Consider the following 243,793-nt stretch of genomic DNA (forward strand, 5'->3'; position numbering starts at 1 on the left):
CCAACCAATTCATAGATGAGGCAAAGTAAAGCTCCAAGGAGACTAAGGGATTTGCCAAGATACCACAGGTAGTGTCACAGTGTCACAGGCTAGATTTGAACTCAGGTTCCTCTTTACTTTGGAGATCCTCCTTCTAAACTACTAAAACTTGCTCAGCCTATCTTCTCACAAAGTTGTGATATAAATGCCACATAACTGTAAAATTCCATTGATATCTGACTTATTATTATTACTGTTATCAAACTCATTTCTTCTTATGCCTACTCCAAAACTTCCTTCCTTCTGTTGAAAATGTCATAATCTTCTCAGTTCAGAGTACTTACAAGATACAGCCATCTCTAGTAGTCCTGATTTATTTCTTGCCATTGGACCCAGATGGCTCTGAAGAAGAGAATGAAACTGGTAACTATGCAAGCTTTCTTTCATTTGAATCCAATTCTTTTGGAAGTCATGACATCACCCTCCTGATGTCATTCATGGTCTTCTTCAAGAATGAAGGACCAACAACAGTTATGAGATAGATAAATAATGTCAAAAACATCTTAGGTCATTTCTTCTCACTCACTCACTCACTCATTAGGTCTCTTTCTTCTCACATATGGACACCTCATCCTCTGGATTCTACCTCTGCTATATTTCATATATCTGTCACTCCTACTTTCTACTTCTCACTTCCATTGCTATTACTCTAGACTACCCTGATCTTTTCTTATCTCAACTATACTAACACTATCAATTGGTTTTATTGTTTCCAAGACTATATCTTCCTTTAACCCAACCTTCCCCACAAGCCTATATGATCTTCCTAAATCAATGCTTTAATGTCATTGATTAACTTTAAAAATAAATAAATGTTTTTGCTTGCTGAAGTCCCTTCCCTCCTTTAAGACACAGCTCAGATGCCATCTTCTTTATAAAACCATTCCTAACTCCCTCAAATGAAAATGATTTTTCAGCCCTCCAGATTTCTTCTAACACTGTGTCTAATTATTTCCCTTGCATTTTTCTGATTCTTACTTGTAGCATAGTTATTTGTGTACTTGTCTATCCTTCACAAGATAATTAGCCCACTGAGAGTATATTCTGTGTCATATGGATCACAGTCTCTCCATCTCATGGCAAAATCCATGAATTAATAGATGCTTAATAAACATTTGTGGAATGAAATCATTAGTGGCTTGCTACTGCTTTATGAATAATGTTCTTTCTACTGTCCTAGGAGGAATAGAATTTCATGGCCTTCTATTGAACCCTCCATCCTTAAGCCTCCTGATGACTGAAGTTCAGCCACCTCAGGGAAGAATCAAGTCCCATGAGGGTAGCTAACAGTGGAAGAAACCCATCCCTAACTCCTTGGCAAATAGCTTTGTTACTGGTCCCTCCTCTATCTGTGGAGTTGCCCCGGGTCCAGCCTCTCCTCTAGGTATGGAGCAGATCAGAGTCTATCCCCTTCTCTCAATATGTTTGCCCATGGACCTTGGGAAATCAGGGAGCTGGCTTTGATAACTCCAGCCTTTTTTGAGAAGGGAAGAGAGATAAGAATCAATGGACTTAAGTGAGGTTGGAAAAACAACTCTGATTCCATTCATTTGGAAATCTCCCAGGGAAATCCTCTGCCTTTCCACATTTAATGCTGGAGTTAATTATCTAGAAAAGTTAATGATTTATTCCTAAGGGAGAGGAAGGTTTTGTTTTCCTTATTCCTTTTGCTTACTGTGGCTTAAAGAGATGATAGGATTAAAGAATGAAGGTCTTTGTGGTACAGCCACACTCTCAATCACCACTGGCTTATATATAGCTTTAGGCAACAAATGAGAGAGAATGAAACAGCGTGATTGAGTGAGATTATTCCATCCAGGAGGTCATAAGCCCATATTTTAGTCCCAACTCTGATACTAACTCATTCTATAATGTTGTATGCTATTATTCTTCCTCCGATCTTTATTTCCTCCCATGCTGTATCAAATGATTTTTAGGCTCCCCACATAGCTCTAACACTTTGTGTTTTATGTTCTATTTCCTAAGGTCCCTTTCCCTGTTGAATTCATGTTCTATAGTTTTTGTTGTTGTTGTTGTTGTTGTTGTTGTTGTTGTTGTTGTTGTTGTTGTTGTTGTTGTTGTTTTTGTAAAGTCCTTTCCTTTCTGGAATTTCTATGTTTTATGTCCTGAGGTCTTTCCAAGCTTTGACTTTCTATGATCTCTATATTGCTTTATGTTTTTCTCAGGCAGCTCCTGAAATGCTCATCAAACTGTACCTACAAATAACCCAAGTGACACTTCTACATCACCCAAAGTCAAGTCTTCTGGACAAACCCCACAGTTACTAAGGACTATGGTATGGACCAAGGAGAGCTTCAGAGCACCCATGTCTTCACCCTTGTAATAACACCTCTTTTCTATCTCTTCCTGTCAAAATCCTATTTGCTCTTCAGGCTCTAACACAAATGTTGCCTACCTCCTTCCTCAACTCCCTCTATCTAGGTCCCCGGGGGTGCTTAACTCTTTTTGTGTTAGGTTTTACTGGCAGCCTGATAAAGCCTATTAATCCCTTCTCAGAATAATGTTTTTAAATGCATAAAATAAAATAAAATAAAATAAAATTGCAAAGGAAACCAGTTATATCGAAATAGTTATGCCCTCAAAAAATGCTTTTAAGTCTACCATCCAAAGATTATGAGTCCCTGATCTTCAAGTAATCTCCAAATATCAGAAATTTAGAGACAAAGGAGACCTCAGAAACCATCTAGTCCAACCAACCCCTCATTTCCAAATGAGGAAAATAAGACATAAATAAGGAGATCAAGTGACTTGCATCCAAGTAGAAAATAATAGTCATGATTTGAGCATAGGTCTTCAAATTCTGTGTCCTTATCATATCCCCTGAATTCTCAGGGCCCTCAGAACGTCTCATACACTTCTTTGTTATTCTTTGTCCATAAGTCTTATCTCCCAATCAAACTCTCAGCTCTGAAGACAGAGACTATGTTTTCTTCTTCATATTTTCTTCAACATCTGGCACAGGATTCTCCTGGGCAGGGGCTCTAAAGTGCTCACTCAGTAAAGGAATGACTGTCTCCCAGTTAATGCTTCAGACTGTGGTCTATGGATAACTAAGCCCCTGTGTACTCATCCCAGCCCACAAGGAGCTCTCCCACCTGTAGGTTCCTAGCACTTAGGGTCTGTATCACTAGGTTCAGTCCTTCTGGGTCCTTTCTCAGAGCATTCTTCTTCCCAGGAGACTAGATTAGAAGTGTTAAAAAATGTGGCCTAGGGAGGCATGTGACCCACAGCAGTACTGAGTATGGCCCAAACCAAATTAAAATGTAGTTGAGTAATATTTAACAAATCAATAAAAATTTAATAAAACATAATGTTAATGTGTGGTTTTCTAAGTAAATAGTAGCCCACTGGGATACTTATATACAGTTTAATGGCCCTGTTTCCATTTGAATTTGACACCAGTAGACTAATTACTCACTTCTATCCTTCCTAGACTCAAAGAGTGCTTCTCACATCTGAGTGGTAGTCCATTTTAATACTAGGCAGTCAATAGTAACCAGGAAGAAAGACATATGAGGGGTGATTAAAAGAACTGGGAAAAACTATTAGATAGAGAGTCAAAAAATAACCTGGATTCAGATCCCTCTTCTGAAACTTGTTACTTATTTTACCCTGGACAAATTACTTAGTATCTACCATCCTCACTTACCCCATCTGAAAAATGAAAGTGTTGGCATAAATGGCTCCCAAAATCCCTTCCAATTTTAAATTTATAATGATCTTATTCTAGTTTGGAGAAGAAAAGACAGGTAAAATGTCTGTACTTTGACTACTTGAAAGATAGGCATATGGAAGATGAATTCATTTTGTTTGGTTTGGATTAATTAACTAAATAAAGAATGATAGGTAGAAATGATGGAGAAACAGATTTGGAGTTCCAATGCAAGGAAAATTTTCCTAATAATTAAAATTACCCTAGAGTAGGATAGACTGTTCCAGGAAGAGATGAATTCTCTCTCTTTCAACATTTTCAGGTGAAGGATGGATGATCACTTGGTGGAGAATGTTGTAAAAGGAATTCTCAGCTAAATGTAGTAGTTGGTCTAGATTTGAGAGCCTGTAATTCTGAGATACATTTTAAAAGTCCACCATCAATTCTTTTCCTTGTAATTTTTATCTCTCTTGTCCTCTCATCTCCAGATCTCTTAGTATCCTTCTGTTGCACCCTCCCCCCTCCCAGAACTATCCCCTGACTCTGACTCCTCCTCAACATTCTGCTACTCAGTGTGTTTTCTTTTAAGGCTGTACTCCTAATCTGATCAATAAATTCAGATTTTTGTACTAATGAGTATCGTTTTTTCATGTATCATTCACTTAAAATCATAATTTTCATTTCAGCAGGGACCTTGGAAAGCATTGTTCTGACCCAAAGGAAGATCTCTTTTCTCTTTCCCACGATGGGTTGACGGCATAGTGTGGTGGACAAATCCAGTCATTTCTGAGCTGTGTGACTGATTTGGGACAAGTTACTTTTCTGAAAATCTAGGTTTACTCATTTGTGACAGGGGAATAATATACTTACATTACTTGTCTTGTAAGCTTATTGCAAAGAAAGTGCTTTATAAAACTTGCAATTGAGTTAAATGGAGGAGTTATCATTCTTTCTTCTTTTTTTTTTTAATAGTTTTTATTTACCAGATATATGCATGGGTAATTTTACAACATTGACAATTGCCAAACATTTTGTTCTAATTTTTCCCCTCCTTCCCACCCCTCGAGATGGCAGATTGACCAATACATGTTAAATATATCATTATTTCTAATAGTGCATGTTTCAAGTCATAATAGTTCAATAGGAGAGATATGCTGAAGGAGGCTGGCATTTAGCATTCCTCCTGTGCCAATGCAAAATTGGCCCCCATTTCCTGGCAGCACCCAGTGGGACAGGAAAGACTTACAGCTAAAGTAACTGAGGGCAGTTAGACAAGGCCAGAGAACAGTGCAGGAGAGCTAGGATCTCAGACTTCCGAGTCCTCCTCTTGAAAACCAGTTTCTCCAAAGAAGAGCACTGCCTGAATTTCCAAGGAGGCTCCAGCCTGGGAGGGACCATGATGTAATCTTATAATACTGCCTTCTGAAACAGTTTTGTAAATTGACAAACCTGTTTCTGTTTATAGCTCCATGGCCTCCTAATGAGATAAATGGAGCTTTCGGAATGAAGCCTTGTAACCAGGTTCTTCCAAGTCTAGCCGAGAACCCTGCACAGTACCTTTCAGCAAGCTCCCTTTGCAAAGAGGGAGGCCAGCAGGGCTGGTAAATTTCAGGATCATTAACACTTCCATCTTGCAACCAAAATACTTCCAAAGTGCACAAAGAAGCTATTGTATTTCACCCCCAAACAGCTTTGGAGAGGAGTCGGACCAGAGCAATCAATGTATACGGATCTGTTTAGGTTTCAAGCAAACTAAATCAATCAGAGCCCCATGCCCTGCTCAAGTCGGGGCTGTGTGAAGCCTGGAGCCCATTTCAGAAACCCCAGCGCAAGCTGTTGGTGGGGGGAAGCTTCAGGGAGCCGATTCATTCCACTGCCAGATTTCTTTCCCCAACACATGCTAACATTTCAGAGAGCGGTTTCATGCTCCTTCAGTGGGTTATTAAGAAAACAGAAACTGCATCTGAGCTGGGCATGGCAGGGATGCTCAGGAAGAGCTGGTACCAGTTGCTCAGCTGTGCCAAGATTAGATAAGGAGAGGCAGAAGTGTTTGAAAAGTGATGAGTATTCAAGAGACAGCGTTTGCATGTTTCTCTGACAAACAGGCTGCCTCACTCACCCCAGTGCTTGGCCAGGCTCAGCACTTCTCTGGATGCTCTTTTTCTCCCAGCTCAGAGGATTAGGAATATTGGAGGAGGCAGGATAATAGCACTTTAGTGACAGCCCAATTTTCTCCCTTCTGGAAAGACTTCTGTGGTCTCCGCTCATTCCAAACCCCCTCTCTGGTTCCTCCACGGAGCCTCCATGAGGCCTTGCGTTCCAGTTTCCATACATGACTGAGGACTTGAATAAAAGTGAAATCATCACCGAGTGCCTAAACCAACACTGTATCTGCCCCGAAGCCAGTTGGATGTGCTGCTTTCAATTTTTTTTGTGCCTGAGGGTTTGGGGGGAGCTTTATATGAAGAAGAAGACCAAGATATCTTTTTGAGAGGCAGCCAAGCATTGGCACTCTTGGAGTCAGAGGATGTGGATTCAAATCCTCTGTCACTTAATAGGCAAATCACATAACCACTCTGGACCTCGATTTCCTCCTTTATAACATGAGAAGCTTAGATTAGATGGCCTTTAAAGCTCTAAATCTATATTCCTATGTCCTGGAAACATTTCAGTCTAACCACCAAATTCTCTTTGAATTTTGGTTATTGGGTATATTCCAGGCTTTGGAGAAAGTCTATAATGGGAGAGACTGATTAATGGTGAATTGTGATTCTACATTTTTTTCTTTACTATAGATAATGGGAAATACTTCTGTGCTTTTCTTTGTCGGTCTGTAAAATGGGCCTAGTAGTGATGGTAACCATCAATTCTCCAAATATTAACACAGATGCTTGTTCTTCAAGCTGGAACCTTTGGTATTAATCGTGCTTTTGATTCAGCTTCCAACTTGTGGCTCATCTGACCTTTCATCTTTGATAACTAAACTGTTTCTGAAGGACCACCTTAGTACTTCTGATCCCTCTTTGCATAGATTCCTATTGTAGGCTTTCCCTGCTATTGGGATAATGAAACCTCAACCTATGCCATAGTAGAATAGCTGGCAGAATCCCAGATTTTATCTCTGGATAGAATCAGGAGGAATAGTGAAGCACAGTGATTCATTTCAAGGTGCTTATTAATCCTTATTAAGAATTCTCAGATCTAGCCCCAAGCACTTAAGTAGTATAGTCACTTAACTTCTGTCTGCCACAGTTTCTTCAATAGTAAAAGGGGGCTAATAATAGTACTTACCTCCCAGGATTGTTGTGATGATCAAATCAGATAATATTTGTATAATGTTTTGCAACCCTTGAAGCACTATATAAATGCTATCATTAGCCTAGGAGAGGTATGAAACTCAAGAATAAAATTGTGAAGATAATGTCAGTGAGATAGAAAAACAGGAAATGTCTAAAAATGTACAAATAATTCATTGGACTAATTTAGATTTTTTTTTTAAATAAGTAGATTGTAACAGGGGATTGGGGATAGTCTTTCTTTCTCATGGTATAGGAGGAAAGTAGTGGAAGAGAAAGGAGAGAAATTTTATTGGTTGAAATAAAATTTAATTTTAAAGAAGTCATCATTGAAATACCAAACAGGGGAATGAGAAAGAAGGTAGGAAGATGGGATCTATGAACAGTTCCATTTCACTCTCTAAAACGTTAACTCCAGGCTGGCATGACCTAAGTTAAATCAACCATACATATCCCCAGGAAACATTTTAATTTGCGTTGAGTTCAAGACAGAAGGGTTTGAAACTTAAATTCTCATAATTTTGTGTCTATAAATATTCTCAGTCCCTCCAAATTCCCCCCAAGTATTTTTTGATAGGTTCTTCAGATGTATCTGGGATCAATTTACCCACAAATACTTCGGAAAGGATCTTTTCCTTTAAAATTTTGGCCTTTGGAAAGTATTTTCAACTTGCCATCTAGTCTAGAGTTTTTAAGTTCCAGGACCTTATCAAAATCTTAAAAAAGAATCTAAATCCCCTTCAACTTCCAGTAACTATATGTGTTTTAATTGTACAACATACATTTTCTTTAAAAAAAAAAAAAAAATCTAGTATCCTAACTTAGCCCTCCAATAAGCTTCTTTATCATACTACTGGCTCTTGGTCCTGCTTATTTTAGATCTCTCAGCAAACTCTTCCTTATGTCTATACTTGTTTATGTCCTCTAGAGTACTAGGGCCATTAGCTAGTGATAAAATTGCAAATGTACTGTAGTATATGGAGCTGGCTTGAAAATAGTGGCAGACTAACCATCTCATAAAATAGGAATAGAAAATTATAAATGTTGGAAAGGATGTAAAAAAACTGAGACACTGATGCATTGCTGGTGGAGTTGTAAACTGATGCAACTATTCTGGAGAGCAGTTTGGAATTATGCTCAAAGGGCTATAAAACTGTGTATACCTTTGATCCAGTAGTGCCACTAGTGGGGCTGTATTCCAAAGATATCACAAAAAGGGGGAAAGGGCCCACATGGGCAAAAATATTGGTAGTAGCTAGTTTTGTGATGGCAAGGAATTAAAAATTGAGTGGATACCCACAGAGACTAATGAAGGAGGTTATTTAATAAAGAAGATCCTATGATTCTCTCTCTTACTACAGTTTAATTTCATTCTAGGGATGCCAAAGTCATAGCCCAAAGTTCAAAACAAAAACTACCTTTTTCAAGCTGATCCAAAAAGTTGCAAGAAGCTAATAGTCCAGGAGTTTCAAATTCCCTTATTACCTCTTCCCCCCAAGCCTGATACAGTGCTGAAGTGATTGGTACTCAGAGAGTTGAAATTGTATAACTGTATTTATCAACTACAAAAGGAAATGAAGGACCACAAATATTCTTGATCTATATTATATTTAAATGGGCTAAATGCTTTGGATAAATTATTATATTTAATTTATTCTTAGGAAGTAATCATGATAAGTTCTGTTGAAACTCTGCTACTAATTGGGCTTCAATAACTTCTGAGGGTGGGAATGAAATTCAATCTTCTAACCAATCCATTATTCATCTTTTCTGTTTAACCTATTTGGATGCCAATCCAAACACAGTGTTTTCTGTGGTCTTGGGCCTACATCTCCTAGGCCTTAGACCTGGACTACAAACTCCCAAAGACCAGTAACAGATTCAGATTACTGCTGAGTTGGTCAATGGCTTACAATTCAAGAGATACTGGTGGAACTTGACAAAGCCCCAAGGCCTGCCAGTCTCATTGGCCATTTTATGCTCTAGGTAACTCAGAGCCAAAACCAGTAGATCATCGGCCTAGATTCTTAAATCTTAAAGATTCTTTAGTTCTGGTGTAGTGCGGATTTGGATAGAAGTGGGAAAGGAAGAGAGGAAGCTTGAGAGGGGACCAGTGAGTAAATCTAGCTGTAGGAACTTGGCAAGAGGCTGCCACATTCCACAAGCACTAACTTAACTGTCATTCTGAATGTGAAGCTTTTACCCAGAGTAATATTGCCATTGATTAATGATGTACTTAACCATGTCTGGGTAAGAAATACATGAGCAAGAAGGCTGAGTACAAACCAAAATCAAACCAAAGAGGAAAAAATCAGCAAATAGTTTAAAGAGGTGAAAGGCTGGATGAAGGAACATTATCATTTCTTTTCTTCTTTCCATTAGCTTTTTGTGTATTGGCAAGCCAAAAACAGAGCCTTCTTAGATAGGTGATAGAAAGTTTCTATTCAAAAATAAGGTTCACTTATTCATTCATTAAAAAATACATTTATTAAGTACTTACTGCATGCAGAGTACTGTGCTAGAAACTGGGAATAACCTTTATGTCTAGTAGTCTTTGGGAAATTAAGGACTGAACCTAGAATCTAGAAGATGTAAATCCCTGCATCACAGAATAAACTTTTGTGACTATTGCTTCAAATAGATTATTTAAATAGAAAGGTTAAGGAATGAAACGAGTTAGTTTTAAAGTCCATTTCCACTCCAGAGGTCAGTAGGCAAGACTATTCAGTGTTAACTAAGACAATGTTTAGATGAAGAGGTGAATTCTACCAAACATTTAAAGAACAAATAACTCCAATGCTATGTAAACTATTTGAAAAAATAGTGATTGAAGGAGTCCTACCAAATTCCTTCTATGACACAGACATGCTACTGATACCTAAACCAGGTAGATCGAAAACTGAGAAAGAAAACTATAGACCAATTTCCTTAATGAATATTGATGCTAAAATCTTAAATAAGATATTAGCAAATAGACTTCAGAAAATCATCCCCAGGATAATACACTATGACCAAGTGGGATTTATACCAGGAATGCAGGGCTGGTTTAATATTAGGAAAACTATTAGTATAATTGACCATATTAATAATCAAATTAATAAGAACAGTCCCTTCTTATGGAACTAATGTTGTAATAAGACGTAAACATATATATAATATACAACACATATAATAGACATATAATACATATTAACATATAATAGTACAAAATAATCAGGTGATATCCTGAAATTTTTCTTCTAAGTCATATTCATGTTGCTATTTGCATTGATAGGGGAGTTCCCATATAAGGCATTCTCCACTGACTAAACTACAAATTCTTCATGTATTCTAGTAATGCCTTCCCCTAAAATTTACATTTTAAGGGAAATATCCAGGCCAACCATATCTTCATTCCTCTCCAAATTTCACTCTTGACTTCTTCCACCATGTTCCTATGTAGGTACCTTGCTCCATCCATCATCACCCCTTTCAGCTCCCTTTTATGTTTTCTCTCTCCCCTTCCTTGCTCCTCTCCACTTTATAATGTAAGATCTCAGGGACTGACTTGAGGGTAGGCAGTGACTTCCTTTATGCTTATATTTGTATTCCCAACAGTTAGCACCATACCCGGCCCATAATAAACTTAATAAATATTTGTTAATATTTATTGACTTGAGATCTGAAGGGAAAGTCATTGCTGATGGACAAATATCAGAGAAGACTTTATGGAGAAATTGACATTTAAAAGAGGTTTAAAGGATGACTAGGAACTCAAAAGTGGAAAGGAGAGCTAGAACTCAATGAATACATTGTCAAAGGATATTAATAAAGTTCTCAAAAGATAACGTCTAGTTTTTGAACAACCTTAAGAAAGACTGCTCCAAATCACTTAGATTAAAAGAAATACACTCTCAAACAATGCTGGAGTGTCAGTTCACACAGAGAACAATGGCAAAGATATAAATAAATGGAAATGATCAAAGAGGCTATGGAAAGACTGGAACACCACACTGGCTATTCCCTCTTCCAGAATACTCTCCTCCTCTCTACCTCATATACTTTGCTTCCTAAAAGACCCAAGAAGACTCAACTCAAAGGCCAACTTCTGCATGGGCTTTTCCTAGTCCCCTCAGCTGCTAATGCTTTCTCTTCAAGAGTTAAGTTCCACCTACTCTGTATGAGATAATAATTATAAAACACTTAGCACAGTGCCTGGTACATAATAAGAATATAAATATTAGTGATTGTTAATATTTTTTTTCTTCTATATCTATTTAAATACATGTTATCTCCCCCACTAGAATATAAATTCCCTGAGAACAGAATTGTTTTTGATTTTCCTTTTCCAGATACAGATCATTTACAACATTGCCTGGCACATTGTAAGCTTTTAATAAATGTTTGTTGGTTAATTGATTGGTAACTCTGTAAATTAGTCCAAAAATTCTAGAAAGCAATTAGATTTTTTTTTTTAACAAAAGTGACCAAAATATACATTTCCTCTGACTCAGATATTTTACTGCTTGGTGTATACACAAGAAAACTTAAAGTTAGAAACAAAGTCTCATTTTTACTAAAATAATAGCCATACTTGTGATAGTCAAGAAATGGAAATAAAGTAGATGCACATGAGTAAAAAAAGGGATAATCGAATTGTGGCATATGAATGTGGTGAAATATTATTATACTATGTCGAAATATTACTAGATATTTCATTATGCCTTACCTATAATAACATAATGAGCTATAACTACATTCTAAGAAATAATGTCTGAACAAGGAGAGGTATATGATGGGATAGAATACCATGATGTTATAAGAAATGATGAGCTTAATGACTTTAGGAAAACATGAATAGTCTTACACATAATAACTAAGAACAAAATGAGCGAAACCAAGAGAACATTGTATATAATAACAGGAATATTGTTTTAAGAACAACCTTGAGCAACTAAGTTATTTTGATTATTATAAATACCCAATATAATTACAAAGGACCTATGAAAGAAGATGCTATCTGCATCCAAAGAAAGGACCAATAAAGAGAAGTACATATAGAATGATTTCACACACACACACACACACACGCATTCGTCTCTAATAATACCCAGGGGTAATAAAAAAAGAAGAAGAAGAAAATGTTACAAGATAATTTTATTATGTATTTAAGAGGAATAGTAAGTTGTACATAGTAGATTTGCAGTTTCATGTGTAACCATCTTTTTCTCTATTCTAAAAAAAAGAAATAACTAATGTAAAAAATTCAGAGAACCACGAGAAGACTTAACTGCCAAAGAATGAAATAAGCAGAACCAAGAACACAATATAAGCAATAGCTATAATAATGTCGTATAGATTCACTGGAAAGAAAAGTTAGACTACTATATAATTAGAATGATAAACTGCAGCCTCAGAGAAAAATTGAAAAATTGCAAAAATTCTACACTATTAGTGTGGAATATTGAATATATATTTTCAGTCTCAATCATGAGTTGATTGGTTTTTCTAAAAAAAAAAAATCCTTTTTAAAAAATATTCCACTAGGTTGCAGCAAAATAAAGGGTGGTAAGGTTAACTAGCAAGTCGCTAACATAAAAATGAAATATCACCCAAGAATATATTTTCCCAGATTGTCAATTAACAATATATATTCTTCCTTATCATAGTATTTCCTCCCAACTTTGGTGTCCCCAACTTTGGGCTATTATACTAAATTTCATTCTCACCTCCAATGTGATTCTTGAATTTGATTACCAAGAACTGATTTGTTCTAGCAAACCAAACATGATCTTTGTTTGGTTCCCAGTCATCTCTGGCTTAAGCCAACAGAGCTTCCACAACAGTGATTTGAATTTGCAAGGAGGGTTTCCCCACCTCAAGTATAGTTAATTGTCCCTAATTACTAGCACAGGTAGACACTATCCTCTGGGAGAAAAAGATTTGACACATACAATCCAGCTGAAATTACCTATACCTCAAAAGATAATTAATAATTTACATTCTTATAAGCAATCCAAACAATAAATTAAGAGTTCAGAGGAGGGAAATATCACTGTACTATTTGGAATTCTGAGAAGACCATAAAGGAAATGGAACATGAACTACTGGGTCCTGAGGCAGGGAAAGAAGTCAAGCTTTCCTAGAACTTTGCTGAGGTGTCATGCCCTGGAGTCCTCTTAGAGGTGTTAAAAATGAGTCCCTTGTTATTCTGAGATTTTCCATAATTAATACTCATTGTACAGAGCATAGCTGAATGCATGCAATGCTGAACTCAATGCCAAAGAACTTGTGTTATAGTCAAGTTTTATTGTGACTTGGTGCTAACTGAAAATTATTTTGTTTTTAATCTCCTATGGACAAGAACAAAGGGCTGGTTCTGGGGGAGCTAGCCTCTAGGGAAAGAAGATGGAAAGTGGGGTCAAAGAGAGTGCCTAGTTTTCTTGTGCCATATGGCAACTCCATTCTATCATGAATGTATATGTCTCTAGGGCTGCTTTTGTAGGTAGGCCTCATGGGGGTAATATTCATCCTCCTATTTGAAGACTAGGATGAAAGCTTAGCTGCATAAATGGGCAAAGATGGAGTATGATGGGAACTGTGCCCAACATATGGAGACTCCATTCTGAGTGAGTAAGGGTTGTTCCCAAACTATGTGGGGGAAAAGGAACAAGATCCTGCTAGTCTCTGAGATTTGCTTCCTTTGCGGCTTTTTTTCTTTTTCTTTTTGAATCTGCCACCCTCTCTTTTTCTATTCTCTCTTATCTTTTTCTCAGTACATATCTCCCCTCTCTCCTTTCTTACTCTTCCTTTCTCATTCTTTTTTCTATTTCTCTTGCTTTCTCCTTCCTCTCTCCTTTTTCTTTCCATATCTGTTTTCTTCTTTATTCCATTCTAATTCTTTAAGTCTCTTTCCTTTTTGCTCTCACTCTGTCTCTGCTTCGGTCTCTGTATTTCTCTGTGTCTCTCTCTGTGTGTTTGTCCTCCTACTCTCCAATGCATTCACACAAAACTCAGGAGTGTATGGAGCTCTGTTTCCCATTCTATTTTGTAAATCCAGTAACCAAACCAGGGCCACTTCTGGGTGGTCCCAGTAAAATTCCTGAAAACCATTCAGAGGCCAGGGTGAGGACAGTCACAATAAACATCATGACTGCTTTGACAAGACATGAGGTGGTTGAACCTGATGATTTCTAAGGTCGGCTCCAACTCTAAAATTCTTTGATTCAATGACACCTAAAGATCACTTTTTTCAAACAACAAGATATTTCCAAATAAGCCCTATTGCTCTCTCTCTTTTCCTTTTTTTGTCTCCTGCCCTCATCCCTCATTTACCCTACTTCCTAGTCCAAGGAAACAGAATGGCTGGCACATAAGGCCAACAGGCTTAGACTCCTGGAATGACTCACAGACCAATTTCCTGGTTTTCAAAATATGGCCTGGGGCTGCTGACCAAACTGATCAGATCTGAACCCAAGAAAAAGAAGGCCAGACCCCCATCCTGAGCCCACACAGGCATATGGTTTCATTTTGTTGGCCTAGATACTGTGTGGGCAAACACTGGCATTTCAGAGATCCAAGCACTGTTACAACTGACTTGAACTAAATGTAGCATTGGCTAGCAATAGAGCTCAATCCATACAACCCAGCCCCAGTGTACATGGAGTCTAGTCTCTTATCCCCACCAGAATTCAATTCTTTTTCCTCCCATTCCAATATAACAGAATGTAATCTATTGATCTAAGACCCTCATATCCATCTATTCTATGAAATTTAGTCCTCCTTTCACCTCCACAGAGATAATCCAGACTCTGCCTCATAAAAAAGACTGTCATTTTGCATTCTAGTTAGAGAATGGGGAAGGAGAAAGATATGCAATGATAGAAAATAGTAGGTACAAGACTTTAGGGAGAAGAATGGAAAAATGGAGGATATGTATGTTATGATATGATGTCCTTATATAATTCAAATAAATAAGTTATTTAGTACCTATTATGTAATATATACTATGCTAGACATTGGGGATACAAAGACAAAAATTAAACCATCCTCAAGGAGTTTATATTCTAGCTATGATAAAAAAAATATGATTTTAAAAAGTAACTACTCTATAAGAAATGACCAACAGGAGAAATACAGAGAGGCTTGGAGAGACTTACATCAACTGGTGCTGAGTGAAACAAGCAGAACCAGAACATCATTATACACTTCAACAATGATACTGTACGAGGATGTATGCTGATGGAAGTGGATATCTTCAACATAGAGAAGAGCTAATCCAATTCCAATTGATTAATGATGGACAGAACCAGCTACATCCAGAAAAGGAACACTGGGAAATGAATGTAAACTGTTATTTTTACCTTCTGAATCCAATTCTTCCTGTGCAACAAAAAATTCGGTTCTACACACATATCTAGAATATACTGTAATATATCTAACATATATAAGACTGCTTGCCATCTGGGGGAGGGGGTTGGGGGAGGAAGGGAAAAAATCTGAATAGAAGTAAGTGCAAGGGATAATGTTGTAAAAAATTACCCATGCATATGTACTGTCAAAAAAATGTTATAATTATAAAATAAAATAAAAATTTAAAAAAAAAAAGTAACTACACAATTATATACAAGATAAATACAAAGTCATTTGGTTACAAGTGGCACTAGCAACTGGAGATCAGAGAACATCCATATGATACTTAAGCTGAGCCTAGAAGAAAAACCTGTAGGCAGGTATGTGAAGAAGCGTGGGAGAGAGGGATAGGGCATGTCCAGCCCAAGTCCAAACACAGGGAAATTGAATTTCATTGAGGGGGAACAGGAAGTGGGCTAATGTGTCTGGAACATAGAATATGAGAAAGAAAGTAGTATGATAAAAGCTTGAGAAAGGTAGACTGGCACCTGATTGTAGAGAGCTTTAAATGCCAAATAGAATCATACACATTTTATCCTAGAAACCAAGAATCACCAGAACTCCTTGACCAGGGACAACTAATTTGAACAAGATCTCAAGCCTGAGCCTTTTTTTTTTTTTTTTTAAGTATTTGATAGCAGCTTTTTATTGGTTACAAAACCTAAGCCCATATATAAAAATTAGGAACACATTTAGATGCCTCTTTTGAAAGAACATTTTAGTCTATTTTAACTGATAGTTTAAAAAAATAATAAAAACAATGCAATTTTTAAACACTGTTCTGAAAACTTAAAAGTGAAGCAATATATTCTGTTTCCTTTAACTATGAAATGGTGCAATTTTAATCCAAAACTGATAAGGTCACAACAAAGAGAATCAAGTAACTGCATGGATCTATCTGCCTTGCCTGAGTCTATAATATTCACTTGGATGTTGTTTGCACTTTCAGTGCAAGAAAAAAATGGAATCTTCACAGTTGTGGGGAAAATGTTCATTTTAATCTCACTGTAATATCAATGTTTGCAAAATGAACAGGGTAACTGTCAGTATATGTGGCAGGGTCATCAGAATCAAGTTGGAAAAGGGAAAGGATTTTAATTCATCACAGTATCTGGTGGATTTAGATTTTTCAATTTCACCAGTTTGTGACCTTAAATTGCTTTGACCTTCTTATACCTACTTTTAGTGAACACCACACAGTTTTGAGATTTTAGACTTCGTGTGAATAGGATGCAGTTACCATATGAAGCTTTTAAAAACTCAACTTTTGGGGAAAGAAAAAAAGGCACAATGAACTTCAACTCAATTTTATGTGCACAAGAGTTAAAAAATTTGAGCCACCTTAAAGATTCTAAAATTTATGAAACCTATAAATAATCAGAGGCCAAACCACTATATTAAAACAGATTCTCTAGCAAGTAAAAATCTTGCAGTTTAAACATACACTTGTATCCATTTAAGATACAAGACAAAACCTCACTCTTTAAAGTGGCTCCACCTTAAGCCTGAGCCTTAAGAATATCAATTTAACAGATGTGTGAAAAATGGATTAGAGAAGGGAGAAACATGAATCAGACATGAGCCAGAACAATTAAGAGTCCTGGGAAATCAGTAAGATCCTAAAGTAGGATGGTGGCCTTGTGAATGGAGAGAAAGGGATGGATAATTGACAAGACAGCAACTAATAAGATATGCAGTAAAGGGAGAGGAAGAAGGAGCTGAATATGACTCTGAGATTGTGAACCTGAGTGGCTAGAAAGATTGTAGTGTCCTCAATAGAAATAGAGGACTTATATAAAAAGGAAAGGATTATAGAGAATGATAGCTGAGTTCTGTTTTGGACATGTTGAGTTAGAGATGCCTACAGGACATGCAGTTGGGAATACCAATAGATGGTGATGTGTGACTGGGATTCAGGAGAGAGACTGGAACTGGATATATAAATCTAGAAGTCATTTGTATTTAAATGATAATTGAACCCCTGGCAACAACCCTGGCAATCTGTTGCTAAGAGAGAGAGAAAAAAGCCTAAAATAGAGTCTTAGAATACACATATGGCTAAGTAGTGTAATAATTTTAAAAGAAAGAATGAGAAGCAGTTTGACATGGTAGGAATAGAACAAGAAGAGGGTAGAGTCAAGAAAAACTCAGAGAAAATAACCAGAAGGAATGAATGTCTAATATTCAAATGTTCCAAAGAAGTTGAGGCCAACAGATTTGACAATTATGAGATTATTAATAACCCGGGGCAGAATCATTGATAATTTAGGGGAGAGCTGAACTGTAGTTGAGTCATTAGGGCCACCAAAACCCAAGACCTCTATAGACTATTTGTAAGTTTCCATATATATATGTCATTGGTCTAATAAGAATAAGGAATTTCTTTAACCCTTAGTATAAAAAGCAAAGTTAACAAATGCTTATAGAATCTGTGATAAAGAGCAATATCACTGAGCAACAAGTATGTGTTTATGATTATAAAGTGCTTTACAGGTTTAAGAGATTATCATTAAAAGGACTTACATGAAAAAAAAAAAATTATGCTATTCGTTCCCAGAGAAAGAACTGATTGTGTCTTAATTCAGTCTGAAGAACATTTTTTAACTTTCTTTTTTTTCTTGAGGGATTTTTGGGAGGGAAGAGAGATCTATGTTTTCTTTTGCAATATGACTTTTATGGAAATGTTTTGCACAACTTCACGTGGGTCTTCTCAATGGGGTAATATGGGGAGGAAGGAAGAGAATCTGGTACTCAAAATAAAAAAAAAAACAAATGTAAAAAATGTTTTGCATGTAACGGGAAAATTAAAAGATTTAAAATATATATTTTAAAATCATCGTTATGATCACCATTATGGATAAATTAGTTTCTTGGGAGAAGATACTATGTAGGTCAAAGTTTGTTTTTTATGGACACAAAGGACATGGATACAGGATGTGTTTTTTAGAGATACATTGAGTGATTAGTTATTTTATCCAGTTGTGGGTGAAATTACATATGAGAAGAATAGTTTAGAAATAAGCTACGTGGTTGGTTGTGTCATTTCTCAATCCAATTTAATCCAACATTCTTTCTTTTATGCCATGCTCCTTAGCCAGAATATATGGGCAATTTCTTGAGAGCCCCTGACCTGTGCCCTACCTTGCTAGACAGTTTAGAAGAGTGATCGACATGTCTCCATTCTAATCCTGAGCAACTCATCTCTGCTCTTCAAGTAACCAAGATCTAATAGGATCTGCCAAGTGAAGGGCCTCCTTCTGTTTGTGAGCCAGCAACAATTACCTTGGCAGCACTGAAAAGAAATGGAGTCTGTCAAAAAAAGCATCCAAACACCCAAATACGCAGACAGCGATAAAAACAGCCATTTTCTCAATGAATTAAATGTTGGGGGGGGGGGGTCGGTTGAGTAACTACTTGGAGCATTTTTTAGATCTTTTATAGATTGGTTTATTGCCACTGATGAATGAGAAGTAAATCACACTATTAGCAGTCAGAAACCTTCAAAGGTTTGATATTTGATATTTTTTATTAGAAAGGCTGTTCTAAGAATATGTGCTTACCACTCAGTCTAAATTTTGCTGACTGTGAATGTCAGAGGTTGGCCTAAAGCCTTAGGAAACACTGTGCAGATCTCACGTAATACCCAGGGTGTCTAAATGCAACAGGACCAGTGTTTCCAGAATTCACTTCTTTTCTGCCACCCATAATATGAATAAGCTTTACCCAAAAGAACACAAAGCTTCCCTTGAACCTTATTGATCTCAGTTTACCTGACTCAGCTACCTTTCCCAACATGGGATAGGCCCAGAATAAAGCTGCCCCTTCCTCCCCATATCACCCATTGAGAAGACCCATGTTAATTGGCCCTAGCTTCCTTGCTTATCTTCCTACTTATTTAGAGGGGGCATAAAAATTCCAGCCCCATGGAATTTATACCTCTGTAGGCACCTAGGAGTCACCATATCCCCAAAACCTACTAACCAAACAAGTTTCCAGATGGAGACCCAAGGAGGAAAGTGTAACCCTACCTTTGTTGCATTTCTTCACTGTTTTAAGGCAAAATTAACTTCCTTTTGTAAATTTCCAATGACTTTTGAGTGCCTCACTTCATCCCAATATCAAACCTGAGCTAAGAAAGTGGTAATGCTATTGCCATACCTGCAACACTCATGTATCCCACTTTTGACTACTCCCTGATCTAACTCTTTATATCTATTTTATCCAGCAGCTCATGAATATCACTAAATCTGAAAATTAAATGATATTGTAAAACAAAGAACATTCATTATAAGTAGAATGAAAAGCAAAGAAATAAGAAATTAAATCTATCAGCAGGTACTCTAACTATCCATTTCCCACAGCTATCACAACTCAACTCCATACATAATCTCCCATGAAGTTTTGTCTGATCTCTGGATTTCTGCCAGCTCTGTAACACTGCAGGGGCCACAAACATCAAGTCATTCACAGCAAGTTTTCAGATTGTTCCTTACAGCAACAGCAGTGGCCGCACTGGATGACCCGGGTTTCTCAGCATGGCCTTGCAGTCTAAAGGCACTCATGACAAGGTACATCAAGGGGACTAGAAAGCAACATTATTTTTGGCACATGAAATAAAGGTCAGATCATGAACACTATTTCTTCCCCTCTTCTTCCCTCTCCAGGTTTGTCATTCAGACTAAAGGCACTATCTCAGTCTACTTGTGTTAAGGCGACTGTGCTCCTTTCAAATTAGGTACAATTGAAAACTGATGACTTCTCAATAAATCAACTGATCAAAAAATATTTATCAAGTGCCTACCATGAGTCTGGTTATATGCTAAGTGCTATAAGCAGCACAATGCTAATTGCTATGGATACAAAAAGAAACAAAGAATAGTCCCTGTCCTCAAGAAGCTCAAAGTCTAACCTCCCATAGAGCTTCCTGAGAAATATACTTCCTAAAGAGAAATGCATATCCCTCACCAATCATATTTTCTCTCTTCCATTACTCTGTCTTAACTTTTGTTCCTGCCTCTCATTCTCTTTTCCTCTCTCTCTCTTTTTGTCTTTGTTTTATGTCCATATGTCTTTTTCTCCTTTGTTTCTTACAAACAAAGCAAAACAAAACAAAACAAAAAGCAGGAAAAGGGGGAGAAGAATGGATTTATCTCTTGTTAAAATCAGTTCCAAGATGTAATAATATTCATCACATTAATTTGGTGTCAGTGAAAAAGAACTTTCATAAGTTTTCTCCATTAAAGTCTACAGAAATAAGCTGTCTTGGAAATCCCCTTATAAGCTATTATATTTTCATGCTGTACTCATACAGAAGACTGAATACAGTTCTGAAGATAGATTGTGTCTACTTTCTAAGAATCAGCCCAGTTAAATATGGAAAGGCACATCACTAATATGCTACCATTAGGTGATTAATTCTTCATGAAAACCCTAAGAATAAAGAAAAACATAAAATAACCCCCCAATACTATATAACACCTTTCCACTTGTGAGGGAGAGTGAAAAACAGGCAGAAAAGCAATGAATGAATGAAAAGGCATTAAATTCACACCAGTACTGTGTTAAGAACTGGAAATACAAATAGAAAAGTGAGATACTTCCTGCTCTGCAGGAGCTTGCATTTTCATTGGGGCAGATAAGATAAAAGAGAGGGTTCGGCTAATAGAAAGAATGTGGGGTGCATCTTCAGGGTGTGCATCTGAAAATTGTAAGCCTAAACAACCAAGATAGTATAACAGAGGGGAAAATAGCAATATCTGAGAATCTGGAAGTTTCAAAGGCAAAGCATATGGTTTATATATAGATATATAGATATAGATATATATCTTTTTGTTTACAAGATATATGCATGGATAATTTTTCAGCACTGATCCTTGCAAAACCTTCTGTTCCATCTTTTCCTCTCCTTCCCCCCACCCCCTAACTAGATGTCAGGTAGACCAATACATGTTAAATATGTTAAAGTATCTGTTAAACACAATATATAAATTCATATAGTTATTTTGCTGCACAAGAAAAATCGGACTTAGAAATAAGGTAAAAATAACCTGAGAAGGAAATAAAAAATGCAAGTGGACAAAAACAGAAGTGGAAATGCTATGTGATGGTTCACACTCATTTCCCATAGTTCTTTCTCTGGGTGTAGCTGGTTCTCTTCATTATTGAACAAATGGAACTGATTTGGTTCATGTCATTGTTGAAGAGAGCCATGTCCATCAGAATTGATCATCATATAGTATTGTTGTTGAAGTGGTTCTGCTCATTTCATTAACCTCAGTTCATGTATGTCTCTCTAGGCCTTTCTGAAATCATCCCGCTGATTATTTCTTACAGAACAATAATATTCCATAACATTCATATACCACAACTTATTCAACCATTCTCCAATTGATGGGCATCCATTCAATTTCCAGTTTCTAGCCACTACAAAAAGCCACCACAAACATTTTTCCACATACAGGTCCCTTTCTCTTCTTTAAGATCTCTTTGGAATATAAGCCCAGTAGTAACACTGCTGGATCAAAGGGATGTATACTTTGATAACTTTCTTGGTGGTTTTGGTGACCTCTGCTTTATAATATAGTTTTAGATCTGGTATGGCTAGGTCACCTTCATTTGATTTTTTTTTCAGTAGTTCCCTTGAAAATCTTGACCTTTTATAAAGCAGTGGTTACCAAAACCATTTGGTATTGGCTAAGAAATAGACTAGTTGATCAGTGGAATAGGTTAGGCTCAAAGGAAAAAACAGCCAATAACTTCAATAATGTACTGTTTGACAAAACCAAAGACCCTTTTGGGATAACAACTCAATGTTTGACAAAACCTTCTGGGAAAATTGGAAATTAGTATGGCAGAAACTAGGCATTGACCCACATTTAACACCGTACACCAAGATCAGGTCAAAATGGGTTCATGACCTAGGCATAAAGAATGAAATTATAAATAAATTAGAAGAGCATAGGATAGTTTACCTCTCAGATCTGCGGAAAAGGAAGGAATTTATGACCAAGGAAGAAATAGAGGTCATTATTGATCACAAAATAGAAAAATTTGATTATATCAAATTGAAAAGTTTTTGTACAAACAAAACTAATGTAGACAAGATTAGAAGGAAAGTAATAAACTGGGAACATTTTTACAAAAGTTCTGATAAAGGCCTCATTTCCAAAATGTATAGAGAATTGACTCTAATTTATAAGAAATCAAGCCATTCTCCAATTGATAAATGGTCAAAGGATATGAACAGACAATTCTCAGATGAAGAAATTGAAACTATTTCTAGCCATATGGAAAGATACTCCAAGTCATTATTAATCATAGAAATGCAAATTAAGACAACTCTGAGATACCACTACACACCTGTCAGATTGGCTAGAATGACAAGGAAAGATAATGCAGAATGTTGGCAGGAATGTGGGAAAATTGGGACACTTATACATTGTTGGGTGGAATTGTGAATACTTCAGCCATTCTGGAGAGCAATTTGGAACTATGCTCAAAGAATTATCAAAATGTGTATACCCTTTGACCCAGCAGTGTTAATACTGGGCTTATATCCCAAACAGATTTTAAAGAAGGGCAAGGGACCTGTATGTGCAAGAATGTTTGTGGCAGCCCTGTTTGTAGTGGCCAGAAACTGGAAACTGAGTGGATGCCCATCAATTGGAGAATGGCTGAATAAATTGTGGTATATGAATATTATGGAATATTATTGTTCTGTAAGAAATGATTTCAGAAAGGCCTGGAGAGACTTACATGAACTGATGCTGAGTAAAATGAGCAAGACCAGGAGATCATTATATACTTCAACAACAATACTATATGATAATCAATTCTGATGGACGAGGCACTCTTCAACAATGAGATGAACCAAATTAGTTCCAATAGAGTAGTAATGAACTGAACCAGCTACACCCAGTGAAAGAACTCTGAGAGTTGACCATGAACCACTAACATAGAATTCCCAATCCCTCTATTTTTGTCTGCCTACATTTTTTATTTCCTTCATAGGCTAATGGTATACTGTTTCAAGTCCAATTCTTTTTGTACAGCAAAATAACTGTATGGACACGTATACATATATTGTATTTAACTTATACTTTAACATATTTAACATGTATTGGTCAACCTGCCATCTGGGGGAAGGGCTGGGGGGAAGGAGGGGAAAAGTTGGAACAAAAGGTTTTGCAATTGTAGATGCTGAAAAATTACCTATGCATAAAATTGTTGTAAAAATTAATTTAATTAATTTTTTTTTTTAAAGAAAGTCTTGACCTTTTGTTCTTCCAGATAAATTTTGTTGTTGTTTTTTCTAGGTCATTAAAATAGTTTTTTGGGAGTCTGATTGGTATAGCACTAAATAAATAGATTAATTTAGGTAGTGTTGTCATCTTTATTATATTTGCTTGATCTATCCAAGAGCACTGAATATTTTTCCAATTTGTTAGATCTGACTTTATTTGTGTGGAAAGTGTTTATAGTTTTGCTATATAGTTCTTGATTTTTCCTTGGCAGATAGATTCCTAAATATTTTATACTATTGGTAGTTACTTTAAATGGAATTTCTCTTTGTATTTCTAGCTGTTGGATTTTGTTAGTGATATATAAGAATGTTGATGATTTATGTGGATTTATTGTATCCTGCAACTTTGCTAAAGTTGTGGATTTAATAGCTTTTTAGTAGAATCTCTGAGGTTCTCTAAGTATACCATTATATCATATGCAAAGAGTGATAATTTGGTTTCCTCATTACTCTTATTGCCAAAGCTAGCATTTCTAATACAATAATGAATAATAATAGTGATAGTGGGCAACCTTGTTTCACTCCTGATCTTATTAGGAATGGTTCCAGTTTATCCCCATTACACATGATGCTTACTGACAGTTTTAAATAGATGTTATTGACTATTTTAAGGAAAAGCACATTTATTCCTGTACTTTCAAGTGTTTTTAATAGGAATGGATGTTGGGTTTCATAAAACTGCTTTTTCTGCATCTATTGAAATGATCATATGATTTTTGTTAATTTGGTTATATATAGTCAATTATGCTAATAGTTTTCCAATATTGAACCAGCCCTGCATTCCTGGTATAAATCCTACTTGTTCGTAGTGTATTATTCTGGGGATGATTTTCTGTAATCTTTTTGCTAATATCTTATTTTAAATTTTTGCATCAATATTCATTAGAGAGATTGGTCTATAATTTTCTTTCTCTGTTTTCAACCTACCTGGTTTAGGTATCAGTACCATTTCTGTGTTGTAAAAGGAATTCATTCTCTATTTTTTCAAATAGTTTATATAACAATATAATAATTGTTCTTTGAATGTTTGGTAGAATTCACATGAAAATCCATCTGGTCCTGGGAATTTTTTCTTAGGGAGTTGATTAATAACTTGTTCTATTCCTTTTCTGAAATAGGACTATTTAAGCAGTTTACTTCCTCATCTGTTAATCTGGGCAGCCTATATTTTTGAAGGTAGTCATCCATTTCACTTAGGTTATCAAATTTATTGGCATCAAGTTGAGCAAAGTAACTCTTAATTATTGTTCTAATTTCCTCTTCATTGGTGGAAAGTTTTCCCTTTCATTTTTAAGACTAACAATTAGATTTTCCTCTTTCCTTTTTCTAATCAAATTTACCAAAGGTTTATATATTTTGTTCATTTTTTCATAAAACCCACTCTTAATTTTATTTATTAATTCAATAGGTTTTTTTTTTACTTTTAATTTTATTAATTTCTCCTTCTAATTTTAGAATTTCAAGTTTAGTATTTTATTGGGGGTTTTTAATTTACTCTTTTCTAGCTTTTTAAGTTGCAAGTCCAATTCATTGATCTTCTCTTTCTCTATTTTATTCAAGTAAGCCTCTAGAGATATAAAATTTCCCCTTATTACCATTTTGGCTGCATCCCAGAAATTTTGGTATGTTGTCTCATTGTTGTCATTCTCTTGGGTGAAATTATTAGTTGTGTCTATGATTTGCTGTTTCAATCATTCATTCTTTAGGATGAGATTATTTAGTTTCCAATTACTTTTTGGTCTATTTACCCCTAGCTTTTTGTTGAATGTAGCTTTTATTGCATTGTGATTTGAAAAGAATGCATTTACTATTTCTGCCTTTCTGCATTTAATTTTGAGGCCTTTATGTCCTAATATATGGTCAATTTTTGTATAGCTCCATGAACTGCTGAGAAGTATATTTTCTGTCTCCATTCAGTTTTCTCCAAAGATCTATCATACCTAACTTTTAAAATATTCTATTTACCTCTTTAACTTCTTTCTTATTTGTTTTGTGGTTTGATTTATCTAATTTTGAGAGTGCAAGGTTGAAATCTCCCACTATTGTAGTTTAGCTGTCTATTTCTTCTTGCAGCTCTCTTAAGTTCTCCTTTAGGAATTTAAATGCTATATCACTTGGTGCATATATGTTTAGTATTGATATAGTTTCATTGTCTATGCTACTCTTTAGCAAGATATAGTTTCCTTCCTTATCTTTTTTAATTAGATCAATTTTTGCTTTTGCTTGATCTGAGATAAGGATAGCTATCCCTGCTTTTTTTTTTACTTTACTTCAAGCATAATAGATCCAACTCCAGCTTTTTAACTTTACTCTGTATGTATCACCCTGCTTTAAATGTGTTTCCTGTAAACAACATATTGTAGGATTCTGCCTTTTGATCTAGTCTGCTATCTGCCTCTGCTTTATGGTAGAGTTCATCCCATTCACATTTATGGTTAAAACTACTAATTCTGTATTTCCTGCCATCTTATTATCCCCAGATTATATTTTCTTTTTCTTTCCCCCCTTACCCTCCTAGCCAGTATTAAACTTATGGGCACCACTTGCCTCACATAGCTCTTACTCTTTAGAATCCCTCCCACCCTCTTTGAGTCCCTCTCCCTTTATTATACCTTTCCCTTATTTTTTCTATATTCTTTTCTATTTAGCCTACTCTTTTTCTTTTCTCTTTTCCTCTCCCACTTTTTAATGAGGTGAAAGAAGTTTCTCTATAACCCAAATATGTGTAATATTTTCTCTTTGAGCCAAATCTGATGAGAGTAAGATTCACACAATGTTCCTCCCTCTCCCTTAATTCCCTCAGACATGATAGTTTTCCTGGCAAAGCATATGTCAAGACTCTAGGATCTTCCATCTTACTGAAGGATTGTAGTTGACTTCCTATTTATCCAAGTAGTTTAAGTAGCCACATCCACCCTTTATTGAGGGGGTTTTAGTTAGTTTTAATTAGGGAAATTGGTCTGGCCTAGTCCCAACAATTTTTGGGAAGAGGTGAAGAAATAAGCAGAAGTGAAGCAGTTTTTAAACCATCCATAAATGTTACTTTATTAGTGACCTCCTAAATATGAGATTCTTATTCAGTAGCCAACAAGAAGATCTACTACTAAAGGAACTGAATTATATCAATATTGACCTTTTTGATTTAAATGAGATGAGAAGACAAAACAAAGTTGTAGCTAAACAGAAAGAATCTTAGGAGGAGGTAAGGTAAATGTACTGGACTTGGAGTCAAATCCTGAGTGAAACATTTACTAACTGTGTGACTCTAGGCAAGTTTCAGCCTTAGTTTCCTCATCTATAAAATGGGAATAATAATAGCATTTTGTGATTAAGTTAATTATTTAGTTGGTAGTAGTAGTAGTAATAGTAGTAGTAGTAGTAGTAGTAGTAGTAGTAGTAGTAGTAGTAGTAGTAGATCACTGCCTTGTCAGTGCAGGGTTTGTGTAGATCAGTGAAACTATGAGCTATGTAATGCAGGCTTACCCAAGACATACAGGGTTACCTACCCAAGACAGACAAATCATAGTGAAGAGTTCTGACAAAAAGTCAGAAGGTAATAGCAAACTTTAGTATCTTTGCCATAAAAATCCCATGGACAATATTAAAATGATTAAAAATATGACACTGAAAGATGAGCCTCTTAGATCAAAAGATATCCCACCACATTTCTGGGGAAAAACAGGGGACAACAACAAGAATGAAGCAGCTGAGTCAAAACCAAAAGGAAGCCCAGCTTCAAATATTCCTGGTGATGAAGGGCAAGTCCAATATTATATTTCCAAGGAATCTGGAATGTAAACTCTGTGAACCAAGGTAAGCTGAATGTGGTCAAAAAAGAGATTAATCATCAACATCTTGGATGTCATTTGTTCAGTCATTTTTCAGTCACGTCCAACTCTTCATGACCCCTTGTGGGGTTTTCTTGATAAAGATTCTGGAATGATTTGCCATTTTTTCTCTAGCTCATCTTCTAGATGAGGAAACTGAGGCAAATAAGGTGAAGTAACTTGTTCAGGGCCACACATCTAGAAAGTGTCTAAAACCATATTTGAACTTAAGAAGATGAGTCTTTCTGACTCCAGATCCAGTGCTCTATTATATCACCTTGCTGTTTAATCATGAGTGTCAGTGAAATTAAATGGATGATAATGGATCAATTTAATTCATCCTATCATTATATCTTCTATGGACAAGAATCTCTTAGAAGAAATGTAATAAGTAGCCTCATAGTCAATTTTTAAAAAGTGAGAAAAGCAGTACTGGCATAAAATCTCAAAAATGACAAAATGATATCTATTCAAATCCAAGTCAGATAATTCAAGATCACAGTAATTAATAAAAGTCTAAGCTCCAACAACTGAGACTGAAGAAGTCAGTTGTTCAGTTCTATGAAGGGCAACAACATATCTACAAATAACATTTTAAAAAGATTTTATATTCATCATAGGACTTTGGAAAGTTTAAGAAGAAAATCAAAAGATAATTAGAATAACAGGCAAGTTTGGTCTTGGAGTAGAAATTGAACAAGGGCAGATACTAATAGAATTTTGTCAAGATAACTCACTGTTCATAGCAAGCATTCTTTTTCAATAGCTCAAAAGGTAATTCTACACATGAATATAATCAGATGTATGGTATCAAAATCATATTGATATATTTTGTAGCCAAAGATGGAGAAGCTCTATGTAATCAGTTAAAACAAGACCTAAAGCTAACTATGGATCAGAAAACAAGCTTTTTATTACAAATTCAGACTTAAATTGGAGAAAATAGGAAAAACTATCAGGTCATATAAATATGATATAAATAACATCCCTTATGAATATGAAATGGAAGTGATGAACAAATTTAAGGGATTTGATGTCATAGAATGCCAATAGAACTATAAAAAGAGGTTCATAATATTCATTGTGTAGAAGGCATCAATAAAACACATCCCAAAGAAAAAGAAGAGCAAGAAAACAAAATAGTATCCTCACTTAACAGGAAAGAAACATCATTTCATGAGATATTTGGTCACCACATATTGAAGTGCTTATAATGAACATTTGTAAAAAGGATCACCATGCAGGTAATTATGATACTATATTTGTTGTAGAGGATGAGGAGGTAGAGAAATTCTACAAAGAACCTAATAGGACCCTTCAAATTAAATAAACACATGTACTTCTTTATGACTTCAATAAAAAGGTTAAGAAGATGATAAAAAAAAAAAATCTTCTCATTTCCTATAAGTTCGATTTCTATACCCAATTGAGTGTGTATGTTATTCTCTCTTTGAGCCAATGATAATGAGAGTAAGGTTTCCTGCCATTTCCCCCATCTTCTCCTTCATTGTAAAATTCTTTCTTGCCACCTATGTGAAATAGTTTACCCCATTATACCTCTCCTCTTTCCTTTTCCTCAGTGCATTTCTCTTTCTCAGCCCTTAATTTCAATTTTAAAAATATCCCATCATATTCCATGCACACTGTGTTCTCTAGTCATATGTACTTCTCCTAACTTACCAATTAATAAAAAAGTTCTTATGAGTTACAAGTATCATCTTTCCATGAAAGAATGTAAACAGTTTATCCTCATTTATTCCCTTATGGTCATCCTTCTCTGTTACATTTTTATGCTTCTCTTGAATCTTATATTAGAAAGTCAAGTTTTTTGTTCAGCTCTGGTCTTTTTATCAAGAATGCTAGAAAGTCTTCTATTTCATTGAATATCCATTCCCCGCCCCCTCCCTGAAAGATATACTCAGTTTTATTGGGCAAATGATTCTTGGTTGTAAACTTAATTCTGTTGCCCTCCAGAATATCATATTCCAAATCCTCCAATCTTTTAATGTAGAACTTGCTAAATCTAAAATTATCTTGACTGTTACTCCATGATATTTAAATTGGGATTTGTTTGTTTGCTTTTTTTTCTTTTGGCTGTTGGCAATATTCTTTGTTGACCTGGAAACTCTGGAATTTGGCTATAATATTCTTGGATCTCTTTCAGAAGATGATTGGTAGGTTCTTTTGATTTCTATTTTACCTTCTAGTTCTAGAATATCAGTGCAATTTTCATTGATATTTTCTTGAAAGATGATCCCTAAGATTTTTTTTTTCAGTCATGGCTTTCATGTAATCAAAAACATTTTAAATTAACTTTCCTATGTCTATTTTCCAGATCAGTTGTTTTTCCAATTATAAATTTCATATTGTCTTATAGTTTTCATTCTTTTAGTTTGTTTTCTTGTTTCTTGAGGTCTCAACAACTCATTAGTTCCACTTGTCCAATTCTAATTTTTAATGAGTTATTTTTATCAGTGATTTCTTGAACCTCCTTTTCCATTTGGTCAATTCTATTTTTTAAAATTCTTCTCTTAAATGAATTTTTGTATAGCTTATTTCATTTGACCAGTTCTATTTTTCAGGGCATTCTTCTATTCATTGGCTTTTTATAACTCTTTTACCATTTGGTCTAGTCTCTTTTTAAGGTGTTATTTTCTTCAGTATTTGTGTGTGTTCCCCTTTACCAAATTGTTGACTCTTTTTTCATAGATTTTTTTGCATCACTCTCACTTCTCTTATCAATTTTTTTTCTACCTCTGTTAATTGATTTCTAAAATTCTTTTTGAGCTTTTCCATGTTTGAGCTTTTGGATGTAAGAATTTTGACTTTGTTTTTAGTTTATGTTTTGATTTCCATTGTCACCAAGGTAGTATTTTATGCTCAGAATTTTTTTCTGTTGTTTGCTCATTTTTCCAGTCAATTTCTTGACTTTTAACTCTATACTAGTAAGGCTCTGCTTCCAGGGTGAAGCTGTTCCAAGCTTCCAAGGTTTTGTGCAGCTGTTTTCAGAGATACTTTTAGGCACCTATAAGTTTTTAGTTTTTCCAAGATGATATAATCTAGACAGAGATGTGTTTACTATTCTCCTGGCCTATGCTTTGGTCTGTCGGAGACCACAAGTGCTGTTTTCTGCCCTGAAACTGTGATAAGCATCCCGACTCCAATGTGGCTACAAGCTCTGGTGTGTTCCTGCTTCTCCTTGCCCTGGGACTTCCACCCAGGACTATGATCAGATACCACAAATCAAGTGAGAAAAAAGAAATATAGTCCTTTCCCTAGTGCAAACAAAGAGACCCCCTGTAATCTCCTTCTGTCAGTTGTTCAACCCCTTTACCATCTGTGGGCTAAGAGCACCAGAAGCAGCTGCTATCAATATTGAATCAGTTACTTCTAAGGTCTGTTTCCTGGTTTGCTAGGCCTGGGACTGTGCTGGCAAGATCTGTACTAGATTGTGCTCCACTCTCACTTTGGTACAACAGATATTTCCTGTCAATTTTCTAAGTTGTCTTGGGCTGGAAAAATTGTTTCATGCCTTTTATTGGCTCTTCCACTTCAGAATTTGTTTTGAGGCGTTATTTAAATTTGTTCAGAGGGTTTTGGAAGAGTTCAGTCAAGTCCCTGACTTTTCTCAGCTATCTTGACTTCTACCCCACCCCACTGTACTATTTCTTAATTAGTGAGTAATATTTGCTCACTGATATACTAGAGCAAAGATAAAAGTCAGTACCAAATTAAGAACTATAATAGCTCAAACCTGACCTTTTTCAATAAGCTATCAAAACCAAAAATGGAAAGTGGATAAAGGAACAAATATTGATACCAACTATCACCATTTCCTAAGAAAGTATAGTCGTAAATAAATCACTACATTGAGAGTAAAAGAACAAAGAAAATTAATTCTCCAGCATAAAGCCAAGAAAATGGATCAAAGACAGGCACTCATCTGAATAATCCCAACATTCCCAATATAAAGGAGGTATACAAGAAAAAGTTAAGTGGAGGGGGAAATGAGGGAAGGTGGTGGACACTGCTTGAACCTCATTCTCAGTGAAATTAGTTCAAAGGGAAGAATACACGCACACACACTTAGCTATGTATAGGAAAATAGGAGAGGAAGGGGATGAGGGAAAGGAGAAGAAAAAGGGAGGGAAAATCAGGGAGGCAGTGATTACAAGCAAAACTTATTTATTATCACATACACACATACACACACACACGGAGATAGAGAAGATATATACTTACAACAGGTCCCACCACTGTCATAGATAACATTCAAAAGTGTTTTAATTAAACAGGGATTCTCTATAGATATTTAGTTCCTACAAATATTTCCTTTTGTTGATGATGCATCATACAGATTGCATTAATTCATGGAACACTACAGACCTTCCTCAATGAGAGCCCCATTCACTCAGAAGATTTCAGTCTGATTCTTCAAACAAGAAAAAAGAACAAAGAAAAATGCCTATTGTCCAGGCTGTGATGTGGAGTTTGTTAGAGAGCCCACAAAGTTGATCTATGAATACAAATATCATGGACCAGATGCTACAGGTGAGTAAAGAACTGGGTCCAGAATTGAACAGGAGAACAGTGGGATAGAGTGTAGTTGGGAATCTACTTTAAATGAATCTAAATTTTTCACTTAGACAAAGTCCTCTATTTTTAATACCAACTTTTTTTTTTTTTCTGGTGGTGCCTTATAGCCACAAAGTTTTTAATATCAATCTTTCTGCAAAATGAAAGTTTCAAGTGATCTAAAGGAGATACATATGGTAGATTCAAATAGATCACATATTAAACAAAGAAATGCATGGGAAAGGCAGAATAAAAGATATATCAGATAGATATATAATCAAAACCAGGATTCAGCCCAAGTACTTTTTCATTACCCATGTGGAACCAATAGACTCCAGGGCAGGGGTTCTTAATTTTTGGTCCATTAATTTGTTTTTAGAAGGTGGATAGTTGGATAGATTGATAAATACATACATACATACATACATACATACATACATACAAGATAAATGATCTCCTTTGTAGGCCTATATATTTTATTTTATGTATTTAAAAACAATTATTTTGAGAATGGTTTCATAGGCTTCCCTAACTGCCAAAAGAATCCACAACATATACACAAAAAAGAATCCCTACTCTAATGAAAGGCCCTATGTAGTTTGGGGTGACCATCTGTGGGAGTTCATGGGAAGATGTGTACAGTAGAAGGCATAGATGGGTCATAATCAGATGAGGAAACTGAAGAAGACAGCCCTCATTAATCTCCCTACAACTTTTTATGCTTTATGGTCTAAACTACTTAGTTAGCAATATATATGTGTATACATACAAACACATATTTACATGTATGTTATATATATATATGGATAGCATATAGATAGTGCAGTACATAGAGCACCAACCCTGGACTCTGGAAGACCTGAGTTCAACTTCTAGCTCACACCCTTACTAGCTGTGTGACCCTGGGCAAATCATTTAACCCTGTTTGCCTTAGTTTTCTCATCTGTAAAATCAGCTGGAGAAGGAAATAGCAAACCACTCCTATGTATTTGCCATGAAAACCACATTAAGAGTCGTACACATCTGAAATGACTCAACAACAAAGCATGTATATGTGTGTATACATGCATACATATGTGTGTATTATATATCTGAAGAAGAAAAACTGAGGCAAACAGGATTAAATAGCTTGTCCAAGGTCAGCTTATAAGGGTCTGAAGCTGGATTTGAGCTCATGAAAATAAGCTTTTTTTTTTTACTTCAGGCCTGGCACTCTACTATTCACTTAGCTGCCCCTAAATACATATGTAATATTCTTGATTTATTTCTGTTCTATTGATTTCTTATCTTAATTAAACCATGGGCTCTCCATGATAAGGAACACCATTATTTTTTCTTTTATCAAGGCAATTAGAAATTTTGGAGAGAGTGGTAGATATGGAATAAAGAAGAACTGAATTCAAATCCTTCATCAGACCTCTTCTTTGTGACTCTGAACAAGAAGCTTAGCTTCTCTCGACTTCAGTTTCCTCAGTTGTAAAACTAAAACTGAGATTAAAAACAATACCTACCTCCCAGTTGTTGTGGGGCTCATATGAAATAATATATGTGAAGCATATTGCAAAGCTTGAAGTGCTATATAAATGCTAATAATTATAATTCCTATCAGTTGCTCATGTGACTGAGCACCCAAGAGACAATAAATATTTGTTGATTTCTCTTTTCAATTAAAAAACAAAAAGGTTAACAGGCTGGTTTTGTGAGAGTGAAACTTTGGAGGTCAGCTCTTGTTACTTCAAAATTATATTCCTAAACCCCATGGGTTTGGTGAATGCTTATACAAGCCAATACAAAAAAAGTGAGATGTCAAATCCCAAGTATTCTTTAGATGAAGGAGAGTTATCTACAGAGCAGTAAGGCACCTCCCATTCTCCAACCATGTTTACTTCTCAGTAATCCTTCCAAGAGCACTTGGTGTTTGGTAGGGGAATGATTGTTGGCTTGTTCAGACCACTTGACATATTTCTGACACACCCGCTCCAGAAATGTAAACCAAAGTGGCTCAACACAACAATTACAATTGTGCCTTTACAGATGTTGGTTTCCCATGAGGATTAGGGACTTGTTAGACTCTTTTCTTCTTTCTTTCTTTTTTTTTTTTTTTTTTTTTTTTTAAGAGTGGGCTGATGGTGGATAATTCATCCTGCAACAAAAATTTCCTTTGGTGTTTCCTAAACAGCCTTCGATTACTCCCATTCCTGTTTATGATGTCACCAGCAAAGCTCCATTGGGGAGTGAGCATGTTATCAATCATTCACCATCTGCTATTCTTTCTCCACCAGTCAGCCCCATGATCTCTGCTTTGGGCTGGTGCTCAGAGGCAGCTGGAATCCTGAAATGGTGCAGTCAGCTTGAATGGAAGCCAGCGGCTTCAAATTGTTTGCATTTTTTAAATGCAATTTATCTCACCCAAGTCTGAAGATAGTGGTGTCTAACCATTTGAGGTTGGCGTTTCTAAACAGTCAGATAACCTTCCTCCTGAAGAAACAGCCTGCACACCATTAATAGATATCAATGTGATTTCATAAGATAAAAACCCTTTACCTCCATGCCCAGATTTATGGCACTGGCCCTGATGAAATGACTGTTTTCTTAATAGATATCAAAAATGAACATAGTCCAGAGCTCCCAGAGCTTCAAAGAGACTTCTTGACTGTAGTTTCTTGAAAATTTTGGCAAAATCTAAACAGTCATCAGTCTTATCACCTTCATTAAAATGACATGTTTTTGTAATATTGCATGAGGCCTATTTTCCAAGGTACAGAAACCCATTCTGTAACCAGAACTCAGAGTAATCATCATCACCATTTCTCACAGGGCTTTAACACAGATTCCCTAAGTCCAGCATCATTTTCCAGCAGAAACAACTCAAATCAGAGGTTTATTATATAAAGGTAGTTAAGCTTCTGAAAAGGCAAAAAATGAAAACAAAGCAAAGCAAAATTTTAAAACAGCGATTATTGGACTAACATCAAGCATTGCTTGACTCCTCGTGATATTTTAAGATTTAAATTCAAGTCCTAGTTCTACTACTTTCTTCCTAAATCATGTCTCTACCATAATTAGACTTCTTAATTTCTGCTATTATATCAGTCTCTGGAAAAAGATTGCTAGTCTGAGTTTATCAGATAGGATCACAGGATTTAGAGCAAGTCACTTTCCCCCTAGAAGCTTTGGGTTACCTATCTATAAAATAAGGTAATTAGCCAGATAATCTCTAAGATTCTTTCCAATGTAATGTCATAATGTAATGGGGGACTGCCCAAGACCCACCTCCTATGAGTATATATGATGTGTTCACCGGATGCAATCCCCATATGAATTTTGGAGTCTATGCAGTCATTCTGTTATTGGTTCTGGTCCCACTTACCATTTGAAAAAGTGTCCCTGAATAGCTCTCATGCCAGAATTGGAAGGTGTTCAAAATACTCCAGTCATTTTGAGCCTTTCACATTTTTTTCCCCATGTCTGATTCGTTCTTGTTTCAGAAGAACCTCTACCTATGAGTCTGACAAGTGGCTCAAGAAGATAAACCTCTGTTCTTTTCCTCTGCATTTATTCTTCTTGCTTTGGGATGAAGGAGAATGAATAAGACTATGATCTTATTAATTTGAAAGGTCAAGAGAGAGGAGCAGAGATCCAGGAGCAGAATCTAGGCAGGGATTTGCATTCCAATAGTCCAATATCAAGTAGCAACATTCTGGACTCAGCCCTAGTTGAGTCTAGGACTGATTCATTTGGACCTGAACTTGATAGAAGAATAATGTGGAAAAACTCTGTTAGCCCACTATTCTCAGGGATTGAAATAGTATGAGAGTATAATATCCCTTATATCCTCATTTCTAGATTTGGGGGGAAATGTTGCTGTTTTTATTTTTTGCTATATCTTCAAAAGAAATATAAATGGAACTGGAGCTTTAATCACTGTCAGCTAACAGTGGGGCAAGTTCACCAAAAGGGGAGTTTAAACCAATAGCATTTAAAAAAAGTCATTCCACTGCCCCTCAAGGGAAATCCCTGAGTGGGACATGTAGCAAGTTTACCTCTGTAAGAATAAAATCAGAGTACTTGATCTTCTTTGAGACTGAAGAACAATCAGACAGAGCTGAAAGAGACTTTAAAATTCAATAATTCCAAACACCTAATTTTGTGAACAAGAAAACTTAAATCCAGAAAAAGATAGTTAGCTGACTCAGGGATCTATAATTTCATAATTTTTAAGCTAGTAATACTTTCCCAGTGATCCCAAAATAAGAAGATTCTACCCAGTTGATATAAAAAGAGAAATGTCTCCCTTATTCAGTCCTATCCCTCATATAGGCACCCCCAGGTCCAAACTGTCCAATATTATGTTGAATGAATAAAATGGATAAAAACAATATTTGTTATGCAATTTTTCTATTGTTGTACTAACTCTTAGTTAATTGGAATTTAACTTTCCACATGTATATACTCTATTTCCACAATTAGATTATAAGTTCTTCAGATGTAGGAACTATGACTTCTCAAATATCCTAAGCTCTCTTACTAACCTATTTTGGATCTGATATATTTAAAATCATTTTGAACCTACTTATAATATTCAGTTGCTACCATTTCTTGCTTGGGACAAAAAAGAATGGAGATGGATGTTGTAGTCATTGAATCCTAAAAATAAAAAAAAAATTAAAAAAAAAAAAGGCCAACAATTTGGTGACTGTTTAGTCTAGGCTTATAGAGGGTATGCACCTTGGTAGGGTTGTGATGGGTGCTTTTACATTTTCAGTTTTGCAGATTCAGAAGCTTACCCTAATTAATTCACTCAGTGGAAAACAGCCTCTAATTCACACTAACCAAACTCACAAAAGGTTTGTTTATAAAGCAAAATGCTTTAAATGGGAAGATTTTTAGCAAGATAACTAGTATCAGACATTTATATAGGCCATTCCAGTGGAGTGAATGGGGTCACTCACTTTCCTTTGAGATTCACACAATCCACTCAATCAAAGTGTGATAGCTTTTATCTGCCTTCCAGGACATTCTTCTTTCTGTCTTGAAGGAGCTCAGTACCTGATTCACAGTCTTTCTCTTTTTCCCAACTCCTGGCCTCTTAGAAGGGCATTTCAACATAAATATTCATATTCTCTCAAACACTCTAACCTTCCAGTAGTGGAAAAAAAAATTGAAACTATTTGTGGAGAGCTCCCTTTATCTTCTCCTCATTTCATAACATTCAGATGTCTTCTGCCACTATCTCTTCCTTAACTCCTGTCTTACATAAGGAGACAGGCCTTTTCCTTGCCAAGACAAACCCACGCACAAATGATTCCATTCCATCCTATCTTCACCAGCTGACTAGCTGCTTCCCTGTTGCCTATAAAAATGCTCATGTCTCCCCCATCTTAAAAAATAATCCTTCATTTGATCTGACCATCCCTACTAACTCCTTTCTTTTGTAGCTAAACTCAAGAAAGCACCCTGTAATTAGTGCTTCCACTTTTCTCTACCTCTCTTAATGCTTTGTAGTCTGACTTCTAATTTCATCATTCAAATAAATCACTTTCCAAAATCACTTGTTATCTTTTAATTGTCTGATCCAATGGTCTTTTCTTATCTATCTGGATCTATATACTCTTACCACAAAGCCCTTCTCCTTGATACTCTATTATATTTAGGTTATCATGACAGTTCTCTCCTGCTTGTCCTCCTTCTCAGTTTCCCTTACTCTATCTTCCTCTAGGTCATCTCAACTAACCATGAATGTCAGATAGGAGTCTTCCCTGGGAGCTCTTCTCTTTTCCCTTTATAGTATTTGCTAATTTTATCCATTCCTAAGGATGCAGTTATCATCTCCACGCTGATGATTCTAATATCTCTTTATCCATCCTTAACCTTTATCTTAATCTCCAGACTTAAAATTCCAAATGCCTATTAGATATCTCTAATTAGATGTCCTGTATACATCTTAAGATCAATATGACCAAAATTGAAATCATTATCCTTTCCTTTAAATTCTCCCTTCTTCTTTTTTTACTTACTATTATTGAGGGTACTACCATAGTCCCAGTCATCAAGGTTCACAATCTAAGTGTCATGTAAGATTTCTCACTCTCTTTCACTTCCCATATCCAATCTATTACAAGTCCTGTCAATTTTATCTTTGTAGCATCCCTTAAATATGTCTCCCTTCTCTCTTCTGACACTGCCACCATTCTGGTATAAGCCTTCCCTACCTCATATCTAGGTAATTGCAATAGCTGACTAGTTGGTTTCCCAGCACCAATGTCTCCCTACTATAAAAGTTGACTTTCATGCCTGGAATAAATTCCTTCCTCACCTCCATCTCTTAAAAATCTTCTTAGCTTTTCCTAAAAGCTCAGCTCAAACACCACCTCTTACTTGAGTCTTCTCCTATTTCTTCTAGCTGCTATTTCCTTCCTCCATAAATTGTCACATTTATTTTCTAGATTATTTTCTAGATACTTATCCTCAAAAATGCTGATTCCCCCTATAGAAAGTAAATTTTGGGGGGTTTGGGAATGTTTTGTTTTTATCTTTGTATCTTAGGTTTCTACCACATAGTAAGTTTTTAATAAATGTTGGTTAATTGACTGAAGAAATGATAATTCAGAACATTGCTTGATTATAATAGAATTAGGCCAAAGGGAGCTAGAATCTTCCAAACTAACTTAACTTAATGAACTAACTTTCACTCTAGGGATCATTCTGTCTTTATTACAGATTTTTAGTAATTATAATTAGAGCAATGTTTCCTCTGGATAGTGCTGGAAACAGTCTTACTCTTGGCTTCTCTTTTTATCTTAGTTGTGTTTCAATTAGTTAGATAATAACTTTTCTAAAATTAGTTGCTTGTTAAATTTTTTCCTAGGATAGTGGCCTCCAATGTGGTCCTCTAAAACTTTGTTATATGATATCAAGGTGATGCTGGGTTCTTGAAGGGACTATGCTCAGATAATATAAGAAATTGATTCAAATTTATTAGAATAAGTCATTCTTTCAATGAAAGGCCAAAGGATATAAACAGTTTTTAGAGGAAGAAATCTAAGCCATCAATATAAAACAATATTCCATATTATTATAAATTACTGATGTGGGTTGTGCTCCCTTTGAGAAACTAATTCTTTCAGATTGATTTATTCCTTTCTGATTCCCAGCCCCTCCTAGCTGATGCATTATCAGTTCAAGAAGCTAGGACCTTTGATTTGACCAATCCTGTCAAAAGCACCCTTTTAAATTCCAATAGGAGATCCAGGCTCTCACAACCCCCACCTAGATCTGAGCCAACATGGGACACCACCCACAGGCCCCTTTAGCTAAATCTCTCATTATAAAAGAGACAAGCTAGAGCTCTCTCTTTGCAGAGGCCCAAACATGGCAGCCTTATGCCTAGCACCCTGGTTCCAGTGCCTTTTATCTCTACCTTCAACTTTACTAACTAGACTTTACTTCCAAACCCCATAATAAGCCTCTTTTATCAATCTAGGTTTTTGGGTCTGTAAATTCTTTTACAGAGGACTCTGTGCCACTACTAGACCTCATTTAACTCTGTATCCTTGCTCTGAATCCAAAAGGGTTTCAGGGGAGCTCTGATTCCCTGTACCCCAAACCTGCCACTATAATTAAACCTAATTTCATTTAGGTACGCTCAATTCTAAACCTCATCATTACTAGTAATTAAATAAATGCAAAATTAAACATCCTTCAAATTGGTAAAAGTGTCCAAAAAGGGGAAAATGACAAATGTTGGAAGGACAATAATGTACTATGGATACAGCTATGGATTGATCCAGCTGTCTTAGCAACTTAGAACTATATCTTTAAAATTACTAAACTTCACTCTTTGACCCAACGATATCATTAGTAATCAATGATATACAAAGAGATCAAAAAAAGAGAAAAATAATTCAAATATGCAAACACATATTCAGCATTTTTTTTTGTAGTAACAAAGAACTGGAACCTAAAAAGGTAATTAAAGAGTGATTAAACAAAATGTGGCATATGAAAGTAATGGAATATTATTGTGCCATAAGAAATTATGAAAAGGACCATTTCAGAGAAAACTTGGGAGACCTGTATGAAATGATCAGAATGAAGTAAACAGAACAGGAGAATAATTTATATGACAATATTTTAAAGAAAAGCAACTTGAAAGATTTAAGTACAATGATCAAAGCAATTCCAGAGGACTTATGACAAAGTATGTCCTGACAAAGAGGTGATGTATTCAAGGTACTTTTTTTTTTGAACACAGCCACATTGTGAATTTATTTTGACTATGAATATTTGTTACCAAGATTATTTTTTTTTTCTGATAGGGGAGGGGTTTAGGAAAGAAAGTAGGAAGGAGACAAAGCAAAAGCTTGTTAATTGAAAATAAATTTTTTTTGTTTGTGACAGCTCTTTTCATAGTGGCTAGAAACTGGAAAATGAATGGATGTTCATCAATTGGAGAATGGTTAGGTAAATTATGGTATATGAATGGTATGGAATAGTATTGCTCTATAAGAAATGACCAGCAGGATGAACACAGAGAGGTTTGGAGAGACTTACATCAACTGATGCTGAGTGAAATGAGCAGAACCAGAAGATCACTATATACTTCAACAATACTGTATGAAGATATATTCTGATGGAAGTTGATATCTTCAACATAAAGAAGATCCAACTCACTTCTAGTTGATCAATGATGGGCAGAAATAGCTACACCCAGAGAAGGAACACTGGGAACTGAATGTAAAATATTAGCACTACTGTCTATCTATCCAGGTTACTTATACCTTCGGAATCCAATTCTTAACGTGCAACAAGAAAATTGGATTTACACACATATATTGCACCTAGGTTATACTGTAACTCATTTAATATGTATGAGATTGCCTGTTATCTAGGGCACGGAGTAGAGGGAGGGAGGGGAAAATTTGGAAAAATGAATACAAGGGATAATGTTATTAAAAAAAAAAAAAAAACTACTCATATATATGTACTGTCAAAAAAAATTTATAATTATAAAATTAATTTTAAAAAAAGAAAAACAAATTTTAAGACTATACTTATGAAGATCAAGCTCTTGCAGGTCTCACCAAACTGCAAAGACATTGAAGATATTTCTCATGATCAACTATATGTCTATTTTCTTAAGACAGGACACATCACCAGAAGTCATCAAGAGAGAGATTTTTTTTTGAGCAATAGCATTTCATGAGGCATAAAGAAGTTATAGCTATGGTAGTGGAGCAAAATCTCCTCATTGATGAAATCACAGATCCTTGAGAGTTGACATACAATTCTTTTTCAGTCTGGAAATTGCATGGTACAGAGGGACATACCCTGGAGGGGAAATCAGGAAGATTTCAGTTGACATTCTAGATCTGTCCTACCTAGCTGGGTTATATTGATCAAGTCACTTTATGTCTTCTTTAAGACTCATTTTCCTCATTTATTAAATGAGAGAGTTGCCATGTCTACAGAGGATTTATGATGAAGCACAGACAAAGAAGTCACAAGGGACATAAAAGATAGAAAAAGGTACATTTTTCAGATGTAACCACCATGTGGATTTATTTTGCTTGAATATGATTATTTGTTACAAAAATTTTATTTTTCTTTTTTTCTCTCCATTTTTAATGGGTAAGAGGAAGAAGGAGTTAACAATAGTGATTCCAAACAAAATAGAAAGGAAATACTTACCAAGTCTCTTCTTCCCATTGCTTTGCATGCCTACTACCACATATCTCACCTTATCCCTACTCTCATCTCCAAGAAAAATAAAATAAAGCTACAAAAAGAAAGAAATTGACAGACATATGGCAAATTAGCTTGTAAGCTTCTTTAGGGCAGGGACATTTTTCTACCTCTTTTTATTCCCCAGGCCTTAGACAATAGGAACTTAATAAATTCTTATTGATTGAATTGCACTTCTCTGACAACACCATCTCTCTGATTTTGCCTAGGTATAATTCAAGTACAAGGATGGGTCTTAGACCAAAATAGTTCATATAGATAGGGATTCAAGCTAAAACTATTGTGTGTTGTCATTTTCTTCAAGTAAAATGGTTTATTTTATATTTATTGTTGTTTGGTCATTTTTCAGTCATGTCTGACTCTTCAGAATGCTATTTGTGGTATTCTTGACAAAGGCAATGGAGTGGCTTGCCAATCCCTTCTTCTGCTCATTTTGCAGATGAGGAAACTGAAGCAAATGGGGTTAAATGACTTGCCCAGAGTTACACAGCTAGTAAGCATCTGAGGTTAAAATTTAGGAAGGTGAGTGTTTCTGATACTATGGCAGAATTCTATTTACAATTCTCCCAGTGTTAATGACCAGGGAACTATCAAAGAATAGAATCTATAGAAACGTTTGTAGAAAAAAAAATATTCATAGAGCCATTTCTTCAGTAGTCTGGGCCTTTAGTGCTTATTCTGAGATGTTAGATTATAAATTTTTCACTTTTTAACTTTGGTTCCCAGCCCATATTAACAGCTCACGTTTCTATACTGTTATAAAGTTTACAAAGCACTTTGCTTTCAATAGCTTTGTGAGTGTTAGTAATATTATCTTCATTTTTACAGATGGGAAAACTAAGGTTCTGCCAAGGGAAGTCACTTATCCATAGTCACACATCTAGAAAGTGTTAGGGGGAAAATTCAAATCCAAGTCTCCTGATTATATCTTTGTTCTTTTTGTTACAGCACAACAATATTTCAGGGACGATACTGAATGTATCCAAGTTATTCTCAAATATTACTGAGAAGCCTCATTAAAGTTAAGGCAAGAAAACAGAAAAAATGAAAGCATCAGGAAACCTTGCTTCATTGTCCCTGCTCTGTCACACACTCAGTGTGATTTGGGGCCAAAGACATCTCTTTCACCATCCATAAAAATAATTCATAATAATTCATAAAAAAAATTTCACTATTCATAAAATAAGAAAATTATGCTATCAAGGTTCTTAACCTGTGATCTATTAATTAAAAAAATTTTTTAACAACTATTATTTCAATACAATTGAGTTCTTTTGTAATCCAAAGCATTTTATCTTACATCTTAAAAAAGATATTACTCTGAGAAGGGTTCCACAGACTCTGTCAGCCTGCCAAAGGGGTCTATGACTTGAAAAATATTAAGAATATATGAGCACCATGAATAGATCTTTATGGTCTCTTCATCTTTTACCATTCCATGTTACGTTTTAAGGCCTCTTCCAGCTCATATATCATATTCTTTAATAGAAGCTCCCTTCCACCTTGGACAGTCTAGGTACATCACTTTGATATTCTCTAATTCTATGGCTCTTCTCTTACCTTGGTCTTACATACTCTAGGCAGACTCTGTTAGTTGGTCTTGTACAGTACTTCAGCAACTGGCCCTTGGAATGAGAGAAAGTGATTTATCTTCCCGGTTGCATAGCCTTTCTTTTCATTTTTAGTATTTTAAGCTATTGTCTCATCCATGGTCTTGGTTTATTGCTTTTTCTGGTTCAGTGCAGGAGCCCAGAATGTCCCACTTGACCACATTTCAGGTACAGCTGAGGGGTGGCAGCTGCCACCAGAACGAAAGGCTTAAACTTCTGTTCCTAGCAGGAGAGGGACTAAGTATATTCTTAAGTTGGCCACACTTGCCAAGGGACAACCTTTGTGTTATTATTTATATATCATGGCCACCAGAAGAATTCCCACTGGCCTAAAGTTCTTTTTATTTAAGAAACAAAGAAAATAACAAAAGCATCCAGAATTTTAAAAAATTTAAAAATTCCCTTCTCCAAAGCAGAAAAAAAAATATTAATTTTTTCCCCTAAAGTCTTTCTGGAAAATGGAGTTATTTTTCTGAGACTAGAGAGAATTATTTTCTTAAGAATCACAAGCAATCAACTTCAAGCAATACATAATTTGAGATAAAGGCACTATGATATAATGGGAATAGAACTGGATCTGAATTTTTTAAAACTGGGTTTGGAACCAGTTTTGCTCTACTAGTATACTTGTGTGATCTAGAAAAAGTTCCTTAACCTTAGATATGAGCTTCTTCATCTAGATTAGATAGTCAATGCAGTCTCTTTTAATTTTAAATCCTGTGATCTTAGAACCCTCTTTCACTAAGGATACTAAAGCAAGACTGGAATGAAGGAGGAGGCCTGGGTAGGGATGATGTGATCCTCAGCATTTCTTTCTTCTTAAGATAAGAGACCAGTTCAAAACAGAAGTATAGCAATCAACAGAAACTTGTTAAGGTCTTCATTAAGTATGTGGCACAATGCTGAGCTATGGAAGATATAAAGAAAATTAAGTCAGTCTCTGTCTAGAAGATACCTTTGGTATAGTTGTGATAAACACATAGAAAAAGATAATTTGCAACATTCTATAAGGTAGTATGTATAAAGTGTCAAATCATATTTTAAGCAACCAGTGCTATAGGTGGTCAGAGACAGGAGAAATCTTCAACTAGAGATGGCAGAGAAGGATTACCAAAGGAGAGAGAAATTGAGTTAAGCTTTGGAAGATGAATAGTCCAAAAAAATAAAGAAGCAAAAGGTATACCAAGTGCAGAATGGCACAGACAAAGACTCAGAAGTGAAAAAATAAAAGGTATATTCAAGAACTGTTAATAGACCTCACTTTTCTTGGGAGAAGGTTCATAAAGAGGATCTTGAAAAGTAGGTTTAATCAGATTGTAGAGGGCTTGAATGAAAAATAGAATGATGGGATTTCAGAATGGGATGACCCCTTTAAGATCATTCAGTTCAACCCTTCCCCCTACCTCATCTTTCTTATGAGGAAGCCAGTCCAGAGCAGGTAAGCAATTTGTTTAAGGTTGTAGTGAATAGATAGTGATAGAGCTGAGAATGATAGATTATACATACCACTCATTGTCCATCACTTACCCCCACCTAAACAGGTGGAATGGCTCAGTAACACTTATTTTTGAACCCTGTCAGCACCAAGATAGTTTGCTTGTCTAACTGGACTGAACCAAAGGAAGATTTAATAGATGTTTTCTGGTAACGTGAACTATGCCAGGAAAAACCTCTGACCAGAGTTATATTCCCTACTTGTTTGCCATCAATGATATTTCAAAGATTTCATCATTATAGGCATTTGATCCAGTAATATATATCACAACCCTTTTATGACTTAGTAGATGGTCTTTAAGAGTTGTGGCTGAGGGAGTGGCTAGGTGGCGCAGTGGGTAGAGCACCAGCCTTGAATTCAGGAGGACCAGAGTTCAAATCTGGTCTCAGACACTTAACACTTCCTAGCTGTGTGACCCTGGGCAAGTCACTTAACCCCAGCCTCAGAAAGGGAAAAAAAAAAAAAAAGAGTTGTGGCTGAAAAATTCATCATACTGGAGCCACACTTGAAAAGAGTCTCTCTAAATTTAATTATATTGGTCTTCAGGCCACATATAGTCATAGTACTTGATTATGAATAAATGAATGCTTGCTATGTGCCAAGTTAAGTGCAGGAAATACAAATATGAAACAATATTTCAAGGACCTTGATAAAATTTGTCAGAGCATAGACTCTACTGGAATAGCCTTTCAGAATCCAAGTTTACCTCTATATCATGATAAAAATTACATATGTGTATATGTACATGTTATATATCCACAGGAGAATATAAGTCCTTAAGGGACTATATATCACCTTCATCTCTGTATCTCCAGCTCTGCACATAGAAGGCACTTAATATGTATTTGTTAAATGTATCAATAAGGCATCAGAGGACTCATTATCATTATCATTATTATGATAATATCATTATTGATATTATCAGTAAAATCACTGATATTATCAGTAAAAGTCACTGAAAATAATGATGATGACTCTAACAAAACACTTTCCTCAAAACAATCCTGAGTCCGAAATTCAGTATTCTTTCTACTAATCAAATTCTACTATATCTATATCTATATCACATTTTCTTAATCTCTGCTTTCATCCCACAAAGTTTCCAAGATCTTGAGCCCACCCTTCTCTTTTTTACTTTCACTCCAATTCTTTCCCTCAAACTATTGCTTTTCCCACCATCTTACCATGTTGGGATTTCATCATCATACAGCTGAAGAATAGTCACATGCAAAACAAAACAAAACAAAACAAAAACAAAAACAAAAACAAAAACAAAAACAAAACATTCTAAGTGTTAAAGCTAAAAATTGAATTTAGTCTTGTGGCTCCAAGACCAATGCCCCTTCTTAAGACAATGTCACTTTCATTCTCAAAAATCTTCAGTGGTTCCTGACTACCTCCAGATAAACTAGAACTTGGCATTTAAAGCTCTCTACAATTAGGTTCTAACCTCTATTTGCAGCCTTATTTCCCTCTCACATATCTCACTTTCCAGATAAACTAACTAATAGCCCCCAAACACAAAATTATATTTGCTGCCAATGTATATTTGCATCAGTCACACTCCATGCCTGTAATGCAACTCCTCTTTATTTTTTAATGCATCCTCATTCTTCTTCAGAACATAATGCAATTGCTTTCTCTTCCATTAAGCCTTCTGGTATCCAACCATTTGCTAAGTGCTTCTCTCTCTCCTCCTTGTATTTACTTATCACTAATATGTCACATTTCCCAGAAGAATGTAAACTCCTTGAGGACATGAATTGTATCTCCATGCCTAGCATAATGCTTTGCATATTCAATTTTTGTGTAATTGAATTTCCGTTCATCTCTGTAACTGAACTGGAAGTACCTCTGCATGGAATAACACATTAAATAACACATTAAATCAGTTCCAATCCTATTTCCTGACTACACAAAGTGTAAAATATTTCATTTTTTCTGATCTCTTACAACTCTTCTCTATCTGTACCATTCTTTTTAATTTTTTTAGCTTTTTATTTTCAAAATATATGCATAGTTTTCAGCATTCACCTTTACAAAACTTTTTGTTCCAAATTTTTCCCTCTTCTTCCCTCCATTCCCTCTTCAGACAGCAAGAACATATGCGATTCTTCTATACATATTTCTACATTTATCATACTGCACAAGAAAAATCAGATCAAAGAGGAACAAAAATGAGAAAGAAAACAAAAAGCAAGCAAACAACAACAAAAAGGTGAAAATTCTATGTTGTAATCCGTATTTAGTACTCACAGTCTTCCTTCTGGACGCAAGATGGTTCTCTCAATCTCCATAAATTGAAGCTATTGGAATTGGCTTCAATCACTTCATTGTTGAGAAGAGCCACATCCATCAGAATTGATTATCACATAATCTTGTTGTTATATACAATGTTCTTTGGGTTCTATTCACTTCACTCAGCATCAGTTCATGTGCATCTCTCCAGGTCTTTCTGAAATCATCCTGCCGATCATTTCTTATAGAATCATAATATTCTACAACATTCATAAGCCATAACTTATTCAGCCATTTCCCAACTGATGGGCAACCACTCAGTTTCTATTTCCTTGCCACTACAAAAAGGGCTGCTACAAATATTTTTGCAATATTTATGCCATTCTTAAAGAACCTGATATTGCCTTGTTTTGTCAGTAACTTTATGTGCATTTGCCTATTCTTTCTGTTATGCCACAGTTCTCAGTTTCCATAATTATCCTGACCCAGTCCTGACTCAGTTTCCCTGCTTGTCAGTCCTGCAAAACCTCCTCTCCCTCTTTATCAGAATATTTGGTTTAAGGATAAAAGATCTTATGTTTTAGAATATCAGAATGCCTCTCCCCACACCAAGCTACCAGAATGTCAGATACCATCTTATCAAGATGCCTCTCCCCATCTCCAGGGTTCTTCTTCCCATACTGTCAGAACCAGATTGTCAGAGTCCAGTTCCCATTCTCAGCACCCTAACTCCACCCCTGCCTCAGTCTATCTCCTGAATCTGAGCCATGTGTATATAGGTCTCATTTTTTGCTGGATTCTTGGAGATGATAGTCTCATTCAGCCCTGGGACCAAACCATGGATCCATTTGGTCCCAATAAATTTCTCCCTTTAAATAAATTATTAAATACTCTCTAATCTCTATCTTGCCTCAGTTTCTCTGGCATTACATTTCTAATTAGACTGAGGGACAAACTCTGTCTCATTCCCTTTTCCATCCCAAACAGGATTTAACAAGTTTATTCAGTGTATCATAGATGCTCCATATACATTTATTGATTATAAATGATATTGATTATTGATCTACTAGTAATTTCCAGATTAACTATTAGTTCTTTTCCAATTAAACAGCCTGTTAATCCTAGATTATTGAATGGATGAATGTTAGTGGGGAATCCTGGGAAAGCTAATACCAGAGCAGCTAAAAAACAGTACTATTCTAAGCTTCTAAGGTATAGAAGGGCACAAAAGAGAGCTGTCAATTTTATTGTTTTATAACAGGCTGGTTTTACTCCAATGGACCTTTACTGTAGCTCTTTATGTGGTAGAGACACCATGTCTTGACTAACAAATCAAAGTCCATCACACCTGAGAAGGCCTAAGTGTATAGGCCAAGCCATTGCCCATACTTAACCAATGACTGAGATTTGAAAATGTCATTCATGGCAGGTTTCACAAACAGACTCAGGAAAGTAGTGCTCAATGAAAAGGAAACCCATTTAATGAGGGCACTGTTGGGAAGTTTGGGGCCTGAATTCAGTTTTTGAGAAAAAGTAAAATATATCTATATATATGGATATGATTTACAATCCCTAATGTGAACCCAAGTGTTTTCTATTAATAAGCTGTGAAATCTTTCCATCAATCCAGGATGTGTACATTAAACAGTATAGCCACTGTGCTAGGCTGGACTGTAGCTGGAGTATCTGGAAGACCTTTTTTCAAGACCTATGGGGCAAGAAACAGTGTTTCATCCCCCCCCCCACTCCCAAGGACTTTATGATGTGTCCTAAATACTTTTAGTAACCATATACCTAGCAATATATTTCTTAAAGGGGCTTATTCTTTTCATGGCCATAGGAAAAAATTGTTATAATGTTCTTAATAATAGGATTTTCTACCAAAACAGACTATAAGTACTGTTAGTTATACTATATTATAGTTAGAAGTTACTTTAAGTTATATACATATATATATATATATATATATATATATATATATATATATATATATATATATATATATATATATATATATATATATATATATATATATACATACATATATGTATTAGGTTATAACTATAAGTTATAAGTACTAATTAGACTATAAGTTAGCAAACTAACTAGGCATAGGGACAACAGAGTCAGATGGAGATAGTTTTGGAGGGATTTCTAGGAAGAAGCAATTTATCTGATTATTGGGAGAGTATTTTAGATAGAGACAAAAGAAGATAGAATAGAGGAAGAAATAAAAAAAAATCATGGGTAAATAGCATCAAACTCATTGATTTGGCAAGAGACAAGAATCTAAATTGAGGACAAGTGAGAAATTAGATTAGTGAGATAAAGGGAACTTAAATGATCGAGGATCTTAACTGCTAGCTTGAAGAGTTTTTGTTTTATACTGTTCACATAGTAGTAGATAACTAATAGTAGAATAACTATTGTAGATTCCCAAGTAGGGTAAGTCTTTTATTAAAAATAAAAGTAAAAAAGATTATAGCAATTGTTTATAGTAAAATGGGAGAAAGCCACTTTACTACAGTGCTTTTAGTTTTCCATAAGATGGATAATAAAGCATGTTATGAGGTGGTAGACAAACCTTAGGAATGAAACATTAAAGATGCTATCAGATATGTTGCTGTTGTTTAGTTCTTTATATTTCTTTTATGAAAATAAAATTATACAGATTTTTTTTGTTTTTATACAACTTACATCTCCCAATATCATCTTGCTAAAAGCTATTTCTTATAATAAAGAACAAAAAGGGGGGAAGAGCCGAAACAGTTCAGCAAACTCACTGAAAAGTCTGACTACACACACATACACACACACACACATTTCCATATCCATCAATTTCTACTTCTGAAAAGGAAAAAAGGAAGATACTTTTTTATATTCCTTCTTTGAAGTCAAATGTACCCATCATAATTTCAGAGCATTCAGTTTCAAGGGTATTTTATTGTTGTTATTTCCATTTACATTGTTGTTTCATTTACATTAAATAATATGTATATTATTTTCCTGGATAGGCTTATGTATTAGTTTATATGCTTTCCTATGCTTCTCTATATTCACCATATTTATTATTTCTTATGGAACATTAATATTCTATTACATCTATGTGCACAATTTCTTTAACCATTCTCAATCAATGAGCAAACAGAGCGCTGGACTTTGAATAAGAAAGACCTAAGTATTTTTAATAGTTTGTTTTCTTATTTTTTAAATTAGCAAGCATTTAAAAAAAAAAAAAACTAACCTGTTCTTCTTACTATCTCCCTTTACTATTGAGTAATTTTTAAATACACATATACCACTCTTGATACTTAGCTGCATAATCCAGCAAAACAAACTCCCACTTTGGCCATGTCTGAAAATATGTGCTTCTTTCTGAATTTTAAATTCATTACTTTCTGTCAGAAGATTGTTGTGCTACTGTTCTCTTTTAATGTCCTGACCCAGTTTCCCTAATTGTCCTATTCAGTTACTCTGCCTCAGATTATAACCATTCCCTTTTAATGTTAGGATAAAGGTCTTATATCTTAGACCTTAGGCTAAACTTATTCCTTCGTAATATTTTATGGGATAAAGGTCTTTATCCATTTTAGACATCATTAAAATATCTGGAGCCTCTCCAGTACCTCCCTCCATTATGTTATGCTATGTGCCTCCCCCCATTAGGTCATCCCCATCCAGGTATCTCCCCCATTATGCCATGGTTCTTGTTACCCTATAAAAATTGCTGTATCCTATATTCAGTGCTGGATTCTTTGAGGCGCTAGTCTCCTTCAGCCCTGAGACCAACCATAGATCCATTTTGTCCCAGTAAATCTCTCCATTTAATAAATTCTGTATTGAATGATCTAATCTCTATCTTGCTCAGTTTTATGCTCAGCTTAATGTTTTATGGCATAAAGGTCTTTATCCATTAGCTCAGTTTCTCCAGATTACAAGATGAATGGTTTATCATTTCATTTATTAGAATTCTAATTTTTTTTTTCTCTAGAATGTTGCATGGTACAAACTGTTCTCCTAGTTCTATTTTATTCTGTATCATTTCATAAAAATCTTTCCAATTTTTTCTAAAAATTATACATTTCATCATGTTACAACAATATTTTATTACATGTACATAATGAGGTTTGTGGCAGTGCAGAGAGTTGTGGGAACCCTTTCTGGTGGGTGCAGGTCCTTCATAAAAAAATTCATGAACCTGAAAAGTTAGAGTGGTAAAAAGTTTATTGGCACTGAGAAATCAACTTTAGTAGATTTCCTCAGTGGCAAGGTCCTGACAGAGAAGTAAAGGTACAGCAGAGAAATCATGACAGAGAGATCCTAGCAGAGGAATCCTGGCAGAGATAAAGCTCCTAGTAGAGAAATCCTTGCAGAAAGAGAGACATAAAGAGGGGTTAACACTGAGAAGAGAATGTCTTCACAGCGGGCAAAGGGTCCGCAAAGGCAGCTATGCCAAGGAGAGAGAGGTTCCTTGGCATGACATGGTCCTGCTTCTTTGCAAAGAAATGAGCCCCATTTCATTGCCCTTTAAAAGAGATCTGAAATTTCAATTGAATGAAATTACTTCAATGTTGTCATTGCCCCCAGGCCTAGATTTCCAGCTGAATGAAACTATTTACTTGGAGTGGTCCAGAGCCAATTTTCAGCTCAATAGAGATCTATAGAAATCTAGATCTCCAGCTAAATGAGACTACTTAAGTTTGAGCTAAGTAGGGAGTGGTTCTGGACCAATCTTAATGAAACCACTTAACTGCCCAAAGGGTGAGTCCCTGTCAGGAGAGTTTCAGGGCTCACTCCAAAGGTCAAAGACAGTTTCAGGGTTCATCCCATCATACTTACTACAATATGTTTATCAGTTTCTCAGTAGAACACCCTTTTCATTTACAATTTTGAAACAAAGATAGCAATACACATTTGTGTACATGTAGATCTTTTCTTTCTTAAGAAGTATAAAAATAATAGTAGTATTGCTAAGAATACAGTTTGATAACTTTCTGGTCATAGCTCCAAATTGCTTTCTAGAATGGCTGATCAGTCCACAACTTCACCAATAGTGCATCAATGTATTTTCCCATATCATCTCCAAAATTTGTCATTTGCTTACTTTTGTCATTTTCGTCAGCCTGATTATTTAAAGTTGCTTTAATTTGCATTTCTCTAATTATTAATTATATTTAAAAATTTTTTTATATAGATGTTACTGGCTTGAATTTCTTCCTTTGAAAACTGTTCATATACTTTGACCATTTAACTTTTGGGAAATGTCTTCTAAAGAAAGACCTAAGTTTGAATCTTGCCTCAGTCACATATTAATTATGTGATCATAGTTAATTTAACTTCCTAGCTTTAATTTCTTATTCTTAAAATGGGAACAATGATAGCATTATTCATGGGACAACATTATATGCAAATTTCTATACAAATCTTTAAGTGTAATGATATTATTTTTATTGCTTCTTTTTAATAAGGAATAATGCCTTGAGGGAGTCATTAGAAAATAACTGTGATATAAAATGACAAAAGTCATTTAAAAAGAAAAAAAGAGGATAGAAACTGGCAGATAAGTTACAAGGCTATTTCAGTAATTCAGATGTTAAATGATGATCCTCTGCTTGTGAAAGGGATATAGCTCTAGAAATGCAAGAGAAGGCATAGACAGTTTGAGGAGGAAATCCCAAAACTCTGAAAAATCCTTAAAGGAGAAAACCTCCTTAAACTCTGCCACAGGGAGGGGACTCCACCCTAAGCAAAAACAGTTTCATCTTTATTATCTGGCTCAATCCTGAAACCCATTGAATGCAATTCAAATTCTAACCCTGGCTGAAACCCAGCAAGGAGCCAACCTGGGACTTCACCTACAAGCTCCCTTCAGCTTGTAGCCAAAACCCCCTATTATAAAAGAGCCAAGCTGGAGTGCTCTCTTTGCAGAGCTTTGCAGCTATGCCACGCTTGGCACGCCAAAGGATCTCTGTCCACTGGAACCCTGGTTCCAGTGTCTTTTATCTCTACCTTCAACTTTACTAATTAGACTTTACTTACAAACCCTACAATAAACCTCATCAAGTTGACAGGATATTGTACTGGATTTAGGTAGGGGGTGGGAAAGATAAGAGAAATGTAGACAATCACTCCAATATTATGAACCTGGTAGATTAGAAAAATAACTAGCAGCCTTGACTGAAAAGTTTCTCTATAGTGGACCAGCACTTAAAGGACTTGCCAATTTGATAATAATAATCAGCAAAATCTAAGAGGCTCTATTTCCCCATCTCCTTTTTTGAGAAATTCTATAACCCTAAATCTATAAACAATTTTTCTCTAACATGCTGGGGTGAGAGATGCAAGTCAAGAAGGAAAATCTAATCCCTATCATTAAAAGATTGATTCCCCCAAGACTGAACTTAGTCTGATTGCTTACACAAACAGAGCAGAAGATCCCTTATTGGAGAAGAAATAAAGACAAGTATCCTAATCTCTGGATCCCAAAAGTAGTTTCTTAATGTCAGATTCATTTTACAGATAAAGAAACTGAGTTTCAGAAAAATGATTTGACCAATGGCAAACAACTAGAATTTAAAGCAAGATTGAACCTATGAGTTTTATGACCCCAATTCCTATTCTATTTCTACCATAACACACTGCATCCAACATGTGAAATATCATGATTAAAAAAAAGAAGTGTCATGTTAAGAAATGCTAAATTTCTGTTATTGATGAATTCCTCCTTTTGATCTCTTTAAAATTCAAGCTAATTTTCTCCCTTTCCATGAAACCTTCCTTAATTCTTCCAGATGAAAAAAGTCTGCATTTTCCAGTGACTCATTTCACTTTTCTGAATCTTTTCTTTCCCTTTATCACATTCTCCTTGAATCACAATTGGGTTTTTTCACCCCTCTTAAACATATGTTTGCCTCTTTTAGGTTAGAAGCTTCTTGAGAGTAAGGTCTTTGTTACATCTATCTTTGGATGCTCAGCATCCAAGCACGTGGACTCATGATTTCAGAGAGGAAAAGGAATTTATGGGTCATTCAGGCTGAGCGTGTCACTTTATAAATGAGTAATGGAAGCTCAGTGAAGTAGCCTAATGTTCCCAAGATTATACAGGCAGGAAACAGCAGGACTGGGACTTAAACCTGAGTACTCCTTACAAATTCAGGGCTCTCTCTACTATATCTTGTTGCTTTCTCTGGTCCTGGAGGAGGTAGTATGGTACAGTGAGAAGAATAAAAAAACTAAAAGCATAGGATCAAATCCTATCTTTGTGATGTTAGGCAAGTCAATTAACCTTTCTGGGGCCTTAGTTTTTTTATATCTGTGTAATTATGTGTAATGACATTCATGATTATTTTCAGTGCTAAGTCCTATGTGCCCTTCCTTCATTCCTCTCTCCCTTACTTCCCTCTTTCAGTCCTTTTCTCCTTCCTTCCTTCCATTCCTCTTTTCTTCTTTTCTTTCCTCCTTCTTTCCCTTTGTCATATTTTTTCTTCCCTCCTCCTCTCCCTCAAACCTTATCTCCTTCCTTCCTTCTTTCCCTCCTTCCTTTCCTCCTTTCTTCTCTCCTATCTTTCCTTCTTTATTTCTTCCCTCTTTCCTTCCTTTTTCCTTCCCTTCATCCTTTCCTCCCATCTCTTCCCTTTCTTCCTTCTTCCCTTCTTCCTTTCTTCCCTGTCTTCCTTTTTCTGCCCTTTGATAAGTCAACTTCAAAGAAAGTGGAGAGCACTCCTTTTGCACAAGTACCACCAATTGAAATATAGCCAAAACTAACTTAAAATGTTTTGTTTTGTTGTGTTGTTTTTCAGGGAACCAGCCAACTCATTAAAAAAAAAAAAAAAACCAAACAAACAAAAAACAAAAAACAAAAAAACTCCTCAATTATGAAAACTTCCCAAAAGGGAACTAAAGAAAAGATGGGCTCTAACAATGTTATTGGATCATATGGGGAATTTTATGGGATATTCTGGGGAGACTTTACTGCAACTCCAAATGAAAGAGAAGAAAACAATAGGGCATGGGAATGAGACCACCCAACTTGTTGGGTTTCACATGACCCTGATTAAAAAAGGAAAGAGATGCCAGTCTTGGAAGACACTTTATAGCTTCAGGTGTCTAAAACTAACTCAATGCAAAATAAAATTTATTTTATTTATGTATTCTGAATACTCAAGATTGATATGTATTAGGGGAAAATTGGAAAGAGGCATCATTGGAGTGATCTAAATGTCAAAACACTAAAATCTATCAGTAATTATAAATACAACTTGATTCAATAAAGTTCTGTCTCAGACCCTATTGAAGGAGGTTCTATTAGTTGTAATGTACTAGAGGAATTTATTAGAGGGTGATCTCATAAATAAAGTAGTTCTCGTTGATACTGAATACATTCATTCATTCATTTGACAAATTATAATTTAGCAGTATTATGTACTTGGAACTGTGCTGAGCACTATAGCGTAGTTATAGCAGGTTCCTGAACGAAATCCAAATCTGGTGACATTTTTGATAAACTGACCTCGTTTTTAGGGTAAGTCTGAACTCCATCCAGTGTCACAGTATGAGTTGCCTTCTACTCTGGTTCCCCAGGAACCTCAGACTTATGCCAGGCTACATGTGCCTCTCATTTCAAGGAGATAAGGAGCTGCAAAAAAGTCAGTTTTTACACATGAAGTGCTTAATCATAGGATTTACATTAAAACTATATAAAAAAACTTTGGCCTGCAAACATCTATTGGATCTTTTCTCCCCTCCCCCATCCTCTTCAATATTTTTTAAATTGCATATTTGAGTTTCCTGAACTGTAAATGAAATAATTATGGGCTGTGCTGAAATAACCTTATGCCTAAGGCTATTAGCATAGAGCTTCCCTTGGGTAAAAGAAATGAGGGGCCATCAAGAGACCATATTCCTGACCAGAATGTCCCTTCACAGGGAATTAACATTGTCCCAAATAAGTCTCTCTATCTATAACACTTTCTCAAGTCCAAGCACGCATCTTCCAATTTAAGAAAAATTCTTGTAAATCTTCCCATTCCTGGGTTTGACCTAGAAATTTCCATTACACAAGTAGCAAAACCACAGGTGTAGACTTTTGGTTCCCTCTTTCTTCTCTACTGCCTCCTTTTAGCAAAGGGAGCCCTGTCTTTAAACTGTTTATTTTCTAGGGAGGAATTTAGACATTGTCATGACCATCTCTTTCTCTTCACTCACTCCCTATTCCATCTACTGATCATAACAACTCTTCTCAGTATTAGAGGTTGCTTCATAATACCAAACAAACAAACAAACAAATATTCAAGGTATGTACATCAGTATCCTACAAAAAGCAGAGCATTTAAAGAGGATCTTCTGGAGAATGCATCCTGTTTTCTTTGATTTCAAATGGGTTATTTTCAAACAGGATCAATTCTGCATAGGAATAAAGACAAGGGTAACCAGGGTGTTGAAGGGCCTGAAATTCATGTTCTAAGAGGATTGACTGAAGAAAATGGAGGTGTTTGGCATAGAGAAGAAAAAATCTATTATGTATCCAGATCATAATAAACACTTAATAAATGTTAGTTGATTTAGTGGCTGATGGAGGGTCATGATAAGTTGTATTTTCATATTAGAAAGACTATCCTATAGAAGAGGGAATAGACTTGCAGTGCTTGGCCCAGAGGGCAGAAGAGTTGGAGGGGGAGAAGATGCAAAAGGCTCCCCATTATTGGAAATCTTCAAATGAGAGCTTCCTTGGAAGGTAGTAAATTTCTTCACTGGAGATGTTCAAATAAAGAATGGGTAAGTACATACTATAGTTATGTTGGAGAGGGAGCTTTATTTCCAGGTTTCTTCTAACACTAAAATTCCATAGTCCGGATCCCTCTCCAGCACAGCCTCCACAGCCTGCAATGATTGTAATTCAGACATCATCAATCCCCCAAAAAGCAAAAATCCCCTTTATAGCATTCTTGATGTAGGATCATTTGCATTATCTGAAGATCCCCAATGAAGAGAAGCTTGCTATCTTCTCAAGTGGCCCATTCCATTGTGGGACAGTTCTGACTGTTAGAAAGTTGGTTTTTTTTGTTTGTTTGTTTTTTCCTTACTTGAAGCTAAATTTTACTTTGCTATGATTTCCATTCCATTGTCCCTGCTTCTGGGGACAAATAGAATATCTTCTTCTACATTACAACACTTGAAATATTTGAAAACAGCTCTCATACTTGTCCTAAGAAGATTTTTTTTCTTTTGTAGGCCAAATATCCCCTGTTCTTTCAACTAATCATAGGATTATAGATTCATAATTAGAAGGGATGTTAGAAGGTTATAAAGTCTAATTCCTCATTTTTTTTAATTTTTTACTTTATTTATTTTTAATACACATTGTTTTACGAATCATGCTGGGAGAGAAAAATCAGGGCAAATGGGAAAAACTATGGGAGAGATTAAAAAAAAACACAGAAAAAAGAAGTGAGCATAACATGTGTTGATTTATATTCAGTCTCTTTAGTTCTTTCTCTGGTTGCAGATGAAATTTTCTGTCCAAAGTCTATTGGGATTCCTTTGGATCACTGAACTACTGAGAAAAATAAGCCTTTGACAGTTGATCATTGCACATTTTTGCTGTTATTGTGTACAATGTATTCCTGGCTCTACTTGTTTCACTCAGCATCAGTTCATGTAAATCTTTCCAGGCCTTTCTATAATCAGTTTGTTCATCATTTTTTTATAGAACAATAATATTCCATTACCTTCATGTTTCACAACTTGTTCAGCCATTTCCCAACTAATGGGAATGCAATCCTTTTCTAATTCTTTACTATCACAAAAAAAAAAAAAAAAAAAAAAAAAAAAAAAAAAAAAAGCTGCTACAAACATTTCTTTGGGATACTAACTCAGTAATGACACTGCTAGGTCAAAGGGGTATATACAGTTTTATAGCCTTTTGACATTGTTCCATATTGCTCTCCTGAGTGGTTGGATCTATTCACAATTCCACCAGCAATGCATTAGTGAACCAGTTTTCCCACATCTCATCCAATATTTATCATTATCCTTTCCTGTCATCTTAGCCAACCTGAGAAGTGTGAAGTGGTATTGACAAGAGAGCCCCAAAATTCTAATGACATGGGAGCACCAAAACTCTCTAAAACTCCTTCAAGGAGAAAGTCTTCTTGAATCCTGGCCTCTGTAAAGACCCTGTCTGAAGACAAACAGCTTCATTCTGTTATCTAGGTGGGGCTGGTTGAGTCCTGAGCTGGAGAATTCCAACCCTATTGAATTGAAGATTTTCTATTCAATTCAGCTCAAGCTGTATCCAGTCCCATCAAGAACTGCCCCCAGCTTTAGATAAAAAGAGCCAATTTTAAACCCAATCTTTGCAGAGGAGCTAACATGCCATGCCATGCTATGTCATACTATGGCAAGGAAATCTCTGCCTGCTGAAATAATATTCTCCTTCATCATTACCGTCTCTTTATCTCCCTAACATGTTTCCCTAATGAGACATTACTTCTCTGCCAGGACTTTGCCACTAAGGAATTCAGCCTTTCTATTTGTGCATAGCAAAGGCTGATTTCCCAATGCCTATAATAAACTTCTTTTTATCAGTCTAGCTTTTCAGGTTTGTAAATTCCTTTATGAAGGATCTCTCTGCCTCCAAAAGGGGTTTCCAACAACTCCCTATCTTGTGCCAGATCCTAAGAGGGTTTAGGGGAGCCAAACATCTTCATTTGGTTCCTTGAACTTTGAACCTGCCACTAACCTCATCATTTAACTCCCTGACCACCAGGAGCCCTAATCTCATCATTTTGGTTCCCTTAATCTAATTTCATCATTACCTCAGTAACTCCCTCATTTTAGAGATGAGAAAACAGGTCGAGAAAAGTAAGTGGCTTGCTTACATTTACACAACTAATAAGAGTCTAAAGCAGATTCAAACTCATCTTTCTTCCTTAATCCACAGTCAAGCACTTTATTTACTAAGCTATCTAGCTTACATGGCCTCTAATTCTCTTGTCAACTTGTTCCCTCTCTTCTGGACACATTTAAAATGGGACACTCAGAACTTAACATGCCCTCTTATATATGATCTAATCAGGGCATAGTACAATAGTATTTTACCTCCCTCTTTCTAGTCATTATGGCTCTGTTGATACAGTCTCAAGTTGTACTAGCTTCTTTGTTTCTAGTGTTATATTATTAATACAGTGTCTTTGTTTCCAGTGTTATTTTATTGACACAGTGTCAACAGTATGAAGTACATGGCTCTCCCTGGGATACATTCATTCCTTGGCATTTCCTCTAATGCTAATGTTTATCCCATTCATGTCAATGAGAGAGGTCCTAGCATATAGAATAGTTTCTTTCAATACCCCACCCCCTTTGAATAGGCAACTGTCTCATTTTTGGGTTTCCCTCCTCTTTGAAGATACTCTTTTAAATTCCAGTACTCCACATGAAAAGAATGAAAAGCTAAGGACAGTACAAAGAGCACACTCAGGAGAGGAGCTGGGGAATATTGAGATAACAGATTAACTTGTGGGGAAAGATAGGCCTAGGGAACATCAACTGCAAGGTATGTGCAAGACTTTGAGAGAGGATCTTCCTATGTTTGGTGCTAAAGTCTCATTTTGAAATTGTTTCAAACAGTGAACAAAAACAAAACAATGAAGTAAAGAAAAGACAGCTGGACTCATCATCTGTTGGCATTCACCCATCCCAAAGCTAACTCCAGAAATTCCCTTCCCCTTTCCTACATCCCTTCAGGCAGAGAACCCAGTGGGGAATTCTGTCAAATAAACACAAAAGGGCTTGGTGCTGCTAATGGCATTGCCGGGAAATGAAGCATAAAACCACACACGTAATTCAGTCCCACATAATGGTTTTATCAGGGGCCTTGAAAAGAACTCCTCGTCAAAAGGAAGTCCGATTTCCTTGGTATGATTGGAGCCTGGTGGGGGTGGCAGCAGCAGGAGGTTAGCCCAGCCCAGGATGGAAGCGGGAGTTGAAAGGGACTACAAGTGAACCCAGGATAAAAACAAACATGCTAAAATCTATTTCTCTTTCTTCTGTATTTTCTCCCCTCTGTGTGTGTGCATGTGTGCATGTGTGTGTGTTGATGCACACATGTATATGTGTGTATCTATCTCTTTCTCTCACTTATACACACACATAGATTCACACATGTGTGTAAACACATGTACACACAGAGACACACATAATACACATATAGAGATCAACAGAAAATCTCATTCCTATGTCCAAAATAAGAATAGTGTATGTGTTTTTTTCTTAGTTAACTTTGATAGTTAGTCTCAGAGCAATGTACTTGGAATCTGTCATAACCTACAAAGCACCAGCATACTAGAAATTTTATAAAATTAGTCACCTCAATAAAATGTTTCATTTCTTGCCCTACAATGCCATGTTATTCAACCAGAATACAGAGGCTGTCTGGTATAGGGGACTAAATATTGAGGTTGGATTTAGGAAGACTTAAATTCAAATTCTGCCTCTAGCACTCATCAGCCCTTTGACCCTAAACAAAATCTAAGTGCAACTCCCTAGGATTTAATCATTAAACCATAATGGGTTTATTGAGCTACTTTCTACCTTGATTTTCTACTCTCTACACTTTCCATTCCCCAGGCTGAAAAATTATAAATCCATTCTTATTGAAGTAAGATTATAATATATTTCAATACTGACATATTAGTCATTTTCAGTGGTATGCTGGAGCCAGCTTATAGCATCTTATGATAGCTGACTATTAAATTTTTGGTCTTAGTATTTATACCTCAGAAACTGGCAAACACTACAAATTAGGGTTTGATTTGTTATTTTATTGATTTCTAGACTTTAAAAAGGGAAGGAAAAATGCTAAATGATTTAACTTAAAAGTCTGCTATATGTACATTTTTTAGGAGGAGAGATAGTTTTTAAATATTTGGAGTATATTGCATATCTCTCAAGATTGTCTAAGATGACAGGGAAAGATAATGATAAATGTTGGAGGAGATATGGGAAAACTAAGTCACTAATACATTATTGGTTCAGTTGTGAACTGATCCAACCATTCTAGAAAGCAATTTGGGATTGTGCCCAAAGAGTTACCAACTGAACATACCCTTTGATCCAGCAATGTCACTACTGGGTCTGTATCCCAAAGAAATTATGAAAAAGGGAAAAGACCTACATATGCAAAATGTAGCAGCTCTTTTTGTAGTGTTAAAGAATTGGAAACTGGAAATTGAAATGCTCATCAATTGGGAAATGGTTGAATAAGTTACATCATATGAATATAATGGAATATTATTGTTCTATAAGAAATGATGAGCAGGCTGAATTCAGAAAAGTCTGGAAAGACTTCCATGAACTGATGTTGGGTGAAGTAAACAGAACCAGAACAACATTATACAAAGTGACAACAAGATTATGTGATCAGCTGTGATGTACTTGGCTCTTCTCAGCAATTTGATGATTCCACACAATTCTAATAGACCTTGAGATGGGAAAATGTCATCCACATCTAGAGAGAGAACTATGAAGACTAAATATGGATCAAAGCATAATATTTTCACCTTTTTTTTGGTTTGCTTACTTTTTCTTTCTTGTGGTTTTTCTCTTTTGTTGTGATTTTTCTTACACAATATGACAAATGTGAAAATATGTTTAAAAGAATTGCACATGTTTAACCCATAGCAATTATTTGCCATCTTGGGGAAGAAGGAAAAGGGGAAGGGAGAAAAATTGGAACATAGTCTTACAAAAATGAATGCTTACATGTATCTTTATACGTATTTGGAAAAATAAAATATTATTGAGAAAAGAAAACATTTGGGGCATATGGGGTGTTCAAGCAAGACTAGCACTTGAGGACTTACTGAGCCTTTCTAGGATTGCTCACCCACCTTTGGGGACTACCTGGTATTCAATCTACATCTGTGACTCCAAGAAGCTGTAGCATGCACAGCAGTCATACTCCAACAAACCTTCTTGGCAGATAGACTCAAATAGGTGAGGGTAACCAACAGGGCTCAAGCTTTTCAGTGAGTTAGGGGGATATCTACCCCAAGCACATAAAGACTTCCCTTGCTGGAACAGGTAGATAAGAATAATTTGTTCTAGGGGCTATGAAGACAGCTGAAACAGGCACCATGAAGCACTTAGAGCTTGGTCAGAAATCAAAATTGCCAAGATCTTCCACTGCATCTGGACTATTATCAATCATCCTGATTTGTGTTTTGCCACTGGACTTAGATGACTCTGGAGGAGTAAGGCTGATGACTTTGTGTAACTCTGCTTCACTTAAATCCAATTCATGCATAAGTCAAGACATTACTCTATGATATCATTAGGCCTCTTCAAAAATGAAGGACAAACAATAACCAGCCCATTCCTGACTATATAGTTATAATGTTCTTCATAATATTTCTGCTATCTAGGAAACAATTTGGAAAAGCCACATAGAACAGGAAAGGGCACTGCAGCAGGAATTAGATGTGTGTGGCTCTGCTCTTATTACCAATGCAGTCTTGAACAAAACACCTCATCTTCCTAGGAAATAGTCCTTCATCTGCAAAAAAAAGCAGTTAGATGCTGACTTGCATAATTCCTTCTAGTTCAAAAGCTATCCTATGCATATAAATACCACTTAGCCTACTTGCCTAAAACTTCAGAGCATCTCACTTACTGGACATCCACTAACTAGTACCACCAGTTTTCCAGACTTCTTCACTAGAAATGTTGGAATTTTCTTTGACTGGACTTTCTATACCTCATATCTGTCAGCAAGTCTTGTCATTGTTTTCTTTCAAAATGTTTCCCAAATTCTCTCTTTTCTCTCCATTTCCATTGCCACAACTGTAATCCCAGTCCTCATCAGAGGATTAACCTCATCAGAGGTTATCCTGGAAGTCTAACCCTGAGTCTATTTTGTTTCGCATCCATCCTGTATACTATTGACAAACTAATCTTCCCAAATACTATCTTTATTATGGCACTTCCCTTCATATACATTCCTCATATAATGATTCTTTGTTGCCTACCACATCAAGTTCATATTCCTCTACCTGGTTTTCACAGCCCCACCTATATCCATCTATGTCAGGAGTTTTTAACCTGTTGTGTGTCATTCACCCTTTCAGTGGTCTGGTGAAGTCTATGAACTCCTCAGAATAATGTCTTTGAATGCATAAAATACAATACATAGCATCATAAAAAAAATCAATTGTATTAAAACACAATTACCAAAAGTTATCAAAAAAAAAAAAAACATACAACTCAAACAGGTTCTCAGATGCTAGATTAAAACCCTTGTATCTATACAATTTAATTTTTACTCTTTTCCAGAATGTACCATTCAATCAGGTTTATCTTTTATTCTCAGCCCAAATTTGAGGATTTTGTTTACTTTCCTCCTCTCTGATTAAAGCATTCTTACAAATCCCATTCAGGACTCCAAGATACAAAACATGTTCTAACTCCTCATGAACCCTTTTTCCCTTTCTATTCCAGCCCATCTTATTCTCTCCTTCTGGAGAACTTCTATACTTGTTTTTAGTACCATATTTCTTTTCATTTCATTGTTCTCCAAATTTGTATCTCTCAATTGTCCCCCTAATTGTAGCATAAGTTTCTTGAGGGCAAGGATCATATATTAAACTTTTTTTTTTTTTTTTTTTTTTGTATTCTCTACCTTGCTTAGCATAGAACTGGACTCAAATTAGGCAATTCAAATTATGAGTCAAATTGCATATCATCTCCATTAAAATATCAGCATCTTTTTAATCCCCAGAACTCTTGCTAGTTGTAAGTGCTTAATAAGCAACCAACAAATAAATATTAATTTAGCACCTACTGTGTGCCTGGCACTATATTAAAAAGAAGTAAAAGACAGTCCTGCCCTCAAGAAGCTTATAGTCTAATAAGGAGATGCAAGCAAATACATACAATGGAGGCTATATATAGGATAAATAAAAAATAAATAGAAGGAGTATAACAAAATTAAGAGAGATTGGGAAAAGATTTTTGTAGTAAATGGGATTTTAGCTGGGATTTAAAAGAAGCCAGGGAAGTCAATATGTAAAGTTGAAGAGGGAGAGCATTCCAGGCCTAGAGAATAGTCAGAGCCAAGAAATGAAGTATCTTGTTCCTGGAATAGTCAGTAGGCCAGTGTTATTGGCTCAAAGAGTACATGACAGGAAGTAATAAAAATTAATAAAATCTTGTTAGGTATCTCCCAAATAAATCTGAAACCCTGAGTAAATACGATGAACTAAGTAAAATCGTCACCCTGCCTAAGTTCTATTGGGGATGAAATGAGCCAAAGTAAATGTTCCCAGATATAAAATACTATAGCAGCTAAGATCCTGGCCTTTATACTTATAAAGCTCTTCCTAAGCAGTAGTTCTGTACCAAGAAATATCCTCAAATTTCATAACAGTGAAGTGTCAGTGGAATTGAAAAGCTTCTTCACTTAGGAAATAACAGAAAACATGTGTCATATTCTTACATACCGCCTTTGTGGCTGCTGTGTTCTTTAGGAAAAAGTTGAGCATCAGGAAAGTATAAAATAAGTTTCACACAGTCTAACTGTCAAATTATTTCTAGAAATATAATTGGACACAAGTCTTACTCAATCAATTTTTCCTCCATCAAAAAAAGACAAAAAGCATGCTGCAACTCTCACTGGGCTATCAAAGTTAATATAGTCAGCAGAAATATTTAGCTGTGTTTGGAACTGAACTTTGAAAGAAAACAATATGTTTTTCAAAAAAACCCAACTTTAACATCCAAATTGATTAGACTGTCACCCAAGAATCAGGTGGCTTTTCAACATGAGGCAAAGATACACCAATGAAAGGTAAGGAAAATTCATGAATGATAAATTGTCTAGTCTATTTGTTTTATTTTATTTAAGGTAGACTAGTGAAAATAAAAATGTAATTTTCCCCCCAACCAAGTCACAGACCCATGAAATCTATGTATGAACTCTAAGTTAAGAATCCCTGAGCCAGATGGTCTTAAAGGTTTCATCCATTTCAAAATCTTGTAATCCTAACTTGCCTTTTCTTTTGCCCAAATAACTCCAGATAATGAATGTGCTCATGAATGTGCTACTCTTGATTTTTAGAAATAATCATTAGAGAAAAGACCATGGGTCCCTTCCATGTTTAGCTCATCAGAGCACTTAATTGGACAACATTACCAACAACATTGTCCAATTAATAGGACAACATTACCAACATTACTAACTTGTTACACAGAACCTGGGCCCAGGTAGCCATAAGAATCAACCTTACTAAGATCAAAGAGGACTGAGAGACTGACAGGTGCTTGGTGTTTATAAAGCAAAATGTTTAATTACATAGGGGCAAAGAGCCAAGGATGCAGGCGGGAACATGTGCTCAAACTCTGGGAGAGGTTTTCTATGTCCCTGGAGCCTGAGACCAATGACTCAGCCCATCTTTCATTGCCAGGAAATCCCTATAGACCATGAGATAGCTCAGCTTACAAGGTCAAAGAGCCCTTGGAAACTCACATTTCTCCTTTGTGTTACATTCAAAAAGTCTTATTCATTGAACAAACTTGGGTAATCAAGACCTATAAATTGATCTGAATGAGTTAGATGGTAGAGAAACTTCTAAATGAGTTGCTCTCCCTATACCCTGTCTCCTCCATTTTGAGGCACATTTCTTCTTGTTTCAATCCATCCTGCACATAGCTGTTTAAGTAATCTGACCATATAACACACATCCCAACACACACACACATACATATACACTCAGAGTCAATGAATCAACTCCAATGTTTCCCTATTGTTTCTAGAATCAAGTATGAAGTATCCCACCAAGAGAGAAAGAAAGTTTAGGATTTCATTGTCAGCAAAAATACCTTCTCTTCTGAAAAAATTCAATTCAATTAAAAAAAAAAACTTCTATATGACAGATGTCATATAAAGAACTAGGGGGTAGCTAGGTGGTTTAGTAGATAGAGCACCAACCCTGGAATCAAGAGGACCTAACTTCAAATCTGGCCTCAGACACTTGACACTTACCAGCTATGTAATTCTGGGTAAGTGACTTAGCCCCAATGCTTTTCCCAAAAAAAGGAGGGGAAATAGGAGTACATAACTTAATAGGGGAGAACAAACTATATACATGGATTAAAAGTGAACTATGATAGAATGTAATGAGGTTAAGGTAAATTCAAAGTTTTCTTGAAATTTGAGGAAGAAATAAGCATTTGCAGCTTGTCATGAAGTAAAGTTGAAAACAGGTTGTAGAGGGTTATAAATACCAGCCTGAGGACAATATTTTACCCTATAGGTCAGTAGTTTCAACCAATTAATAAGTATTTATTAAGCACTTACTATATTCTAGGTCCTGGGCTAAATGCTGTGGATGCAAATATAAAGAATGAAATAATCTTAGGTCATGAAGAGTTTACATTCTAAAAGGGAACTTAGTGAGTATATATATATATATATATATATATATATATATATATATATATATATATATATATACATATATATATATATACATATATGTGTGTATATGCATAGAATAAATATGAAGATAATAAATATTGAGTAGTTTGAGAGGGAGGGAACTAGTAGTTGAGGTTCAAGAAAGGCTTCACATAAAAAATGATGCCTGGGCTGTCAAAGAGGAAAAAAAGATTCTTTGAGGTGAAGGTGAGGAAGGAATGCATTATAAGCAAGAGGGAAATGAAGTGTCTTGTGTAGGTTTACGAGAGAAGACCAGTTGAGCTGGATTACAGAACGCAGGAAAAGAAGTAATTTCCATTAATGTTTAAAAAAAAAAAAAAGTGTTAGGACTATGTTGTGAAGGGCTTTTGAATGCTAAACAGAAGAATATATTTATTTATTTATTTTTATCATAGTTAGTTTTATTGAATTTCTTTTTTTTATTAATTTTATAATTATTAATTTTTTGACAGTATATGTGCATGAGTAATTTTTTAATAACATTATCCCTTGTATTCATTTTTCCAGATTTTCCCCTCCCTCCCTCTACTCCATCCCCTAGATAACAGGCAATCTCATACATTTTACATGTGTTACAGTATAATCTAAATATAATATATGTGTGTAAATCCAATTTTCTTGTTGCACGTTAAGTATTGGATTCCGAAGGTATAAGTAACCTGGGTAGATAGACAGTAGTGCTAATATTTTACATTCAGTTCCCAGTATTCCTTCTCTGGGTGTAGTTGTTTCTGTTCATCATTGATCAGCTGGAAGTGAGTTGGATCTTCTTTATGTTGAAGATATCCACTTCCATCAGAATACATCTTCATACAGTATTGTTGTTGAAGTGTATAGTGATCTTCTGGTTCTGCTCATTTCACTCAGCATCAGTTCATGCAAGTCTCTCCAAGCCTTTCTGAATTCATCCTGTTGGTCATTTCTTACAGAGCAATAATATTCCATAGCCTTCATATGCCATAATTTACCCAACCATTCTCCAACTGATGGACATCCATTCATCTTCCAGTTTCTAGCCACTACAAAAAGAGCTGCCACAAATATTTTGGCACATACAGGTCCCTTTCCCCTCTTTAGTATTTCTTTGGGATATAAGCCCAGTAATAGCATAGTTTGATAACTTTTTGGGCATAGTTCCAGATTGCTCTCCAGAATGGCCGGATTCTTTCACAACTCCACAAACAATGTATCAGTGTCCCAGTTTTCCCACATCCCCTCCAACATTCATCATTATTTGTTCCTGTCATCTTAGCCAATCTGACAGGTGTGTAGTGGTATCTCAGAGTTGTCTTAATTTGCATTTCTCTGATCAATAGTAATTTGGAACACTCTTTCATATGAGTGGATATAGTTTCAATTTCATTATCTGAGAATTGTCTGTTCATATCCTTTGACCATTTATCAATTGGAGAATGGTTTGATTTCTTATAAATTAGGATCAATTCTCTATATATTTTGGAAATGAGACCTTTATCAGAACCTTTAACTGTAAAAATATTTTCCCAATTTATTACTTCCCTTCTAATCTTGTTTGCATTAGTATTGTTTGTACAGAAACTTTTTAGTTTGATGTAATCAAAATTTTCTATTTTGTGATCAATAATGATCTCTAGTTCTTCTCTAGTCATAAATTCCTTCCTCCTCCACAGGTCTGAGAGGTAGACTATCCTCTGTTCCTCTAATCTATTTATGATCTCATTCCAGAAGAATTTATTTTTAATACTTTAGTCAATAGGGAGCCACTGCAGCTGAATCACTGGAGTTGAGCACTATAATTAGATATATGCTTACAGAAAATCATTACAGAGAATCCCCTGAAATGGGTAGAAGTTTGAGACAAGAAGCAATAATAAAGGCAAAATGTTATGAGGACCTAAACTAATGTGGTAGCTATAAGAATGGAGACAAGAGATCCAGGTGTTGTGGAGGTAAAAAGAGTAACTGATTAGATATGTGGGTCTAGGGAAAAGTGAAGAGTAAAGGATAATGCCAAGGTCATGAGCCTGAAAGGTTAGAACAATAGAGGTGCCTTCAAGAGAAATAAGAAAGTTTGGAAGAGGGGTGGATTTGGGAAAATATAATGAGTTCTATTTTAAACATGTTGAGTTTAGGATGTCTCTTAAATCATCTGGCCTGAAATTACTCACTAGTCAACTGGTGATGTGTGATCAAAGTTTGGGAGAAAAACTGAAGCTACATAGATAGATAGATCTGAAAATAATCTGAATAGAGATAAAAATTAAATGATAGATAATGATACAAAATTGTCAAAAGAGAGTAGAGAAAATAGAATGGGGGAGGAGGGAATTTGAACAGAACCTTGGGGAATACCCAAATTAAGAGTTGCTTTCTAAATAATAAATTAGAAAAAGAGAGAAAACATCATTAGTCAACTAAGAGAACAATAAGAGAATGTTGTTGCTGTTCAGTCATGTCTAATTCTTTGTGATGCCATGGACCATAGCATACCAGGCCTTTCTATTCTTCACTATCCCTCAAAGTCTGTCCAGGTTCATGTTTGTTGTTTCTGTGACACTACCTATCCATCTCATCCCCTGCTGTCCTCTACTCTTTTTGTCTTCAATCTTTCCCAATACTAGAGTCTTTTCCAATAAGTTCAATCTTTGACTAAAGCATTTAAACTTCAGCTTCAGTATTTGACCTTCCAGTGAATATCCTGAGTTAATTTCGCTAAGTATTGACTGCTTTGATCTCCATGCTGTTTAAGAAACTCTCAAAAGTCTTTCAAGCATCACAGTTCAAATGCATCGATTTTATGATGCTTAATTTTCCTTATTGTCTCTTACACACATTGCTATTGAAAAAACCATAGCTTTGACTATATGGACCTTTGCTAGAAAAGTGACAGCTCTGCTTTTTAGTATCCTCTATAGATTTGCCTAGCTTTTCTTGCAAGGAGCAAATGTCTTTAATTTCATGGCTACAGTCCCCATCTGTAGTGATCTTTGAGCCCAAAAATATGAAATCTGACACTGCTTCCATTTCTTCTTCCTCTATTTCCCAGGAAGTGATAGGACCAATTGCCAAGATCTTAGAGATTTTGTTGTTATTGTTGTTTTGTTGTTGTTTTTTATGTTAAGTTTCAAATTAGCTTTTACATTCTCCTCCTTCAAGAGGCATATTAATTCCTCTTCAGGAAGTCTTTACTTTATATCATTAGAGTAGGACCATGTGCATATGTAAAACTGTTGATATTTCTCCTAGGAATCTTAATTCCAAATTTTGATTCATCTACCTTGGCATTTCACATAATACAGTCTGTACAAGTTAAAAAATGAGGTGACAAGATGCCTCCTTCTTATCCTCCTTTTCTAATCTAAAACCAATCAGTAATTCTGTGTTTGGTTCTTACTGTTGCTTCTTAGCTCACATACAGATTCCTCTGGTGACAAGTAAGATGATATGTTATCTCTTTGAGAACTTACCACAATTTGTTGTGATCCCCACAGTCAAAGGTTTTAGTATAATCAATAAAGCAGAAGTAGATGTTTTTCTAGAACTCCTTGTTCTAGAACCCCGCAAATTTTGCCAATTTGGTCTTTAGTTCCTCTGCCTCTGTGAAAACCAGGCTGCTCTTTTTGATTGCTGAAGCTAGCTTATAGAACTTTAAGTATAATCTTGCTGGGATGAGAAATAGGCACAATTATTCAATAATTGAACATTTCTAGGCCTTGCCCTTCTTAAGGATTAAGACATAAACTAATTTTTTACAATACAACAAACATCGTTGTATTTTTGAAATTTACTAGCATAGTGAGTGCAACACTTTAAACTTAAACTTTTAAAAAAGTGTTTAAAACAAATCTTTTAGAATTTTAAATAGTTCAATTGCAATTCTGTCACTTATACTATCCTTATTGTAAGTAATGCCTCCTAAGGCCCATTTGACTTCTATTCTTCAGAATATCTGGATCTAGATCAGTAACCACCTCATTAGGGTCAGCATTGCTATTAAGATATTTCTTGGGTACTTCTTTTGTTTATTTTTGTTACCTCTTAATCTCTTCTGCTTCTGTTAAATCCCTACCATTTTTATCTTTTATACTTCCCATTTTTGCAGGAAACTCCCTTGAAATCTCTAATTTTTTAAAGAGATTTCTTGCCTTTCTCATTCAAATTTTTTTTCTATTTCTTTCCATTGCTCATTTTAAAAAGCCTTATCTTTCCTTGAAGAATAGTGTCACAAAATACAGAAAAGAGAATACTCTGGAAGACAAGATAGTGAATGTTGCCAAACGCAATAGTTAGATTTGACTATTAAAGGATCATTGGTAGCTTTACAGAGAGGAATTTCAGTTGAGTATAAAGGTCAGAAGTCAGATTTTAAAGGATTGGGGAGTGAGAGGGAAGTGGAGGAAATGGTTGTAGATAACTTTTTTTAGGAGTTTTGCTGAGAAAAAGGAGAGATATATGATGATAGCTTAATGGGATAGGAGAGTCTAGTGAAGTTTTGTTTAAGAATGAGAAAGACTTGGGCTTGTTTGAAAACTGTGTGGAAGGAACCAAGAGATAAGGAAAAGTTGGAGATTAGAGAGAAAAAAAAATAGATATGACTAAGATTGCAATCTTCTAGAGAAGTTAAGAGAGGATAAAATCAAGGGCTCAGGAAGAAGGGCTTGCCTTAGCAAGAAGGGTCATTGTAAGATTGAGTGTAGTGGGGAGAAGGGGAAGGAGGAGAGAATTTAAGCTTATTTTATTTAGGGGTTTTGAGATTAGAGAAGACAAAACATGATAAGAGCCTGAATTCAAATGGTAGATGTATGAAAAGAGAGGAATTAGAAGAGAAACAAGTTATAGAGATAGAAATGGCAAGGTTTGGCAACTGTTTTGATATATAGGATGAGAGAGAATGAAGAATTAAAGTTAATGCCAAGGTTATAAACTTGAGAAATTAGGAAATAATGGATTTTTTTTTCCTGGATTAGAGAAGATTAATTTGATAGAAATAGGAAAGGTAGCTTCCATGGGAAAGATAATGAATTGTTTTTTGAACATGTTGAGCTTGAGATGTCTTTGGGACATATAATTTGAAATATCCAACATTATACTGAATGGTCTCAATTTTGTCAAAGGCCATTTGGTAAGAGTTAAACTATGGAGGTTAGGGAGCCAGGGAGATAGAGACAGGGAAAGAAGCCTAAGGAGAGGAGAGTCAGGAAACTTTTGTTGAGAATAAGACAGGGAATCAATTAAAGAAGAATAAAAAGGATAAGGTGCTATAATGAGGGCAGTTGAAGTTGGATAGCATAAATTTATAATGTACTAAGTCAGCACAAATGTCTGGTATCCTCCAGCTCTTTTCATAAGTCTGCAAGTTTTCTAGTTCTAACATCACTTTCAAGTAAAAAAATTTTACACACATATCCTGATATATATGTATTTACTTATTTTAAAATTAATACATGTTATATGACTATGCTAATAACTATATATTATAAAATATACAAACAATAAAAATTAAAAAGTAGGAGATAGAGATGAAATAATATTTAATTCTATAGTCGACAGAGATCTATGGGAGTTTATTGACTATGATAATGAGATAGACCTGAACTAGGAAAGTCATTTGGGAGCTGTATGGAAGATATTTTGGAGAGTAGAGAAACTGGGGATAAAGATACCCTATTAGCTGTTGGAAAGTCTAAATGAAATAGGAAGAATTTGTGAATGCAAATAACAGATTAGAGAGATTCTATAAAGGTAGAAATGACAAGATATGACAATTAGATATATGAGGTGAAGGAGAATGACAAATCAAGGATAATACCAAGATTGAAAACTAGGTGCCCAGGGAGATGTCAGGAACTAAACTAAAATAGGAAAGTTTGGAATATGAAATAAAAAGCTGGATTGTGTTTTGCACAATCAGACAGTAGACAGGACAGAAGATGAGTTCTGTTTTGCACCTGTAGAGTTTGAGCTGCCTACCGGACAAAGCAGAAATGATTGCTATTTACATTCAATCTGAGTCAATCAGGACTCATTCTCTAAATAAGGCTTATCCTGGGACCTGTGGGTGGCCAATAAATGAGAACTAGAGATGTTTTGGTTTAAGGCATGGTCCTTAAGAAAGAAATGTAACCAGTAAGCTCCAAAAGAAAAAAAAAAAAAGTTTTTAAGAGCATCTGTAGAAAAGGGGATGATATTCTATGTGGAGGGGGGTGGGGAAGAGGAGGGAAGGAAGGAAAAAAGAAAAAAAGGTGGAAGGAAGAGAGATAAAGAGGGAAGAAGGAAGGGAGGGAGGGAAGAAAGACTTTTCCAATTGACTAATTCCAGTTTGTAGACCAGCTTTACTCACAAAAGTTCTTCGTTCTCAAAGAACAAAGGTCATTAGGGAGGTGATGCCATGACATGCAAGTGAATTGGATTTAAGTAAAGAAGAGCTGTGCAGTAACCTGCCTCACTTTCCTCTCCTGAGTCCTTTGGGTTTAATGGACAGATATAGATCAGGAAGACTAGAGATGGTCCTGGATGCAATTGGAGATCTTATCTTTTTTAAGCTAAGACCTTTCACAGATCACAGTTTGAATGAGGTCACACTGATTCATTGGTTAGGACTTGGTAGTAACTGAAGCACAGAATCTCTCCTTTCACCTACTTAAAACATATATATCTGGGAGGGCAAGACCCTCAGGGTTTCTGGTCAAAGCAGAAATGATTGGTATTTATCTTCAATCAGAGGGTCTTCCCCTCCCAAATTTATTTGTTTGTTTGTTGCCTAGGGGGGAAAAGGAGATTTTTTTGCCTCAATTACTACTTAGCCTTAATCACTGACTGATTGTGACCTCAGCCAAACTAAGACCTGTTAAAGAACTTAGTTTAAAAAGGACAAGGTATCTGGAAAAAATTTAAACAAACTGATGCTGAACAAACACAAGCAAAACCAGGGACACCTTGTACATAATAATAACCAAGAATGTGCAATGATCAGTTATGAAAGACTTGGTTCTTCTCTGTGGTTCAATGATCCAAAGCAATCCCAATAAACTTTGGACAGAAAATGCAATCTGCATCCAGGAAAAAAAAAAATTATGGAGATTGAATATAAATCAACACATGCTATGTTCGCTTATTTTTTCTGTTTTTTTTTTTCTTTTCCCACAGTTTTTCACTTTTGCTCTGATTTTTCTCTCCCAACATGATTCATAAAGCAATGTGTATTAAAAATAAACAAATTTATTTTAAAATAATATTAGGAAATCAACTAAAAATAGTTGAAATAATCAATAAGTCCTGCAAATGTGAAAGATATAAAAAAAAACCAACATAAAAAAATCAACAATAAATAAATGAAATGCATATATACCAAAAAAATAAAAAACACCAAGATATACCATTGCATCCAGGGCCATCTCCAGTCTTCCTGAGCTATATCTGACCACTGGATCCAGAGGGCTCCAGAGGAGAAAATAAGGCAGGTGGCCTTGTATTATAGCCTTCCTTACTTAAATCCAATTCAGTTACATGTCATGGCATGACCTTCCTGATGTGATGGTCCTCTTCAAGAATGAAGGACAAACAGCAGCAGCCTATAGGATATCCCATTCTAAATGTCTGATTGGCAGTTCATGATGTGAAGATCTGCATGGACATGATAATTAAACTATGGGGGAATTATGATTTCATAATTGAAATGAGTACAAAATAAAAGAGTACAAAGAGAAAAGAGAAAGAATTTAGGACAGTAGGGATATGAATTATAATCCACAAAGTGCATTGAGAAGATATGGTTAGACAAATAAAGACCAAGAGTTCGCAATGTCACAACAACACAAGGACTAGATAATATCTGAGATCAACAGTGTCAAATGATACAGACAGGTGAAGAAAGATTAATATTAAGAAAGCATTATCACCTTCAGTAATTAAGAAGTAGTCCTCCATTGGTAGCAGCAGGGTGTAGTAGCTCAAAAGGAGGCAAAACAGACTATCTTTTCCAAGAGATACTTTAATTCCTTCTAGGAGACAAAGCAGGAAGTTAGGGTCAGACTTCCTCAGAGAAAGAGGTATTAGGCTAAAATGATAACTACTCCCTTAAATGCTATTAATCTAGGGGATATAGTTTTCAGCTTCAGTAAATTTCTGATTGCTATTCATTAATGGGGAAAAGAGAAACTCAAATTCTATATCCAAGGCTTGATCTCCTTCCCATCAAATATCAGTTCTACAATAAGCATGCACAAAGCAAATAGCAAAAAAAACCCATTTATCCAAGTTTATCACAAAAATGAAAGAAAACATATATAGGATAAAATATACCAGAAAATGCAGTGTGAAGGAGCTTTTTCACAGGGAACAGGATAATTCAACCTGACCAAGAGGAAAAATCCCAGTTCTCTCCCAATAAGAAATTTCCTGAAGTCTTTAGTGTAGTAAACTGGAAGTAGGGACATGACAGAGACTGTTAGTTCCTCTCATGTAACCTTCTTCCCACAATCTTATTCTCCCTTCATCAATCTGAAGTGGACTTGGTATTGACCATTTTTTCTCTCCAAGCTGGAAGACAGAAGGGTCCAAAGATATTGAAACTCTTCTTTCTTTTGTTCTTAACAACTCTCTCCCATGCCTACAGAATAGGGCACTATTAACCACCAATGAAGAGAAAATCCCATACCAATGGGCTTTGGAACTCAGATTAAAAAGCAATAATCAGCAGCTTTAAAGAAGACAGATTCAATTGAGTGAGGAGTCAAAAATAAGGGAAAATCTAGGAGACTGGTAGGATAGTAGTACTCTGCATGAAAATAGGGAAATTTGGAAGAGCGGGTTTGTCTCACCATGTCTCACCAAATTCTATCAACTATTCCTTGACAACTTCCCACCATGATGGAACAGACCACCCCACATACATGTCTTATAGCCTGAAGATCATTAGGATCTGATGAGCACTAGCCACACTGCAACTGTTGTTCCTTCTTCCCACTCCAGACAGAGCCTATTCCTCAGGGGAGGTGCAAATATCCCCACCTCATATCCCCATTATTTTCTGCCCTCTATTTCCACTGGATATCAAGGTCAAGGAAATTTTGGCACATTCCCTCCTCTCCTCTATCATTTTCAAACCTTCTCTCACTCAGCACTTAGATTTCTCTCGACTCTCTAGGATCCTTTTTTTTTTTTTTTTTTTTTAAATTTTGCGACTTATGGGCTTTCCATGGATCAATATACTTTAATTGGTTTCCGTAATAATAATAATAACTAGCATTTTAAACTGTTGCAAAGTATTTCATGAATGTTATTCATTTTATCCTCAAAATAATTTTACAGATATGGAACTTGAGGCTGAGAGAGATCAAGTGACCTGAACAGACAGAATCACACAGCTAGTAAATGTCTGAGATTGGATTTAAATTTGGTTCTTTCCTGAATCTAGACCCACTCCTCTCTCCTCTTTACTACCTGGCTGTGTAGCTCCCCTTCTATCACTCTGGCCTCCCATTTTCCGTGCTTCCTCAGCTACCACAAATGCTGGCTCTAATCTACCTCAGACTTGCACAGTAATGGCAATACCAATTGTATCTCCCTCATAATAGAATTTTCCCCAAATGCCAGAATATCTAATTATAGAGGCAGACCTGGGTACAAATCTTACCTCAGATATTTACTGATTATGTGATTCTGTGCAAGTCACTTGAACTTTCTTGGTCTCAATTTCTTCATCTGGAATGAAAGGATTGGGCTCCATGATCTCTAAAGTCCTTTACAGCTTCATATCTATGATCCTATTATGTAACCTCCAGTATCCAGATAAGAAAACTAAAACTCAGAGAAGAGAAAGAATTCATATATCATCACACAGCAAATTAATAATAAATATGGGCTTTCAACCCAATTATCCAAATTTTTAGTCCTCAGATCATTATATCATAGATTTACAGTTGAAAGGGCCCAAATCCTTATTTTATAAATTAGAGCCTAGGATCCAGAGGACAACTAGATGGCACAGTAAATATGGTACCGGATGTGGAATCCAGAAAACATGAGCTCCTATTTGTCAAGATTGTTTTGAGGATCAAATAATATTTGTAAAGCACTTAGCATAGTACCTGGCACATAATAGACTATATACAAAAGTTAGCTATAATCATCACCATCATCATCATTATTCCCTAAGATCACACAGGTATTAAGTGGCAGAGTTGGGATACAAATTCAGGTCTTCTGACTTCAAAATTATTGCTTTTTTTCTATTGCACCATAAAAATTTCCTGATGATGTCACTGGGGGTAAAGATAATAAGAACAATGATGATAGAAAAAATAGATCATCCCCAGATAATTTCATATGTCAATGGACAAAATGTTGGAAAGGTAACCACTGGGATACTCTAGACTTAAAGACCATGACATTATATACTCTCAGTTCCAAAATGAGTCACAATGAAATGATTTAAATACAAAACATATGCAGCTGCTATTTCAGTCTGATGGAAATATAAATGTGGTCATGTAGGAGTGACTAAATTTTTAGGCAATGAGAGAATGTTGGGGATTTCCCCATCATTAATTAAGGACACAAATACCATTATTTGTTTGTTTATCACAAAGAAATGATGATCCGATTTATTTCCTAAATGTGGGGGAAAAAATTGCATGTCCCAAATGAGTCTTCAAAGTTGGAGAGATCTAAGCTATTCCTGTCCATGCCCACTCTTCCTCCTCCTAGGTTCAATCCTGTCCAGTCTCCAAGATTGACCAGGTCTTTCCTAAGAGCGTATACCTTTGTTAGACCAAAATTAAGTATTCTTGTTTCTAGGTATGGTTCAACTGACCAATCAACAAACATTTATTAGTCTATTAAGTACTAGTCACTGTTAGGTGCTAGAGATATAAGTTCAATTTTTTTAAAAGAAAACCCAAAAGGCTACATTCTAATGGAGAAGGCTACAAATATGTATAAAAATATATGCAATATTGGATTTAGTATATATTTTAACATTTAACATGTATTGGATTACTTGCCATATAGGGAAGGGGGTGAAGGGAAGGAGGAGAAAATTTGGAATACAAGGTTTTGCAAAGGTCAATGTTGAAAAATTATCCATGCATATGTTTTGTAAATAAGAAGTTTAAATAAAAAAATATATATACATATATATAATAAAAATATATACAGCATAAATACAATGTAGTTGGAGGGGAAAGAGGAGTACTAGCAGTTGGGGATGATCAGGATAGGCTTCATGCAGAAGGTGGTTCTTAAATTGCATCTTAAGAGAAGAAAGATTCTATGAGAGGGAAGAGAGGGGTGGGGAAGGAGGTAGGCAGTAGATGGGAGATAAGGGTGTCTTATGTGAGGCAAAGAGAAGTTTGACACAATTAGAAAGTGTGGCAAAGGAGCATAATCCAATGAGACTGGAATGATGAGTTGGGCCAGATTATAAAGCATGAAATGAAATGGAAACAAAATGAAATTAAATGGGAGTCTGTGAGGCTCTTATTCACCAGTTACTCTACAGAAATCAGAGCTTTCCAAATTCTAGACAGTAGGGTGATTCAGTAGAAAGAAAACTGAGGCTGGAGTCAGTACTTAACTTTTATCTGCCTCAGTTTTCTCCAACATAAAATGGGGTTAATATCAGCACCTACCTGCTAAGGTAGTAGCAACTCTTTTAAAAATTTTTTTATTAAAGCTTTTGTATTTTCAAAACATATGGGATGGATAATTTTTCAACATTGACCCTTGCAAAACCCTATGTTATGAATTTTCTCTTTTTTGCATATAATTTTATGAATTTGTATTTTAAAAGCAGTGTTATGTAGTAGAGAGAGGATACCAACAACATAACTATTTGAGAAAAACTCAGAAGCTGCAATGAGACAGCAAGGCAACAAATATTTCCTGTACCTTACAGGACAGAGAACTGGTCTTAAAAACTAAAAGAACTAAGTTCAAGTTTTGCCTTTAACCCTACTATTTGTATAATCCTATATCATGAGATCTGAGTGCTCAGGACAAATTTCTGTAATAATAATAACAATATTATGTTTCCACTTGAAATTAAATGTTTCATTAATTGCATGCATTAACTTTCCTTCTTTGAATTGCAGATTTCCCTTCTATAAAACTCTGGTGGTAGACAAAGTACTTTCTTTGCTTTTTTTTGTTTTTAGCTTCATCATTTTATTTTATTCTATTATTATACCTTTTTATTGACAGAATACCTGCATGGGTAATTTTTATAACATTGCCCCTTGCACTCACTTCTATTCCAACTTTTCCCTTTCTTCCCTCCATCCCCTCCCCTAGATGGCAGGCAGTTTCATACATGTTAAACATGTTAAAGTATATCTTAGATACAATATATGTGTGCAGAACCCTACAGTTCTCTTGTTGCACAAGAAAAATTGGATTCGGAACATAAAAATAATCTGGAAAGAAAAACAAAAATGCAAGTAGTCCACATTCATTTCCCAGTATTCCTTCTCTGGGTGTAGCTGATTCTGTCCATCATTGATCAATTGGAACTGAATTAGATCTTCTCTTTGTTGAAGATATCCATTTCCATCAGAATACATCCTCATACAGTATTGTTGTTGACATGTATAATGATCTCCTGGTTCTGCTCATTTCAACATTGACCCTTGCAAAATCCTATGCTACAAATTTTCAAAAGAATTTCAAAAGCAATTCAATCAATTATATAAAGATAATGTTTCAATAACTAATAATAAAAATGCAAATCAAAATAACTATGAACTGCTATAACCATCTGATTAGATATAATCAACAAAGCACTAGCATTATAGGAAACTGGGAAAGGATTCTTGGAGAAGGTAAAACTTTAGCTGAGATTCAAAGAAAACTAGGGAAGTCAGGAGGCAGAGATGAGGAGGCAAAGAATTCTAATTATTGAATAGAGTCAGAGGGATTTTCATTTGAGTGTCATTTAGGCGTATCACCCCTGTGGACCCTGTGAACTCTGAGATTTTTAAATTTTAGGATGGGATTAGAAAAAGTTATATCCTTTTTGATTAGTATAAGAAAACATCATGAAGGATCTAGGATTCCAGAGGCTACTTAAACAACAGTCTAGTTAGATATAGCTTTTCAGGCTGGGCATGTGGGAAAACATTCAGATAAACAGTTGGGGTTATGGAAAAGGCTGGGAAAAGAAAAGGAGAAAGAAAGGTGATGGTTTTTCTATTGGCGATACCTAGTGGCAGTGAAGCAAAAATCATTGATATGGTATCAGAAGCAAACTTGTAAGCAGCTAATTTTTTCATTTTACTACCCAGATGCCTGAATTTGTAGAGTTAATCATCTAAATTATTTTTGATGGATTCATCTGTGGATTTATCTGTGTGGGTTTCATTTCCAAACTCATTCTATGGAGTTGATTTCCAAATTCAGGTTTTCTCAGAAAACACTTCCATTCTAACTTATTAGAAAGGAAGGGGTTCAGGAAGAACCCCCACAAACAAACTAGTCCATCAATTTTCTACTTGCTCCCCACCAACCCAAATTAAGAGTATATAATCCATAACCTGCAACTATTATATCCAACTTCCCCTAGGGGAATCTTTATTTGGGGTTCATAAATATTAGAGTTGGTGGCAAGAAGTTTTATGCTTCTAGTTTGTGTGTGAAAACTAAAGTCTCTAATATTGGGTGGAGACAAAAAGAACTTCATTTTAAATAAAAGGAGGAAAAAGTATTTGTGAAGTCTCACATTGCATAACCCTGCAGTGCCACCTACAGATAGTATGTGACACAGAGAGGTGGGTCGAAGGAGAAGGAGTAGTATTCCAATCAGAGCCAGCACTTTAGGACGTAGGAGGAAGGGTAGGCTAGGGAGTAGAAGAGAAGGAGATGTGAAAACATGGAGAATGCTAATCTGCCAATGATTTATTGGGGTTAGGTCTTGCAAACTCCTATAAGTGGTTAAATGAAACTAAGAGTAGAACTGGTTCACACTGCTCAGTTGATGTCAGTCCTTCCAAAGAACTATCTTTAAAGGGAAGGAGAAAGGGGGAGGAAAAAGGGAGAAGAAAAAAAGGGGAGGAAAAAGAGGAAAGGCAGCATTATATAACCACAAGTCATTGATATTCTCTCTCCTACCCCTCATTGATTCCCTTCCTCAACTATTTTCAGTGATTTTCAGTGATCCAGTGATTTTCAAAGTATGTTTTGCGGAGCCTCTGAGGGTTCTGGAACAAGGTCAAAATGTTTTCAATACTAAACCATTTAAATTTCTAGTGTGGTAAATATTAATAATTATAACCTAAATAAACAAAAACTCTTGGGGGGCATCCTCACTAATTGAAAGAATATTAAAGGGCCCAAAGATCAAAAAGTTTGAGAATCACTGCTTTAGGCTACTATGACCCTTACTACTATCTCAAATGAAATTATTCAGAATCCAGTGCTCGTCTGAGCTAACATCATAGACAAATACAGCTACATGCTATTTTTCCCCATCCCATCCCTTATTTTATTTATTTTTTTCTAAATACATGTAAAGATAGTTTTCAACATTTTTTTTGCAAGTTTTTGAGTTCCAAATTTTTTCTTCTTCCTTCCCTTTTCTCCTTCCGTCCCAAGGCAAGAAATAATTGGATATAGGTTAAACATGTACAATCCTTTTAAATATATTTCCATATATGTCATAGTGTACAAAAAAACAGAACAAAAGGGGAAAAAAAGACAAATCCCAAGACTATTTGAATTATCTTGAATTACTACATTGCTGAGAAAAAGCAAGTCCATCACAGTTGATTATTATATAATCTTGTGGCTGTGTACAGTGTTCTTCTGATTCTGCTCACTTCATGCTCACAGCATGAGTTTATGTAAATCTTTCCAGGTTTTTTCTGAAATCAGCTTGCTCATCATTTCTTAGATACCAATAATATTCCATTACATTCATAAACCATAACTTATTCATCCCTGAGGGGTATTCACTCAATTTCCAATTCCTTGTCATTAAAAAGAGCTGCTACGAACATTTTTGCACATATGGATCCTTTTTACTTTTTTATGATCTCTTTGTGACACAGGTTCAGTAGTAATACTGCTGGATCAAAAGGTATTCACAGCTTGATAGTCCTTTGGATATAGAATTGCTCTCCAGAATAGTTGGATCAATTCACAACTCTGCATTTGTGTCCCAGTTTTTCCACATCCCCTCCAACATTTATCATTATCTTTTCCTGACATCTTAACCAATAGGATAGATGTGAAGTAATACCCCAAAGCTACCTTAACGTGCATTTCTCTAATCAATAGTGATTTAAAGCATTTTTTGATGTGACTAAAAATGGCTTTAATTTCTTCATCTGAAAATTGTCTTCATATCCTTTGACTATTTATCAAATAGGGAATCACTTGTATTCTTTTAAATTTGACTCCATTCTCTCTATATATATTTTAGAATTGAGTCCTTTATCAGAAACACAGGCTGTAAAAATTGTTTCCCAGCTTTCTGCATTGGTTTTTAATTTGTGCAAACCCTTTTTAACTTAAAGTTACATGCTATTTCTACAGGAGGTAGTATGCTAGGCAAGCTATTTCACCTTTATGAAACTTAGATTCTTTACCCATAAAGTCAGGGGGTTGGAATAGTGATCTCTAAGATTTCTGCCAGGACTCAAAGGCAGGAGCACTCTCTTATGTGTGTTCCCTAGAGCAAAGATCCTTAATCTGGGGTCCATTAATTTAAAAGACAGATGATAGATTAGGTAGAAATAAACCATATTTCAACGTAATTATCTCCCTTTGTGATTCTATGTGTTTTATTTATGTACTTAATAATATTTTTTTCTTTTTTTCTTTTTCTTTTTTTTTAGGCAATTGGGGTTAAGTGACTTGCCCAGGGTCTAGGAAGGGTTAAGTGTCTGAGACCACATTTGAACTCGGGTCCTCCTGAATTCAGGACTAGTGCTCTATCCACTGCGCCGCCTAGCGGCCCCCACAATATTATTTTTCTACACCCAGAGAGAGAACCATGGGAACAGAGGGTGGAACACAACATAGCATTCTCACTCTCTCTGTTTTTTGCTTTCATGTAGTTTTCTTTCTCAGTTTTCCTTTTTCTTCCTTCTTGATCTGATTTTTCTTGTGCATCAAGATAACTGCATAAATATGTAACATATATTGGGTTAGGGTTAGAGTCGGGATGTATTGGACTACCTGCCAGCAGGGGAGTGAGGATGGGGGAGAAGGAGGAGAAAAGTTGGAACAAAAGGTTTGAAAGGATCAATGTCGGAAAAATTACCCATGTATATGTTTTGTAAATTTAAAATATCATTTTGAGGAGTCCATAAGCTTCAGCAGACTGCCAAATGGGGTCGTCATAGAAAACTGTTAATAACTATATCTAAAATCTATAAATAAGGAATGTTGGAAATAGAAGTATGTGTGTCCCTGTCTACAGCCAGAAGTGGCGAATCCAGATTTGCAGCGCTAGTAGAAGCCCCGTATTCCCCATTTCTTAGGGTTCCCTCCATGCTCTGTTTGTACTAACGTAAAACACAACTCAAGATTACAGCATATAACACCCTAAGAAGTCAGCGGGTCAGCTCCACCGGAGTAAGCATCTTTTCCCTGACTGGTGACCTGTACTTGAATGCCTGTATTTGGTTAGGGGCAGCTCATCCCTGGAGAAGCTGCGCGTTTCCTGGTTGGTCAGCTTTAACGTAGAGCAGCCTCCTATGTGGATTCACCGGGACTAGGTGATCTCTAGGTACTTTCCAACTCTCATGTTCTGTAAGTCAGAGAACTCGACTGTCGGCAAACGGGGAAGAGCTGCCCGGGAGGGAAGGCCTCTTCACATTCCCCCGTGCCCTAGGGCAGGCACGGCCTCTCCGTGACCAAAGCGGCCTTAACCGGGAAAAGTTTCCTGAACCTGCTATTTCCCACAAATGAAGTGACAAACCCGGGTCTGCCCTGTAGGGCGGGGACTGGCGTTTGCTTTGTTTTTGCCTCCCAGGGCTTAGAGCTGTTCATGGTAGGCTCTACATGCTACTTGTCACGCTGTCTCCCAGATTCTTCCATCCATTTTTAATAAAGCAATGCAACGAAGATCGGATCGTGGTATGGTAGGCGTGCCGGATTTGGATTACGCGTCTCTCGGAGGTTTGAGAGATTCTCTTGCTATGTTTGGGCTTAATTTCCTCATTTTTCATAATGACTGGTCTCTAAGCTTCCATGAGGAGCCTCCAGAGGAGGGGCGTAGGAGAAAAGGGAAAGGGCAGTATTGGAGACTGGACCTCCACGAGGAAGCTCCGACAGCAGCTAAGACAGGGGAAAGAGTGGAGGGAGAAGAGAGCGCCCGGAACTGTGTGCGCCCGAGTCACGATAGAAGAAGTGGCACTTGGGAAGAACGGACCGGAAGTGGGCCCGGGGAAGTTTGAGACGATAGAACAGCAACACGGAAGTGGCCGGGCTGCTGCAGTCAGATCCGGGGATGGATGGAACCGGAGGCGGCGGCAGCAGCGGCGGAGTAGAGGAATGATGAGGCTGAGGATCGCGCCGCTTCCCCCCCGGGAGGCCCTGTAGCCGGAGGGGGACCAGGCGCTGGGCGTGGGGCTTTCCTGCTTTGGTCTCCTGGAGGGAGGAGGACGAAGACCCGGGACGTCGGGGCCGGGAGCCCACCTGGGCTCTGACAGGCCCGTGGACGGGCTCCGAACGATCTGGAGGGGCCAGGCCCGGCCGGGGCACCCGGGACAGCCCCGAGAGGGGCGCGGGCTCGGCCAGAAACCCCGGGTTGGGTGGGGAATTAGGCCGTTAGAGATCCTCGCTTGGATTTGGGGAAGGAGTGGGCGGGGGACCTCCTCCTACGTACCTCCCGCTCCCACTCAGCCCCCGAGGGGAAGGCGGGGGAGTTTGAGGGGAGGCGGCCCAGCCGGGTCCACCGGAGGCCCTCGGTCTCCGAGGTGCAGGCCGAGGCTCTGAGTGGGGGTCCCCGACGGGGAGGCGTGCTGGGTTAAGCATGGCCACCCGGCGTTTAACCGACGCTTTCTTGTTGTTGCGGAACAATTCCATCCAAAACCGGCAGCTGTTAGCCGAGCAAGTGAGTAGTTACACCTCCTCCACCTCCAGCCCTCTGCATTCACGTAGCGTTGCTGCGGTGAGTCTCCTGCCGGCCTCCTCCACCTGCTCCTCGCGGTGCCCCGTGCTCGCGGCGCGCGCGCTCTCTCTGTCTCTCTGAGTCTCTCTCGCTCTCTCTCTCTCTGTTGAAATGTCGCCGTGTTGTTGTTAGGAGGCATCAGACTGGAGGTGCTGGGTTTTGTTCTGAGACCCCCCCTTTGCCTCCTCCTCTTGTCTCCCTCCCCCCTCGCCACCCCCAGGGGATTTCCTTCAGACTTTCGCGGCCCTCGCTCGCTCTGCGCTCGGAGCAGCGCCGCCTCCTGGGTCTCGCTCAGTTTTGGAGCGCTGTGTTTCCGCCTGTTACACCTGCCCTCAGCCTCTCCTCCCCGTCCCCTGACTTTTCATTCTGATGCCTCCCTGTTTTGTCCAGCAGATTTCTCTGTAAAATAACTCTAGGATGAAGTCGTTTTAGTCTCACTCTTTTTCCTTGAGGATTTTCCGTTTCTGTGTGGCAGCTGAGCCTCCTGTTGCTTTATGCTATTAATCATGTGTTTCCCTATTTCCTGGAGACGACCGTTTTGTTGAATTGTCAGGTGGGGAGCGGACTTCCCTGGTTTGCATTTTCCATTCAGGAAGCGAGTCTTTCCTTTCATCCTGACTGCCTTTCTCATAGTGTCTATGTAGGAATTACTCTTAATACTGGTACAATTAAAAAAAAACACGGCACCAGGAGCCTAGCTGTCCAAAAAATTCCCATGGCTATAATTTTCAAAAATTAATCCTAGCTTTTGAGATCAGGCTTATTGATAGGAAGTGTTTAAATTAAATTCTAGTGATGGTTATGTTATCAGAAGACATGACGACTTACGAAGACAAATACTTGGGACATTTAATTTAAACTGATAAACGAAGTTGCCACGTTAGAGACTTTTACTGAAAATTTGTTATCCGTCAGACATTCCTTGAATTTTACTATGATTGCTACCAGTTTCCTTCTGAAAATTGATTTCAGATGGGAGTTATTTACAAAATGACTCCCTAATAATATACACAACTCCTTCTTTATTGATTCATGGGCGCAGAAAAAGAGACTTGTATTTTTGAGCTGAAGCAGAATGGGCTTGTTTTTTGAGAAGTTTGATTTGAGATTCAATAGGTCCAAGTACCAAAACGTGCAGCCACTATATTTTCGTACATACTTTATTAGAAATCTAATTAAGTTGGATCTGACCCCATCTGAGGGTTTCTTGTCACAGATGCTGCAGTGGTTGGCCATGTCCTTCTCCAGCTCATTTTACAGATGAGGAAACTGAAGCAAACAGGGTTAAGTGACTTAACCAAGATCACAAATGTAGTATCTGAGGCTGGATTTGAACTCAGGAATGAGTCTTTTTGATTAAAACCCCATGCTTTGTGGCATTGTGTGTTAAACAGCGTTTTGGGCGTAATCTACCAAGGGCTGGCATTTATTAGCTTTATGACCCTGGGCAAGTCACTTAATCTTTAGTTTCTTCAGACAGGCCTTAAGATTTAATAAATAAATCACAAATTTATTTTCATTCTGCATCAGTGAAGGATCTTCCACATGATTGGCTATATATGCTGAAGAAATTATATATCCTTCATCTATTCATCATTTTAAGGAGGTTTTCAGAAAACAATCTTCTAAATTATTTTTAAAATACCATCTTGGAAAAGGCTAAAGATATTTTATAGTATAGACGTGGAATAAATAGGAAAGTTAGGAATATGTCAGGAAACTGAGAAACAGTATGTCAGTTATCAGTTTCTGTTTATACTTTTATTAACAGAACAAATTGTTTAAGGACTAGTGTTCATAATGGACCAGTAAAAATAATTTACACTTTGCAAGTACAACCATTTCCCACTAGGAAATGAGACTTTTCAAGAACTATGAGATACTGCTGATCAAGGCATAAAACTCAAAATAGCTTTGAGGAAAGTTTATATAAAATTCTCAATTTAATCTGAATTTTTTTCTAAAGTTGAAATCAAACTAGAGAGGAAGCATGGTCTCTTAGGAAGAATACACATGTTTAAGAGTTAGGAAGCCTAAGTCCTAGACTTTTCCCTGTCACTAACTTAACACTGTGATCTTAGGCATGTCATCTCTCTGAGCTTCTCTTTCGCCATCTGTCAAATGAAGTTATTTCTAAGATCATTAAAAGTTTAAAGTTCTTTGATATTAATAGCTCTTCAACTCAGGATTTATGATAATCAAAAATATTATCATATGCTGGGGTTCATTGTTCTAGTCTGAAATGCTGCATGTGATTTGCACCTTGATTTGTTACATTTCTTTGAAGATCAAATACAGTAAGTGGCCACTCCAAAGCAAGATGTACTGATTGAAATATGAAGTTTTGATTATTGGCTAAACTTGTCTTGGTCATGAATCGAAAGAAAGCTTTCTTCCTGACCATCAGAAAATCTTACACATTCCTTTTTTATATAAAAAGTAATTAAATCTGATTACAGTGTGGCACTGTTTGCTCTCTTTAATATTATATTGTAGAACTAATAACATGAGTAGAATGTAAATTAACTCTTATCGACACTCCCTCCAGCAACACAAAGAAGTATCACTTCTTTCTTTCCTTCCCTCTCTCTTCATTCTAACCCCCATACACATTTTAAGTTGCTTTGGGTGAAAATTTTACATGAAAGCTAACTTTTTAGTAGTGAGCCTCTCTAGCTAGGCTGGTTCTCAAAAGGAAGACAGACACATAGTACATCACCAAACTGTCTTCCATTTTTTTCCCCAAGTGGTAGGATTTGTCAGTGCTTGCCTTCCAAAATCTAGGATTAACCTTTTTACAGGAATGAAACATTTAAGTAAGACTATATGTTAAGTAAGTAAGGAATGTATATTAAATTTTTATTTTAATTGAATTTCTTTTGTTTCTAAGAGTAAATTGAAAAGGAGAACTTCAGTTTCCTAAAGTTTAATATTATTTAGTTTTTCTACAGAAGTATTTAGCTTTCTTCAAAATTTAGTTGAATTCCCTTTCTAATTACGTCTCCTGGCCATTTCACTAATAATTTTCAAGAAGGGTAGACTTCTTTATCAAAATTTTAACAGCTCACTATGAAAAATTCAACAGGTTTATTATGTCAATATGCCAGTTGTAGTTTCTGGCTATTGAAATTGGCTGAGATGCTTATCTCACTGCTAGAGACAGCTCTCTATGCTCATCTTAAAAATGAATAGTTCTAGAATAGTATTCTATTAGGGTTGGGTTTTTTCCCCCTTTCCTTTTACTTAATGGTCAACAGTTCCCAACCCTAGTAGAATTGGTTTTCACTGATTTTACCATCCTATTTATATCTTGAAAAAGACTTGTATTCCATAGATAAGATTGTATTATTTAATTTATGTAGTGTCTTGCATATATAGACACTTAATAAATATTTGTTTTACAAATTCCAGAATTTATAAGGATTATCTATCTCCATGTTAAAGTGTAAAATTGTTTTATTTCTGATATCACATTTTGTCATTACTTCATTGTTGGGAATTTTACAATGTAACCATATCTAATTGATATTTGGATATCAATATGATGAGTAAATTTTGACAAAAATATTTTAAAACTTTTTAAAATTTCATTTTTAAAACTTTCTATTTTTCCAGTGATCAGAATAGTACCATAGTCTATGTAAATGAAAATATAGTTTTATGTAGCTTGACTGCAGTTTTATAATGTAGGATTTTTCTTTTTACTTAGTAGAACTGTTTTTGGTGAAATAAGTTACTTAAATATAAAAAAAACAATTTTTTATTTGTTTTTTTTCCAAAACTGACCATACTCTGTCTGTCTGTCTCCATCCTTCTTTTTCTCCTATTTTTTGTTTCTCTGGATGGGACTGATGGGAACAACAAATCACTTCAGGAGCTGGATGAGGTATTGTGTTTTGAATGTTTTTGAAAGGTGATTAGTTTCCTTTTATTTAAAAAAAAAAAGTGTTACTCTGTGTACATAACCAGTAGAGCTGACATTTATATTTAGTCATACTGTCTTTCTTATCAAAATGTAATGTCTTCTTGTTATATTCCATACTGTGGTACACATGGTAAAATCCTCTTTAATTTTAATTAAGAAATGGTATGCTTTATTTCATTTTGGGAGCATCATTTTTGTTATAATCAAACTATAGTCAACAAGCATTTATTAAGTATTATAGGCCAGTGCTATGTATATGAAGACAGAAGTGAAATAATTATTGGTCCCAAGAAGCTTATGTTCTATTCTATTATAAGTAGGGATAATTATTGTGCTTCAAATTAGATCATTTGGAAATATCTACAAGTATACCTCAATTTAAGAAATCTTGATTCAATAGATGAAAAATTAAGATTTAGTGAAACATACTTTAAGAAGTTTTTATGAAGCTGATAGAAAGATTTGCCTTTAATTACTAAGTTCTCCTAAAGTATTCAAAATAGACACATTCACAAATCTGACATAAACAGTTTCTTAAAAGTTACTGTATAAATCACATTACATTTGTAGTTTTGGTAAACCAAATTTAAAGGCCTTTTTTTTTTTAAACAAGAACTACTTAACTCACTTGATTGTTAATTATTACAGTAATAATGGTTTACATTTATATAACACATTAAGATTTATCTTTTTCATAATACTATAAAGTTGACATTATCTCTATTTTTCACATGAAGTAAAATGTGAAATGCTCAAAAAAGTAAATAACTTGCTCATTGTTACATAGCAAGTCATTTTCAGAGTAGAAACTTGAAACCATATCTGATCATAATTTCTTAAGTTCAGAAATTCTTAAATAAACTCTATCCTGTGTAACTTGACCACAATTAAGATGTTCTCCCCAATATGTACACTATAAACCAGTGATTCTGGGCATTTTGTTTTTCCTCACATAAAACACTCTACTTCTAGTCTTTTTCACCAGCTTTCCCTCCTTCCCTGGAATGCTATCCATTCTCATCTCTATTTCCTGACTTCCCAGTCTGCCATCTAGAACCACCTCAAATCTCCCTTTCTACAAAAGGTCTTTTGTGGCCCCCTCCCCATTAGTATCTTTCCTCTGAGATTATCTCCCATAGACATTATCTTAGAGGTAAGTAGCTTTTTCCATGCTATTTCCCTCATTAGAATGTGAATTTCTTGACAGTAGAGACTGTTTTTTTTGGTATGCCCAATGTATTTCCAATTCAGTGTCCGGCACATAGGAAACAATTCAATAAATGCTTGTTGAGTGAGATAATATGAAAACATGGATTGCCAGAGAGATCTTTTCAGTTCTTTCCCCTATATGTTTACTTTGCATGACAATAAATTTAGTAGAAATTTTCAAATAAATATAATAGCAACTATAAAAGATATATTTTGCCATAAGTCAAATATGCACAAAGGTATATAGTCCTCTTGACTACCATTCAAGCTTTTTAAGTTTTACTTATACAGCAAAATCATATATCAAGAAACGAATTCAATATGAGTCTTCTCATTTAAACAGAAGAAATCATTGTCTGTTTCATTAAAGTTCTCTAAGAAGCTGCTATTTTTAAAAATGCCAATTAAAGTCCACAATGTCAGATATGAACAAGTTATAACCTTATGATTTAAGAATGAGATAACTAAATTATCCCTATTTTTAAAAAATTCCCCCTTGGGGGAAAAAGAATAAAGTAAAAAAGGTGCATAGCAGAGAACAAAAGAACCATTTATAAGGAAGTAAAGAAAAGATGGACACTCATGAATATAAATTCTTCTATTAATATATATTTTCTTGAACTGGTAATTTGTTATATATTTTAGTATTATATATTGATAGTCTGTTAAATATATGACTGTTCTCTTTTGTATTCCTTTTTCATTTTTCTTTTCTTATTTTTTAAAAATAAAATAAATTTTAAAAAACCCATAAGTCCAAAGAAAATTTACCCTTGTTCTTTTTGTAGCAGTCTTTTTTTTAAATTTGGTTTTTGTAGCTATCATAAAAAATATGATAACCCATGGCACAACATAAAGATAATCTACTATGAAATAATATTAATAACTTGTCCCTTTGAAAAGTTCTTTATCAATTTTTTTATTTATTCATGTTTCCATAAGAAAATTAGAATCCTTTCTTATTCAGATGAAATAAAATTTATATTTGTCCATGTACCTAAGGACACTTACAACATATATGACTATAACAGAGGGAGACAAATCATTCCAAATTATAGCACTGTTGATTGAGGTACACATTTCTTTTAAGTGGTATCTTCATTTTCTCCTAGCTTATGGCTTTTTAGGGACAGTATTTTAGTAGGTACATAGAGGCAAATTTTCATATAAATATTCCTTTTCTCTCCTTAGCTTGCTGATGATCGTATGGCACTAGTGTCAGGCATCAGCCTAGATCCAGAAGCAGCAATTGGTGTAACAAAACGGTTACCTCCCAAATGGGTTGATGGAGTAGATGAAGTAAGTTGAATTTTTAAATACTGAAACAAGGACATATGTGCAAATATACAAAGAATAAGTATAAAGAAGATAAATACAGACTGATTAGATGCAAAATTGTTTGGGAGAGCAGGCATTAGCTTTCAGTATCAGAGAAGGCTTCATGTAAAAGTTAATATTTGAATCATGTCTTTAATTGATGGAGGCTATGAAGTAGAGGTTGAGAGAGGGTGTTTTCCAGACACAAGGAACAGACAATGCAAAGTTAAAAAGAGAAATAGAGTGTTGTCGTATATGAGGAGCAGAAATGGTTGTCTGAGCATGGGGAAGAGAAGTAACTATATAATGAGATTGGAAAGCTTGGTTGGGAATAGGTTGAGAAGAACTTTGAAAGCTAAGCAGAGAACTTTATACTTATTCCTATAGTCATTAGGGGTCCTCAAAGTTGATTGACTGGATCAGAGTTGTATTTAAGGAAAACTACTTTGGCATTGTATGGAGGATGGACTAAAATAAAAAGAAACTTGAGACAGGAAGACCATTTAGGAAGCTGCAACTGCAATAATCTAAGATGTGATGAGGATCTAAGCTAAGGTAGTAGCTGTGTGAGTGGAGACAAGAAGTCATATTTCATAAGCACAGAGATAAAAAGGACAAGATATGGCAACATGTTTATAGTGTTCTGGTTGGTTTCTGGAGGTGTTTGGACCAGCCATGAAAATAGCCAGGGATAAAGTCCAAATTCTTTATTATCTCCTTCACAGTCTGTTCTCCTTAGCTGAGGTCAGGGCTAGCTTTCTTGAGGTCCTCTGGAATGTGTCTTGGTTTCTGGGGGGGAGGCAGGAGGATGACCACTAAAGTCTCTGTCTTAAAGTCTGTCTCAGTTTGAGAGTTTGTGCTCCAGCCTCCAGTCTACTGTCTTCTCCGAATCTGTCTCTGACCCTGGCTGAGTTTGTTCCAGTTTGTATGCTCTATTATAATTAGATCATTTACAGTATACTGAGTACAAACCAATCAATTATATCACTAGGGAACCATTATTTGTTGTAAGATTAAATCAATCATACTGAATTTAGAGAACTATTAATCACCATACTAAACTAGATAACCATTGTCTTATCAATTCCACTGACTTAACACCTTGTAAAAATCCTTGTTTCAAATACAGAGTTCTGACCCATAACATATGTTGGATATGGGGAGCTAGGGAAAATAAAGAATGCCAGGTGAGGCCCAGGTTACGAACCTGGAGTACTGGAGTATAAAAATGGTGGTATGAGAGAAATAAGGGATTTTGGAAGAGGAGTAGGTTTGGGGTGAAAAACATGATTGGCCATGTTGAGTTTGAGATAACTCTGGCACATCCAGTAGAATTTACACTGGCCATGCTGAAAATATAGAATGCATTCATACTATCCTCACCTCTACATCAGAGAGTTCCTCTTGCCCTATCACTGTTTTCTACATAAAGCCTTTTCTCATTTCCTCAACTGCTAGTGCCCTCTTTCTCATCTTGTATTTTAATTTATATGTTTGTGTGTGTGTGTGTGTGTGTGTGTGTGTGTGTGTATTTTTTTATCTTCCTCACTAGGATATAAGCTTTATATAAGAAAGGATAATTTCATTCTTTGCACTTGAATCCATAGCATCTTCCTTGTAATTACAAAGACTGGGATTAGATATATAAATCTGAGTTACTTGCATAGAAACAATAATACCCATAAGAGTTGATGAGGTCAATGAGAGAGAGGGTATAAAAGAGAATAAACTATAGAGGGAGTCTAGGGGAACACCCAAAATTAGAAGGCATGATATAGATAGTCTTTGGATGTCAAAGCCATTGCTTTCAGGTGATTTAGGCAAGAATTCCTGAGCTTTTTACTTTTTATATAACTAATCATCTAAAGATTTGTTGTAAACTGTTTGAGGAACTTTCTGATTGTTTCAATGATGTTAATTAATTAACTTATGTCATTTAGATACAATATGACATTGGGAGAATTAAACAAAAGATGAAGGAATTAGCCAGTCTTCATGACAAGCATTTAAACAGACCTACATTGGATGATAGCAGTGAAGAAGAACATGCCATTGAAATAACCACACAAGAAATCACACAGGTAAGGGTTCAGAAGACTATAGCAGGTGTTTGTTTTTTATAATTTAAGAAAAAAGGTATGCTTTGGAGTGCTCTAGAGTTGGACATTTTTCCTTAATATTATATACCTAAGAATATCTCAAAGGATGCTATTAGATTTTACATGTAGCGTACCAAACAAAATTGATTTCTATTTATTTTCATTAAAAAAATATATATACAGCATTTGAAACATATTTGAAAAATCAAACTATCATAGAGCATTACAGATCTAAAAGGTTTAGGGTTCACTCTCCAGAGATCTCCAAAGTGCTCACCTGATTTCTTAGTGAAATTTCATTTGTCTGCTATTTTAACAGTATTTAAGATGATTGTTTTTCATTTGTTAAAGCATATTTGATTCATTTGATTGTTAATGTAATGTCTATATTAAGGCTTAGATTATTTTTCTCAAATTCACTATTTTCACTATTATACTACCAAGTAGTATAAATAAAATATCTTGGATATTTTTCAAATATAAAATTCATATCAGTATCTCACATCAGTTATTGCCATTTATTGTGAGTTTTTGGAAAGCCTGTTTAAATTGTTCCATTTGATCAATGAAGATTATGCTTCCAGCTTTTTCATAGATGTCAGAGAGCAGTGCAGGCCTTACAAAGCAAAGCACGAAACTGTACTGAACAGGAAGAGCGAGTCCTCCGAAATGTAGTATCGTCTTTAGCTCAGTCTCTTCAGGAATTATCCACTAATTTTAGACATGCACAGTCTGGCTATCTCAAACGTAAGTATCATTTCAGATGCAAGCCCTTGCTCTCTGCATATTTTCCAGCAATGAAATTATTTTGGTTATAAAATCATAAGAAGATAGGTTAATTGGTTTTGTGGCTGTTTCTCTGTCTTCTCTGTTTATGTTTATTAGTTTTGAGCATATATGAAAGCTATCAAAAGAAGGATTGATAGGTCTTGGAAATATAACAATACAGCATTACTTATGACAGCAAGAAACATATAGCTATATGTAAAACCTCAAAATGTATTTACATTATATTATACATAATTATATTTCATATATATTTACATAATATATGTAAAATCTAATAATTTAAATTAAATATAAAATGGAGGTGGGGAGAGGATTTGAAATAGAGTAAAGTGAGAAGAATTATCTCTTTGCTGTACTGAAAAGTAATGGTGTATTTCTTTTAAAAATTCAAGTTTTATATAATTCAGTAATAAACATTTAGTAAGCACTTACCTCATGCATTCTAAAAAATGCCTAAGCTTAACACAACTTATAGTTAAGAATGAATGAATAGAACATAAGTGAATAGAACTTAGTAAACCATAAAAAGAGCTAGAATATAATAACTGCAAAGGAGGCATTAAATAGTCATGAGATTCAGGTAGCAAAGGAATACTTTTAGTTAAAGAGGATGAGTGAAGGAGATCTGGTATAGAGTTTAAAGGACAATAGTCACTTGTGGGAACAGAGTGCTCATGAATAAATAAGATTAATGTATCAGTAGTTTAAATACCTCCTTTATGATCTTGCTTACTTTTCTCATTTGCCCAACAAAAAAAGTAAACCTCAGTTCATTTTCTCTAAATTAATTGTCCCCCAGATGTTCATATTTGCATTATAGATCTATTTCTTAATTACAAAATAATATTTCTAGAATACTAAATATTTTAGTAAGGTAGCTTCATACCTCCAATAGGCATGAAGAATCGAGAGGAAAGATCCCAGCATTTTTTTGACACATCAGTACCACTCATGGATGATGGAGAGGATAACACTCTTTATGATCGGGTATGTTAAGGACCATAAATTTAATAGCAATTAGCTAGTACTTTTTCTTTTTTTCTTGTTAAAATACCTAATTTCTATATAGTAAAAACATCAATAATGTTACTATGTATTCATCATATAGTTTTAACAAGGTGCTAAAAGAAAAATGGAAGTGAGATGGGGTGGGGGAGGTGTTAGATAAAAGTTAAGTCTTTATATTTAGAGGTGTGATGTGATATTGTGCTTTTGCTTTCCCAAGCATTCCAGAAAGTAATCTACATTGATTTCTTCCTTGTGAATAAAGCAAGGAACCAAAAAGTCAATCTTGGTGGGATTTCTCAAGGTTTCAAGGTTTGCATAGAGTAATGCAAACATATAGGTGACGTGGTTTTATTCTGATAAATACAATTCACTATCCATTTGGAGCCAGTATACTTTGTAAAGCTAATTTTTTTTCTAGTGAAAGAGAATTAAATATTTATACAATGACGTCCATATAACTCCCTCAAAAGAATGCTCTGAGCCTGTACACCATTTACATAATTTAGTTGTACTATTCTATCTTTTCTTTATTAAAGAGAAAATCCTAATTTAGAAGTTTGCCTCTTTTTTTTTTTTTCCCCAACAGGGTTTTACAGACGACCAGCTAGTGTTGGTGGAACAAAATACATTAATGGTTGAAGAACGGGAGCGAGAAATTCGCCAGATTGTACAATCTATTTCTGACCTAAATGAAATATTTAGGGACTTAGGAGCAATGATTGTAGAACAAGTATGTGAATTTATCATCTCATCTTATTTTCCTTCATTCTGTAATACTTAATCTTTTCTAGAGAACTGGCTGATTCTGACTTCTTACAACTACTTCTGACACTATAAGAGCTTTCTAGTTTGGGCAGATTATTGCATAATGGCTGCTGGAGCCACTACCATTCAAATACAATTAAGTGATGATTCATCATTGATAAAATTCCATAGGAAATGGCATTTAGGTCCTGATTGATGTGAAGCCAACTATTCAAAATAGAGCTTTAGAACTATAGAAGATACAGGTAAAATAATTATTTTAACAGTTTCAAATGAACTGACCTAATTTCCAGTAGAAAATGTCCATCAGTACATCAGCTCTTTTCCCATACTTTATCCAGCAATTGAGGCAGTTTTTCACAGAAAATTAGATTTTCTGAAGCAAAACTATTCATTTTTATGATGGTGGGTTGTGGCTTGAAATATTTAGTTCTTATATATGGAGACTAGGGTTTACATGTATTGCAGTGATTAAAAATTTAGTGACATTATAATAACCATTTCACTAGTATTATCTATTTAAGAGTTTGAGCATTAACATTTCTTTTCAGAGCTAATTCCTATTCAACTATATGTTTGACAAAGCTTCAGTAAATCTATTTGTCGTTTCTTTTGAGCTTATATGATTTTATTGTACCTAATAGGGTAAGCATGTGTTTTTATACTAGTTGATAATTTGATTTATCCATATTTTCCCCAAATCATATTGAAGCTTTCAGTTACATTTTTTTAAACATAAGCAATAGGTACAGCTAACCTTGTTAATAATATCTGCATTTTAAAGTTTTTGTTTTTAAGGTCAATTTTTAATCATTAACTGTTGTTTTATTATTCAGGGAACAGTCCTTGATAGAATTGACTATAATGTTGAACAATCCTGTATCAAAACTGAAGATGGTTTGAAACAGCTTCAAAAGGTAAAGGGAAAGATTTTAAAAATATTTTTTAATGGTTGACACAGTTTTAAGAACTATCACCAAATGGAGAATTATATCAGTGGTTTTTTCAACAACACAAGTCTTTGGTTCCATTATCTATTATAGAAGCATCACAAAGTAAATCTGGAGAATTCTGATAAGTCTGTAATCCAGGAAGCACTTTATCCAAAGCCATTCCTTGGATCACTCTACTTTTTTTCTGCCCTTAATGATGAACCTCATTTAGATCTGAAATTACTAAGTGCTTAGCCCTATGACAACAAAAAGGTTATAATTTTTCCCCCTTAAAAATGCATTTCTTAATAAATATACTTTTTTAAAAATGCATTCCTTTTAAAGTCTAATTAATTTTTTTTTAATAAGTTGTTAAAGCATTTGAAGTGTCTTGAAAATCTATTCATTATAGCTGACTCAGATTTTTCTTGTCATGTAGCATTTCTGCAGAATTGCTGGCAGAAAAACACGTAGAAGACCAGAATCTAGTTTTTCCCTTTTGATTGTCATAATAGATCTCTGTATTAGCCTAATAAAAGTGGATTAAAGTAGAATACTATTTGTTCTCTAATTTTTTTCATGTAAGACAAGCAGTGTGGTAGCCTTTTTTGTAATTTTGTACATTTTTCTCTATTTTTCTCTTTTTTCCTACAACATTTCTTACTAAGTGGCATTACATATCAACCCTTGAAAGACAGTTTACAATTAATTAGTTAACAGTTTATCATATATTAGTCTTATTTTAGATTGCAGTGTCCTTCTGAGGAATTACATATTTTATACTATTTTACAAAAGGCAAAAGGTTTTGTTAAAGTAGTGAATTGATAAATAAAATGAAAATTGAAATCGGAAGGATCAGCATAACTTTCAACTTAGACTCTTGAGTTTTAAAAACAGGGTAAATGAAATAGATTTTAGAATTAGTGAAATTTCCGTTTATATTGTTTTAATTTCTGGAATGTAATCATATAGCTTGAAATAAAAATCTCATATTAAAAATAACTGGAATTTAATATAATTCTATAGATAAGTCAGCTTTTATTTTGACTCTTTTGAAAAGTTACTTACAGGATGTTTTTTCTTATTCTATAGGCGGAACAATATCAAAAGAAGAATCGGAAGATGCTTGTTATTTTAATTTTATTTGTAATAGTCATTGTCCTTATTGTTGTACTAGTTGGTGTAAAGTCACACTAGGTAACTCTATGTGTATGAGTGTGTGTATGTATGTGTGTGTGTGTGAATTTTCCCAGTGTGAATGAGTGGACCTTTATTTCTGAAAACTGCCTTTGAATGTATGACCCTCAGTGGTACAAGTCTGTGCAATGTTTCCATAGATTCTTTTTCATAAATCATGTTTCAGTGATAGGAATGGTTTTGGTTTCTTCCCACAGAGAGTTTCAAGTCAAATGATGATGCTACCAAATAGAAATTGAGTAATATATCCAGACATTTGCAGTATTTTTAAAATAGAAAATATGAGGAATTGAAAGTTTACAAGCACATGCAAAAGCTGTTAAAAATATATATGCTATTTTTAGCAGCCATATTTCTGAATTGCATGTTGAAAATAGGTTTTGCAATTAAGATTAGGTGTAGTGGTGGTGATGTGTGTGTGTGTGTGTGTGTGTGTGTATTTTTTTTTTTAACCATGTGTTTTTAAAGTGATTTGGAACCAAAAAGTATGGTTAGAAGGTCAGATGCCTTAAACAGAGGGTTCTAAGTATTTAACATTCTCATTTTCCTCTACAAATTTTCCATATTAAAATAAATTGAGATGGCCTTTAAAAATTTTAAATTCACTCCCCTTTAATATAATTTTGTTTTCTGTCATTGCTAATTATCAGGTTAATAAAGTTTGGATACTAAGAAACAATCATTGATACAAATACATTTAGTTGCCCAATTAAAACAACTACATGTATTTAAATGATTTAGTATATGTTTGTCCTTCATTTTAGAATTTCTGTACCATTTTTTTTTTTTTTTACTCTAAACCACATGGTGTTACTATTTATAGCTACCCAAGCTAAAAATTTGATGCTATGAATTAAATTCATAGGTGAAAAAGAAGCTCCTTGGTTATTTTTATTCATTCCATTATTTTCTAAACCAGCTTTAGGATAACTTTCAAATGAGGATCTCAAAGTACAGTCCAATCGCAGATCATTAACGGAACATATGTTATCAGTAATTTTATTTATTACTTGAGATCTAGGTCCATTTTAAAGTACTATAAAAAATCTTGACTGAAACTTTTTTTTAATCTGTATATCAATGTGGAGCAGATTTCTAAAGGAAGACTTCATAGTTGTACTTACTTTTGTTGATATGGTGCTGTCAAATACTACTGGAATTATAAAACAATGTGATGAGTGATGACTTTAGAGAATTAAATTGTTCATGTTCTAATTGGTCCTGAAATGATTGTACAATTTTAAATATTTTCACCTTACGTGATATTTATATGACCTTTATTTATTCTATACTCATTTTCTTAAAGGTTTAAAAACTAATTCCAATAGTGTTGTTTTTTATTTTGACTAGTAACATGAAATGTTCTCCCTAGGATTGACTTTGAAGTTGTTCCCAGAAGTTTAAACTCAGGTTCAAAGTGTAGTAATATTATATGTATGACTAAATAATTAAAAAAAGACTTCTATTTAACATTACAAACCTTTGCCCCAGCCACTCCCATTTCACTCCTGAATTGTTTATGACTAGGCTAATCACTAGATTTCCTTTTGAATGATAATAAATCATGTGTTGTACCTGGCATTCCAGGAAATAGCACCATTTGAAATATGGCCATGATTCTTCCATAATTCTTCCTTAATAGATAGCTCTTTTGTTAGGGAAGAACTTCAGAGAAGAAGAATTCCCTTACCCCCAAGCTTAGGATATCTCCAATTTCTCAAATAACTATTCATTCTTTTTACCGGATTATTAGGCATAGTATTTAAGATGACCCTAGTTGGAAATTTGCTAAATTTCTCGGAAGAGGTACAGAACACTTTTGGGAATATCTGTGGGACTTATTTCTGTGTATTCATCTGATTCCATTAAATTGAATCACGATAATCTTTAAAGAAAGTAGTTCATTTAAAAATAAAAACCATTTATTTTCAGAGAATAGGATTTTCCCACCAATATGGGTTCACTAAATAATCAGGATTTCCCTTTTTTTAAATTTACCTGATGTGAGAGGAAAGGAAAGCCATTTCCTTAAGACTTTATGAAAACTAGGATACAAAAACTAACATGTTGACTGTTATTACTCTGATTGGCTTCAGAAAGAGATAAAATAGTCACATGGCAGAGAATAAATTAGAATGTGGCCCCAAGAGGTACAGGGTTTCATTGTTGGTAAGTGAGGTTTGTTTTTTACCCAGAATACCCTGAACATCAGAATACTTTATATATTACTAAGTCTATACTTGAGGAAAGATTAGTTATAATTTGGGCAGTAAAATGAAACTTTATTTTATGGGTGAATGCAGATATATTTTTTTTTCTGTGACATGAGATGGCATTAGTTACTTTTATTACCTCTTGGCAGCCATTTTCTGTATTAAAAGTAGCCAATCTAGTTTTTAGCTTCCATGGCACAATTGACTGCCACAAAGAAGATGACATTCTTTTTCCTGGAATTGGTTGGTTACTTTTGGTTGAGATTGATGACATATATGTTATGCTTGTTCCATTGTCTGTCCTGTTCACTGCTTTGGGGTGAAAGTCTACTTCATTGCTTAAGTCAATTTATCGGTTTCATTGACAGACACTTCTTGAAAGTTAAAGAAAAAATTGGGGAAGGGGGAACCAAATGATGATTTGTTTGACTTATATCCAGTATTGATATTGATATTTTCCATGATTGTAAATGAAACTACTGTCTTCTTTTTGTGGTGTTGCTGCTTACACCATGCAGTGTAAAACAGTATGTTGCTCTAATTTAACATATTTACATCTTTCTCTACTAATTGAGAGTCTTTATTTATTTGTCTTGACACAAGTGCTTTTGATGTTTTTATCCTAGCTAATTATTTCTTAAAGGTAATAAAATCCTTACAACTTGATTGGTCAGAGATGACTTTTTTTCCCCTTTGGGCTAAAATAAAACAATGAAGCACTTAATGTTTCCAAGATTAAATTTTTGTCTATTTTTATGAATTTCATTCCTAAGAGAGATTTTGTACAATAAAGCAATCATAGAGATTATGGACCATTGTTTTGAAATCCTAGTATTAATTTTAATGGAGATGGGGAGGGGAAGGGCAATGGGGATTTTGAAATCTTCAAGAATATATCACCTTATGTTGTAAGTAACTCTACTTGTGATCAAGTATTCTACACAGGATCTGACTTAACAGGTTGAGAACATTGAAAAGTAAATTCATTTAAAGAACATTCAAAATTAATTCTCTATTTGACAGGGGATACAAAAAAGAATTACTCATACCAGATAATTGTTTTATGTCAAAGGATCAAGCTAAGAAATAGTTGCAAAGTTGTTATAAAACTGCCATTAAGAGCACTATTCAGAAGGGTTGAAAACAATCATAAAGCAGAGTTCATAAAATGTTTTGAGCAATGATAGTATTATTAGTATAGATGTTTAGTTTTCTCAGGAAACAAACTTTAAAAGGAACTATTATTTTAGTTTAATATGTAGGCATTTGACGATGTATTTATGATCATATGCTTTGTCTCCTGGACATTGCAGTAAATTTTAGATTTTCTCTTAGTTTGCTCATTGGCATATACAAGAAAGTTTTCCAGAAGTTTTAATTCTTAAGAATAGGAAGAAATCTAAGAGGTCATTTAAATATATTTTTCTTGTTCAATGGAGAAGTCCTTTCTACAATATCATAGCCTATCAATGATTATTTAAAATAAGCCAGACTTCCTGCAATGCCAATGACATCTATTATTTCTGATACTATTATAAAATATATATTTACTATTTGTAGTTTTCAAAATTCCCTTGGTCATTATAAACCACTGTTGCATTAATCATTAGAAGCTAAAAACATCAATAGATTATCATGCCTTTAGAAATGATGGTACCATAGTCTTGACTATGGATGCTATATATAAGCTTCAAGTGATGTGCATTTCTCTGTTCAAATTGCAGTATGGTCAGGCTAAGGGTCTAGTTGTCCGGATTGTTGAGCCAGAAAGCAATAGATTTTAAGATACAAATATAAAATTTTAGGGGAGACTGGGACCTTAAAAGTAATGTGATCTAGGCCTCTATTTTGTAAATGAGGAAACTGAGGCCCAGAAAGTTTAGATGGTTTGTCCATGGCATTAAAGCTGGCTGGCTTAGCTAACAGATCAGCATTAGAACCTAAATTGCCCTTCAGCATAATACTTTTTCCTACATACTATTTGTAGTTGTCAGTAAATAACTTTTAATCCTTTTTCATCTTTTTCTCAGAACTCCATGAAGTTGTTAGGGGAAATAGCCCATTTCACTGATGAGTCAAATGAGTTTCAGTGAAATTATAAGTGACATAAGCCACATAGTGAACTACTAAGAGAAACAGGACAGACTAAATTGTCTTATGTCTCATCTCTAAGCTTCATGGACAGGTTTGCAGAAACTTTCTGATTCTAGGCTGATTCTAAATATAATTTATGTTGCATGCCTAAAATATTAACTGTGTGAGACTTTCTGTTTAATATGTTACTTGTTACTGATTCTATCACATTTGAATTTTATATTTGATCAATTGGAAGGTATTTCATTCTGTCATAATTTATCTGACAAAAAGTAAAACACTATCTAGCTTATTTATAAAATTTTATCAATATTTAATATGATTATATCTTTCCAGATCAAATTTGTTTTGATTTTTGATAATTATTGCCCAGTCTGCCAAAAGCCCATGTGAGAGTCATATGGCAAAAGGCCTGCCTAATAAGACATTTGAGAGGATAATCTAAACTGGTTATCCATATACTTAACCTGTTCATAATTCCTGATTTTTATTGACAATTTAATTATTGTAAATAAAATAGATTTCTACGTGGCATCCTAAGATTTTGACATTTTTGTCAATTTTTGCTTAATGCCTACATTGGTGACTAGTTTGCATTTTTATCTGACATAAATGTGTTCTAGTTTATTCAACTCTATACATAATATTTACATCATACCCATATAATAACTTATATTTGTTGTATGTGGAAAATGACATTTTAAATAATTGTCCTATTGGAGCTCCCATCAGTGTCTTTCCATTCAAAAACTTATCACTCGAGAACTCTCATCCTTATCAAAATTAAGAATCTGGTTTAAAAGCAATTAATATTACCATTTTTTAAAACTTAGGGGGGGGAAATTTTTTGCAGGCTTTCTCAAAATATTGAAATTTTAGAAGTAATCAATATGGGGAATCATTTCAGAGTCGCATTAAATACTAAGGTTTTTCTTGCAGTTCAATTAATAATAAAGTTATTTGAGGCTCAGGAAAAGCTGGAAAATAGAAATCAATGATAGGCTGAATCTTCTAACTCAAAAATTCAGAGAAGTCATTCAACTGATCTTTGACTAACCTTTCTTTGAATACAAGAGGAAATTATAAAAGGTCAAAGAATTGTAGATGGTATGATTATCTTATATAACTTTAGCCAAAGAAAATAGTTTGCCCAATTCACCAGATTGGCTTTCTAAGCTTTTCTAAACTCCTTGGATAATGTAGTGGGATAGTATAACCCATTTCAGTTATATAATTGGGCCATATTGAACTATTCTAATAAAACCTTGTTTAATGCAATATGGGTTTGAATTGAACTAATTTAAAATGTCACTCTATCATTTTCTTAATCACTAGATATTTTGCATTTGGTTTTTAGCCATTTGGCAAAAAACTGTTGGAAGGCAGTAACTTCATGTATTTGCCATTCTTTGTCTTAAGATTCAGAGTTTAAGAAATAAAAGGATTTCTTTAATCTTTGCCCCCAAAATGTTATTTTCAAAACAAATCTTATTTTTAGCATGCTTTTTAGAAAAATTGTTTAAATTCACTAAAAACTAAATCCCTCCTTTTCCTTCTATGTGAGCCTATTCCTCTGCCCCCAAAGAAAGATTTATTATCCAATGTATAACTTGGAAAAAGACAAGACATTTTTCTTAATGCAAGTATACTTGTAAAGCCATCATCAAGGCCTGCAGCTCCTTAAGGTTTTGGGTTTTTTAATGAGATTATTTGATGAAACTGATAGAGCAAAAATGATAGAGTGACTATCTTTACTTATATTTTTCATGTGAATATGATGAATTAACTGCTGCTGATATCTTGGGAGACATCAAAAAATGGTCTTGCAATGTGAATATGTGTATGTATTCGTGTCTAAAAGGCTTATATCTGTGTATATATGTCAAATCTTACCAAAATTTATAATGTTATCGATTTAAGACTGAGTAATTAAAATTTGATGTATGTAACCAGTTTTACTTTTGTCCAATATAACATTCTATTTCATCACTTTGAAATCTAGAAATTGTGATATATTTTTTCTTACTCTTGTATTTTATCCTAGTACTTAGTATAGTGCTTTACACTTGGTTGGTGCTTAATAAATATTTGTTGAATACTGAGACCTAAATCATTGGAAAGTTAAAATTAAAATCATGGTTTTATAGAGCTGTGTATGACAGAGGTCTCTAACCAGTTAATGAAAATCTTGAAGCCTTTTCTGGTTATTTCAAATTCACTACCATCCTATTTATTCTTTAATTCTAGTCCCCAGAATTTTGCCTGGATTCTCATTAAAAAAGGGTAATACAGATATATCTGCATTTTACCACTCCCCTTTTTACAAATCAAGACCTTTAATGATATACATGTGTAGAGGGCTGCAGATAGTGGGGGTACTCTGGGTGAGGTATAAGACCCTTCAGTCCAGAGGGAACCGGCTGTCAATGTCTGGTTCAGCTCCCTATCTCCTCTAAAGGTTCTTGTCCTTCTGAAGAAGTTGGGGTGGTGACAATCTGTGTTGTAGTTGAAGCAGTCATACTAGGTGACAGAGTGATACCAGATGGCAAACTAAATACAATAGCAAGTTGTTTATGTGATCCCACATGCTCAGTATGTAGTTAGCCCATGTACAGTGTAGCTATAGTTATATTAGGGTATATAAGGCTGAGAGAATTTGGAATAAATAGAATCCATGTTTGGCCATTCATGTGAATCCTGCCTCATCACTATTCTAATACCAAGGACTCGGGCTGGTACTGAAATCCTCCAAAGAGTTAGTTCAGACATAATATACATGTGCCTTTACAGTAGTAAGGAGAGATGTATAATCTTAGGTCTTTGGGAAAAGTGCCTTGTTTTTTTTTTTTTTTAAGTTGGAGATTCCTTGTATAGAATGTATGTTTTTACCTGCATATTGTCTTAACAAGATGTTCTAATATATATTCATATGCATGTATAGATTTATACATAATAATATTAAATATAATGAAAATAGATTAAGCTTATGGATTGTCATATTAAATTATAAATAAAATATTAATGTATTGCTAAAAGGATGGAAGTATTAAGTAGAACTATGATATAGTTTTGCTTTAAAAAAAAACCTTTAAATTTTCTATTATACTGTTGCATTAAAATTAGTTCAGTTGGTTTTTGTAAGTCATTTAGCAGAAACATAATTGTTGACAATTGCATAACATTTTACAGGCACATCTTAAATAGGATTAGCCCCACCAAGGTCTTCACAATAATATTATTAATGTTTATGTTTTGGTACTTTAGTTTTCCATGATTTTATTCAACTGGTCTTTCCATTCACCAGTGCAGCTCACAATCTCTCCGTGCCTTGAGTTTTAGTTAACTAAAATGGGACATTATTTACAGTCTCATGTAAGTTAACAAGCCCTTCTAGCTTGGTAGGGTCTCCACTGATACAGCTTTCGAGAAGTGAATATCACCTCCACACTTGAAGGAGGCATCAGAGAATAACCATTAATAAATAATAGGGCTAACTCTACCTATTAAGTTGCAAACTTCACTATAATGTCATCCATCCCCCTGTATTGTTATTTTGCCTAGTATATTTTCTGATGTTTTTGGTTAATTTTGTGTTTAATTAACAGAATTAAGCATAGCACATTTATTAGTATTTATGATCCTTACAATCATGCTATAAGGTAAGTAATACTAGTAATGTTATCCTAGAATGCAGAACTTCACCATACCACAATTACTTAAGTTATGTGACCTTAGTCTGGGCCTCGGTTTCTTCATTTGTAAAGTGACAGAATTGAACTTAATGACTTTTAAAGATCCATCCAACTCTGAATCTATGATTTTATGATTCTCATTTTGCCCAAGAGCTTCAGTGATTTACCAAGGTACCAAGGTACCACAGTAAGTTCACAATTCAATATGTGAATGCAGCTCCTCCAGTCCCATACTTACTAAATCACCTGCCTTTCAAGGATAAATGAAGTCTAATATTGGTCAGAAGCAGGCATTTTCATCAATATCATATTGTATAGGCTTTGGAGTATAGATGTTGAATGGGACCTATAGTCTTATACAGCTCAGAGATGGAACTTTGCAGATTCCTTGATCACTAAGTATGGAAATATTTACTCCTGCTGAAAGGTGGGTAGGGGGCCAATGTGAAAGATAGATTTAGAGTCAGAAGACCTAGTTTTAAAACTTGACATTAATCAAAACTTTTCTCTGGGCCTCAGTTTCTTACCTGAATAAGATAAGGCCTCATATAAGGTCTTTTCTAGCTCTAAATCCTATGATTGTATGCTAAAAATTCCCTAAATTGTATAAACCCTTTGACCCAACAATACCACTACTAAGCACATATATCAGGATAGTCAAAAATGGGAGATAAAAGTTCCATTGTACACAAGTATTTCATGCACATACAGCAGCACTTTTTGTAGTCAACAAGAGAGAGTGCACAATAATTGGGGAATGGCCAAGAATATAATGGTTTGCGATAACCATGCAATATTGTACTATAATAAGTCTTGGGAATGCCATATATGAATTTTCTAGAGAGAAACGAGAACAATTTAAATGATCACATTAATGTAGAATAACATCGAATGACTTAAATATTCTGATCAATTTGGTGACCAGTTTGACCAAAGACTGTTTGATGGTGAAATCTTGGCACTTCAACAGAAATAGAGAGGTCAGAGTGATCATCAATCTAAAACAAAGCTTAAATTGTGGGCCACAATCCAATATGGGATTATGTAACTAAATGTGGGGTTGTGAATGGAAAAACTTTTAAACAGCCCTAAAGGAAGGACCTCCTAGGTTATCTAGTACAAACCCATCTTAGAAATGAGAAAACTGTAGCTAGAGGAAGCTAAGTAATTTGGCCAAAATGCATAGCTTATATCAGTGGCAGAATTTGAACTCAGGTTGCCTGATTTGTGTCAGTATTTTTTCTACCATAGGTACTGTAGATTCAGAGATTTTTCAGATATAGCCAACATTGATTTGTTTTGCTTAACTGTACATATTTGTTACAAAAGCATTCAGTTAGCCATTTTAGCTTGAAGATGAGTCCATGAAGGATAGTAATGTGAAATAAATTTGGAAAGGTAGGTTAGAGCCAGATTATGATAGGCTTTAAATGCCAGGCTGATGGACTTTATATTTTGGCTTAAAGGCAATTGGGAGCATTGGGAGCAGGGTGTGGTAGACAAACCTGTGCTCTTCCTGATATCTTTTATGTGATTACAAATTTTCTTATATGTGGTTTTCTTAAAATGAATGACAATAGTGGGTGGGGGGGTATCATATACAAGCATATATATAACATTTGAAGTCCAGTTCTGGGTTAATAATGACATGAATACTTTTGAAAGTACCAAGTTCATTCCCTAATTGATACAGTTTCAAAAGATAATATTAATAATTAATAAAAAAATAATAATACAGGTAATATTCAACTAACATTTTTTTTAAATGCTGTAAATCACTAATTAGAGAAAGGCTTTTTAAAGTTAGATCAGTTAAGATGATTAAACAAGAAAAATGACAAATATTGGAGAGGCTTCTGGGAAATATTTGTGAACTATTCCTGCAGGATTCTAGGCTAGACTGGAGTCAGAAAGACCTGAATTAAAAGCTAGCCTCAGACTTACTTGCTATATAAGCCTGAGCAAGTAACTCCTATCTGCCTTATATTTCTTAAATGTAAGATGGGAAAAAAAAAAAAGCCTATATTTCAGGGTTGTTGTAAGGAGAAAAGATTTTACTTATAAATCTTTTAGAGGAGGAGGAGGAGGATGATAACTGAAAATGATCTGGTCATTCTAGAATGTAATTTGAAATTATGCCCCCAACATCACTAAATTGTATACACTCCCTTTGACTCATTAATATCATTATTAGGCTTATACTTGAGATCAAGGAAAGAGGAAAATAATCTTTGTGAACAAAAAATATAACAAATTTCTTTGTAGTGGCTGAGATGAAAATTAAGGATTGCTTATTAAAAAATGTCTGGATAGATTATATTACATGTATTTAATAGAACACTAGTGCTATAAGAAATGATAAAAGGAATAATTTCAAAGAAACCTAGGATGAATCTTATGAATTGATGCAGAGTGAAACAACACTATAAAATATAACTGAAAGACTTAAGAACACTGATCAATGCAATGTCTGTCTATGATTCTAGAGAACCAGTAATGGAGTATGCCAGCTCACCTGGCACAGAAATGATGGACGAAGATGCAGAATAAAATGCGCATTTTTGGTCATCCCCAATTTATTTTGCTTGATTATGTATATTTATTGTAAGGGTTGTGTTGCATCTGATTTTGTTTTTTGCTCTAAATCTATTTAAGGGGAAGATGAGTGTGAGAAACAGTGTTTGTTAGTTACAATTTTTTTTTAAAAGACCAAAATAATTGTTAGGATGCAAAATTAAATAAGAATATAGAATTCTTTACATAAAATAACTCACATTTTTATATTTGTGTTTTAGAAAACTATCAACAATTCACTGTTATCTCCATTTATAGATGAATAAATTGAGGCTCTAAAAGATTAAATAATTTATGTAAGGCCATTCAGCTAGTAAACAGTTGAGACATGAGTGAAATTCAAGTCATCTGACTCCATGGTAGGTAGTCTTCCCCCCCCCCCCCCAATACCTTAGAATTTTGTAGGACCATGTCATTCTCTATTAAATAAATTCCACGAATTCCTTAGTAGTTTTAGGATCAGATATAAATTGTGTTGTTTTTAGAGTCCTTGATAATCTAACTCGAATCTACTTCTCCCACCTTGTACCCTCTCCACTTGATATTTCATCTGTGCTATTTTATACCGAGTCAACCATAAGCCTAAAATTCACTTCCTCCTCACTTCTGATGTACTAATCCTTCTTTAAAGACTCAGCTCAAGCATTACCTTCTTCATGAAGCCTTTCATGATTCCCTGAAATTGTTGGTGCTCCCCTTCCCCCCTTAAATATTTATTTATTCTCTATGTACCAAATCTTCTCTTCCTTGATAGAATGTAAACTTAAGGACTACAAAAATTGTTTTATTTTTATCATTGCCTCCCCCAAATCCTAACTTAGGAGAAGTTGAATACATGCTTTTTAATTGATAAAGATCTCAGAAAAGACTACAAGCTAAATATAACAATGGCAGTCACCTAGATTCCTGAGTCAATCAGAAGTATGAAGCAAGTATGAACAAGAGCTAGTCATCCTAACTGAATCAACCTCAGTGACTGCCTCTTCCAGGTGAGAACCTCTCTTCAATCCTTCAAGTATATTAAGAATATTCAGGAAATCCTCAAAGGTCATTGGAGGAAATAATCTTTTTGGTTGAGGTTATGCCAGAAGAGCCTTTTATAAAATAGTTGGGACCCAAGGATCCAAGGACCCTAACAGCATAGAGAAGAGAGCAATATAAGACTTTGTGAGGAAAATATTTGGAAGTCAAAAGCATTCTTATCCTTTCTCTTTCCTTCCTTGCTCCCAGCCAGAGGAAGAGCTTGTGAACTTCAGAGCAGTGAATTTGGACTTCTCATGGTGGTCTAGCAGAACTCTCCAGAACAGCAGTGAGCAGTGACAATATTTCTATTTCCATTAGGAGCTGAGGACAAACCACACATATGGAGGAAGGTAGTTTCAACAAAGAGGAAAGAAAACAAGCACTTATTTTTAAGTGCTTATTATGTACCAGGCATCTTGTTAATCACTTTACAAATATCTCATTTGATCTCACAACTTTTCTGTTTGACATTGAGCTGGAACCAACCTTAAGAGAGTATCTGTCCAAACCCCCTTTCATTTTATGAGCCAAAGAAGGTAAATAACTGACTTTCAGAAAATCAAACAAATATTAAATAACAAAGCCAGATAATCCAAAAATTAGGACAAGACATTTTACTTCTCAAAATTTCAGTAAATATTGATTCAAAAGTACTTTGAAACTATGTAATTTTAATTTTGTAAGGTTTATTCAATGCCACAGTCAGTGTGGTTTTAAGGACATAGAAATGAAACATTAATCCTTTCTAAAAAGTAGTTAATTAACAGATTTAAACAGGGAAGAATGAAATTGAAAAAAGATTATCTACAGATGTTTTTTTCCCCCAGACCTATAACGTTAACAGTGAAAGGGAAACATGTATATAAATGAAGCACTGAGAGGTAATCATTGACTGCTACTACATCCCTACCTCTAGTGATACAAAGTTAAGGGGAAGGAAACAATATATCCACATATGTGGGTACCCACAGTCAGTGTATTTTAGAAACAGATGTCTGGTTCTGACTCCAAGGGCAGAGTGCCTTGGAGTCTCCACACTATCAAAGGGCCTTTTTTTGAATACTAGCTTTCTGTAGCTTTTACTTGCCTCTAAAAACACATCCAACTTCTACCCTTTTTATGATAATGTAGTTAGTTTATTTTTATTTGGAGAAAACCAGGTGCTTTAAAGGTTTGAAGTGAGGCTAGAGAACGTGATAGGTAGAGGCAAAGAAGAAATGGAGTAGCAGCTGGGACATGGAGCTAGAGAGTGTTGCAGGGAAGGTAAAGGGGCGGTGGGAGTGGAGGTAGGGAGCGACTTTTTAAATCTACTCTTCATTTACCGTAGATCAGAATCTGTTTCAATCTGTCCACCTTTCCAACGCAAAAAGTGAAATATGGGAGGTCAGGAATTGGGGTTGCCCTTGGAGAGAGCAGTTACCTGAGGCTACGGTTTCCCCAAATACTCCAAGAGGGATGGGAAGAAGGGAATCCACATCTGGCTTTGAAGACTAAAGGAAGGGCTTATTCTCTCCAATTTCTGTCCTTTCCAGGCTCCTGGAATTGGTGCCTTGGCGTTTTCGAGAAGCGTAACGTTACTGAGAGCCCAACTGCAGACTAGACTACGTTTCATACACTTTTCTTCTCTCTATTCTATAAAACTACTCAATAGATCAAGTCAGCCGCTTGCATCTCTTATCCTCCTTCAGAGAAACCTCTACTCCAGACAACCTGACCCCACCAGAACTGGTATATTGCGCTGCCCCCGTTGCAAAAGCCACCAGAATGCCTAGCAAAGGAAAGCTCAGTTCTAGCCTCATTTACCCCTCCTCAGGGCCCATCTATCAAGAGAGTCCTCCCAGATCGCTGTTCACCCGGCTCTGCTCTCCTCAAAGAGTTCTTCCCAGTTTTCCTCTGCAGACAACTCTCCCTCTTTCGCCCCGCCCACTTCGTACCAACCTGCCCAGTTCCTTCGCCCCGCCTCCCACTTTACTTGGCCCCGCCCCGTATGTTCGCTCCTCCCTCTCTCCTGGAGAAGCCCGCCCCGTTCCTTCGCCCCGCCCCTCAACCAGAACCCATCCCACCGGGTCCCCTTCCTCACCGGCCGGGGCCCGAGTTCTCGCGAGCGTGAGAACCCCGGCCGGTGGGGGAACTAGGGGAAGGCGGAGCACGGCCGGCGGGCACCGAGGGACGGGGCGGCGCTGGAGCCGCGGTGGGGCCCGGGCGGGCCGGGGCTCTGAAGATGGCGAACGTGGGACTGCAGTTCGTGGCGAGTGCCGGGGACGCCGACCCGCAGAGCCGGCCGGTCCTGCTGCTGGGCCAGCTGCAGAACCTGCACCGCGTGCCCTGGAGTCACCTCCGCGGGAAGCTGCAGCCCCGAGTCACCGAGGAGGTGAGCTGGGGCCCGGGTCCTGGCCGGGCCGGGCGGGGCTGCGCGCTACCCTCCTCGAACCGTGCACCAAGTTCCGCCTATTCCTCCCTCCCCCCGCATCTTACCCTGGGCCCATGGACTCCCCTTCTTCCATCTGGAGCCCTCGGAGGGAGGCTGTCACTGTAGCTAAGGGCCACTATGCATCCCCTCTCCAAGTCTCACCGCCCCATCGACTCTGGGGCCACAGGGACCCTCCCCATCAATATCCACCCTCCCCCCAGTCTTACAGCCTCACCCAGGCCAAGGGTCTGGACCGCCCGGGGTCGGAGGTGCAAGGGAAGGCCCAGACCCGAGGAGGAGGAAGGAAGGCTCTGCCATGGCCCTTGGAAGTGGCCCCTCCTAACCCCAGCCCCTCTGATGATTAGGATTTATCTGCAGCCCTCTTTACAGGCCTAGGGGCCAAGCCGGACATCCAGCCTCTGCTCTGGCTCTGTGTACGGGATTAGGTTGGGGATGAAGTGATTTGAAAGAAATGTTCATTCCCTTAAACGCTGGAACCCCTTACTTTTGTATACAGCTTTGGAGCCCTCCTTTCCAGACACACGCTCTCTTTAACCCTGTTTGATAGGGAGGACGCTAAGTCTTATCTTCCTTTTACAGATGAAGAAACTTAGGCCAGAGGGATCTGGGCCCACAAGCCTTTTTTTCTGTCTCTTTGCCCTATGTTCTTTCTACTCGATACCCTGACCTTTTTACGGAAGGGGCCATTTCTCTTTCTTTTTGATTCTTTTCTTTTTCTTTCTTTCTTTCTTTCTTTTCTTTTTCTTTCTTTCTTTCTTTCTCTTTTTTTTTTTTGGAAGCTCAGCCCCAATTTTACATCTCCTTGGAATCCTGAGTTGGGTGCTCAGAACAGGATAACCCTGAACCCAAAACATAGTTTCCCCTCCCCCTTCTTTTTCTGGTTTTGCCTTCTGCTTGGGTAAGCTGCTCTCCAGGGTATCTGTAGTCCTGAGGTTCTTTGAGGATGTGAGTGATGTCACCCAGACCGACTCCTCCCCTTCTTCCTCTTTTAATGTCACTTGGAAAAAAGGAGGGAGAAAAAAGCCTGAGATTTGAGTCTCTCCAAGAAATGAGTTTCTAAGGGGTTTGTATTTTCCTGATCCTGTTACCAGAGGCCCAGCTTTGAAGTTTTTCTGCTATCTGATTTTGCATTTTGGAGCCTTCAGGATCTGGCTTTCAATTTGTATTTTTGGAATGGAGCCATTGGCTCCTTCCTTCCAAAGACATCAGTTAACATGACTCAAACCATTTGTAATTTAGAAAAATTTAGAAACCAGGCCTCATCTTGGCCTTTTAATTTTGACCAGAGGCATCTGCTTAAATCCTACAATGGGAAAGAACTTGATGGGGAAAGAAACTTAACTCCAGCAAGATGTGATGTATCTCTCTAATTGCCAAACAGTGGCTGCCATGGGGAAACTGTGAAAATGCATGGCCTTTTAGAAGAGCACAGTCTCACATACAGGAATGTCTCTTACTGCTGGCATTCTGATTTTTTCATGTCTGCTCTCTCTTTTTCTCTGTTCCACCCTCCTAACAGATTTGGCAGACTGCGTTAGGCACACTCAATCCCAATCCTACAGACAGCTGTCCTCTCTACTTGAACTATGCCACAGTGGCAGCACTTCCTTCCCGAGTGAGTCGGCACAATAGTCCCTCAGCAGCCCAGTTCATCACCCGACTTGTAAGAAATTGCCTTCCAGGGGGGACCAACAGATGCATTTTGGTAAGTAAATCCTGGAAAATTGAAGGAATAATTAGGCATGGGCATATTTTTGTTTTTTGTTTGTTTTTTCCCTTGAGAAGTTTCACTTTTTTTTTTTTTTTTTTTAATAATTTGTTCAGTGAGTAACAGTAATGAATACAAATATTTCTCATGTTCAAAGAACAAAATAAAAAGAGGATGATATATGAAACTGTGATTTTCTGTTACCTAGGTGTTTTTTAAAATATTTATTAAATTTAACAAGAGTGTCAAAATTGTCTTGTCACATTCTGGACTTTAAAAAAATTTTCCTTGGCATCTTTTTCATGTATTATTGGCTTTCTTTTCTTTCTATTTTTATGTCATTTTGCATTAATTCAACATTTGCTCTCCTTCCCCCCAGACTAACTCAGCAGATTGGCCATGGCTGAAAATATATATTTCATTCTGTACTTTATCATTCATTCTCAGCCCAGAGGAAAGATCACTACTCCTTTGAAATCATGATTGGTCAAAGCATCAGAGTTCTGTAGTCTTTCAAAGTTCTTTTCTTTTACATTACCATGGTCATCCTGTAAATTATTAGATTGTTTATTGTTTATTATGTAATGCTTAATGTTTATGTGCTAAATACCCTGGCTCTGCTAATTTCACTACACTGTCATTCATTTGAACTAGATGGCTTTCAGGGTCCACAATTTTATAATTCTGTGATTTATTCTTCATGTCACTTTTTTCAGAAAGAAAAATGATTTAATTAAAAATTAAAAACTTTTCCATTAATTCTCCAAGGGAGTACTGGCAAGGGAGTTCACTTTTAGTAGGAAATGTTGCATTTTCTTGTAGTCTGGATTTTCTTTTTTCATCTGGCTCCTCAAGACATGGATTGGAATAGCTGGTTTTGATTTTTTTTCACCACAGTTAACAAAATTCACTTACATTCCTATATTGGAAATTGTCAGGGCTACATTCTCATATTTTAAATGAAGATTTCCCCCTTATAATTCAGCAAGCATCTATTAAGTCTTTGCTTTGTTCAACTTTGTTGTTGTAAGTACTGAGCAAAATGAAAAGGTAAATAAGACAGTCTACCTTACTTTGCTATTTGTATCCCTTGCATTTAATATAATGTTGTGCACATAGTATGTGCTTAATAAATCCTTTTTTTCACTTAAAAAAAAAAAAATAACAGCCTTTGGCCTCAAAGAGCTTTGGCCAGTGGGGTGGGAATGTGATTCATATGTAAAAGCCAAAATACAAAACAAGAAAAATCTTAGATTCATAATCCCTGGAATTAGTCAATTACATTCTGACTTCTTCCCTCCTCTCTCACTTCCACATTTTTGTGTTGCAGATGGTCTGTGAACGATCAGAAGTATTTGCTTCTGCTTGTGCCCTGGCCCGAGCTTTCCCCCTTTTCACACACCGATCTAGTGCCTCAAGACGCACAGAGAAGACTGTCACTGTGGAGTTCTTCCTGGTTGGACAAAACAATGGCCCGGTGGAAGTGACTACGCTAAAAGTGGGTATTGGATTCCAATTATTTCATTTTGATCTCAGTTCAGGCACAGATAATCATTATTAGGACTCATGGCCTGGGAATGATTATCCTCATTTTCTGTAGGAAGAGCTAAGGAAATCAAAAAGGTCTTTTCAGAGTATAGCTTCTTGGACTTTCTTGGACCTTTGGTTTTCTAATAAAAAAAATAATTGTCACATCTGCTTTTTTCTAGCTAGGGAGTTACTACCAGTGGCCTTCAGAGAAAGAATGTCTCTTATTACCTTTGAGATGACTTTTGTGATGTTAGTGCATTATGTACTGTTGGCTTGTTATAACAGGGATAGATGAGTAATGGCCTAGGATAGTTCTCATAATAACATCTGCAATTTCAACATGTAGATAGTTTCTACTATTTACCATACACTACCACAACTCATTCATTTTCCTTAAAAAGCATTTGAATTGAAAGGTAGTGGGGGCATTTTGGCAGGGCAGAAAAGGTTACATAGATATAGTTCATATTTAAATTGTAAAATGCAAATAAGCCTTTCACTTAAAAAAAAAATTTAACTCAGTATGAACTGAGACTAATTCAGCAAATTTGGTAGTAAATTGGAGAATGGGCATGGGATTGATTGAGCCTTACCAATGCATGGTCTGCCATGCTTTCCAGGAAAAGGCCAGAAAAGTTGATGGGAAACTCACCAGTTTCCACATTTTCCTCCTATCTCTCATCAGCAGCCATAGAGTGATTCCACTTTTATTTTTCCTTTTAACATTGACTTCTTCCAAATCAGCATGGAGCAAAGATAGTTTGTTTCCTTTCCCTCTTTCTTCAGGAAAAGGTGATTGTTCCTCTTCAGATATACTGTTCCACTAAATTCCATCTTTTACAAAACGCCTATCTTTTCCCTGTTGTTTAAGTTGTGTTAACAGTTCAATATGTTGTAGCCAGCTTAATATCAGGAGTTAGAAAGAGATGGGAATCTGTGGTGGGTGAGGAGGACTTGAAACCATCTATCTCCTTCCTCAAGGAGTCTAATCAACAGACTTATAACCTGTCTTGTGACATGTTCACTTTGAGGTTTATTCTTCAGCTGTTGTGTGTTTAGTTAATGGGTAGCTGATTCATTTATCCTCTGGTTAACTTATCCTTGTGGCTCTTCTGTGTTTCCAGTGTTTGACCAGTGCAACTGAAGGTGTGAGGCTGGCTGCCCGAATTGTTGATACACCCTGTAATGAGATGAACACAGATAACTTTCTTGAGGTTTGTAATGCCATCATGGCACACTGGGCTGCAGGGAGGGAAGAGAAGCAATTTGATGGAGTGAGAATAAGAGAATGGTGCCTTAGTAAGGTAACTTTATCAAAAGCTTCCTGGCTGACTAAGCTTTTTCCATTCTCAGAATAGTCATAATCATCAGCAAATGGTGCACCTCTCGTGCACAGGGAATTAGATTTGGTTACTGAGAATACTCAGCATGTACTTGTGCAGCCATGTAGGGACCTTGTGGTAGTTCTGGCCCAGCCCCTGTGGCACCTGGAAAGGGAGCTGGATCCAGGGTCAATTCCTGGCGTAGCATTTAGGAACACAAGCTCTTGTAGCCTCGTTTTCTTCACCTACAAAGGGAAGGGGAAGGGGTTCAGCTAAGATGGCCTTTAAGGTCTCTTCCAGCTCTCCAACCCATAGACCTAGGAGGACAATTCTCTTGAGTCCTGGGGCAAGTCTCTGGACCTTGATTTCGCCATTTGGAGGACTTCCAAGGTTCTTCCCACCTCTAGCATTCATATATGTAAGAAGATACAGTTCCTGCTCTTGAAAAGTTTACTGTCTGGTTGGGATGTTGGGAGATATAACCCATAAGAACACAACTGAAGTCAAGAGGGCCTAAGCAAGACTCTTTGGAGGCATATAAAGGAGAATTAGGAAGGCAAAGGAGAATCAGTATTCTCATTCAGGTAAACCTACAGTCAATGGTTTTTCCAAAGCTTTTACTCTCCTGGTTTCTGGGTGCCTTGGCCTTTAGAGAGGTGTTAGTCATTCTTATAATTCCCCTGGTAGGATTAAAAGCATCATGATCTCCCTCTAGTGTTTAATCTCGGCCCAACTCAAAGAAATGAGGATCCTCCTTTTTGATGCCGCCTCACTGTCCTTGGATTCTGTGTGACTGTTAGTGGCTGTTGGCTAGGCATGGAGGAGCAGGTGCTCTCAACCATTCAAAAAACATTTAATAGTTCATTGTGTTCAGAGAAGTAAGTTTGAATCCATCTGTAGCTTTTTTTTTCTCTTTTTTCTACAAAAACTTCTAGGAAATTAAAAAAGTTGGAAAAGACCTGGGAATAGTTCCAACCATCATCCGGGATGAAGAACTAAAACAGAGAGGTTTTGGAGGTAGGTCCCATGATGAATTCTTGCCAAGGACTGGCCTCAGTGCATCTAGCTGCAACTCTCTCCTGAGTTAGGTATGTCAGCCACACAGTTAGGTTGTCACAAAGGCATTTTATTCAATCTTTCACATAAGATCAGAAGGAAAATATATGCCTGTCTCTGGTGTAAGCCAAAGCAAATCCTGTAAGAGAAAAGAGGCAGTCACTTTCTGAAGGTTTATTTGTTCCATTGAGCATTAAAATCCTGTTTATATCTCTATTTTCCATGTCATTTTTGGAGGGGGAAGAGCAAAAATGGAAAGAATTTATCTGGAAAAGATTTGGCCCCAGGAAGTACTTTGCTTTGGATGACAAAATTAGATATGGATCAAGTAACTTAATGTTATCCAAAAGGGACATCCCTAGGAGGCAGTGAGTTTCACCTCATTTGAGGTCTGTAAGTAGAGTTTAGCTCAATGATGTCAAACTCAAATAAAAATGGATCTTTTCAGGTACTTGTTGACTTAGAAAATTTCAAATGAACATTGTGTTTTTATTTTATTAAACATTTCTTAACTATGTTTTAACCTGATTTTCAAAAGGCTGAGAGTTTGACACTCTGAATGCTATTTGGGGATATATTGTATAGTTTCTGGGATAGACCAGGTGGAGGTGACCTCCGAGTTTCCCTCTGTATATGAGTTTGCATCCCTTGAATCACACTGTGAGTGTGCTGAAAAGAGGAGTCCAAAGCTCCTGAGAGGTGGCTGCTCATCTCAGATGGCCTGAGAGAATTTTTGTTAGACCCTCCTTTGATCAAAGGATTTATTAAACATTAATAGTTTAACAGCCAGATACTGTGCTAGGTACTTGATTACAAAGACAGAAAAAAAGCAATTCCTGTCCTCAAGAAGCTTGCAATCTGTTGAGAGAAACAACATGCACATACCTGAATGTCTACAAGTGTGAGCCAGTGACTGTGGTCAGGACTGTGTTGGTGGTGGCTTCATAAATGGATCTCTCTGCTGCCTAATAGGTATTTATGGAGTTGGCAAAGCTGCTGTGCACCCCCCTGCACTGGCGGTTCTCAGTCACATGCCTGAAGGTGCCACTCAGACCATCGCATGGGTTGGTAAAGGCATTGTCTATGACACCGGGGGACTCAGCATTAAAGGGAAGGTGAGATCCTATGACTGGCCTTGAGGGCTATATTGGGGCAAGAGTCTGAGGCATCTTTGTCTGAGGTGCCCCTACTCCTAGAGCCGAAGGAGTCTGGAACATGCTTCTGAAGAGCTGGATTGGGAAGAGGATATAAGGGGCATCAGCAATATAGGGGCAGAGTCAGTGCCCAGGCTGAGGAGTTGATGGTTTTAGTACCATTTTCTGTTTCTGACACAGTGGTCTCATAGTTTGGGGAGGATCTTCTTTTGAGTGTAGGCCCCCACTGAAACTTCTTCCTAGCCCAGAACTCTGCTCATGCTAAATACCCCATAGCCCAGACAGAAGTGTGACCAGTAATGAGCTTGAGATAACAAAGCAGCTAGTTTAGAACAATGCTCTCCTCCTTTTCCAGTTCTGTTCCCAGTTTTGCTTGGGACCTCAGTGAGGTTGCTGCTACCTTGAGTACTATAAGTCATTAGAGAGAAGGGTGGTTTTGAGATCACAGAATTATTACATGGAAGCTGAGGGAAGTGGAAAGGACCCTATGAGGGTAGGACTTTACCTATGACCATGTGTTTGAGGTCTTAAGTGGGCTTTAAGACTGTGGCTGGTTTTTCACCTATTCTCCTTTCCTCTGTGCGGACAGACCACCATGCCTGGCATGAAGCGTGACTGTGGAGGAGCAGCAGCTGTCCTGGGAGCCTTTAGAGCTGCCATTAGACAAGTAAGTGAGGTCTAGTAGCTGTCTTCATCCTGTAGTGAGGAAGCTTTGTAGGCACCTCTACTGTTATCTACCCAGACATCTAAGCCCTGACACTTGGTGACAGTAACAGAAATGATGATAGAGGCACAGATTTGGACCTTTAAAGCTGGAAGAAACTTTAGGAAGGCATCTCATTCAGTCTTCTTATTTTCCAGAGGAAAATGAGACTAGGCAAGTGGGATGATTCCCCCATGACATGCAACTAGTAGCCTTGGTACTGGTTCCATATAACCACTCTACAATAAGTGTCCTTGCATTTACCCCGTGTTGAAACATTTAGACCAGATGATTTTCAATTTTCATTTATTTCTTAAGCCTGGGAACCATTTCTATTCCAGACACCTGTGTATCACTTCCTCCTTTTCTTGTCTTTGTCAAAATTGAACTAAACTTTTCAAGGGTTGTAAAGTACTCACCTTTTAATGAACAGTTATGAGGGAAATCATGTAAGAATTAGCTCAGTTTGATGGAAATGAAGTGATTTATCCATCCTTGGTCACATGATTAGTAAGTATCAGAGCTGGGATGTTTGCAGCTCCTGGCTCCAGCAGTAGACCTTAGATTGAATCAAGGTGGTGAATAGCAATGATAACTTATCTTTTAAGTTTACATCAGTAGTAGGAGATTGAGTTATAAATCCAATAGTAGGTGAGTATCTGGTTCAACAGAAAGAAAGCTTACTCCTGCAGATAGGGAAATTGCAGACCTGAGGAGGTTATTCTGCTTGAAATTCTAAGCTGAAAAGCCAGGAAACATTTTAACTTTTAAGTTGACAATAGGTCCAGAAAAACAAAGTTTGTGGATGTAAACCAAACACGAGCCCAACTCATTAACAATTTTGATATTTAGTTTTAAGAGCTAATTAAACATGGAGAATTTTAAATTAATATTACTTGCTAAATTCTTAAGCTGTCATTCACCAAAGATTTCCACTGTCCTCTCACATCAAACACCAGCCTTTCTAATCAGTCATCATCCTTTATTAAAACACAACATGGAAAGGAACAAGGATTTTGCCTTGTTGAAAAGCCAGCACTGCTCAGCTTCATTCCTAAGGATCCAGTAAGATACACTGAAGTTGCAGGTACCTTGAGAGCTTATAGTGTTTGTCACCAGTTTTTACAATGATTTTCTTCCCCGGACAAAAGGACATCAGCATACTTGCTTCTAAATTAACCTGGTGGAAAAAACTTATTTAAAATTAATTCTTCAGAATGAGTCTTCTGTTATTTAGAGGATATTAAGTTTAATCCTAAAAAACCTTTTTGGACCAAAGTAGACTGCTCCCTTCAATCCTGGCATTAATTTAATTCCTTGCCAAATTAATAACTATGTAAAAACTATTGGATTCAAATGGGAAAGGGGTTTTTAGAAGTAGATAATGATCTTATCTGAGCAACTGGGTTAGCCTATGGGCTAAGAACTTCTTTGCCAGCACTTCATGGTTCAGCAGTGGGTTGACTATCAGTTTCTTCCCCTGGCCAAATGGAAAGAGATCAGCATAAAGCTGCTGCTAGAAATAGCAATTGGGAACCACTCTGAAGGAAAACAGTCTGATGCAGCCAAAGAGGCCCTTATCTCCATTTTAAATTAGAGATAACTTAGACTTACTGAGCAGTGATTTCCCTTCAAGAAGTATTAGAGGCTCAAAAGAGCCTTCATCCTTTTGGATTAATGTGGGAAATCTGCACAAGATGTGGCCACTTGCCAACTTCCAATTCCTCAGCCCTGAATTATGCTTTTCACTTTGTATTGAAACCATACCAGACCCATCTGATGCTAAAGAAAATGTAAACCTTGTGGATTAATCATTAGAGACCTACAGTTGAAACCAGACTGGAGAGGACTGGAGAATATCTTAGTTCAGTTACTAATGTGATAGAATTTCCCATCTCTAGTAGTTGTAAATTACATGCAGAGTTCTAGCACCTAGAGACTGCTGCATTTAAATGAAGGTGAAGGTGGGTAATTGTATTTCCCCTGTGGGCTTGGAAGTTTTTCTTCCCAGGCAAACTTATAAAACATTTTTAAGATACTGATATTGACTGATTTATTATATTAGATATATAAATACTAATTTGTAGAAGCTACTTCAGGGTGGAAGGTTATAAATAAAAGAGTAATGAGACATATAGTTAGATCTCATTAATTCTATGGTTAGCAATTTAAACTTTTGATCATTTAGAAATGGAACCTAATGTATGTAATGATGTTGGACAAGTGACTTCCCCTCTGTAGAATTCAGGTTTTAGAATTCAGTTTTCCTGTCCATTAAATTAGGGATTTGACTGGCTGGTTTCAAAGATCTTATCCAATTAATATATTCTTCTACCTTGTGAAAATTGTGATGCTTTATCCACCTAAAAGAAGCTAATTTCAGACATCTAAGGAAGCATCTGAGATAAAGCTATAAAGGATGGAGCCTTAACAGTTTTTATCTTTCCTTCCCTTCTCTCACATTTCAGTGAATTACCTAATGATTTTGTGGAGGTTCTTTGATTTAGTGAGCTTATAAAAATTTTCTCAGTAAAATAAGGCCTAATCTTAGAATGGACTCTGTTCACTGTAATACTTTTTTGGAAAGTATTAACTTTGGTTTTCTGATATGTGGCCAAGATGAGGAAGTTGAAAGAGACATTTATTATTTCAGTTCTGTGGAAGTTCAATAAGAGTAACTCATCTGGGAGGGCACAACAACCAGTAGCCATTTAGCTTGCATTTTTCTTTTTTATAGAAATCTGGATTTTTAGAATTTAGCATCAGCAAAATGAAAAAGTCTGGAAAAAGTCCTTTGATGCTGATTTCTAAAAGCCCACTATTAGTAATTAATTTCTTTGATCTTAACCATTGCTATCAATCAACAAGTATCTATTAAGAGCCTATTGTGTACCAAAACAAAATAAACAAAAAGTGGGCAGCTAGATCACACAGTGGATAAAGCACTGGCCTTGGAATCAGGAGGACCTTAGTTTAAAACTACTCTCAGAAACTAACACTAGCTGTGTGATCCTGGGCAAGTCACTTAAATTGCGCCAATTGCTCCACCAAAACAAATTGCCTACTATGCTAAGGCCTAGAGATAAAAAGACAAAAATAAAAGTTCCTTCTCTCAAAGAGCTTACATTCTGTCCTTATGATCTCTTTTTACACATACAGTAATCTCTGAGAAAGGTAACATATATAGATATTATTTAAAGGATGGATGAATTTATCAGATCATTTCATTCCTTTTATTGGATATTAAGGGAGAGAATCTTGATGGGGAACTGAATATATGGGTATCAAGGTCTTTATTTGATTCTTCCATCTGCCTTAGCTTTCATACACAATCAGTTGCCAAATCTTATTGCTTCTGCAGTGTCTCACATACACATCCCCTTCTCCTTATTTCCATTCCAATCATCCTTTTTTGGACTCTTGATATAATCTCTTCATAGGCCTCCTTTATTCTCTGCCCCTTTTCAATTCATTCTCTTTACCAGAAATCAGATAATCTTCCTTATATATAGATCTGTCACTCCTCCACCGAAAAATATTCAGTGATATTCTTATTACCTACCAAGAAAAATTCAAATTACTCTTCACTCAAAGCCCTGTACAGTCTTTAACCAGCCTCACCTACCTGTTTTCAAACTTTATTTTATTTATCTCCCCCATCATTTAGCTAAGGTGGAATACTCTATGCCTCTTAACACCCCTGTTCTTTTCTACATTTTCTTATATTTTGCCCACAATAAATAATCCATTCACCTGGACTCTGGAATGTCTCCTCTCCCTCTATCCCAACTTTGTTTCTCCCAGTCTGATATCTTCCCTACTGCCACCTACAAATGTGCCAGAGCCACCTTTGTCCTACATCAGCTCAAGCTACTTGTTCTCACCTCCCTTTTAAAAAGAAAAAAAAAATCAAACAAAAGTCTACATTCCTTCCTATTATTTGCTTTCCTCTCACACCTCAACTTCCTTCTAGTCTTGACTTCTGACTGCACTCTTCAAAGTTACCAATGATCTTTCTACTGCAAAATTTTGTGGTCTTTTCTAAACTCTTATGCTCCTTGACTTCTCTGTTGACAACTCCCTCTTTTTTATGTCCTCCTTGATTTTTCACTACTTTCTCCTGCCCATGTGACTACTCAGTCTCCTTTACTGGATCATTATCGATGTCCTGCCCCTAACTTGAAGTGTCCTCTCCAGTTTGTCTTAGATCATCACTCTTTGCTTAGTGATCTTGTCTATATTCATAGGTTCAGTTATCATTTTTACGCTGATGACTGTCAGTTATACCTCTCTTTTTTTATACCTCTCTTTTTTTTAATTAACTTTATAACAGAACAAAATTACATGGTTATTTCAGTCTTGAGATTTTGAAAGTAACTCACCGTATATTATCCTCAAAACAAAAGTCCAAAAAGCTTAGGAATTGTGAACAGGATTATGAAATGAGAGACAATATTACTATCATCCTTTCAGTAATTCTAGTTAATGCTGTTATAATCATCTTCAATTCTTCCCTCTCCCTAGCCCCCTCTAGCCAATGTCAGTTCCTAAGATTTGTTTATTGTGTCTCCACCACATTTCTCACGTTCTCTTTTAACTCATACAGCCACCATCAAATGTACAGATCCTTTTGGCCCTTTGCCTGAGCTATTTCAGTAGCCTCCTAAGTAGAATTATCAATATCCAGGCTCTATAAGCTAGTCACCTTTAGTAAACGTCACAATTAGTAAGCTTGGTCATCTTTAGTCACTTTTAGTAAGACTACTAATATTCTTTTACTAAAGGATAGGTCTGATTATTTCATTTCCCTATTCAAGAACCAAAAACAACTTCCTATCCTCTCTAGGAAAAAAGGCAAACACCTCAGTTTGTAATTTAAAACTCTTTCTCAGTGTGACTTTAAAGAAATTTTTTTTAACATTTTATTTTATTATTTATTTTAGGCATTATTTCCTTTTTAAAATTTTGAATTCCAAATTCACTTCCATTCCCACCCATTGAGAAGGTAAACAATATACTATCAATTATGCAGGTGAAATCTTGAAAAATATATTTTCATATTTCAGTCATATTTCAAAGTAAAGCACTTGATAAAGTGAGAAAATATATTTCAGTTTGCATTCAGAGTTAAATTAGTTCTTCCTCTAGAAGTGGATAGCATTTTTTCATCCTTTGTCCTTTATTTTGGATCATTATTTCTTAAGTCTTTCACAGTTGATCATTATTATAGTATTGCTGTGTATATAATGATCTTTCATTTTTTCTTATTTCACTTTGCATCACTTCACATAGGTTTTCTTATATTTTTCTGAAAACAGCCCACTTGTCATAATCATATGGAGCAACTTGTTCAGCTATTCCCCAAATGATGAGCATCTCCTCAATCTCCAGTTTTTTGCCACCACAAAAAGAGCTGCTACAAATGTTTTTATATATATAGGTCCATTTTCTTTTATTTCTATGGAATACAGATCTAGTAGTGGTATAGCTGGGTATGCATAGTTCTATAGTCCTTTGGATATCGTTCCAAATTGTTCTCCACAATGATTTGGACCTATTCACTAGTCCATCAGTAGTTCATTACTGTACTTCATCTCCTCCAGTGTTTGTCATTGCTGAAAAATGTGAGGTGGTAACTCAGAGTTGTTTAATTTGCTTTGTCAGTAGTGATTTAGAACATCTTTTCATATTACTATAGATAGATTTGATCTCTGATTCTGAAAATTGCCTATTCATATCCTCTAACCATTTATCAGTTGGGGAATGGCTCTTTTTCTTATATATTTGACTCATTTCTATATTCAATATATATTTGAGAAAGAAGGCTTCTATCAGAGAAACTTGCCATAAAAATTTAGATATTACTTCATTATCCATGGTACTTTTCACCTAATGTAGTTTCCTTGATTATTTAGGTATATTTTTGCTTTTGCTTTGTGTGAGATCATGATTTTTACCCCTGCCTACTTCAGCTGAAACATATTAGATTCTGTTCCACTCTTTATTTTAACTCCGTGTATCTTTTTTTTTCAAGTATGTCTCTTGAAACCATATAACATATGGTTTTAAATCCATTCTCTTTTTCATTTTATTGGTGAGCATCCTGTTTACATTTATGGTTATGCTAATTAACTGTGTATTTCCCTGCATCCCATTTTCTTTTGTTTCTTCCTTTTTCTCTCTTTTTATCCTATCCATTCCCAAAAGTCTGTTTTGCCTCTCACCACTGCTTTCCCTAATTCCCTTCCCTTTTAAAATCCCTCCTCCTTTTCCCTTATCCCCTTCCTGTCCTATTTCCTTATTGGTAACTTACATTTTTATATACAACTGAGTGTGTGTGTGTGTGTGTGTGTGTGTATTCTTTCCTCTTTGAACCAATTCCAATGAGTGAGATTCAAACATTGCCTATCCTACCTCCCTTCATTTTCCCCTCCATTGTTAAAAACTCTTCCTTGTGCATCTTTTTTTTTTTTTTTTTTTTTTTTTTTTGAGAACAATTTTCCCATTCTACCAATCCTCTCCCCAACTCCCAGTGCATCTATTTCTCACTCTTTCATTTTTTGGGAGAAATCATTCCAACATAGTCAACTCACACTCATGTCCTCTATATGAACTCATTTTAACTGGCCTAATAATGATAAAAGTTCTTAGGAGTTACATGTATCACCTTCCTAAGTAAGAATGAAACAGTCTAACTTTATTGAGTCCCTTATAATTACTCTTTCATGCTTACCTTTTTATACTTCCATTGTTTCAATATTAGATTTTCTATTTAGTTCTGCTCTTTTCATGAAGAACACTTGAAAGCCTACTATTTCATTAAATATCTATATTTCTTCTGGAAGGATTGCATTCAGTTTTTCTGGATAGGTTATTCTTGGTTGTATTCTTAGCTCCTTTGTCTTCTATAATATCATATTCCAAGCCCTCTCTTTCTTTAATGTAGAAGCTGTAAATTGTTGGGAGTTTTCATATTAGGGTCTCATTCAAGTGACAATTGGCAGATTCTTTCAATTTCTGTTTTGCTCTGTGGTTCTAGAATATCAAGTTTTCCTTGATAATTTCTTGAAATATGAAGGCTAGGATCATGACTTTCAGGTAATCTAATAATTCTTGTTATTTCTATTCTGTCTATTTTTCAGACTCATTTTTGCAATGAGACATAACATTTTCTGTTTTTTCATCCTTTTGATTTTATGTTGTTTGGTATTTCTGTGTTTGTTTTTTATTTCATAAAGTCAGTAGCTTCCATTTGTCCAATTCAGTAGCTTCCATTTGTCCAATTACAGTTTTTAAGGAATTATTTTTTTCCCAGTGAAATTTTGCATCTCTTCCCATTTAGTCAATTCTTGTTTTTTTAAGGAGTTCTTTTCTTCGGTGAATTTTTATACCCTCTTTTCCATTTGGCCTGTTCTGCTTTTTAAGGAGTTCTGAGGAATTCTGTTCTGTGGATTTTTGTCCCTCTTTTACAATTTGGTTAGTTCTCTTTTTTAAGGTGTTCTTTCTCATTAAGTCAGTAGTTTCCATTTGTCCAATCCAATTCTAATTTTTAAGGATTTTTTTTTTCTGAGAGATTTTGCATCTCTTCCCATTTAGTCAATCCTTGTTTTTTAAGGATTTTTTTCTTCAGTGAATTTTTATACCCCCTTTTCCATTTGGCCAGTTCTGCTTTTTAAGAAGTTCTGTGGATTTTTGTCCCTCTTCTTTTAAGGTATTCTTTTCTTCAGTATTTTTTGTGCTCTTTTTATCAAGCTGTTAATTATCTTGTCATAATTTTCTTTTAAACTCATTTCTTTGTCCAATTTTGCCTCTACCATGGTTATTTTTTTTTTAACTCAAGAATTCTTGTTAGGTTTGAGTCCAATTAACATTTGTTTTTGAAGCTTTGTTTGTAACTTTTTAAAAAATATTGTTGTTCTAAGATTGCATATTGGGCTTCCCTGCCATCAGAGTACTTTTTTGTGTTCAGATTCTTTTTTGTAACTGTTGTTGTTGTTTACTCATTTTCCCCTCTATTTCTTGATTTTGTACTTTATGTTCAAGTTGGCCTCTGCTTGCCTGGGGTGAGGAATTTCTCTTCCAAACTAAAGGTTTTTTTGTACTTTTGTTTTCAGAGCTAGTTCTAGGGTCCGCAAGTTTTTGAAGATATTATATGATACTGGGAGAAGTATGGTTATTGCTTTTTTGGTTTGTGCTCTGTTCATCCAGAAAAGGTCCCTACTCCCTTGTGATCAACCCTGGAACTCCTCTCCACCCTGGAATTGTGACTGAGAACTGTATATGAGCAGTAGAGTTACCAGTCAGATCCAGCTGTAGCCAGTGTCAGCAAAGGGTCCCCTGTAATCTCTTTCTGACCAGTTAGTTAGTTGTCTGATCATACCCTCTCTGGGCTGACAGCTCCTGAAAGTGTCATTACCACTGGACCTGCTGTTGCTGCCACCACACACGTATGACTCCAGAAAGCCTCCAACCTTTCTGCCATTTTCTTAAATTTTCTTAATATTCCTGTCAACTCTTTAAGTTTTCTTAGGCTGGAAAAATGTCTCATCTGACCTTTTGTTGGCTCTGCTACTCCAAAATTTGATTTGAGACATTATTTAAAATTGTTTAGAGAGGAATGCTGGGAGAGGTTAGCTGTATGTCTGACTTTAATCTGCCATCTTGGCTGCGCCAGTGTAATTTTAGTCTACATTCCAAGGATTCCAGCTCAGATCAGCCACGTTGGGCATTCTGGCCAAATTAGCCTCCTGACTTTCCCCAGAACTCTACATTACATTCCTTGCCTCTGGCTGGTCTGTACTTCTTCCTCTAAAAGTTTTCCCTCTAAAAATATTTGACATCCTTCAAGACCTAATTCCAGGATTATATCCTCTAACCAACTAACTTTCTAAACTAGCCTTTAGTTGTTAGCTCTTTTTACCTCCTCCTGAAATTATCATGTATCTGCTTTTCTTTTTATCTCTAGTCCTTAAGATCAAAGATTGCTTTTTGTTTTACCTTTATATCAGTGCCACATGGTAGAAACTTTTAAGTATCTTTTGGATTGAATTTGTTTGGTGAAGTATTATTCAGCCTTTAAAACCCATCTCAAATAAACCTTCTCCAAGAAGCATACCAGTACTTTGTTTGACCTTTCCTGGCATATTTCATGTATGCATTTTAGACCTCTTTGATGTACTTATGTGTTCTTTCTCTGCCTCTATTCCAACACCTTTCCTCCCTACTCCACCCCACACATGACTGTACATTTCATAAGGACAGAAATGATGTTTCAAATAAGCTAAGCCTAGCAAAATATTCTGCATGCTGTTGACACTCAATTAGTATTTCTTAAATTTGTCTTTGAAAGCCTTGGATTAAACTTCTCTCAATAAATAACAAAGATGCCTTATAATATTATAATAAATCTATTGGGGCTTTTACTTTATCTTTAAAAGGAAATTATTCCACTTGGATTTTGCTCAGTACCATGATGTTTAATCAACACATTATAGGATAGCCATGTATCTCAGAACAGTTTATGGAACTGCTGATCCCTTTCTGTCTTCTCCTAAAGAGGAGGGAGACATCTATCTAGGTCTTCTAACAGGACACAATGGAGCCACTATAAATTTTATTTTGAATTTTTACTGATGTCTTTTGTTTTTACATTGTTTTTCACTTCCCATTGTCTTGCTTCCTGCCCTCCCACCTAAAGAGCTATTCTTTGGAACAAAATTGGAAAGGAGAGAGGAAGCAGTTTGAGAAAACGAATCTACATGTTAGTCAGATCTGACTTTATGTTTTTGTCCCCCTTCCACAGTGCCCCACCACTGCAAAGAAAGGTAGAAGGTACATTTTTATATCTCTTCTTCAGGAACCAAGCTTGGTCATTACAATTTTTCACCATTCAATTTTGACTTTTGTTGTTACTTTTTCCTTTTACATTGTTATGTTATGGTCATTGTGTACATTATCTTCCTGGTTATACTTTTTTCATTTTGTATCGGCTCTTAAGTTTTTCCCATATTATCTTGGTATTTATTCCTCATTGTACAATAATATTGTCATATTAGCGTGACCTAATTTATTTAGGAACTTTCCAATCGATAAATACCCATTTTTTCTTCAGTTCTTTGGTATTACAAAAAGTGCTGCTGTAAATATTTTGGTATATATGGAACTTTTCTTTGTATTTCTGACCTTGGACTATGTGTACATAAAATCATACTGAAAGGCATGAATATTTTAGTCATTTTTTTTCTAGATTGCTTTCCAGAATGGCTATACCAATTTACAATTCCACCAGCACTGATTTGTACATCTCTCTTTCCACAACCAAAAGATTATTCCTATTTTTTGTCATCTTTTCCAATTTGCAGTTGTGGGGTATTAGGTGAAATCTTAGTTCTATAGATTTGTGTTTCTTTTATATTATTCTTAATAGTTTTTAGTCCTTTTTTGGAGAACTTTTCATATTCTTTGGTCACTTAATCATTGGGGTCTAGGACATATTTTAAAATGCGTTTTGTCTTTGCTGATTCCATGAATCACATTCCCAGAGCCCCCTATTTCATTGTTAAAAACTTAACTCTAGTTTCAACTTCTGAGCTAGTTGCATTATTAGGCTAGTTACCTTAATTTTTGAGATTCAATTTCCCCATCTATAAAATGGAATATGTTCCACCTGCATCTCATGATGGTTAAAGTAACAGAGGATTCATGTAAGATTAGTAGCTACATTTCACATCTGCAGTTGAGCAGAATAGTCAACCCTGGGTACAAGGAGGAATTTTTGGTCTGATACTAGCCTTTATTTTAGAGCTTTTTGAAGCTAGCAATAAGATTTTTGGTTAGGGGAAAGTATTCCAGAGTTTGGGAAAAACATGGAGGTTGCTCCTAGCTCAGTATGAGGGAAGGATATGAAAAGTGAGTAGGTGGGCTTTTTCAAGGGTATTCTGGCACAGATTTTTTTTAAAAAAGCATTTTGCTTTTGTCAGGGCCATGGGCCAAATTTGCAATCTAGGTAGATGAGAAATGGTTCCTTCAAGACAATGTTTTAAGAATCCTTTAGTAAGGTGGTAAACCAATCTACCTCTTGCTTGCTCTCAGTCCAATTTCTTTATTAAGAAAAAAACACGAATTCAGAGGCAAAGCCAAGCTAAAAATTCATGTCTTTTCACTCCCTACCTTCATTTCAGCTTCAGAAAAACTCTTTGACTTTGGATGATTCATCTTCCATGTAGTCAGCTTCTTTTGGAAGTTGTCTTTCATGAATGTTTGGACTTTAAAAATCCCATTTGATTTTCATACCCACTGCCTTGTTCCCTCTGAAGTTCCCTGCAGGACTGAGGAGGCCAGCAGGAAAATAAAGCATGAGCATGATGTAGGGATGTTCCAACCAAGTCCTGACAGGATGTAAATGATCTTACTCTGGTTACTCCCAACCATCAAATGTACCTTCTTTCAGGGTTTCAAAGACAATCTTCATGCTGTGTTTTGCTTGGCGGAGAACTCTGTGGGGCCGAATGCAACAAGACCTGATGACATTCACCTGCTGTACTCAGGAAAGTAAGGTTGTCTCCATACTTTCCTTGAATGCACCTTTTCCATATAATTTTGTATTCATCATTCAATCTTTTCTTTTCTCCCCATTTTATCCAGTGCATATTTTCATCACCAGTTTTTGTCAGAGGTATTATAAGCATTAATAATCCTCTGCATTTTCATAGCACAGTATCTATAAACTTATTTGGTAGTGAGTTACTTTGAATACTTTACATCCTATCTATTGACTGACTCTGTAGGTGCTGTTAGGATAATAGAATTGGTAGATCCTGAAGCCCCTACTCTGTCAGCTGAAGAAATTAAAGCATAGAACATTTCAGTGGCTGTCCAGTGATCACAAAGCTGGGGGTATGAAATGTTCTAGTGATAAAGATGGTCAAAGAAAATGTAATAATAAAAATTTAGCCTGCCTACAGAAACACATATAAGCATTTTTAAAACTGATTCGTACTTATATAGTTAATATTTTAGAAGGGAATAATCATTAGGACTGAAATTTTTCTGATAGTACCCTAGTCACATCACAGAATATCAGAATTTTGTAGGATAGTTTAGAAAATGCTGATCTGGCATTTTTATTGACAAAGTGTTTTCTTGTCAGCTTACTTTTCCCTTAAGATGTAGATAAGAGCAGGTGGTATACTCTCAGTTAAGCCTCAGGGAACCAGAATAGTACCTTGCAGACCCAAGATTGGAAACCAGGATTCTGGATTCAGGAATTTTTCAAGATTGTATGGCTATAGTATCCCCATTTACAGTTACCATCAAAAAGAACTTTGGCTCTAAAGTGCTCATTTATGTGCAGGTAAATTTGTCTAGGGCCAGGCAGCAGCAAGACTGAGAACATTTTGACTTGATACCTTCCTGAGGTGGGAGGACCCTTCTCAAATTAAGCTAAATAGAAATAGTGTGGTGCCATGGATACAGCCCTGAGCTCAGATTCAGAAGACACTGGCTCTAGTCTCAGTTTTACCATCTGTTCCTCTTGGACAAGCCCCCTCACTTTCCAGAGACTTAGTTTCCTCATTCGTGAAATGGGCATCACAATATCTGCTCACTGGAATTGTGGTAAAAATCCTGTGAGATCCTGTTATTAAGATTGGTTCCATGCAGCTAGAAGGGATTATCATTAGGTACTTCCATTCCCCGGGAGCCTGTAAATGACATAGAATGTTATTACAGAATTAGAATGAGTTCTGTCTCCCCAGGACTGTGGAAATCAACAACACAGATGCTGAAGGCAGACTGGTGCTTGCTGATGGAGTGTCCTATGCCTGCAAGGACCTAGGGGCTGACATCATTCTAGATATGGCTACACTTACTGGAGCTCAGGTAGAGGAGGCAGGGCAGGTTTCTCCAGAGGGCTCTGGCCCCATGTTCCTAATGCTTGGGTTGCCAATCCTATGACTCACTTCTTCCCTGTGTCCTAAAGGACATCCCTTTGTTTGAAAGTGGAATTTCTTGAGGTCTAGTGGGGGAGAGGGAGAAGCTGCTGTTTTTTCTGTGTCTCAAACCTTACCAGTTTGAGGCTGAAGTCGTCAAGAAGTCTGTTGTTTGCTACAGACAGGTGAGCCATCTTCTCTCTTTCTATCCCTTTCTGTGTCCCTTTCTGTATTTCTTTGTTTTTTTTTTGTCCCGCTTTTCTTTTCCTGTCTTCCTATTCTCCCCTCCCTACAATTCTAGGGAATTGCCACAGGGAAGTACCACGCCGCTGTCCTCACCAATAGTGAAGAGTGGGAAGCAGCATGTGTGAAAGCTGGGAGGAACTGTGGGGACTTGGTGCACCCCCTGGTCTATTGCCCAGAACTTCACTTCAGTGAATTTACCTCGGCTGTTGCAGATATGAAGAATTCAGTGGCAGTAAGTTCATTTTCAGAATCTTAAATCAAATTAGCATCATTGACTGAGACTCATATAAGGTTATCAAGGTGTCTGAGCTGAGTTTGATAAGGGAATAGATACACAGAAAAGGGAGGATGCTGCCTTTACCCTTGAGGAATATAAGTTTACAAACATACATACATGTATGCCTGAGAAAGACATGCTATGATTGGGTCATAGTTCCAGGAACTGGTAGGGGAACAATAAGAATAAGGGGAGTGGGATAGTTGCTCTTCAGTAGGGCTGACTAGAGTGGACAGGAAGCATAGTGATTAGGTGAAGGTTTCTTGTTTTAAAGGATAAGTAGAATGAAGGGGAAAATATTCCAGATTCAGGGGAAGAGCATGAGCAAAGAGAAATGGGAGTGAGGGAAATAGGGATGCTGATGTAACCTAGGTATACATGTGGTATGTAGTATAGCTTGGATCGAAGACTTGTTTATATTTGCATGTGTTTTATCTGTCTGATAGGAAATCTTTGTGTTCCCGTTCTCCCCACTCCTCATCCTGGTGGTCTTAGAATTATAAGTGATCAGTAAAACTTTTTTTTAACGTAGAGGAGCTTTGTATCTGGGTTACTGTGGCATGAATTTCCCAAGACAATAGTATCCATACTTCTTGGAAATAAGCAAGACAGACTTAAGCTCTGGAGCTTTATATTGGCACCAGAAAACTGTCACTCACTTGTGGTACCTGATTAGGTTTAAGAATTATGAGGCCTTTTATAAATTCTCACCTATCTTCTGCAGATCAGTAAGACTTCTCTGCAGAATGTAATATCTTAAACTCTTCCCAGGACCGAGACAACAGCCCCAGCTCCTGTGCTGGACTCTTCATTGCCTCCCACATTGGCTTTGACTGGCCTGGCATATGGGTCCACCTGGATATTGCTTCCCCAGTGCATGCAGTGAGTATCTGAAATTTCTCTACCTTGTTCTCTACCCTTTCTTTCTAAATTATGCCTCATTATTATAGGTGTGTTTGATTTTGCTTTCTCTTCCTGTCTCTTGATTTGTTTTTAAATTGTTTCTTCAACTATCCTATATTTATATTTCATGCAAAAGCCTCTCTTTTTTCTTTCAGCCAAAGCTTTTTCCTTCCATATTCTTGGGATGGTTTTTGGCTTTTTGGCTGTGATTCAAGTTAACCTGAAGCATGTTCTATCTTTAAGACTCATTCAGAGTAATTCAGACTGTCACTGTGAGTGGTTTCCACTGGAGTTGAGTCTCCCTGGAACAGAACAATTGACACATGACCTGTATTCCTCCACTGGGATGCCTTAGTGTATGATCTTCAGTGTGTTAGGGGCCTAACTCCTGCTATATTCCTGGCCCAGCAGAAAGCCAGAGTTGGGGGAAGAAGGGCAGTGATGTGGACAAGCTGAGTTTAACTTTCTTTGCCTAGTAGAAGATGGTCATTCTTGAAGGAAGCCTTTTGCCATAAACCTGTTATAGCTATTTTTATTCCTCCCCCCAAAAATAGTCCTTGATTATCCAAAGAAAACTTAAAATTGGTTTACAATGACTTGATTCTCAGTAGCAACAGCAAAATCACTGCCTTCTTTATGATATTTATATAACACCTTCATGTTCTTAACTCAGTCGTGTAACTGATTTGCTTTTAGGGGGAACGAGCTACAGGCTATGGTGTGGCTCTCTTGCTATCTCTCTTTGGTGGAGCCTCTGAAGATCCACTCCTGAACATGGTATCTCCTTTGGGTGAAGATGCAGATCCTCAGGGAGACATGGAGAGAGACTGCAAAAGGCGGCGCCTAGTGTGATCTTTTCCTACCTTAGCCCACCCCCAGGGCCCAGACACCTGTAGGGTCTCTTACCTCACTTTGCACTGATTAATTTTAAGCAACTGCAAGATTCTGCATTAGATATTGGGATTTTTTTACTGTCATGATGATGAAATTGCTCCTTCCTACTTTTTAAGAGGTTTGGGGGGTTAGGAGGGAGGGAAGGGAGGATCAGGGGTTGTTTGGGCTTCTTGTTGTGTGAGTTGCTGGTTCACACAGTTACCTAACAATTCGGTTCCCTTGGCTTTTGCAAACTTCACTAACTCCCAAGAAAAGAAGGAGAGCATGACCTTTCTCTGTGACCTCACTTCAGCCTCTCTCTGCTCTGAGTCTATGGTTCTGCAAAGCAGCTACCAAGCAAAGAGTTATTCACTTTGCTTTCATGAGGTCCTCTGACTCAGGTTCTTGAGAAAGCTTCTGCTTCTCAAAATGCAGACAGGAGGAAGGAGCTACCCTGATTGCATTTCTAGCATCAGCAGTCCCAATGCCTAGCACATCATAGCCTCCACTGCTGGCTGCAGGTCTCTCACCTTCTGTGAAGTGCTCTACCTATCCTTTTATCCTGCTGCCCAGAGAAAAGGTGCACAGAGCCTAGGCCAGGCCACGACTTCAGCTAGTGCTTCCCTTTGGAAGGACAGAAAATATTAACTATGATGGATCCAGACTTGAGAATCAATTTCATCTACAGAGTAAAAGGATTCTTTTGCTCTGGCTACTTATAATTTACTTAAGATTTTATTAAATTCTCTCTGACTGATTTTTTGACTTTTGTCTTTTTATCATATTGGTGTATGGGTGACCTTGAGCTCTCTGACATTGTATATCATCAAAGAACTAGCTCTGGCAAATCCTACCAAAATGGAAAAGCTTAATGTATGAGTGTGGTGAATGGAGTTTCTGTCATACTAATCTTCCTAAGGATCCCCATCAAGAATAGGTTTTTTGTCCAAAGTAATTCTACTAGCTGAATTATTTACTAAGTATGGATAGATTATACCGCTACATGAATGGAGAGCTCATGTGGCTGAAGTTACATATGATGGAAATGTTAAGAATCCTAGAAGAATTAGGTCCTCTGGGAAAACAAGACTCTGAGAATATCATTGGCTACATAAAATAAGTGCTCAGAATTAATTTGTATCTTCTATCAGCTCCCTGTTTCCTTTGTGAGAATTATGGACTAACCCCTCATGTGTGTTTTACAACTAGGGATCCAGGCCTGGGCCCAGCAATAAGGTGCCCAGAGAAGTGGCTTATGGCAATCTCCCTGAAGTGTCCAGTCCTGATACAATGCTTTCTTTGATTCTTCCTAATCAGTTTGCATATGGAGAACAAACATGAAAGTTCTGGACTAGTCTGTTTAGCTTCATTTCTCAATATGAATTCTAATAACTGCTTCAGAGAGTTTTCAGTGGCAAAGTTTACTGGAGAACATTATTTGTTCATTTTGAGTTCTGTGAGACTAGGTAATGATTACAGGTACAAAGCCCCTGGACCCTAGCTATGAAGTTAGTCTAAATCCGTTATTTGAGGCTTCTTATTGTGCCCTAAGTCTGCTTAACCTTTGAGAGGCAGCTTAGCATAAGAGGCTTCTGAATTTGAAGTCACGAAGACCTGGGTTTGAGTTATGACCAGATAATAACCTGAAGAACCTGGACATAAAGAGAAGACATAGCACAGTAGAGGGAGCTCTTGGATTTAGGCAGAAAGCTTAGGGGACCAGTCCTATTTCTGCTACCTATTACTTAGGACTCGTCAAGTCATTTAACTTCTCCAGATTTCAATCTCTTCATCTGTAAAATAAAGGATTAGATAGCCTCCAAAAGCTTTTCCAGGTCTGAATCTATGGCTGTGACCCTCTGAACCTCAGTGCCCTCATGTGAGAAGTAATAGCACTGACCACACAGAAGTACTGTGAGCGTCAGATGGATAAAAAAAGGCACTGTTTCATCCGTCTGTAGCACTTTGCAAACCTTAAAGCCCTATGTAAATGTGAGCTATGAATTACTTTTCCTAAGTAAAAGCCTTCTCAGTCTTATTTGGACTTGCAGGGCACAGCCTGCAGTTTAATATGGAATTCCTTCTGCTTCTGGAAGCCAAGCTCCTCCTCTCATTCAGATTTGTGGTTGGTCATGGAGCCACCTGAGGAAGGTCAGTAAAGGAAAGTTCAAAACAGCCTCTTTCTTCAGGTTGCTGAGACAGACATGGAGCTGTTCCAGTAGCTCTTCTGCAAGATGACTGATAAAACCCAAATCTATCTTAGCTCACTGAGGGACGGAAGAGGGGAGACCAGGCTTCCTTAACAGACTGGGATCTGAACAATGAACCACCTCTTTTAAGTATACCTTGTAACCAAGGCAGTGTAGTCACTGCACAGAAGCTAGAGTGCTATGTCCCTTCTGAAACTCTTGGTGGTTACCTTTTCTGAGAGAGAAAAGTGACTCTGCCTTTGTTGATCATGCAATTTATTAAACAACTGCTTGCTCAGTTGTAACATGATGCAGTAAGAAATAAGTTCCTGCTCCTCATAGAGCTTATAGTCTTATTGAGCTAGTATCCAAATGAAGGCAAATAATAGAAGAAATTTCAATACTACCTGATTAGCTTCCATGCCAAATTATGGGGACCTGCCAGTCTGGGTTTCAATAAAGGAGTGGTTGCTGCTGTTGTGGAGTCTGGCAGTGCCATCCACTAGCACTTGCAGCCAGACTTGCCTTATCTCTTCAATGTCATCATCACCTGCCACCTCCTTCATACCAGTTAACCCTTTGGCCAGGATTAGTTGCATTATTCTACTCCTGCCAGCGGAACAGCAGGGCCACAATGCCTGGCAGATTTCAGGATGACCTGCCCTGCCATTCTTCGTGCACTGAGAGCTAGGCTTTAAGAAGGAATGCAAGGAGGCAGAGAAGAGGGTATCCACATGTGGTCTTGCATGATTGCCAGCACCCAGATCACTGATCCCCCGGCTGCTGGGCAAGGGACTGGGCCTCTCGAGTCCACTTGATCATGGTCTCTGGGGAGCGATACAGAAAGATGAGCTTGGAGAAGAGCTGTTCTTCCAGCTCAAGGTCCCCCATTTCCCTGACCAGGAAGATGTCGGTGCAAAGCTTGAGGATGCGGTCCACGTTGGGGAGCTCCTCGTACATGATGGAACGGGAGATGCCATTGAAGTGTTCCCGGATGAACTTAGCAATAACCATGACCACAGATACATACAACCCAACAATACTGTGAAATACATGGGGAGAAAGAAAAAAAAAAGGCCTTTACTATGTTATGGGGTACAATGTAGTTCTTGCTACAATTATTTTTATTTTGGGTATATTACAACTCCCTCTGTTGATAGAGATCCCAGTCCATCTATAACTTACAGTTTTAAAGGACTTGTCCACAAGATTCAGAACCAGGATTTATACCCAGGTCTCTCCTGACTCCCAAGTCCAACACTTTCTACCTCACAATGCTATTTCCCAAAATTGGGGGAAGCAGGTGGTGATGAAAAGGGCACTGCTGAAAGAGAATAAATTGGGCCCCAAATTGGATAGAAAGAGGAATGGATTGAATGCATTTGAGAAACCACAGTACTTCCCATGATCCCAAGCTGCCCTAGTGCCACAACCTAACTTATAAACAAAGCCCACAAAAGTGAAGCTGTATGGTTGTGAATCTAGGAATACCTCAATTTCTGAAGAACCAAAATTCAAGCAATCTGGTTATTTCTAAAAACAAACCCAACAAAATCCTTTACACTTGCCACTGAAGCTGTTTTGTGATCAATATCAATTTTGTCATCTTTCTGAAAAGCCCATCTCTCTCTTCTCATTTTTGCTCATGAAATCCTTAGTAGTCCTAAAACTTTTTAAATAGGGGGCCAGTTCACTGTCCCTCAGACTGTGGGAGGGCCGGACTATAGTAAAAACAAAAGCTCACACTGTCTCCGCCCCTCAGCCCATTTGCCATAACCGGCAGGCCGTATAAAAAAACGTCCTCAGCCCTCCACATCTGGCCTGCAGGCCGTAGTTTGAGAACCCCTATTTAGAAGGTAGGGGTAGACCTCTTTTTATCTTATGGATGGATATTTTGAAGCCCTGAGAAGTTTTAATGATTTGCCCAAAGTCATCCAGCAGGGAAGTATAATAGTCAGGCCCGGAGTCCAGAATTCCTTCCATTAGATGACAATGAACACTTGCATGTTGGCTTCCTGCTAATCTGAGTTGTGTTTGTGTTCATTGCCCAGTGCTCACCAGGCACTCTGTGTTTGTAGGTACATTGCTGGGGATACTTTTTTTCTTCTGTTCAGACCTGTGATTTCTTTGGAGTAGGAAAATTCCTTAGTGAGGAATCTCAATAGAGATCAGCACCTTCTCTGCAACTTCAAACCTTAGGAAGTTATATAGCAGAGCATTTAAATGACCTGCCCAGGGTCACTCAGCCAACATGTATAAAAGGAAGGATTTGAATCAAGGTCTAACCACCAGTAAACATTTTTGACAGTGCCTGTAGGGAGTGTACTTATACGTATAAAAAAGATGCTCTTCAATAATCTCTGTACAGTTTTAAACTTTGAAAACTTGAAGTTCTAAGGATCATAGACTTTATTTCTTGTTTCTTCCTAGTTCATTTAGCTATTTGTGTAACTAGAAAAGTCAGTCTTTCTCTGGGCCTCCCCTCCCAATCTAAAAAGTGGGTAAAATTAGACTCATTGCTTCAGAACTATTACCTATCATATAGCAAAGCTGAGCCTTTTTGCAACATCCTAAGGACAACCTGGGTTCTTTCCAAATAGGAAAGTTCCCCCCAGGAAATACTTGATTTCTTACCCATATCCCGCAAGGAAGCCCAGGCTCTGAGGGCTGACTTTGTCATTGTAGATAATAATTTCGAGGTCCTGACTACAGCCTTGGTTCTTTGCACAGCTGGGTTTCCACTCCTGGATAACCCACCACTCTGTAGTCCCAGAGCCTGAGGAGGAGGCATTAGCTGCCAGTTGCTGCAGCCGGATAGTGATGTTTCTGTAGAAAGCCAGCTTGTCGATGTCTTGGGGTCTTTCAGAATGAACTGAAAGAAAAAAGGGATCTATTCAAAAGCAGATTACAGACCTCTCCTTACTGAATAGAAGTCAGTCCTTAAAGGACAATGCCTCCTTTCTCATTTAAACTTGAAAATCCTGAGACTATACCTAATATATCAAGCACAGATCTTCCATGGTCTGTGGCAGCCATGAAAAAGGGTCTTAGAGCTAGGAAAATCCAGGTTCAAATCTTACCTTTGACTCATTGGCTCTTTGGCCCTGGGCAAATAATTTAGTATAAGCACTCAGTGTACAAAACATCTCTTCAACTCTAGAGATTGCAGAGAAGGTGCCAAAATGTTTCAGGAAAGGGAATTTCCTCATCTGAGAGTTCCCTATGGTAGTGAAATCATCTGACCACTCCATATGCCCTATTTTAATCTCATGTAATTTACAGATGAAGAAATTGAGATACAGAAAAATTGTTACAATTCAGATTTCTATAGTACTTTGAGTTAATCAGTTTTCCTTATAACAGCCTTACAAAGTAGGTAGTAGAAGTATGATTCTGTCTTACAAGGAAATGGAGGTGCACAGGTGAGGTTATCTTGCCCATAACAGCTAGTAAGTATTAGAGCTAGAATGTAAACATAAGTTTCCTGATCAGAATTTCTACACTATTTGCATTGCACCAAATGGCCATCAGCAATGATGAAGACTAGAATCAGGGTCTCCTAAATTCCAAATCAATATTCTTCTTGTCCAAGACAAATTAAGTCTGAGTCCAAATTTTGTCATCTGTAAAATAATTCACTGACTTTATATCATAGCAGGGACCCAATTTGAATGAATGCTAATTTGGTTAAAAGTATATTTTTGATGGTGTCAGTCATTTAGGAAAAATATTGTGTGCAAGGCACTGTGTAAGCCTCATAGTTTAAAATTATTCTAGTTAAAACTGGCTCAGTTTTGGTTTTGTTGGGTTTTGGTTGGATGGGAACCACTTTGTTTCATTTTATGATTCACTAAAAACAAATGCAGTATTTGGGCAGCATGGATTTGAGGCCCCACTCCAATTATGTTAAGGAAAGTAGTCTACTTCCCTGAGCTTCCTGTGAAGAGTTCAGTTTACTGGATATTATTCTGTAAAACCGGAATCAAAAATTTGTACTACCTAATTCAATCAATTAAGATTTTTTAATGTGCTAGGCACTGTGCTAGGTGCTACAAAGTCAAAGGAGACAATCCCTGGCCTCAGAAGTGCCCTTTCTCTAAGAAGGCACTTTGCATATTATAGGGTCATAGATAGAGAAAAGTGACCCATCATTCCTATCACTGCTTCCAAGCTTGTTACCCAAGGTTCACAATCAACCTGCATGGTTTGGGTTCATAATTCAGGCTGTTTAAAGCCCTTATCTCTCAGAGTTGTGGTGAGAACTGAAAGAGGGACAAATGGGAAGGCACTTGGAATAAGTCACGTTTCTATAAGAAGCATTTTAGGGCCTAGAAAACGCTTTGAAAAGGCACATAGCAAATAAAATGAATGCCATAAGGTGAGAAACAGTGTGATATAGTGAATAGAGTGTTGCATTTGGAGTCAGGAAAACTGTATCTGAAACTTGGCTCAGGCTCTTATTAGGTGTGACTTGACCCTAGGCAAGTCACTTATCTGAGTCTCAGTTTCTTCATCTGTATATGGGCTAGACTTGATCTCTAAAGTCTTTTCTAAATTTTAGTCTATGATCTTAAGATCAGGGAAGCAGTGATCTGGAAAAAAAAAAAAAAGCAAAAGCAACTTTATATCTCCAATAAAGATAGGATATCCGAGATACATAAATGGTTACTAGAAATACACAGACCAAAGCCATTTCCCCAATAGATATTGTCACGGATATATAAATAAAGAGTTCTCAAAAGAATTGCAAATTATTAACAGTATTCAATAATACTCAAAATCATTATGAAAATGTAAAATCATTATGAAATATAGGTAAATCACAATCATTAAGCAGCTATTATATGCCAGGAACGGTGCAAAGCACTAGGAATACAATCAAAAGTACTCCACCACTACCACCTTCACCCCCCAAAAAAAAAACCAATCCCTGTTTTCAGAAAACTCACTGTCTAATTGAAGAAACAGCACCAAAAATTAAAAACAAAAAACTATGTACAAATAAGATAGAGAACAAATTATAGATAATCTCAAAAGAAAGGCATTTAGATTAAAGAGGACAGAGAAAGGTTTCTTGCAGAAGATAGAACATTACTAGCAGGAAAACCATAAGGCAAATTTAAGAAGAGAATTCCAGGAATGGAGCTCGGCCAGTGAAAATGCTTTGTCAAGAGGTGGAGTGCATGCAAAGGATAAATAGAAGGCTAGGGTCATTGGATTTCAGAGTACATAGTGGAGAGTAAGGTCTAAGGAAGGCTTTAAAAGCCAAACATAGGGTTAGGGTATTTGATCCAAGAGATAACTGGGAGCCACAAGAATTTATCCAAAACTGGGTGATATATTCAAATCTGTATTTTAGGAACATCAATTTGACAGCCAAATGGAAAATAAACTAGAATTGGGCAGTGAAGGGAAAAAGAGCAGATATCAATCAACAGGTATTCTATTAATCTAGGTGTGAGGTGATAAGGACCTCTTAACAGGGTGGTATTACAGTGTCAGAGGAGCAAAAAGAACATAAATGAGAAGATAAAAACTACAGGACTTCATAATGGATTGGATGAGGTGGGGGACAGGATGGAACAGGGATAAGAGTGAAGAGTTGAAAATGTTGAAAGGCTAAGTGACTGAGAAGGTGATAATATAAGCAAATTAGGAAAAGGGTAGGGTTTGAGAGGAAAGCTAATGAGTTCAATTTAGGGCACGCAGAGTTTAGAATGTCTAATATGCATTTCAAGCTGTCCAGTTGGCAGCTGGAGATTCGAGACAAGTAGTTGGGAGAAAAATCAGCACTAGAGAAGCAGACCTGAGAATCATCTACATAGAGATAGTTGAATCCCTGGGAAGTTGTCACTAAGTGATATGGTATAAGAGGAAGAAAAAAAAGAGGGCCCAGGGCCAACCTTGAAGGACACTCAAGGCTATGGACACTCATGGAGCTATCTGAAGATACAGCAGGGACTGAAAAGGAAGACTAAAGGGAATTCAGTGTCACAGAAACCTAGAGAAAAGATAATATTAAACAGAAGTATCAAAAACAGTTGGTGCTAAAGTGACATCTAAGATCGCATGAAAAATAAAAAAGCCAGGATTCATCCTACTTAAATCCAAATGCTTCTCCAGCTTTTCTTTTAACTACCTCCATTATGACCTCACAGAATTAGCAGTCTAGTTCTTTGATCTCCCCTTCCACCCATTCTATTCTCTGCCTTCAAGATTATAGTTATTTTATGTGCCAAAGTATATATTTTAAGCAAAATGTCTTCTTTAGCTGGGAAGAATCACAAATATGATCAGCTTCAGTTAGGGGCAGATCTCAAATGGTTCAAATGTAGTCTGGGAAAAGAAGTCCCCTTACCCTTAGTAAGAACAAGTTTGGGGCCATATATAAGGCTGATCATTGGTCTAGATGCCTTACCAACTTCTAAGCGGTGAGCAATCTTAGCTTCTGTTCCAGCAGTTGTCCTCAGAGCTTTGGGAATCAGACCAGGAAGAGTTCTTTGATGGGGGGGAAGGAAAAAAATTACTCATTATTTTGTTTTACTTATTATGATTATAATAAAATATGGGTAAGCTGATGGTGATGCTGTTGGCTACTTAAAGAAATGAAATTTTTCTAAAGTCTTCTTACATTTCAATTCTGCTCACTCCCTCCTCCACTTAATTTTAAACATCAATTTAAAAATAATCAGGGATCTTTTAATTTAGAAGTCAAGAATTTGGTGACTGGATTCATTATGAGATGGAAGGCTTCTGGAATTCAGCGGCATAGATTTTGATATGCTAGGAGGGCCAGAAGCCTGCATCAATCCTGAAATCAGACTGAGATACTTGTCTTTTGCACCAAGTGTTACAAAACAACAGAGTAGTTCTAGTCCTGTAACTATATAACATTTAGAAAGTAGGAAGGGGCTAGGTTATGAAGAGCTTTAAATGTCCAACAGGTAAAATGAAAACACTGGAGTTTGTTGAGTAGGGAAGAAAGAAATCATCAAATCTTCTCTCTTGGAACTCACTTTGGCAGCTGGGTAGAAGATAGATTGGAATGGGGAGAATGTTAGGGTCAGAAGACCAATTGGAAATAATTACAACAGCCTAGATGTAAAGAGATAAGGGTCAGAAATAGAGTAATGGCTGAGTGCATGGAGAGAAGGAATGCTTATGGGATGTTGTAGGGGTGGAAATTAAAAGACTTGACATATATGGGATTGTATATATGGGATGATTAAGAGTTGAAGATAACCCCAAGTTTATAGGCCAGGGTGACTGGGAAGATAGTCATACAATAATGATAAGAAAGATTGGATGTTGGAGGGGAGAGATAACGAATTCTGCTTTGGACTATGGTAAGTTTGGGGTGCCTACGTGAATCCAGTTTGAGGTATCCTAAAGGTAGGGGAGGGAGAGTAAATATTAAACCAATTCAGGAAAGAAATGGAGTTGTATATATAGATCTGAGAATAATCTGAGGTCTATAAGATTTCCAAATATATATAAGTATTCTCCAAGAATAGATAAGGGCAAAGTCTTAGGAAAGAACCACAGGCCACAGTGTGACATAGAGGAACAACCAGCCAAAGAGATTGAAAAGGAGCATTTGAACAGATAGGAGAACCTGGAGAGAAGTGTCTTGAAACCCCCCAAAAGAGAGAGTACCCAGGAGATGATCAGATGATCCTTGTCAAAGCTAAAAGGAAAACAAAAAGGATAAAGACTGAAAAAAGGCCATTAGATTTTGCAGTAAAGAAACCATTAGTAACGTTTAGTTTTAGTTGACTAGGTCTGGACCTAGATTTTTTTTTTCTGAGGCAATTGGGGTTAAGTGATTTATCTAGGGTCATACAGCAGGAAGTGTTAAGTATCTGAGACTAGATTTGAACTCAGGTCTTCAAGGCTGTTGCTCTGTCCACTGTGGACCTAGATTTCTGAGGGTTTAGAAGAGAGAGTAAAGAAAATAGAAGTACCTACTTTTTTTGATAGATAACTATCAAGGAGTTTAATTGAGAAGAAGAGGAGAGATATAGGATGATAACTATTAGAGATGCTCAGATCAAATGAAAGGGTTTTTTGTTTTGTTTTTATAAGGATGTGGAAGATACAGGCATTTTTGTAAGCAGAAGGGAAAAGCCAGTAGATAGTGACTGTATATAAGAGTGAGTGGGGTCAATCTGTTGGAGAAGATAGGTTCAAAGGTTCATGTAGAACAGTTCACTTTGACAAGGGAAAGAGCCACTTCTTCATCCAAGACTGAATTGAAGGAGGAGATTGTGGAAGAAGTTGTCTGAACAATGAGAGATGCAGGGAGGCTGTTAGGTAATGACTTCCATTTTTCTTTTTAAAAGGTTCTCAGCAAAAAGAATGAGAAAAAGAATTGTTGTAGGAGGCTTGAGAAGAAATGAGAAAGTTTGGGATGGCTAATGTGGAGAATGAGATAGTAGAACAATTAGGGATGAGTACAATGATTTTCTTGAGGATTCTGGAGATTAGATGATAAATGTGTAGTTGGTTCATGGTTTCATCATTTCTGCCAGCTCTTTCCCATTCCAGAATGGGAATAGGTACAAAAAAAGGGGGGATGGTAGGGGTAATCCTGGAGTGGAATTTGGTAAGATGCTATTGGCAGTAGAATAAGATGGTAAGAGATTTGAAAGCAGATAATGATGGATCCTGGGTCCCTAGTTGGAGTTAGTAGAGAGAGCCTTTAGTACTGATAAAATTATTCCCCGAGGCAACGAGGCAAGCAGAGAAGGGCATTGATGGGGATTAGTTCAGTCTTATAGTTTCACTTTCTGTGGAGGTTGCAGGTAGCTCTATTTTACTGTGTCCAGCCAGAAATCCAAGTTTGTTAAACTCCTGAGGTTAAATTTCCCCCATAAATCTATCCATGGCTCACCCCATCTTTGCTTTATCCCTTTGGATTAAGTCTACCATGTCACTCTACCTTGTGGTGTCTTTCCCCCCACACACTCATGCCATGTGGTATCTTTGCTATCATTATCCCATCATCCCTCATGGTGTCTTTCTCCTTCTTGTAGCTAACTAACTCTTTTAGGGTGCTAAACACCTCTGTGGATTTAGCCTGCCAGTTAAGGGCATATTCCAACCTCATGGGATATTCCCTTTCTCCTGGTTTATTGTGAGTTCCATTAGGGAACTTGTCTTTTCCCTTGTTAATTGTTACAGTCCCTTTCCTTGCTAATTATATGCTCTCCCAAATCTATTTCATTACCACTCCTGGTGTCTATTGTATCTCTTCATTTTGTCTGTACTCTTCTCCTAAATAAGCCTAACTTTTCCCAAAGAGAATGGTCATTGTAGATTCCTGACATAACCAAATCCCAACATTTGATGCCTACATTAATCTCCTTGTGCTAAACCCCAATCACATCATTTGGAACTAGGAATTGCTTTCCTAAACCACAGCAGATGATATTATAGAATTATAGAATTGAGTTGGTTTATCTAGGTGTTGAGACAGAAAAGGAAGCAGAATGTAGCCAGTGTAAGGGTAATAACCTGGAAAAAAAAGTTGAGAAATAGAGGGTATAAAGGTCTGGGTAAGTATGAAGAACAAAGTTAGGGGTCTCAGGATATAAGAAAAGATAGAATGATTAAAGATTGAAATCAGATCAAGGAATAGGTCACTTCAGCTACACAAAGAGATGGTCATTCCCTGAATCTTGCCATCACCCAAGGGTATGGCTTTTCTTCCATATTCATTTACCGCAGAATTCCTTTGGGAATTCTGCGGTAAATGAATATGGAAATGAGGGTATTTGTAAAGTAGGAGCAGGATATAAAGAGAAAAGACTTTGAGCCAAGCACTGAATTTATTAAGGAAGGAAGGGGAATATTCTAGGAGTAAAGAGATAATGACTACTAAGTTATGGAATAGATGGTGAATTTGGATAATATGAAGAGTAGAGTCTAGAAATGGCAACTGGAGGAAAGAAGCACTCTGCTTCTCTTTCTGTGACCTGACTTATAAGGAAAAATCTAGCTAGTACAGGAATTAGGGCAGAGTTATTATTAGAAGGGATCCGGTTTTCAGTGAGTTCCAGAAAAATGGAAGAAGAAAAGAAAAGGTTTGATGAAAAAAGATTGTTAATTATAGAGCAGGTATTCCATCTGTGGAAGATGCAGGCAGATCTGAAATGGGATATTGGGGCAGAGTTGAATTTGTAAGAGACCAACCTTTGAGGGTAAAGGAATGGGTTTTTACATAAACAGCTAGGGGTTAAGCCTCACTGGGATGGGACAAGTATAAAAGAATATACTAATCTTTGAGGAATTCATCTATGTAGAGTATCAAAGGTTAGAGAGAAAGATATTAAGAGAAGTTCATGATGAGATCATTTGTTGTCTTCCCTCAATGTCTAACCTTGTAACAGGTAGTAAGATGTTCTTGGAGGTCCCTGCACAGGTAAGATTCCTAGGGGATTCACACCTCACCTGAGGAAGGGAGATCTTGAGCAGTGGGGACAAGTTTGCCACAAACCATCCTCACCCTTACATGGGATCCTTGTGAATTATTTGCATTTTCCTTGCAACAACCTGGTGAGATTAGTGGTGCTGGTATTATTGTGATTATTTTATGGAGGTTGGTTGGCTGCTATTCTTTGGAAACAAAAGGGGAGAAAACGGAAGTTCAAAAGAGAATTTTTAAAAATGATCATAGAATAGAATGATGCCAGAAGTAGGAGTTTTCAAAGAGTAGAGAAAGAGGTCATAGGACCTAGTCCCAAGGATGTACTACAACAGGAATTTCATTGTATGTTTTAAAGGGAATAAGGACAAGGAGCAACACTGATTTAAAGAAAAATGGGTGCATCTACTGTAATCACCAAGTCTTACAATTATAAATGTCTATAGAGATCAGTTTGATCAAACCATACCTAAATGAATACCCTCTGCAACATTCCTAACAAGAAGTTATCCATCTCTTCCACTTCAATAATTCCAGTCATTGGGAACCCATAATTTACTGTAGGACAGCTCTGATTACTAATATGTCCCAAACCTGCATCTCTGCTACTTTCCTAACCTTGCTCCTAACCTTAAATTCTAGTAGTAGTTACTGTCCTACTGGGTACCCAACTGGCCAGTTAGGCAACACAATTTCTTTCTTTTTTTGCTTCCTTCTTTCCTTCCTTCCTCTCCCTCCATTACTTTTTAGGTATTCTGCCCAAAAGAATATCAGGTTTGATTACTGAAACCTAGCAAGATATTTTGGGATTAATGGGATAGATTTCTTTTTTAAAGACAAGCCTTAAACCCAAATAATTCTGGCTCTCATTGATTGGTTAATAATAGGTCCCAGCCCAACTCTAACTTGATGTTTGGATTCTGATGACTCAGAGTGAATGTAATAGTAACTGTTTCTGTTTTGGCCCAAAACTCTGAAGGTTGTCCCTTCCCATATTGATTTTTTTTTCTGATTAGGTGAAAGAGGCCATTCTTTGCTTCATTTCTTCCCTAGCCTTAATCTATGAATGTTTGTTTTAGACAAACAGAGAAACCTGGGAAAGAGTTTAGCTTGAAAAGGCTAAGGCCTTCCACTGCATCCAGGGCCATCTCCAGTCAGTATGATCTATTTATTGCCACTGCACTCAAATGGAAGAAAGAGTGAGTTTGGTGACTTTACACCCCTCACTTAAATCCAATTCACTTGCAAGTTATAATATCTCCTTCCTGATGTCATGGTCCAATTTGAAAATGAAAAATAAATAACAAATCCTAAAAGGAAATCCATGTCAGAAGACATAGAATTTGTGTCCTTAAGAGTTTGAAGGATGATGGAAATTCAAAAAATAACTTTTGCTTTCTGTAGTCCCCACACATATTCTGTTATGCTCAGCAGAAAACAGGCCACAGCTTAAAGAAGCTGCAAAAAGAAGGTGAAAATACTTACATGGGCTCATTCCTGACGTGGGTAAGCATTTGGACAATTTGATCTCTCATTTCCTTATCTTTGTAACACACCGTGTACTTGCCGGATGCTTCAACATTCTTGACTATAGAGACATTCCTGAAAAGGGAGGATGAAGTTCAGTGAGAAATGCTGAGTTAGACCCAACTAAAATCCACAGGGTAGAAAGGGATGCTTCCTGCCCTCTCCCAAGTTCTGATTCAAATTTTGCTTCCAACATCCTGGCCCCAGCTGCCACAACCAGGGAAATGAAATTTTAATTGCTTGTGGTCTCAAAGCATAAGCTGCTCTAGCCCAGGCACATTCTTGGGGACACCCCACCCAAACTGCCTGGGGACACATGAGCCAGAGGAGATGGGGAGTGGCCCCTGAGAAGGAAGGATGGTGCTGGTGAAAGCCTGTTCTCTTCCCCATTCTGTTCTTCTGCTACCTCACTCCCACTTGGATCATAGATATGATTATTGCTGAAAGGGGTTTTATGGATCATCTTGTTTAAACCTATTACCCTCTTATTTTACACACAGAGAAACTGAGTTTTGTGGCTGTGGGTGGAACTTAACAAAGTTCTCAATAAGTATAATAAGTAACAGGGCTGGGATTTGAACAGAAGTCCTTTGATATCACTCCTAAAATCCTATACAGGCTAGAAATAATTTCTTCTGAACAAATTAAATAGACATTTGAATAAAGGTGCTACTTAAGAGTAACTTTTACAAATCAGGCAGTGGTATAATGGAGAAAAAAACATACTAAATTTATAATCATAAGACCTAGCTTCAGAGGCAGCCAGATGGCACAGAACACCAGCCCTGGAGTCAGGAGGACCTGAGTTCAAATGTGATCTCAGACACTTAACCCTTCTATTAGCTGTGTGATCCTGGGCAAGTCACTTAACCTCAATTGCCTCTGCAAAAAAGACCTAATTTGAATTCCAACAAAGTTAGAGTCCCCAGGCCAGTATTGCAAGTATGGTAAAAAGAATTCACAAATTAAGTTTGTCTCCAAAATTAAGGGACAAAGATTTATTACACTGGCAACAGTGGACTAATCCCAAATGGACTAGCAAAAAACTAGGAGCAAGTAGATAAAAGTATAGGAAAAGGATAGAGGGATCTGGTATTTCATGTTGCTGATATGCTAATTTTTATTATGCCCCTCAATATTTTATAGTTTAGAGGTGGCAACAGAAAAGTACCGTATCATTTGTCTTGGAAACCCTGTTATCACAGACCAACAGATTGGTATCTGGCAGTCAGTGCTATTTGAGAAATTACAGTATTGTCAAGACTTAATGGTCTCAGAGCTACTTCCACATTTTCCCTGGAAGCTGTATCCTATAGTACAGCTATCACAAAGTAGAGACTATCCTCTACAACTATTCAGTCACAAGTGGACAGACAAGGATAAGATTATGGACGAAAAGAACAGTGCACTGCACCAGAGGGAAGAAAAGAAAAATTGTAAAGAGCCATCTGCAAGCAATAACCCCAACAATCTAGCACACAATAAGGCTTCCCTCAAACACACACACACACACACACACACACACACACACACAACTTTTCTACAACTTAAAATCTTAGCTGTTCTTCCCTTAAAAAACATTTTTGGAAGATTCAAGAGGACAAACTTCAAACTCCTTTCTATGCTTTCCTAAAAATTGAGGGAGAGAAGGCAAGAATTTGGAACTCAAAGTTTTGAAAAATGAATATTAAAAAATTATTTTCACATGTAATTGGAAAAAAATAAAATAAAAACTTTCCCAAAAAATGAAGGTTTTTGTTTTGCTTTACAGAGCAGGTAAATGTTCCTATGTGAAGAAATTTTAAGGGTTTGGAGCAGGAGAAACACAGTCCTCTCTCTTTCTTGTTAGCCTGGGCATCAGCAAAACAAAGGAAATTTGAAGTTCCTTCTGTGGCTAGGGAAATAACACAATCATCTTACTTTAGTTTTCAGATGCTGAATCCTTTGGCTTCCCCATGAGCATAGCAGTCCTCCAAGCAGTGGGCATGAGTTTGTACCAAACCAATCATAGCAGGCATTTACCATAGACTAAACCTTAAACTTAAATCACTCTGGTTTTCCTTTATTGGTCAAAAATTGGTCTTACCCAAGCCTAGCCTCACTTGATCATTCTTTAGGTTCTAGTGGCTCAGTAGGAAAGTAATAGTAATTGTTTCTGTTTTGGCCAGAAACCTAGAAAGTCTTCCTCTACCATATTGGACTATCCTTAGAATAGTTCTGTGAGATTAATCATACAAAGCTCATTATATGACCTGCCCGTGGTCATAGCTAAGATACCAGACTGGGAGGCTTATGATCAGTGACTCTTAACTTTTTGGGTAAGTTTATATTCACTTTCTCCTTCTATTTATTTATCAGGGATGCAAACCAGTCAGTGCAGACATGGCAAGTTCATGCTGAGTATGACCAGGAACAGAATAGACATAAATAAGCATACTCTTCCCTTAACAAATGGTAATGGGGTCATGTGACAGTCCAAGATCTCAGACACAATAGTGTTAAAATCATGAAAGTTAGAGTGTGATGGATGCATTTGAGGAGGCAGTGCCATAGAGAGAGGAAAGAACATTGGCAGTGGACGACAACTAGGATTTAAGTCCTGCCACTTTCTATTTATTTGTGTCACTTTGGCCAACTTGACTTGCCTCTCCTGGTCTTAATCTCATCTTCTGTATAAGTGGAAAGGGGCAGCTAGATGGCTCAATGGATAGAACACAAGCCCTCAAATCAGGAGGATCTGAGTTCACATGCAGCTTCAAGACACTTAATAGTCCTAGCTGTGTGACTCTAGGCAAATCACTTAACTCCAAAAACCTCTCAAAAATCAATTTTAAATAAATAAAGAGATTACTAGGTAATCTCTTAAGTGCCCTTTTAGCCCTAACATTTTGTTTCAGAAACTTAACCCCAGTTAATTAGGAACTGTTAATTGGACTTGACTCCTACCTCAATCTTTGTATTTTATAAATCTTTGCATTTGCACTTTGTAAATCTTCAGATAACTATACATAAATTTAAATTATTATTATGATGATGATATATATTCCTAAACTACAAAGCTGATCAGAAAAAGAAATAACATGGTATTGTGGATAAAATAGATGCTTGCAAACTAGAAGTTGCTGTTATTATTGTTCAGTCATGTCTGACTCTTCCTGACCCCATTTGAAGTTTTCTTGATAAAGATACTGGAATGGTTGCCATTTCCTTCAGCAGCTCATTTTACACATGAGGAAACTAAGGTATACAGGGTAAAGTGACTTGCCCAGGGTCACACAGCTAGTAGGTGTCTAAGGCCAGATTCAAACTCTGACCTTCTCCAGGCCTGGTGTTCTATCACCTGCACTACCTAGCTGCCCCACAAACCAGAAGACCTGGCTTCAAATTTCTTCTTTGCCATGAGCCAAGTGAACTTGGATAATTTAGCCTCTCTGCATATCCATTTCATCACCTATGAAATGAGGAGTTAGACTCAGTGATATCTAAGGGTCTTTTCCACCTCAAAATTTTTGATCTAATGAGCTGCCTCTTCCCTTTGTATGTGATGATTGCTGGGATGTAGGCAACCATTCCCACTGCTACACGAGTGCGCAAAACATACATCCAGCTATGTGTGCAGTACTCATTGTATATGTACGTGTATAATCGTTAATGGAAAAAGCATTAGATTTAGAGAGAAGACATAACTTCTAATCCAGATACTTTTCTCTATTGTCAGTGCGGTCTTGAGCAAGTCACTCTACCTGGTCTTCAGTCTCCTCATCTACAAAATCAAGGGGTAGGACTGGATGGTCCTTATGTCCCAACTACTTTAAAATCCCACTGAATATCCTGAAATGTTTGTCTTCAGGTGCTCAAACATGGAGAAAGTGTCCTTGATAGGTTATATTTCCAGTTACCTCTGAATGGTCCACATCGAAGTCACATAAATCGCTGTGGCAGTGGAGAGCTCAGTGATCATGGCTGCTCGGTTGGCGGGGCTGATGTTCCAGAGCAGGCTGGCATGGCTTTTGATTTTTGCCACAATAATATCTTCTGCATGATAGTTTGATATAAACTGCATGGCAGCCTTGCAAAAGATTGGGGAGGAAAGGAAGAGAAAGGGAAAGAAGAATAGGTAATGTGAACTGGTAATTGTAGAACATGGACCCTAGGCCATAAAGACCATACAGGTAAGGTGTTCTTCAACAGGGGACTATAATTTTTTTTTTGTATTTTAATAAATTAGTTTTCTTTATAATTCAATTTTTTTTTTAATATTATGCCTTTAAAAACATTATTCTGAGAAAGGCTCCAAAGGCTTCCCATTATGACAGTGGGGCCCATGATACAAACAAACAAACAAACAAACAAAACAAAACAAAACAAAACTTTAAGAACCCCTGTTCTAAATCAAGGCTTTCATTATATAGAGGAAGAGAAGTGGCATGGTAGATAAACTGCTGGATTTGTAGTCAGCGAAACCTGAGTTTGAATCCTGCCTCAGATACTTAACTAGCTATGTGACCTTGGGTTTAAATTTCCTCATCTGTAAAATGGGAGATCATAATAGTTCCTCCCTAGCAAGGTTGTTGTGAGGATCAAATGAGATAATGAGAGAACATATGCAAATTACCTAGTAAACCTTCCAGGCATATACTTATAATGAAGAGGATGATGATGAGGCCCAAAGAACAGAAGAACTTTGCCCAAGATCAACCTACCAAGTTAATGACAAGGATGATAATGAAATCCAAATCTCTTGTCTTCTAACCCATAGATCTCTCCATTATGCCACATGAAGAATCAAAGATTAAAAAATTAAAACATAAAAATGCTCTCTTGTAATCTAAAGATACAAGGTCTCCTTAACCATTCTTAAGGGGGGGACAGCTAAGTGACACAGTGGATAGAGCACTAGCCCTGAAGTCAGGAGGACCTGAATTCAAATTTGATTTCAGACCTTAATACTTCTTAGCTTTGGGACCCTGGGCAACTCACTTAACCCCAATTGCTTCAGTTTAAAAAAAAAAAAAAAGCATCCTTAAGGGCCTTCCAAAAGAATATACAAAAACCTGAGGTATCTTCTTGGTACTTAATTGCCTAATTAACTAACTTATATCTTAACTGCATATGTCCTCCCACCACTAAGTGAACTAAGGTAAGAGAGAAAAGAAGAATAGAAGAGAAATAAATCTTCATGGCAAGTTGATTTATTGGTGCTTTAAGGGATACTTACCGGATGGAAAGCATACTGAGCTGTCAGGTTGTCAAATGCTTTCTGAGAGAATGGGATAAGATTTTGCTGCTGAGAACTCATGGTAAAAAGGGTCTAGGGGAAAAGAGGAAAAGAAAATAACATTGAATTTGGCAGTGATCATTCATTAAGTATACACGATGTCCCAAAACTTTGAGTGTATTTTTAAGTTGTAATAGTTAACAGCTTTAAAATTTATATTTAATATTAAGATTTAATAACTTTAAATAGCTTTGAAAAGCTTTAATATCTATTAGCCTATTTTAGTGGCTGTTAAAGCTTAAAACCACAATAAGACTTTTGAGACACTGTGTTTATTAAGCATCTACTTATTGTGTATGTACCTTTGGACTATACACACTGTGGAGACACAAAGGACCCTAATAGTGCCTCAAGAAAAAAATCAAGACTCAAGAGGAGACAACACACACACACACACACATACACACATACATACTCACACAGATGTTAAGTAACAGAAAAAGATAAACCAATAATAAATTACATTTCTATCATACCTTAAAGTTCATAGCATGCTTCCTCTCGAACAATCTGGTGAGGTGGGTAATAACAGCATGGCCATCCTCATTTTGTGAATGAAGAAACTGAAGGTTGGGGCAGCTTTGTGATTTACCTAGAATTCCTCTGATCCATGAAATGTTGAAATCTGGACCAGAACCCAGATCTCTTTGACCCCAAAACTCACTTGATTTCCACCACACCATGCTGTCTTTTTCTTTATCTTTGGATGTGAATTTGTGTGAAATTAGGTAGTTCAAACCAAAGGTGGTAAGAGACTAGGGTTATTATAAGAGATGGATATGGGTCCCAAAGAATAAGTAGTATTACTAGAAGCATAAGGAGGGTGAAAGAATTCCAAGTTTATAGAAGGTAGATGGCATAAAACTATATTGGACCAGTAGGTATATATATATATATATGAATATATGTATGTATATAGGAGCACAGTGAGAAAAAGCACTTAGTTGGAAGAGAAGATTTGACTTATAGAAGAAAGAGTTGGAGAGTTAGGAAAGATTGACTAGAGACAAATAATGGAGATTTGAGAAAGCCAATCTAAATCCTACTCCCCACTGCCACCATTTTCCTTGCTTTCTCCCCCCCCCCCCATTTCCTTACCTCATAACCACTGATGGAAATTTTGATGGAGACATCCAAGGGCTGGTTTGTTATTCCCCCCACTGACTTCAATAGAGACATGAAAACCAGTGGGAACCACATAAGGAAAACTAGAACAAAAGTAATGACACCACCCTGTCCGTATTTCACAATCTTTTTCTTCTGCTGCCCTGGTGGATGGGGATATTTCTACAGAAAAGAATAGGGGTGAGAGAGAGGAAATAGAAAGGGAAAAACATAGTTACAACACTAGAAAGATGAAGGGTTGCTCTCTTTGGGTTGGACAAAAGCAGATTGTAAATGGAAGGAACAGCTAATGATAGTTTAAAATTGTAGGGGCAGGAAAGGAAAGTTGAAGTTGGGAATTCATAACCCTTAATTCCATCAGCCCAGGAATAATGATACCCAGGATTGAGGCCAAGATGAGAGCAAAGATAGCACAGGACTGGCTATTAATTAAGTGTGTAAGGATTTAGTCTGAATTATCAAATGCTTAGAGTGTTATGCAGAAGTCTTAGTGACAGGAATAAGAGGGGTTCAGTGTCAGGTTGAGGAATAAAGGGTGAGGGAAAGAGAAGGAAATCACTTTAGGATCACAGAACTTATAGTTAGAAGGAACTTCAGAGATCATAAAATCTAACCCCTTTCATTTTATATATAAACAAACTGAGGCAGAAGGGGAGATGTGCTTTACTCAACATCACAGAGGAGATATGTTTCAGTAAGTAATCTGATTCTAAATCCAACACTCTTTACCACTCCTACATACCTCTCCACCCCTTCTTGATGGGCAGCAGTTGATGGGAATAAGTAGAATTTACAGAATGACAGCCTGTCTGGTGGATGACCAAACCATTCCACATCAAGTTCTGCTATAAACCAGAGAAGCAGCCAATCACTCTCATCTAAGGAAATTACTGTGAGCAGCTAGGTGGAGCAATGGATAGAGCACTGTCCCTTGAATTAGGCGGACCTGCACTCAAGACATTTACTAGTTGTGTAACCTTGGACAAATTACTTGACCCTCCTCATCTGTAAAATGAGCTGAAAAAAAAAAAAGCTGAAAAAAAGATACTACTCTGGTATCTTTGTCAAAAAACCATCACCAAGAATCACCAAGAGTCAGATACAACTGAATGAAATCAATGTGATCATACACCTTTTCAGATTCCCTCCAGCATTTCATGATGAAAACGCCAGCATATAGGTCCTCCAGGCAGATCCAACTAGATAGGCTGAGGGCAGTATCAGTCCATATCCAGTCCATAACTGCTCTCAGCTCCAAAAGGAAAGGCAAAAATCGAAAACTGGAAGAGGAAACAAAATCCAGGATTATTTGCTCCATATCTGCCAACTCAGCCCTCAAAGTCCTGAGGAATGAACTCTTATCCAGAGCTTAAAGGGAGGAGGGTTGACACTCTTAAGAACAGATATGGTCTCCATTCTAGATATTTCTAAACTATTCTGTCATGTTTACATTGCTATTCTTCCTATATTCTTCTGAAACCATTCCCTATGAATGGAACCTCAACAGGGAAAGTATATTTGCAAGTGAACCAATCAGATGTGAAGTTGGAAGAATATTTGGAGGATGAAATCACACCCCAAGGCAATGTTTATGAAATGCAAAATACAAAGAGAAAAAAGTGGCAACAAGGAGAATGCACATGGCATACAGCTATTTTTAAAATCATTTCACAAAAATCTCAGAGTTGGCAAGGATTTCAGAGATTACTTTGTCTAGCTTATACTAGAACTGAAATCCCTTCTGGATTATGTGAAACTCACTACATCCCAAAACAACTATTCCACTTTGGGACAGCTCCAATTGCTTTACAATTCTGTAAAGCCAAACTGTTCTCCTGCAGCATCCACCCACTGTTCTTATTTCAGTCCTCTGGGATTAAGAAGAACACATCTAATTGTTATGCCTCATAGCAGTCCATCAATAATGAAAATAAAACTGTCATGTTCCTCACTCAACCTCCAATATCTTCTACTCCTAATGAAACAGCCCAATCTTTTTAACTGAAACTCTTATGTGTGACAAGGCTTATCTTTGTCTTGACTGCCCTCCTCTCTCTACCTCTGTATGTCAAAGTCCTTAGAATATGATATCCAGAATTGAACCTAATATCCTAGATGCTATTGGACCATTAAGATAGAGGACAGCAAGGTTATCCCCTCCCACATTCCCAGCTTCTCTTCAGAATACTTTTGTTCCTGCAGCCAAAACTCACATTTGTACAGTTTGGGCTTTCACATCATAATGTTGACTCATATTGAGTTTGCACTTCATAGAAACCCTCAGGCTTTGTTCATATCTGAACTGCTGCCTGGCTTGCTACCATTCCCTTGGAAGTATCTGCCCTAGTCTCCTCCCATAAGTAAGTTGTGAGTCACAGAAAACAACAGATATTGCTGTATTTTATACTTGGATACCCAAAATTTTATTCTAGTACCTATAGCCTTTTGGAAAGATCATGGGATAACTAAAGACTCAGTTCTGACATAAATATTTTTGAAGTTTTCCTATAATTACCCATTATAAGATGAGGTTTTTGTAGAAGGTATAAAGTGTTCTTATTTACCCTTTAAATAGGAATAGATTAAGAAAATTGAAGTTTTTGGTCAGAAAGTTGCCCAGGATACGATTTGGATAGCCACATTTGATCTGATAGGCTGACAAACCAAAGTAAATACATTTGACCAGGTACCAAATCTGAGCCACGTAGTTTAAACTGAATCTCCTGCAAGCAAACAGAAAAATCTGTTATTAATAAGATCCTGAAGACTCAGTTTTCCATCTGTGTCATGGGGAGAATAACCCCTATTCTATTATTATAGTATGGAAAAATTTTTAGTTTTTTTCTGGCTTAAGTATTTCTCCATTCAATAAACTCTCTATACCCAAAACCATTCTCCCTCCTCCTGCCTGGTAACTTCTCTCTTTAGCCCTGCCCTGGTCCTGGGGAACCTAGCTAATAGATATTTCTCTTTCCAAGGTGTGGGGGAGAATCAATTCGACCTGTGACATGTCCTTCCCCCTCCTCCACTCCCCCATAAAATATCAAAGTAACGCTCTTAAACTTTCCTGATCTTGGAGCTGCCTTGAAGCATAGAATGAAGATAAACTGAGGAGTCCAAAATTATTTGTGGATTCCTCCTTCTGCCCTGGTCTGAGGGCCATAAAGCCAAGGTTCTTTGACATCATCTCTAATTCTATTCCTTCCCTCTCCTGTTCCAGACCAGCTTTAGAATTGCCCTAAGACTCCTTTCCTAGTTGTCCTAAGTCTCTCCTCTGTGCTTCCTTGAATAGCTAAGTTCCATGACCTTCTCTTTTACATCTTCCCTTAAAGGTGCTGAATAAAGGAGCCTACTGTTTTTAGCATTAGGCTAAATCTCCCCATCCAATTCTTCTATTAAGTCTTTTTTAGTACCAGCAACAGAAACTAATGTCTGAATAAGGCAACGGCTTAGGAATTTTAGATTTGACACTACTGATCAGAGAAATGCAAATTAAGAGAAATATCACTACACACCTGTCAGATTGGCTAAGATAACAGGAACAAACAATGATGAATGTTGGAGGAGATGTGGGAAAACTGGGACACTGATGCATTGTTGGTGGAGCTGTGAAAGAATCCGGCCATTCTGGAGAGCAATTTGGAATTATGCCCAAAAAGTTATCAAACTGTGCATACCCTTTGATCCAGCAGTGCTGCTATTGGGCTTATATCCCAAAGAAATACTGAGGAGGGGAAAGGGACCTGTATGTGCCAAAATGTTTGTGGCAGCCCTATTCGTAGTGGCTAGAAACTGGAAGATGAATGGATGTCCATCAATTGCAGAATGGTTGGGTAAATTATGGCATATGAAGGCTATGGAATATTATTGCTCTGTAAGAAATGACCAGCAGGATGAATACAGAGGGGTTTGGAGAGACTTACATGAACTGATGCTGAGTGAAATGAGCAGAACCAGAAGATCACTGTACACTTCAACAATACTACTGTATGAGGATGTATTCTGATGGAAGTGGATATCTTCAACATAAAGAAGATCCAACTCACTTCCAGTTGATCAATGATGGACAGAAACAACTACACCCAGAGAAGGAACACTGGGAAGTGAATGTAAATTGTTAGCACTACTGTCTTTCTACCCAGGTAATACCTTCGGAATCCAATTCTTAACGTGCAACAAGAAAATTGGATTTACACACATATATTGTATCTAGGTTATACTGTAACACATGTAAAATGTATGGGATTGCCTGTCATTTAGGGGAGGGAGTAGAGGGAGGGAGGGGGAAATTTGGAAAAATGAATACAAGGGATAATGTTATTAAAAAAATTACTCATGCATATAAACTGTCAAAAAATTTGTAATTATAAAATTTAAAAAAAAAGAAATTTTAGATTTGAAAGAGACCTTTAGAGATCATCCATTTTTCAAAGAACAAAGTGAAAGAAAGGCAAGGGAGGGAGGAAGGAAGGGAAGGAGAAAGGGAGGAAAAGAAAGAGGGAAGGAAGAAGGAAGGAAAGGAGGAAGGGAGGAAGGAAGGAAGGAAAGAAGGAGGGAAGGAAGAAGATAAGAGACATATAGATAGGTGATAGAGACAGAGATAGATAGATGATGGAGAGATAGATGTTAGAGAAAGAAATAATAGATAATGGTTTTCTCTTTGTGTGGTGATGTGGAAATCCCTATATTAAACTTTAATCTATGATGCTCTATATTAGACTCTTTAACTTCTTCTCTTTTTTATTTCTGACAAAGGCTGCTCAACACAGGGAAGGTTTTGTAGTAAATGGTAAGTTTCCCCAGGTAAGCACTTTCTATGCTAAGTTTATTATTCCTGACTTAGTTAACTGGATCACTAAAGACCATCTAATTAATCCTTTACCAACTTCCCAGCAGAAACTAGGGAAAATATATTCCACTCCAACTATAGGCACTGCCAATGGTTTCCCCAGGAGAGGCATAGTGAAGCTTAAAGAATAGCCAGCCTCCAGCAATCTTTACCACTAGGCATTAGCAAATCTTAGTCCTCCCGCAAAGCTGTATTCCACCACAATATTAGATTTTAAATGTCTTCAAATATCCACTGAAGGCAATTTCCCAGTCATGCCTAGAATGCTCTTTCTTCACTCCTATCTCTTGGCCTTCCTGACTCCACTCAAACCCCCTTTTGCAAGAGGTCTGTCCCCATTCCCCATGGCTAATGCTTTCTCTCTGAGATTGTCTTCCATTTAATATTACACACACACACACACACACACACACACACACACACACACACACACACACACACTTCTTGTATGTCTAGAACTTTGTTGTCTCTCCCATTACAATGTAAGCTCCTTAAGGAAAGGTACCCCCCCCCTCTTTCTTTGTATCCCCAGAGCTCAATGTGGTATATATATAGTATATAGTAAATCCTTAATAAATGTCCATTGATCAGTTGAATGAAGATTAAAGCTAAAAAATTAAGACATCTTCCCTGTTCTTCTGTTGTCTAGAAGAGATCTACCAGCCTCTTGACACTGACCTTTTTACAGGCTCCTTTAAGCAAGACAAGAAGGTTGTACCTCCTTTGTTTCAGTGAAAAATTTGTATAGTTCAATGAACTTGTCTCCTCCTTGTGACACAAGGCAAGTTCAGTACCCAGCAGAGTACCTTGCATATAATGCTTAATAACACTCAATTAGATTAAATTGAATTAGATTGTCTATATTATGCTACTTAACCATATGGGAGCACTGAGTGCTTTGGGTTTTCTGTACTTTGGAAATGAAAAGAAAGATTTTTCCCTATGATGATTTTCTTGTCTCCCATCAGAAATACCTTTTGGTTACTCCTGGAAGAATGAAGAACAGCCAGAAGTGAACTCCAATGACCAGGACAACCTGAAACATGCATTTGCCATACATGCTTTTTCTCAGGTAGATGGCACGATCTACAATCATGCTGCCAAACTGTATAAGGATCATTGCCAAGAAAGCTTCTGGAACCTGGTCCTCTGAAAGTGTCTCAGAAAGGTCAGCAGCTGAGTATTTCTAACAAGAAGAAATAAGAAAACATAATCTTCAGACTATATAGAATGGCTGGCATAAACCACCCTCCCAACCTTGTCTTCCTTGGATACTACTGTCACACTCTTGCTCAAAAAGTTTTAATGGCTCTCTAGTTCCTATATAAATAAGCATCAAACTCATTAGGCTTGTATCCAAGACCACAGAATTGTATGATTTTTAGAGTAAGAAAGGACCTTGGAGGTCATTGAGTTCAAGCACCTCATTTTATGGAGCAGAAAACTGAGGTCCAGAGAAGTGACTTATCAAAGATCATCCAGGATGTAAATGTCAGAGCTGGGATTTGAACCCTAGTTTTATCTTTTAAATCCAATGGACTCTCTACTGCTCCATACGCTCAAACTATTTCATAATCATTTCTCAACCTTTCTCTTCAAATCTATGTCCACTATTACCTAATATAATCCTCTGCTCTCTACCAAATTTGTTTCCTCACAGTCCCCTGGCCTTCACTGCCATGTCTATGTCTATATCATTCCCTCAACCTAAAATGCCATTTATCCCTCTCCCCCTGTTGAAATTTTCATCATCCCAAGCCTAGCTCAAGAACTACCATATATATTAAATCCTCCCAGTCTGAGATGGGCTTCATCTATGACTCTGTCTCTCTAAACTCCCACAGTACTTTTTGGACAGTGAAATATAAGCTCCTTGAAAGCAGGGATTATTACTTTTTTTTTTAACTGTGCATTCTCAGTACTAGTAGAGTGCCTTGAATATAGTGCTTAATATTAGTCACTAGATTAAATTGAGTTGAATTGTCTATACTATTCACAATCACTAATTATACTGCCTTTCCTTTCTTCCTTCCTTCATTCCCTCCTTTCTTTCCTCCTTCCTTTATTCTCTCATTTCCTCCTTTTTCCTTCCCACTTCCTTCCTTCCCTTATTCTCACCAGACAATGTATAGAGCTGAAGAGGAAGGACACTAACAGGGAAGAAAGAATTCATAAGCAAGCCCACCTGCCAGGATAGTGGAAAGTGATCGTCAATGCCCAGGTGGGTACTTGTTCTGCTGCCCAGCTTTCACTTTAATTAACAATAGCAGCAAATCAACTTAATGTAAGTCTTGGACATAGCACAGAAAGCAACAGCCATTTCAATAATGGAATCTGCAAACTTGGTATTTAAAGCAAAAAGCAAATAGATTTCTCTGCTGTCATTTAGCAAGTTAAGTTCCAGACTCTTCTTGCAATGTGCCCAGTTCACCCTCCTTAAAAGTATGGTAGTAGAAGGAGCTCTGAGACCCCGAGGAACCCCAGAAGATGCCACAGTACTGAACTGTGCAGGTGACAGAGATAGACTGTGCTTACTCCAAAGGCCCAGTATCCACAGATGATGATGAGAAAGTTGATGCTCTCAACCAGGAACATGAAAGCATAAACATCACACACAGGGCTGAATTCTGGATGGATGATGTTGTAGAAGAACTGTCTAATAGTCCAATAGATATGGAGAGCACTAGGAAGTCAAAGATAAATTCATTTTTTTTCATTTCATAAAGTTTACTTAATATTAAGAAATATCTACAATGTGGAAATCAAGAGAAATTTAGAAACTCTTTCAATGAAAAAAATCTTGATCTTTTTGCCAAACAGATAAATATAACAATAGGTGGTTTAGTATATAAAATTATTTTGATATCTTATTAAGGAGGATGGTGAAAGATTATTCCTTTATTTTGCTTTGTAAAATGGAAAGAAATAATAAAGAAAAAAAAACAAGATTACAAAAAGTTTAGCAAGAGACCTAATCAAGCAAAATGACTTTAAGAATATGAACAAATTGAACACTTTTGAAGAACAAATCAGTCAAAATGTTAAAAAAAAATAAACAAATAAACAAAAAAATCAAAATTCCAATAACAAATTCTTTTCTCCACCAATAATAACAAAACCACTACCCTGAGATTCTTAACATCATAGTCCCCAGTATACTATTTTGCCTGAGGAAGTAGAAATGACTTCCTATCTTGAGCCAAACAGAATGAAACTGAAACAATCTTCCTGCTTTTCTGATCAGAATACCTTTGATGGAATCTTTTAATGATTTTCATGAGCAGAATTCATTGTAATATGCTCTATTTTTTAGAAATAATTAAAATAAAGATGGAACAAGTCACTGGACCAAACCAATTACACACAGAGAAGGCCTTAGTATTCATTTTGCACAAATTTGAGTGCATTGAAAGATTTATTTTTAAATTATCTGAAAGAGGGAAGAAATCCGAATTAGATAAATTCACAAACATTAAAAGATAAATGCATTAATGACTGTACCTGAACACTATAGCTCCTTATAGACTATCAGAATAGGAAGGGACCTCATGACACAACTAATGTTTTCTACTTACAACAACAATAATAATAACTAGCACTTATATGGGGCTTCTCAAGTCTGCTTAATGCTTCACATCTGGTAACTCATTTGATCATCATAACAGTCCTATCAGTTAAGTGCTATGTACCCTAAAATGATACAAATGGAAGTTATGTCCAGGGCCATGCAATTAGGAAGTTCCTGAGGCAGGATTCAAATACAAGACTTTTTGACTCAAAGTCCCACTTCAAGAATACTGTAGCCCCATCTTTAGCAGCTGCAGCTCCTAAAGACCCAGAAAAGACCCCAAAAATTCACATTACTAAAGTCTGTGGCACCATCAAATGGTTCAACATCAGAAACAGATATGGTTTTTATTCATTAAAATGACATTAAAGAAGATGTCTTATCAATTGCATTGCGGCTGTACCCTAAGGACCATGTGAATTTTTCCATCTTGAAATCATTTATATATCTTATCGTATTCATTAGAATATGAATTCTTTGTGGGCATAGTCTAACTGATTTTCTATTTGTATCCTTTGCAAAAAGTAAGTGTTTAATAAATGTTTTTTTTTCACTCATTCACCCACTCATTCATTTATCCATTCATCTATTCATTCAGTGCCAGAGCTAGAAGGACTCAGACCATAAAATGTCAGAACTGAATTAAATCTTAACAATCACCAACTCCTCTCTATTTCCCCTAGTTCTCAGTTCTCTAACCCAAGGATTAGTTGATTAGTGATAACATAGGAACTTGAACGCATGTCCCCATTTCTGGTCTTTGATTCCTTTTCTTTCTAGCCCCTCTTCTAACAAGATCCTCTCAATTACGTTTCAGTTGCCAGCTTTCTGGCTTTCACCAGCTTTTTCTTCAGCATCCTTGCATTGATTGGGAATTTCCGGAACCAGCTCCTTTTCTTCTTGATTTTTCTGTCTTCAGACTCCCCTGAGAAAGATACAAAAGCAATAATCTTTCTTCTAGGATCTCTTTAGGAATTTCCCTCTCTCCACAAATCCTACTTGAATTTAATAATCTAGCTGTTTTTCCACTGGAGGAAAATGCACATGACTGATTTATGAGACAGTCATATTCTATAGAATGAAAGTCACAAACTATGGAGACTGAATGTGGATCAAAGTATAATATTTTCTACTTTTTGTTGTTGTTGTTTGTTTTCTTGTTGTTTTTTTTTTTCTTTTCCCTTTTGGTTTGATTTTTCTTGTGCAGAAAAAGGAAAATATCTGAGATATATTTTGCTCATCTCCCTCCCTCCTCTCACCCAAGTCCAAAATACATACCCATCTGCCTAAGAGCAAAGGAACAAGCTGTGTACAAGTGGTGAAAAGACCAAGATGACATTGCTGAGAAACAGAGGCAGAAAGATCCCTGGAGAAAATAACCCATGAATCCCAGAATAGAAGCTGTGGTACCTCTCTCACATGATGAATATGGAAATATGTTTAGAAGAATTGCATATGTTTAATCTATATTGTATTGGGTTGCTATCTATGGGAGGGGCTGGGAAGGAGGGAGGGAGAAAAATTTGGAACACAAGGTTTTATAAGGGTGAATGTTGAAAACTATGTATTTGAAAAAATAAAAAGCTATTAAAATTGTAAAAAAATGAAAATCATGTTTGCAGCCCTAGCCTTCCTCTTTAGAGGCCTTTCAGAATAAAGGCAGGGATCTAAGGAGTAAAGTTGGAAGGGTAGGAGAAGGGTGAAGGAAAAGGACAGAAGGACAGGGATCCTGGCCAGATCAACCTTCTAGGTCAAATTCTAGTGCAAAGGAACATTTCTGAGGGGCTCTATTATTTTGCAATTAGATACTGAAAATGGGGAGAAAATGATGGGTTGGTGGTGGGGAGATAGAATCATGGGATTTACAACAAAGAAACAAAAACTATCCAATTTAGGGGTTCTTAACCTATTTTGATAATAATATTCCTTTTTAAAGTGAATTTTAATGAAAGCTTTTTATTTTCAAAACATATGCATAAATAATTTTCAACACTTACCCTTGCAAAACTTTGTATTACAAATTTTTTCCTTCCTTTCCCCCCATCCCCTCCCATAGATGGCAAGTAATCCAATATATGTTAAACATGTGCAATTCTTCTATACATATTTCCACAATTATCATGCTGCACAAGAAAAATCAGATCAAAAAGGAAAAAAATGAGAAAGAAAACAAAATGCAAGCAAACAACGACAGAAAGAATAAAAATGCTATGTTGTGATCCACACTCAGTTCCCATAGTCCTTTCTTTGGTTACAGATGGCTCTCTTCATCAGAAGACCTTTGGAACTGGCCTGAATCACTTCATGGTTGAAAAAAGCCACGTCCTTTGTAACAATAATTCAACATAATTGTTTTTGTGTTTTTGTTTTTTGTAATCCTATATGTTTTATTCATTTAAAAACATTATTCTGAGAAGAGGTCTATAGGCTTTATCTGAGGGGGGGTGTCTATTAATATACATATAAAAGGTTAAGAACCTCAAATCTAATCCAGTCTCTTCATTTACCAGAAGATGAAAATGAGGCACCAAGAGGTTTCATTGCAGAGTCAGTTTTAAAGCTATAAAACAAAAGGTTTAGGCTAGGGGCAGCTAGGTGGCACAGTAGATAGAGTACCAGCCTTGAATTCAGGAGGACCCAAGTTCAAATCTGATCTCAGACACTTAACACTTCCTAGTTGTGTGAGACCCTGGGCAAGTCACTTAACCCCAACCTCAGGGGGAAAAAAAAAAGGATTAGGCTAGATGAAATAGTCTGAGTCATCATGGTGTGATGAATAGGACACTGAATTTGGAGTTAGGAAAACCTGAACTCAGATTTTGCTTCAGACACCTAGCAGTGATGTAACCTGGGGGAACGCTTTTAGCCTCAGATCCCTCATCTATATAATTAGGGGATTGGGAGTCTTTGGCCTCCAAGATCCCTCCCATTTCTACTAGGAAATGTAGGTCTTTTGGCTCTATGTCCTTCCATTACATATTTCTCATAGAGGCTAAAGAAGGAAGAGAAAGAGGATGAGGAGGTGGAGGTGGAAGAAGGGAGAAAATTGAGGAGTTAGTAGAGAGGAAGTCAGACCAAGGTTCCTAACAAAGCCCCTACAAGGAATAAGTTTGGGAAATTGTGAATAAGAAATAAATCTTGAGCTTTTTATAACTCCAAAGCATACCTGTGCCCAAAGGTGTTTGTTTCTTTCTCCAGAAAGCCCACAGGGAGGGGATAGGCTGAGGATGATGCTCTGCCTGCCAACCCTGAGGTAAGTCCCCGTGCTTTCTGCTGCTGTGTCCTTGATTCTTGGATTTTTTAATCTTCTTTTCTTTGCAGTTAGCCTGGTCAGAGGATGGCTCATCCCATAGTCCTAAACTCTGAATTGGAGGGAAGGGAAAATATCTGAGATATATTTTGCTCATTTCCCTCCCTCCCCTCACCCAAGTCCAAAATAGATATTTATCAGCCTAAGAGCAAAGGGACAAGCTGTGTATGAGTGGTAAAGAAATCAAGATGACATTGCCTGAAAACAGAAGCAAAAAGATGCCCAGAGAAAATAGCCCATGAATCCCAGAATAGAAGCTGTGGTACTTCTCTCACAACACTTGTTCCCTAGCCTCATCCCTGTGATACACTTCTGCTCACCTAAAAATAGAAGTTATACAGAATATCTGAAATCCAGATGTGGGGTAGGGCTGGATTGAAAATATAATGGAATGCCATCTACCTGGGAGAAAAGGAGAGCCTCTGAGCTCTGTGGGGGCCAGGCTTGCTCAGGTGGTAAGGAAATACTTCTCCAGGTCTGAGTCTGATAGAATCTATCAGAATAGTCTCTCCCTAGCTTCCTTTAAAGTATTTAAGGAAGGAAGGACTAAAACTATCTTAAGGATAGTTTTAGTCTTTAAAGATAAGTCTTCTTCAACCCTCCTAATTCCAGTGCATTCCCTCTTTTAATTATTTCCTATTTATCCAGTATATAACTGGCTTTGTATATAGTTGTTTGCATTTTGTGTCCTTGTTGGATTATAAAATTCCTGAGGACAAGGACTATCCTTTGCTTCTTTTTGTATCCCCAGAACTCAGAACAGTACCAAGGACATAGCAAGTATTTAATAAAGTTATTGAATGAATAAGTAAATGAATGTCCTTGAAAAGGAGTCATAAAGGGGGTTGCAGCACTTTGGGGTAAGATAAGGCAGGAGAGGGATCTAGCTCCTGACACACTGATGGAAGTCTATGCCTTCCTGGGAATGCCTTTGCTTCTTCCACTGTCAAATCTGTTTTTTCCCCTTGAAAGCTTTTCCTCTTAAATCCTCAAAATCAGCTAAATTTCAATAGCCTGGCGAAGACCATTGGTTCACAAGTCAGAAATGGGTTCTTATCCCTGCTCAGACACTTAATTCTAGACCATTATCAATACCACTGAACTCACAAGTCTGATTCCCCATTCCCACTCCCATTTCCATCCCATTCCCATCCTCCCCTCTCTTCCAGGGATTAACTAATTTGGGGATAAATGTTATAGAAATGATGAGGTTCTAGGTCATTGGATAGGATTGGCAGAGAAAGCCTAAAGTACTTACTGGATACAGTAAGGTGGAATTACCCAAGACCTTCATAGAGAGTGGGCCTGTAAGGCTGAGCTGATCCCAATCAGTGCCCTTCCCTACTTGCTTCAGGGATTAATTTTATCAATACTTCAGGCTTTTTTTTTTTTTTTTTTTTTTTTTTTTTTTTTTTTTTTTTTTTTTTTTTTTTTTGCTAACTCCGCATAGTGACCCAGGTCCTCATCAGAAGGACATCTGTAAATTGAGAGCAATCTTACCTCACATAGACTATATAGGAGCTTAAAGGGGAGAGAAAGCATATCTGTGATTTCATTGAAATAGGGGAATTACAGGTTCAAAAACTGCATCTGCAGATGCAGGTCAGAAATAGTCTACAACTAGTAATCTTAGTTATTTAGATAACTGGGTCATTAAGTGACTTGTCTAAGATTACATAGTCAGTCAAGATGTGTCCAACTCAACACTTGAATCCATATCTTCATACTTAGAGATCAATTAAAAAAATTAGAAGACCACAATTACAGAAATAATTAGTTTAAATGGGAAACTACTTGTTTCCTCGAGCTTTAGAGGGAAGGGAAACCTCCCCATCACTAGTTTCAAGCGGTATCCCTTCTTTGGTATTGTCTACCGCTTCCATCAACTGAGAACATCCTTCATGAGGTTTGCTTGCTCTAGCAATGTTTGTTGTTCATGCTTCAGGTACAAAAATTCCTAGTTAAGTCTATGGCTGGAAAAGAAAGAGGGAGTGTGCTCTGAAACATGACTGAAAAAATAAAGGAAAGAGGAGAGAGGGAGGGATTTCTTTGTATTTACTTCCTGTCTTAAACTCAGAATTCTGCACTTCATTGGGAAGAAATCTCATTGAAATGAGCTTTAGGGGAAATTTGGCTTCCTAAGGATTCCTGGCATCAAGCCCAATGGGATTATATGATACAGTTTAAAATAAAAATTAAAAACTAATTTAAATTAGTCTTTAATACAGACCAATGCACCAAGTAAAAAAACAACAATGCCATCAGGCTAGACATTCTGACCAGGAATCAGAAATTCCAAGGTATTTAAGTCTCAGGCTCCAGGATTTGGGGATGGGGCAAGCAGCCAATTCTGTGTCTCAGCTTTTTCAGCTGGAATAAAGGGAGATTGATTTGAGCCTTTCCCACAACATTTGAGTTGTGAAGTTAAACTAATAAATTATTTTTTCATTAAAAACAAGATCTAAAAAGCAAGAGTTGCCAGAAAATGATAAAGTGAATGAAATCATTTCCAAAGAATACATTCTCTTCTGGGGTTACTTACCTTCAAGACTGACCTATGATAGAACAAAGCCAACAGTTGCACAAGGTCATAGTGGACATAGCCACTTTTCTTTTCAATCCCAACTACATTTGGCAGAGAAAATGGCTTTTCTCCATGTATGCCTGCATAGAGCTTTGTGGTCCAGGGAAAGAATCCAAACTGTGAAAAATATTTGACTACTACTGTTGCCTAAAGAGGAAAGTGGAGAACATACAAAATCAGCTGAAAGTACTTATTTAGTCTAAAATTAGCTTTTCTTAGACCAGAGATTTCTCTAATGGGTATTATCTGAAATAGAATCAGGAGAGAGAGGAGAGGAAGAGAGAGAGAGAGAGAGAGAGAGAGAGAGAGAGAGAGAGAGAGAGAGAGAGAGAGACAGAGAGAGACAGAGAGACAGAGAGAGAGAGAGACACAGAGAGAGACAGAGAGAGACAGAGAGAGAGAGAGAGACAGAGACAGAGAGAGAGAGACACAGAGAGAGAGAGACACAGAGAGAGAGAGACAGAGAGACAGACAGACAGACTAGAGAAATAACCACATCACACTGAACTCTGGATACCACTGTCTAATACTGCTGATGTCCACAAAAGAAAAAGGAATGGACATGTTTCTTTCTAACTCTGACTCAATATTATCATCTGTAAAAAGTCCAGGATGAACTAAATAATCTCTCATGCTTCTGCCATCTCCACATCTTTCATTCAACCTTTTAAAATTTCTTTGAGATGTTTATTCTTTTCCTTTTTGTGTGTGTGGCTTGGATTCTAAAAATCTGTGGTTCCAAATTCCTTCTAGAATTTATTGCCTGTTAGTTGATTTGGCAAATTCCCAAATAGTAACCAAATTCTAACATTCTCTCAGTCCACTACTCCAAAGCCAAACCTTTCCTCATGGTAGTTATGCTAAGGAATTATCCTCCTTTTATACTGAAAATGCTTTTAAAGTAGCTTTGTCATCCACAGCACTAGCCCTGGCCACCTCCATACTTTTTCAAACAGCCTGACTATGCTAGATATCTTCCTCTACCTGGAGTTCTACCTCTCATCTCTGCCTGTGAAATTTGCTCCATTCTTTAATGTCACTTTCTCTTCAAAGTCTGTCCTGATTCTCCCTAAGATAAAAGTGACCCCTCTAGCTTTTAAACTTCTATGGTACTTATTCCATTCAAAATTGATCTCCATTTACTTCTATACTGACTTTATCATTCCCACTAGATTGTGTACTCTTTTAGAGACTGGGTCATTTATCTTCTGCCTTCCTGCTCTGGTAGCCCCAAAGATGCTACTTTTAATGTCACAGCTAAAAGGTATATTAAAATTCTATATAATGTTTAAATGGTAGTAGAAAACTGGATTAAAAGCTAGAAAGACCTGCATTCAGGATGTGCCTCTGATATATATTTGATGTGTGACTTTGGGTAAGTCACTCTTAATTTCACAGTGTCCCAGATTGCTTTCCATGGCTAAAAAGGACCGAAAAGGAGGTCTACATGCATTGATGGAGAGTTTTCCCACTGGAAGTTGCTTATATCAAGGAAATCACAAATTTAGTGTCTATTCCCATAAAAAATTTATCAAGTGCCTCTAATTCACCAAACATCTATTTAATGCCTATTATTAATAAGCCTCTGTGCTGATGCTATAATTTTCTTTTTTGGGGGTGTCCAGACCACTAATTTGATTGGTGTAGGAAACTTCCAGTGAGAGACGTGTATCTACTGATGTAGATTAAAAACTATTTGACTTATTATTAGCATTAGAAATTTTCCAGGATAGAAGGTTTTGTAAGGGTCAATGTTGAAAAATTACCCATGCATATGTTTTGTAAACAAAAAGCTATAATAATAAAAAAGAAAGTAATTTTCCAGGGACCAAGAGGTTAAATGAATTATCTAGGGTCATGCAGCCATATGTACCAGTTGGAACTGTGGTCTTTTTAATTCCAAGACCACTCAATCATTTAGCTGGTCAATAGGCATTTATTGGGGTGTGTGGAATATTCAGGAAGATTAGGACTTTTGGTGTGAAGGTTTGTCTATCTTATTCATCCAACTCCCTCATGCAGTTCCACAAACGTACAGTATGCTTAGTGGCCACACTCATCAGATGAGTTAAACCAGTTAATTGACACACTTCAAACCTATTGGTGAATTAGTGAGATATCTACCCTAAACTTGTGAAAAATTTCTTCAGTGGGTGGATGAGAACAATTTTTTCCAATGGCCATGAAGGCAGCTGAAGCAGGGAGCTGTGGAGAGCTTGGAGCTCAGTCAGACATCAAAGACGCCAAGGTTATCTATCCACTTGCATGCAGAGCCATTGTCAAACATCCTAACTTTTTGCCTTGCCACTGGACTTTGATGAAGAGAAAATGAGGCTGATGGCTTTGTATGACTCTGCCTTACTTAAATTCACTTCATTCTCATGTCAAGATATCACCCCATGATGTCACTGGTCCTCTTCAAAAATGAAGGACAAACAACAATTAAGTGCTTAGTGTGTGCCAGGATTGTGCTGAGCCCTGATACAAAAATCACAAATACCCACCCCCCTCCCACACACAGAGTCAGTGTTCTCAAGGAACAAACATTCTGGTGGAGGTGACAACATGTCACTATGGAGACACATACAAGAAAATAATTGGAAAGGGGAAAGTCCTATCCATTATAACACAATGCTTCTTTTCTATAACTATCCTTTAGAAAAATTCATTTGTCAATTGATTTTGACTTTTGAAAGCTAATGAATTATTTGTAAGGACTGAAAGAGAAGTTAGAGAAAAAATTATATGGCAGGTGATAGTCTGATGGTATGGAGTGCTAGCCAGCTAGCTGACACAGTGGATAGAGTGCCAGATCTGGAGTCAGAAGGACTTGAATTCAAATTTAACCTCATACTTACTAGCTGTGTGAGTCTGAGCAAGTCATTTAAGCCAGGTTTCTCATCTATAAAATGAATTGAAGAAGGAAATGCAAACCATACCAGTATCTTTGCCAAGAAAACCCCAAATAGGGTCACAAAGAGTCGGACACAACTGAAATGACTGAACAACAACATGTGAGTGTTATCTTTTGTTGATCCTACCTCTGTGTAAAAGATAGCAGCCATCCAGAAACGTTTAGAAGGCCTGGGAACAGAAAGCATAGCCCACAAGAAGCACAGAATGGGCAGCACCAATGTCAGAATGGAAGCTGAAACCATGTGGTTTAGTATGATCATGAAGTAACAGAGCATTTCCGATTTGGACTCAATCAGTTTGTACAGCTCCAAAGTCAACTTCACCATCCGGGGGAGATTCTTGTAGAACTTATCAGCTTCCTCAAGCTCATTGTCATAAAAAACCCTAAAAGGAACAACCAATCCAGTTGGAACAAAATGAGAACATTCCCTAGGTACCTGCTAGAGAGGAGACACAGAAAGGGGTACCAGGTTTGGAGTTATAGCACATAGGCTTGAATTGTGACTCTAACACTTACTGCATGACCTTGGCTAGGTGACTCCACATTTTCAAGCCTCATCTATGAAATAGGTAGAATAATGCTGCTACTGCCTACCTCACAGAGATGTTTAAGTGACACTGTAAAACTGGAAATACCAAATAAGCTGCTTTCATTGAGAAGCAGGAAAAAGCTCTAGATTCAAATTCTAACTCTTCTACTTACTACAAAGTTGGTTGTTGTCCTTCATTGTCCAAGTGAACCAAAACAGCATCACTATATTAGTTGAGTTGCGGTGTGTTTGACTGTGGCTGATCAGACCAATATGAACTTGGAATGCTCTGCTACAGGTTAAACACAAATAGTCCCCATGAACATTTGGGGTAGCTTCTCTAATTCTGTGCATCTTCCATTTCTTTTGAGTTAATTCAATTCTACTCTACTTATAGAGCACAGCACCTTCTCTAATGAGGGGATGCCATGATGGACATTGCTGTACCAGTGTCTCCCATATCTTATAACCAATTCTAAAGTTCTTAAGAGAGATCTTTGGGAGTGTCCTTGTATGTTTTTTTCTGACCACCTAGTGAGCACTTGCCCTATGTGAGTTCTCCATAAAACATTGGATAAGGCATTTCCCCTCATCTGTAAAATGAGGATATCCAACTAGATGATTTTGAAAATCCCTTTCAATTCTAATTTAAAATTTCTAATATACTAACTGCAGATGCAAATGTGCCCTGATTTAAGAAGAACTAAGATCTAAAAAAATTTTTAAAGAAGAAAGCTAATAACCCAGAAGTAATTATCCATTTCAACTTCCTTAAAGCATTTAAAATATGTAATTTATAAAAACCCAAAATTTTTACGGCACATATTTAATGATTATTTGAGATGCAGCATTGCAGATAAATGGCAAGCCTTAAAGCCAGGATTCTGAAATCATATCCTTTCTCTGACACACTCATACAAGTAACTTTAGGCCAGAAATTTAATCTTTCAAAGTTCTGATGGCAGAAAGAATTTCTTCATTGGTGAGTTGTCTGAACCAATGAAGTCACAGCTGCAGTCCCTGACAAAGACTACTTGCCTCTAGTTTCTTGGGGCATATAGTTTACCTCTTTAATTTAACCCAAATAGAGTACTTTGGACTGCCCTCACTGAATAAAAGCAGATAATCTCACCGATAATGGATTATAAATAGCTCTTGCATTTTTCTTAAGAACTTTGATCCATGCTATAACCAACCATAATTGCAGTATTCTGAGAATGAAATATGCTCCCCAACTCCCAACATGCAGTGATGATTCAAGATGGAGAATGAGATATCCATTTTCAGATATGGACAATGTGAGATTTATTTTGCTTGACTATATATATTTAAACAAAGGTTTTGTTTTGTTTTTCCATTTTGGAGGCAGCAGATGAGAAGAAAAGAGAAAGAAGAGAAAACAAATGCTTATTTGGAAAATAAAATAGGAAGGAAGGGGAAATAAGAAAGAAAGGAAGGAAGAGTAGGGAAAGAGGGGAAGGGAAGGGGAAAAGGAAATTGAAGGAAGGAAAGAAAGTATTCTTGCCTTTTAAGGAGTATTTCTCCAGCTGTTAAAAATGGGAATGGAGTTTTTCTCATAGGTCTGGTGATTTTTTTCTTCTTCTGCCCCAGTGAGGCAGTAACCAACTCTTTGCCTTCTGATAAGGAACTTCTTTGCTGAGATTGAATTGAGCTGCTGTAGGATAGGCTAGCTCCTTGACAAACAAGTTCTGAAACTGACTGTTCATATTCATCTTCCTCACTCAGATTTTCCTTATCATCACTTGCATGGTCATCACCCATCTCCGAGAGTTCCCTAGGCCCCCTAAATGTCACCAAAAAGAACCCACAAGACACCAAAACTTTTTAAAATAAATATATTAAATTCACATGGAACAAAGTTCAAGCATCAGAAAACCCCATTAGATAATTGTAATCATTTGGTTAGGGCTGAAGTGAGATGAAGAGAAGGTTTATTGAACAAATTGTTAGTGTAAAAACTGAATTTGTTTTCATTTAAACAATTTGTTTATAAACCATATTTTTCTGTTCTTTAAAGCAAGTCTTCCAGAAATGTTAGTAGACAGGCTTCTGTTAATTTGATGTAGTCAAAGTACTTGGCATGTGGTTAGCATTTACTAAATGGTTGTTGATTGATTCATGTAGGAGGAAAATTGAGGGTCTAAGAGTCAGAACATTGTATGACAATAGTCAGGTTATATATTCCCTTGGGATCTTGGTTCCTTCAGGTGTAAAAGGATGGGTTTAGAGGTAACAGTCTCTAAGGACCTTCCAGTTTTGATATTCTATGGTAAGTTATAAAAAGTTTTCTAGAATTTTTCTACTAACAAAATTACCTTCTAATCATTTAGTTTATTTAAATCTTGTCAATTACCAGATTAAAACAAATTTGGATTATTTAATTACTTTTTAATTGGTGACAGGTTACAGTGTAAATGGAAATAAAAACAAGAAAATGTAATTATAATAAACAACCCCAGAGAAGAGATAAGAAAATGCACTTCCCCCTCCCTCTGCCCCCATCTTTACAAAGATGGAAGACCATGGTTATAGTACTGATTGCTATCTAGTTTATTTGAGGTATTGATTAATTTTGTTGAGCTGATTTCCCCATTCCCCCTCTTTATTATATGGAATGACTTTCTGGGAAGAGAAGAGAAAAGCATATATTCAGAAATGAAAGCAATGTAAAAACAGGCTATCAATTAAAAAAAAACTAGGTTTCAGGTTAAATTAGGGCAAATTATTTTTGTACATATTTGAGCCAAATATTTTTTGGCTGAGGGGTCAATGTAATGACTTCAACAAAAATATGCTGATCAAAACATTATTCTGACTGCAAGGCAAGATTTTGACCTTAATAGACTCTAAACTGTCATCAAAACTTTTTCACCTGAGTACTGTGGTCTCCTCAAATGATTGCAAGTCTTCTCCACTTGGGGGATGCCCCACTGATGATGGCTGGTCCTCAAGGTCATTCTTGGCAAGGTCCTTCCCTTCTCCACCCTGTAACTGAAACTCTTCCCTTGGTGATTGTTGACTTGAAGTGTCTTTATCTCTACAATGATCCCTTAGAGGAGTCATCACCTCTTCTGATTCATTTGGTAACTGTGCATTGTCCTTATAGTGCTCAGATAACCCAGCTTCAGGTAACCCCTGATCTTCTGCTCCTGTCTTCCTTTCCTTTATTTTGACAAGTGTGGTTTTCTGTTCCTCCTGAAGCTTTAAATGGTAATATCTCAAAATACTCTCTTTGGTAGCCTTTTCCCCCTACAATGACATGTTACAAATAAAACATGGTGATTGGGTTCCATTAACAGGAACTAGACATACCATTTCTCACATGGGTGTATTCCCAAAGAACATCCCCTTATGTCATGAATATGTCAACTCCTCCTCATCACCCTTCAGAATCTTTTACCACTAGTTTCCAAATATATTATAATAATTAGAAGAATAGTAGCTAAAATGTACATAGTACTTTAAAGTTTGAAAAGTACATTATATGCATTTGATCCTCGTAACAAATTCTTGAGATAGGTGCTATATATTACTTTTGTTTTACAAATAAAGAAGCTGTGGCAGAGGAAAGTTAATGACTTATCCAGCTAGTATCTGAAACATATTCTCAATCAGGTTTTCCTAATTTCCAGTTTAGTGCCTTCCCTACTATAATACCTAGTTGCCACATGTAACCCCCCTCCCCCCGCGATTTTTCTAACCAAAAATGATCTATCTTTTCTTTAATGTCTCAGGGTACCTTGTCTGGATCTCTCTTTTAACCCCATCACTCTCTTCTTTGCATTATTTTACTTACCTGAATCCTCTTGCCCTAATAGACCATATGTTCTTTGAGGGAAGGGCCTGGACTCTTGTTTAATTAAAGTGATGTGGTTGAACAGGTGCTAGATTTGAGATCAAAGGATCTGGGTCCTAATTTTAGCTCTTCTATTTAATGCCTTATATGACCACAGGCAAGAAACTGAAACTTCTGAAACCTATTATCCTTATCTGAAAAATGAGGGGGTTGAATTAGATGATCTATATAAGGTTCTTTTGAGTTCTAAATGGATGATTTTGTTTCATTTTTTGTTTTTGTGTCCCTAGAACCAAATGTAATGATTCATACCAGTAAATGTTTTTTTTGAATCAAACTCTTTGAACACTCACAGTGCATCCAAGAAGTCCCAACAATTTGCTGGGGGGGGGGGGGGCACGGAATTCCCTTCCCTGAAGAAAAGGACCATTTAAGTTAAGGACACCAAAAGAATACCTCACTTTTCTCTCCAACACTTATCAGAGGTTGTTGGTTGCAACTGATGGGAGTTAAGCCTTTGATCTGAACATTCAGAAATCCATGCAGGGGAGGAGTGACAATGATCCTAATGAAGAGCTCACAAAAGATATGAATCATTAGCCAGAATGTGGAATGATGTGTCTGAGCTGAATGACTCAAAGAACCTGACATCATTCAAGAAAATCGCCTGTTTGCAACTCAGGAATCTTACCTTACTGAGCCTTCTCAGTAGCATGCACCTCTCCATCCTCAACACAGTGGCTATTTCCCAACTTTCTTTGTACAGGGAGCGCACTGCTGCTGTGGTATCCTCTAGCAGCACTTTGCCAAAGATCCATGAAAATTTGATGATATTGCTTATTCTCTGCATTAGAATTTCTGTGAAATAGAAGAGAAAATCAGGAGAAAAACAAATCGAACCTCCAAATATTTATGTAACAAAGCCCCATTATATGTATTTCATAGACTTATAGTAGTACTGAGAGTCAATGTAAAATTTAACATAGCCCAGCTAATTATGGAGGAAAACCTCCTAGAATATTAGGACTTTACATTTATCCCTGATACCTACCCTCTTCTTAAAGCATCTTTTTTCTCTTTCTATGGTACCTTAATTCCTTATATGGATACCAGTATATCTACCTGGTTCATGCAAGCTTCCATTTTCTTCCTCACATTTCTTCAGACTTCTGTCTTTTGATCCTATAGAAGATAGATATCCCTTGGAATCATCTATTTTATCCTTTATTATCAAAAACATGACATTATAGGAGATATATGTCTATGGGAGTATTGGGACATAAGTATTGCTAGTAGCTAGGGAATGATTCTCAAACCTAGATGAATGTAACATATTTGGAATTACACTAGGGAAATGGCACCCAGTACTCTGATTCTGTTTTCAGATCATGTCAAGACTATAACCTTTCGAATTCTTACATTAATTTGCCATTTGTTCTGAAGTGCTTATCTGTGATGGATGCTTTTCTAGGAAAAGATCTGAAAAATTACAAACTACATACTTTGTAATTTTTAAAATATTCAAGATATGATAAAATGTAACTCCTTCCCTTCTTTGTAAAAGTGAAAGATAAGACTATGCAACATTGTATATACTGTTAGATGTGGTTGATGTGTTTGTTAGTTTCTTTTCTTTTCTTTTTTTTTTTTTTTTTTTGCTAGGTTGTTTTTTTTCTTATTTCTTCTTTATTTTACATCATAAGGAATGATTCTCAAAGGTAGAGATAGGGAAGGATATATTTCAAAATGAAGCTGATATAAAAGTAAATTGTACATATGATTATTTTATATTCATAAGTTTATATTATAATAATAAAATAAATAAATTATAAATTATATGTAACACACATATATATAATTTGTAAATAACATTTTAGAACTATTTCTAAGGTTCCTTCAGATCTATAATTCTCTGATGCCTTTCATAATTCAAAGCTATAACTAGATTTGCCAAATTTGATGACCTTGCAAGTGCCCTCAGATGAATAAATTATCCTTTAAAAATTGAATTTTTTATAATGGTCACCAAAATAGTAATAATAATTTTTAAAAACCACAAAATTCCTATATGGTTTTAATGTAATCCTTCCTAGAGTCCAATCTATTCATTGCTAATTCACAAATGAAAAATCTCAACTGTTTAATTTCAATTGTTCTCCTTAAACCAGTGATCTATCAAAACTATCACAGTTCTCTATTTCTGAATGAATGGATACCTCTTTGACACTGTGGATCCCATTCTTCCCTCTTTTCTTCTGTCCTGAATATCATTTCATCTTGCTTCCTCAGCCTGAGAGCTGATGCAGAATTATTTGCCCAGGCATCATAAGCAAGCTGGAGAGAGACATACACATACCAAGAGAGATAGACAGACAGACAGACCCAGAGACAGACAGACAGATAGATATACCCAGAGAAACAGAGAAATTCTCCATTTTATCTCTCTTTGGCAGTTTCAACAAACATCAATCTCATCTCTACTCCCTTCTTTTTTTAAGCCACAAAATCTAATCAGAAACCTTTTTAACTATATGATCTGGTTGTCAAGTCTTAAGCAATTTGAAACAGACAAATTGAAAACAATAAAGTGAGATAGAAAATCGATGTTATATTTGTTCCAAGTAATTTCCTCATAGAAAAGAAATGATCTTAAGGAACAAGTCTTGAATTTTAAAATATTTTAAGTTCTACTCAGATATTTACACACCATAGTAAACTAAAATTTTCTGGGTGATCCTGTGACATGTTCCAAAGAAAACCCAGAAATATTAACTATGGAAACTATGAAATAATGGATGTCAAATGAACAGAGTGCAGCATTTTACAATGGAAAGAGTGATAGATCTGGAATCAGAAGCCCAATTTTGTTGACTATTATTCATTGTTGCCTTGGAAAAGTCACCTAAAATTTTTTCTCAAGTGCTCAATTCCCTCCAAAAAATGAAGAAGTTATACTAAATGGTCTCTCATACCTATTTATAACCCTATGAATTTGAAAGGAGGCACACTAAATGATAAATATTTTAAGAAGAAAGTACATTAAATGAACTATTGGTTCCTTCAAACATTCTAAGACTCATAATCAACAATGCCAAAAAGCTAAACAAAGTGTGAAGATGAGGCCATGAGGAATGGTCAGTGGATATAAGAAGTGAGACGTCAGTAATGACTGTAGAGAGTCAAATTAACAAAGTCAGAATAAAAGTTAAATTACATGGGATCAAGGAATGAAATGGTGGCAGTGGAAGCATCAAGGTTAGACTGCTCTTCAAAAAAATTGAGACAGAACAAAGGTTTGAGAGAATAAAAGGCTGAAGTAAGATTTTTTTCCCAAATGATTAAAAATTAACATTTTTATGATACTTTAAGATTTATGAAGCACACTTCTATCCATATCCATGAGATATAAGTAGTACATGTGTTATTATGCATAGTTTATAAGATCATGTCTTGTGGCCTGGAAAAGTACTATATCACTTGAGATTCCATGACTGGCAAACATCACAGACAAGACATTTTCCTCATACTAAATCTAGAACCCAGGGCACAATGCCATGTTGGCTTTCCTTGCCTTTTAATATAGGAACTAGAGAAACATTTTTGTTCTTTAGTCTCCCCTTTATTTTGCAAAGATCAATGCAATCCACAGTTCCCGTATTGTAGGGCAAATGATTTACAATAAGAGGAACTGGTCAGTGACTTCCTTAGATGAAAAACTAGGATTTCTTCCCAATTGAACCATGTTTTCCAAATATCTAGAAGACTGCCTCAAGCTGAAAAGGAGTATTCCAATTTCATGCCCTGATTATAAATAAACACATGCAAAGATCTGGAATTGTGGGCCTCAAGCAACAATTCTTTTCATATTTAGAAATCCCCCCAAATTAAAACAATAAACATAATGAAAGCCTGCAATGAAGTCCCTTGCCATATTGTTTGTTTATGTTGTAATACGTATGTCAACTCACTTTCCCATTACACAGTGATAGATACACACTGTGGCAGCCTGGTATAGCACAAAGAGCACTGGAGTTAGATTGCTAGGACCTGAATTCAAAGCCTAGCTCTGGGTTCTGCTGTTTCCACTTGTACAATCAATTTTGTACAACTTTGCCAAGCCTCAGTTGAATATAAAATGAGATGGTTAACCAATATCTGAGATTTAGAGCCAATGTAAGGACCTTAAAGGACATTTAGTTCAATTCCTTCCTTTTTTCAGATAAGGGACTAAGATAAGTGACTTCCAAGGTGACAGAGGGCAGTAAGTAGCAAAGCCAGTATATCAGATCCTTTGAGTACGAATCTAGTGTTCATTCCAATGAACATTTATGATGTTTTGAACTCACCATGACATGGTGCTTATAGTATGAGTTATAATAAAAATAATGGATTTAGAATTAGGGGACCTGGATTCCAATTCTGATCCCAATACTTTCTAGATATGTTCTTGAACAAGTCATTTAATATCTCTGAATCTCAATTTTCTCATTTATAAAATGGAAGGAAGAAAGAAAGGAAAGAGGAAGGAAGGAGGGAAGGAAGGAAGAAAGGGGGGAGAGAAGGAGGAAAAGAGAGAGAGAGGGAGGGAGGGAGGGAATCTCAAGGAATACAAAGGCAGAAGTGAGATAGTTCCTATTCTTCAGGAACTTAATTCTTTAATAGGGAAAGATAACATCTGTAGGAGAGTGTTGGCAATAGAAGAGTGTTTTTGTCTAGTAAATCACAGGAATGATGAATAGAAGAATTAGGATAGTTAACTGATAGGCCCTTTGAGGGATAGAAATAATAATATTATCACTATCTATTTTACAGGATTATGACAAATACGTATTTTATGAATCTTAAAACATCATCAGTGAGTTGTTATTAACAAAAATAACAAATCAGTATTGTAATGAGACTATTGCATTTGGATAATTCAGGGATATCACTCAACAAAGATACCTGGAAGGCAGTTTTAGGCTTTGGAAATACTTCTTTCTTTTTTTCTTCATTTACTTCTTCTTCCTCTTCATTATCAGATTCAAAAAGGCTATAGCTCCCATCCTGAATCACTTAAAACAATTCAACAGGATTAAAGAATATATACCTTTGTCTCTGTACAAACATGCCAGGAAAGCTTATAACAAAAGTCAAGTACTATTTAAAATATGTCTTATTCTAGTGATGTTACAAAACATTTCATTTTTATGAGACTCACTTCTTCCTGAAACAGCCTGAAATCTCAGACCTTCTCATGTAGCCTGAGCTGCATTTGTACTGGTGCATTGAATTATTCCCTAGGGAAGTTAGGTTGGGGGGAGAGGGGGATGAGCATGGGAGGAAGGGAGGGAAATATGCTTTTTTTTGTCATCTATCACCACAAACAACTTGTTATTTATAGCATAGAAAGCCTCCATTCATTGCCCATTTCTTGGGACAATCAGATTGCAGATTTTCTATAGCTATCAAAAAATGAAATACTATCCATTTGTATCTAAGCTCAGTGCTACCAATTCATCAACCTAGGGCATGAGTTACAATAAATAATACATATTTATAACAAATATAAAGGATTTTCTCTGTTATCTACACTTTCTAGCTCAGGATCCTTTGCATAGGATAATATAGTGTTTCCAGGGATCTGGATAGGAATAGGGATTCAATCTGCAACTATGGAACAAAGCTGGTCCACAAGAAAATAATGATAATACTGAGGATAACAAACATTTATATAATATTTATACCCTCTACCTCTGCCTCATTAGTCCTATGTAATAATCCATTATGCTCTTAGAATCTCAGTCAACTTACTAGAAGGATGTTTCACCCAAGGTTTCCACCAATTCTCTTCTTTACTGTTCATTATGCTCCCATCATCTGCAAATATAGTTAAACTTCACTAGATAAGATATCATTCATTTAAAACTTAGAATAATTCCTCCCCAAAGAACTAAAGACTACCTTTGTTTTATGCATTAAGATTGGCTTAATCAAATGAATAGATTTACAAGGTTTTGAAAAGTAACTTGACAGAATTATTTTTAGTTACATTCATCACATATGACAATTAAAACTCATTCTTGCCTATTCAAAAAAGCAGGTGTCCCTAGTATCTCTATTGGGCAATACTTTGCAAAACTACTTTGGATATTTTATATACTTTTAAACAGTGACAGTACATTTTATTAAATGATTTTTAAAAGATACCTTCTAAATTCAAATGTTACTAATATAGATTGTTCTTAACTAGTCTTAATTGGTGAGGTAAAATTATATACTGAATGTAATATTCGCCTAATAAAAAGAAATGTGACTGCTCATCAAATAAAGACATGAATTCTTTTTTTTAATCTCCTAAATTGGTTCAATTCAAGAGGAATCTATGAGATGAAAATTTAATTTTAGGAAAAAATGTTCTATTCTTTGTTTAAACAAGCAAAAATTACCCATCTCATTCAGGTACCTGATCCCTTTGAGGTTATGTTTTGGGAAATCTCAGGATTGTAGCTGTCAAAGCAGCATTTGAATTTCTAGGAAGCATACTAATTAACCAGCAAAAAGGAAGGGCCTCCCTCTGCTGGAGGCCCACAAGTACAGTAGAAATTGCTCTTCATTTGTACTTGGAAGAACTAGATCTGTATCTCAACTGCCAAGCTACTGGCTTAGGGGGAATGACTTTTTTTCTCCCACTATATGTGCAACCTTAGGTAAAATTATTTAACTCCTCTGGGTTTCAGTTCCCCCCCTATAAAATGAGAAGTTTGGACCAGATGATTGTATGGAGCCTTCCAGCTCTAACCCTACAATCCTATGGATCAGAATGTACATTTCCAGTGCTGTTTCAGAGGCAAATTTGTTAAGTATATGAGGTCAGTGGAGAAGCTGCTATAGTGAAGATCCATTGTCTAACATTTCTAGAGATGTAAGTCTATCCCCTTTCTTACTCTTGGAGAAGAGTGGCTTTATATGAGAGATGATTTAATTAATCTTCTTTAATAATCTTCAAGGGTCACCTGAGACAGCTGAGTGTATTGATGATTTCATCCTTACCATGTGTTTGTCTTGTTCCTTGCTTGGGAGAATAGCTGTCTTTAACCACTGAAGCATCAGGGGTCTTATCAGTCTGCTGCTTACTGTCAATTTTCTTCTGTTTCAATTTGATTTTCTCCATCCTGGCAATTTAAGACAAATTCCAAGAACCCATTCTTCCCTACCCCAAGCCCCACCTCTTCTCTCCAAATGGGCCCTATCTCCTGCCAAAACTTCTGAATGCTCCATGTTATTTTAGAACTTATTCTTTCTATTGATTTGCTAAGAATGGAGGGAAGAAACTCTTTAGAGCCTTTAAAGAAGGAGTAGGCATTAGATTAGTAGAGAGAAGAGGGTAGGTTATTCCAGGGAGATCTATCATGGCAAATGCAGTTGCAGTGGGAATATGAAATAGCAATTATGGGTTTGGGGGTGAGGTGGGGAAGGGAGGAGAGAACTGGAGGGAGAGAAGAGGTAGGAAAGGAAGAAGATGCAAATTATGGAATTATATAAGCTTCCTAACTTGGGAAAGCACTTCTTAGCATCCTTATAGGCCCTTATGCCCTTATGGGCAACATATTCAAATCTCAAATATAACAATCTACACTCAGAACATGGTCATTTTATTCAGCTTTATTGCTTATTCTTCCTGTAAGTCATATTCAATAAGATGAGGGACAGGGTAACTTAAAGAAGGAGTATGGTGAAAAGGGTAGCTAGATGGCACCATGGTGCACAGAGTTCAAGGTCTTGGAGTCAAGGAGACTCATCTTTCTGAAGTCACTTAATCCTGTTTGCCTCAGTTTCCTCATCTGTAAAATGAGCTAGAGAAGGAAATAGCAAACCACTCCAGTATCTTTGCTAAGAAAATCCCAAATTGGGTCAGGGAACAATGACTAAAAACAGTGGAACAAAAATGGTATAATGGATAGAATGTTGGATTAGGGTCAAATCTTAATTCTTCCATTTACCAGCTGTGGAATCTCAGGTGAACCACTTTTTTTCTCTCCTTGCCTCAGTTTTTTTCTGTATAATATAAAGAGATTCATCTCAGTGACCTCTAAGTTTCTTCCCGGCTCTAAATACATAGTTATGAAGTAGGAAAATGTACTCTGATAGAAATGGAGAAGGAGCAATGCATAAGGCCGGCCTCAGGTGGTTGGCTAATCTTTCCTATGTAGGAGCAGGATGTAAAGCATTGTTGGAAAAACATACTGTTTCATCATGGACAGTTTTGACTTTTCCTCTTCTTCTTCTCTGAGCACCAACAACTTTTTAAACTTCAAGTCAAACATCTCAGCTCCTCTAAGCATGCAAAAAAAAACATTATGTTATTCCTATTATATGAAATCTAATTGACTTACCTGGCATTCATCAAAACATATGAGAGAATTTTACCTTGTATTGGGGGAATGCATTCATCAAGAAAAACATTCATCGAGTAAGACAAGTATAGCTTAATGTAGCAGAAATGACACCCTACCAAGAATCAAAAGACTCAGGTTCTACTCCCAGCTCTACCACTAATTCACTACTTGACAAATCCAGTTTCCCTTTCTATAAAACGAAGTCATCCAAAATTGATCACTTTATAATTATGTTATATATCTCTCCTCAACATATATTCAACATATATTGAATCCAGTAGGATTCAATTGAATGCCAGCTCTGAGATATGACAATACTCAATATTCTGAGATATAATCTGAAATATGACAATTCCCACCCTCTGCTCAGTGGCACATTGCCCATGTACCTGGATGCTAAGATTTCAGTAACTTTTAGATCAGCCATTACATAAAGATGATAGTAACTTGTAAAAATCCTCCTCTGTATTAGCAGGAAGGTGAAACATATAGCATCCCATAGGATCCCAGCATCCTGTTCTGGAGGTTCACATTCTTCATCATCAGGAATAGCTACACAAGAAAGAATGTGATTGTTTATAAGCATTTCTGTGAGGGCATAGTAGAAATAATCTTGTCCCCTACTTCCACCCTTCTCTCAAAATGAGAATTGCCAATAGAAGAAATGGTGCAAAGACAGATGAGGGAAAAGGGCTCTGAACTCTTTAGAAGGCAGATATAGGAATTCAAGATGTCTTATAAAAATAAGAGTATAATAGTCTTCTTTTTCTCCTCCATTCCCAAAATGAAGTTCATTTTCATCTATTGTCAGGCAGAATTTTAGTCCTTTCCTCTCTAAAGGGTCCCATAATATGACCCTGGACCTGAAAGAGTCAACTTGATTGAAGCTTTCCTCCATGGATAGATCAGGAAAATTATGCACCTTTTTTCCCTTTTGTTTTGTTTTAATTGCATATGGCATTTTGGGACAGCTAGTTGGTATAGTGTATAAAGCACCAACCCTGAAGTTAGGAGGACTTGAGTTCAAATCTGACATTAGACACTTAACACTTTCTGGCTGTTTGATCCTGGTCAAGTCACTTAATCCCAATTGCCTCAGGTAAAAAAAAATGTTTATGCCATTTTTAAAAGCATATGATATTAATTACATAAAAGTAATATAGGGAGAAGTTAAATCGGAATTATAAGAAAAATCATGTCAATCACTGTACTGGACTACGTGTAGGTACATTTTAATATGATCTCTATTACTATGGGAAATATAGCTCATAGAGAAATGTGGATGAATGATTTGTACATTTCAAGCACTCCCTGAATACTCCCATAAACATATATCAAGATGGGAAAAAAAATAAAGTGAAGGTGTCAAATCTATTTAGTTGCTTTTATCTTTAGGAAGAAATTCTTGAAGATAAAGTATTCTTGTGTGACCCTGGGCAAGTCATTTAACCCCAATTGCCTCAGCAAAAAAAAAAAAAAAAAAAAAAAAGTATTCTTCTTTATTTCTTCCTTCCCTTCCTTTCCTTTGCCTTCCCCTTCCTCTTTCATATTCCCTTCCTTTTTCCCCTTCCTTCCTTCCCTTCTGCTCTCCCTCCCTCCTTTTCTTTCTCCCTTCCTCCCTTTCTCCATGCTTCCCTTTCTTCCTTTCTTTCTTCCTCTCTTTCTTCCTCTCTTTCTTCCTCTCTTTCTTCCTCTCTTTCTTCCTCTCTTTCTTCCTCCTTTCCTTTCCTTTCCTTTCCTTTCCTTTCCTTTCCTTTCCTTTCCTTTCCTTTCCTTTCCTTTCCTTTCCTTTCCTTCCTTTCTTCCTTTCCTTCCTTTCCTTTCCCTCTCTCTCCCCCTTCTTTTTTCTCTCCCTCCCTCCCCCTTCTTCTTTTTCTTCTTCCATTTAGCCTATTAGCATAGGAACTTAGAATATTCATTTATTAAATGAGCTCATGAGTTTTCTTCTGAGAAAATGGGTGTATCTACAATTTGGAACCAATTTCTAGCTTGGTTTCTTTCCATATTCTTGTTTAGAACATGAATTGTGCATAGTTAATCAAGCTTATATGAAGTTTTTGCCCAACTTAGTCTTTTTTCTTTGGAAAGAGAAGGCAAGTACAATGGGATGGACATTTATACCAGAGATGAGAGTAGTTAGCCGAGCATTCACACCAATAATGAGAAGAGCAGACTGGGTACTTACACAAGCTATAGCCTCCAATTGTGCAGTATATGCTAAAACTGTGTACAAACCAGCAATAGGAACTCAATAATCTCTCTAGGTAGGCACAAGCTCCGATCTACAATCAGAAAAGGAACACAGGAAATGTTCAGTACAGAATCACAAGATCTTAGAGCTGAAAGGTGATCTCAGGAGTCATTTATTCCAAAGCTAAACCAGATAGATATCTCTGTGTGATTCCTGCGTTTGTCTCAGCAGCCAGAGGGACTGACTAGGAATCAGAAAACCTGGGTTCAACACCCTATCTTATTATTTGCTCCATGATCCCAACAAATAATTTAAGTGAGCATCACTTTTCTCTTTTATAAAATAATAATATAATAATAATTTTCCTTTTTCACAATAATCTTTGTAAGGTTATTATAAGGATTAAGTAAAATAAGAAATATGAAATTATAGTGATTGGTCAAAATCATTTATTAAGCACCATCTGTGTTCAAGTTCTGTGCAAAGTGTTTATTGTTCAGTAATACTTACACTTGTGATTTCATGCTTTAGTGCAGATGATAACCCCTCCATGTTTCCATCTACAGAAAAATAGTTGCCACCTTGTGTTTAATCTTTTGGTTGTGAGCCTTTTGACTATTAGTTAGGCTGGTTCTGGACCACAGACATCACTATGGATCTATCCATCACAGGGATGTCCTCAAAGCTGTTCCTGCTTGGTACAGAACTTACTGGAACTTATGCACCACTCTTTTAGCCTTCCAGAATCTAGGACCACCCCCAAGCTAGGATAAGGTTTTGGAGGAGCATTTTAAATGTCATGCAGATTTAGAAATTTTTAATAATGGACTTTGGGAAGCAATATGGACACAGTACATAAAGATTTGGATTTGAAGCCATGGAAACTGGGTTTAAGTACTGTCTATATAGTACTGACTATATAATCTTTGACAAATAACTTAATTTCTTAATTTTCTAGAGAATTCTCTAAAACTACATGTTGCACATAAGGTTCTAGAAGGGGACCATTTTCTTATTTGGAATTTTTCTATATCAATGAAATCACAAATCCAATCCCTAATAATTATCCCTAATACTAGGTTCTAGTTTTCATTTGCTAATTCATAAATCATTCCACTTCCCACCCTATCATTTCTGGTTTTTCCCTACCATTATTCAAATTCATAGCTTTTTGGTCTTAAAAGCTTCTTTAAGAAGTATATGCTGCATGATGACATTTTAGACATTACTTAGTGTTTTCTAGGTTAAAATGTTAGGGTCTGTACTTGTAGTTTCATTGATTTGGGAACTCCCAGATAGTAAAACTCTACCAATGGAGATAAACTTTTTTTTCTGAAATGTATTATCTAATAGGAGTTTACGTTATTATACTGAGAAGTTAAGTGATTTGCCTAGCGAAGTTCTTGGTTAAATAGATGAAAAAGATGTTCTTTTAAGATTACTTTTTATATTGATAATACACATTCACTTTCTTAAAGTCTTAAGAGAGCTGAGCATAAAAAGAAGAAGAAGAAGAAGAAGAAGTAGGAGGCTATTTGAAGGTTAAACATACACTTAAAAGGTTCTTCATGGCAATCACTAGAACAGCATATGTAATCAGATAATCCCACTGATGGAGAATAATTTTCACGGGTCTCAGCAGGAGGGCCCTCCCATGGAGCATAAAGTAGAAAAAGGCTACCAAGTAGCCAGCACAGAGGATGTTGATTCGAGAAGTTCCCGTGAGGAAAACCAGGCAGAGTACAAACCAGAGGTGGTAGTTGAACACAATGACTTTAGCCATATCCAGGTAAGACCTAGAGAACAGAACAGTTGAGTGAAAATCTAAGTAGACATTTGAAATTTCACAGGGTGAGACATTTTTAGCCTAAATGACCTCCAAGGTTTCTTCCAATGTTAAGATTCAATAGCTCTCAGAATCTAAGGGTTAGAAGGGGTCCTCCTGCCTAATGGAGAAATCTCTTTTTTAAGAGTTTCTCTACATGTAAATCTTCAACCTCTGGTTGAACATGTCTATTAACTACAAAATGAGAGGTGGTATTATGTGATGGAAAGAAAATTGTGTCAAGAGAAGGACCAAGATTCAAATCCTGACTTTGATACTTATTAATATATCATTCTGGGCAAGTACATTCTCCTAGCTAAACCTTATTTTCCTCATCTGTAAAATGAAGAATTGAACAAAATGATTTCTTTTTTTTTCCTTTTTTTTTGCCCCTTGAGGCTGGGGTTAAGTGACTTGCCCAGGGAGTGTAAGACCAGATTTGAACTCTGGTCCTCCTGAATTCAAGGCTGGTGCTCTATCCACTGCATCACCTAGCTGCCCCAGAACAAAATGATTTCTAAGATTTTTTTTCTAGTTCTAAATCCTAAGATCCTATGGTCCAACAAAAGGAAAGAAACCCCAAAATGTTCTCAGAAGTTAAATAAAACAACCAAGAAGCATTAGAAAGCAATTTACTAAAAAGATGGGACTATAATTATAGCTAATAATCATAAGTAGCATTGATATAGTGCTTTAACATTTACAAAATATTTTATATGTCTTTTCATTTTATCCTCATGGCAATCTTGTGTCATATATATTTACACATATGCCAAATTTACATTGGAGGAAACTGAAGCAGAGATTAAGTGGTTTGCCCAGGGTCACACAGTTAGTGTCTGAAACAGCATTAACACGGGTCTTTCTGACTCCAGGTTTGACACCGTACTCATTCAACTGCCTCTGTAGGACTAGATTACTGGGGAAGTTCAGAAGAAATAAAAAAAAAAGAAATTTAGGAACAAGATGAACCAAGGAGGGAATAAAGAGTGAGCCACTCTTCTGTGGCCTCACCAGACTCTTACCGGGAGTAAATAAAGTTTGGTACTGAAGTGAATTGATTTAGATCTTCTGGGACTAAATCCCGGCTTATCTCCACATTATCTCCTACCTGCATTCTCACAGAAGCCTTATTCTCATCTTCAAATACTTGCCACTGGAGAGAGGCAAAAAGCAGAAGCAAAAAATCATCTGTGAAGATATGTAGGAATGGAATTAGACCCTTTGCAAGGTGGTCTGCTCCACATTTAAACAAGTGTCTGTACAACAGTTCTACTGAAGTCACTATTCAGGGGTCAAGTCCTTTAGGGCAGGAAAACTTTATACTTAAATAGAATCATTCATCCTCCCAAATGTCTTTGTGAACTAATTCTCTTATCATCTTTCTTTTGAGAAAGGGAGGGAAAAAACACAAAGAAGTTGTTGTGCTTTTCAACTAGCTGCTAAGGAGGACAGCAGCAATATTACCAAAAGATAGAGTCTCAACTAGGGCAAGACAGCAAAGGCTTTGCCAAGGAAATAGAAATTTTAGAGGGTGCTGATAGCACTCTGGTCTAATCCAACTAGCAGTTTAGAAACAGATGAATTTAGCACCTGGTTCCAAGCAAAATAAGTTTTAAAAATGAAGTTGCCTGATAAGATTTATTCCCTACTGGCTTCAGTAACCCAAGTTAGTCCCTCCCAATCCTGAACTGTTAATTTTCCACCAATCCTATTACTAGAGAGTCTCCCTAGAAATAGCCATGCAGCATCCTAGTACAAAAACCGATATCCTCACTCTGTCCCTCATGTGTTTTATGATAATTATCCCAGGTACAGTGTAGCTGGTTATGGCTCTGGGTTTATGGAGAAGAGTAGATTCCCTGCTCAAAATGCTTAACACAGGAGCACAGAAAGCCAGAATGATTTGAACTGGACTTTGAGTTGACTGTCCTATCTTTAGCCCTATCATCAACTTTAACAGTACAATTTTCAAAGAAAGTAATAGATTGTGTGTATGGTGAGAAAATTCAAAGAATTACAGTATTTTAGAATTGGAAGTTAGAGTTGGTCTAGTACAATTCCCTATGGAACCTGAGGCTCCAAGAAAAAAGTGCTTGGCTCAAGGAGGTAGAGCTGGCTAGTGACAGGATCAGGGTTGCTCTTCTCATCAATCCACACTGACAGGGAAAATTTAGGGGATGGAGGAATGTAATAAGAGATGATGATGCTGGAAAAGGAGTATGGAAAGCCCATGGGTACCACAAAGTGAAATCAGGTGAGATGCAAGGCCCAGTTGATCTGAAGTCCCTTTTAGGACACTGGCATACAGAAACATTAGTTACTCACGCAGCAAAAATGCAGCATCTGGTTTCTTGGCAAAATCGGGGAGATACAACCATTTGATGAGATTTGAGTGAATTGCTGGTCTCATGAATCTCCATGGGTAATCTGTAGAACAAGGATTGATTTTTCATATTATTATCATATTTTTTAATCACATTGAGTCATCATTCTTTAATGCAATTTTTTTTTATATAAAAGCCCATCTCTGATCTCTCATTTTGGTGCATGTGTGAGGGAGCAGGATATGGGATCAAAGGATTTATTAAGTGCTATAAGAGACCATAGAGATTAACAGATCATAATAGTATTTAGTATTTATCATAATAGTATTTATTTAAAATTAGAAGGGACTTTGAGGCCATCTGGATCAAACTACTCATTTTATAAAGTACTTTGTCCAGAGTTACACAGGCAGTTAGTGACAGAGACAGTGATAGAGTAAGAGAAGTCCATTAAGAACAGAGTTAAATCATCCAGACTAAAATTTCTTAACTTTTTATTGTCATGGACCCCTTTGACAGTGTATTGAAGCCTCTAGAGTTCTTTCTCAGAATTACATTTTTAAATGCATAAAATAAAATGTGAAGAATTGCATAAAGAAACCAAAAGAAAGAAGGATGAATTTTTTTTTCTCCTATTCAAATTGTCAGAGCCCAGTCTATGGACCCCAGGTTAAAAAAGCCTCTCATTTAAAAGAGAGAGAGATGTAGGCTCTCAAAATATGTGCCTGCAGAGTATAAACCCTACCAGAGAGAAAAGGCTCCAAATATTGACTCTATGTGTGACAGTGTATATCTCTTGTTGGATTCCTTGAATGGTGTTTGTTCTCTTCATAGCAGCTCAAACCAAAGATCTGAAAGTTTCATACTTTAGGTTTTTTGCAAATTGATATGGCCATAAAGAAATTTGGAAGCCATAGAATCCATTTCTTTTATTTTATAGATGAAATAGTTGAGACCCAGAAACTAATCACACAGCTAGTAAATATTTGAGTCACAATTTAAACTCAGGCCTATCCACAGGGTCAGGAGTGACCCTTCAAATAGAAATGGGGGCTATATAGTAGATAAGGATCCCTATGGGGGGCCTATTAGCATTATCTATTGTATTATCTATGGCATTGTATTTTGTTGTATTTTTATTCATTTTATTAATTATATCCCAATTATATTTTAATCTGATTCAATTGACATTCAGGAGTATTGTAGTCACAGGAATATTATAAACTTGTATATTTGAGACCACTGTTCTAAGGCAGTTAGCTGGTAGTGATTAAAATAGGATGTGTGAAACAATAATAAGAAATTAATAGTGATAAAAGTATTATAATCAAATCTCTGGTTTTGTCTATCTGAAGTTTAGTAGAGAAAACACAGGGGAACCAACCAAATGACCTGAATCCAATCTTTTACCTTTAAAAATTAATTTTCTCTCCTGCCAAAATAGAACTCAGGTTACCTACTTGATCATTATACTCTGAAGAGTCATATTGGCTAAAGCACAAGATTTAAAACCATGGTCAGAAAAGTTCAAAGCACTAACCAAATAACCAAATGCTGTTTAGTTTTATTTTTATTAAATGATTTATTTAAAATAATACTGAACTCAGGAGTCTGAATGCAACTTGAATCATATATATATATATTACTTTCTTGATATTTCTTGCATTTTTTTGGTTAACATGGCTAATATAGAAATATATTTTTCATGATTTCACACATATAATTGATATCACATATGTAGCCTTGACAATAGGTGCAGGAGGGGGTGGAAGAGAAGGAGAGAATTTGGAACTTAATTTTAAAAAGTAATTTGAATTATAAAAATTAATTTTAAAATAAATGACAATTAACTTTTAAAAATAAAATGATAATAAATATAAAAATAATTAAACTTGTTTAGTAATGACTTAGGATCACAGGATCATAGAATTAGGGATTGAGGAAACTTTTAAGGTCATTTGATCCAACACATAAAGAAACTGAGACCAAGAAATCAAATGACATGGCCAATGTTACACAGGTGACAAGTGGTAGAGCTAGGATTTGAATCAGTCCCTCTTGTTAGGTTCTTACTAAGTGCTAATGAGATAATGAGATATTAGGTTCTTACTAAGTGCTAAGTCAGTACTTAACAATTCTCTAGTTCTGGTCTTTACTAGGAGTTCAACCCCTTTGAATTCCTGGGGAAGAGCTTGCATGCTTAGGAGGAACAAGTTCATTGGTTGAAGTAATTTTTCCCAGAAGCCCTTGCATTATCCCACACCCATTCTCTGGGAAGATAAAAGAGGGTGGCACTTGAAAGACAGAGAGTCTTGTCTGGACCAGACTTGAGGCGGCTCCCTGCAGGAAGGGAAGTCACTACTCTGGACCAGAGTTGACGGCAACTGTCTGGAGACAACGGCTCTCTACAGAAAGAAGAATCCATCTGAGAGATTTGAGTTGACACAGCAGATCTCCTTCCAGAGAGCAATCGGCAGCTTCTGGAGACAACAGCACATCTGACCTGGACCTGAGGGTCCAGGGTTCAAGTCCCTGTTCGGGCGCCAAATTGCAATGGTCCGGTCTAGCTTCTCTGAAGGCTCAGAATAAGTCCTTGTCAGGATAAGCAAAAGTCATTGCCCCACGTTGGGCGCCAATTTGTAATGTGCTGTTGTCTCCAGAAGCTGCCGATTGCTCTCTGGAAGGAGATCTGCTGTGTCAACTCAAATCTCTCAGATGGATTCTTCTTCCTGTAGAGAGCCGTTGTCTCCAGACAGTTGCCGTCAACTCTGGTCCAGAGTAGTGACTTCCCTTCCTGCAGGGAGCCGCCTCAAGTCTGGTCCAGACAAGACTCTCTATCTTTCAAGTGCCACCCTCTTTTATCCTCCCAGAGAATGGGTGTGGGATAATGCAAGAGCTTCTGGGAAAAGTTACTTCAACCAATGAACTTGCTCCTCCTAAGCATGCAAGCTCCTCCCCAGGAATTCAAAGGGGTTGAACTCCTAGTAAAGACCAGAACTAGAGAATTGTTAAGTACTGACTTAGCACTTAGTAAGAACCTAATATCTCATTATCTCATTAGCACTTAGTAAGAACCTAACATCCTCTGATTCTCAATTCATGAGGCTACTTATTTGCTTACTTAGACATATTCCATACTTAATTGTCATGTGCTAAGCATTAAAACAGACAGAATGCCAAGCTTGGAGTAATGAAGTTATGGGTTCAAATATGGCCTCAGACACTCATCAGATGAATGAACCTGAGCAAATCACTTAGTCCCTTTTTGCCTCAGTTTCTTCATCAGTAAAATGAGGATAATAATAGCACTGATTTTAGAGAGTTATTATGAGGACCAAGTAAAATAACCTAGGTAAAATGGTTTGCAAACTGAAAAATCCTATTTAAATGGAATTTATTATTAAAATACATGGAAATTATTTATTTAGAAGAAAGGTGCAGTCAAAGTGCTATGAGAAATTTTATGAAAGGAAGAGCCCCTTTAGCCGAGGGGATCAAAGAGCTGCTTCCTGAGGAGCTGCACCTGTGAAAGGGAGCCTTCCCAGATAAAAGGAGAGTACAAGGTCCCTTTCCTAAGATATGAGCTAAACCATCTGACAAGCTCACCTTTGCAAAAAGCTGGAGGGATTCCAATGCAGAGAAAGTACTGAAAGGTCATAAGACTGGCAAGAAACCCACAGTATCTTGGCCAAGCCTCAGCAATTGCTTTCCTCCTCCGAAGACGTACCAAATAAATTAACAAGCAGATGTGGATGAGGGAATAAAAATCCATGCGCTGTCCTGTGACATTGAGAATAGCAACAAAACACATCTGGAAGGCAAATATAAATTTAATTTAAAAACTGATTTTAAAAAATGTGAACTAATAGGAAGAGAACTATTTCAGTGCCAGAGCTTAGAAACTGTTGGCTATTTAATCTGCTTCAATTCCACTTAATAAACATCTATTAAGGACCTAATATGCTAGGCACTAGATGAATCAGTGGATGGAATTCTGGGTCTGGAGTCAGGAAGACCTGATTTCAAATCTGGCTTGACACTTATTAGCCAGGCAAGTTACTCAACCTCTGGTTGCCTTAGAAGCATTGACATGGCTCAGTAGAGAGCATTGAACTGGGAGTTCTAAAGAAATGAGTTCAAATTGAGCCTCAGATACTAACTAACTATGTTATTCCAGATAAATCATTTAATCTCTGTCTTAATCTAGTGGAGAAGAAAATGGCAAACCATTTCAGTATCTTGCCAAGAAAACCCCATGGATGATGTGGTCCATGGAGTCCCAACTGAATGACTGGACAACAACATGCAGAGGTGGTTGAAGGGAAGCCATGACTGAAAAGCAGCTTAATATACTGAAAGGGAGGGGTAGGGTCAGATGGCTTAAGTTCAAATCTCAACTCCCACCTTTACTGGCTGTGTGATCTTGAACAAATTTTTTAACTTCTCTGAATCTTAGTTTTCTTACATATAAGTTAATACTCCAATTATAGATTTTACTGGATTCTTATATCTTATTTTATTTTTATTCTGAATTTAATGAACACCAAGAAGGTCATTTCCATATATAAAGTAGAACAGAAAAAAATGAATAGTATAAGAAACTGCAAATCTCTATTACTATAGCTTGGTTCTTAAAAAAGAAGAGTAATGTGATAAATTAAAAGTATGACTTTTTGACTTTTTTTGGCTGAGGCAATTGGGGCTAAGTGACTTGCCTACAATCACACAGCTAGGAAACATTAAGTGTCTGAGGTCAGATTTGAACTTAGGTCCTCCTCCTGACTTCAAGGCTGGTGCTCTATCTACTGCACCATCTAGCAACCCCTAAATATGTGGCTTTCAACACTGTCCTGCTTCTCTGTGTTTGTGTTTCATAGGATTCTTGTAAAGAAAGTGTTTTGTGAATTTTAAAGCTTCAAAATCAACTTTGGGAGTTTACAGTTTCATGAGGAAGGTAATAAAAATAGCATTTTAGGGTTTGCAAAGCACTTTGCAAATATTATCTCATTGGAGCCTCACAACAATTCTGAGAGGTAAGTGCTATTAATATCTTTTTTACAGATGAGGAAACTAGGCAGAGAGAGGTTAAGTGATTTGGAAAAATGACAAGTTTACTTGTCTAAGAAACATTCAGTCTGAGATCACTCATAAGCAGCTGGAGGTATGAGTTTGAAAGGTAGAAAAGACTTCCCCATGCTCACCCAGCTCATAATTGTCTGGGGCAGAATTTAGACCTCTGTCTTCCTGATTTCAATTCCAGAGGTCTATCTACCATCCAAAGCTTCTTAAAATATAGTTCATGATCCTATTTGGGGTCATGAAAGTGAATGTGGGGGGTCTTGAAATTATGATTTATTATTAGTAAATGTTTGATTTGTATATCTATTTTATATACTTATATGATACTGTTGCATCAAAATTTCTTGGGCAAAAAGGAGTCATCAGTGGAAAAACTTTAAGAATCCTTGCACTGTACCAACAAAACTAAATTTAATTTCTTGGAGTTAAGGAAGAAATAACAGAAGTTAATGAATTAGGTACTACCTAATATAGCAAATTTCTCTAAGTATAATTTATATATTTAGGAGGCAAACTGGCATCCAGTTCTGTCTCAGTCCTAGAGATTCATGCCAGAGATGCAGGAGAGGTGACCTAATGCAGCTGGAATGTAATCCTGACTCTGCTATATAATACCTATGTGACCCTGGGTATATCAATTACCTCTCTTAGCCTAAGTTTTTCCATCATTAAAATAAGGAGACCAGGTTAGATCAAGAGATCTTAATGTGACTTCTGGGAATTTGTTTTAAAAAAAAAAAGATAATTCTATTTCTATACAATTATATTCCTTGGTAATCCTTTGTATTTTATTTTGTGCATTTAAAAACGTTAATTTAAGAATGGGTATAAAGACTCTACCAGACTGACAAAGACTGACAAACTTTAATATCAAAGATATTAAAAAACAAAAACAAAAACGAACAACAACAACAACAAAAAGACAACAACAACAAAAAAACCTTTGGAATTCCTGGATTAGATGATTCCTAAGGTCTCCTCTGGTTCTTATGGTCTATGTTCATCTTACAGGCAATAATGGGGACAAGGAAAGGGTGTCTTACCTCTAGCCCAAACTTATAGAAGCCATAGTTGATGAAATATTTGATCATACTCAGTAACCCATCATCCAAGTGCTTCCTCGTGACACCATCAAAAATGGTACTCACTAAGGGCTGTTTTAGTTGATTACAATGCCGGTAGAATTTCTGGTGCCTGTACACAGTGGCCTCAATTGCCATTAATGCCAAGATGATGAGATGATTCTGTAAAATCAGAGTGATGGGGAGCTGGGAGTTAACAAGGATCCTTTCCATTACCTAGCTAACTAAATAAAAAATCTGAAAGTCATCTTCAGCCTCCATACCAGTTATCAAAATATTCCTTTTGGGGAATAAAATAGTTCATCTGACTTCACTTTAGCTCAAGAGCTTTTTTTCAAAAGAAAATATGCCTTTTTAAATGTTTTACATGATTGTACACATATAATCTGTATCAAATTGTTTATCGTTTAGGGGAAGAGAGGGAAGGAGAGAGAGAAATTTTTTTAAAAGGAATATTAAAATTTGTCTTTACATGTAATTGGGAAAAATAAAATGCTATTTAAAATATTCATTTTTTTGTGACCACTATTTGCAAGAAAAAGTGAATAATTCCAACAATGGTCTGTTAGGAAGCCAAAGAAGTTCTGAACATTTTCAACGATGGAAACATTTTTCAATGATTAATCTATCCATTTTATAATTGATCTAGGGGGAAAATGCTTAGTAAAATTATGACTATTGACAAGCCAAAAAATTTTTTAAACTAATGAAAATTGATACTCTTACTTTGCTTAATTATATTTTAGGTTTTTAAATCACCATACACAGAACTCATATCCAATTTTATGTGCCATGCAACAACAAGCATGTATCTGGCTTTCAGAGTTGTAACTAGCTCTGTTCAATGAGGATGTTGCCTTAGGGTGCCAATTTGAGTGGAGGAGTGCATTTCACCATCTTCTGAGAGGTATTCTTCTTCTCTTACAGTAACTATCATTCCTCTATTGTGAGGTATGATTACTCCTGACACACACTCCCCAAGGAACTTTCCACTTGGCTCCTGATTTTTCAGAGTCTGCCTTCCTTTCACCAATTCCCTTTCAGGCTTGGACCCATTTGGAAAATACTACCTTTGTGCTACCATCCCCATTCTTCACTTCCCCTCTTATTGAAATTACACTTGGCCTAAGAATTCTTCATTCTAGTTATTGGGCTCTCAATAATACTGCTTGTTATTGCTATAATGAATTTTGTTGTAAAAACAGACATGCATTTTTAAAAAGAATTCAGTAAGAGAGCATCTTTTTTCTTTTCTATATGAGAGTATCATATCATAAAAGTACCAGATCTTTCCCCCAGATATTAACTGGTAAATGATGAAAAACAAATGTTCTCAAAGTTTAATTGTGAATTATAAATATCTTTCATTTTCCATACAGATACAGGACATGGACATGAAAAGATTTCTCTTATTAGATTATTTCCCTTTAACTATGCTACTCTTGAGCCAGTCATTCCAGAGCAATTTTAAACTAGGAACTAGCTCTTAAAGATAAAGAATGATGTTTTTTGCAAAGCTCAAAACATCCAAGAGTGTTATCCATTATCTGAAACAGATTGAAAGCAGAGCTGCAGTCCAGATCTACTTCCTTGCCAACCATAAATCTTATAAATATACCTTGCTTAGATTAACCTTCAAATGCCCTGAAAATTTTGATATGCATCTTCTTATTTGTAGACAAGGAGATGGGAGCTAAATAAGATCTTTCTCTCTGCTCATAGGTGCTTCAGGATCTTTGGATTGTCCATTTTGTAAGTTTCCATTCTGAGATCCGGAAATTAAAACAGTACTCTGTTGGGGTCTGAAACTTTTTTCTTGGAATCCAGGCCAAGTTCCCATTTTTTTCTTGCTTTACCTAATAAACTATCTTTAGTGTCTGCTAACTCTTTAATTTCTTCTTAGTTTCCCAATCTGCTACTACAGGAGGAAGAGGAAGAAAAGAAAGAAGAGGAAGAAGAGGAGGAAAAAAAAGAGAAAGGAAAGAAGAAGGAGTTGGAGAAAGAGGAGGTGGAGAAGAAGGAGGAGGAAGAAGAAGAGGAGGAAGAAGAGAAAGAGGAAAAGGAGGAGGAGGAAGAAAAGAAAAAGAAGAATACTAAAGTGTAACTTTTTAGGCTACTGGACAGTTTCCCATCTACCTTTAGGCAAGGTAACACTTTGATGTCACATTTTCTTAGTCCCCCAAGCCAATATGCTGGATCAATAGGGGAGATATATAAGAGAGAAGCCTCTCGTAGCTCTTCTAGGTTGTCAGGTAGAAGGGTCCCATTCTGATATAACTCCTAGTAGAAAACAGAAAAGATAATGACATTTGTTAGTTTACATCTTTACACAATACAGCAAATATTTGAGATCAGAGGGTCACCGTTCCAGAGATAGAAGTAACCTATGAGGCCATCTGTCCACCCCTTCATTTTACAAATAAGGGAACTGAATTCCAGTATTTTTAAAGTAATTTGCTCTAAGTCACATGGGTAGTAAACATCAGGAGACAGATTTGAATTAAGGTCCTCTGAGTCTAGACATGGTACTCTTATCACTGTGTCACACTCCTTCCTCTTGCTCATCTTACTCCTTTAAAGCAGAGGTGGAGAAGGAAGTGACCAGTGGAAAGAATTAAGACATCTGAGTTCTTGTCTAACTTTGCCCCTAAATCCGTGTAATCTATCATCACCAATTTAGATCTTAATGAAGCCTTCTCCCATTTCTCCAAATGGAAGTAACTTCTCCATACTTATTATTTTCTAATATCAGTACCCTGATACCATGGGGCTATGTCTAAATTATTTTGGTAGCTGTCCCAGTGCACCTATTGGATACTTAATAAATGTTCTTTGAATAACACATGGCTCTTAGTTTCCTCTTCTGCAAAATAGTGGGAAACAGGAGTGGAATTTGACTAGATGATTTTTAAGATTCTATAAGTCTATGAGTTCTCCTAACAGACTCTGCCTTTGCTGTCACTCAGGCTGTCCATCATCCATGTCCTAGGGATTTCTTCCAAGTAATAGTCTGAGAAAGTAGCCCCTTCCCTTATTTTCCTACTTCTTTCCCCAAGAGTCAGGTAACAGTACCATCATACCTTCAAATAAATTGCCTTAAGTAAGCAAAAACTTCCTTACTCTTTGTATGAGAAATCATTCTCAAGATATATGCCAGTTAGGTGGCAAAATAGGCAGAGCACTAGCTCTGGAGTTAGGAGCAGGACCTGAGCTCAGATGTGATCTCAGATACTTGCTAGTTGTATTACTCTGGGCAAATCACTTAACACTGATTGCATCCCAAAGGGAAAAGAGGAGAAGGGAAGAGACAGAGACACAAACAGGAATAGAAAGATGGAGAAGCAGTGAGAGACAGAGAAGACATACAGAGACAAAGACAGTTACTGAGAGACACAGAGACAGAAAAAGACATAGAAACACAGAGACAGACACACATGGAGAGACAGAGAGAAAATATAGTACTTTACAATCTCCTCCTGATCTAATGCTCTAGATTATAAAGTCATTTCTAAAGTCTTTGCCAGTATTCTCACCTCAGTGCAATTTGAAGAGTAGGTCAGAGGTTTGACAAACTTCAGTTGATACATCATTTTGCAAATGACCATCACACAAGCCCAAACTGTGCAGATGTGGGATGCATATGGGCGCAATTTGGAATACGGCAATGCAAACACCCAGATGATGTAGAAAATGCAATTCATGAAGGAAACCTGGAATAAAGATTTTGTTTGGTGTTGACTGGATCCTGTTTTCTATTTTGCTGTGCCTGTGAATACTCCTGACTTTAGAGGTTCAGAGTCAAATGGTGACTTTTAAGCAGGAGATAAAAGTATATGTCTGGATAGGCTCAACTGGTTTTCATCTTGAGATCTACCTGGTTTTCAAGGTTCTAAAAATCTAAATTCAAACTTCCACAAATTAGAGAAAAAAATGCTCCTTTGCAACTCCCTTGAAAGGCAGTTCCATCTGGATCACTAACCTCCTGAAGAGTAATCCAGATGATCACAGTAGAAACAATCTTAATAATGTGTATTTCCAGGAGTCTCCATAGTAACACTTGAGTTTCATTAACTATTTCTAGAACTTTCAGAAAACCAGTAGTTAACTTGTCAATCATCCAATCACAATCTCTTGTTTCTTTCTCTGAAAAGGGAGAAAAAAAAAGCCATGACTTAGAAATACTATGCTAAAATCTCATTAAAACTAATTGAAGCCATCAGTGAAAAGTCTGAATGGTGAGTTGTTTTTAAAGACATATCACTGAATACTTTGAAATGCATTTATAGTACCAGAGTGAAGCTTATTAAACATTGTAAAAAAAAAAGTTTTTTTCAGCATGCTTTAATGAATATATCAATGAGTTGTGATTAGCATACTGTTTGAACATAAGTGCATTTGAAGCACTTAAAATATATTTTTTCTCTTTAATAGATTAACTATTTTATTCAAATCTTGATGGAACTTAATTTTGCCTATTTGGGAAGCTCTTTGCAGAAGATAACAACAAGGAGCTACCTTATTTGTTTATATTCTTCTTTCCCCCAGTTTCATACTATAGTATTCATAGTACCAATCACTTACTGAATGAATGAATTTGCAAGACTTTTCTCAATACATAGTATAAAAACAGATCCAGCCTTTTCCCTGTAAGAATTATCATATATTCCTAATTAGCAAGGTCTGACATAATGAGGTTTGTCCACATGTGTGACTAATATGACTTTAATAGTATTGGGAGGGGGAAAAAAGTATTGGAGATGCTGGGGGAATATGACATTCAATTCATTGTTTATGGGACAGTATAGTAAAGAGTTTCAATTTTTGCTAATTAGGCAAAATTATGAATTAAATCTAGCCTCCATTTTTTTTCATCTGAAAATAAGATGATTGACTGGATGATCTCTAAAATCTCTTTTAGTTCTAAAATTGTATCAGTACCTTTCAGCCTCACCCATTCTTGTCTATCAAAATATTATTCATTCACAAGATTCCAAATCTATAGTTAAAAGCAACTTCAAAGGTCATCTAATCCAATTCCCACATTTTATAGATGTAGAAACTGAGGCTCAGAGAGAGTAATTGATTTGTCCAGGATTCTACATCTAATAAGTATCAAAGGATAAGATTTAAATATAGGTCTTTCTGACTCCATTCTTCTACATCAGTCTTCAAGGTCCAGCTCAAACATCACTTCCTCCGTAAAGTTGTCTTATCTCTCTGCTATGAGTGATCCTCTTCTTCTCTAAACCATAGCATTATTTTTGTATATAAACCATAAATTTTAAATTTATCAAATCCTATTATATGCTATACTTATTTTTCTATGGGTCTACCCAGACAGCTAAGTGACCCAGTGGACAGATCTTACTGATTGTGTGATACTGGGCAAGTCATTTAATTTCTTCCTTTTTCTGTTTTCTTACTTGTAAAATGGGAAAAATTATAGCATCTACCTCTCAGAATTGTTGTGAAAATCAAATGAGTTAATAGTGAAAAGGCACCTCATATTAGAGTATTATATAAATGTTAGCTATTATTGTGCTTCTAAATTCCTTAAGAGCAGGTATTATACTATATCTTATTTATGTTTTTCTTCTTCATGTCATCTCTCCTCTTACTCTGGAACTTGCTACAAAAGGAGCACCCAATATTTATTAGTTAAATTAAATTTAATTTATTGAAAGAAGTTGAATTAGCCCAACAACTTTGAATTGGTCAAATCTGATTGGGAATTTGACTGGGGGGTGAAATGGGGGGGGAGGAAGGGAACAGGATTTGCTTGGTTTTTTATACAAAATTAGTCATTTGTCTAAATGACCTGATCAGTTAACACCATGTTTATTGTGCTATCAATATGTAACAAAGGAAAAATTTCTGCATTTGGAGTTGGAAATACTATAGTGCAAATTCCGTCTCTGTCAATTACTGTATAACCTCAGACATCAGTTAAGTGAAGAACCTCAGTTTCCTCATTTGTAAAAATGAAGGGGCTTGATTTTATGACATATAAGGTCATCTTCAGCTTTAAATTTATTATCTAAATATACATCCCAAAGTCCTAATGACAGATATCAACTTCCTAGTACACTAAAGTATCAATTTGGCACAGCTGAGCACTGGAATCCTTAGAGAGTCATCTATGATCTATTTCAGAAGATCAGCTCTCTAACCTGCTGGTCCTTTCTGCTCTGGCTGCTCATTTTCCTCCTGCTTCTGGTTTTCATCCTCTGTGACAGTGTCTAGAGAGTTCATGAAGGTCCAAGTTTCATCAATCTTTCCAGGCATCAGACTGCAATATACAGAAAGAGTGGATTTAGGCTATTAAAAAAAAAATCACCGATTCATTTGCCAACTTCCTCATTTGTTGGGTTGGGTTTTTAAAGGTCACAAAGTAAATGGCTCCTCATCACTGGTAATGGAAGGAATGAGCTGATTTATCTATTCTTTAGAATTTTAAACTACTATGACCTGTTTCCATTAGCATTATACTGATTTAATCAACATTTTTCCGCAGGGGGAAAAAAAAAAACCTGACTCCAAATTAGGAAATTGACCTGGCAAGGTAGAAGAACTGAACTATAAGTCAAAATACCCAATTCTGAAATAAAAGTTATTAGCTTTTTGACAATCAATTAAACTAGACAAATCAATTAAACTCTTGGAGTCTCAGTTTTTTGCGCTTGTATAACAGGAAGGATAATATTTATACAAGGGAGCTCTTAAATTTTTTTTTGTATATGCCATGGACCTTTTGACAGTCTATCAAAATCTATTGACTCTTCAGAATAATGCTTTTAAATGTGTAAAATAAAATACATAAGATTACAATGAAATTATATTAAAATATCATTGATAAGAGAAATTCACAGAGCTCAGGTTAAGAGCCTCTGCACACTAGCTTCCCTCTGAGGTTGCTGTGCAGACCAAATAAATGATGAGAATTTTTGTAAACTAACTTATTGGGGCTATATATAGCAGGTAATGTGTCAAAGTGAACACAAGCCAGAGGAGAGATTATTTATTTAATCCTCACCTATTATGAAGTTTCTGAATTGTTGCTTTGAGCCTAAAGAAAAGGAATAGTTTATCAAATATGTGCAATTTATTGCTTAATTCCCTTGTTTCTCCCTCTTAACCATCCCTCTGATTTCTACTCCCAAATATTGCCAATTTTCCCATCCCCCTCCAAGGTACCAATTTCTCAGTCTCCCTCCATATAAGAAAAGACTATAGAAGAGAAATTATTTTTTGTATATAATAATATATATAATGTTATATTATTAATATATTATAATAAGTAATATAATATAAAATAATAATAATATAAGAAATAATAAATTACATTTATTATGAGCCCCTATGGCATTGTCAGTCTACATGGAAGATAGAAGGATATGACTTGTGATTGTATGATCTAAGCCAGAATTCTCTGGTGGTCATTGCCATGGGCCCCTCCCCTGATTTTGCTCCTGTTAAAATCTTACACATGGAAACAGTGATATGCAGCTAAGAGTTGAATGAGAATCCCTCAGAAATTGATTATCTCAGCCTCCCCTTCTTCCCTTTGTCCATTTGTTTACCAGGGATTGAATTTTTGTTCTTATAAATCTGTAACAATACTTTCTTTTCCCTTCCACTCCCCCTTTCAGTTTCTTTTTAATGTGTTATCTTCCTCCATTAGAATGTAAGTTTCTTGAGTGAGGGATTGTCTTTCTTTTTGCTTATATTGGTATTCCCAGGCACAATGCCTGGTGCATAGCAGATGCCTAATAAATGCATGATTATTGATTGACTGAGACAGCTAGTTAGAAAGTTTCTACAGAAAGTTAAAAAAAAAAAAAAAGAAGAGACTTACACATCTGCCAGGAGATGTACATCATTTTCAATCGTCTTATTGCTAAGAAATACAGAACAGTTATATTGTAAACAAATGCCATAACTAATGAAATTATAATACAATGAAAACCTGTTTCAGAAATACTCCCACTTCTCTTCTATGGAATAAAATGCAAGAGCCAGCATGAGGAAATACTAACTTTTTTAGGTCAGGCAGACAGTTTTACAATCTGGGAACTACAAGACCTAAAATTGACTTCTATCTCCAGAAGCTTGTTATGGATTCAGAAGAAGTTTTTGAGTGGATTCTCCATAAGATGGAGTTACAGCCTACCATGTTCACTCAAAGTAAGCTCTGGGATTCTTATGTAATGGACTTCCTTTTCTCTGTAGAGGGGGACAGCTTCTTGGGATCTCCCCCACTGGGCTCCCCAGGCTTACTATCTGAATAAAAAGAAGAAATCAAGTGGGGAAAATCATGTGTAATGAAGAGCAGTGAGGTTTGAAGAGAGAAAACCAATGTATTTTTAGCAATGAGCCTGGAATTGAGTTCAATTCCTGCCTCAGACACTTAGTAGCTGTGTTACTGGTCGAGTGGAGATAATAATAGCACTTACTTTCAAAGATCATAAGGACAAAATGAGGTAATATTCATTAATGAGGTTCCCGAATGGTAAGTTGAACCAAGAGAAACTAAAGAATTAATCCCTGAGGCAAGCAGGGAATAGGCAATGCTAGAGATCAGTTTAATTCCATGGTCCCACTCTCTGGGGAAATCCTCCAGTCAGAAACCCAAGTTATGTCAAACCCTTGAGATACACTCTCTGTAGGAGTCTTGGGCAGTCTCACCCATCACCATCCCAGTCAAGTACCTAAGGTTAAATTTTCCCTATAAAATCTACTTATGGGTCATCTCATGGTGCTGTCTTCCTTTGGGTCAGTCTAACAAGGACTCTGCCTCATGGTGTCTTTCTCCTTAACCCTCCTCCATGCCATGGGATATCTCCTTTAATTCTCAACCCTACTCCTCTTCCTTATAGCTAACTAACTCTTTTAGGGTGTTAACTCCCTTTTAGGACTTAGCCTGCCAGCTAACAGCATGTCTCAATCTCATAGTGCTCCCTTTCCACTAAGTAATTGTTAAGTTCCTCCAAGGAACCTGTCTTTCATATGCTTTCTCACTCTATTCATATTTACCATTCCTGATGTCTGTTGTATCCCTTCATTTTGTCTGTAAATCTACTTTTTGCCAAAGAAAATGGTCATTATGAATTCTTCACATGACTGAAACCCAACTTTTGGTGACTATCATCATCTGGTATCTATATGATCCACATTTAGTCATAAAGCACTTTGACAGTCATAAAAAGATGTATAAATACTAGCTATCTTTAGCTCGATATTGTCTATCTTTTCTATCAAGCTAGTTATGCTTTTAATAAAGTTAAAAATAGGGGTACAGAAAAGATAATAAATACTTTACAACAAAATAAACAAAAAGAAAAAACCCATCTCCCCCTAGCCAGAAGATAAACAATAGTTCTGTTATTACTGAGTTCTCCCTCCTTAAATTTTCTCCAATTTATTTATCTGTGTATTTCTTGTATTCTGTCCCCTATTTCAATAGAATATGAACTCCTTAAGGAGCTATTTCATTTTTCTTTTTGATTTCCAACACCTGGCTCAGTGCCAAGCATAGAGCAGGCACTCCAATATTAGCAAAATGAATGTAATGAAATGGAATATGTGTATATGTTGGGGAAGAGGGGGCAGTGAGGAGCAGCATTCCTAATTGAATTTCTAGAGTGTAGATTCTTTGCATATATGTTGAGCTGTCCAGTGCTGCCCTGATGAATGAAAGTACCTGTCAGGTGTGCCTTCCAAATTGATTGCAGTATTATTCAGGCTGGTGATCTTGAGAAAGTCTTCATTAAAATAATGCAACTGAAGGATGCATGCCAGAAGAAAAGCCGCAGGAAGCATAATCCTTGCAAACAGCTCTACTGTATCAAACCGCTCTAGTCCTATATCTCTTAACCTGGAAGGATAAGAAGGAAGAAGCATTTGAGCAGACCTGGAGTGTCAGGCTGGTTTTTCACCCCGTAAAATAAGAACATCTGACCTGTACATCTATTATTAGCACTTTTAATTGATGACTCCTCTCTTATGGATGGTGTATAAATTCAGCACTCCTGCTAAATACTCCCACTCCCATTATAACTTCATATAAAATAACTTCATTATAACCCATTATATAATTCACTCTGACAATCCAATTCATCCAAAGTATAGTCAATACATTGCCCCCTCCCAAGTCTCAAAACCACTCATAATATCACCTGAAGTTTATAACATTATTATTTTTTCTTTATATATATGTATATATTTTTAAATGGATATTATATTATATCACAACATATCATATTTCCCTCCATTCAGATAATCATCCTTGTAATAAATGATTATAAAAAGGAGGGGAAAAAGCAGTTCAGAATAATCAACCAATATTTCAACTTAGTATATAAAATGTTCTGTGTCCATAGATACTCCCATCTCTGCAAATATATATATATATATATATATATTTTTTTTTTCTATCATGACATTAACTGTTTAAGTGTAAGAGTGGGCAGAGGGTCAGTCTTGATCATTTAAGTCACCAAATGTATAACATTATTCTTATAAATTCAAGATCTCTTATGTTGTTTCACCCATTATTGAGTTTTCTCAGGACAAATGAATAATTTATTACATGGTATGCCTGTATTTCAGAATCTAGGCTGGGACAAAGTAAGGCAATGGTTTTTTTTCTTCTTTGCCTCTCACTGCCTTCTGAGAGAATAGAGAAGTATGATATTATCACATCCCAAACTCCTGACATTATAGAGCAGACACTTTCACAGGTCAGGAGAAAAGGAAAGTATGTAGCCCAAGCTGTGATAAACAAAATGCTATGCCTGGATCAAATAAAACAGTTCACCAGAGTAAACCAATCCAAAGACTAGGAAGGGGAAACAGAGGTCAGGGCAAATAATCCAAAGCTGGAGGGGTGGGGAAAATCTGTATGAAGCAGGGTCAGGAAACAATAATAGGACATCAGTACATCAAGGAATGAGTAAATGAAAAGTTGTTTTATATCAAGTCTTAGGCCTTTGTTGTGTCCCTTTATGATGGCAGTATGATAGCTCCAGCTGCTCCGTGCTTAGCTACATCAGGAATCTGGGGACCCAAACAAGAAGGGGTGGAAGTGGAAGGGGGTACAAGGAGAGAGACAGGGCATTCTCTGCTGGGATAGGGGACTCTGCAGGAGGGCTCCCCTGTAACTTGGCTATCAAGCGTAATTGGGGCATGCTCAGCTCATGGCTTTGATGCTTCTACTCTGACCAGCTGAAGCCAGGACATTTAAGGGAATCAAATTGTAGCATATGATTGTGATGAAATAATACTATGCAATAAGAAATGATGAACTCATTTGAGCAGCATTTTTTCTCCTTTTTATAATTATTTGTTACAGGGATGATTATCTGAATGGAGGAAAATATAATATGCTGTGATATAATGCAATATTTATGATAAATATAAATTAAAAGACAAAAAGAATAATGTTATAAACATCCAAGTAATGTGGTTTTGAGACTTGAGAAGGGGCAAAGTATTAGCTATACTCTGGATTAACTGGGTTATTATAATAGATTATATAATGGGTTATGATTCATTATAATGAATTAATTACATTATTTTGAAGTTATGTTGCCTTATAAAGGTTAAGTTTCTAATCACCTCTATTCCTGTATTTAGAAAAATATGAAAAACTTGAAAGAAATAATAAAAGGAGTGAAAGGAGCAGAAGCAAAAGAACATTGTATATCATAACAGCAATATTGTTTAAAGAATGACTTTGAGTGAATAAATTATTTTGACTTTTACAAATACCCAAATTAACTATAAGGGACACATGAAGAAAGATGCTATCTGCATCCAAAGAAAGAATTGATAAATAGAAGTATATAGAACAATTTTATATATATATATATATACACGAATGTGGGGGGTTGCGTGTTTAATGGTAGACATCTCTAAGGCAGGGAGGAAAAGAAAAGAAAAAGAAATTTACATGATGTTTTGTTGTATTTTTGAAAAGAGTAACAAGTTGTGCATAACAGATTTGTAGTTTCATGTGCAGCCATCTTTTTGTTATACTATTTTATGGAAATGCTTGTTTTACACCTGAATTTAAAATGAAATAAAATAACTTAAAAAAAAAGAAATCACAGCTAGCTTACTGTGTTGAGGGCCTTTTCTTTGGAAATAGTATCAGCAAATTACAATGCTTGTGCTCCTGGGGTTTTGGCTGAGCATCTCTGTGTGCCTGATGTTAATAATTCCAGATCCTACTTTGAGGGAGGGCTGTGATATAAAACTAGTTATTCCTCCCCCTACAGTGAATTATGCCTTTGTGAGGAATAATTGGAAGCTGGCAGGCCAGGGTTTTCAGTCTGACCAAAATGGGCTTCATGCTGTACATCATAAAACATTTCATCTCAATGCCTTTGCTTAACCTGTCCATGCCTCAGATGCACATCTTTCGCACCTAGAATTCCAGGTACCAATTTTTCTTCAAAGCTCATAAAGGTTTTTCTGATCTTCCAGCTGCTAATTGCTCCTCCCCAAATTACATACATGCATACATGCCCACATATGATATATATATATGTTATCTCTCCCTAAAGAATGGAAGCTCTTTAACAGTAGATCCTAATTTGTTTTTGTCTTTGTATCTCATACCTAACCTAAGCCATAGCAGAAGCTAAATAAATGCCAAATGATTGATTGATTGACTCTGATGCTGGGCCAGAAGATTTTTATCTTCAGAAACAAAATGAACCATTTTTCTGGATAGAAGCTAAGTAGAGTTTCTATGTGTTTTGTTTCTGAGTCCCTAAGGAAGAAGCCTAGCAACCCAGGGAAGAATAAAGGGAATTGGAAAAGTCACTTCTCAGGCCAAGGCCAATTGCCTGTGGAGCTTGCCAAAGGGCTGAGCAGTTCTCAAAACTGCAGTGCATGAACCTGGCATGCACAATATTTTCTGTATCAGTGAAAATTACTGGGTTCCAAGAAGCAATTGCTTTGTTATCCTTTTAGGTTAACACTTCAAAATAAAGAGAGTAGGAAAAGTGTTAGTTTAATTCTGATTTAACTTCAACCACCATCTCCCAAACCCCCACAGTTCATGGAGGTCAAATATTCTGGGATTCTTAGTCTCAATATATTGATAACAAATACAGCTGGGAGTTGGAGTGAGCAGGGTTGCTCCTAAGGGGTAGTGAACCTCACAAATGGGATGATTTTTTATTTTTTTTTTATTATTGAACATATTTTTATGCCAGAAATGTCATTCTCCCTTGTCCCATGATGAGTCAAGTCAAATCTCAGATTTGGTTAGAACACAGGATAGAGGAGAGGAGGAGAAGCACAATTTTCCAACTTTGCTATTCTTGTCCCAAATCTGCCAACAAACTACAAAGATAAAAACTCTTACCCCTCTTCTGACAGTCCCAGTGTGTGGATTAAAAAGCCAGAAATGGTTTTAAACTGGTAGCCATAGACAGCGATAAGAACTACCATGGAGTAAGAGACCACAGCCTTCCAGAAATATTTCAAGTTTTGCCTCCAACAGTCATAGTGAATCTGTAAGCAGACATATTGTGTGAGTTAGTGAAGACTGCAGTATATTAAGGACACTGAGGACAGCTAAAGGCAGCTCGTACAGGAGATGCCCCCAAGCATTGGGCAGCCAACAGACAGCTGGAGCACAACTAAGCAGCTTCTTCCACTAGAGGAAGCAGAATCCTGGATTGTCAAAGGATGACAAAGTGTCACAAGACATGGTGAGGAATCTTGATGCTTCTTTTAAAGTCAAAGACTCAAAAAGCAATTCATCTGATGCTGAGCAAATAATACTGCATCTTTTGAACCTGGAGTTATTGCTTCTTCACACTTTTATTGGTAGTGAAAAAGTTGGAAATTTATTAGAAATTTCTGCCCTGTCCCTTGATTTTTGTACTGTTTTTTATGTTCTCTACCCATTTCTTTCCTTCTCTGTCTCCTTCTTTCTGTCTGTCTCTACCTCCATCTCTCTTCTCAGTCTCACTCCCTCTGTTTTTCTCTATCTCTATCATTGTCTCTCTTTCTCTCTGTCTGTCTGTCTGTTTCACTGTCTGTCTCACTTTTAGATTATACCCATTTTATTTCTAATCTCCATGCTGATGATCCTGGGTAACTTCCCATTACCTTTTTTTCCCCTTTTTGTTTTCAATAGTACTTTATTTTTCCAAATATACAAAAAGTTTTCAACACACATTTTTTTAAAAAAGCTTTGTGTTTTTTCTCCCTCTTTCCCTTACCTTCCCCCTCTCCAAAACAGTAAGCAATATGATATAGATTAAATATGTGTAATCCTTTTAAACATATTTCCATATTTGTCATGTTATGCAAGAAAAAATAGACCCAAAGGGAAAAAACATGAGAAAGAAAAAAAATCAAACAAACCAACAAATAAAAAGGTGAAAGTACTATGCTTTGATCCACATTCAGTCTCCATAGTTCTCTCTCTGGATGTGATTGATATTTTCCATCCCAAGTCTATTGGAATTACCTTGAATCACTGCATTGGATAACTTCCCATTTTTTTCTTGGAGGTTTTTTTGGGGTAGAGGGGGGGATTTACATTTTATTTTGCAACATGTCTTTTATGGAAATGTTTTGAATAACTTCACATGTGCCTTCTTATTGTGAGGGGGGGTAAGGAGAAAGGGAGAGAATCTGGAACTCAAGGTTTTAAAAACAAATTTTAAAAATTGTTTTACATATAACTGGGGAAAATAAAAATGGTAAATAAAGCACAAAAAAGAGGAGTTTTTGCCTAACTTCCATAACTTTTGAGGACCCTGGGCCATTTTCACATTACAATGAGGCAAAAGAAGGCACAAAAGATATTGATTTGGGGGAACCAGTGTTTGGGGGATATTTGGGGGAACCAGAAAGCAGAGAAAAGGCATCTGTGTCAGCCTTTTGCAAGGACTATTTACCTGATAAAGGGCCACACAGACAAGAAAAAGCATGATGTAGAGGATTTTGTAGACAACCACCTTGCCATCAAAGCTGACAATAAAAAACATGCTACCACAAAGAAAGATCCAGTATTTGGTCAGAATTCCAATAATGAAAGAGCCCAAGAGATCCATCAGAGCATTTGTTCGTTTGTCTTGACCTATAAAGACAATATTAGAATTCAAATATATTAATTTAGAGAAAGAAGAGATCTTAGAAGCTATTCATTCCAACCCTCTCATTTTTCAGGTGAGGAAATTGAGGTTCAGAAAGATTGAGATACTTGCCCAGGGTCATAGAACTAATAAGTATCTGAGGCAGAATAAACAACCTGCCTTTGCTAATTCTCAAGTCCCCATCACTACTATATGAGCTATTAACAGCCATTCATCTACAATTGCCAAAACACCAACTGTGTTTTTAAAATTCCTGATCTAAGTTTCTGAGACAATAAGATGTATCATCAAAATTGTCATAACTGTAAGCAAGACTTGGTTTGTTCCTCCCTCTTCAGTCCTTACCCTCTTTATGACCATATTAAACTGTCTTCCAAGCTGAGACACATAACATTGATTCATACCTTACTTCATTTAAGATTTTTACCCCACTCAGTTTTTAAAAATTATCTTTAACATATGAAATAAGACAAGCATTTCCATAATGTAAAAAATTAAAAAGATGATTGTACATGAAACTGCAAATCTATTATTTACAACTCACTATTTGTTTTAAATGTATAATAAAATTTTAATGTGTAACTTGCTTCCCTAACTCCCATTCCTCAAGCTAGAGATAATAACCGTTAGAAACAAATATGTACTCATGTATATGGGCATATAATATACATGAATGTGTATATATACACACATATGTACAATATATTTACGTACATATACATATAAAAGCACTCTATACATCTATTTATGAATTCTTTCTCTGGATACAGATAGTATCTTCCTTCATACGTATTTTGTAATCAATTTGGGTATTTGTGATAGTCAAAATGACTTATTCACTCAAAGCTGTTTTTAAAATAATATTGCTGTTGCTTTCATCCACTTACTTTTATGAAAGAATTTTGTGCCCAGAGTTTCAGTCTTCTTTATCTCTGTCTATTGAAATCCAATACATTCCTCAAGGCCTAGTTTAAATGTCATATTGTCTGGAGAGAATTTTCAGATTCCCCTAACCAGTAATAATGTTAATATCCTCTGAATTCCTATAACTTTGTGTCCTTTCTATAGATTACATTCCATTTTGTTTTGGAGCCATTTGCAAATAGAACTTCAGACCAAGAATGGACATTAGAATTTATCTAGTAGAACCATTACATTTACAGAAGAAACAGATTCTGAACAGAGATGAAGTGACTAATGAAATTCACAAACATAAGTTTCAGAACTAGTATTAAAACTTAACTCCTCAGATTACAAATCCACTGTTAATATTAATGATGATGATAATGATTGATAATAATAATTAACATTTATGTAGTTCTTTAAGATTTATAAAGTGCTTGACATGTTATCACATTTAATATTTGTTCTTTCAAGTAGAATGTAAGCTTGAGCATAGAGACTATCTCGATTTTGTATCTTAATTTATATCCTGAATAGTTAACATAATGCCTGTCATAAATCTGCTCTACTCGACTATCATTTTTTCAATGTGTCTATGTATCTATTTATTGATCTATGTATATATCTATCATCGATCCCTCTATACATGCATATATATAATCTATGTATTTATGTGTCTGTGCATCTATCACCTATGCATCAATTAGCTATGTAACTATATATGTGTTCATGTCTTTATGAAGGTATCTATGTATCTAACGTCAGACTATCCAGCTATGTGCCTATCATATGTATATGTATGTATACATCTGTTTCTATCCATGTGTGTCTCTATCATCTATGTATCAACCTCTGTATCTATGTATGTATATACATATATCTATCTATCTATGTATCTATCTTTCTAGTATATATTTAGTAAGTGCTAATTGGCTGGTTTCCAATGTCATAGTAAAACATGAGGTTCTTGAAGGTAGGGTTCATGTCTTATTCATTTTTGTAACCCCAGAAAATCACCAATTTTGAGAGCTATAAGGGTCCTAATCCAACCCATCCCAGTAAGGATTCCTCACTACATATAATGGATAAGTGTCACCTACCCTTTGTCTGACAACTTTCAAAGAAGAGTCAACCTTCCACTTCTTGAGATGATCAACTCCACTTTGGGGCAGTTCTTATTATTAGAAAGACTTCCTGGCATCAAACCAAAATGTCCTTTGTAACTTCCACTCATTGTTCCTTATTTTGCTTCATAGGACCCAAGAGAATTTGTCTAATGCCTTTTCCACATGACAATCCTTCAAATATTTGAATACAGCCATCATATCCCCCTAATCTTCTCTTATTCAAACTAATTATCCTTTCTTCCTATGATCTAGAGTAACTTAACATGGAATACTACTTTAAACAAGCATGAAGCTAAAAGTGATCCTGAGTGCCTTTACTGACTACTTCAGCCATGTTATTAAGCTACATGTTAGTTGCTTCTATTATAATCCTGGGACCCCACATAATAACACTAGAAATTGATCCCTTGTCCTTTGATAATTTTTAAAAATCACTCCAAAGAAGAGTAAGGTAAGTTCTTTCAAAGGTTCCCCCCAATGCTGAGACTGCTTGGGTAGTATTTGCTTTTATCATACTGTGTCCTCACCACATTCATCACCAATCACTTCTTGTAGAGCCTCCTCTGCCTTTGCCAGTGACTGTCTCTCTGTCACATATTGCCTCAGGAGGAGCCAGAATGAAAATGCATAAAAAGTCTGCAATTAAAAACAAAGGAAAACTTTTCTTTATTTATTCAAGGACTTCCTGGGATTAGAGATTGTTCATTTCCACCATGGCAGTGACTTTTAGAAATATGTCTTGAAAAGAGTGCTTAGTCTCTTGTGTATATCTGGACCCAATTGGCAAGAGGGGATTAAATAAGTTCAAACCAAGGATTGGTCAAGTGATGTCAAGATGGGTCAAGATGGGTCATCTCTGTCCACACCATCCATCTTTATACCTCTAAAGAATGTACAAACCCCCAAAATTGAGGGAAAAATAGGGATCATCTATTCCCCTTCATTATACAGATGATGAAATTGGAGTCCCAAAAGGGAAAGTGATTTATCCAAAATATCAATTTGGTGGCAGAACTATGACTAAAATCTGGGTATCTGAAATACCAATCTAGGATCCATTCTAATGCATGCTTCCCTAGGAATAGTGCGTTATTTGTAGCCTATTGAATTTTTCTGATCATTATTATAATCATTTATTTTCTGTTTCTCTTCTGTCCTCACTGATCCCAAACTGCATTTGTCTTTCCTTCTACCCATGGCCATCAAAAAAGTTATTTAATGCCAAATTTAGAATTACTCAAAAGACAAGTTCTCACCTTGACACCAATATGGAAGCAGGGTTGAGGATAAGACTTTAGATCAAAGTCAATGAGAACTGAAGTGGGAACTCCTGGAAATAATTCTTCCTGGGAAACTTTGAGACCCACAAAGAAGTTGAGAAGAATAAGGATGTTTGCATAGATGACAAGAAAAGGTGAGCTGAGCAGGGCCAAGCGTTGCCTGTTACGACTCATCCAAATGATGCATGACCAGATCAACAGGACAAAAGTCAGCCAACTGTTATGAGTGATGCTCCAGACCTGCAGCAAAATGGCAGCACAAGAGTCCAGTTGGCTGGAAGCTAAATAAATGTCTTTGGGGAAGAGCAGACACATTTCATGATTTGTAAAGAACCTTATCTTGATGTATCTTTATGATCCCATCACTCTTCTACCCCTAAACTTTCAGGGAGTTCTTATTGGCTACCAAATAGGCAATATAAAAACCTGACTCTGACATTCAGGGCTCTCTATATTCCCACCTTATCTCATAATACTCTCTTCCTGTACTTTACATTCTAACCAAACCAGATTACTCTCCATGTTATCTTTTCATGTTACTCTAGCCTCCATGCATGCCTAATCTCATGCTATCTCCCATTCTTGGGTTAGATTCATTCCCATTCCTAATTTTTTTAAGTACTTTCCCTCAAGACCCATTTTAGATACTGTAGTATCTGAATCTTCCATCAGAGTTATTTGTAGGCATATAATTTTTTCCAATGGGTACTAAGCTCCTAGAAATTAGACCTTGTGTTGCAATCATTTTTTAAATTCCAGCCTTGAATACAGACAGTGGAGGTGTTTAATGACATCTTAATTAAATTAAATTGAATCACTCAATAAATACTTTTTGAATTTGTTGAAGTAGGGAAGATTTCACAGAACTAAAATGGATTCTGGGCACAATTGAGGGTTTTTTGATGATCTCAGCAACTTTCTAAGATTGTCAATTGCAGAGAAGGTCAAAATGTGAGATTATAGAAGTTCTCACCCAGAAATTCCCTATATCAATGAAATGATAGGTAAAGTCTCTATCCCTATATAAAATAAAGTTTTCTTCTATTTGTCCTAAAGGATAGAAGAATAGTAAATATAACAACAATGAGCCCAAATAACTCAATCAATAAATAACCACAAGTTTCATCAGTCTTGGATCTTACCATCATAATGATCAATGCCATTACATAACTTTGACTCATAATGAGATGACGAAGGACAAAGAAACTGCTGGGCTCTTTGTCCTTAGGTTCTGTCTCCTCAGGAAAGATACTGCTTCCTACAAGTAGTGTAAACATATTTACAAATACCAGGGAAGAAGACTGAAGAGTTAAAATAAACCTAGCAATTCCAATTGTTACATAAAATATTTGGCTATCTTCTTTGGGCATGTCTTATTACAGCATGAAAACCATCTTTTCTATCTCATAAAGGATTTTGCCTCCCAAGAAATTTTCACAAATTTCTTTCAATTACCCACATCAACAACATCTTGACTTATGTCTTGCACTGGATTTCAATGAAAAAGTAAAAAGTTTGGTGACTATGCAACTCTGCCTCCCTTAAATCCAATTTATGTACAATTCAAGATATCACTCCAATAGGATTGATCCTCATGGAGAACAGAGGACAAGCAACAACATATCAATGGCTTCAAATAAAATACTACATCTCGGTCAATGTGTTGGTTTGTTTTTATTTACTATACTTCTTTGTGACAAGGGAAGTTTCTACTCAGGGAGATGGATGCTCCATGGGGAAATGACAGAAGTATACAAAAGAAGCAGGTATATTTAAGAATAAAAGCGTCTGGGGCAGCTAGGTAGTGCAGTGGGTAGAGCATCATCCCTGAAGTCAGGAGGACCCGAGTTTAAATCTAGCCTCAGACACTTAACACTTCCTGGCTTTGTAACCCTGGACAAGTCACTTAACTCCAATTGCCTCAGTAAAAAAAAATCAATAAAACAGTTAAGGTAACTAGTACATGTATTGCTAATTCTGTTTCACAGATGAGACTGAGTCTATCCCAAAGAAATGATTAAAAAAAAAGAGGGAAAGGAACCAGATGTTCACAAATGTTTGTAGCAGTTCTTTTTGTAGTCGCAAGGAACTAGAAATTAAGTGGATGCTCATCAGTTGGGAAATGGCTGAATTAGTTCCAGTATATGAAGGTAATGGAATATTAATGTTCAAAGAAATAATGAGCAGGCTTATTTTAGAAAAGCCTGGAAAGATCTACATAAACTGATGATGAGTGAAGTGAGCAGAATCAGCAGAACTTTGTACATAGTAACAACAAGATTATGTGATAATCAATTGTAATGGACGTGGCTCTTCTCATCAGTGTGGTGATTCAAGGCAATTCCAATAGGCTTGGGTTGGAAAATGCCAATCACATCCAGAGAGAAAATTATGTAAACTGAATGTAGATGGTAGTATAATATTTTCATCTTTTGTTTGTTTTTTCTTTCTCATTTTTTCCTCTTTGGGTCTGATTTTTCTTGAACAACATGTCATAAAAGAATGTCATATTTAACCTATATAAGATTTCTTGCTGTCTTAGGGAGGAGGGAAATAAGGGAGGGAAGAAGAAAAATTTAGACTACAAAGTTTTACAAAAATGAATGGTGAAAACTATCTTTATATATGTTTGGAAAAATAAAATACTATTAGAAAAAATAAAATAAAAATATTTTGCAGATGAGGAAAATTAAAAGGGAGGGAATGGAGAAATTAAAGAGCTTCCCAAAGATTAAGAAAATGTGATGTAGTGAATAGAGCTCTGGATTTGAAATTTTTAAAATCTGGGTTTGAATTTTATTTCAAACACTGTAAGGCAATTTATTTAGTTACTTAAAATCTTTACAACTAAGTTTACTCAGCTATAAAATGAGAGAGTTGAACAAAGACTTAGTTCCTCCCAGTCTTTCCCAGCACTCAACTTATGAATCTCTCACTATGTTCTAGAGCAAGCAGCTAGTAAGTGGCAGAGCAAGGTCTTCTGACTCCAATCCCTTGCTCTGTCCAATAATACACAGTTGTTTGTTAAGTCCAAGTGGGGTATGAGATCACTTCCCTAGACCACCACTGAATTCTACTTCTACCCCATGAGAAAATCTTACCATGTTCTGAATCACAAAAAGTAGGTGAATCTACACCAGAACTTGGGAACTTGTACTCTTCACACTTTAAGAGTGGCACATCCTGCCAGCTTCCACTTGGGAGAACAGTCAACTAGTGAGGGGAAAAATAGAAGTCAGATAAAACTATTGGCTTGACAGTCACCAAAGTTAAATTTTAAATACTATATAATATGCAGACCATGATTTAGGGCCTATTTGTCTTTGATGATCTCTAAATAGGTTGCAACTTGATTGCACCCACTAATACTCTTTCCATTTTATTTTGTTATTTGTAATTGTTATTCTGCATATTCCTGATCCTTCCATTAAAGTTCTTCCTACCCTGATATTTCACTATGCTATAGATGTGGCCCTGGGTTCTTTTAAATGATGTTAATGAACTTGAGTTCTGAAAAATTTTGGCAATCTAGGAAGATGTTGAACATAGACATGATGATACATTGTATATCTGATATAGGGGAACCAGCCTAATTGAATACAAAGCAGCTAACCACTAGGATGGCTGCTGGGAGATGGGTTTTTCAATTATTCTCAAAGATTGTCACCTAAAACATAAAGCATTTGTAACCTGTGCAGACCAAGGAAGTATGAATGCTAGCAAAGCCACAGATTTCTGACTTATTGAGCAACATTAAATTGTTCCAAGTTGGTTGGAACAAGATTAGAAGTACCTTGGCACCTAGGTGCTACTCGTTTTATATAAATCCAATAACTAATACAAGGACTTATTCATTAAAGGTGTTTAGCAACTATGTGCTGATAGTTATGATGTAATTTTGAGGAAGAGAAAAAAAAAGCCTTTAGTCAGATAGGAAACTCTTTCTATAATTTAATTAGAACCCAAAGGGTGCAAAGAGGAATAATTTATAATAGACCTAGAAAGGGGAAAGTGGAATTAGGTTATTAAAAGACTTTAAAAGCCAAGATGGATTTGCATTTTATTCTACAGTTAATAGGAAGTCATTGAAGGTTCTTGTTGTTATTCAGTTTTTTCTTTGGAAAAGAACCAATGACATCTTGGAGTGATGTCTCCTCTTGAAAAAAATTTGGATTTAAGTGAGGCAGAGTTTTATAAAATTGTCAGTCAGCTTTATTCTCTCTTCCAGAAACATTTAAGTCCAGCAATAAAACAAAAATCAAGACAACTCTGATGACCCAGAGTTGAAGATTTTTTTTTGTTAAATATTTAACAAACACAAATATTTTAAGATACAAAGTGGAAAAATTACTTGACTTACTCCCTGAAAAAGCATTAAAGGTAACCCATCACAAAACTGGCCATGAATCTCTCTGAATTTCTCCACTCCTCCTCTCATCTGCCATTTTAAATGTATTTATTATCAATGTTCTTTCCTCTTTCTATTTCTTCCATTTCTTTCACTATGCACTCAACTTCCAGCCTTCATTGTTACAGGAAATCAGTACTTTTCTCTTTAACATAAAGGTATAATCAAGCAAAACAATTCAATACATTGACCAAATCTGAAATGTCAGGTACTTCTGAGGAAAATCAATATAATAAAACTGTTTTCTAGCCAAAGAACTTCCATCTCCATAAAACGGAGTGGTCATTTTAGGGCTCACATACATTCTAGTTTTATGTCAACTTTGTGTCTAACCAGGATCTAACATTTCATTCTGCTAATTATTCTGATTAGTCAGACTATTTGCATGGCAAGATTTTTTTTCTGTTCTTATTTACTATTGTAGGTCAGTATTGGCTTCTTTTCTATTACAAATCAATGGCTAATTCTTCCTACACACACACAAATGTTCTGTAGCAGCTCAATGTGTTAGTCTATTGCCTTATTAGTTCCTTTATCCTTTCCTGCTAGAAAAGGCTCCAATTAAAAAAAAATAGGGAAATCCAGATAAGAACTGAAAAATCTAAACACAGAAGCTAATCTTTCTTCCACTCCTCATTCTTCTCTTCCCCTTCCTCATCTCCTTGTATCCTTAAAGCAATACTTGTCCCTCAGGGATTTTACTACACAGAATAGAGGTCTGCTTTCTTCAGACTGAGAATGAGAATTTATTGATTAACTTCAGGCCACCTCTTGGTAGGGGAAAGAGAAAGGAGAGATATGGTCAAACTTGTGTTTTAGGAAAATTGTTTTTAGCAGATAAGTGGAGGACAGATTGAAAAGAGGTGAGACTTGAAATGTAGAGACCAATTAAGAGACTATTACAATAGTTAAGATGAGAAGTATTGGGTGTGAATTGGGGAGGGACAGCAATACTTCAAGGTTGCCAATCTGGATGACTGGAATGATGGTAGTAGTTCTAATAGAAATTGAGAGATTTGGAGAGAGGTGAGCTTAGTACAAAATATAATAAGCTCTAGTCTGAAGTACTGAGTTTGAGATATTTATAGGACATGGAATTGGAGATGTCTATATGGTGATGAAGTATGGGCTCTCAGGACAGAGTTCATGAGCTGAGAGTTCATTCAGTAACAGACAGAAGAAGAAGAAAGAAGTAGTAGAAATTGTAAATTCCTTGTTTGGGGGTACTAATATTTGTTAACCTGACAACAATAGAGAGACTTGCTATCTTTCTAGGACATTTTTCTAATACACAGCAGAAACTCCCTCAAGACAATCAAAGCAAATGACAAGTCCCCCCCTTCTGATGATTTGCTTGATCACAAATACAATTTCCAGAAAGAACTTAAAAAGTATTACCAATGATTATGAAATCTTAGGTAAGAAACTAAAGATCACAATGGCAAAGGTTATTTTGTTTTGCCCATTGAAGACAAGGAATGCAAAAGAGAAAATTAATTTAGGAAGTAAATATCTGGCTGAGAAGAAAACAATTGATAATATACTTGGGATTTCTAGATTATTAAAAATGTAGGGATGACAGATTCCTGACTAGAGAGGAAATATGTCTAATATAGCTGGTAAAAATGCATTTGTCCAGTGTTTTGCAAATGTAATTTTAAAAACTTGAAACTAAAAAGGATACAAGATAAGAGATCAAAGGAAGAAAATTATCTATATGTATAAAAACTTTTATAGCAAAATTTTTAGTAGCAAAGATCTAGAAACTAAAAGGAGACCCATAAACTGGGTATAACACTTAGTACAATGCCTGTCCCACAGTAGATACTTACTAAATGTTTATTAATGGACTGACTAGCTGAATGAATTATGGTATATGAGGGCAATGGAATACTATTGTACTATAGAAATTGGAGAAAGAAACCAATGAAGATATATAAGAAGCAGTAATACAGATGCATAAGGCACTCATCAACTAACTTGGATTTAAAAGAGAAATGAACAGAAAATGGAAGCAAGGTCAAGTAATAGTTAGATAAATGCCAAAATATTTATTAAGTACCAGGTGAGGCATTGTGAATACAGATACCTAAAGGTAAAAGAGTACATATCCTCAAAGAGCTAACATTTAAATGGAAGGGTAAAACATATATAAAGAAGAAGAGGTCAGATAAGGATTTTTATCTGGAATTCATAGGGGTTGTGAATGTAGCCATAAGTCATTCAGTTACCATAACTTTTATTAGTAGTTGTAGTATAGTTTGGATTGCTGTTCCCAGAACAAGAGATAAAAATGAATGGACAGAGGATCAGGATATTAATAATAAGAAAGGGCAGATAACAAATCATATATATGTGTTAGGCACATAGAAAATGCTAAGGAAATATTTATACTGCAAAGTGCCTGCCATATTGTAGGTATTACTAAATGCTGGTTGAGTGAATGACTTATGTGTCATCTTTCTAAAGCATAAGTCTAGCCATGTAATCCTCCTGTCTTCAACCTTCAATGTCTTCCTGCTGCTTATAGAATAAGATATGAAGGCGTTTAAGACCTTCAATACTTTTTGTTCTACCTACCTTTTTGGACTTATTTTACTTTATGTCTCTACTTTCATTCTATGTTGTAGCCATACTAGACTACTAGCTGTTCTGCAAACTTGTTACTCCATCCTTTAGCTCCATGCATCCACACATATCACCTCTTATGTCAGTAATATATTTCTCCCTTCCTCCAGCTTTCAGAAACTAGAGGAGAGGGGATTATGGGAAGATAGACAAGTAGGTTAGAAAATTTTAAGTGTTCTAGATTTTTCCCATAAACAAAACAAAAGTATACCCTAGCGCAAAAATAGTTCAATGAAGAACAGGGGTCCTTCTAGGACAATCAGAGAAGTCAGAAGAAAGGCCCCAAATCAGAGATTTAATTGATGTGAAATATAAACACCCACAGGCTAGCTCCCCTGAAACCATGTAGACCCTAAGGCTATCTGGGTTCAAAGGTAGTCTCAGTCAGAACCACAGGCATTTTCACCTCTCTGAGGAGTGTCCAAGTCCCCAAAGATTAAGGGAACCTCCATTGATAAGGTATGCCAAGCCAGCTGTCCTGCTAAGACACTGCCCTAGGCAAGAAGTAGCTAAAACACCCTGTGAATGCAGAAGCAGTGGAGCAGGGAAGCCTGCTGGCACTTACAGTAGAGTAGAGTTCTTGATTTGGGTTTCCAGGTCAGAAAGAAGAGCTGAAGTGAAGCTAGAGGCACCATCCTTCCCATCCCCACCCCCCCCCACTTAAAATAAGAAATATTAATTTCTTATTTTAAAAAAATGAGCAGGAAAAGGAGAAAGAATGCAACTATAGAAAGTTACTATGGGAATAGGAAAAAATAGGTTCATCTTCAGAAGTTTACTAAGGTAAAAAAAAAAAAAAAAAAAAAAGATCTTCCTACCACAAAAAGTAATGTTAAATGGCTTCTTCCCCAAAAGAATTTGTAGAAGAACTCAAAAATAAAAAATCAAATGAGAGAAAATGAGGGAGAAAGTAAAAAAGAGAAAAGAAAAGAACAATCTAAGGAAACCAAGAAGACTATGAAAACAAAGTCAACCAATTGGAAAAAAAGATCCAGAATCTTAAAGAAGAAAATGACTCTTTGAAAATTAGAATTGGGGAAAGGAAAGCCAGAGAAGTATAAAACACCAAAAAAATAATAATAAAACAATATAAGGAATTTAAAAAATAGAAAAGAACATGAGACATCTCATAAGAGAAGCAATATATCTGGAGAACAGATCAAGAAGAGGAAAGAATAACTGAACTACCTGAAAGCTATGATCAAAAAAAAAAGAAAGAAAGAAAGAAAGAAAGAAAGAACCTTGACACAATCATACAAGAAATAATTAAAGAAAAATGTTCTGAAGTGATAAAACAAGAGGGGAAAAAAGAAATAGAAAAAAATTATGCATCATTACCTCAAAGAGATCCTACAAGGAAAACATATAAAAATATCATTGCTAAATTTTGAAACCCCTAGATCAAAGAGAAAATTTTACAAACAACAACGAAACAATTTAAATGTGCTGGAGTTACAACAAGAATTGCACAGGACTTATCAGTGGATACAATAAAAGACTGCAGGTCTGATATACCAGATTATGGCTAAAAATATTATGTATAGTAAAATTAAGTATAATATTTAACAAAAAGAACAGACATTCAGCAAATTGTCATATTTCCAGGACTGTGTTTCAAATAGACCTAAACTTAATAAAAAATTTATCATATAAGAGCCAACATCAAAGACTAATTTCAAGGGACTCAATAAATATATCTTTATTTTATGCAAGGGAATATAAACCATATGTTTAAAACTGACATTAGTAATTATATAGTCCAAAGACTGGAGTAGAGTTGAGTATAGTGTGACTCTAAAAAGGAAAACTATCTAGGAAAAGGGAAAAAGACATAGAATAATATGTAATACAGAAGAATATTTAGATTAATGGGAGTAGGATAAAAAGGGAAGGAAAGGGGGAAGGGGAGAAAGTAAGGGAGACATTCATAGTGGGAAGTGGAGGGAAACAAGTAATAGCAAGACAAATTAATAGGTAGAAGTAAAGTAGAAAAGTTAGTAGAGATAAGAAATAAATATACACAAACATAATGATCAGGAGTAGAACTTATTAGAAAAAAGTATAGATGGTAATTACTAATTTCAAAATCAAACTTAGAAAAGATTCAATCAAGAGAAATATCTACATTATATGTCATAAAAAGTGTTTTAGATGTATGTATATATGCATATATGTATGTGTTTGTATGTGGAAGTATATACATGTATGTATATATATGTAAGTATGTATGTGTGAAAATATATCTGTGCTTAACTGCAGCCTGATTGGAGGATGTGGGAGAAAAAAGAATAAAATAAAAAGTGCTGCAGAAAACAAAAGAAAACCTGCAAGGAAGCAAAGAAAAGATGGAAAGCTATGAATATAGTATATTCTATTATTACATATGCTTCCTAGAAATGGAAATTTATTGTTACATATTTTGAATACTTCCTGATGTTCTGCTGGACATATGATAATGTTTTATTTTGGGTTGGTTTGTTTGTTTTTTCCTTTTCTTTCTTTTTTAAATTTTGTTTTCTCTTATTTTATATTTATGTTTTAAATAAGTACATTTTTAAAAAACTCTAAGCTCACTTGCCACCTCACTTATGAAGTCAGCTTTCCCTAATCTTCCCAGATGAAATTGCTTTTCAGATATTTCAAGAACATTTTAGATTTTTCCTTTCTCCCCTCCATATTCCACTTTGCATTATTCTTCTTGGATATATAAGATCCTGTCCCAATAGACATTGAGTTCAAGGACTAGTTCTTTTTAGTTTTTGTATACTTTACCTCTTCCTCAATAAAGTGTCTTGAACTAAGTGGGCAATTAATAAATGTTTGTTGTTGTTTAATTAATTCCACACCAAAAACTTTTCATCAGTAAAGGAGAAACTGATGAAAGGTTTATAGTATGGCATTAATTAAACAACAAATATTATTTATTTCCTTGTCCATTTTTATGAGACTCCATCTGATTTTCAAATCTCCTTCTTAAATCAAGATGGCAAAATAGGAGTGATGACATGCATTTAAAATTCAGGGCTCTTACTACAAAATTTTGCAAAAATACCCTACCATACAGGCACCACTGACTCCAGAAATGTCCTTGTTACACCCTATTGGAAACCCCAAGGTCTAAAAGAGGAGTTGTTACATATAATACATGTGAATATTCTTACCCTGTCCTCAGTGGCAATGGGCCACAAGGTACAGTTCACCTCCACTTCATCATAGTCTGCTGAAGAGTCTGGAGTAAATTCTTCTATCCATTCTTGTTTCTGTGAAAAACAAAATTTTAAGATAATAATTGTAACATGCCCTCCTGGCAGTTACAATTACTAGTCTACCCTATGCCCAACAGAGTACCTTTGACCACTGACCTTTGCCGTGTCAACTCAACTCAGCTCACCTCCTCTGAGGCCTTCAAAGGTCTCTGGCCACGATTTCTTGAATCTATAGTTTAATAATCGGTAGCGTGCTCAAGAACAGCCATGTATAATCTTAAAAGCCTTTATTATACCTACTTACATAATGCCCTGACTTGTCAGCTCCCTAGTGAACACCTGGTCTGAAGATCCACGTGTTCACTACCAGACTCCTTACCTCTCTGGGCTATCCATCAGCTTGGCTTGGCTATCCCAGGCTAGGGAGCCAGGTTAAAGAGCGACTGCTGTCTGCAGTGGGCTTATAAAGGGCCTGTGAGGTCACACACACAGCCAATCAGCGAGAGAGTCACCCATTACGAAGCTATCTCAATATGGCCAAGATCCCACCCACAGGGCAGTCCTATATCCACAGAGAATACTTCTGGGCAACTCAATCTCCTGTTGCGCTGTGCCCACCCATTTAAAGGGCCCTTACAAATAATTCCAATGAGGCCAGTAATATGGGGACCATGATTGAACTTCCATTCTGTATTCTTTAGATTGTGAGCTCCTTAAGGGCTAGAATACCATATATATATGGTATTCTATTTTGGGGGAAAAATCTTTTAACCTCTCTGACTTTCATTCTATAATGTAGAGAATTTTTTATAAAATAATATAATTACAGGGTTAAAGGAAGACTTAGCCACCATTGAGTCCAAGAGTAAAGTCTTTGTTCTGATACACTTCCATAGCAAGATAATTGGAATGGGAACTCTGAGGAAATTAAAACCCCTCTTCACAGATTCATTAGTAATGAGCCTAGGATTTTAGTTAATTGTCACCTTGGTAGACAGGGAAAGCCTAGCCCCAGAGAACTGTTGAAGATACTGGAAGGAAGCAACTGGAATAGGGATGTGGTCAAGTAAGAGCTTATAATTATGGAGTATATGTTATTGTGTATATTTATTAAATAGTTACTGTATGCTGGAAGGCATTTACATAGCAATGTAAAAAAAGCATTGATTTTGGAGTCAGAAAAGTTGTTGGAACCCAGGCTCTGCCTGTATAGTCTTAAGCAAGTCACATCTGCCCTTTGGGACTTAATTTCTCCATCTGTAAAATGGAGGAGGGTTAGACCAAGTGATCTCTAAGATCCCTTCTAGCTTTAAGTTCTATGACCTTTGCCTTTGTTTCCAATTTTGTTTTCACCTCAATGCTTCCAGAGACTTCCACTGGTACCCTGGGGTACTCTTTATCCCGTGTTGCATGCAAGACTGTGTAGATTTCTGATTCCTACCCTGGGAAGCTTTAAAAATAAGACAGAGTACCACCTAAACTGGGTAGTGTGGGAAATTCAGTCAGAATCAAAGATTTATAGAGTCTCATAACTGGAGGAATGATCTAATTCAGTTCACCCATCTTATTCCAAGAAGTGTAGAAATATCTCTTATCTAGCTGGTCACCCAACCTATGTTTGAGCCTGTCTTATGATAGATAGCTCACTACCTCTTACGGCATTTTCACAGCTTTAAAAGTAGTAAAACTTCCTTAAAATGCAATGAAATTTACTGTAATTTCCTCCTATTAATTGTGATTCTGTCTTCTGGAGCTAAGATAAAGAAAGCCTAATCCTGGAAGTGTTGAAGATAGGATTTACGTTGCCCTGCATTCTTCCATTTTTCAATCTCAGTACACCCACCTTTTTCACTTCCAAATGTTCTTATTTTCAATGAAAATAACACTTTGGATTTTGATTTCTGTTCACAGTGATGATCGTATATTTAAATTTGTAGGAGATCTCAGAGATCATCTAATATAAACCCATCTTTTTTTTTGGATAAGAAAACAGAGGACCAAGGAGTTTTAGGAATTTGCTTGAAGTCACACAAGTAAGAAGCATCAGAGGCAGTATTTGAATACAGATCCTCAGACTCAAGAGCCAAAGATAAGTGACAATCACAGGTAAAGCATTAGGTAATGAGAGTATAGAGACAAAAGTAAAATGGCCTTTGCCTTCAGGTAGATTCCTGTCTGAATTCCAGTTAGAAACAGTGTTTTAGGCACATAATAAATGATTAAGAAATGTTTTCATCCATTCATACATATCCCTGAAGTAAGCCATGATGGTATATACAACCATTTACCCATTAATGTAAATCATTAAGATTATTTTCTTCTATCAAAATTGGCTAGGGATTGAGAAGGTGGTCTCCCCTATTTTGAACATATATACCAAACCATTCACTTACACATTCACTTATCCTTGGATTTGGATTCCATTGATGTAATAGTATGATAAGCACATAATAGGATAGAAGCAAAATGAGAGGATTTGCAAACTCAGACCAGCTGAGTCCATGATGGATGTAGAGTCTCCAGGATTCTGTCCTGTTGGTCTTAATAACAGCAGTCATGCCCAATAGCCTGAAGAAAATAGAGACAAAAACCAGTGAAACGCTTAAAGTTATAGTGTTTCTTGTCAATCACTACTTTATTGGTGCTATCTGTGGATATGTCTACTCAGTAAAAGTTTTCTCTGTGAAATAGATTTTGCCAGATTTTTAAAAACATTTTTCAATGAATGCAGAGATTAAACTGGTCCAGTCAAATTCCCAACTCTATTTCATCTTGGAAGATAGAATGTCTTTTGAGGAAAGAGAATCTTTTATTTTTATCTTTGTAGCCCTAGTACTAGTATATTGCCTAGAATAAAAGAAGCTCTAGAACCAGAGAACCTGGGTTCAGATTCAACTTCTAATTCTTTCCACCTGTATGAATTTGAGCAAGTCCTTTAAACTCCTGGATCCCAATTTCCTCATCTACAAAATGCAGGATTTGAACTAGATGATCTTTGAAGTGACTTATAGCTCTAGTCCTAGATCAGGGACAGAGCTTGGAAGGATTATCTTTCCCATGGCAATTCCCAAATCACAGATCCACCATCTGTACAACACTTACTGGTGCCTTTCCAGCAGTGGAGAGAGTCTTGTACTAAATCATCTATATTTTCTCTCCCAGTTCTCACTGTGATGCCAGAACCAACTTCAATGTGATTAATCTGGCTTTGAATCAGTCAGGTAAAAGGAAAAACTAATTGATTGGCTCACATGGAGAAAGAACTCCAGACTTTGGCCTCTTTAGACTAGGTTCCAAACACTAAAAATTTCCAACACACACCCTAAAATCCTCCCTGCCCTTCCCTTTAGAATGTAAGTTACCTGAAAGCAGGGTCAGTTTTGTTTTTATCTTTGCTTCCTCAGTACTATTCATAAGGCATTGAATATAACGGATTTTTCACAAATACATTTGTTCAATTGGATTATAATTCTGATGGGGCTCAAAGCCAGCAAATCTTTGCTTCGAACCCTTCCCCCCTTAATTGAGAGAGACAATTTAAAGCTCAGACTGCAGCCTTGACCTCTACCTGGCATAAATGTCTTCAGGTGGGACTAAGTCTTGAAAGTAAGGCAGCTGATAGAAATAGAGACTCCCGATGTGGCCTGCAGTGAAGATAGCTAGGGAGACACACATGGTGCTGAAGGCCAGGGGGCCGACTTCTTGATGGCAGGACCACCACGTGCACAAGCCCAGGAATGTGACAAAGTATACAGCAGATGTAAGTGAAGGATGGACAATTCCTAGGGAGAGAAATAGTTTATTTGGGCTTGGAATGAAGAGTTTGCACTCTTACTAGTAAAACAATCAACAGCAATGTATCTGGGGGATTGTTGATACAGTCAGCTATGTGGCATAATGTAGGATTTTTGTAGAAATGACATTATCTAAAATATTTAAAAAGATGCTGTAAGATATAATGGAATGAACACCAGGTTTGAATTTTATCTCAGACAATTACTAACAATTACTAACCTGGAATCAGGAAGACCTGAATTCATATCCAAACTCAGATACTTCTTTAGATGTAGGGTAAGTCATGTAACCTCTGCTTCAGTTTCAATTATAAAATAGAGAATTTAAAATAGCACCCACCTCATAGGGTTGTGGTGAGGATAAAATGATATATTTCTAAAGTGCATAGAACAATACCTGACACACAATAGGTGCTTAATAAAAGCTTATTCCCTCCCCTTATCTCTGTTCTGGGCCTCTCTGGTAGAATTTGAACACAGTTTTTCTGATTCTAAATTCAGGGTTCTTTCCACTGTATCATACTGCCTTTTTTTTCCTCACCTATAATGGGAGGTAGTTTGACTATATGATTCCTAAATTAAAATTAAACCCTGACAGTCAATGATTTTGTGAGGAGAAAGGATCATAAAATATAGATTTAGAGCTAGAAGGAACATTAGAGGCCAAGTCCAACTTTCTCATTTTATAGATAAGGAAAATGATGCTTGGAAAAGTTAAGTGACTTGCCCAGATTCACAGTAACTAAATATCTGATGAAGGATTCAACTCAGCCCTCCATGATCACTTTGCTGCCTTAAAAAGTCTGCTAGTTGCAAATAAATTGACCAGGGTGTCCAAACTTGGTAACTTTAGTTAGTTTGAATTGTTTTCAGAAAGTTAGTCCCAAGAGACTCTCTGGAGCTTCTATAGGACATCATTGCACCAGAGTTTCCAGAGAAAGCTTTAAGTTGAGCAACCCAAGACCTTCCTCTTCCACCTAGACTGCTACATTACCTGACAATCCCAGGAGTAGGGTCACCAGGATCTTCCCCGCTACTGTAATAAGGGTATCCAGTATTGTTTTCAAGTGGGTGATGATGGCAGTGATTTTGCCCAAGAATTCTGTTATCTTCCCCTTGGTTCTTGCTCCAAAAACACTTTCTTCAGAGGATGTGCTACTATAGGAACTATTGTCATCAATATCCTGATCAATTTCATCTCCCTGTGAAAAGAGTTCAATCTACTTTTCAACCTCATTACACATTACTTTCCCATACTGTGTGATCCAGCCAAAATGACCTATTTCATATTCCTTTTACAGAATATTTAATTGTCTTTAAAAAAAACTTTTATTCTAGCAGTCCCCCATACTTACAAGATATTCTTTCCTTGCTTTTCTTTCATAGAATCCCTTACTTCCTTCAAGACAACTCAAAATCCAAGCTATCAATAACTATAAGAAAAAATGCTCTAAATCATTACAAATTAAAACTCATACTTATTAGATTGGCAAAGATGATAAAAAGGAAAAAAGATGAATGCTGAAGGCAGGGAGAAAGGAAGATATATATTATACTATTATACTATACTATAATACTACTAGGGGAACTATGAACTTGTCCAATCTTTCTGGAGAGTAATTTGGAACATTGCCCCAAATTATTAAACTGGGGCAAAACCCCATTACCTTCATCAACCAAAATCCAACTTTATTGTCAGATTTAAGATAGCATGGAGTTTCACTCACTGCCTCTGTCTCCTCCCCTGTCTCCTCCTCCACCACTTTGCTATGGGAGGATAAAGGTGATTCAGGAACAAGGGGCATCACCAGCTTTTGGCTCAACTTTATGACGACCAGAGATGTGACCAGAATCCCAATGTCTGGACCCAATAGACGCACAATATTCCTAGCATCCACTTGGCTGAATCTGTGGAGAAGAATAGGTAAGTCAAGTAGAAAGATTTCCCTGAGCTTTTTGGAGAAATTATTTTTCTTATCTCGTGTATTTCATGGGAGTCCATAGAATTTAGAGCCGTAATGAACATTGGAAATGGAGACTACTCTATCAATTTTACAAATGAGGGAACTGAGGCATGGTGTGTGAGAAGGAGATTGACTTTCTAAACAAAGGTATTAAATGGCAGAACTAAAATTCAAACCTAGCTTTTCTGATTCCCAATCGAGGGCTCTTATCACCATACCATGATAACAGGTATTAGGTGAAATAATTTGCTAGTTTGTGGAATATATAAATTCCTTGTTTTTTCTTTCCTCTGGTTTTTGGTCATAATCCTTCTTACCATCTTCACAAATAATTAACATTCAAGATCCATCTCAAGTCCCTTTTCCCCCTTCCTAAAGTATTCTAACCCACCTCATTTCTCTTGTAGCATTCTCTATGTCATGTAATGTAGGCAATATTATTTTCTAATTGCTTCAAATATTTATGTGACCTGCCTTTCCAAAAGGACTTTCATTTCCACTAGGGAAGAAACTATCATTTCCTTCTTCTATTCCTCCCAAGATCATCTAGCTCAGAACTAATAATAAATAGTATTGGAATAGTATAGAATCATTTAGGAACAGTTACTGCCTGTTATACTCCTTTATTTGTCAAACCCATTCTTACCTTAGAATCCCCAGATCTCCAAGTACCATTTCCCAAACTGCACCTGTGAGAAAAGCTTTTGTTCACATATGTTAGGATTTGCAAATGTATTCCTTTTTAATGACTTTGACTCTCTTTTCTTGCCAGCCTTGCCAGTGGGTTACTATTTGAAGTGGAGCAGAAAGAAGCAGAATGTGCTTCTTGGTCCTACTGGTATACTGATATTCCCTGTATATAGCATATGCTTAATTAATATTTATTGAAGAGAACTGAGTTTTCAGTGAGGCCTAAAACCATCCCTTCTTTTTTTCCCCTTGGAAATTCACATATGAGTGAATTAAAAAGCATTTATTAATTGCTTACCATGTGCCAAAAACTGGGGATAAAAATAGAAAAGTGATACAGTCTCTGCCTTCAAGGAGCTCACATTATGATTGGAGGAGACAACATAAATGGGAGATGCCATAAAGACACTCTTCCATTCCCAGGGTTCACAAGATGAAAGAGGTAGAGATCTTAGGATCATAGATTTAGAACTGAAATGGATCCTTGAGGACACTTTGAGGATCTTTGATTCCAACCCCCTTCATTTTACAGTTGGGGAAAATGAGGTATCAACAGTAGCAAAATAAAATATCAGGGTCACAGATCTAATGAGTATCTGAGGATTTGAATCCAGATCTTTCTGTAATTCCACTGCATTCTTCAGTATGCCATGCTTCCTCTTGCTGGAGTTACTAATCAGAGAAACTTCTATCCCTTGTTGTTCTGTCATCCTATTCCCCTTTCTCTCTTGCAATTCATTTTGTGATTTTTGGCTCTACTCTGCTAAAGTACTTCCCAGAAAAGTCAAAGAAAAAAGAAAAGGAGGTGTGTCCACCTTGGAAAGGCTTGGGGAAAGGAAAATGGTACATAGAAAGGGGAAAGATGAAAAGACTTGACTCTTCCTATTACTGAAATTAGGGTCCACTTTTAATTCTGACTCCTGGATTCTCTGGTGCAGCAAGAGATCTCAGTATATTGTTCCTTACCGTCAGGAGGCATGAAACGAAAAAATATCTGAGCAGTCAATTGTATCAGTAGGAAAAGGGCACTGGTGTAACAGATTGCTCTCAACAGATGCTTTGTGTAGCCTACAAAAAGAATTGGAAAAAATTAAGGTTACATTGCCCTCAAGAAGAGCCAAATGTCTGTCCCTGTCAAATTCTTTTCTGTATATATTGTATGCCCCAGACTGTGCACACATATTACAACATACATTTTGTACTCTCACCAGGGGAGTCAAAGCCATAATAGATTGATAATAGGATCTTCATTGAATCATCTCATTAATTCAGACTTGAGAGGCTATTTTGAATTATCTTCATATTGTAATTACATAAAATTTCTATTTTCCAATGCAGATTCAGATCAACAGAGAGATGCTAGCCATGTAGAACTCCTTTAGGCATCTTTTATTAAATAGATAAGAATAATATGTAGTTGATGTATATGTTAAATGGAAATGAAAGCTGGCACCGTATTTAATATGATATATTCTCCATATACACAATAATGGCAATTTTGTGTGATGATCAACTATCATAGACTTAGTTCTTCTCAACAATGCAATGATCCAAGACAATTCCAATAGACTCATGATGGAAAATACTACCCATAGCCAGAGAAAGAACTATGGAGTCTCAGTGCAAATCAAAGCATACTATTTTCACTTTTGTTTTGTTTTATTCCTTTCTCGTGGTTTTCCCCTTTTGCTCTGATTCTTCTTTCACAACATGTCTAATATTGTAATATGTTTAACATGATTGTACATATATAACTTATATCAGATTGCTTGTGGGAGACGGAGGGAGAAAAATCTAAAACCTAAAATCTTATAAAGGTGAATGATGAAAACTCTTTAAATATAATTAGAAAAAATAAAATACCATTATGTAAAAAAACCGCGATTGGGAAATGTTTATGAAGTAAATAAAAATGTAATATAAAAATGTATTTTCCTTAGCAGATTAAGTTTTCTTCCTAAAGTTGAATTTCTTGTCATACTATTAATTTGATGAATAAATTCTTTTTAGAGCCTTTTGTCTCTAATCCTTTATCACAGATAGCATCAAAGTCAAATCTTCATCTAAGCTTTCACCAAACAAATTAGATCATACTATATTTAGAAAATACTCTTTATTTATATAACTCTTCTAATACTTATTGGAATAGATTTTTCTATGCAGATAGTTTCTCTTGTAATCTATATTATTAATAAAGGAGCTGTAGTGGTATGGAAATCTTGGCTGATATCCCTGCTCTAATTCTTACTTCAATTAACCTCTCTTTGGCTCTTTGTTTCTTCCTGTGTAAAATGAGTTAATACTACTTGACCTGCTTCCCTTAGAGGGAATTGTGAAGAGAGCACTTAAAGATCTATGGGGATATGGATTTTTATTATTTATCAAATAAAATATTCACTATTGGTCACGTTATTAATGATAAGAGCTCACATTTATAGAACACTTCTTCAGATTAGAAAGCACTCTCCTCATGGTAGCCCTGTCCAGTAGATAGTATGCCTGTTATTAATCCTCTCTTATAGACATTAGTGTCTCAGAGATATTAAGTGCCTTCCATAAGATGACACAGCAGTAAATAAGTGGTAGGGCTAGCATCTCTCGGATTTCCAAGTTTATTACTGTTATAATTGATGAGCTCTCTGAAATGCTCAACTATCAATCTTTTGTTCAAGTCAAGAGCCCAGAGAGATGTGACCTTGTCCAATCATATTATTTTGGTGGGGAAAGGATTCGGAGTGGAGCTTTGATTTCATCCTTAGAGGGAATGTTCAGTGTGGAAACTCCCTCTACCAAATGTGATTGGCAGCTCATCCTTCTCTAACAGTTTTAAAGTAGTTATCTCTAAGCTTTTAAAAATTATGTCATGCTCATATTGGTTTTAAAAAATGAACATGCCATCCAAATATATGTATACTTATTTTTAAATTATATGCAAGCACTACTGTGCTAATTTTATGTTAGAAAAATTGTAGAAAAATAGAAATACAAGTAAATGGATGAGCTAAAGATAAAATCATATTGTATCCTAGAGTCAATAGGAAGCCCCTGAGGTTTACTGAGTGGGGAGTAGAAATAGTATAGATAAGTCTGTGCTTTAGGAACATCACTTTGGCAACTATTTGGATGAAAGAAGGGAGTAGGGGAAAATGGAGGACTCTAGTAAGGATATTGCAAAAATCTAAGTGAGAGATGATGAGGATCTGAACTAGACTTGTGACTAGGAATAGAAAGAAGAGGGAAATGGGAAAGATGTTATAGAGATAGAAATATCTGTCAACCACTTAGATAATGTGGTGTGAGGGAGAGGGAAGAGTTGAAAATGAAACCAGATCAGGGACTTTATCCTTAACACAAACAGGAAAGTTGGGGAAGAATTGGCTTTGAGGGGAAAATGTCATAATGGGATCTGTAATGTAGACCACAACTGTCAAGCCTTTTCTTCCTGCAAAACTCTCTCAAAATGAAATGGAAATGGAGGTGTGCTTCCTATTCCCGGATCCCCATCACAGAGTCTTGCCTCTGAGGTGCTTTTTTGAAGCCAGAAAGTACTTGGAGGACAGAGCTGGACAGGTTAGGAAGGGAGAAATTTCCCTGATGGTACCTATCTAGTCGCTGCTAAAGAAAACTTGTTGGGTTATATAACTCCTTTGGTAGGTCACCCATTACTCAGAATGGAGGAGATTAGGAGTGTTTACTGAAGGAAGGAAATGCTTGAGAATGAGGTCAAGCATGGTTGTGTTGGAGATCAGCCCCGCCATGACTGGCTGATACAGGGAGACTGTGATGTAACCTATTTTCTCATCCTCAGATTGGTTGTTCAGCTCTACTTTGGAGACTTTCTGTCAGAAAGTTGACAGCAAGCAATAGGTAACCAAGTTGCCCATGGCCTCATAGCTAGTTTTTGTTTGAAGGACTTGAATTCATATCCTCTTAACTCCAAGATAAACTCTCTATCTCCTAGGCTAAATTGTTTCTCACGGTGGTATTATATTCAAGATAACAGTTGTCTACCATTCATGTCCCATGTTCACAACCACATTTTACATATATGAACTATTTTGTTTGTCACATCAATCCTATGAGTAGGTATTATTAGATGTCTTAGAGAGTTGGTTGAGGCTGAGATTAAATGATTTGTACATGTTAATATAGCTAATGTCAAAGGTAGGATCTAATCCTAGGTCTTCCTTATAATAAATAGCACTTATTCTATTGCCTTTTATATGAAGTAGGTGTTATTGTTATCTTCATTTTACAGATAAACAAACTAAGGCCTAAGGAGGTGGCCCCAGGATTTTAGCTAGTAACTGGTGACTCCAAGACTAACACTCTTACACTGGCCTTAATACTAGATTTCCATTCTCTTATGAATCCTCAACTTCTACTAAAGTATTTACAAGCTAAACTCAAAAGTTAATGTTACCTGTAAGCATGGGAATACTCATTGTTTTGGTTTTGGTTTTCCCAAGGGATACACTATATAATACTTAAAGTTGAGACCACAAAAGTAAATTTTCTTTTTATCCTACATTGAAATCTTTTCAAGAGAGTATTTACCTACCTTTCATTGAGGTAGCTGAGGGTTTGGGAAAGAGTGGAAGGAGTAGTAAAAATATAAGATAGACCACTGACATTCCATTGTACCTGAACGATATAGCTGTAATAGAAAGAAAAAAAATCAAGATATCAGATCCTTAGCAAGCAATAGAACAAACATCATCTTCTGTCTTCTGCCCATACTGAACCCCCAGCCCAATACTCCAATACATTCCAATTATTGAAGCCTCTCCCTGCCTACAGGTGCTGACTCCTCCAAAAACTTTTCTATAATTAATTTTCTCCCTTCCCTTTAAGGTGAAAATTATTTTTCCCTCCTCTTTTTTCCTATAATATTTTGTGTAGACTTTGTATTTATCTCACTCTTCTTATAATCATAATTAAAATGTCATACCCTATCTTTTACATATTTTAAATACATTTAAGTGTAGTTAGACCAAAGTGTATATCTATATTTTTGCATTTCCAACCTCCAACATAGAGCTTTACATAGGATAGGCAGTTGACCAATATTTGTTGAATTGAATTGGAACAGATGTGATGGAATTTCATTCACATTCATTTTTGAGGCAGGGCTTCTTGATCTTTTTTGAGTCATGGACTCCTTCTGACAAAGCTATGGACTGCTTTTTAGAAGAATGTTTTTAAATGCATAAAAAATACAAAAGAATACAAAGGAAATAAAATATGTTAAAATACAGTTATTTAGACTTTAAAAAATAAAGTTCACCAGGCTCCATTAGAATTTCTGCTTAGTAAAGGCTAAAAGGAAAGTAATAGAAGAACTAAGTTTGAGTCCTACCTTTGAAATATATGATTGTAAATAACTCAGCAAGGCATCTGATTTCTCAGTGTTAGTCTAGGCAATTCTCTAAGATTATAAATTATAGAAGACAAATTGAATTGAAAGAGGAAGTTTATCTAGGGGGTTCATGACAATATCACTGAAGTTTCAGTTAAGAAATCTCTTAGATTTTTCTAGGTCTTTACCCCGTTCATAATGAATTATTACAGTAATTTGGGCTGACCGGGATCCCACTTTTTCAATCTTTCTTTAGTAATGTGGCAATGCTTGTTGTTGACTTAGCCACACACAAAAACATTGCTTCCAAGTATGCTTAGTAAAAATCAGAATTTCTAGCAAGCTGAAAATAATTTGCCCAGAGTACTAAAAAAAAAAAAAATCTCATTTCACTAACAATAACTGACATTGCAAAGTCAAAGTGTGCATCACTGGTGAACAAAGGAAACTAATTTTGGGAAATTGACACATAAATAAATTTGTAGCTGTGTGATGTCTTGTGTTCACTGCTATCATTCTTAGACTATGCTAATAATTGGGAACATGGTGAATTAATGAAAGAATTATCCAAGTAAACAAATTTTGGTCAAAACTATTGTAATATTTCAGATGAATTCTCCAGATAATCATCTTATATCTTTCCTTTGTTTGGGTAGGTACAATTTAAAGTCGTTAATTTATTCACAGTATCGTAGGATCGTAGATGGAGAATTGGACAGTATCTCAGAGGTCATCAGTTCTAGTCACTTCATTTTACAAATGAGGAAACTAAGGCTCAGGAAGCTCAAGGTCATACAGATAAGCAACAGAGGCAATATTTGAACTGAGGCTCTCTGACTCCCGAGTCAGGGCTCTATTTTTGAGGTCATATTTACATAACAATTGGAAATGTAACCAAAAAATCAATTATAAACTATCTGCCTGTCCACATATCTAAATGGGATTGAATTTTTGACCAACTTGATTGAATATATTGATATCCTATAGACAAATCTTTCCCTCCCCTGACCTCTACAAACATCTACAGTGACACTGTTAGGAAAATTCAGAAAATGTCCTAAATAGAAGCTAAGCTCAAAAACCCAGCTAACTTTGACTCCAAAGTCTATCTTTACTTCTCTTTCTCCTAAAAAACACTAGAAGGACAACAAGATATGCTTTCAATATGCTATAACTCCCAGATTCCATAAAGGAGGAGTTTTCTAGTTGATATTTCCAGACTGAAGGTCTGCAGTGTATCAAGGTAGCAGCTATATCTCTAACTGGAAATAAAATAAAATTACTACATTTCACAGAGCTGTGGAAGACACTGAACAGAAAGGTTTCTACCTTAATTACTTTGGGGATTAAACTCACCTATGCATCGGGATTTTCTTCTCAAAAGGAAGAAAGCAATCTTACCTGCAATCAGAGAGAATGGCAGAAGAACTCTAAAAGTGAGTGCAGTAGTGACATCACTGGCCATGATCTTCAGTCTGCTCACAATGAAGGCTAGAAGTGCTATGTGTTGGCTTAGCCCCGCAGTCTAGAGCCTGTAAGAATGTGGAAAGACTTTACCACTTCTTCATACTGCATACTTTGCTCTTTCACTACCAACCTTTGTTCATGGCCAGAAAAGAAAAGTTGAGTGCATAAGTCAACTTTAAGAAGGGGATTCTGGGAAGGCAACTGAGGGATGAGCAGCAGGGCTATATACTAAATCTCATGTGCTTAGCCAGTGGAAAAAATTGATCCCTTCTTTGGCCTCTTCCCTTTAATCTAGTCTCCTCCTTTCTTGCTGAATAAGTATTCTTCAATTTTGTTCTTTGAAATCATCGATCTCTCAACACTCTTCTTTTCCAAAGACTCAACTTCCTCCTTTCAGGCTGAAGGAGTCATAGTTTCTAATTAGAATCTAATGTGGAAATTTCACAGGCCCTGCCAGTAACCATCATCATCTAGGACGTTTTCAGATAAAGGGCAATAACAAAATAACTCAATGTTTTCACTATTAAAAGAATGATAATTGTTGACATTCATAAAGTACTTAGTGCTCTATCTATCTCTCTATCTATCTAGTGATTATCTCCTTGAAATAGTAGAATTAATAGAAATGAGTTCAAATTTCACTTTACACATCTATTAATTGATGAAATTCCTTAACTTCTCAGAACCTCGGTTTTTTCATCTATAAAATGGAGGTAATATTCACATAACCCATCTCACAGGGTTGTTGTGAAGAGAACCTTAATGGGCTATACAAATTAAACTATCATTGTTAATTTATTTACTACTAATAATAATTCTCTTAAGAACTCTGTGAAATAGATCTTAAGGGTCTAACTATCCCTATTTTACTGATGGGAAAACAGGAATAGAGAGGTTAAATGATTTTCCTAATATCACACAAGTAGAAGGCAATAGAAGCCAGCTTAGATTTTCTGACCTTAAATTCAGGCTTATCCCAATAGCCCAATAAAAAATAAGATTGTTGAGAATAGGAATTGTATTATTCTCTACATTTATCTCCCAGGTCTCTAGCACAGTACCTGGGCCCCAGTAAGTGCTTCTTAAATGTTTGTTGATTGAATAATAATAGCTAGCCAATACCCCATAGTTGCCTCTCTACTCCAAGAATAAGCATTTTAAATTCCTACTAAGTGCTAAATTCTAAAGATACAAAGATCACATGAAAAATGACTTCTCAAGAAAAAAATTGTCTTGGCAACTACTCAACTTGCCCTGTATATCTTAAACTGTGATGTCATTAAAATTTGAAAAGGATCAGTTCTCAGTACTTGCAGCACTCCTACTGATTGACTAATAGGCAAGCCTGGCCCCAATTCTCAAAATAAGTGATTCTCCATTATACTCAGGCTGGCCTTATTTATGGATATCTTAGCAAGGTTGTGGCCTTGATGATGTCATTTGAGGGATGATAGAGAATTTTCTCTCATCAAAATAAGCAACCTTCTAGTTCCCAGAAATGTTAAATTTGTTTTGCTTGAAGCTTAAAGTCAGTTTGTGACCTGAAAGATGGATGCCAAGATTAAGTAGGTCTTGTGCCACAATAAATTAGAAAAAAAAAATGAGGGGGGCGAGCAGAATTCTTGTGAGAAATGCCACACAATGATATTCCCAGCAAAACCATAAGGACTGAATATGTGGGATAAGTGAAAGTTAGGAGAATCAAGAATCACCCTTGATTCTGGAAATTATCTAGCCTGCCCAATTTTGTGCAGCCAACCCTACTTTTCTGAAATTCTCTGGGCCTTAATGATAAGGGAACAGAGTACCATCCTCTGAGTAAATTCTTCCTGAATATTCATGCAGTTTAAACTGGGGGTGACTTCAGATTACATAAAACAATACTATGGCTTTGTTAAATAGTCTGCACACTGTAACTTCTCAGAGGAAAATACACAATTCTAGAATATCTTATCTGGAACCAGTTATCTGAAGCATCTGGATAATGGCTTGCAGATGGCGGTCATTCAAATAAGAAAGCTTATTTAAAACCTCCTTGGCTAACTAAAGATATGCAGAATTTAAAGCATAATTGACTTTGGAAAATGGAAAATATATTTTAAAATGGTGGAGAAAAATTGAGGTGTTCATGTTATAATGAGACAGGCAGACCCAAAAATTACTTGTGGCTTTTATATGCATCAGAATTATTTTCCAATTTACCTTGCTGCCCCCATCCAACCATCAATGCCTTCCCTATATCACAGAAATTTTAAACAAAATCTTGTTTAAAAAGCAACTATGACTAATATATTATATAAATGGCATATATAGCTGCATATATGGATAAGGACTAAAATATATGCATATATATATATATATATATATATATATATATATATATATATATATATATATGGATAGATAGATTATAGAAACAAAAGCTTGTACTGAACATGTAGAGAATAATTCAATTCTCCAGTACTTGATATAGAAACAAAAGCTTGTACTGAACATGTAGAGAATAATTCAATTCTCCAGTACTTGATATAGGGCTTTGCATATCATAGAGACTCAATAAATGCTTAATGAATTGAAGATAATAAAGCATAAGTTCAAAAAAATTTCTGCCAATAAAAAATACACTCTCACACTCGGTCTTAATTTTAAAATATAATTTGAATCAAGGAAAAATGCAAATTTTATTCACATAAGAAGAATATTGATTTGTGTATTATTGCTGAAAGACTGAATGAAAGAATTTATCACCTCTAATCTTGCTGAGTGAACATCATGAATAATCTGTATGCCCCTACATTTATCTCCCAAGGATTTGACAAGCATTTAAAAGAATGTATGCACCCAGTCCAAATATCAGAGTAAGTTGGTACCACAAAAGAAGCAAAATACTTCAAAAGACAGATTTAATCTAAAAGAATTTTGCCTACATTGACTGGATAGATTGTGTGTCTGACTCACAAAAGAGCTAAAACAGTCATGAAACACTAAACTTGCTCTTGTTCTCTCATATATACATATATTCACATGTATACATACCCTTGCCTTCACCCCTTGCACACATACAAAAATACAAAGCAACAATTATTACTACAACAAAACCCAAATCTCAATATTTCCCTTATTTAATGCTTGCTTACAGAGGTCATATGGAAATAGCAAATAATTGAATAACCAGAAGGTGGCAGGAGCAGCTCAGTAAAACACCAGAAAATGGCAGCTCAATGGTAAAAGAAACCTAGTTGATGACATCAGAAGTTCTCAATTCATTGTACCAATATCCCAGAAGATGCTGCCAGTTATAAAAACAGAGAAGTATTCTGGTTGGCTCCAGTTACAGGAGTTTAAATTTTCCAAATTACAGGTGTTCCTCCCTCCTTCTTAGCAGATGGGAAGCTGTGGGAACCTATGCCCCTGTGAGTGTATGGAGTGAAGGTTTTTCTTTATTGTATATCTTATAAGGTTTAATTAAATGCTTCTATTTGATGTTAATGTGTCCACTTGTTTAGTTTGGCAAGAATCCTGACTCAAAGAATGTATTGAACCTCATTGCCCCTTTAGGAAATTCACACTACATCATCTTAGAGATTTTTTGAAAGTATCATATTCTTCAAGTTGATTTTACCTGTTTTATTTTAAAAACAAAATTATTGGTTTTAATTTGGATGATCACTTATGAAAAGGGAATGAATAATCTTACTCACCTTGTAATGTCTTATGTAAGGCTTTGATCTGTTAAGACATGAAACATAGCCTTGGAACCTATGTTCAAGGTTTTGTGGCTTAGTTCATGAGACTGCTTCAAGAACAGGATCTCCACGTCAATATTTGAAAAAAAGCTGAGATCCAAGCTCAAGGTTACAATATGTTTTTCTAGGATGTTTGAAATATACTCTAGTAGTCATGAATTGGCTATTAAGCAAGCATATGCAAGGCAATAGTCTCCAACTTCAGGAGCCTTTAAAGACTTTTAAAACCAGTTCTTATTGAATTCCTCTCTGTAATATTTCTCACATCTGTGTCCACTTCTCTATTCCCATTGTAATCACTGTTCTCATTATTAACAATATAGAGGTCTTCTCACTTCTATTTTTTTCCTTCTCT

At 36.3% G+C, this 243,793-nt stretch overlaps 4 protein-coding genes across 7 annotated transcripts; 2 read left to right on the forward strand and 2 right to left on the reverse strand.

Moving 5' to 3' along the window:
* The first annotated feature begins 84,050 nt into the window (after nt 1-84,050).
* On the forward strand, nt 84,051-99,482 carry STX16 (syntaxin 16). Of its 4 annotated transcripts, XM_074288694.1 has the most exons (9): nt 84,051-84,773; nt 88,648-88,659; nt 91,099-91,206; nt 93,165-93,305; nt 93,908-94,070; nt 95,008-95,099; nt 95,707-95,850; nt 96,722-96,802; nt 97,911-99,482. In XM_074288694.1, exons 1-9 carry the CDS (start codon nt 84,636-84,638, stop codon nt 98,013-98,015), a joined length of 984 nt encoding a protein of 327 aa, XP_074144795.1. In that variant the 5' UTR covers nt 84,051-84,635; the 3' UTR covers nt 98,016-99,482. The 4 variants fall into 4 exon arrangements, with proteins under 4 accessions (XP_074144795.1, XP_074144796.1, XP_074144797.1 ...); XM_074288695.1 differs by lacking the exon at nt 88,648-88,659; XM_074288696.1 differs by lacking the exon at nt 88,648-88,659 and having other exon boundaries at nt 84,051-84,716.
* A 12,174-nt stretch (nt 99,483-111,656) lies between these two features.
* NPEPL1 (aminopeptidase like 1) lies at nt 111,657-135,500 on the forward strand. The gene is made up of 12 exons (XM_074288698.1): nt 111,657-111,982; nt 113,562-113,747; nt 115,081-115,248; nt 116,405-116,494; nt 117,538-117,619; nt 118,631-118,773; nt 119,402-119,479; nt 130,965-131,065; nt 132,271-132,394; nt 132,746-132,922; nt 133,739-133,849; nt 134,567-135,500. Exons 1-12 carry the CDS (start codon nt 111,833-111,835, stop codon nt 134,720-134,722), a joined length of 1,566 nt encoding a protein of 521 aa, XP_074144799.1. The 5' UTR covers nt 111,657-111,832; the 3' UTR covers nt 134,723-135,500.
* A 1,799-nt stretch (nt 135,501-137,299) lies between these two features.
* On the reverse strand, nt 137,300-228,976 carry LOC141552740 (piezo-type mechanosensitive ion channel component 2-like). Its single transcript, XM_074284752.1, has 46 exons — nt 228,812-228,976; nt 226,374-226,472; nt 219,278-219,389; nt 217,319-217,434; nt 216,153-216,416; nt 215,424-215,532; nt 212,669-212,850; nt 211,120-211,268; nt 207,445-207,618; nt 205,600-205,641; nt 204,778-204,810; nt 203,915-204,033; nt 201,724-201,887; nt 201,278-201,454; nt 199,881-200,024; nt 197,706-197,906; nt 195,190-195,394; nt 191,585-191,686; nt 190,282-190,447; nt 188,984-189,227; nt 187,426-187,522; nt 185,630-185,792; nt 185,089-185,178; nt 183,895-184,016; nt 182,656-182,721; nt 181,807-181,916; nt 179,079-179,196; nt 177,985-178,044; nt 177,554-177,720; nt 175,939-176,315; nt 174,571-174,849; nt 172,641-172,899; nt 169,558-169,746; nt 166,872-167,067; nt 164,516-164,630; nt 162,673-162,820; nt 161,112-161,323; nt 157,853-158,011; nt 156,421-156,568; nt 155,262-155,450; nt 154,104-154,196; nt 152,785-152,954; nt 148,844-148,960; nt 143,351-143,430; nt 139,567-139,804; nt 137,300-137,974 (listed from the first exon to the last, which is right to left on the reverse strand). The coding sequence occupies exons 1-46, from the start codon at nt 228,974-228,976 to the stop codon at nt 137,698-137,700; spliced, it is 7,206 nt and encodes a 2,401-aa protein (XP_074140853.1). The 3' UTR covers nt 137,300-137,697.
* A 1,006-nt stretch (nt 228,977-229,982) lies between these two features.
* Nucleotides 229,983-240,074, reverse strand: LOC141552741 (piezo-type mechanosensitive ion channel component 2-like). Its single transcript, XM_074284753.1, has 7 exons — nt 239,627-240,074; nt 237,428-237,523; nt 233,833-233,934; nt 232,823-232,865; nt 231,940-232,120; nt 231,207-231,414; nt 229,983-230,200 (listed from the first exon to the last, which is right to left on the reverse strand). The coding sequence occupies exons 1-7, from the start codon at nt 239,688-239,690 to the stop codon at nt 229,983-229,985; spliced, it is 912 nt and encodes a 303-aa protein (XP_074140854.1). The 5' UTR covers nt 239,691-240,074.
* Between the last annotated feature and the right edge of the window lie 3,719 nt (nt 240,075-243,793).

The sequence above is a fragment of the Sminthopsis crassicaudata genome, chromosome 2 (assembly GCF_048593235.1).
Source record: "Sminthopsis crassicaudata isolate SCR6 chromosome 2, ASM4859323v1, whole genome shotgun sequence".
NCBI lineage: Eukaryota > Metazoa > Chordata > Mammalia > Dasyuromorphia > Dasyuridae > Sminthopsis > Sminthopsis crassicaudata.

Excerpts from the sequence above, each read along its gene's own strand:
- STX16 (XM_074288694.1), top strand. The coding sequence starts at position 84,636 with ATGGCCACCCGGCGTTTAACCGACGCTTTCTTGTTGTTGCGGAACAAT. Across the intron at positions 91,207-93,164 it reads GGGTTGATGGAGTAGATGAA|ATACAATATGACATTGGGAG; the intron begins GTAAGTTGAATT and ends TATGTCATTTAG. Across the intron at positions 94,071-95,007 it reads ACAGTCTGGCTATCTCAAAC|GCATGAAGAATCGAGAGGAA; the intron begins GTAAGTATCATT and ends TACCTCCAATAG.
- NPEPL1 (XM_074288698.1), top strand. The coding sequence starts at position 111,833 with ATGGCGAACGTGGGACTGCAGTTCGTGGCGAGTGCCGGGGACGCCGAC. Across the intron at positions 115,249-116,404 it reads TGGAAGTGACTACGCTAAAA|TGTTTGACCAGTGCAACTGA; the intron begins GTGGGTATTGGA and ends CTGTGTTTCCAG. Across the intron at positions 131,066-132,270 it reads CACCTGCTGTACTCAGGAAA|GACTGTGGAAATCAACAACA; the intron begins GTAAGGTTGTCT and ends CTGTCTCCCCAG.
- LOC141552740 (XM_074284752.1), bottom strand. The coding sequence starts at position 228,976 with ATGACTGCTGTTATTAAGACCAACAGGACAGAATCCTGGAGACTCTAC. Across the intron at positions 219,390-226,373 it reads CCATTGCCACTGAGGACAGG|TTGACTGTTCTCCCAAGTGG; the intron begins GTAAGAATATTC and ends TCCCCTCACTAG. Across the intron at positions 181,917-182,655 it reads TTGGGTGAAACATCCTTCTA|TGATTCAGGATGGGAGCTAT; the intron begins GTAAGTTGACTG and ends AATTGTTTTAAG.
- LOC141552741 (XM_074284753.1), bottom strand. The coding sequence starts at position 239,690 with ATGGCCAGTGATGTCACTACTGCACTCACTTTTAGAGTTCTTCTGCCA. Across the intron at positions 237,524-239,626 it reads GCCATTCTCTCTGATTGCAG|CTATATCGTTCAGGTACAAT; the intron begins GTAAGATTGCTT and ends TTTCTATTACAG. Across the intron at positions 233,935-237,427 it reads CTCAGCTACCTCAATGAAAG|GCTACACAAAGCATCTGTTG; the intron begins GTAGGTAAATAC and ends TTCTTTTTGTAG.